Raw genomic sequence first — 288,358 nt, 5'->3', positions numbered from 1 at the left:
AATTAACCATCATTTAAAAAAACAACAGCATCCAATTAGCGGTTTGCCACTTTGACAGGCACAAACAGCCTTGTAGTTGTAGTTTCATTCAATCTCCACAAGAGCAGGGGTACAGTGGATCCTTCAGACTCATTTATGTCAGTTTGCATCCTCACTGTATCTTTTGCACCATCACTAATTGTTTAGGTGCTTTGGGCCTGTCACCCTTCTGTACCATCTGATCCAACTTACCACCAGGTGCTGATCAGTTGACCGCTCAGTTCCTCTTTTAACCCAAATGGCCAAAGCATATGACTACAGATCAGATGTTATAATTAAATAAAACAATAATGACTGATCAGTGTCCTATACTGTAGAATGCTGTGGTGCAAAAAGCACTGTCGTGTTTGATAATGGTATCTGTTACATCCCCCAGGAGGATATTTCTTCTTTCAACTAACTCTTTATGTTTTGTCTAGGCTCCACCTCCTCTGTCCTGATTGGATGCTGCTCAGAGTCCAGCTAATTGTTAATCAGCAGAGCACTACTTAAAGCCTGTGGCTTGCCATACCTGTGCAGGCTTGCATGCCTTTGTGACTTGTATGTGCTTTTTTTGTGTTCATGTTCAGACTGCCTGTAGGGGAGAGTTGCCTTTTGTTTTGACACCCTGTCTGTTTTCTCCTGTTTATGTGTTGTTAGGTAGGTTATGGCTATAGGTTGTATATTTTGTTTTCTTTGGAGTTGGGTAAGTTTCTTTTATTTTCATATCAGGGATGTTTTGTTTGTTATGTTGGCCTTGGCTCTCCCTGAAGTTAACTGTCAGTCTGCACCAGAACTTCAACTCTGGCATGAAATAAACCTTTTAAAATTACCATTTTGGCTCTTCCTTCACGATTTACCTTTATGTTTGTCCTTTCACACCCCCTAGACTAGCCAGGGGACGTAACATTATCCATTAAAAAAAAGTGATTCAGATCTGTCAAGCCCCAAGCCACATCCCTCTGGGTTTCCATATGAGAATGGAGATGCCCGAGTAGAACAACTGAGCTCTAAGTCCAAGACAGGACACCTTACAACAAGAAACCCAAGGATCCCCAAGAAGACTTAGGACCCTCAGCTGGTGTTTGGGACACAAGCTGAAAGCAGTTGTGAAAATAAAAAGGCATATGTAATTTTTTTCTATGCTTCTCACTGTGATGGTATGTAAAATATGCAAAAAACAGACCATGACCATGATATACCATGGAGGAAAATTTATTTATCACTCTGACCTTAAAAAATATTAAACTTTAATTTCAAGGCATTTTCCCAGGAAGCACAAACGCATTATGAAAAAAGAAATGTTTCAGTTGAAGTGAACTTGGATTGATATACAGTGAGGAAGCGACAGCTAAGGTTGCAAAGGTTATCCAGAGGGTTCAGTTCCTATGGAGCTGCTAGTTAGTGATGCGTAGCTACAGCAGCAGTGTAGGTGAAGGCACTGGGTGCTCTGTGAAGCGTGACACACCTTGCTCTAAGGGTGATTCTGGGAAGATAGCAGAGGTGAGAGGGTAAAGATAGAGCAACATTGCCTTCTGGCTTATTGTGCGCAACTGCCCTGCTGTGCACAGTTACCATCAGAGTCTCTTCATGTATGGATCATTTATGGAGTTGAAGTGTTTGTACTGAAAGAGTCAGGCGGTGCATTCAAAGATCTTCTGAAACATAGGGAAAAAAAACATGCTTGAATCTAAAATAGAGCACAATAACATGATCACAGTGGAGAAACTGTGTCTTTTGTAGTCAACTACGTTGAACTGGATTGCATCATATGCTGCAATGTTCCTCTTGCGGATATCAGTTAGCTAAAAAGCATCTCCTGCTGCCATACAGTCGCCTGGATGAGACTTTCTTGTGACAGTGAGCAGAGCTCCCCAGTGACTTCCTGTCCACTGATGTGTTTGCTGCGAGTATCATGAGTAACGGCACTCAATTTCCATGTTTTGACATAAGAGGGGACGTTTGATAAATAGTTGGAGGACCTGAGCACATAAATGAGGCATAAATAATGCATAAATTAAGTGCCATTTTATGGAGAGATGTCAGTGCATTTCTCCAATAACGGGAAGATTAATGACCTGACTGTGGTGGGGGAAATACTGCATAGGAGAGCGACAGAAAGATCAAGGGATGAGTCCTCACTGTGACTGTTTTCAATCAATATACCCATGTATTTACACAGCCTGGATGGATGATGCAAGCAAAGCAAACCTCAGCTGAAGTTTCTGGGAGGAAGAAAAAGTAGTCACTTAAAATGACGACTTACTCAAGAGAAAAGACTCTCTTCCTCTCTCTTAGAGCTAGATATTTTTCTTGGGTGCGGGGCTTGATAAACCAAAGCAATTTTATAGAACTAATGTGTTGCTTCACATAGCTTCATTTATGTCAAATTCTCCTCCACAGCACAATTTCAAGACCAAAAACAGTGGCTGACAACATGCAAATATGCTCTGTGTATCATATATGTGCTGCAGGCAAATGTTAACAAGTTTTCAGTAAAATGTACACTTAAATTTGCTTAGGTGTGATGATTTTACAATAAACTCAAATCAACATTCTCACTATACTTTCTCTCATAATATACAATAGAGGAACTCAAATGCTTCCCTCCTGTCAAATTCTGCTAGTATCATAGACATATACTGTACGCACGGCATCCATTGTCATGTCTTACACAATGCCCCAAAAGTATTGGCCGCTGGGAGGTAAAGGTCACCACTGGTTCTATCATCTGAAAAGCGTCAACAGGGTGTGTACTTAGATTGCAAGCCAAGAAAGTCTTACTAAGATTTTTTATGCCATTCAAAAAACAGGCAGAAAATGCACTAGCTATTTTTGTTTCAGCTGAATTGGAAGGAAGGAAGTGAGCTCTGTTGTCACCAACTGTAAGAGGGTCAAATGGCTAACCAACCTGATGGCCTTGGTGTGCCAAGGCATTGAAGGCATTATTAGAACATAACACAGTCTGGTATGTTCTTTATAGTGCCAAATAAAAACAAAACAAAACAAAGTATCATTTCTTCTCTGGCATTGCAACTAGAGATTAATGTCCATGCGACTCTAAAGGTGGTGAGACTGTCAGTCATGCTAATGTCAGCAGACAGCTATGTGTTTGTCTCTTAGCTATTTCCTTTGAGCTGGGGCATTCAAACATCGGCAGCTGTCCACTTTGGTTTCTATCCCTGGAGCTCAGACAGGACCTGACACTGTGCCTCACTAACACAGAAACCTCCAGCACTCTTGCCCTGTTCTCTGGCCCAAAAACAAAAGAAATAAAGAGATCTCACCAATGGAAGGTCATGAAGAATGCCCCCGCCATCACTCATAGCAGATCTAATGTTCACTGTGGCATAACTGATGACTGATGTAATTGACATTGCATGCCTAATCATACATATTCCACAGAGGCTGATGATAGTTTCCCAGCAGATGAGCTAAAGACTTTAGAAAGTCTGAACACTGCAAAAGGTGACCTGCTGCTCATGTAATCTAAATACCAGGAATGACACTTAAAATTCATGGGGACAATCTCTGCAGTCTTGTTCTGGACTTCTTTCTAACTCACCAAGGAGAGACAGTGTGACAGCAAATTGAAAATAATTGTAGTGATTATGGCAACATTTGTAATCTTCGTTAAATGTAGGTCAAGGGCAAACATCATAGTTGGTGGAAACCCATTGCTGGCTCTACCATCTTTTCTAATTAACTGAAAGTTTTGGCACATTATGGTATCTGGGCATTTCTCAATTTATCTTACCTGCCTTTAATCCATAACTAAACAGGTTTTGTCTTTTTACAAAAATTAGTATAACAACTCTTCAAATTCCATACAGTTTTTCATGCAAAATGTGACAAAACGGGATGATATAAGAATTCTAAAAACCATGAAGTCTTTGTGACTGATAATATGTTTTATACTTGCAAGTTTAACCTTTCGTCTATTTATCCTGATCAGTATTGAGCTTGCCAGATGCCACCTGCCATGGTCCCTACTACAAGAGAAAGGGAAAAAAAAATCAAGCTTTTTAGAAAATGCTAAGAGTTTAATACACCAGTGAGCGTTGTCAGTGTTGCAGGATTTTAGTTTCTTCCTTTTGTTGTCAATTTGACAACCAAGAGAGACACAAAATGAGGCTGCTTACATGGCTTGGTTGAGGAAATATTTTGTGATGGAAGAGTTTGAAGGTTTTATTGGAAAAATTCCCGAGAAATAATTGAAACAAATCTCTTTTTTTTCCCATTACAAATTGCATCTACTTTTGCACTCTCTTTATGATTGTGGGTTATGTTGGATAGGAAGTAGATTAAAAAATGCTGCACGTGCATTTATTAATTAATCATACCTGACAAGCATGCTAAGTGGTTGAAATCAAACACATGTTGCATGAGCAACAGATACACACTGGGTCCAGCTATCACAATCTGGGTTAATTCCTGTAACGGTCTAAATTTAATCAATTTAGACTATGGAAAAGAAAGAAAGTTAACCAACTGTATTAAAATGATAGCATTAAAAAAAAACTAAAAACATGTAATGTAATAGTGTAATATGATAGAGCTACATCACCTGTAAACTAAGTCAACCTCACATTGACTGATTTGGGAGTGGTTTTGTGTGTAGAGGAGTTGTACATTTGCTGTGAGTGAAGTGCTGTGCTTGGGTATTGATTTAAGGCAGGTGTGTTTGATTGTGTCTTCACTCTCGTCTCACTAAGCAGCAAAGGCTGTCTTGCCTTTTCTGTGTGCAGGCATGTCATGCAGCTAAAATTCTGGTGAATACTTCCATGTGAGACCGTCATTCTTTGTGATTACGTCTGTCAATTCAACTGAACATTTAAATGGATCTCTCTTTCCTTTCTCTTTCTGTGCACAGGGCAGGATAAGCTAGCCTGTGGTTATAAGGCAGAATTGGGCTCCCCAAGGGCTGAAGTGATTACTAGCTCAGTTCATGCATGTGATTGGCCAAAGAGTGCAGCTTCCAACTCCAAAGGTTGTCAGTAGTCTGAGGAAACAACCAACCAGCTGATCTCTGGCCTTAAACTGTTTGAGTCACTCCTTGTTTAGTGGGTTATCACTGGATGAAATATACACAATAAATCTGCCTATAGTATTTAACGTTTACTTTTCTCTACATGCAAGCTCACTTAGTGACACGTCCCCCCGTTTTGAACATATGAGGGCTATACCCAGTGTGTCTGAATTGCTGAAACATTTTGAAAACCTGTGTCTTTTTTGCCACTGGGACAATACAAGGAGTGTAGATCAGAGACCCAGCCATCTTTTTTAATGAAAGCCTCTCTAATGAGCCAGCATTCAGGGCTTTCTTTGATGACGTACAATGATGGCTCAAAGGATCTTTCAGGAGCTTTTTTTAGCAGGCTTCATACTGAATATAAGATTTTATCACACTTCCAAGATCCATTGAATCCCTCTTGCAAGTTTTGAAACTTTTAGAGTGTTTCAAATACATCCCTTTAATGTAAAACAAAAGTGTAAATATCATCTATAAACTTCTCTGTTCTTATTCCTCCTCCCGTAAATGTTGTGCTTTCACAGGCTTATTTGCTAACTTCATGTTCACAGTGTTTTACACTTTCTAAAACATTCAAATTGGAGAACCTACTTCAAAACTCCAAATGATGAAGAGCTCATTTTCACTGCTCTAAGTGTCATCACACTATTTTGCTTGTATATAATTGAGCTTCTATAGACAAAGTATTGTTTTACAATGAAATACAATAAAATGTTTTGCACTTTTCTTTTGGGGGTGGCTAATGGTTTAATTACTTTCATATTTGACTGAAGTCACTTCAGTAGTGCACTTTTTCCTTATGATATGTCTTGCAAAATGATATGTACAAAATAACATAAGTGTTTCAAATGACCACTTTAATAAACGACTACCCATGATCACCCAACTATGTCTAATCAATGTCAATTGTAATATACTTTGCATATATGGTAAACATGCATAAATGGCAACTGCAGGAAATAAAACAAATAATTTAAAAAAGCCTAGCAAGAATTTGTGTTTACTTGTGCAATTAGAAACTATTATAAATCCATTAAAATTATTAGTATCAGTTCATATTTATCCAGGACAAATAGGAGATACTTACCCCAAAAGATAAAATGATAAGTGCAGTAACAAGGAATCCTTTCAGTTTGCAGGATGGGGCCTGCCTAACAGAATTTGTGGCATAGTGAGGGGGTATCTTTTCTGTTTTGTTTTTTTTCTGTTAACTATACAAGTGCTGGAAAATTACGAGATATTTGAGAAGAGCATAGTGCAGAAAGTAATAAAGAGATCATTTCCCAAAGGTTTCTTAAACTGTAGATGTGATCCCTGGCTGTGGAGAATGATGACAATACCACTTACCACATTACCTTGCTGTAGTACACCTAAGCAGTTTCACTTGCTTCACATAGAAACTGATACTGCCTGCCATATGTATATGAAAAAGAATGTGAATGAGTTTCCATGACTGATTAAAGTGTTTCCAAGACATTATGTATATATATATATATATATATATATATATATATATAAAATGAATTCAGAAAGTGGGAAGTAAGATTATGTTTCCAGGTGCTTTATCACTTCCAAATCCCTGTTTTGCATTGTCAGAATATAAGTAGATTTTCAGGTGCAGAGTATTTTTTTTATCAAAGATCTTGGATTCTCCTGGTCTTAATGAAGATTTCCATGCCTCTTTAAATCCTCCTTCCAGGGGTTCATTCTCCCCTCTGTCTCATAATTAAGTCGGGATATGAGCCGTAAAGGCTGAAACCTGAAATAAACCCACAGTATTCTTCACCATCTGCTCCACTCTTCTTGTGTCCACTGCTGCCTCCCGACATCTAAGAAGCAGCCGTGATGAGTGTAGGAGCATCCACTGAAACGTCAAGCATGTACTTTGTATTTCAACACTACAACTAAGAAATTCTACATTTTCATTTTAGCCTGTTAGGCGAATGTGTAAACCACGATAATATCATATACCTTGTGCATAATATTATTAAGGTAATATATATAATCACTGACCACTTTATGTTCAACTGTGTGTTAATTGTTTGTTAATGCAACCATCTAATCTGCCAATTATATGGTAGAATGAAGACATAATCAACTTGTTGAAGTTCAAACTGAAGATCAGAATGGGCAAGAACGGTGATTTAAGCGAGTGCAGCAGAAGACCATACCAACGATAGATAATATGGAGTGCAGGATAGAGTACGACCATGCCGCATTTCAAGTGTGAACGTACTTACATTACTTTAAGTTTTAGTTTTTGTCACTTTAAAAAGTAACAAAAATATTAGCATCCGCTGTACACTCTGCGTGGGAAGAAACTTCTTTCTACAGCGAAAAATTAAACTTAAATGGTAAATGGCCTGTATTTATATAGCGCTTTACTAGTCCCTAAGGACCCCAAAGCGCTTTACATATCCAGTCATCCACCCATTCACACACACATTCACACACTGGTGATGGCAGCTACGTTGTAGCCACAGCCACCCTAGGGCGCACTGACAGAGGCGAGGCTGCCGGACACTGGTGCCACCGGGCCCTCTGACCACCACCAGTACTTAAACTTAACCTAAAATCTGAGCAAGCACCTAGCAAGCCGCAACAGGAATGTGAAATTCATAGAGAATTCCCAATGACATGACCGCTGCAGCACCGGGCCAACCTCCATCGGTCCCACTCCTGCTAAACAGGTGAAAATGGGCCCCGGTCTGGATGGGCCTGGGCCCCCTTTCCCTGGCAGGTCGCGGAGTATGGGGGTGCCTACTGGGGTAAGCGGGGGAGCTGGCCCCAGGGAGGGGTCACTTGCCCTCCCTTCCTTCCCTCCCCATCTCCAGCTGCCTCCCTCTTCCCGCTCCACCACAACCACCCACACATGCAGGGCCTTGGAGTAGGGGTGTGTCACCAGGGTGCAGAGGAGGCTACCCCCCCCCCTCTGTCCCCTTCTGGCTGCCTCTGCCTCAATTTTATCCCACAACTTAGACATTCACATTACTCACACTCTCATTACACATACATATGGGATCTTGGGGGTGGGCACGATACACGGAATCCAAATTACCATCAGGGTGTACACCTCACCCCTGGCGTCGTTGCCCACCTCTCAATTTTAAATGCACGTAGACATTGAGGGCTAGCAGGAGGGACTATGCGCTTACCTGCTGCTCTCTGGCAGGTAGCTCTATGCCCTCCTGGGTTTTAAAGGCACCTTAGAACACACATGCATCAACACTACAATGAGCGGGTGGAGGGAGGTTTGGAGTCTTCTCTCACCCCCATTCTCTGCCGCCTGCTGGAGCGAGGGGGCTAGGAGGAGGAGTTGGCCGTCCGACTGCGGTCTGGAGTGTGGGGCCTCCCTGCTGCTGCGGAGTCGGGGCGGTCTGCCTCTCCCCACCGCAGGGAAAAGGGTAACACCACCTGGGTCTGGGTGCAGTTCCCTCCTCCAGGGGCAAGGGTACCTAGACCCGGTTTGTAGAGTACGCTTGGGGAGTGTGATCGTGTGTACAACGTCTCTTTATGTCGGTCTCCACATTGGTTGAGTGTGGAGTAAGTGCATATGAGAGCATGAGGGTGGGAATGGATGTTTGTATCTGTGTGTGCCTGTATTTCTGTGTCTATATGTCAGGTTGGGTATCAGACGCCACCTCTCTGGGGACATCTTAGGCCCTCCAAGGTTTGGAGGTCTATCTCCCCCCACCACCACTTCCCCTGCCAGTGGCGGACTCCCTCAGACATCGGTGCATTGGTGGTTCTTTGTGTCTGGGGATGGGCGTCCAGGTACACACCGGCTCACTCCTTGGCGGCCGCTTATCGGGGCCTGGGGCTCGCTCGGGCCACTTCGGAGGTGGGGTGCCCCCGGCCTCTCGGCCTGGGGCTCGGTCACTCAGGCACGGCTGGCTGCCGGCGGAGCTCACGGGCGCGTCACTGCAACTCCCCCTGGCTTCTGCTCCGCGGCTGCTGAGTGAGCCCTCATCTGGGACTCTCCTCAGCTCTTTCTGGGACAGTGGTGCGGCTGCCCCTCTGTTGGTCTTCCTTGGTCTCTTGTGTTCTGAGGGCCTCTGGATGTCTGGAGTTTTGATCTCCTCCATACCTGCTTCATGCCCTGGAGGACGGGGCAGTGGCCCCCCCACACCCTCTAGCAGATCATTGCATGAAGGAACCTTTTAAAAAACAAAACAAAAAAAAAAAACAAGCGCGTCCATGCTCACAGGTGTACACACGGGTGATCACACCCACAAACTACACCCTTTTTGGCTCCTACCTCAAAGCACACTGTGTTCTGTTGATCTTATGTGCTGCACAATAATGTTTAATATTTAGTATTTACTGTCATATTCCCATATATCATTGTGATGTTGTTTATTCTATTACTCTTGTTCTCTTCTGCTTGTTTTCTTCTTTCTCAGCAGGTGATCCAGGTGATCGATATATGCATTTTCTTTTTCTTTCTTTTTTCTGCCCATTCTGTTGGTTTTTGTTTTTTGCCCTTCTCCCCTGTCCCTCTTCTCAGCTGTTTCTCTTTCCCTCTTTCTTCCCCCAGTCAAGTCTGTCCCGTATTCAGCAAGTGAAAATAAAATAAACAATAAAAGGTGAATCAAATGGACAAAAAAAACCAAAAAAAAAAAAACAGGTGAAAATAGGTTTAAGAGCGACAGGACTTAGTGCCGCTGAATCTTTGATTTATTTATTTTTTGCTGTGTTTTACTTGCATCTATTTGAAAGAGTGAGTGTAAACACAAAACATTATTTTATTTTATATGCTGGAATATGCAGAAAATAGGTTTAAATGTTAAAGAATTTCTTCAAGTCAAAGAGTTCCAAATAATTTAATTTTTGCTTAATGCAATGTGCATAAAGTTAAAAGATTAAAACTCATAAAACAATTTTTAAAAGAGGCTTTCCATTTGATTCAATTTTATATGATGGATTATGCATTAAAAAATAGAATTGGGCTAAAAGGTTTATTGCTTTATTACGTATTCAGGTTTGGCATCATGTTTTAAAAAGGTAACTAAGTAACTAATTACTTTTGAAAATAAGTAATCAGTAAAGTAACAGGATTTCTTTTTTGGAGAAGTAATCAGTAATTAGTTACTAATTGCTCTTTAACTTGACCAACACCGTTCAGATGTAAAGTGATGTCAAGTTGATGTAAACAACATGAAATAAATGGTGTATCCCACCTGTATCAGTGGCTTTGGCTGCTGCTGGTGGTGTAATTGAGTGGAGGATATTTTTCTTAACACACTTTACAAGGTCCATCCATCCATTCGCTTATCCTTTTCAGGGTCGCGGGGGGCGCTGGAGCCTATCCCAGCTGTCATAGGGCGAGAGGCAGGGTACACCCTGGACAGGTCGCCAGTCTGTCGCAGGGCCAACACACAGGGACAGACAACCATTTGCACTCACATTCATTCGAACATTCACACCTAGTGACAATTTGGATTAATCAATTAACCTATCCCCACAAGCTGCATGTCTTTGGACGGTGGGAGGAAGCCGGAGTACCCGGAGGGAACCCACGCAAACACGGGGAGAACATGCAAATTCCACACAGAAAGACCCCGGCCTGATGGTGGAATTGAACTCAGGACCTTCTTGCTGTGCGGCAACAGTGCTAACCACCGTGCCACCGTGCTGCCTACTTTACTTTACAAGGTCCTTATTACCAAATGAGAATGATCTCAACACCATTGTTTCTGACCATGTACATCACTATAATCACAATGTACTCATCCTGTGATGACTTATTCCAACAGGAATTACCTTTGTGACATGGCCATCATCACAGTGTTCAAGTCAATAAACCAAAACTTTCAACAAAAGGGTGATCCAACTAGGTACTAACAAGGTGTAATTAATAAAGGGCCTAGTGAGTGTACTTGTAATTATAAATAATAAGAATAACCCTAATGAATATAAAATATTTAATTAAAAAAATGTAATGATTTCAGATTTCAGTTCAAGTACTTTTTTTTCTTTCAAGTTTTTTCAAGTTTCAAGTGGACTTGAAATAAATTATATGAGAATTGGCTTTGCAAATCCATATTCTGAAAAGCACACCCTGCACAGTGTTTTTTCTCTTTTCCCCCCGCTTCTTCTTTTCCCTCCCCCCAATCACTTTTCTTTTTTCCACACTTCATCTATGGTGTTGAAATGGGTGAGAAACTGAAAGCACAGTATGAATGAATGGGCTGTCTCCTGCATAATTGGAAGCGTTCATTGATTAATGATTTTGTGCATGCAGGCGTCAGAATTAGCAGCTCCTACTGAGAGGGAGGATTCTGTATAATCAGCTGATTTGCCAGCATTCTCATCCCTTTAGAGTGCCAAACTTGTCAGGTAGTGACAAACTCACATTGTTTAATATGAGGCAGTCATTCCCTTCTTCCCATCAGAATTAAAATGCCCCCACATGTTACATAAAACTGAATCTTCCCCATTCCAAGATTGATGAGAAGCTTTTCTGTGGTGCACCAAAACTCATTTAGATCTCCCTGAGGCATTGTAGCAGAATACTAATGTTAGTTTCCAATCATTCAGAATTCTGTGGTTTTGGAGAAAATTGGGTGTCATGAGTTTCAGAATTTGATCACTAGTTTTTTTTTATACTATAAATTAAGATGTTTAGATTATTATCAATCACATGGTATCATCAAGAAGGCATCTAATCAGTCCCAAATTCATGCTGAAGCATCACATATCCATCAAACATATCAAGATGGCAATCACAAAGCAACATCTCAATATCATTATTTTTTTATATTGTAAAACCATACTGAGGACATCAGGACTGTGAGATTTATTCACAGTACAGTACATTTGGAATAGACTATAGTAACCACAAATGCTTTAACAAATCAAAACCTGTTTTTTCTGCTGCTTATTTTTGCTTTTATAATGACTGTCATTTTCTCCGTCGGCTTCATGATGTTGTCACCTGAAATACTACTAGGAGTCTTGGACGAGTTCCCACTAGTTCCTCCCCACTAATTGTATGCTTTTCCAACACTCTGCAGTTAGGTGATTAAGGAGACTAGATCATACAATGCTGCAGCCCATCACCTACTTCTTGGTCAAAAATCCCTTAAACTGTTACTGATTTGCAGTACAACCCAGTAAAGCTTGTTTATTACTAGAATGGATGTGGCAGGCTTTCTGTTTAATTGCTGCTTTGAATTCTGTATAAATTTCTGTCACTGTCGAAAGCAATGTTATTTAAAACTTCACATATTCACCTCCATTCTTGACCAGGTGATCCACACATACAGGTACCATTCTTTCCTCATCTCTGCATCTCACAAAGAAATCGTTTTGAAATTATATAGTATTATGTTATGTGAGACTTCTTAGGTCTAATCTGGATAAGTAGTACATAATATGCTATATCTGGATTTGCGAAATGGATTAAATGTGGAGTGAGAGGATGTCATCACTGTTGTCACTAAGAGCCCTTTTGTAACTCTTACTCAGCTGGAAACTTATCATTTGCTTCTACCTGTCTTGCATCAAAAACTTCTATGAGACAAGTCAGCACCACAATTCATCCAGCCTCAGTTTAGACTCTAGTTTGTTATATAGAAAGGAACATTGCTGGACTGTAATCTACTCTCCTCACCAATTTTCAACATATTGACACTAATGCAACATGGTGAAGTCGCAAAACAACTTGGAAAGTTTCTTCTTGTTTCAGTTCAGTCTGACTCTGCTGGCAGGTATTCTAAGTAAGATTTCTAGAGCTCTGCAAATCACCATCTTCTGAATTCAAAAATTCAACAGTGACTCACATGGACTGAGATTTTGTCCAGTCAAGAATCCAATTTGAGTAATATTGAGTAATATCTCACTCGGTGTGCGCTTGTGCGTGCATGTCTGTGTTTGAACGTGAGGCTGTGTATGAAGGGTATCTGTGGTTGGATGCATGACTGCATACACTGCATTCACATTAAAATCACGCATCATGAAATTAAAGCCCCCATGAGCTCAACAGAAATAGAGCACAACATTTCCAACAGGCCAATTCACAATTAACACCAAGTTGGATTGAACGCATTTTGCACAGCTATCTAATCGTTCACATGCAGATTCAAGCATACACAGTCCTCAAGGCCAAGTATGACTCAAGAACAGATTTAACTGTGAGGCACTTTAACACAACAGTAAACTGTTGATGCATATGGTCATGTTATCGCCACAAGAAATTATGTGGTTGAGAATATAAACAGTAAAAATTCCATGTTTAACTGATCCATTTTATTTAGACCATACTGGAACAGATCTGATGAGATATTTCATGCTTAGGTAAAACTGATTTAATGTTCAAACGACTTGCTGTTTAACACTGAGCTTCTAATCAAATTCACCTGATGTGGTAAATTATCTTTGCAATTAAATATCATCTAACTGAAAATGCATCAAGTTGCTGTATTCTGTTTCTCCCAGATTTCCAATGTTTATCTGTAGCGACATCAGTCCTATTTTTACAAAGCAGAGCCATTGTTCCAAGCTTGGAATTACTTAAATGGGGCTGGCACCGATCCTAATGCAGTCATATGTAATGTCCCAAAATATGCATTTATATTATATTATATTATATTATATTATATTATATTATATTATATTATATTATATTATATTATTGAATGGGTGGACTAGTGACCTGTGTTTTCTTGTCATTTTCTTAAAATTCTTACTGGACTTTTGTTTATTTTATATATCCTGGAAGTTCTACGTGATTAATAGACCCTACAGAAATTATTGTATTTGTTTGTTTGTTTGTTTGTTTGTTATCAGTTGTGCCACCTTCGTTTTTGTGTAACTAAGAATTAATGGTAAGGATAGCAAATTAAATACATGAAGCGCCTGAGTATTTTTTTTCTTCGAAATAATGGTGAACTACTGGTCTTTTGAGCTGTTCGTATACACATACTGACACACTGATGCTGTATAGATGTATCTACCGTATGCGCAAACAACAAATGGTAGAATTATAAGTAGAAATGTTACTGCTAGGCGAAAAAAAAAGTGAAAGAGAAGTCATTTTCATTTATTATGAAATACTAGAGTGTAGACAAATTAGAATTTCTTCTTGCAAGGTATCGTGTTACTACAAATACAATAATATTACATTGTATTGTACCAAGCTGTATCATATTGCTGCACATCATCCAGCAGACACCAGGACTGAATCAAATTGTATTGATCTGTTGTCTGCTTGGAAAAGTCTCAGTAGATCAGGTTCATACCCCGAGACATAAGCAATACTTCACAACCAAGGGCAAAGGTTTCATTGCACAAAAAGTTACCCATTAATCAATCTATATCAGTAAACTAAAAACTTCTAAATACAGACAGATTCTAGTCAATTTAAAATACAAATTTTAGGAGGAAAAAATGTAACTTCAAAATCTGCAGGACTCAAAAAGTGCAATAATCTCAGAAATGCAAAACTTTTTTATTGGAATCATGTGACTGAATACTCAGAATATATACATACGCACACACAAACACACACACACACATAATTCTTTTGATATTACAGAGTCACGCTTGACATTTGAGTGGTGTCCCTCTTGCTCGCTCGCTCTGCCTCTCTCTCACTCACTTTAATCTTCTCTATTACTTTAAAGTCAAACCTAAAAAAAAATCTATTCCAGAGTTATAACATCAACTATTCTTTTAATCTGCTCTGCTCTATTTTCAAGTACCAGCCTGCATGATTTTTTTCTTAGTACTTTTCATCATATAGCACAATCTAAAAAATGTATATTTCTTTCCACAATGACATCCATGTGTGGGTTGGAATATTGGAAGGTCTCACATATAAGTGCATAAATTCAGATTGGTTAAAACAAAACAAAAAATGAATAAAGGTTAAACAAAAATATCAAAAGCAAGAAGAGACTGACTGATAACCCCTCTGACATGTGATAGAAAACAACTCCCACAGAGGGAGAGGATTTGCCCACCAACAATGCATGAAAAGTCAAATTGGATTAAATACGACTGTGTCATTCATGTCTTTTAGATATTGGGGTTTTTTAGACAAAATGCAGTGTTTTCAAAATGAGTTCTATCATCCATATCCACAAGCAAGCTGACACTTTTTTTTTTGCAAGTTCTGTGGGTGTTCTTGCATGGATGCCTTTTCTTTCTAAGTCAATGCTACAGTAGTATCGCAAATAAATAAATAAATGGATTCAGAAATAAAACAGCAGGGAGGATGCAGCTTTGCATTTTAACACAGGAATCAACTCATGGTGGCAGAACAAGGAGAAGACACTGAAGAATCCCAAGTTGGCAACTAGAAAGTTTTAAACTGGGACAATGAACAAAACGTCTAATTACAATATTTCTGTATGTTCTCTATGTTCTGATTTATTGAACTGAAGGCTTTCTTTAATACTGGGAGAACCTCTGCTTTGGTAAATAAGGGTGATGCAGAAGGAAGTGACCACTTTAAATGCCTTTTTGGGATGCAAGTATTATTAGTGGTAATATTAAATATATGTATAGTGATAAAACTGTACTGTTTTTGGTAAAACAGGTAGCAAAACAACAAAATAGTTACATACAATGTATACATGCCACCACTTGTGTTTTGATGCAAAGCACTGGGTGTGTTGGTGGTCTTTCCTTGTTCACACTATAGTCAGGTGCTTCTTGCAGCTGACACAACGCTGCCTTGGGAATCCCCAGGAACCCCTTTACCAGTGCAACTGGCAAGAAAATCCATGAGTGCCAGCAATTTCTTTTCTTTTTTTTCTTTTTTTTTACACACAAAACGGCTAACAGTGCCCAGATGCTTTCAATTTTCTGTTTATTCATTCAATTTTTAAAGGACAAATTTGCAGCTTTTGCTGTGTAGTGGCAACAGTGTCATCTGGCTTTAATTACAGGATCAAGGGGCAAGCCTGCCCAAATACACCCTATTGCTAATACAGTAAACACAAAATCCTCTTTTAATCGAAAAAGCAATGCTACTGCCCACACACAGAAACAGGCAAGTGATTAAAAGTTTTTAGCTTGCACATCTGTAGCTTAGAATTTAGTTTAGCTTGTACTATTCACCCATGTTACATAAATCACAGACATGAATAGCATTTTCAAATTGCTATTTCATCACGAATCACAAAAGAAGCAAGTTTAAAAAGTTGTATTACCAGCTAAGTAAAACCAAAGCTATTCGGGGACATGCACAACTGTTTCCCATTTGCTTTTGAGCGGAGGTCAAACTTACTAGCATGTAAACAAAAGACCATACCAAAGTTACCAAATACCAAAGCAAGTAAAACAGGAGGAATGAGAATAGAGGTAGAGCAGTTCATCTAATAAATGGAAGATCCATTTGTTGAGTCCATATGTTGAAGTGTCCTTGAGCAAGTTCCTGAACTCCAAATTGCCTCTGCTGTATATATATGTCTAATGTGAAGCAAGTGGTTGTTGTGTTATTAAAAGCACTTGAAGTGGCCAGAGTAGAAAAGGAAAGTTGATATCCAGTTTGTTGTATTACAAATGAGATCACTGAAATCTTTTTGAAGCTGTAGTTTTTGGTTAAAATAGTTATGTCATTGGTTTAATAACTTACACTACTGCTGCTATTAATTTTGTATAATAAGACACACTGCAATAGAATCAAAGATTTTAATTGATAGGAGAAAACAATGAAATGACATGGGTGGAAGAAAAGGCTGCTAAATGCAGTACACAAAACGCCCAAAGGAATCGTTTGATGTTTCCCAGACTACAATAAATTCAATATGTGAAGCTTTGACTAAATTAGAAAACGGAGTAAATAAAATATTTATTTATAATCCACTAACCTTTCCTGGATGCCTTCCAGTATTTTGTGGAATATTACAAAGTCAGCATCTCCAAAACTAAATAATACTATTAATCCTAACCTTTTACTGACAATCTAAAAACAGTTTCTCTGGCATGTCCAGTTTTAAAATAGCTTCTATTGTGGAGTTCCAGTGTCTGTCAAGTGCCATGAGAGTTTTCCACCCAACATATCATTTTTATTCTAATGTGTATGCGGGCCACCAGTCATGCATTTCGCTAAAATACAGATCCTCTCACTTATTCAGCATTCTGTCAGCGAGAGCTGCATGGCAGAATTCAATTTACTGCTCTGCACAGCCTGCTGAGGGCAAAGAATGTCGCCTGGCTGTCGCTTATAAATATGGATTTGGCCCACACTAACTGCTATCAGAGCATTTTGGAAAGCCCCAGTTTTCCCTTAAATGTAGTAACTGTCATGTGTGTTTACTCATAGGAAGTCTTGGCATGTGAGCAGGACTTTTGAAATTGCTGGTCAGAGCGATTAAGAAACCTCGGATTACTTTCACACATTTTGGTCTCGCTTTCCCTCACGCGGAGGGCATTTTTCCCTCCACACATGAGTGTTAAAAGGCCGTGCCAAAAATACTGAATCACTGACAGGCACGATGCCCGGAACAACTTTACGTGATAAGTTCCTCCTATCTACCGCACAAACCCTAGCCAATTTGGCATCTCTGAGCAGATGGGACTGGAGACTTCCAAAGATGTCCTCCTGCTGTGTTTCTCGAAAGCATCATGGATCAGACACAATAGGTCAAAAGACAATGCAGCTGTTGTTGCAGAGTATTTTCTGTCTTACAACTCTATGTTCAGAAGGTCAAAAGGTTGTGATAGTTTGTGTTGAGAGAGAGTTTAGGGAGTCATATGGAGTTACAGGGAACTACCATCAGGTCATTTCCCCATCCATGCGGGGGACTGAAGCTACAGACTCAGCAGTACAGGATTCAAATGATAACGGCAGCTATGTATACACCCAGTCACTTCCTCCACACGGCCATTCCTTCTCATCAGTCTCTCAGAGGGAGAGTTCAGCCGAGTCAGCGCAACACTCATAAAAATGTCACCATGTGGCCCGTGCTGTTCTTTGATATGTTATTTTTCAGCAAAGAACAAAAGACGTGGATTCTGTTGAACCTGTCTCCACAGGTTCTAAAAATGTACTTTGTAAATGCACACAGTGAGAACCTATTTGGGAGTGTCTCTGCACGTATACACACTATATACCCAGTGAGCAAAGACAGAGTTCTGCACGCTCCCACACATTATGTGTGGTATATAAAAGAAGCAACCTCATTTTTTTTTCTGCCTCTTGATTAATGATGTGCAAACAGAAGCTATGCCTGTAGAGGAACTGTTTGCTCTATTTTGTTTGGCCAAGAAATGAAATTTTATCTTGCCTTCCTTTCCTTCAGCTCAGGCAGAACTTCTATCTGCAGATTAGATTATTCATTTCATTTTTATTAAGGGGTTATGGGTTCACTTTTTAATGACGTATATGATAGAGGTCTGATATGAGTATTCGCTTGTTTGAGCTACAGACAAATCTGGCCATAATATTAAATAGATGAGGAACCTGGATTTTAAGCCTTGATTTGACATTTGATATGAATGAGGAGTTGATTAGCTGTCAGTGGGCAAGTGCTGCTTCTGTGTTCCGGATTCGGGATCAGACTAATGAGAGGAAATTAAGCATTGGGGCATCAAAAGCCTCTCTGCTGATTTCCTGGTCTTTACCAGCTTCCTCTCTTCACTTCTTCTCTTTTCTCACATAAATGGACAGAACCCTTGACAGAGTTACAGAGGAGACTGATGAAGCAAGACACCATGTTTGATCCAGCCAGATTAGTGCCATAGAAAAAGGCTTCCAGTTACAGGTGAATGATGTTGGCTCAGTATTGACTGCACCTGTCACACAGTCTAATGACTCATGTTAAAGTACTTTTTGACTAACAGGATCTATCAAAGATATGCCAGTTCAAGCACTGTTCCATTTCCTGAGCTCTAATGGTGGATCTTTCTGAATGAAAATGGCAAAATCACTGTCTTCTTAAACTAGATTTATGGGCAGGAACTCAAAGACCTGATTGGAGTTTTGGGCCTTGTAAAGACATTGGAACAGCATTTTCCCAGGGGAAACTAAGAGTAAGCAGGGTTTTAATGTATCTTTTTTGTTTGTTTGTTTTTGTTTTGTTTTGTTTTTAATATAGCATTGACAATGTGTTTTGTAAGTCAAAAGGTAATGTCCATATTGCATATGTTCTCTGTATTATCAGTATTGACAAGATAGCATAAAACTGCTTGTTAAGAATTTCACTGCAATGAGAGCTGCAGACTGTGGAAAGTGATTATTTGAGTTAAATAAAAGTAAACTAAAAAGAAAAGAAATTTTGATCACATAAGATAACAGTCTGCATTTTCCTCCAAAAATAGTTGTTAAAGATGGATTCCACTATATATATATATATATATATATATATATATATATATATATATATATATATATATACACACACACACACAGTGGAACCCCGACTTACGAAATGAATTCGTTCCCGAGGGTCTTTTGTAAGTCGAAAATTTTCGTAAGTCGAAGCACCCATTGCGCATTTTGAGTGAGGCGATGCTGAACGATAGGCTATAGGCTAATTGCTAACTAGAACAACAATACATCGTTCAAGTGGAACAGCGAAGCGCGAGTATGGAAGCCAAGGGGTTGTCACATGATTCAGAAGGCATTGTGGGCATTGTGGGCTCAGCCAATCAGAGCCAGTGGATTTCGTTATACGGGCATTTTGCCGTAACACAGGCAGAAATATTGCCGTTCAGTGCCTTTGTAACTCGAATTTTTCGTGAAACGGGGTATTCGTCAGTTGGGGTTCCACTGTATATGTATATACAGTATATATATATATATATACAGTGGGGCAAAAAAGTATTTAGTCAGCCACCGATTGTGCAAGTTCCCCCACCTAAAATGATGACAGAGGTCAGTAATTTGCACCAGAGGTACACTTCAACTGTGAGAGACAGAATGTGAAAAAAAAATCCATGAATTCACATGGTAGGATTTGTAAAGAATTTATTCGTAAATTAGGGTGGAAAATAAGTATTTGGTCACCTCAAACAAGGAAAATCTCTGGCTCTCACAGACCTGTAACGTCTTCTGTAAGAAGCTTTTCTGTTACCTGTATGAATGGCACCTGTTTGAACTCATCATCTGTATAAAAGACACCTGTCCACAGCCTCAAACAGTCAGACTCCAAACTCCGCCATGGCCAAGACCAAAGAGCTTTCGAAGGACACCAGGAAAAGTATTGTAGACCTGCACCAGACTGGGAAGAGTGAATCTACAATAGGCAAGCAGCTTGGTGTGAAAAAATCAACTGTGGGAGCAATCATCAGAAAATGGAAGACATACAAGACCACTGATAATCTCCCACGATCTGGGGCTCCACGCAAGATCTCATCCCGTGGGGTCAAAATGATCATGAGAACGGTGAGCAAAGATCCCAGAACCACACGGGGGGACCTGGTGAATGACCTGCAGAGAGCTGGGACCAAAGTAACAAAGGTCACCATCAGTAACACACTACAACGGCAGGGAATCAAATCCCGCAGTGCCAGACGTGTTCCGCTGCTGAAGCCAGTGCATGTCCAGGCCCGTCTGAAGTTTGCCAGAGAGCACATGGATGATACAGCAGAGGATTGGGAGAATGTCATGTGGTCAGATGAAACCAAAGTAGAACTTTTTGGTATAAACTCAACTCGTCGTGTTTGGAGGAAGAAGAATACTGAGTTGCATCCCAAGAACACCATACCTACTGTGAAGCATGGGGGTGGAAACATCATGCTATGGGGCTGTTTTTCTGCCAAGGGGACAGGACGACTGATCCGTGTTAAGGACAGAATGAATGGGGCCATGTATCGTGAGATTTTGAGCCAAAACCTCCTTCCATCAGTGAGAACTTTGAAGATGAAACGAGGCTGGGTCTTCCAACATGACAATGATCCAAAACACACCGCCCGGGCAACAAAGGAGTGGCTCCGTAAGAAGCATTTGAAAGTCCTGGAGTGGCCTAGCCAGTCTCCAGACCTCAACCCCATAGAAAATCTGTGGCGGGAGTTGAAAGTCCGTGTTGCTCGGCGACAGCCCCAAAACATCACTGCTCTCGAGAAGATCTGCATGGAGGAATGGGCCAAAATACCAGCTACTGTGTGTGCAAACCTGATAAAGACCTATAGTAAACGTTTGACCTCTGTTATTGCCAACAAAGGTTATGTTACAAAGTATTGAGTTGTATTTTTGTTATTGACCAAATACTTATTTTCCACCCTAATTTACGAATAAATTCTTTACAAATCCTACCATGTGGATTCATGGATTTTTTTTTTTCACATTCTGTCTCTCACAGTTGAAGTGTACCTCTGGTGCAAATTACTGACCTCTGTCATCATTTTCGGTGGGGGAACTTGCACAATCGGTGGCTGACTAAATACTTTTTTGCCCCACTGTACATATATATGAAAAAACACCCAGCACGCCACTGCGGGCGGTTTATCCTTCAAGCTCGGGTCCTCTACCAGAGGCCTGGGAGCTTGAGGGTCCTGCGCAGTATCTTAGCTGTTCCCAGGACTGCGCTCTTCTGGACAGAGATCTCCGATGTTGTTCCCGGGATCTGCTGGAGCCACTCGCCTAGCTTGGGAGTCACCGCACCTAGTTCTCCGATTACCACGGGGACCACCGTTACCTTCACCCTCCACATCTTTTCGAGCTCTTCTCTGAGCCCTTGGTATTTCTCCAGCTTCTCGTGTTCCTTCTTCCTTATACAATATTATACATTATACTTTAACCCTTTAGAGCTGGTCGGAGCGGACATGCTCCATTTTGCGTAACTATTTTTTTATTTTTTTTGCCTGTCCCATTTGGTTCTTTAGCCATCAGAATTGTTGTCTGAAGACCAACAAGGATACCCAATGGATTTACTTTGCCAAATGGATCATCGTGGCATTGCCGTATTGGTCCATTTGATCGACCTTTTGTTTTTATTGTTTATTATATTTTATTTTCAGATGTTACAGACGGGACAGACATGAGTGCGGGATAGGAAAGGGAGAAAGAAAGAGGAAGGAAAAGAAAAACAGAAGGGGAGAGGGACAGTGAGAAAGGGGGGGGGGGGGGGGGGGGGGGGAAATCTCCTGGATCACCTGTTGAGAGAAGAAGAATAGAAAACAAGCAAAAAAAAAAACCAAAGCAACATACTAAACACAACACCATCGCATTAATCTAGCTAAGTGTAAACAGCAGTAAATACTGATTATTCAATGTTGTTGTGCAGCAGGCAGGACAGACATTCTTCTATTCTTCTTCTCTCAACAGGTGATCCCTCCTTTTCCTCCCCATCCCTGGCTACCTCCCTCTTCCCGCTCCACCACACTCACCCACACAGGTAGGGCCTTGGGGTGCGGGTGTGTCACAAGCAGTGTTGGTCAAGTTACTTGAAAAAAGTAATCAGTAACTAATTACTGATTACTTCCCCAAAAAAGTAATATATATACATATATATATTATATATATATATATATATACCAGCACACTACCATCAGTCTTAATGGAGCTATGTTGTCATGAACGTTTCAAAACTGTCAAGAGTCCAGTATCTGTGTCCAAGTGTTGCTTTTGCAGTTGCTTGGTTGTCTTTCTTTTTGCCTCAAGTTCCACTTCCACTTTCTCATCTCATGCCTCTTGTCATGTTACTGAAAGAGGATAGAGAGAAATTTCCATCTGTCTTCCCATCCCTTTAACTTATCTTAAGTACTTTTTGACTTACAAAATATAGCAAAGATAAGCTAGTTCAAGCACTGTTCCATTTCTTGAGCTCTAATAGTGGGTCTTTCTGAATGAAAATGGGGAAATCACTGTCTTCTTAAGATAGATTTATGGGTTAGAGCTCTAAGAGTTTGCTGATCAGGATTTTGGGCCTCATGATATTTGGCTGAGGGAAACTGAAAGTCAGCAGGGTTTTAATGTATCATATTTTTAGTATAGAACTGACAACATATTTTATAAATATAGTCAATCGCATAGACTCAACAAGGAACTAGCCACCTTATAGGTCATATTCTTATTCAGTGCTTAGTGTAATGCACCAATAAAATACATTTCTGGTTGATTATTTAAAAAGTGACCTAAGTAACAAGGCTGAGATCTTAATATAAGATATGTATGTCTGTATACACCCTAACTCCTTCTTAATGAGTGGGCTGATCTGATCAAAACGTTGCATGAACATCATCACATATAGAGTGATTATTAACATTAAGACATTTTAAAAACATATATATTATTAATCCCAATTCTTTTGATTTCCATACACTTTATTTTAATTTTGTCATCCCCCTGCTGTTGCTTTCTCTGTTTGCGTTTGGTTTTATTGCAAAGGGGTGCGATTAAATAAGTGTACTTCTTCCCACTTCCTTTCGATATGTAACTGAATCAGAATAGAAGCAATATTGAAATGTATTAACTTTATTTTGTATAGTATTTTTTTCTCTCTGCTTTTCTTTGCTAAATGTACCTTTATATTGTTTACATGATCGAAATAAATTAACAATACATCAATATAAATACGTCAATACGTGCCACAGTCAACATACAAACCCTGTATGTAACTTGACGGTCACCATACTTGGCTGGTACACGTTTTTGCTCGCTTTTGCGTTTTTGCTCGTAACAAAATAATGTGTATAAATGTATTTTCATTCCCTCATTCACAATAGTCAGTCAAGAATAGTAGCCATACCACATTATAATTGCCCCCTCAAAGTGTGTAATGGATTAACTATTTGGCATCCAAGTTTAGTTAGATTGTTGCAAGTTACCATATACTGTACCACATTAACAGAGAAGATGAACAGATGCTATAGTGACAGCATTTTTCTTCCATTAATTAACATGAAAGCTCTTTGACCTGGGCTGCTGGAGGAGGAAAATGGTTTTCCTCACAGCTTATGCCTAAAGCAAGTTTTCTTGGGCATAAGTGGCGTGATCCCTGGAGACCATAAATGAATGCTAGTAATAAAGACTTAATACACTAGAATTTAAACCTCTTTATCTGGGATGAATGCAGCTTACAATGAAAGGAAGATGATTTAATGTCAATGATCAAATAACCAGTGAGTATATATCTACAGTTTAATTTCATGTAGCGTTCCAGATATGGTGCTGCATGAAATATCATGAATTTATGTGACTTAACAAAGATAATAGATGTGATTTGTTTTTTGCCTCTTTTTATGTCAACAATTCTCTTCTTTAAGCGGCATAGAAAGAGGAATGACCTCTCATATAAGCCTAATTACGGAAATGTTTGAATAAGCACAGGAGCTTTGTGGATACTGATGGAGATAAATGTCTATCCCTTCAAAGCCACGCTGAAGGTGAATGCTGTCTTTGAGTACAGATAGCCAACTGTGTCATTATTCCAGAGACAATAGAGGAGACACTAAGCTGTTGCTTCCCCTGGGGAAAAAAAACCAACAAAAAACAGTAATGAGTTTCCAAAACAGTATGGTTTGTAGCCAGTCTTCTTCTGGAGAAACGAAACGGTGCCAAGTATTTGATGAGATTCAGAGCAATACACTCAAGCAGACATTTTGACAATTCATTCCCGTAAAGCCAAAAGTAATGTTTCCATTTGTGTTGAAGAAAGACTATCAGCATTGACATTTGAGCTACAATTCCCATGCAACAGCTTGTCTATTCGCATCAAGGGCATGAAACGGCGTGTCTTTCAAAGAACGATCTGCTTTAATTTGACAGTCACAAACATGTTTCAAAAGCGGGACACTTTAGAGTTGTGTCAGGTTTATTCCTCTCTTCACACACACTGGAGAAGCCAGAATATACTCTTTGCTCACGATGATAAACATAGACATCTATGGTTTATCACAACCCTGACTTTTCAGGCTGGAATATTCCGTGTTGTCCTTGCTAAGAGAAACTGAAAATACATTTATCAAAACTATTGATGATTTAGAAATATACTTACTATTTCATCCAGTCCATGTCATGAGCTTTCATAAGATTATTCTTTTTATGGGCTTGGGTTTGCCCTTTCCTTTAATAGACTCCATACTAAGGTGCTAGATGAGCCTATATTTCCACTCAAAATGCTATCGTCGCTCTCATTAATTATTTCTACAGCAACCTCAATAATTCTTGACTGAGAAGAGAAAAGGGGGACATAAATCTAAGATATCATCAAGAAATATTAATAATAAGGGAATGCAAACACAGGTCTGTGATTATCAGATGGTGTGACTAGCAAAATGTGGTATGTAATTTGCAGTCAATTTTTCTTTACAGATAAAAAAAAAACCCTGGCAGATTCACATGGGACTAAGAAAGCATACGACTTCAGGAATTAAACAGATAATACAACGACCACAGGAAAATCTGATAACACATACATGAATAATGCTTTGATAATTGGCAAGACACTTGATGTGTCCTCTTTGTTAGATACTGTCCACACCCTCCCCTAACATCACCGATAATCATAATGTAAGTAAAATATAAAGCTTGCACGGTAATTTGTGTTTTAATGTGTGTGTTTGTATTAATTATTGTAGATTCAATTTATTACTTATTAAATAGTGTAAGCCATGCAAAGCAACAGCTCTTTGCAGTGTCAAATATGCAACACAGATTCCACTGCTGAAGATTACTGGACCATGCAAAACTGGCTTTGCACCATCTGGCTCGATTATCATAAAGAATCTATGAAACCACTACTGACTGATGATCACAGGGTACTTCACATTATCAGACTTTCTATCACTTTGTGTTATCATTCATTTTTTCTTCAGTGCCAAAGAACCACCACCCACAACAGATCATTGTTTCTTCCAGGGCAAGAAAACCGCTGTCAACCTCAGTGTTCTCCCTTCACTCCCTCTTCTTTGTTCACTTCTAATTAACTGAGATTTTGCTTGGCTGAATTTCAAAAGGCCATTGGAGAAAACAGCTCTGCTTGGCTGTGAGTCACTCAATCTTTCATCTGAATTATGGGTTTTTAAAAGTCAAGGCATTATGAGATTGCTAAATGGTGAGGATAAAATACAACAATGTACCAATTATGCAAAAAAGTGGAAGTTATGTGGTCTGAGTTCATGGCTATAGGGCCATTCTAGTGCAACTCAGGAGTATAAAACCTACTGTGATTATAAATGAGTATTAGCACATCTGTATGAAAGGAAACTTAAGAGTACCAGCAGATTCATGAACTCCAATAGTACATGGGAAAAAAAGCTAGCTAAAAAAAATACTGCTACTGAAGTCTGTGTGTTTTGCAATATTATACTTATGCCATGCATTTTATATCGTAATGTTGTCTCTTGAAATTATATGCAGGACTGTGAAATAAATTTAACCTGCTCTCGAAAAGAAACATCACGATCAAACATGAAATAAGTAGAAATGCATCAAACAATTGTCTGAAATCATCCAGGTATTTAGCAGACTGGTGGCCAGCTGAACAGCCTAGGATATATCTTATTTTGTGTCAGTTCCCGGCAAGCTCAACATTCACCTGCCCAAAAATGTAAGTGTCACACTGCTGCCACAATAACTCTGATTGTTCTGCTCCATAAACAAACAAATTCATATTAACACCATATTGATTTGTGCAAAGATATTTCTTACTGTGGAAAAAATAGTAAAATGTCATGGGTGATGGTTTTCATAAGTCTGCCAGTATAAACTCAATCTCTTCCAATAGAATTAAATAACAATGCAATTTTATCTGTAGCCTGTAAAAAAAGAAAAAAAAAAAACCTGCCCACAGTCTGATCACAGTTACTTCAGCTATGTGTCACAGTAGCCACCAAGAGTGGGCTCCTTGACTGATTAAAAAGGATTATTAAATTCATGCAATACTTGCTACACTCATACATGTAGAATTTTAGATAGCTGAGATCCTGTTATTCGACTTGCAATGTGGAATATTATTACATTTATTATTACATAGTGATGTGTCTGTGAGGGCTGGTTGATGGTCAGGTGGATGTTTCTCAGGTCATTACCCTGTATATCCCCCATGTAAAGGGACCTCAGTGAAATATGGACGCACAGGGGCATACGTTTCCTCAAATAGCTAAGGAATGCATACATTGCAGTTCAGGCATTTTATCGTCACTCTCATCCTGCTGTGTGCAGCCTGGTGTTTGTTTGTGTATATATAGCTGAAGCACCAAATATCAACTCTGTAAATGATCTATGTTCACATAAATAAATTGGTTCCATGTGGATTGACTGATTGAAGCAATTCCTTCCTGATTTTGTGACATTGTAATTATTGTCAACTTTCACCCAAGCTTGGGGCATGATTAAGTGACGATCTGTAATTGTCTTCTGTTTGTGTGCCTTCTGCGATTCTCTTGTTTATTTTCATTTTTGTTTTTTCCACACTTCATTAAATGTTCCCTGAAATTAATGCAGAAATCCCACAGCTGATGGCTGAACTTGCACAATTATTGTCATGCACTGATCATGTACAACATTGTTTTTTTCTCTTCCTCATTGTTTAAATAATCTTTACTTTTAATCAGAGGTTTTTCGCTCTAAGGAGCATCAGAGGGGAGTTCCAAACTGAGAGGTACTGTGTGGCAAGTGTATGTTTTCTAACAGAAGAGTAGTTTAAAACACATAAAAACAGAACACATTCAAACCAGAACACATAAACATGGTAAGATACATTGAGATTCCAAAGGACTTTTCAAGATGATTAATATAGGAAATCAATTTAGCATGTTTTAAATGTTTCCAGTTTTCATAAATATAAACCACTTCAGTTAGCTTCCTCGCTGCAAGCTAATTGAAGTTACAGTAATTCACTCCTTGTTTACAAATCATGAGAAATGCTGTTCCAAAACTTGCAAGAGGTTTGCTGTACAGGAGGAGCTGCACCTGTCTCAGTCTAGTAACTCATATTTTAAACACTCCTGACAAATAATAAATACAATTTCAAGAATTCTACCATCTCAACAGACTACTAATAAAACTTGATTTTTTGTGTTCATATAAATTTTTCATGATGGAATTGTTTAAAGAATCATATCTTACACTACATTAGCTGCCATGTCTGATGTTGGACTGTTAGGTTTGCAATATGTTAATTAGACATATTTTGCGCTGACATTTTATCAGTCAAAAACAACAGACTAGACATGCTAAACATGCTAAACGCTAGTTTATGTGCTTATTTTTCTTATAGGCTCTTTTCCCATTCATAGGAAAGAGTGAATCCCACAACTGTGACTTATGTTGGAAAACTAGTAACTGAATTACCAATGACTGTGCACACTTTTGGAGTTGCTGCCTACTTTCATTTCCTAATTCAGAGATAGAAAGTAAACAGCTACATCCTTGGAATAGTAGACCACTCTCAATCGAGTGTGTGTGTGTGTGCGGGGGGGGGGGGCAGTAGCGGTTTTAGATACGGGCGACATCGTGGTGGGGGGCGGCATCACGGGCATCGGCATGCTGAAAGCGCATATTGGGAATGTCATAGGCACCGATCGGTTTTCTATCGCCCATTTGCTGGGAGTAAGGGCGCCCTTCGTTTGCGAGGTGCGCCTGCTGCTTGCAGTGCAGAGACCAGAGGGCAGGGGATTCTCTGACCGGCTGGAGGAGCATCTAATAACTAACTCGCAATAAAACAAAATAAAAACAAACCAACAAACACAAAAACACCAGCCATTATAATACAGACTTATAATTTGCACCGATGTTTTTTCGAAATTCTATACGCGAAAAGTGAGCGCGAGAGCCCTCGGTGCGCCTGCTCGCTGCTGAAGTCAAAGTAAACTTTATTGTCATCTCCGCTACATACAGTCCAGTATATAGAGAGACGAGACGAGGAGGCTCCAGTTACAGCAGTGCAAGTAAACAAACAATATATATAAGAAGAGTAAGAAAATAAATATACACTTTAGGACTCGGGGTAAAGGGATCAATAACAATTTAAAATTTACAGTTTGATGATTTAAAGTCTCACACACATGTCGAAAGTGTGGTGTATTCATAATTGTCTCTGGTACATTTGTTGTATGGGCAGTATGTGTTCACTGTTTGATTGTGTAATTACGTGTTACGCACTGGCAATGCATGCCGGTAGATGGTAATACAGGAAGTAAAAGAGATGGTCTTACCGCACACAGTGGTCCCGCGTACTTATTCAGATTCAGAGTAAGAATCACACATGGTGTCAGAAGTGCTGTGTGACTCGTAAGACTCCATACATCTGCCGAGTGTGAGGAGAAGGGGAAGGTGGAAACAAAATGCCGAATGACGACGTAGACGATCGTCCGAGGGCAGGAGTTAGCACCGCGGCTAGCACTCCCAGCGCTACGTTTAGCATCCAACCACCGGAGCCCTTTGATTTTTCCAAACCACACGAATGGACAAGATGGGTCCGTCGCTTCGAGAGATTCCGTCAGGCAAGTAATCTGTCTGCGAGCTCGGAGGAAAATCAAGTGAACACTCTCATATATTGTATGGGAGACGAAGCGGATGACGTCCTGAGAGGACTAAAGTTAAGTGATGTAGACCAACGGGACTATGCTAAAGTGAGAGATAGCTTCCACAACTTTTTCATTGTCAGGAAAAATGTTGTTTATGAGCGCGCACGTTTTAATATGCGCAAACAAGAGCCGAATGAGACTGTTGATGCATTCGTGACTGCCTTGCATGCATTAGCAGAGCACTGTAACTACGGACCGCTCCACGATGAGCTGATAAGAGACAGAATAGTAGTGGGCTTGGCCGACACGAGGCTGTCTGAGCGCATGCAGATGGAAAAAGACTTGGACTTGGATAAAGCTATAAATATGGCCAGGCAGTCAGAAGAAATCAAAAAGCAACAGTCAGCTTTGAGAAGTGAAACAAATGTAATGCATGTAAATGCGAAAACAGCTGACAGAGTGATACAAAAGCACGACAAAACAAAGTTCAACATGTTCAAAAATAAAACTATCAAAACACAACAGCAATATAGCAAGAGACAAAGTAACAAATGCTACAAGTGCGGAGGCTCTCCACATCCGAAACCTGAGTGCCCAGCAAATGATGCAAAATGTCATTTATGTGGAAAAAAAGGTCACTACCAGCGAGTCTGCAGACAAAGCAAGACAGTGCAAAGTATTGAGGAGGAAGAGGAGCAAGGTTTCTTCCTAGGCTCAGTTTCCAGTGACGGCCAGGCGTGGACAGCCAACATACAAGTGAAAGATGCAAAAATCACTTTCAAACTGGATACTGGAGCAGATGTGACTGTAATAGCTGACTCGGACTTATCAAAGATTTTTGCTAACGAACACAGACCAGTTCTCCAGCAGCCAGAAAAACCTTTGTTAGGCCCTGGAAAAACACCACTGGACGTTGCAGGTTTTACAAAGCTACAGCTCAACTACGGAGCGAAACAGACAACAGAGAAGGTCTATGTTGTAAGAAACCTGAGCACTCCACTGCTAGGCCTGCCCGCCATTACAGCTCTTGGCCTGCTGGTGCGAGTTGACGCGGTTTCAATGGACACTCTGAAGACTACTTACCCTAAACTTTGCAATGGTCTAGGGAAAGTGCAGCGGGCCTATCACATTAAACTCAAACCGAATGCTGTGCCGTACTCACTCAAAACTCCGCGAAGGCTTCCTCTGCCTCTGATGGGAAGGGTAAAAGAGGAACTCCAACGAATGGAAGAGCTTGGTGTCATTACCCGAGTTGAGGAACCAACGGATTGGTGTGCCGGCATGGTTGTTGTTCCAAAGAAAAACAGCCCTAGGCTAAGACTTTGCGTAGACTTTACCGGACTAAATGAGTATGTGTGCAGGGAAAAATATGTGCTGCCATCGGTTGAACAAAGTCTCGGAATGCTCGCAGGAGCCAAAGTGTTTAGCAAACTGGATGCCAACATGGGCTTCTGGCAGATTCCCCTGTCCGATGAGTCTGCCAAACTCACCACCTTCATCACACCCTTTGGGCGGTTCCACTTTAACCGCCTACCGTTTGGGATCAACTCAGCATGATGGCGGAGGTCATCGAGGGTCTCGAAGGAGTGGTGTGTCACATTGACGATGTGTTGGTGTGGGGACGTAACCATCAGGAGCACGATTCCCGTCTCCATGCTACACTGCAAAGACTGGAAAAAGCAGGCATAACGCTGAATGTTGAAAAATGCGAGCTCTCCCAGAGCAAGGTTGCTTTCTTGGGTCACATCATAGCGGATACAGGAATCAGTCCTGACCCGAAGAAAACGGAGGCAATTACAGAAATGACAGAGCCAACTAATGTGTCAGAGTTGTGCAGTTTTCTGGGCATGGTGAATCAAGTGGGCAAGTTCATCCCCCATTTAGCTGAAAAAGACAAAGCCCTGCGAGATCTTCTTTCCAAAAAGAACGCATGGTATTGGGGAACTGACCAAGTGAGAGCTTTCAAAACATTACGAGATGCCCTGACCTCACCCCCAGTGCTCGCAATGTATGACCCCAACAGAGACATTAAAGTATCAGCAGATGCTTCATCCTATGGTCTCGGAGGTGTTCTTTTGCAGCTGTGGGAAGAAGGATGGCGACCAGTGGCGTATGCATCGAGGTCCCTTTCTCCTACAGAACAACGATACGCACAAGTGGAAAAAGAGGCACTGGCATCTACATGGGCGTGTGAGCGTTTTCGTGATTTCCTGATTGGTAAACATTTTTGTCTTGAAACGGACCACAAACCTCTCGTTTCCTTACTGGGAGGACAAGCTCTGGATCTCTTGCCACCCAGGATCCAGCGATTCAGAATGAGACTCATGCGTTACTCATACACTGTGCAGTACGCCCCAGGGAAATCGCTCTGGACAGCAGATACTTTGTCCCGCTCACCTCTGAAAAAACCAATGAACCTGTCAGACAAAGAGCTAATGGAAAGCACAGACATATATGTCGACAGTATTGTAGCAAACATGCCTGTCAGTTCATCATATATGCAAACACTGAAGGAACAACTGAAAAGCGACAGTGTGTGTGCTCGCGTCATGGACATGTGCACCGAAGGCTGGCCAGAACATGCAAAACAAGAGCCTTTACTGCGAAATTACTGGCCTGACCGAGCCACGCTCACTGTTGAAGACGGCCTTTTGTTAAAAGACACACGGCTTGTCATTCCTTCAGCAATGAGAAACGAGGTGCTGGAAAAACTACACGAAGGACATCAAGGTGTTGTAAAATGTAAAGCTCGTGCACGCCAAACAGTGTGGTGGCCCGGGCTGAGTCAACAAATCTCTGAGATGGTGCTCAAGTGCAAAACGTGTATTCAAGAAAGACACAATAACAGTGAGCCACTCATGCCAACAGAATACCCTGCCCGCCCATGGCAGAGAGTGGGCACAGATCTTTTCGAGCTGGGAGGGAAAACTTACCTTCTCGCTGTTTACTATCACTCTAGATTTGTTGAGATTGCTTTGTTAAACAGGACAAAATCAAACGATGTCATTACTCACCTGAAATCTTTCTTTGCCCGTCACGGCATCCCAGAGGTCCTCATGTCTGATAATGGACCACAGTATTCAGGTCAAATCTTTACAGACTTTGCAGCAGCATACGGCTTCAAACACATCACAAGCAGTCCCAAGTTTCCGCAAAGTAATGGAGAAGCAGAACGTGCTGTGCAGACTGTAAAAAATCTTCTGAAAAAAGCAGCTGATCCTTATCTAGCTCTTCTTGCCTATAGAGCTACACCACTGCAGTCCGGATACAGCCCTGCAGAGCTTTTAATGGGCAGACGTCTGCGAACCACACTGCCGATGCTTCCATCGCAGCTGGAGCCCACACTGCCGGACAACGCACTGCTCGCTCGAAAGGAAAGGGAGAAGAGGATGATGGACATGGCGCAAAACCGCGCAAAACCTTTATGCAGCCTGTCCCCAGGAGAGCAAGTTTGGGTTACTGATGTCAAAACTACAGGCACTGTTATCCAAAATCACTCTACACCCCGATCATACACAGTGGAGTTACCACAAGGGACTGTGAGGCGTAATCGTGTGCATTTGATTCCTTTAAGTTCACCTGTGCATGAACCTGCTAATGTGCCTGTGTTGCAGAAGCCTCAAACACCCAGTGTGATCCCTGCTACACCTGTTAACACTGATGTGGTCAGAACCAAGTCAGGGAGGCCAATAGTTAAACCTAAAAAGTTAGATCTGTAAGAAAAAAAAAAAAAGGTTGTTGTTATGTAACTGTGTTATAAGGGTTTTGTAGAGCACAGTAAAATAAAGCTAAAAAGAGTTGTTAAGAAAAGAAAAGAACAAGAAAACAAAAACAAAAGGTTAAAAATGTAATGCAGATTGTTTGCCAGATGTTCTTGTATGGCTTTGAAAAAGAGAAGTTCTGTCCTGAGAAAAGGAATATTCTGTTTTTGTTTAAAAGGGGAGATGTGGTGTATTCATAATTGTCTCTGGTACATTTGTTGTATGGGCAGTATGTGTTCACTGTTTGATTGTGTAATTACGTGTTACGCACTGGCAATGCATGCCGGTAGATGGTAATACAGGAAGTAAAAGAGATGGTCTTACCGCACACAGTGGTCCCGCGTACTTATTCAGATTCAGAGTAAGAATCACACAGAAAGGGGAGGGGGGGCCTGCTGCTTCCAAATAGAGCACATTTCTTTTATAATGTTGTAAATCCAAGCCCGTTATGTATTCATGATTTGAATCCTGGGTTGTGTGAAATCTCAGAAAAGCACCCTAGACAAAGTGAATCTGTGAACTAAGGTGTAGGTGTGTTAGATCATGCTGTGGTGATCCTTGGGTTGAGGGATGGGTGTTCATACTGGAGTGCAAAATTAAAACCAATGGAAGATAGACAAGAAAAGTTCAAAGCCATCAGGTCCTCAGTTTAGAAAAAGGAGAAAAGAAGAGGAGGAGAAACGAGCAAAAGATGCAGGTAAGCAGATGTGTGATTGGATAATGGCAGGTCATCCTGAAACAATCAGAATCAGAATACTTTATTAATCCCTAAGGAAATTATGTGGGTTACAGCTGCTCCAAGAAGAAATGGTAAAAAATAGTAACAGACTAAACTCCAAATAATACATTATATTAAAGATTTTAATATTAATTGGTCATTGTCAATTGTTGATTCGTACTGTTCCCATTGTATGACGAATTATGATTATGTGTATATATATATACATATATGTGTATATACATATATATATATATATACACATATATATATATACACATATATATACATATATATATATATATATATATATATGTATATATATGTGTATATATATATATATATATATATGTGTATATATATATATATATATATGTGTGTATATATATATATATATATATATATATATATATATATATATATATATATATATATATATATATATATAGTATAAAACTAACACACCAAGAACAACATCATACCAATAGTCACACATACCTGTGACGGTCTAAGGGTGCTTTGCTGCTTTGGGGCCTGGATGACTTACTGTAGTTGATGGTAACATGAATTCTGCTATCTACCAGAAAATCTGTATGGAGAATGTCTGCCATCAGTTTGTCTCCTGAAGCTCAAGCACTCTTGGGTTATGCAACAGGACAATGATCAGAAACACTAGCAAGTCCACCTCTGAGCGCCTAAAAAAACACAAGATGTAGGACTTAATCAAAGACTGGACTTAAATCCAATTGAGATGGAATTAAAACATGTCATTCATGCTAGACAACACTCAAATGAGGCTAAATTAAAACAATTCTGCAAAGAAGAGTGGGACCAAATTTCTCTATCTGAATGACTCATTATCACAAATGCTTGAATTCAGTTGTGATTAAACGTTTTTTGGAGGATTGTCCTGTGTGTTTTATAAATTCATTGACTTAATGAATGATTCAGTTATAATTAAAAACTGACATTTGATGTTTGCTCATGATTAGTTGGGACTCATGGGGCCCTTGTAATGGAACACAGTCCCTCGCTTTCAAGGTCTGACTTTTTTTTTTTTTAATAACATTTTTTATCAATATTGTATAATGATCTCAATTAAATCACCACTCATGGGTGAATGTCCACATGCTCTACCCCAACCCTGGTCTGCAGTAGTTATTTACACCGTATACCCTAAATAGTGTTTGCATATACCTCACTTCCATTGCAGGCAGGATCTTTTATGAAATTCTCTGCATGTTGCCATGTATTTCATGATGATATGCTTTACTGCAACAGCAGGAATGATCACTAAGAACAGACTTGTATTTCCACATCAGACTATACTGTGTGCGAGAGTATATTAATGTCTGCAATAACAACATGCCCCAGAGGGTGACATTTTTTGCAAGTATACTAAAATCAAATAAAGTGGAAGGACGAATAAATGATACAAAATGTTTACCAGGGCTGTAATTCAGTTCCAGCTGGTTTGGGCATTTTTTTTTAAAATTTCATTAAATGATAGGTCTGTTTGTTGTAATAGGGAGGACTACAAAACTCAGAATATGAGTCACTGCATATAAATATGAGGGGAAAAAAATTATGTAGATTTTCAGGAACTAGAGACCTAGAAAGATTAACTGGTTTAGAACTATGCTATGGCAGCCATGCTGGTTGACTGTGTTTTAAGTTTTGCATAAATCCCTAACAGTGTAAATCCCTAACTGCAAAGCATCCCCACATTATCACACCTTCTCCTCTATGCGTCATGTTGGTAACCATGCATGCAGAGACTATCCAGTCACTTTTTCTGCATAACACAAAGACATGGTGGGTGGAACCTAAAATCTCAAATTTGGACTCATCAGACCAAAGCACAGATTTTCAGTGCTCTAATGTCCATCCCTTGTGTTTCTTGGCCCAAACAATTCTCTTCTGCTTGTTGCTTTTCTTTTATACTGATTTCTTAGCAGCTATTAGACCATAAAGGTCTGATTCTCACAGTCTCCTCTGAAAAGTTGATGAAGAGATGTGTCTGCTACTGGAATTCTGTGTGGCATTTATCTGGGCTCTAATCTGAGATGTTAACTTGTAATGTCAGAGGCTGGTGACTCAGATGAATTTATCCTTAGCAGCAGAAGTGACTCTTGAGCTTCCTTTCCAGTCCTCATGTGAGCCAGTTTGATGGTTTTTGTGACTGCACTTGAGGGCAAATTCAAAGTTTTAGCAATTTTTCAAACTAACTGACCTTCAATTCTTAAAGTAATGATGCACTGTCATTTCCCTTTACTTTGCTGATTGGTTCTTGCCATAATATGAATTCTAACAGTTGTCAAATAGGACTGTCAGCTGTGTACCAACCTGACTTCTGCACAACACAACTTCCACCCCATTAAGAAGACAAGCAATTGCACAAATGAACCCTGACAAGGCACACCTGTGAAGTGAAAACCATTTCAGGTGACTTGAGAGGCCAAGGGTTTGCAGCGCTGTCAACAAAGGGAGTCTACTTTCACGAATTAGTATGTATCTACAATGTAGAAAGTAGTCAAAATAAAGACAAACCATTAATTCAATGAGAAGATGCGTCCAAACTTTTGACTGGTAGTGTATATTTCTAACCTGGCTTTATTTTAACCATTTCAGCCTTACTGTATGTTTTACAACTGTCCCTTCATTTGTTTTTGTAGGGTTGTTTTTTCAAAAAAAAACCCCAAAAAAAACACACACACACACATTCTGGGTGCTGGTTTAGCTCAGTGGGTGAGCAGGCGACCATATTTCTTATGGTCAGAGAGCAGTAGGCTCGAGTTCAAGTCTGGCCCGCAGCCCTTTGCTGCATGTCTTCCCCTCTCTTTCCCTACTTTCCTGTCTATCTACACTAGATTATGGTCAGGTAAGGGTCTGTCCAATAAATTGTTAAAAATACTCCTTTGGCTTCAACTAAAGAACCCAATTTAAAGTACTCCCATTTCATATAAAACACGAATCACAAATGGTTACAACACAGTGTGTAGTTAGAGGGAAAAGCACAATAGAGAAATTGTTTAAGTAAATAAGCTTTTGGATGTATTTCTTATATAGAGGTAGAACAATGATGTATTTCTTCTGCAAGTGTCTGTTTTATTGCTCTTGCTATTTTCAACACTAGTTTCAACCCACACACTGCTTTTAAACATTGTCAAATCTTAACTGTTGGTTGATATACGTATTCTGCTTCATTCTATTAAATTAAAATGATGAAATCAATGATTACCTTGACGACTTGTATGATTATCATAAATCATACCTTTCCCCTAAAATGAGAGGAAATAGTGTAGAAAAGAAACAATTTATCAGCAATTACTGAAACAAGCCCTTCAAGTCATGCATGGCAACACATCTATTAGGTGTCATCTGTGAAGGTTCTCAGTCATCTGGGTCATCAGGGTCCAAGGAGCTTGGAAAGAAAAGCATCTGGATGTTTCACCTCTCACCCAAGAAGCTTCTTTAGTTCTAAGAACAGTTGGTGCTAGTTGGTGTTATTAGTTGTGAAGACATTTCAAAAAATACAAAATTAGAAAAAACGTTTAGGCGGAGTAAGTTCATGGTCAGAGGTCAGCCAAAATCAGTTGAATTTATGCAAAATGTTCTCACGATGGCAATCCATCAAACTTGAGTTAAAGTGGTGGCCATGACTACCTGTCACTAATGTTTTGTCATTGACTGCATAGATGAGTGTTGTTTCATAACATGCACAGAATGTTTATTATTGTATCAGTCACAAAGATAGTCCCCTAATCTCATGACAGCAGTTATTTTAACTCCAAAAATAATAGTTTCCTAAACTTATGTTGCCATATCCTATAACAGCTTTACTGCACTAATTTAAAAATTTAATGTTGTTTTATGCCAGTTTGTGTTTTTATTTCTTTAATTACCCATGCCGTCTTTGTTGTAATGTCTTCAGTCCTTCATACTCAGTTTGTATTTTTTTTTTCCAGTTTTGGTTGATTGCCTTCAAGTTACTTCATGGTTTTTTTTTAACTTAAGTTTTCTCACGTGGCTTGTTTTAGTTTTACTGCCCGACATAATCTCCTGTTTTCTTAATGATTGTCTGCCCTACTTTTATTGTCTTCACCTTTGGTTTTTTGCTTTCAGCTGCATATTTTCCACTACCTAAGTTTTATCACTTAAAAAAATTTGTGTGCATCATCATCTTTTCCCTTTTGATTTTGTTAGAATATGTTGTGCTACTCGTTGGTCTTCAACCCAAACTGATGTTAATGTTCAACTATTTTTTTGAAATTCTTTTTCTAAATGTAAAAGTTTTGTTTCTTTGTTTGTTTTTTGATTGTTCATTTTGTTTTCTTTCTCGAAGTTGCATTTGGGTCATCCTTTCTGAACCATGACAGAAATTGTTTTGGAGGGCACACAAATGGCATATGTTGCGGTCGAGTTTGAGAGACTTCTTTCAAGGTATAGAGTCAAAAAGCTCCTTTTCTTTTTGCTAGTTCTCATTATTTATGTCTTACAACTGCCCAAAGTAGAACCCATAATTTTTGCCACACATTTCACACTTAGGGAGAATATGGTAACCAGTGCAAAAGCGCCTTAAGCATATTCACGCTATCTGAACACACACAGAAGAGTGATGACAAGCAATGCATTAACACATGCAAGTGGAGTGATTTGCAATCAGAGTCAAAGAGTCAGTTAATACAGTTGGTATCTGTATTAACCATGAGATATCCATTCCCAAACAGGTGTAAAAAAAATATATATATATATATATTAGGGGTGCAACGATATTCGTATCGATATTGAACCGTTCGATACAGTGCTTTCGGTTCGGTAGGCATATGTATCGAACAATACAAAATTTGTAGATTATTTTATCAACTTTCCTTCTGACGATGCTGTCTGTGTTGAGCGCTCAGTGAATCTGTGTTCGACTACTCCGCCTAGGCTGCACTGTCGAGCGCAGATCCACTGAGCGCTCAACACAGACAGCATAGTCAGAAGGAAGAGCGCAGGGCAAGCTAGCAAGACAGAAGTTAAGCTCACCTTGCAACATGGACCTCCCCCACCCTCATTGGGTGGATGCCGTAGGCATCCACACTATTGAGATCCTGTTTCTCTTTATTCTTTATCCTTTATTGTGTGGATGCCTTAATAGGCATCCACACTATTGAGTTCCTGTTTCTCTTTATTCTTTATTATTCCGGGTGTTTCCGTACACTTTTTGCCGTGGATCTACTTCCACAATTTTTGTGCTATTTTCACCGTTCAAACTCTAAACTGTTCTGCTCTTTCTGCTAATGCCGGCTATGACTTTTGGTGTTTATTACTATTATACTTTTTAAAATATTACACTTTTTTCCTTTAATTTGTCCCATTGAAATGAATGGGAAACTTCCACAATTCTGCTAAAACTTTCTTGTCTTTGAAACTTAACTACTGCCTCATACTTTCACCTAGAAACTTCATTCAAACTTTAAAATGTTCTCAAATGATTTGGCTATTCCTGTATGATTCAGCTTTTTCAGATCTTCTACCGTTTTAATCTTATCCCTCTTTGAGTTTTCAGTTGCAAAATTGTGATTTTTCAGAAAATACATGCGTTGCTATGGTTGCTATGCAATTAACTCAGAGGGGACAGTGAAACTGTTTGAATTTTCTCTTCATGTCCAAACAACTTCTTGCTACTCGCTCAATTTCCACTCAAGCCCCACAAATTATACACCAAAACGTAGGTATTTTTGCTGGCTTTCAGAAAATGTCACTATCATTGTTGTGGGACTCATAGATATTTTGCAAATCTCCTCAGAGTAACACAAAGTCAGAAAACTCTCCATATAAACTCAATGGAGAGTTTGTTCAAAATCACCGCTGGATTTCTCTAATGAGAGGCATTTTCAAATTGTCATATCTCCTTAACGAAGCGAAGTTAAGACATGAGGCTTGTCCCCGTATATGTTCAGACACTCCTGACGCTCACAATTCAAGAATTTCTTTCTCACCTATTACCGTTCTGAAATGAGTTGGACTTGTTTGAGGGTAGGAAATTTGTCCCTCGCTCAGATTTCATCAGATTTCAATCTCTGGAAATGAACCACTTTTTTCTCTCGTCATATCTTTTTGATGGATTTCCACAGAGCCCTGAAAATTTCCATGACTGTTCACCAAAGCCTGCTGTTTCTTACGGTGAAAGAATGATTTTGATGCTCCATATAGATTTAGAGTTACCAAAGGTTGTTTGAGCGCAAGTCAAGGCAGTTTTTGCTTCGCCTCTACTCAGTTACAGTGTATTACAAGTCATATATCTTTAAGAATTTATGTTTTATCTCTGAATTATGAAGACCTGAAGATTCCCCCATCTCTTCTGAATAAAACGATGCCTGAAGACCGTTCTAGCCTCTACGGTTAGGAAATTATGGCCATTTGTTCGAGGGGAATCCTGAATGTCAGAAATACACTGAAGAAAACTCACACCTCTCTCTGTGTCTGTGTGTGTAAGGGCTGACTACAGCAGGTGCAGCTAATTTAACTGACCTACATATACCAAGCCCAGACTCTCCACAGCTCCTGTTCCCTTTACTGTCTGTGTATGTGTGTCTGTGTATCAATATTTCTCCTATGTTTAGGTATTACTCCTCAATTATAGTATTTCTGCTAAAGCAAAGTACTTCTACTACATCTAAGTACTTTTGCCAAATCATAGTATTTCTGCTAAATCATAGTATTTCTGCCAATTCATAGTATTTTTGCAAAATCATGGTATTTGTGCAAAATCATGGTTTTGGGGCCAAATATTTCTGTTATTTTATAATATATGTGCTGAATATATTATATGTGCCAAATCATAGTATTTATCCCAAATTATAGTATTTATGCCAAATTACAGTATTTCTGCTAAAACGCAGAAATAGTACCTTTTAGCAGGAATTTCTACCAAAAGATAGTACTTCTGCTAAATCAGAGTATTTCTGCTAAACCAGAGTATTCCTGCCAAATCATAGTATTTGTACTGAAACATGGTACTTCTGCCCAATCATAGTATTTATACCCAATCATAGTATTTCTGCTAAATCATAGCATTTGTGCCAACTCATGGTATTTGTGCAAAAACATAGTATGTCTGCAAAACCATAGTATATCTGTTATGTTATAGTATTACTACTAAGGCATAGTATTTCTGCCAAATCATAGTGTGTGTGCCAAATCGCAGTATTTATACCAAATCACAGTATTTGTGGTAAAACATAGTATTTCTGCCATATTGTGGTATTTGTGCAAGAAAATTGAACTGTTATGTTATAGTATTACTACTAAGTCATAGTATTTCTGCATTGTTATAGTATTTGTACTAAAACGTAGTATCTCTGCCAAGTCATAGAATTACTGCAATTTCATAGTTTTTTTTAGGAAATCTGTTATGTTATAGTATTACTACTAAGTCATAGTATTTCTGCCAAATCACAGTATTTGTGCCAAAGCATCGTATTTGTATGGAGTCATAGTATTTCTTCTAAATCATAGTATTTCAATCAAATCTCAGTAGTTGTTGTTAAAACGCAGTATTATTGCCAAATCATAGTATTTGTACCCAATCATAGTATTTCTGCTAAATCATAGCATTTGTGCCAAATCATGGTATTTGTGCAAAATCATAGTATGTCTGCAAAACCATAGTATATCTTTTATGTCATAGTATTACTACTAAGGCATAGTATTTCTGCCAAATCATAGTATTTGTACTAAATCATAGTACTTGTGCCAAATCATAGTATTTGTTGAACATCATAGTATTGGAACCAAAACATAGTATTTATCCCAAAGCATCGTATTTGTATGGAGTAATAGTATTTCTTCTAAATCATAGTATTTCAATCAAATCTCAGTAGTTGTGTTAAAATGCAGTATTATTGCCAAATCATAGTATTTGTACCCAATCATAGTATTTTTGCCAAATCGTGGTATTTGTGCCCAATTAATAATTCTGTTATGTTATAGTATTACTACTAAGTCGTAGAATATCTGTTATGTTATAGTGTATCTGCGGAATATAGTATGTGTGCCAAATCGTAGTATTTACACCAAATCACAGTACTTTTGCTAAAACATAGTATTTCTGCCATATTGTGGTATTTGTGCAAGAACATTGAACTGTTATGTTATAGTATTACTACTAAGTCATAGTATTTCTGCGTTGTTATAGTATTTGTGCTAAAACGTAGTATCTCTGCCAAGTCATAGAATTAATGCAATTTCATAGTTTTTTTTTAGGAAATCTGTTATGTTATAGTATTACTACTCAGTCATAGTATTTCTGCCAAATCATAGTATTCGTGTGACTTTGTATACTGTAATATCACTGTATTATGTAGTGGCTAAGTAGGGGCTGTTTACTAAGTGCATCAGTGTAAATAGGTCATCTCTTGTGTTGGAGTGCCCTCTTGTGGCGCCTTTTGGGTAGTGCCTTAGTAAACGGGAACCCTGTAAAAAGTGGCATCAGACTGATTTGTAGTGGAGGAATTTGTTACCAGTTTTCTTAATCTTTAATCTGTATGCATGTTGTAATGCATACCCTGTTCTTAATCATAGAAACCACACCATATCACCTCTCCACATCCTCCTACTGTATGCCATACCTCCCTGTACCATCCATCTGACCGCAATAAACTCCACCTGTGGTAATCTAATCCCTGGATGTCAGCCTCTCCTTCTGACCGAGGATAGTTATAGTATTTGAGCCAAATCATAGTATTTGTGCTAAAACATAGTATTTCTTCCAAATCATAGTATTTGTGCCAAAGTATAGTATTTCTTCCAAATCATAGTATAACTGCACAATAAAGGTTCTTGAGCCACATCAGTGTTTGTGCCAAATCTTAGTATTTCTTCTAAATCCTAGTAATTCTGCTCAATGATAGAATTTCTGCTATGCTTTAGTACTTTTTTCCTAGATTGTAGTACTTCTGCTAAGTCAAAGTATTTCATGTAAATCATAGTATTTCTACCAAGTCCCAATGTTTCTGCTAAATCATAAATAATGTTTTAGTACAAATTGTATGATTTGGTGGAACTTTCTGTGTTCCAGCACAAATGCTATGATTTGGCAGGAAAAAAATATTATTTAGTATAAATACTAAGTTTTAGCAGAAATGCTATGTTTAAAATTTAAAAAATTCTGCTATTTCTGCTGATGTGTGTTATGACTTTTGACCATTGAAATGAATGGAACACATTATCAATGTGGTCACTGATTTTGCATGATGGGCTGAGCTGTGCTTTACCTCAGTGAGATAAGCATCCGTTCTCAGACTGGGAGGCCTGGGTTCAAATCCAGCTTATGGCAACATTTCTTTCACTTAACAGTTAAACTTTTTTTAAACTCTTTTCAACACAAATTTCATTTTATTCACCCCTTTTCAGCAAAATTTTCAGTTTTTTTAACCCCTTTTCAGCACAAATCCAAACTTTATCAGCTCTTTTTCAGCAAAAACCTCTTTTCAGCAGAATTCTGCTCATTCAACTCTTTTCAGCAAAATTTTCAGTTTTTTCTGCTGTTTTCAGAAAAAAACTCTTTTCAGCAGAATTCTGCTCATTCACCTCTTTTCAGCAGAAATTCTGCTGATGGAACTCTTTTCAGCAGAATTTTCACCCCTTTTTTTTTGCCCAAATTCTGCTAGCACAATTGTCAATCTCTCCACCTTTTCTTTGTGAGAAAGTGTTTGGCTCAGTGAGCTAAATAGCTGCCCTTTGATCAGGAGGGCCAGGTTCAAATCCTGCTCAGGGCATTTTTTTTTTTTTTTTTTTTGTTTCAACTTTTTCAGCTCTTTTCAGCAGATATCTTCAGCCGTTAAGGCATCCACACTGCATTTTCGCAGGAAATGCAAATTTTTCTAGTTATTCTAGTTGCTCCGTTTCTTTGCCGCTTAACTACTCCCTCAGTTTTTAGCCGATTTTTACCATTCAAACTCTAAACTGTTCTGCTATTTCTGCTTTCGACTGCTATATCTTTTGGTACTTATTACTATTATACTTTTTAAAATATTACACTTTTTTCCTTTAATTTGTCCCATTGAAATGAATGGGAAACTTCTACAATTCTGCTAAAACTTGCTTGTCTTTGAAACTTAACTACTTCCTCATACTTTCACCTAGAAACTCCATTCAAACTTTAAAACGTTCTCAGATGATTGGGCTATTCCTGTGTGATTCAGCTTTTTCATATCTGTTACCGTTTTCATGTAATGACTCTTTAAGTTTTCAGTTACAACTTTGTGATTTTTCAGAAAATACATGTGTTGCTATGGTTGCTATGCAATTAACTCCCACTGCACACTCGTCCGTTCTGAATTTTCTCTTCATGTCTGAACAACTCCTTGCTACTCGCTCAATTTCCACTCAACTTCCACAAATTATACATCAAAACGTAGGTATTTTTGCTGGCTTTAAGACAGTGTCACTATAATTATTGTGAGAGTTACGTTTTTTTCACAATTTGCCTCGAAGTGACACATGGTCTAAAAACTCCCCATTCAAAGTCTATGGGGAGGTTGTGAAACTCAGAGCTGAAATACTGAAACTGAAGGCATTTTCAAATCGTCATATCTCCTTAACGAAGCAAAGTTAAGACATGAGGCTTGTCCCTGTATATCTTCAGACACTCCTGACACTCACAATTCAAGAATTATTTTCTCACCTATTACCGTTCTGAGATGAGTTAGACTTGTTTGAGGGGTGGAAATCTGTCCTCCTCTCATTTTTCAAATTCCGAAAATGAAGCCGTTTCTTCTCTCGTCATATCTCCGCGACGGAGATACAAAGAGCTATGTAAATCGCAGTCAAAGTACACCAAAGTCCGCTGATTCACCCAGTGCAAGAATTATGCTTCTATCCCACCTAGTTTTTGAGTTACACGACGTTTTGTAACTCCAAAAAACGGCGTTTTTCGCGTCTCACCGCGATCTAATTCTGACTCCTCATCACCCTTTTTTTCAAAGCGCCCGCCCCCTTAGAGGTGGCGCGATTGGTAATGAAACCGCTCTTCAGACCAGAGGTCGTGGGTTCGATTCCACCTTGGCCCACATGTTTTTTTTTTAACTACAAATTTATACACTATCACAGACCGGTAATTCATATTGATAATTTATTACAATTCTGCAAAGTTTAATGATTTTAGCAGCTTTTCTAATATGGACCTCAGATTCTGGTTAACAGTCTATGGCAGAAATACATACAAGTACACAGCCTGATGAAGCAGACAGAAGCAGTACCTCTGATTGGTTCCGCAGTTTCACCTCTTATCAGCACAAATCTCACCCTCTTCTGCTGTTTTCACCTCTTTTCTGCTAATTTGAGCTTCTGTTCCACAGTGCACTCAGCCTCTTCTGCTGTTTTCATTAGAATTTTAAGCTTTTCCACCTTTTTTCAGTTACGTGAGAACCAGTTTGGCTCAATGAGTAGCTGAAAAATATCAGCCTCTTCTGCTGTTTTAGCAGGATTTCAGAGTTCAGCTTTTTCACTTGTTTTAAGCACAAATTTCAGTTTCTTTACCTCATTTCACAACAAAGTTCTTCCTCTTCACCTCTTTTCTGCTAATTTGAGCTGCTGCTCCACAGTGCACATTTTCCCTCTCATCATATCTTTGCTTGTGACCAGAACTCATTTGGCTCAGAGGGTAGGGCATCTGTCGTGAGACCCGGTGGCAGAGGTTCGAATCCTACCTGTGACAGCTGCTACACATGTTCACTGCTTGCATGCGCTCTGCTTTCTTGACACTCTCCAGTGTGTCATTACACATACAGCCATCTTCAGCAAGCACTTCTGCTTCTACACTTCTTTTCAACTCGGCTTTTTGCTTCTTTACCTCTTTTCAGCAGAAATTATTCCTCTTCACCTCTTTTCTGCTAATTAGAGCTCCTGCTCCACAGTGCACTTAGCCTCTTCTGCTGTTTTCATTAGAATTTTAAGCTTTTCCACCTTTTTTCAGTTACGTGAGAACCAGTTTGGCTCAGTGAGTAGCTGAAAAATATCAGCCTCTACTACTGTTTTAGCAGGATTTCAGAGTTCAGCTTTTTCACTTGTTTTAAGCACAAATTTCAGTTTCTTTACCTCATTTCACAACAAAGTTCTTCCTCTTCACCTCTTTTCTGCTAATTTGAGCTGCTGCTCCACAGTGCACATTTTCCCTCTCATCATATCTTTGCTTGTGACCAGAACTCATTTGGCTCAGAGGGTAGGGCATCTGTCGTGAGACCCGGTGGCAGAGGTTCGAATCCTACCTGTGACAGCTGCTACACATGTTCACTGCTTGCATGCGCTCTGCTTTCTTGACACTCTCCAGTGTGTCATTACACATACAGCCATCTTCAGCAAGCACTTCTGCTTCTACACTTCTTTTCAACTCGGCTTTTTGCTTCTTTACCTCTTTTCAGCAGAAATTATTCCTCTTCACCTCTTTTCTGCTAATTAGAGCTCCTGCTCCACAGTGCACTTAGCCTCTTCTGCTGTTTTCATTAGAATTTTAAGCTTTTCCACCTTTTTTCAGTTACGTGAGAACCAGTTTGGCTCAATGAGTAGCTGAAAAATATCAGCCTCTACTACTGTTTTAGCAGGATTTCAGAGTTCAGCTTTTTCACTTGTTTTAAGCACAAATTTCAGTTTCTTTACCTCATTTCACAACAAAGTTCTTCCTCTTCACCTCTTTTCTGCTAATTTGAGCTTCTGCTCCACAGTGCACATTTTCTCTCTCATCATATATTTGCTTGAGACCAGAACTCATTTGGCTCAGAGGGTAGGGCAGCTGCCGTGAGACCCGGGGGCAGAGTTTCGAATCCTACCTGTGACAGTTGCTACACATGTTCCCTGCTTGCATGCGCTCTGCTTTCTTGACACTCTCCAGTGTGTCATTACACATACAGCCATCTTCAGCAAGCACTTCTACACCTCTTTTCAACTCATCTTTTTGCTTCTTTACCTCTTTTCAGCAGAACTTCTTCTGATTCACCTCTTTTCTGCTAAATGTTTAGCCTTTTCACCTCTTATTAGCACAATACTAAGCAGCTTCTGCTAATTTCACCAGAATTGTCAGTCTCTCCACCTCTTCTTTGTAAGAATCAGTTTGGTCCAGTAAGGTGAGACGCCGCCTATAGATCAGAAAGGCCAGGTTCGAATCTCGCTCAGGGCAATGTTTTTTGTTTTTTCAACTTTTTCTGCTTTTTTCAGCAGAAATCTTCAGCGTAAGGCATCCACACAGCATTTTCGCAGGAAATGCAATTTTTTCTAGTTCAGATCTGGCGTTTGGAATTATTTTGGTTTTCATGTGACGTATGACCCTGAAGGTAAGCGAGTCATGGACTAAAGTAAAACAGTATGTTGGATGTGCCATGCAATGCTCAATTACATGGGTGGGAGCTAGCGTGTTAGCGCAGTTAGCTCGTTAACGTGTTGGCCGTCTAGCCCCATGCACGGAGAGATCGGCGGTAGCTCGTTAACGGAGATTTGCCGTGTTGTGGCGTTAAGGTCATTTCAACGAGATTAACCTGAAAGCACTAGTGGGAACACAACGAATATGACTGCACATTTACGCCGACATCATCCTAGTGCAAAGACAAAAACAACAAGCATGTATGCTACAAACTTTACCCGAGTCATTTAGACAGCCGTTAGCACATGATTCTCCTTATGGGGACCTGATATGTTTAATATGCTGCTGAGAATATAGCCCAGAAGAAGCGGATAGTATAGCTTTTATTTTGGAAAGAGACATTTCTCTGTAATAAACTCTCTTTTCCAAAGATGACTGATTCCTCAATCAGATACAGGGCTTGCAATATCGCTAGCCCGACATCCTGGAGCTAGCGATTTTTTCAGTCGGGCTACCAAAATCTATCTCTTCCCTGCCCGTCGGGCTATTGTAGGAAGGAAAAATATGTGTCAATGCTTTTGCATTCTTTCAGAAATGTAGCTGGGTAATTATGTCATTGGCATCGGTGAGCCACTGTCAATATGTGACATATTGAAATCGCGTTTGAATTTGCGCTTGTTTTTTTGCTTTCACTTTGCAATCGTGCAAACTGTGTATAGAGAGCGACAGTACTGATCTGTGAGTGATGATAATTTGTGCACCAATTCCTCTGACATCGTCTTATTAATTGTTAGCTTACTACGCAAACATGACAAGTGAAATCTCCCGCAGCAAGCTTAAACATGTGAGAGGTTGATCGCGCAGAGAATCGCTGAGCTTATGTGAGTGCGTGTAAAAGCATTTCAGTTCTGCTGAGCCAAATAAGACAGGTCAGGGTGAAGAAGTGACAGCCAAAGAAAAGCTTACCACAAAACGGAGAAGTTATGACAAATGAGACTATAAGGCAAAAAGAAAGTGCAGCTTTATGGTCTCATGGACAAAATAATTTCTGTGGCTGCAATATGATGAGCTAAATAACCAGGGCTGCACATAAGTGGTCCGCAGGTGCGTATTCGCTGTCAAAATAAAAAACGCGCACAAGGGTTAGGGTTAAATTTAAAAACTGTACTTTTGAGTTAAAATATATATTTATAATTTTAATAAATGACAAATTAAAAAGGCATGAACATTTTTTTGTATCGAAAAAATATGGAACCGTGACACCAAAGTATCGAACCGAACCGAACCGTGAATTTTGTGTATCGTTGCACCCCTAATATATATATATATAGATATATAGATATATTTATAGATATATATACATAGGACAGTTACAAGTACCTGGGGATCCCGCAGGCGAATGGGAACCATGAAGAGGCCGCTAGAAAAGCTGCAACCACCAAGTACCTGCAGAGGGTCAGGCAAGTCCTGAGGAGTCAGCTGAATGGTAAGAACAAGATCCGGGCCATCAACAGCCCTGCCCATGATCAGGTACCCTGCTGGGGTAATAGGCTGGCCAAAGGAGGAGATAGAAGCCACTGACATAAAGACAAGAAAGCTCCTTACCATGCATGGAGGGTTTCACCCCAAGTCCAGCACCCTGAGGCTGTACGCTAAGCGGAAGGAAGGGGGCCAGGGACTGGTGAGTGTCAGCACCACAGTCCAGGATGAGACAACGAACATCCAAGAATACATTGGGAAGATGGCCCCAACTGACCGAGTGCTCAGTGAATACCTCAGGCAGCAGAAACCCAAGAAAGAGGAGGGAGACGAGGAACCATCATGGAAGGACAGGCCCCTGCACGGTATGTACCACCGGCAGATAGAGGAGGTGGCTGATATCCAGAAATCCTACCAGTGGCTGGACAAAGCTGGACTGAAAGACAGCACAGAGGCACTAATCATGGCAGCACAAGAACAAGCTCTGAGTACAAGATCCATAGAGGCTGGGGTCTATCACACCAGGCAAGACCCCAGGTGCAGGCTGTGTAAAGATGCCCCAGAGACAATCCAGCACATAACAGCAGGGTGCAAGATGCTAGCAGGCAAGGCATACATGGAACGCCATAACCAAGTGGCCGGCATAGTGTACAGAAACATCTGTGCCGAGTATAACCTGGAAGTCCCGAGGTCAAAATGGGAGAAGTCCAGAAGAGCGCAGTCCTGGGAACAGCTAAGATACTGCGCAGGACCCCCAAGCTCCCAGGCCTCTGGTAGAGGACCCGAGCTTGAAGGATAAACCGCCCGCAGGGGCGTACTGGGTGTTTATATATATATATATATATATATATATATATATATATATATATTAGGGGTGCAACGATACACAAAATTCACGGTTCGGTTCGGTTCGATACTTTGGTGTCACGGTTCCATATTTTTTCGATACAAAATAAAATGTTCATGCCTTTTTAATTTGTCATTTATTAAAATTATAAATATAGATTTTAACTCAAAAGTACAGTTTTTAAATTTAACCCTAACCCTTGTGCGTGTTTTTTATTTTGACAGCGAATGCGCACCTGTGGACCACTTATGTGCACCCCTGGTTATTTAGCTCATCATATCGCAGCCACAGAAATTATTTTGGCCATGAAACCATAAAGCTGCACTTTCTTTTTGCCTTATAGTCTGATTTGTCATAACTTTTCCGTTTTGCGGTAAGCTTTTCTTTGGCTGTCACTTCTTCACCCTGACCTGTCTTATTTGGCTCAGCAGAACTGAAATATATATCCTGCTGCTTTTACACACACACACACACACATAACGCTCAGCGATTCTCTGCGCGATCAACCTCTCACATGTTTAAGCTGCGGGAGATTTCACTTGTCATGTTTGCATAGTAAGCTAACGATTGATAAGACGATGTCAGAGGAATAGTTGCACAAATTATCATCACTCACAGATCAGTACTGTCGCTCTCTATATACAGTTCACGCTATTGCAAAGTGAAAGCAAAAAAACAAGCGCAAATTCAAACGCGATCTCAATATGTCACATATTGACAGTGGCTCACCGATGCCAATGACATAATTACCCAGCTACATTTCCGAAAGAATGCACAAGCATTGACATATATTTTTCCTTCCTACAATAGCCGGAAGGGCAGGGCAGAGATAGATTTTGGTAGCCCGACTGGAAAAATCGCTAGCTCCGGGACGTCGGGCTAGCGATTGTGCGAGCCCTGTATCTGATTGAGGAATCACTCATCTTTGGAAAAGAGAGTTTATTACAGAGAAATGTCTCTTTCCAAAATAAAAGCTATACTATCCGCTTCTTCTGGGCTATATTCTCAGCAGCATATTAAACATCAGGTCCCCATAAGGAGAATCATGTGCTAACGGCTGTCTAAATGACTCGGGTAAAGTTTGTAGCATACATGCTTGTTGTTTTTGTCTTTGCACTAGGATGATGTCGGCGTAAATGTGCAGTCATATTCGTTGTGTTCCCACTAGTGCTTTCAGGTTAACCTCGTTAAAATGACCTTAACGCCACAACACGGCAAATCTCCGTTAACGAGCTACCCCTGATAGCCCCGTGCATGGGGCTAGACGGCCAACACATTAACAAGCTAACTGCGCTAACACACTAGCTCCCACCCATGTAATTGAGCATTGTGTGGCACATCCAACATACTGTTTTACTTTAGTCCATGACGCGCTTACCTTCAGGGTCATACGTCACATGAAAACCAAAATAATTCCAAACGCCAGATCTGAATGAGGGTGGGGGAGGTTCAATTTGCCATGTTGCAAGGAGAGCTAGCTTGCCCTGCGCTCTTCCTTCTGACTATGCTGTCTGTGTGGAGCGCTCAGTGGATCTTGACGGTGCAGCCTAGGCGGAGTAGTCGAACGCAGATTCACTGAGCGCTCTACACAGACAGCATCGTCAGAAGGAAAGTTGATAAAATAAATTACAAATGTTGTATTGTTCGATACATATGCCTACCGAACCGAAAGCACTGTATCGAACGGTTCAATATCGATACGAATATCGTTGCACCCCTAATATATATATATATATATATATATATATATATATATCTCACACACACACACACACACACAAAAGCCCAAGGCTTTTGTGTGTGTGTGTGCAATCATGCTTTTTCTGAAAAAGCATGATTGTGTTCTCCATCAAACTGTCATGTTGCAGAAATCAAAGCTTCGTATGTAAAACACTTAAAACTTGGTATCACATTCATTACCTAAACTGGCACGCTGATATACTACAATATATCCACCAATTTGTTTATAATGTTAGGGTTCCCACTGTGTTTCTGAAAGTTGTTAGCAGCCCAGTGGAAGGCATACCACCTGCTGAGGTAAAGATGTTTTATAGTGTGAAATTTTCAGGAGAAGTGCTAATTTGCCCTTGCATCTACCCACAGAAAGACCCCCATGAAAAGAATATCGAGGGAACAGTTTACCCTGCCCGGGATAGGGTTACCGGGGCCCCGCCCTGGAGCCAGGCCCGGGGAGGGTGCCCGAGGGCGAGCGTCTGGTGGCCGGGCCTTAGTCCATGGGGCCCGGCCGGGCACAGCCCGAAGAGGAGACATGGGCCCATCCTCCCGCAGGCCCACCACCCGCAGGAGGCGCCATAGGGGTCGGGTGCATTGTGAGTCGGGTGGCGGCCAGGAGCGGAGGCCCTGGCGGACCGACCCCCGGCTGCCAAGACTGGCAATAGGGACATGGAATGTCACCTCTCTGGTGGGGAAGGAGCCTGAGTTGGTGCGTGAGGTTGAGAGGTACCGGCTAGATATAGTTGGGCTCACCTCTACGCATTGTCTGGGCTCTGGAACCAGTCTCCTGGAGAGGGGCTGGACTCTGTCTCAGTCTGGAGTTGCCCCTGGTGAGAGGCGGCGGGCTGGGGTGGGTATTCTTATATCCCCTCGGCTTGCTGCCGGTACGTTGGGGTTTTTCCCGGTGGACGAGAGGGTTTGTTCCCTGCGCCTTAGGGTCGGGGAACGGGTCCTGACTGTCATCTGCGCTTATGCGCCGAGTGGCAGTTCGGAGTACCCAGCCTTCTTAGAGTCCCTGGGGGGGGTGCTGGAAGGTGCTCCACCTGGAGACTCTGTTGTCCTGCTGGGAGACTTCAATGCTCACGTGGGTAACGACAGCGAGACCTGGAGGGGCGTGATTGGGAGGAACGGCCTCCCTGATCTGAACCCGAGCGGTGCTTTGTTATTGGACTTCTGTGCTAATCACAGTTTGGCCATAACGAACACCCTGTTCGAACATAAGAGTGTCCATAAGTGCACGTGGCACCAGGATGCTCTAGGCCGTAGGTCGATGATCGATTTTGTAATCGTATCACCAGACCTGCGACCATATGTTCTGGACACTCGGGTAAAGAGAGGGGCTGAGCTGTCAACTGATCACCACCTGGTGGTGAGTTGGATCAGGTGGCGGGGGAGGACGCTGGACAGACCTGGTGCACCTAAACGCGTAGTGAGGGTGTGCTGGGAACGTCTAGCAGAGGCCCCAGTCCGCGAGATCTTCAACGCACACCTCCGGCAGAGCTTCAACAGCATTCCGAGGGAGACTGGGGACATTGAGTCCGAATGGACCATGTTCAGCGTCTCCATTGCCGAAGCTGCTGCATTGAGCTGCGGCCGCAAGGTGGTTGGTGCCTGCCGTGGTGGTAATCCCCGAACCAAATGGTGGACACCAGAGGTGAAGGGAGCCACCAGGCTGAAGAAGGAGGCCTATCGGGCTTGGTTAGCCTGTGGGACTCCGGAGGCAGCCGACAGGTATCGACAGGCCAAGCGGAATGCGGCTCGGGCAGTGGCTGAAGCAAAAACTCGGGTGTGGGAGGAGTTCGGAGAGGCCATGGAAAAAGACTTTCGGACTGCCTCGAAGAGATTCTGGCAAACCGTCAGGCGTCTCAGGAGGGGAAAGCGGTGCTCTACCTGCACTGTGTATAGTGCTGGCGGAGCGCTGTTGACGTCGACTGAGAAAATTGTCGGGCGGTGGAAGGAATACTTCGAGGACCTCCTTAATCCCACTGACACGTCTTCCGGGGAGGAAGCAGAGTCTGGGGATGAGGGGTGTGACCCACCGATTTCCGGGGGCGAGGTCACTGAGGCAGTTAAACAACTCCTTGGTGGCAGAGCCCCTGGTGTCGATGAGGTCCGCCCCGAGTTCCTGAAGGCTCTGGACGTTGTAGGGCTGTCTTGGTTGACACGTCTCTGCAATGTTGCGTGGAGATCAGGGGCAGTACCTGTGGACTGGCAGACCGGCGTGGTGGTCCCCATCTTCAAGAAGGGGGACCGGAGGGTGTGTTCCAACTACAGGGGGATCACACTCCTCAGCCTCCCCGGGAAAGTCTATGCCAGGGTGCTGGAGAGGAGGGTTCGTCCGCTAGTCGAACCTCGGATACAGGAGGAACAATGCGGTTTTCGTCCTGGTCGCGGAACACTGGACCAGCTCTTTGTCCTCTCGAGGATACTTGAGGGTGCATGGGAGTTTGCCCAACCAGTCTACATGTGTTTTGTGGACCTGGAGAAGGCATTCGACCGTGTCCCTCGGGGCGTCCTGTGGGAGGTGTTGCGCGAGTATGGGGTGTCTGGCCCATTGCTACGGGCCATTCAATCCCTATACAACCGTTGCAAGAGCTTGGTTCGCATTGCCGGCAATAAGTCGGACTCGTTCCCGGTGGGTGATGGGCTCCGCCAAGGCTGCCCTTTGTCTCCGGTTCTGTTCATAATTTTTATGGACAGGATTTCTAGGCGCAGCCAAGTGGCGGAGGGCTTTCGCTTTGGTGGCCTCAGAATCTCATCTCTGATTTTTGCGGATGATGTGGTTCTGTTGGCTTCATCGGGTGAGGGCCTCCAGCTCGCACTGGAGCGGTTCGCAGCCGAGTGTAACGCAGCGGGAATGAGGATCAGCACCTCCAAATCTGAGGCCATGGTTCTCAGCCGGAAAAGGGTGGAGTGCCCACTCCGGGTCGGGGATGAGTTCCTGCCCCAAGTGGAGGAGTTCAAGTATCTCGGGGTCTTGTTCGCGAGTGATGGGAGAAGGGAGCTGGAGATCGACAGACGGATTGGGGCTGCGGCTGCAGTAATGCGGACGCTGCACCGGTCAGTCGTGGTGAAGAGGGAGCTGAGTGTAAAAGCGAAGCTCTCAATTTACCGGTCGATCTACGTCCCTACCCTCACCTATGGCCACGAGCTGTGGGTAGTGACCGAAAGAACGAGATCGCGGATACAAGCGGCGGAAATGAGCTTCCTCCGAAGGGTGGCTGGCCTCTCCCTTAGAGATAGGGTGAGAAGTTCGGCCATCCGGGAGGGGCTTAGAGTAGAGCAGCTGCTGCTCCACATCGAAAGGAGCCAGCTGAGGTGGTTCGGGCATCTGGCAAGGATGCCCCCTGGGCGCCTCCTGGGCGAGGTGTTCCAGGCATGTCCCACCGGGAGGAGGCCCCGGGGCAGACCCAGGACACGCTGGAGAGATTATATCTCTCGGCTGGCCTGGGAACGCCTTGGGATTCCCCCGGACAAGCTGGAGGAGGTGGCTGGGGAGAGGGAGGTCTGGACCTCTTTGCTTAGGCTGCTACCCCCGCGACCCGACCTCGGATAAGCGGATGAAGATGGATGGATGGATGGATCTACCCACAGAACACAGAAAATAATTTCCCCTTTTTTATGAGTACTAAATTTGTACTGGGTAGGAACATGCAACGTTCAGAGCACATGAATTATTAATGTAGAATTACTTCTAAAAAAAAAACCCATAAATAATGGAGTGAAGTTCACATAAATGAAATACTTATAAAGTCTTGTCACCATCATATTTGACATGGACTATAGTGTGTGTGTGTGTGTGTGTGTGTGTGTGTGTGTGTGTGTGTGTGTTTTATTTGTTTTTGGGGTTTTTGTCTTTTATCAGTTGCCATTTTTGTTCTTTTTCTTTTTTTGCAGTGGGAGTGAAGGAAACATGAAAAACAGTAACAGTGTTTGCTTTTTGTCTGGATCCATCTTTCTTTTTGTCCTCGTATACCCCCTCCATCATTTTAGATCTAGCTGCCAGTCAGCCCTTCTGATTTTCAAAGGCTCCGGAGCATGAAACAGAGACTCTGAGCATTGGCCAGATTTTCATTCTGTGATCTTCCCTTCTCACTTGCCTCTATCTCAGTAAGCCTCTCAGTTTTTGTCTTGTTCTGTTTTCCTGATAGTCAGCAAGCCAGACAGGCATTCAACAGGCAACTATTGAATTTTGGTACCAAATTCTTTCTCATTTCCTAGGTGTCAAATATGGTCATTTTGTCCAAGGCACTGCCATTTCTCCTTTGGTACAGGTGCACTGATATACTGACCAAAGCAATTTTGGACACTGAAAATGAATGAATGAAAATGAATGCTTCTGTTTTAAAGACAGATAAATCTTTATAATGAGGCAGAAGTCATGGAGGTGGTATTAATGAAGAGACTATCAACCAAAAGAGCACACTTTGTGTCCTTCATAGGGAGTTTTGTTTCTGCACGTGTTTTTTCACTTTTTCTTCTATTGTGTTTTTTGTTTTTGCTTTCACTCCCTGCTAGGTTATGTTAAGGCACCAAGTTTACTTCAACTGGTATTGATGAGAGCAGAATTTAATTGCACACAAAATGCATGAGAAAAACTTGCTTGAAAATGTGTTAAATCACCATAAACAGCACAATATGTCAGAAGTTTTGAAAGTAAAAAAGTAAAGTAAAAGCAGGATAAAGGAAATAAGCGTGATAACAAAAAAAAGGTAACATCTCACATTAGTAGAGAAAACTGCTTACCAGTTTAAAGTCATATTTTGTTTGGCCACCTATTCCCACCAGTGTCCTCTCATTGTGGACTTTGGGGCAAAATTAAAAAGATTGTGCCTTTACCCATTTGGCTGCCTCCAGGCTTGAGAGATAATTCCCATGGCCCCTATGGGTAGGATGATGTTCTAAACAAAAAGACACTGATTGAAAACTGTGTTTTGCTGTGTGCTATTAGTTAGGATTTAATGCATATGAATAAAGTCATCATCTTTGTTGACACCTTATTCTGCTTGAATTTACTGCCAACTATTTTGCTTGTCATCAGTTGTTAACTCTGGGGAACATGAAAACAGGGGGCTGAAAACAGACATCAAATGTCCGGAGAGACGTTGCAGCCTATCTTCCTGTGTGTTTTGCTACAAGCAAGGCCCACATCATGACAAGCTCTATCTTACAGTGCACTGAGTGAGCTAACCTGCAGAAGGAAGATAAAGAAAAAAATGGGTTCAATTTCTTCCATCTGAGAAAGTCTGCTTGTTAGAGCAGAGAACCCATTCCCATTCGTTTCTTTGGGACCTTTGATCTGGGATTACACAGGAAGCTCTAAGATGAGAGCTCTACGTTTGGCCTGGGAGAGATCATGATATAGCAGCCTGAGGTGGTCATGGCCTCTGAAGTGAAAACTGCTGCTGAGTCTGCTGTGAGCCAAGCTTCCATGCTTGTAAGTGGATTATTACATGATTGCCAATTCTCATCAGTAGAGAACAAGAATAAATGGTAAAAATATCTTGATCTAAACTGCCCGTATTAACAATCTAAGAAGGTCAATTTACGTGAAATCCACAGGATGTAATATTGTTCATTTAGTTCTTTTAGTTCTTTTACATTTAAACTGAAATGTATTTGTTGTTTCACAAAGCTTTCAACATTTGTTTCCCCTTGCAGCTGTTTTTTCTTTTTGGACTACTATGTGAAAGCTCATCAGGATTTAGAGGATGCACGTTATTATGACATTACAATTGGAATATGGCATATTAGTAAAGTCCTGAGTTAGTTCAAGTGATTAAAGTTTAGCTCACTTGGTTGATTACTATCTGCCACAGGGGGAGGCTGCATAAGAAATTAGGACTGTTGTGGAGGACCAGGACCAGGACCAAACTAATAAGTAACATAAGATGTTCTTGTCAATATTAACTTTATCTCCTCATAAGCTTAGCAATGTGGCCCTTAACAAAAGTCCCGGTTTTTCATACGGCCCCTTGGGAAAATGAACTGCCCACCTCTGACCTACTGTATGATACCAGATATATCCCAGACTCCACAACCGCTGTACTGTTGTCAAAAGGTGTAAAAATGTTGTTCAATGAAAGATAATCACAAATAGTGTAAAAAAGCACAAAGGGTGTTTTATAATTATTGTGAAAGCATATTTACTGTATATTGCCTGTGTCACTCTGTGGTTTAACAAATGTGTCTGTTTAGCCAGCACTTTTAAAAAAAGATGATAATAACTGAGATAAGCTTTTCAGAGCCACAGTGCAGAGAGTGCTTGGCCTATTGTTAAGATGGGAAAAGTAACCATCTGCTCAGACTCCATATCTGATGTGATTCAGATATGCCTATTGACATCCCTGTCTCCCAGAAATAATTTCAGCGTGCAACCACTACTATAACTTACGACTCAGGGTTAACCAGTGTTTCTGTGTTTATCTAAATGGTGTGCACAGCTTGTTTGATAAATACTGAGAGAGCAAACACATTACTTTGTGCTTCAAAAAAAAATGCAGACTTTTTGTGTCCAACCATGAGCACAGGATAAATCCAGTCAACCTTTTTACTAACATTAACGTGGAAACATCATTAATGCTTTATCCATTAGCCCTATAAGATGAAAAAGTGCAGTGGGAGCAGCAAATGCAGATCCTCCCATGTTGTCATGTGTTTTGGGGAAACAGTTTCACAGAGGCACATCTGGAAAAGTGTCAGGTAGTAAACAAAAACACTGTTTGTGAGGACAAAACAAAACACTCTTCTTAAACTTTTTGTTCATAAGAAGTAGTAGCACACATTACTCCCAATTCCCACTAGGATTCCCTGCCAGCAACCTTTTAATACCAAAGTTACTTTTTTCTCCTCTAACAATGGGGCAGAAGTAAGTAAGTAATGCCTCAAAAAGGCTATAGTCTACAGTTCCAAAGTTTCTACAATTATTTATACACCTGTTACCTTTCTGCCTCAGTCTCTCGCTCTCTTTGTTGCCTCCCCTTTAAAGTCCTCCCTGTGTATTTGTGTTGTGATCTTAACATTATAAATGGGCTCTCTGGCAGAGCTTAGATTAGATTTGTTTCTATGAGATTCATTCCAGCCCTAACTCTGGTCTCGGTGCTCATGCGGCTTGTTTTCTTGATGAATGCCCCCTGCTCTGTCAACAGTCATTTGCAAGATCTCTTCTCATAAACTTGTCCACAGAGGGAGGCCAGAATCCTCCCCACTGAATCCGTACTTCCTTCCCTCTGTGAGCCTAACCTCACTAAAGTCATTCAGTCATTAACAAGCAAAGCATAAATATCTGATTTATAAATAAGGTATTATTTAAAAAAAAAAAAAAGTTCAATCTCAATGGACAGGTGATGTATAGCCACAAGGTTTCTGTGTATAGAGTCAGCGTGGGTGATTGGGTTTTGATTGATATGTTTGCTCTTTTCCTTGGGGACCAGAAAGAGGAGTATTTAATGCCTATTGCTTCATATAGACTAAAGTATTGATCGACATGGTCTCCATCTTGCCTTTGTCACACACTCATAGATCTGACAGCTCCCATTGCTTCAATAAAATGTCATTATTTCTCTGTTAGTGGACGCCATTTTCAGGTCTGACAGTGTCTTTTGCTCTGTTCTGTTGCTCTGTTCTTGAGATAAAAGAAGCAGATTTTGTGTTTTTATCACTGACATCCCCTGAAGAATCCAAGCCAACAATAAATTTATCCTCCTAACAAGTACTACCCATGTAAGCACAGCTTTATATAGCTTTTGTTCCACAGAACTCCACTGTTAACCAGAAGCTATTAAAAAGACGTTGCAGAGCCATACTGCTGCAGCTGGTGAAACAGCCTTTTACTGCAGTAAACATGGCCACTGTGGTTTATTCTGAAACAAGCACGATTGAGGTTTCAGTCTGTATAAAAAGGAAGATATCACTTGGCATGCTGAAGGACACAGCTCTACTGACATAGGTGAGCGAAAATACTACATTCATTGTAATTGCTTTTTTATGTCTGAAGTATTTAAGAAGAACAGCCTTTTATTATGACTCTGATCCAACAAAATTGCCTTGTTCGAGACTATCTTAAGTGGGACTAATTCCTAGGGCATTGTGGGTAAATTAATAACGTTAAACTTGAAAGGCGACCAACTAAGCAATTGCTTCAAGCTGTAAGCTAAGCTATTTAGTGTGGCAGGAGTGGGGGATTTACGGATGTTTTAATGAAACAAGTCAGCCACAAGTGCAACAACTTCAAAGAAGCAAACAAACATACTCCTAATATCTCTGTATAATGTTCTTGTTAAGTATTGTTTTATACCATTAAAATGATTCTGCTTCACTGTTTACCTCCTACTTCAACGGGCTCAAAAAGAAACTGATTTATAAAAAAAAAAGAAAAAAAAAAGGCCTACTTCTCGGCTGACTTTTATCAGTTCAAAGTGAAAACATTACAAGGTCCAGGGTCCTAAGCCAAAGCAAAAGCACCTAAAAAGAAGCTTTGTTTTTTTGTTTTGTTTTTTTTATTTAGAGCTGTGTTTTTCTACTGTCAGGTGTGTAAGTCTAATTCACCGGTGACACCAAACAAGAGTAAAAGAAAGAAAAGAAAAAAGTGGGGGAAAAGCTCTGCTCAACAGCATTTGCAAATTCAAAACAGAGGCATGTTTTCCGCTTTTTGACAGCTGTCATCCAGGTATTATTGACAGGAACACAGTTCACAGCGCTGAGACGAGTAGTGGGGTGAATTTTTAAGCTTAAATTCATTTTTGTACGTGCATACTTGTCTTAGATTGGCAAACCTGTGACTGGTTGAATTGTCTTTAGTAAGCCTGATTTTCCATGTTAAACATGTCAATATTCATTTAAACACACTGACATTCTTTGTGATTTTAGTGCCAGATCATTTCATATCTTTTTATATCTTTTATATCTTTTTAATAGTAGCTTACCACATCTGCTATGCTTTCACACCATTAAATAAGCATCAAGCTTTGAGATCATTGGTGCAAAAAAGTTATTACAGATACAAGCAAGGACGAAGAAACAAAAGTGGAGAGAAAAGGAAGAAAAGAATAGACAAGGACTACAAAAAGCTCTCAGACAGTTACAAAAAAAATGCACTGTGGTCTGTTTCTGGCACCATAGCAACTAGCAGACAGTGTCATTACATCTTGTTCAAACACAAATCCAATGTACACAACAAAGAGGCAATTCTATGGTCTGCCTGCTTTAACGTTCCCCTAAGACAGATAAAGAATTCAGACCTTAAGGTGAGAAATGGCAACTTTGACGAACCACACAGGGGTAAAATGATACCCCATTTCACTGAGCTGAAAAAAGATAAGCATGTGTTTGTGGCCACCGAGGTGTGATTCAATCAAGCTCACAGAGCATAAAACATCTAAAAGATGACAACGTCGTTTAATTTTATTGAAAGAAAAAACAGTTCAGAGTGATTCAGTGTGAGGTGGCCTGAGGTGAAGCTGTGCTGCTGAGGAAAATGATGGCTATTACAAGAAAATGATTTATACTTACATTAGATGAACGTGAGCCTATTGACATCTTTTGTTAAATAACTAAAGGTGTATCCCTTTTACGGTCACAGTGGTCGCAATGTCAATCTGAAAAATAGACAGTAATTACACACAGCAAGAAGAGGGGAGCATGTGAAAAAATGTAAATAACTAATCCCACTTAATTCCCCAGGGAGAGGTGTGCATTTTTTTTCCTCTCTGTTGAGCTAATGAGCCCTCTCCTATACTCACTCTACACCTACGACTGCACGGCCACTAACAACTCCAACATCATTGTGAAGTTTGCGGACGACACTACAGTGGTGGGTCTTATCACCAATGGTGATGAGACGGCTTACAGGGAGGAGGTCAGCGCCCTGACCCACTGGTGTCAAGACAACCATCTCACCCTCAACGTCGCAAAGACAAAGGAGTTGATAGTGGACTTCAGGAGGTGCAGAGAAGTACACACCCCCATCACCATCAACGGCGCTGCTGTGGAGAGAGTGAGCAGCTTCCGGTTCCTTGGTGTACATCTGGCTGAGGATCTTACGTGGTCAGTACACACAAACAAAACAGTGAAGAAGGCGCAGCAGCGCCTCTTCTTTCTCAGGAGACTGAAAAGATTCGGCATTGAGAGCATCCTCACTGGATGCATCACCACCTGGTATGGCAACAGCACCGCCTACAACTGCAAAGCTCTCCAGCGAGCTGAACGGATAATTGGAGGTGAGCTTACCTCCCTCCAAGACATCTACAGGAAGCGGGGCCTGAGGAAAGCGGGGAGGATCATCAAGGACTCCAGTCACCCCAGCCATAAACTGTTCAGACTGCTTCCATCAGGAAGGAGGTTCTGCAGCATCCGGTCCCGTACCAGCAGACTGAGAGACAGCTTCTTCCACCAGGCCATCAGACTGCTGAACACGTCATAGACACCTCACCTTCACTACTGGAACTTCAACATTATGCACTCCATACTGTACAGTAATGCCACTGTTTTGCACATGTCTCAACTCTGTATATTTTTATATATTTTATTTATTGTTTACTCTATTTAATTTGTAAAATATGTGTACACACACACACACACACACACGTAGAAAAATATTTAGTATACACATCCAGAAATGCATATACTATTATATATTGTACATATATTTATTAGTTTCAGATGTAGCCAATTCTTGTATTTTGCTTGTTTACATTATTGTATTTTGCACAACTCTGTTGCTTGTGAAGCTCGCACACAAGAATTTCACTCACATGTGCTGTACCAATGTACCTGCACATGTGATGTGACAATAAAAGTGATTTGATTTGATTTGATTTGATTTAATGGGTTGATTAGATTGTGGGTTTGGTGTCAGTCATTGATGGTCATTTGCACATCAGTGATATCAATTTGCAATTTTTTTCATAAACATTTTTTTTAAATTTGTTTTCAAGTCTTTTTTTAAGTCAACATTTTGAGAAGTTTGTGGTTTAATTAATCATTCATTGTTAAAATCTGGTACTGTGTGTAATGATGATGGGTTGCTCTTAATTAGAATAATTGGCCAAACACCTTTTTCATATCATTCAATTCAATTCAATTTTATTTATATAGCGCCAAAACAAATTTCCCACGTGTGGGACTAATAAAGGTTATCTTATCTTATCTTATCTTATCACAACAAAAGTCACCTCAAGGCGCTTCATAGATACAGAGAAAAACCCAACAATCATATGACCCCCTATGAGCAAGCACTTTGGCAACAGTGGGAAGGAAAAACTCCCTTTTAACAGGAAGAAACCTCCGGCAGAACCAGGCTCAGGGCGGCCACCTGCTGCGACCGGTTAGGGTGAGAGAAGGAAAACAGGATAAAAGACATGCTGTGGAAGAGAGACAGAGGTTAATAACAGATATGATTCAATGCAGAGAGGTCTGTTAATACATAGTGAGTGAGGAAGGTGACTGGAAAGGAAAAACTCAATGCATCATGGGAATCCCCCGGCAGCCTACGTCTATTGCAGCATAACTAAGGGAGGATTCAGGGTCACCTGGTCCAGCCCTAACTATATGCTTTAGCAAAAAGGAAAGTTTTAAGCCTAATCTTGAAAGTAGAGATAGTGTCTGTCTCCCGAATCCAAACTGGAAGCTGGTTCCACAGAAGAGGGGCCTGAAAACTGAAGACTCTCCCTCCCATTCTACTTTTAAATACTCTAGGAACAACAAGTAGGCCTGCAGTGCGAGAGCGAAGTGCTCTAAAAGGGTGATATGGTACTACAAGGTCATTAAGATAAGATGGGGCCTGATTATTTAAGACCTTGTATGTGAGGAGCAGGATTTTGAATTCAATTCTGGATTTAACAGGAAGCCAATGAAGGGAAGCCAAAACAGGAGAAATATGCTCTCTCTTTCTAGTCCCTGTCAGTACTCTTGCTGCAGCATTTTGGATTAGCTGAAGGCTTTTCAGTGAGTTTTTTGGACATCCTGATAATAATGAATTACAGTAGTCCAGCCTGGAAGTAATAAATGCATGAACTAGTTTTTCAGCGTCACTCTGAGACAGGATATTTCTAATTTTAGAGATGTTGCACAAATGGAAGAACGCAGTCTTACATATTTGTTTAATATGTGCGTTGAAGGATATATCCTGGTCAAAAATGACTCCAAGGTTCCTCACAGTGTTACTGGAGGCCGAGGTAATGCCATCCAGAGTAAGAATCTGGTTAAATACCATATTTCTAAGCTTTTCAGGGCCGAGTACAATAACCTCAGTCTTATCTGAATTAAGAAGCAGAAAGTTAGCGGCCATCCAGGTCTTTATGTCTTTAAGGCATTCCTGCACTGTGTGCTATCTGGCTTCATAGATAGAGCTGGGTGTCATCTGCATAGCAGTGAAAATGCATGCTATGTCTTCTAATGATGCTGCCTAAGGGAAGCATGTATAATGTAAACAGAATTGGTCCTAGCATTGAACCCTGTGGAACTCCATAATTAACCTCAGTGTGTGAAGAGGACTCTCCATTTACATGCACTAATTGGAGTCTATTAGATAGATATGATACAAACCACTGCAGCACAGTACCTGTAATACCTATAGCATGTTCTAATCGCTCTAATAGGATATTATGGTCAACAGTATCGAACGCTGCACTAAGGTCTAGCAGGACAAGCACAGAGATGAGTCCACTGTCAGAGGCCATAAGAAGATCTTTTGTAACCTTCACTAAAGCTGTTTCTGTGCTGTGATGAACTCTGAAACCTGACTGAAACCTGACTCAAATAAGCCATTCCTTTGCAGATGATCTGTTAGCTGTTTGACAACTACTCTTTCAAGGATTTTTGATATGAAAGGAAGGTTGGAGATTGGCCTATAATTAGCTAAGACTGCTGGGTCTAGAGATGCTTTTTGAGTAAAGGTTTAACTACAGCCAGCTTGAAGGCCTGTGGTACATAGCCGATTATTAGAGATAGGTTGATCATATTTGAGATTGAAGAATTAATTAATGGCAGGACTTCTTTGAGCAGTTTTGTAGGAATGGGGTCTAAAAAACACGTTGATGGTTTGGAGGAAGTAATTATTGAAGTTAACTCAGAAAGATCAATTGGAGAAAAAGAGTCTAACTTAACATCAATGGTACTAAGAGTAGCTGTAGATAATATTACATCTTATGATGACAAAGTGAAAAATAAGTGAGAAAATAATCACTCAGAATGCTTCAGTTAATAATTTGAAAGTAAGTAAGTAGAGTAAATAGCATTCCCATTTTGCTAAAATTACATCAGAAGTGATATTCCTAAAAGTTGCATGCAAACGTCACTACTAAATCGCTGCTTGAATACAGCTGCACAAACACACACATACACACACACACTTACACAATCCCATCTAATCAAAGAAACCAAAATACATATAGTTTCTATAATCAAAACTAATTCCGCTCAGCTTAAGGGGAAGTATAGGAATATCTTGGTAAGTTTTCTGATTTAGAGAGAGTCATCTTCTGCATTAATGCCACCTGCCATGCTGGAGTGGAAGCAATGTGCTTCATAGCCTACATAGGATTTGTTCGTGGGTGGCCAAACACAACACATCAACTGCGTAATTGTTTTTTCTCAATTGTATAATACTCTTGAGGTATTAATTTGAAAAAATTAAAACAGTATTTTATTTAAAATTTCATTTCAATTTATTTTCCAACCATTGCAATTTTCAACATTATAGAATTAGTGGCTTAGAAAATTTAGAAGATACCTGGGGTTCCTTCTCAAAAGTCAAGAAATCACAGAAATTTGTTAATATGCATTATAACCATGTATTTGTGTGTTAATAGGGGAACTCTGTTATGATAATGATTCAGTTCCAACTTAAGCATGTGATAAGTAGAAGCTTCATAAATATTAATGGATGGCCATCTGTTGGTATAAACCCCCGAAGTGGAAACAACTAATAATTAATTGAACCTTAGCACATGCTAACACTGTACAAACTTTAATCTTTTGGATAATTATTTCTTCCTAAAACAAAAATGCCAAACTGTCATCTTGTTTCTAGCTTCAATTTGAAAAAGGTGCTTAAGGTGTTTTTGGTTGCAGATCACTGGTTCAAATATAATCCCCATCACCTATATTTTTTCCAACCTGTCACCAGTCACAGAGCTAATCTGATGACTCAACTTTTTTGCCAGATCAACCACACCTACACGTTTTAGTGGCAATAGATTTTACACTCTAAAAACATAATCAGTGGCTTTTCCTGTCTGGAATACCTACAGAGTTATATCTGGGCCCTATACTATGAAGCAACTTTGACATACCCAGAATATCTTTGTCTTCACCTTCCTTAACATTGGCAATTCCTCTAAGTGGTCTTATCAACTTGATAAGTCAACCCAGGGTTTTCCAATTTAGCTATGAGGGCACTGAGACAAAAGAGACGGTGTTGGCAGGATAGACAATTGCACACGATCAACTGGCAGGAGAGCGGCATATTTTAAAATGGAACAGGAAAAAGTAATGTGTAGAAAAGTCAGAAGTGTTAAAATAGATTGTACAGGCTAAAAGCAACAGCCCTGGAGTTATAACAGTGCCAGTATGATAGGGAAAGTGCTTTACCATATGTAAGCTACAGTATAATACCAAACATAGCTGTATGAATTTGTATGACCTTTAAATACTCTGAGTGAAAGTCCTATGTTATTATTTTGAGCAAACCTGCCAGGGATAGTTAGCCCTCCAGCAAAACTTACCACAGCAATGTGCCCTGGTAAGTGCTAAAACACGTCCGTGGCAGATAGTATTCAGAGTTAAACTGAAAGATCCTCTGCAATTCTCAAGCGCATGGTGCTTAGCTTTTCAAAACAGCTTTACTGTGTTGCCTCCTGCCATCATTGGAATTTACAGTATATAAATCACCGCTTTAAGATAAGATTAGATAACACAAAGGAAGATAAGACCAAATGGCTCAGTAAAATAAATAAACTAGCACAGGATAAAATATCCCAGAAAGCTAGTGCAATGCTAAAATAGGATATTAGACAGAACATAAATAAATAAATTAGACAGGACATACAAAAAGAGATTATTAAGTTAGAATCTATATATGACAGAGGACCTGAAACAGATGTTAGGTTCAGTTGCAAGTCCAGTAAGTGAGGCCAAACATTTGCATCAGCTGATGAAGGACTCGAAACAGTCTGTTGAGTAAAACTAGTTTCAACAGCAACACCACTGAGAAAGATGCTGAGCAAGTAATACATATGCATTCCTCAGCTGGCAGCGCAATGTTATGTCCACAAAAAATGTTCCTTGTCAGTAACATGTCTACCACTTTTCAATCACAGCTAGTATATATAGTATTTTTGTATTAATTTGAGTGGAATTTATATTATTAGCCTTCAATCGAGTCTTTGGTAATTTATGTATTGCATCTTCTTTTTTGGTAATAACAGCTAGAGTTGGATGTCTCGAGACCGGTCTTGGTCTCGAGACCACGTTTACGTGGTCTTGGTCTCGACGGACTTTTGTCTTGGTCTCGGTCTTGGTCTCGCTGTTTCGGTCTTGCGTTCTCAAATCGACATAGTGTTCGGGAGATTTGGAGTCAACCATCAGCGGAGCGGGGGGGGGGGTGGCTTACTGGGCTTAAGCCCGGGTCATTTTTTCAGAAGCATGGGGTATTTTGGAGTGTAATTTGTTAGTTAGATGCCTGACTGACAACTGTATAAAACAAAAACAACACACGAAGCACAGAGCGCACCGTCGTAAATTCCCCCTAATTTTGGTATGATCCGAGCTCAGGCACTAGGCGACTGAGCACAGCACCCATGTGAGCGAGGGGGGAGAAGCTGCTGCCTGCGAGTTTGCTGCAGACAGAGGAGAGCATAAGTTTGACCAGGTACCAAAGCAAATCATTCGTACTGAACTAATAATGTAAATATGACGGTGTATCACAAAAGATTGATATCAAACTGATCACTTGGTTGCGTTACTTGCTCTTCGAGTGAATCAACAAATGGATAAATAAAAAGCCGAACAGCAATGCTGATTTTTTAGAGAGTCTTAGCTTACATTTCATATTTTCAGTTGTTACCCTCCACAGCTAAACAAACTCTCTAAATCGGTTTCAATTGTGACTGATGAACACAAGGACATAAGGAGCTTCTTTCAAAGAAAAAACTCAGGTAGATGTTATTTTATATATTATGCTTTGGATGTTGTTCAGTATATCTATGCAAAACAAGAGGAATTTCAATACACAGCAGTATATTCACAGTTGAAACCAGATATTTACATACACTTTAGGGAAAACATTTTTTTTACTGTACAACATCAGTTTAGAGTAAACTTGTTTTGTTTTGGTTAAATAAATATTGAAATATCTTTTGAATTAGTTAAATGTCAGAATAAAGAGAGACAGAGCTGTCTAATTTTTGTCACTTTCATCAAATTTAGGAGTACATGTACACTAAGTTTATTGTTAATTAATAAGAAAACGACGATTCCATTCTGAGCTGAAGAAGCTTCTGATAGGTTAGTAGAGTCCATGTGAGTAAATTGGTGGCACACCTGTGGATGCATATAAGGAAAAACACAGAGCCTGTTTCTTTGACATGGGAAAATCAAGAGATGTCAACCAAAACACCAGGAAAAGAATTGTGGAGCTCCATAAGTGTGGCTCAATTTTGAATACAATTTGGTGCCATTTGCAATTAAGAAATACAGACAATTTCTCTCTTTACTCTTAAAGTTAACAAATATGTTTTTTATTTTTATCAATCTAAAAAAATAAACATTTAGTCTGATTTGATGTTACAATTAAAAAAGTGTTTGTGTTTTTATCTGAAGAGTAATACATATCTGGTTTCAACTGTATATTTGATGATGTTGGTGTTTGGCTTGCTTGTCAGCACAAAGAGGGAGAGAGAGGAACAGAGAGGGAGATGGAGGAGAATGAGGACAGAACAGAGATGGAACAAGAGCAGGTGAGACAGACATGTTAGTCAAATTGTTGTTTGCCAAAACTCATCAGAACATGTATCTAGTACCTAGTGTTTCTTTTTAGATATCATTTGTTACTTTTCAAATTCTATATGTATTAAGTTATGCAGGCTTGTTTGCACAACAAGGCTAAATAATTATATAAACTTTTCTGAATCTAAATATTGTACTTTGGTAGAATTAAAAAATAAGTGTAGTGCAGGTCTATGATGATTTTTAGTGCTACTATCATCTAGCTCTGATTCTGGTTCTGTCTTGGTTAAGTCCTCAGTAGTCCTGATTTTGAACTGATGTAGTCCTGTTTTAATTCCGGATCAGTTCTAGGTCTGGTTGAATTGGGGTTTAGTCCCTGTGTCTTGATACAGGCCCGACTTTGTTCCGCCTTGCTGCTTAATTAAAAAACTAGTTTAAGGTGTCCTGCATATGTATATAGAATAGCATCTGGCTGCAGTTTAAAGACTTTTTTTGTCTCGGTCTCGGTCTTGGTCTTGGTCTCGTCTCGACTCGGTCTCAGTCTTGGTCTCGTCTCAACTTGGTCTTGGCCTTGGTCTTGTCTTGGTCTCGGATTAGGCGGTCTTGACTACAAGTCTAATAACAGCTACATTAAGGTTGGTGATGAATAGCTCCATACTTTCAGTAACAACCCAATGCTACCCAACATTTGTGTTTTGTAATATGGAAAACGGTTAATCTAAATGTGTGTTTGTGGGTTGTGATCGTCTGGCAATGTGTACAGAGTGTACTCTGTCTTTAATTTATAATATTTTTGTTTGTTTATTTTCATTTTATTTAAAATAGTCTTCCAGAATTCTGTTTTATTTTTTCACCCACTACGTGTACCTAAACACAATAGGCCATCCACACATGTCATGTATTCTGCAGAGATACTGACAAAGGTCGTTGCAGTCTTCATTTCAGCCAGTCCCAGCTCTTCTCTGCTTCTCCCTCCAGACATGATTGCATTCCAGTCACTTTTTTAATGTTTTGCCGCTATGGGGATAACTTGCCATTAACCATGGAGCAGGAGAGGATTGTGCCAATGTTAGTTTGCTCAAATAAGGAATGACGGCAGGGAGGTCACTTATCAACAAGTAAGGCCAGACTAAGATAGTAACACAGAGGTGAAACCCTTAGAGTATGAAGAAATAAAGGTCTAATATGGTTGTGATGTCCCTAGGCCAAAGCCATCTGGTAGACTGAGAGTGATAGCTTTGCTAAGGCAATCATACATCACTTTTCACTTGTATCAAACCAAGTGGCTGGCCTTCTATGGACAAATGCTCCTTTGCACAGTCTTTGACACATTGATGGATAATGGATAGACATAGCCTCCATATGGCAGATATGGAGCAGATTTAGACGATCTAATCCTAAATCCGTTTTTCAACCCTCACCAAATTACTTGGAGAGCATGTCATATACACATGATAATCCATGCACAGACTTGTGAGAAGAAAGTAGCAAATATAATCCTTCAGATCCGGTCTCTGAATTTTCTGCAACTATAAAGATCCCAGCTGTCAAGTGGGCTATTATTCTGATCAACTCCAACTTTGTTAAGATTAAAAAGCTGATTGGTTGTAATGATAGCTGCTTTATCATGATACCAAAGTTCTCTTGTGAAACCTGCATGCTGATAATGCTGCACTTGAGCTCTATCACACTTTGACTGCATGCTGCTGCATGTATTATCATCAGGGACAGACAACAGAGATAAAAGTACAAAGAGGAGCTGTTTTCATCTCTAGGAATTCACATGAATTATAGCTGGGCATCTGGGTTAGTGTTAGTTAACATGCTTTTTTTTGACTGGCACAAGCAGAACTTGGTATTACACTTAATAGAACACACATAATATCAGTCATTCCTCTTCATTAGGACTGAGTGGGCGTGGTTTGATTGACAGCAATGTAAGCAATATAACTCTAATGAATGATAATAATGGATGAATGAATAATGCACACAAATATGAGTCATCTTTTTCTAACTCAGTGCAGAAACAAAAATAATGATTGAAAAAAAAAACATAAAAACACAGACAAATGTAAAGACATTTTTAAAGTGTAACTAACATTTGAAGGGAAAAAAGTTTGATTTGTAAAGAAAATAAAAATAAAAAGTGATAACACTTACATTTCTAAAATGTTTAAAAGGTAATGTATCTGATCAAGGCTTTGTAAAGCCTTAAAATCCTAAACCTTACACTACAATCCATCCATGAAAATCTTTTTTGTTGTTGTTTGTTTGTATTAATGTCTACGAGCTAATTTTTGGATTAGTTTTAAGGAGAAACAACATTTATTATTCAAATTCAAATTCAAATTTTTATTTGTCACGTACACAGTCATACACAGTACGATATGTAGTGAAATGCTTGGACAACTGCTCGTGACCTAAAGAGAACAAAAAAGGAAAAGGCTATGAATAAGATAGGAAATAAATATGAAAAATTAAAAAGGGTAAATTTAACTAGGAAGGAATAAAATATAAATTAAGGTTAAAAATGAAATAACTGTACAACACAAATTAGAATGAAGGGTAAATTTAACTGGGAAGAATAAGATAAAGATAAATATATAAATTAAAGTTGAAAATAAAATAACTGTACAACAAAATACACAATACACAATATAGAACTATATAAGAATGTATGAAGAAATCTAAATATAAATAAATATATACACAATAACAGCAGCTGTACAAGTATTAACCGGAAATGAAGAATATAGTGACCAGTGTTGTGCAAAACCAAAGTCCAGAAAGTCCAGTGTGTGTGTAAGAACCATATGTGTGGGTCAGTACTGTGTGGTGGTGTGATTGAGAGACCGTATCGCCTGCGGGAAGAAGCTCCTCCTCAGTCTCTCTGTGTTGGTCTTCAGGGAGCGGAATCGCTTTCCTGACCTCAACAGAGAGAACAGTCTGTTGTTGGGATGGCTGAGGTCCTTCACGATCTTCCTGGCCTATTAAATAGTGATTTTCTCAGATTCTAGGTAGCTAACTTTTTTAAGGGTGTTAGACTAAATAGAAAAAAATATTAAGTGAATAGCACGTTAACCCTTAAGCACTGCATTGGATTTCCATTAGCAAAGTTTTTTGTTGGATTTAAACAGAATAATGAAAATCTCTTTTTTGATGAGCCAGAAAGAGAGCATACTGTATGACTAAAGGCAGAAACGGCCCTAACCAATCTGGCGCCCTAGGCAAGATTTTAGGTGGCGCCCCCCTACATCAGCAGTGTAGTGTAATGTTGTAACAAATAATATTTCTATTAAATAAGCTTTACTTTGCATTTTAATTAACGTGGGATTATTTTTTGTATTTAGAAATAATAGTACCAACTTTTTTTTTTTCAACATTTGTGGCACTGGCGTGGCGCCCCCTGATGGACGGCGCCCTTAGCATTTGCCTATACGGCCTATGCCACGGGCCGGCCCTGACTAAAGGCATTTATTTGCCTGAAAGAAACTAGCTGCTTCTGCTTGAATAATAATTTATTTTACTTAGTTAACTTAGTAAACACACATTGTGATCTGGAAGTTCATTACACCATTTAGTTGGGTAGCAAATACAGAAAACACACAGCACATCTAAAGTGGGTGATCTGCCTCGATCGTTTGATACATGATGGAGTAAAGAGAGCTATGCAATATTTATTTGCTTAAATTGAGCATTGAGCAACTTGAGCTTATCTCCCCTTTTGGAAAAGAATATTTGATTAGTGAGGCTTAAATTTCATAAGGAAATTCCAAAGTGGTACTACAGTGTCATAATCGAGAAATAAATTGCCAAAAGTGTTTGGCCCTTCAGAGGGGTGTTTTCCTTTGATAATGCAAAGTGAATAGCCTAAATGAAAATGAATGATTACAGAATGCTTACCATGGTGTGTGCATTATGAGCGTTGTGTCACCAAGGTGGACTGTTTCTATTAACCCTTACCTGTGCCATAAACAGGTCAGCTCTCTAGGGAGGTGATTATTCTCTAGCCTGGTTAATGGTCCTTACTGACAGCACTTAATGAAAATTAATGACCAGCTTTAGGACACTGTGCACACAAACAAGAAGGCTACTTCCTTCATCAATATGTATTTATTGCCATTGTTTAACTACAATTCATTGTGGGGAAAGTGATTATCTATATTATAACAAAAATATACATCACAAGGATTCATTTGCAACGCTGAATTGCTGATGTTTGATGTTTTATTTGTTTTATTTCTCTCACAATGGTGATGAACATAGGACTATCTCTATTTAGGACATGCCTATGCTTAATACAATGGCCTAGAATATAAGAATATTTTATACACGTCATTAGGTTTCCATTATATTTTGCTTTGGGTGATAAGGCTGAAATGAACAGTCAGATTTGCCTGTTTCTGTCAGTGATATACAGACAGCAAGATGACATGATTAAGGGGTCATTTGGTTAATTGCACAATGCTGCCAGTATGTTCCATTCTTGGAAATGAAATAGGTGCCAGGGGCTTAGTAATTCATGCGAGTCACATCATGAAAAACAAGCTGAGCAAGTTATCATTGCTTTTAGCCTCTTGTTTTTTTGTCCTCTGTCCACTGTCTGTATGCAAATGATTTATAATGTACACGAAAACATTATGCATTAGTGTGCATGAAATCTACTCAAAGTGAGTGTGGAGGTGGCTTGCAGGAAGAAACAGGGGGTGCTGGCGTGTGGATGACGAGCATACTGTAGCTATTTATTGCACATTTGCACAGTGACTGGTTTGTTTTTGTTAAATAATTTAGCATGCCACCTGGACAAAAGTCTCATAGATTGTGAATGTCACACAAATATGATCCTACAATGTTATCAACAGGCATTAATAACTAAATTACACTGAATTCACGTGCAAGTCTATGGATAAAGTGGTCCAAGGCCATGGTAGGAGCCTACAAATTTGCCCACCCATCCCTCACTGCATCCTCATCTGTATGAAACTAGCCGTCTGTTCCTATCCACTCCGTCTCATGTGTTCCAGCCCCTTTAATCTCTGTCGTTCACACAATCTGCCCTTCTGTCCGACCTCCAACCTTCATTCCCATTTTATCCTTCTGACACCCCATTGTTTCCATTCCTTCCTCAGATTCTGCTTAGTCTGAGCCAACCCTGTGGCAAGACTGCCATCTCTGGTCAAGTCATTATTTTCATTTTGCCATTGTCTTCCTGTTTGTCTGACGATGGATTTCTCAGTATTCCCTAGAGTGTCTTCAAAATCAACCATCCAACAGAGTAATGAAGCTAGACTGCCATCTACTGCCCACTGGAATTTTACCCCTGTCTCAAGAGCTCTAGCCTGTTTCAGCAAAGATAGAGCAACATTGCCATCTACTGTGGCTGCAGACTGAATTTGTCAGTTAAAATCAATTCAGGTTTTTTTTGCATTACATTTTACCTTTTGTAAATATTTCTACAGCTGGCTCCAAGTTTCCCTATTACTTTGCAGAAAAAAGCTGTTTAACTTGCTGCTTAATATGATTGTGCTTGCGATATTTCTTTCTAAGAAAGACCAGCTGAGGGTAAAAATACCTAATTTGGTCCATTCTGAACTGTTTTCTGCTTGTAATTTTCTGTCAAGAGCACAAAATGTGTTGATGTCCTCATCAATTTGTGTCATGCAAAATAGGAGAGATTAGAGAAAATGCTTTCTCTGGTTTGATACAACACTGCTGGATGAGACAGAATACACTGTCATTACACCAGAATGCATCAATCATTGTTTATTGCAGCTTTTAGGTACATGATAAATAATCCTTTAAAACAGTGGTTAGAATAATAAACGTCATATATTAGAATAATAAATGTCAAATTCTGGCACATGCTCTATAACTCAAAGAATGCCAACTTTATGTTTCTTTCTTTGAAAAAAAGGTTGTGATTAAGCTCTAAGGAAGTCTTTGTGTCAGTCATATTTTTGATACATGGCTGCTGTGCTGAAGTTTCCGTGCTCAGCTTCTATCACAATGATAAACCTCAGTTTTCACTCTTACAGTTCTACCTGAAGGTAAACCTCCAAGGTCAATCAGCAAAATACACCAACACAATGACACTGATCTGTATCTATTTTATTAAAAGATTTCTTTTTTCTGTTCAGCCCACACAAGCATAGATGTTACAGCTGCACAACAACAGACATACAAGCGATTCAGCTGTTTAAAAAGAAAGTCACAAGGTGCCTTGTAACTTAAGACGTTGCCATAGGAGCAACCTATTTTACGAGAAACGTATTTTACGCAGGCATTTCAGTTTATGACTGGTACACTGTAGCACTGTAAACTCAAACTACACCTTCCTATCTTTTAAACCACTTCTATTGCACTGTAAATATGTAGATGTTATACTATTCACACGTCACTGGATTTAGCCTGGTATTGTTTATCTTTTAAAAAGCAGAACAGGGAACAGGCCTGATTCAAGATTGCCCTAAATCATTACTGCTTCAATTAGGCCAAATTTTCAGCCTCCACCCATTTTAATGACCATGAGTTAAATCATGCTTCCTTCTAACTGTGTGCATTTTGTAGCAGGTGTGGATATGAAGTTCTAATGTTGTCATTGCACTGCAATTTCGACTTTGATATAAAATGTAGAAAAATATGTCAAATGGGAAAATTGCAGAAACGCTGAGGATGGATCCTTATGAAAAGATAACAATGGAATAAAACTGGAACAATGCTGTAGCATGACAGCAAGATACAGCACCATGACTACGTGAGTGATTGATTGTGTGAGAGAAAGCAGGGTTTTGTGGGCACCGCAGTGTGCATGTCAACTTGTCAGGTTAAGAGAGAGTGAGAAATTGAGTGGTATTATTGCATTGGTACTGTGAAAAATATGAAACTGCTTAAAACATTCAGCATGGAAATATTCATATTTTTGATAACATTGTAGTGTAAGAGGTGTATTTAAATAATGAGCATTTAAAGCATCTTACAATGGCCTTGTCTAGATGTAACAGCTATTTAAGCATGCATTGTCACTGAAAGAACATACACATAAATGCATTCATAAAAAATGTTCATTAAAAGTGTTGTGCTTGCTGCTAGTATTTTAATAAGGACACATATCTTTTTAGATTTCTTGGAAGGATCATACCTTCCCTACTTGTGTAAGAGTCCATGCAGGTAAAGATAGGAAGGCATGAATATTGGGAATTGAGCAGGAAAGGAAAGAGAACATGGCAGCTTGCAGTAAGGCTGATTTTTTTATTTTATTTTAGTTGACAGAGCTGCCTGGGGTTTTATATTCTTCTTTCCTTTCATTAAGATTTTTCTTAATAACTGGCACATTTTCTTTTTTGCATATACTCTTGCCTTAAGAACTTTTTCTTTAATATTATTTCAAAGTTTTCTGGAGCCTAACAATAACAAATGTACCTTATATGTTTATATGGGGTTTCAGAACAACAGGGCAGGAAAAGTTGTTTTAATAAACACTGAACAATTTAGACAGAAAAAAAAGTTTGGGATACTTTCTATAGTTATCCTTCCCCAAATGTCACACACTTTTACTTTAGAGGTGCCCACAGATCCACACAAGGAAGGGTGTGCAGGAGGAAACATATGATGCCAAGTCATGTGTGTGAATGCACTTCTTTTGAGTGATTTCTAGAAAAAATGTTTCATGTTTTGAAAAAGTGGTTGTCCATGCTTAAGTCAATCCACCACTATATTATCAGCTGGATTCTTGATTTGTTCCCATAGTAATTATTGCGGGAAGTAATTGTCACTTGTATGGAAACATATGCACTTACTCTGCAACCATTATTCTTTTCCTGTTTAAATGTATCAGCAATAAAATGTTTAAGCTAAATGAAAATATAAAGCTTTGAATAGCCAGAGAACCTCCGCTAATAGACAATACAAGAATTTATAATGAAAAACAATTTATCTGTATCTGACATTCATCATTAGATTTGCTATTATGGTTTCTGATTTTATTGAATTGTTGTACTGTAGATTTAAATTAGTACCTGGTTTCCACAACCCTTTTAAACCATGTATGGTGTGTAATTGTGGTTGTATTTGTTCTTTGCTGACATTGAGAGCAAAAGCATATTTGGTCACCTTTGCAGTGATTTAGGGAATTAAATATTCAGTAAATGTCAACAGCATTTACATTTTGATTGCTATGCAGTTAAACCTTGCACAATCGCAATAATTCAGTGTGCATTGTAACCAGTGTTGGGTGTAATGTGTTACTAAGTAACGTGTTACTGTAATTAAATTCCTTTTCCACTGAAAAAATAGAGTAACTAAAAACTAACAGTATTTAGTTACTCTATTTTAATTACAGTTACTTACAATGTACTTGCGTTACATTGTAAAATAATTAAACTCGCTGAATATCATTATTTAATTTCAAAAATTTGTTATCTAAACGTAGAAGTAAACTCTGCCGCTTTAACATCGCTGTAGTGCAGGTGCATGTCATTTCGCGCCAGTTTGCTGCATAGTCGTATTCTAAAGCGGAAACTGTCGGACTCGGCTGAAGCTTTATGAAATGGAAATATTCCCGTATCTTCACTTTTCTGAAACAAGCAGACAAGAACATTATGGTAATTTGTAAGCTATGTCCTGGGGAGAAAAAACTATCGGCCGCTGTTAATAGCATGAGTAATCTACTGAAGTGCCTGACACGAGAGCATAGACGAACACTTCTGAGTGATCCTTGTTCATCATCCATGGAGAACACCGCGGCAACTCCTGCTAAGCAGGCAAAACGTGATTTTACTTCAGCAGCACAGAAAGCGTCTGAAGGTGAGCTTAAAAAAAAATAATTGCAGCCTATATTGTGGAAGAGATGCTACCACTGTGTACTGTAGAGTCTCAGTCTTTAAAAAAATGTATTTATTATTTAAAGAGTTCAATTTCTATTGTTTGTCCACTCAAGGTTTATAGGGATTTTAAAAAGTATTTAGTTAAATTACTTATTGAGTAATTAAGTTACTTTTCTGACAGTAATTAGATAAGTATTTTAAATACAATATTGACTAAGTAATTAGTAATTAATTACTTTTTTAAAGTAACTTACCCAACACTGATTGTAACGGTGGACTGCCCAATCAGAAGCTACGCTACAGGACGCACTCAACGACGTAGACTGGGACATGTTCAGAGCATGCGCAGTCAACATCAACGAGTTTACGGAAGTAGCAGTATGCTTCGTCAACATGCTAGCGGAGGAGATTATCCCCACTGCGAGAGTCACCACATTCCCAAACCAGAAACCATGGATGGACAGATCGATCCGCACTGCAGTAAACGCCAGGACCGCCTCCTACAACGCGGGTCTCGCCACTGGCGATATGAGCGCCTACAAAGCGGCCTCATACGGCGTGCGGCGCGCGGTGAGAGATGCCAAACGCCGGTACCGGGAACGTCACCAGGGCGACACACGGAGTATGTGGCACGGACTACGCACCATTACGGACTACAAAGCCAGGGACACTGCGCCGATCAACGCCGACTCTGCATTCACCAACGAGCTGAATCGGTTCTACGCCCGTTTCGAGGTTAGCCAGGCGGCTAATGCTATCTACCGCCTGACTACCGAGGACAGTGACATCATCAGCAAGAGACCGGTGACCAGCATCGCGGAGCATGACGTCCAAGCGGCACTGAGGAGAGTGAACACAAGGAAAGCAGCGGGGCCAGACGGCATCACCGGCCGTCTGCTGCGCTGCTGTGCTGACCAGCTAGCAGGTGTGTTCACTTTCATCTTCAACGAGTCCCTGGCGAAGTCTGTGGTCCCCACATGCTTCAAAAGATCCACCATCATCCCTGTGCCCAAGAACAGCAAACCCTCATCCCTGAACGATTACCGGCCAGTTGCACTGACCTCAGTAGTAATGAAGGTGTTTGAGAGGCTGCTGAAGAACATCATCTCCTCCTCCATCCCAGACACCACAGATCCGCTGCAGTTTGCCTACAGATCCAACAGATCCACAGAGGATGCCATCGCCCACGTCCTACACACCACTCTCAGCCATGTGGACAAGAAACAGGGTAACTATGTGCGAATGCTGTTTGTTGATTACAGTTCAGCGTTTAACACAATAGTGCCCTGCAGACTGTTCACAAAGCTGAGGGAACTGGGACTTAACAGCCGTCTGTGTGCATGGGTGTTGGACTTCCTCACTGGCAGAACTCAGGTGGTGAGGGTGGGCAGGTGCTTCTCCAACAGCATCACCATCAACACAGGAGCACCTCAGGGATGTGTCCTCTCGCCACTGCTCTACTCCCTCTACACTTCAGACTGTGTAGAGGGAGGCTGGAAACTTTCTTCAACTAAATGAGGAGAAGACTGAAGTTCTTGTTTGTGCTCCTAAAACTTTTGTACCTAGTGTTATGGAAAACTTGGGTCCACTTGCTACATTTGCAAAACCGTCTATCAGGAGCCTTGGTGTTAGTATTGACTCAGCTCTGACTTTGGATGCCCATGTAAAATCTTTGGTTCGCTCCTGTTTTTATCACTTGAGAAACATTGCTAAGCTGAGTCCCATTGTATCGCGCTCCGAATTAGAAATTGTCATTCATGCATTTGTTTCATCTCGTCTGGACTACAGTAATTCTTTGTTTACTTGTTTATGTAAAGCCTCTTTGGATCGTCTGCAAGTTGTTCAGAATGCTGCTGCAAAGCTTCTGACCAAGTCCTCCAAGTTTTCCCATGTCACACCCCTGCTGATTCAGCTGCACTGGCTCCCCGTTAAATTCAGGATCCAGTTTAAGGTTTTGACTTGCTTGCTGTCCAGCACACGAGGCTGAAAACAAAAGGCGACAAAGCTTTTGTAACTGTGGCCCCCAGATTGTGGAACTCTCTCCCTTTGAGCCTGAGATCTGTGGACTCAGTGGTCACTTTTAAAAAACAGCTAAAAACCCATCTTTTTAAACTTGCTTTTAGTTGATTTTTATTTTTAGGTTTTAGCTTCTGTGAAGCACTTTGTGATTTTTATCTTGAAAGGTGCTATATAAATAAAGTTTTACTTACTTACTTACTTACTGTGTGGCCACCCACGGCTCCAACACCATTGTGAAGTTTGCTGATGACACAGTTGTGTTGGGTGCCATCTCCAACAATGATGAGGCGGCCTACATGGATGAAGTGAAGAATCTGGTATCGTGGTGCCAGGACAACCACCTCCAGCTGAACGTCAGCAAGACCAAGGAGCTGGTGGATGCACTTCAGAAGGGGTCAGCACAGAGACTACAAGCCCATTATCATCAATGGAGCTCCAGTGGAGAGGGTGCAGTCCTTCAAGTATCTTGCTGTCCACATCTCCTCAGACCTGACATGGGCTGCCCACATTCAGGTCCAGACCAAAAAGGCTAGGCAGCGCCTGTATCACCTACGACAACTGAGGAAGTTCAGGGTCTCTCCAAAGATCCTCAGGATTTTCTATACAGGCGCTGTGGAGAGCATCCTCACACAGAACATGACATCGTGGTGTGAAGGACCAAAAAGCTCTCCAGAGAGTGATCTGTACAGCAGAACGCTGCTGCAGGATTGCTCTCCCCCCGCTTCAGGACACCTACACCAGGAGATGCCGGACTAGAGCAGCGCAGATACTGAAGGACCCGTCCCATCCTGGCAACAAACTGTTCCAACTTCTGCAATCTGGTAGAAGGTTCCGCATCTTCCGGGAAAGGACAGAGAGACTCAAGAGGAGCTTCTATCCCCAAGCCATCCGTGCCCTAAACACACACACCCGCCCTCTCACATCATCTATAATTGACTGAGACAGGACTCTCTTCCAAACACTCTAAACCAAGGCACAATGTACATTTCAAATTCCTTTAATTTTAAATATGTTTATATTGTCTATCCTGTAAAATAGTCAGATGTCTATCCATATTAATGTACAGAATTCACCTGCTAGCTGCTACTACTGCACATTCACCCAGTGTATATACTATATGTAGATATATATAATGTTCTTCCTCTACACCCCCCCCCCCCCATTTTTGCACATGTCGAGGAGCGTGTCAGGCTACATTTCACTGTGTGTTATACTTGTATAACTATGCATGTGACAAATAAAGAACCTTGAACCTTGAACCTTGAACACCACAAGTGCCAGGGGTTCATTTTGTGATTTATCCAGTAGTTAAAAACACCAGTTTGTGTTTATTATGATCGATAAGAGTACTCATATTGTGTAAGGTACAGTGATGGGAATAACGGCGTTACAAGTAATGGCGTTACTAACAGCGTTACTTTTTTCAGTAACGAGTAATCCAACTAATTACTATTCCTTTCGTTACAACGCCGTTACGAACAAGAAAATGCTGCACGGTCGCGTTACTATTTTTCAACAAACAGACGTTTGAAGCTGTGTTCAGCTTACCGCATCTTATATCAGTTGCACGGAAGTAGCTGTAAGTAATCTGGGTGCTACAGCTTCAAGCAGCTGCGCGCGCTTCCACAGACGGCAATCACTTCTTGGCAGACGATCACTTTTTGGCAGACGATCACTTTTTGGCACAACACCTGGAGCTAAGTGGGCAAAACAATCGCATGAGTGCTGCTGTTTGACTGAGGGAGCATAAAGTAGTCGGGGTAAGCCAATCACATGACCACTTCAAGACAAAGTAACAAGGTGATATAGTTTTTAAATTGTGTTGATATGCCACGTAAAACCAGAGTTATGATAAACAATATATACGCCTGTTTTTTCGTCACGTTTACTAAGGACAGCACTAGCAAGCACTCTCTGCTTATGAGTAAACAAAAAACAGCCAGTTCCTGTTGGTGAAAAAATGCACCATGTCCACCAATCAAAAAAATGATATGGCAACATGACATTTAGTTGCTTAAGAAGAGGGGGAAGGAGTGACGAGGAGAGAGAGAGAGAGAGAGCAGAAAAAGAGAGAGAGAGAGTTTTGAGATGTGAGAGATTTGTGAGTTTGGAGTGTGTAGTTAATGTGTTGTCTTGTGTAGTTAGTGTGTAGTGTTGTGGATAGTTTTGTGTTGTGTGTAAGAATAATAAGGCGACTGCTGTCTCCACGTATACGTATGTGTGTGTGTGTGTATATCACACACACACCAATCTAAAAAGTGTGTGTATAGATGACTTGCTTACAATGACTTAAATGACTTACCAAGTACTCCCGAATAAGGCTTCTGTCCTCTTCACCAAGGTAAACCAATTTGGAAAAAGTACGAAACAAATCGCTTCCTTTCCCCCCTCAATACACAACACCGACAGCCTGTCCAGCTGTGGCTCCATACATCGGTTGTTAAGCTCAACATGGAAATACTATGAAAACATACTGTAACGTTCACAAGAACCAGACGGTTGGATCTCAGTTTGTCCGTTTATTCGGTAACACAGGCAAACGGGCCGTTAACTCTGGGGAGAGTGCCCTCGTACAACACTTCACTTCAGCCCCGCACAGTCACACAACAACAAGGACCCCCCTCCCCTTCCTGCACACATTAACTCCCTATTTCCTGCAGCACAACCAAACATGTATCTTAAAGAAATAACAACAGTGTGCAGAGATAACCAACATGTCACTGTAAAATAACATTTAATCATCATTACACTGTCCCCCCAGCAATAAGTTCCTCGTCCCCGAGGGAACAACACAGTCTCTGAGGCGGGGTAGTAGCCTACGTTCCCTCCTTGACCTCCTGAGCCCCTGGGGTGTACACGGAGCTTCGGGGCTTTGAGGTGAAGAGTCCAAGGGAGGGGAACGCAGCTCCGGCCGGGGGTCCCTCTGTGCAGGGTCATGGAAGCTCTGTACACGTCCCTCAGGGAAGGAGGGGAGGGACTGCCCTCTGTAGGGGGCCGTCCGGTCTCTGTGCAGCGCCACTTTCCTCCCTCTAGGAGGCAACTGCACCCTGTAAACAACTTCCCCCACTCGCTCCAGGATGCTGCAGGGTCCCACCCAGCTGCTATCCAGTTTAGGACACCGTCCCTTCTTTCTCTTTGGGCTGTAGACCCACACCAGCTCCCCAGCACGGAAGTGCCTCCCCTTAGTGGTGATGTCATAATTCCTCTTTTGGCGCAGGCCTGCCTTTGCCAGCTGCTCCCGGGCGTAGGAATGTGCAGAATCCAGCCGGTCCTGAAGCTTCCTTGCGTAGTCCCGTCCGGGGGCTTCCCAAAAGCCAACTCTGCAGGAGTTCTCAGCTCTCTCCCTAACATGAGCAGGGCAGGCGAACATTAGGTGGAGTCTTGCACTGCCGACCTGTAGGCCATGAGGATAAGGGGAAGATGGTAGTCCCAGTCCCGTTGGTGTTCTGAGGTAAGGATGGATAGCTGCTGGGCCAGCGTCCTGTTAAACCTTTCCACCAGTCCATCGCTTTGGGGGTGAAGTGGGGTGGTGCGGGTCTTCTTAATCCCAAGGCGTTCACACATGGCAGCAAATACCTTGGACTCAAAGTTACGCCCCTGGTCACTGTGGAGGGTCTCTGCTGTTCCAAAGCGGCTGAACATCCCCTCCACTAATACATCAGCGACAGTCTCAGCCTCCTGATCTGGGATGGCATATGCTTCCGGCCACTTGGTAAAATAGTCCATCGCCACAAGAACATAGCGGTTTCCTCTGTCTGTACGAGGAAATGGGCCCATGACGTCCACAGCTACTCGCTCCATTGGAGCTCCTGCTGGTTGCTGCTGAAGCTGAGCCCGGGACTGGTCCTGAGGCCCTTTGTGCGAGGAACATGCATCACAGCTGCGGCAAAAGTCCTCTACATCCCTCCGCTGCTGACCCCAGTAGTAGCCCTGGCGGAGGCGGTGGAGGGTCTTGGAGACCCCAAAGTGGCCAGAGCCAGTGCTCCCATGGCAGGCTTCCAGCACAGCTGAACCTCAGCGACCTTGGCACCACAACCTGTCACCTCCCTGTGGCAGGATCCTTCCAGGCACGCTCCAACACCCCCTCCTTCAGCCTGAGAGCTGCAAACTTGGCCCACAGCCCCCTGGTACAGATGGAAAACCCAGTGACCTCATCCCAAAGGGGTTGCTCCTCCCTCTCCAGCCACTGCAGGACTGGCAGCAGGTCAGTGTCTTGTTCCTGCCGTGCCCTCCACTCCGCTGCATCCACCACCAGAAGAGCCCTGCAGGCGAGCTGCGTTGCTCCGTCTATTGTTTTTTTTTTTTTTTTTTTGTTTTTTTTTTGTTTTTTTTGTTTTTTCTAAATGACATCAGAAACAGTAGTATGCGACATTACGTGATGGCAGAGCTTCAGTTCATCCTTTGTCATTTTTTTTTTTTTTTTTTTTTTTTAAATAAATAGGACAGGGGGAATGAATGAGAGAGAGAGGGGGAGAGAAAGAAAGAAAACCAAAGGGGAGAAGAGACGGTGAGAAGGGGGGGGGAAGAGAGAGAAAAAAAAAACTCCTGGGTCACCTGTATGGAGAAAAAAAAAAAAAACAAACAAACAAAAACAAACAGAGGAGACAGCAAACAACAAAGAGCAACATAATAATAGAGAAAACAAAGCACCATCACAATAAACTAGCTAGTCATAGATATCAGTATTTACTAAGTAATAAACGATATTGTGCAGCACGCAAGATAGACAGCGCACAGTGTGCTTTGAGCAGCAGCCAAGAAAGCTTTAGTCCGCGTCTGTGAATACCCATGTGTGCATACCTGTGTGGATCAGCATGCTTGCATTCCAAAGGTTTCTCCATGTAATGATCTGCTAGGGAGTGTGGGGGGGCCACAGCCCCGTCCTCCAGGGTGTGAAGCGGGTATGGAGGAGATCAAAACTCCAGACATCCAGAGGCCCCCAGAACACAAGAGACCATGGAAGACCAACAGAGGGGCAGCCGCGCCACTGTCCCAGTAAGAGCTGAGGAGAGTCCCAGATGAGGGCTCGCCCAGCAGCTGCGGAGCAGAAGTCAGGGGGAGTTGCAGTGACGCGCCCGTGAGCTCCGCCGGCCCCCAGCTGCGCCTGAGTGACCGAGCCCTAGGCCGAGAGGCCGGGGGCACCCCACCTCCAAAGGGGCCCGAGCGAGCCCCAGGCCCCAGGCCCCGACAAGCGGCCGCCAAGGAGTGAGCCGGTGTGCACCCGGACGCCCACCCCCAGACACAAAGAACCACCAACACACCGACACCTGAGGGAGTCCGCCACCGGCAGGGGAAGTGGTGGTGGGTGGAGATAGGCCTCCAAACCTTGGAGGGCCTGAGGTGTCCCCAGAGAGGTGGCGTCTGATACCCAACCTGACATATAGACACAGACATACAGGCACACACAGACACAAACATCCATTCCCACCCTCATGCTCTCATATGCACTCACTCCACACTCAACCAACGTGGAGACAGACATAAAGAGACGCTGTACACACAATCACACTCCCCAAGCGTACTCTACAAACCGGGTCTAGGTACCCTTGCCCCTGGAGGGGGGAATTGCACCCAGACCCAGGTGGTGTTTCCCTTTTCCCTGCGGTGGGGAGAGGCAGACCACCCCGACTCCGCAGCAGCAGGGAGGCCCCACACCCCAGACCGCAGTCGGACGGCCAACTCCTCCTACTAGCCCTCCCGCTCCAGCAGGCCGCAGAGAATGGGGGTGGGAGAAGACTCCAAACCTCCCTCCACCCGCTCATTGTAGTGTTGATGCATATGTGTTCTAAGGTGCAATTAAAACCCAGGAGGGCATGGAGCTACCTGCCAAGGAGCAGCAGGTAAGCGCATAGTCCCTCCTGCTAACCCTCAATGACTAAGTGTATTTAAAATTGAGAGGTGGGCAACGACGTCAGGGGTGAGGTATACACCCTGATGGTGATTTGGACTCCGTGATTGTGCCCACCCCCAAGATCCTATATGTATGTGTAATGAGAGTGTGAATAATGTGAATGTCTAAGTTGTGGGATAAAATTGAGGCAGAGGCAGCCAGAAGGGGACAGGGGGGGGGGGGGGGGGGGGGGGGTAGCCTCCTCTGCACCCTGGTGATATACCCCCACTCCAAGGCCCTGCATGTGTGGGTGGTTGTGGAGGTGCTCCGTCTATTGTTGTGAGTTCCCGCTCTATCTCCTCTCGCTTCTCACAGTAACGGCAGCCAGCTGCAGCACATGGGCGGCGAGAGAGGGCGTCTGCGTTAGAATGGTGCGTCCCTGCTCTGTGCTCCACAGTGAAATTGAAGGCTTGGAGCTCCTCCAGCCAGCGAGCCACCTGTCCCTCTGGCTCCCTGAAAGACATCAGCCACTGGAGGGCAGCATGATCAGTTCTGATAACAAATGATGTGCCACACAGGTAGTACTTAAAGTGTCTCACCCCTGCCACCACAGCCAGCAGCTCTCGTCGTGTGACACAGTAGCGCCGCTCACTCCTGTTTAGGACCCGGCTGAAGTACTCCACCACCTTCTCACCTTCCGGCCCAACCTGCGACAACACAGCTCCCAGCCCCACATTACTTGCGTCAGTGTCCAGGACAAAAGGCAGGGTGGGGTCAGGGGGGGCGAGGACTGGGGACTCTGTCAGCGATCTGCAGAGAGTGTTGAATGCCTGCTGACAGTCCTGGGTCCAGATGAAGTCACGGTCCTTCTGCAGCAGGCGGAAGAGTGGTGCAGCTATGGAGGAAAAGCCCTTCACAAACCTCCTGTAATAAGACGCCAGTCCTAGGAAGCTTTTGAGCTGTTTCTGGTCCGCTGGTGTGGGCCACTCAGTAATGGTGTGAATTTTTTCCTCCAAAGTGCTGATGCCCTCATGACCGAGCTTGTGGCCCAGAAACTCCACCTCCCTCCTCATGAAGTGGCACTTGTCGGGGTGCAGCTTCAGGCCTGCAGCCGCCACCCTCCCCAACACTTGTCTCAGGGCATCCAGGGCAGCATCAAAGGAGCTCCCGTGTACTAGAAGATCATCCAGGTAAACCAGACACCGTTGCCGTGGGACGCCAGCCAGCACACTGTCCATAAGTCTCTCGAAGGTCGCAGGAGCGTTGCACAGACCAAAGCTCAGGACTTTGAACTGCCATAGTCCCCTGTTAGTGCGGAAGGCTGTCTTCGGTCTGGATTCAGGGGACAGTGGCACCTGCCAGTAGCCACTCCACAGGTCCAGGGTGGAGAACCAGGAGGATCCGGCTACTAAATCGAGAGACTCATCAATCCTGGGAAGGGGGTAAGAGTCCTTTTTCGTCACTTTGTTGAGTGGTCTGTAGTCCACACAGAAATGCATCCTTGGGCTATTTTTCTTAGGCACCATCACCACAGCGGAGGCCCACGGGCTATCAGATGGCTCTATGATGCCCGCCTTCATCATTTCACACAACTCTCTGTCAGCGGCCTCCTGATGAGCCAGGGGCAGGCGGCGGGGGCGCACTTTAATAGGCTGGGCATCCCCGGTCTCAATGACGTGCTCTACCAAGTGTGTCAAGCCAACATCACTTTCTTTCAGGGCAAAAATGTCACTAAACTCTCTTAGTACCTGCCATAGACTCTCTTGCTGCTGTGGAGTCAGCCCCTCACACTTCTTTGACCAGATGCTCCTCACTGCTGAGAGCCTCTCCTCCTCCCCCACTTGCTGTTCTGCTGGCGGGTCTGCAGGGGTCTCCGAGGTGGAGGTGGACGCCGCGGCAGATGCTGGGCAGACCGGGGGAGGAATAAGCTGCACCTTCTTCCCATCAGGGAGCACAAGGAAGCCTTTGCCTAAGTCCAGTACACCACCAATGGCTCGCAAAAAATCCAGCCCAAGGATGCAGGCATCCTGCACGTCAGCCACCCAGGCAGCATAAGGCACACCGAGGTCCCCCACCTTAAACTGGAACACTCCCCTCCCTCTAATTGGGGCCAGATCACCGGTCACAGTCTTAAGTTACACATTAGTTGGTTGCACAGCAGCTCCGGCTGGGACAACATTGGGTCGGACCAGCGTTGCATTGGATCCCGTGTCCAGAAGGGCCGTACAGGACACCCCCACAATCGTCACTGGAACATGGCAAAAGTTGCCAACCTGGGTCCAGCCCACAGCAATGACCACACAGGGTGGAGATGGCGGTGGTGTGGGGATATCGTTCTCCCTGGCCCGTGTACTCCCGCCTACACGGGCCCGTGGGCGTTTCCCTGAACCGCTGCAAGCTTGGGGCACTGCCTGATGAGGTGTCCGACTTGTCTACATCCCCAGCAGCTCTGTGGTCGGCGGTGTGGGCCAGCCCGAGGGGAAGGCGACTGCAGAGAAGCCGTCTGAACCAAACTGCACAGGCCCGCTGGCATCTCCATCTGCTCACAGGTGCTGACATAGCCCTCACCACATGTGTGTCATCAGTGTCCCCAGAGGATCCTGCAAGCATCTCCCTCTCCAACGCTAGCTCCAGGGCTGCACTGAGTGTGGCCGGTCGAACAAGCTGAGTTTGCATACGGAGCTCTTTAGGGCTCAGGGCCTGCAGGAACTGGTCCCGAGCTAACTCCGCCTGCACTGATGGTGGCATGCTGTCATACGCCCTCCGGCAAAGACACTCTACTTCATGGGTCAAAATGCGAAGGGGCTCTCCTGGCAATCTGCGTCTGTTGTGGAACTCCAACCTGGTTGGTTATACTGCCCGAAGTGCCTCTGAAGTGCCCCAACCAGAGCATTATAATCTCTCCTTTGCTCCTCGGTCAGCATGCAGCTGCATCCTCACACAGGCACAAAGCCAATTGGAGAGCTTTACAGTGGGGTAAAAAAGTATTTAGTCAGCCACCGATTGTGCAAGTTCCCCCACTTAAAATGATGACAGAGGTCAGTAATTTGCACCAGAGGTACACTTCAACTGTGAGAGACAGAATGTGAAAAAAAAAATCCATGAATTCACATGGTAGGATTTGTAAAGAATTTATTCGTAAATTAGGGTGGAAAATAAGTATTTGGTCACCTCAAACAAAGAAAATCTCTGGCTCTCACAGACCTGTAACATCTTCTGTAAGAAGCTTTTCTGTCCCCCACTCGTTACCTGTATGAATGGCACCTGTTTGAACTCATCATCTGTATATGTAACGGAGCGGAAAGGCTGATTTTATTTCCAAGATGTTTTGTGTTTTTAAAAGGAAGGAAACCTTCCTCAAAACGGGCAGAGCAGTGGAGCCGCCAAGGGAAAGCACACAATTTAAACTGTAAGATTAAAAATATAATTTATTATATTTAAATAGTTAAAAATGTAAAATGAATTAAAACAACCTTGGCCAAGGGATAACACAATAAAAATCAATAAAACACAACATTAAAAGTCCAGTGGGATCCACCACGGCATAAAAGTCACAAAAAACTAAGAAATCCAGCGTAGTAGTAAAAGAGGGAAACCCAGCGGAGTCCTCGCCTTCCTCCCCGCATTCCACGTCCCGGTGCACTGAAGAAAGGGAGGGAGCGGCAGTCACTATTCCTTTCGACAGTTTTACTTTATAAAAAGGGATAAGTCAAAGACTTACCCCGGGTGGGCAGAGCTCTCAACTCCGCCCGCCGCTTCTTTAAAACTGCAATCGGCACCAGCTGTCTCACTGCTTCTGCTCTCCCGCAGTGCACAAGCTGGCTCTTGTCGTTATTGCCGTCTGACTGCCCGCTGCGCGTCCCTAGTCGCTGGTGGTGGCGCGTCCCCAGTCGCTGGTCATCTCCCCTAACGCCCGGCTCCACCAGCCCCTTCGGCTTGCAGGCGCCGCCGCCGCCTGGCACCACTTACTCCTGGCCGTCTCTCAAGCCTCTCGGTCGAACCCTTCCTTTGGTCTGCCAGGCCCTCTTATTGGCCTCTCTGGGATCTCTCGCAGGTGTGATCAGTTTATTATCAGGTAGGGGCGGAGTCTTTCCAGGACAAGTCACCAAATAAATACCATTAAAACATGCAGTAAAACTCATAAAATAACCCAATGTACAATATTAAAACCTTAAAAAGGTAAAACGCAGCAAAACATGCATAGTAGACAAACTTAGATGACTTGTCCCTTTCCACCCTGTGACATATAAAAGACACCTGTCCACAGCCTCAAACAGTCAGACTCCAAACTCCGCCATGGCCAAGACCAAAGAGCTTTCGAAGGACACCAGGAAAAGTATTGTAGACCTGCACCAGACTGGGAAGAGTGAATCTACAATAGGCAAGCAGCTTGGTGTGAAAAAATCAACTGTGGGAGCAATCATCAGAAAATGGAAGACATACAAGACCACTGATAATCTCCCTCGATCTGGGGCTCCACGCAAGGTCTCATCCCGTGGGGTCAAAATGATCATGAGAACGGTGAGCAAAGATCCCAGAACCACACGGGGGGACCTGGTGAATGACCTGCAGAGAGCTGGGACCAAAGTAACAAAGGTCACCATCAGTAACACACTACAACGACAGGGAATCAAATCCCGCAGTGCCAGACGTGTTCCGCTGCTGAAGCCAGTGCATGTCCAGGCCCGTCTGAAGTTTGCCAGAGAGCACATGGATGATACAGCAGAGGATTGGGAGAATGTCATGTGGTCAGATGAAACCAAAGTAGAACTTTTTGGTATAAACTCAACTCGTCGTGTTTGGAGGAAGAAGAATACTGAGTTGCATCCCAAGAACACCATACCTACTGTGAAGCATGGGGGTGGAAACATCATGCTATGGGGCTGTTTTTCTGCCAAGGGGACAGGACGACTGATCCGTGTTAAGGACAGAATGAATGGGGCCATGTATCGTGAGATTTTGAGCCAAAACCACCTTCCATCAGTGAGAACTTTGAAGATGAAACGAGGCTGGGTCTTCCAACATGACAATGATCCAAAACACACCGCCCGGGCAACAAAGGAGTGGCTCCGTAAGAAGCATTTGAAAGTCCTGGAGTGGCCTAGCCAGTCTCCAGACCTCAACCCCATAGAAAATCTGTGGCGGGAGTTGAAAGTCCGTGTTGCTCGGCGACAGCCCCAAAACATCACTGCTCTCGAGAAGATCTGCATGGAGGAATGGGCCAAAATACCAGCTACTGTGTGTGCAAACCTGGTAAAGACCTATAGTAAACGTTTGACCTCTGTTATTGCCAACAAAGGTTATGTTACAAAGTATTGAGTTGTAATTTTGTTATTGACCAAATACTTATTTTCCACCCTGATTTACGAATAAATTCTTTACAAATCCTACCATGTGGATTCATGGATTTTTTTTTCACATTCTGTCTCTCACAGTTGAAGTGTACCTCTGGTGCAAATTACTGACCTCTGTCATCATTTTAGGTGGGGGAACTTGCACAATCGGTGGCTGACTAAATACTTTTTTGCCCCACTATATGTTCCTCAGACCAGCCAGCTGCAACAGCTAACAGCTCAAACTGTGCAATAAACACTTCCCATGGCGTCTTGCCGCTGAACTTAGGCGTTTTTATATTCGCTGCAGCTTGCTGGGCGCCGCCATGTTTGTTTACATCACGTGACGGCGCCCCAAGCGAGGTCGACTCCTTCCCGCCGGAATCGCGGCCGCTGTGCGAAAAGTTCCCGAGCCTAGTCAAACCTGGAGAAAATCCAGCCTCAGCAGACAGCCGCAGCGCCGTTTCCCTCACTCTATGGGCAGGCGAGCGCGGACGAACCTCCCTGTCCTCCGTCTCCTTCTTAATCTTGCCCGGCAACATCCTCGTGTCTCGTGACGGTAAGCGTCGCCAGCAACAGGGTGTCGGCGTTTTCGTTTTTTTTTTTTTTTCTTTCTTCACTTCTGACACCAGTGTAACGTTCACAAGAACCAGACGGTTGGATCTCAGTTTGTCCGTTTATTCGGTAACACAGGCAAACGGGCTGTTAACTCCTTAGAAAAATCAGTCTTGAGATATTTCTTGGCCCAGTCTTGACGTTTCAGCTTGTGTGTCTTGTTCAGTGGTGGTCGTCTTTCAGCCTTTCTTACCTTGGCCATGTCTCTTAGTATTGCACACCTTGTGCTTTTGGCATAGTGCTTTTTGCACTCCAGTGATGTTGCAGCTCTGAAATATGGCCAAACTGGTGGCAAGTGGCATCTTGGCAGCTGCACGCTTGACTTTTCTCAGTTCATGGGCAGTTATTTTGCGCCTTGGTTTTTCCACACGCTTCTTGCGACCCTGTTGACTATTTTGAATGAAATGTTTGATTGTTCGATGATCACGCTTCAGAAGCTTTGCAATTTTGAGACTGCTGCATCCCTCTGCAAGATATCTCACTATTTTTGACTTTTCTGAGCCTGTCAAGTCCTTCTTTTGACCCATTTTGCCAAAGGAAAGGACGTTGCCTAATAATTATGCACACCTGATATAGGGTGTTGATGTCATTAGACCACACCCCTTCTCATTACAGAGATGCACGTCACCTAATATGCTTAATTGGTAGTAGGCTTTCGAGCCTATACAGCTTGGAGTAAGACAACATGCATGAAGAGGATGATGTGGACAAAATACTCATTTGCCTAATAATTCTGCACTCCCTGTACAGACTGAAAGAAACACAGCTGCTGCAGCCAAAGAGGTGGAACCTGGGAGACCATTAGTAATGCAATAAAGTCAAATAAAGTATTTGAAGCCAGGAAGGAAGGCCAGTAAAATCCAGACTGTGTACATTAACAGTCTTTTCAGTAGTTAAACTCTGTCATTAAGACAAGGAGAGTCTAACAAATTACAATAAATGAATATTTGAAAGTTTTTTTTTCCCTCCGGATGCTGCATTAGGGGTGTTTAATGATCTAAGATTAAGTTTAAGGACTAAATATAAAAACATAATCCAAATGTAAGCTCTACTTGCAAATTTGAGGTCAGCAACTACAATAGGTGCCCTGTTTTAGGAGATATATTAAGTCTTATGGTACTTTTTTTTTTTCAAAGAATAAATTTGTTTCTAAGAATACATTGTTTTTGTACTGGTGCTCACCAGGAAAAGACAAGGACTTCACAGACTGTCTTTAGACTATCTTACTATCCATGACATACTAGGAATCTTCCAGGAATGTTTGCACTTTTTTTTTTTCTTTTCAGGAGAACTGATTAGAACGTCACTTCTTAGTTTAATATAACCTTCTCTACCAAATGTACTTAATGCCTAGGTAAGAAGTTTTTTAAAGAAGTTTCTTGTGCCTAAAATATAACTGCAGACTCTTCATTATACAGTGTACTAATTCCTTTGGCTTTGTGGGGTAATTTTAATACTTTGCTCCTTCAGGTAAAGAGAAAATGAAATTCAGCCTTAGCCCTCATGCAGTAAACATTCAAAGACCCTCAACCTGAAATCTAACTGCCACACAATATTGCATTAGCTTTTCTCATTTTGCTTTTTCTTCCACATTCAGTGATTTTTTTTTTCATTTATGATCTCAGTAAACAAAATAATGTAAATTAAGAAAAAAAAATCATGTATTTTGCTAATAAAATTGTTTTGAACAGTATTAATGCCTTATGTCTGCATTGTCAAAATAAATGATACATTAAAAAAAATGCCCGAGTAATGGGTAATTAAAATATGAAAAAAATCAAGTCCTCCTATAAACTCGACTATCTAAGAAGACAAATTAAAAAAATTCACATCACAAAAGGTAACTTGTGACAATTTCAGAATAGTTTTTAGTTATGTGTAGAATATTTTTCAACATAAAAGTCTTAGTCACAAAATTAAAGAAAATGGATTAGTGGGGTAAGGTGTCATATTTGCACAATGCAGGATGTGTCGTGGCGGGGTACGCCAATGTGTTGTGAACTGTATCCAGAAGCAGATGTAGAGAGTGGAGTTGCAGTTAGAACAAAAACCGAGCCTTTATTTGGCTGGAAGTCAGCAGTAATGTGAAACTAAGAAAAACTATGAAACACTGTGAAACTATGATGAAGACTGTGGAGACTATGGTAAGTATAACAGACGACCTGACAATGAAACACAGACAACAGAGGACTTAAATGCACATGAGGTGATCAGGGGAAGGGAGAACACATGGGGAAACAGTTGACTGAAACTAAACACAATGACAAAACCGGAAAACATGGAAACATAGACATAATAACACCAGCTTGGCACCTAAAATACTAACAGAAGAGATTCAAAGATACAGAATAAACTCAAAATGCTGGGTCAGAGACCCAGCCTGTGACAGGATGAAATTTCAGTGAAAACAGCATTTCTGCCCCTAAAAATTGTTTTATTTCATAATATTGTGAAATTGAAATATATACCATTCAAAATTGCTACTAGTTGTCTTATTCAATGTGTTTTTATTGTTTGTTTATTTTATTTTAGGTTTGTTTTAGTGGCTTCTCAAATATGGCATGTAACAGGATAGGCTGAATTTTTTATCATATTTGATAGTAAGAAAAACTTTCATTGTACTATGGACCATTTTTCAACAAAATATGTCATGAAAAGTATTGCATAAATGAAGTTAATATTATTGCTGTAGTTGTCAGTCAAACAAAATGCTACCAACAGTGGTTTTTGTTGCAACCACTAGAGGGTGCAAGTCTACTATAGCTAACTAAGCTTCGAGACATACTCCATCTCTGTACCCTGTTTTACCTATACCAACATTAAAGTGAATACATTTCATATTTTTAATGGCTACTGTTTTCTTAAAGGTGAGTTGTCCCCACAGAAATTGCAAGAACACATTGCAAGAGATTGGTATCGGTAAAGAAACATACCAGCTATATGCTTGAGTGCATCTTTGTAACTGAATGTAATTTTGTTCTCCAAACCAATGTTTAACAATGTGCCGTATTTATTCTCCACACCTGACAATGCAATTTTCTCCCAGGTGTAACTATATTCTTCATTTGGCATATGGTCAAATGGTCTGATTAACCAAACCAGGCGCTTCATGCAGATGTTCACAAGATGGCTCTCTTTACCAATTATTGTCTAACTCAACACCATGACGCTATAACTGTAACTATGACACTTTGGAAAACTAAAAAATAATCATTGTACACCAGCTGCTGTTTTGTATTGTTGATAATTTGTTATATATGGTATAATTTTGTTGTTAATATTTACACTTTCAAAAATTGCTCTCTAGAGTGCGTGCTCAGTATAAGAGATATAAGCATTAAGAAAAATGGTAATGCTTTCAACATGGAGGTTATTATTCCATATTCTGCTAATATCAAACAATGTTTTCTCTTAATGATGCGTTCTTTCCTTTCCTTCATGTGCATAACTCCAGTCAAACATTAAGCACTAAGGCATCAGATCAAAACACAGTTTCATCACAGGGTTTGTGAATTTATATGTGTATGTATGTTCATTTCTGTCTCTTGAATTTGTGATAGCCTGATGGTAATCTCCCCCAGCCCATTAGTCAAAGCTTTTCTTTGGCTGATTAACACCAAAGAAGATGGCAGAAAGCTGGAAGGAGGACAGTAATTTGGTAAAAGAATGTTGCTGAGAGAGCGGAGAAAAGGAGAAGGGCATAAAAATAAGGAATTATAAATAGAGCCCTCATTACAGTTGTTTTTTATTTATTTATGTAAGGATTGATAGGCAGCAGCTTCTTTGCCAGCTGAGAACATAGGATTTTGAAAAACATGTAGCGGCACTATAAGTCTAAGGGACATGTGGAAAAAGTATCAATAGGAGAGTGCTGTAAAAATTATGAGTGACTTATTGCGACATGTTCACATTTCCATTCCCAGCAAGACATAAAGCAAACGGCACCATGAGCTTACTTTAACACACTCACCCACAGTCTATCCCGCTTCCCAACACCCCCCTTCCCCTCCTCTGGACCCCATATTTTGGGGCCTGACTGTGAGTCTGTGGCGCCACACTTACAACTGACAGCTTAATACTGCAGCAGAAATTGGTTTTGTGGAGTGGGCAAAAAATAGATGGGATTTTAAAAGGCTTCTTTTTGGGGTGGGCTGTCTTCCTCATCATCTGTCATATTTGCCTGTTTAATGATCTTTAATAACAGAGTAGGGCACAGCACAGAGAGCAAGATACACTGCCAGCTATTGTGCCTTCATCTGCCTGATGATGACTTGAGGTAAATGTTATGACGCAGAGGAGTATTTCCACTCACAGGCAATAATCGTTCAATCCAAGTTAACTGTCTGTCAAACAGATTCCAGTCAAGAATCAGTTTCTCACTGCTAAAAGTATGGATTTTATAGGTCTCTTTATATTACGGGTTATTTCTGTGCTACTGTAAAAGTGTTCATGTAAAACTACCCCAATCCTGGTTTATCCTCAACTGCACAGATGTCAAGCTAAAAACAAAGCATTATTATCAAGATAGAAAGTCCACCTCTGCAGAAAGCACAGATGTTTTTATTGTATGAGAGTGTGCTAAAACATGTGCATATGCATGTCTGATTTAGAATGCAATCTCCTCATGTGTAGGCCTTTCAATATGATATATGAATGTGCTTCTAAGAGAGCACATGTGAATTCATGCCCTTCAACACTCTTCAGCACAGTTGGCTCTTTCATTGCACACAGTTTGAGTCACAGAGCCACATAAACGCTTCTCTTTTCTCTTCACAATATAGCCAGGAGCCAGAGCCTAGCTACAGTTCAAGCCTTTAATTATTACAAGTGAAGCCTGTGGGTGCATTAATCATATTACCCAAAGTGATCCAAGACCAGTCCTATCTTGTAAATAAATGCCACTTTCCACAAGTCAGGAAGAGTGCAGACAGGTACGGCTTCCACATTGTATTGTCTTTGGCAGCAGGGCAGCTTTGTGCACAAAACCCTCTTTGTCTCACTCACAGAGATGGTACTTGAGTGGAAAGTGGGGTTTGCTCAGAAGCAGTAATGATGTAGTATCTGTGTTTTCCATCAATGTGAAATAATGTTGCAGTGGAAGCTTGCTGATGATTGCCATCTTTACCATTAAAGCTACATGTTACGCTATTTATGTTCTGCCAGAGGTGCTTACAACCTCATAGCTCTGTCACAGTTTAATATTTTAGGCCCCTTTTTCATATTTTTTTCCCGTCAGTTTCTAATTAACTGTATCTATATTCACCCATATTAGCTTCTTGTCAGTGACTACCTGTTAAAATAAAAACGGAATTTAAAATCCTTCTTCTCACTTTCAAGGTTTTGAATAATCATATCTTAAAGACCTCGTAATACCATATTGTCCCAATTGAGCTCTTTGCTCTCAGACTGCTGGCATGCTTGTGGTTGAGTTTTTAAAAGTAGAGTGGCAGAGACAGAGCCTCCCTCTTGCAGGTCGTCTTCTGTGGAACAGCAGACACCCTCTCTGCTTTTAAACTTCATTTGCATATCGATAAAAATAATTCGATCCAAAGAAATGTAGACCAGTAAGGGGGAAATACCTCCCATCAAATCATGCTCCATATATAAGCATTTTTTAATACAACAATAAAGGTTTCCCTGTAATTAAAATCTAATACCACTTTTGAATTTGGTTCCATCAGTGTCAGATGTTTTTAGTCTCATGTTAATTTATTGTGACTGCTAAAGCATTCTTTGTGGGAATGAAGAGTGAAGATCAAAGATGTGTTTAAAGGATGACTCTTTGTATAATAACTTCCCTTTGGGTATGAGATCAACCACATATTTAAAAGCAATGCTGAATGTGAGGAAAACCTATCCTCCTCTTTTTAATTGATTGGAGCAAAATGCAAATCTGCTCTCAACTACAGTACAATAAAATAAAGTGTCAGCAGCAGGGGGTCTAAGTCCTGCAGGTCATACATATTCTTATGGTGTGGTTGCTTCATTTCAGTCTGTGCTATGTTGTCTTCCTCTCTTTCTTGGCAATAAGATCGGATAAATGCTAGAATAAGACAAAGAAGCTCTGACAGGGTTTTGAAGTTGTTGAGTTTCTCAGTGATTCCTTCATTTGTCAGGCTGTCTTTAAGAGCTATTGTACTTAAATGTCTTGCACTGATTGTATTGTAATGTGAAGAGGGATAATCATCCATTTGTCATCTATTAGAAATCTGTTAGTGAGCAAATGCCACTATTTTTGGTAAAGGTTTTGGTTTGTGGGTTAATTCAAATTTTTCATTTAAACTTGTTGAATGCAGACTTAAAACTTAAGCTATGAGAAAATACTTAATACCATACACTTTTGAAACAAATTAAACTGAGGTATTCATAAAGGTGCAAGAGGTTTTTGATCATCTCTGGACTAAAGCCAGAAACCTTTGGAATATTTCCAAATAAGCTAAGATTTTGTTTCTCTCTACTTTTTGAACCGTGACATGCAGCTTTGCAATATGCCAGTGGTTGCCAAACTTTTTTTTGTTAGGCCCCCTTTGTTTTACAAGAAAAATCTTCACCTTTGCCTATGAATGTAGAGGATCACAACAAATGATTCCCAATACTTGAGCCTGGCTCTGCTAGTGATGTCTTGCTATTAAAACAGAGGTCTTCATCCCCTCTGTCAGCAGGTACTTGCTCAAAGCGGATTGTCACTGGGATGAGTGTTTTTGTAAACACAAATAAAAATGTGCTTAAAGTTTAATTTAATTGAAATTAAAGTTTAAATATTGTGTGAGTTACTCAGCATTACTTCTGCAGCCTAAAACATATTTTACCAGAGAACACAATTACAGACTAGACATGTTTAATTACTTATTTGTTGGATCGAGCAAGATTTGTACAAAATTAAGTATTATAGATAATGTATACTAGAGTGATTTAAACCTGCATTCTTTCTAATGGCCAAAATACAGTGACTTCTCCGGTTACAAAAACATAGAAATTACTCTCTGTTGATTTATTACTTCAAAAAATTTTCTATGTGACTTTATGGTTTAATTTTCTAGTTTCAAGTCTTCTCCAATATAATAGATTTTGTTAAGTATGTTCAATAAAATGGATAGAGCAAAACAAAACATGTGCTTTAGGGTATGTGTTGTTGTTGTTGTTGTTGTTGTTGTTGCGATTGACAAAAAGCTCATGTATAAGGAGGTCCTTAGTTCATAGACTCTGCATTATGATAATGTACTTGGTCTCATTACATCAGCTTTCAAAAAAATGAGAAAGAAAACAAACAACATGGTACCTGGAGGCCAGTGTGGAAGCCTACAGACAGTAGTTCAAAAATCTTTCTTTGTAACATCAGCTATCTTTTAGCTGGGAAAGTGTAAATGAGCATGCTACATTTCTGATTGTTTTGTTTTTTTTTACATAGTGAGTGTTATTTTTGACATGCAGATATCCTTAAAACAATGTAACAGCTTAAATGCTCAGTTACATTTTAGACTTTGTACATAGCCACAGGAGATGCCGTGATATACCAAGGGCACACACAGCACTCCCTATAAATGTCTCTTTTTGTGAGAAAGAAAAAAGAAAATCATACGGGCCTAAAAACCACATTACTGTGGGAAAGAAAGAAATTTATTTTTATGATTTTAATCAAGGGTAACACCAGGCCACAAGTATAAATAAATATGTACAAATATATAATTCCCAATATATTCCAAGTCATACTTTTTAATTGCTTAGCCTGATTCGTTTGTGAGCTCAGTGGTCATGCATGTGACTAACAAAAATAAGTTACAGTTTGAAAAATATGAATCAACAGGTAACATTTTTATGTGAATCAATCAAATACTAGTTTTTTATACTGTTTTGAGAGAAGCAAGATTTTATCTGTTGTCCAGTATACTAAATAGAGAAAATTTATGGAGATAAATGGATATTAAGAGAGAAGAGTCACTGTTGTATTGACGTTATACACTTAATGAAAATGGCGTAAGTACTGTCATAAGGACTGTAAGTACTTCTGTACCTCTTTCCAGTAGCAGAGTACTTTATTTTCAGTAGTTTCACTGCAAGGCGACCTTGCAACTTACTGCAGTTTGAGGGAAATTGTAAGGTTTAATCCTTTCTTTTACTATGAACATGACATTTTGCACTGAAAAAAAGCAGATTTTTGCTTGTATATGCTGTCACTTAAAAATAACTCAGCAGGCTGTTGGATTAATCTGAGGTGGCTGCAAGCCAAATGCTGTGAAGTAAGCAGGTTCAAGTTTAGGCTTCATGACCCTAATATGATAAGGTGAAGGGCCACGAAAATGTCAGGAAGGTATTGTTTTTAGAAATTCCAATAATTTGACCTTTTTTATCAGTTGGGGTTTGCACCCCCGACCCAGTCATCTGCACACTATCATCACAGTAAGCACATATGTGCCAGAATGCTGGAAGAGTGGAGAAGAAAATGCAACTATAATAAAATGAGAGAGTGTTATAAAGGCAACGACAGGGTGACTGTAATATAACTTAGGTCCGAAACATAAATTATGAGTTGCGCAATGATTGTGCAATTGGATTATCTATTATGAAAAGACTACATGTAGACTCTAGTGTAGTGAACTTGCCTCAGTGCCTTCATGCAGTATTGTTTGCTTTGCCCTTAGAAGACAGAAATCCACAGTTAGGGGGCCACTGTGTAAGTTAATAGTTGAAGCCTTTTTCTGCAGCCATTTTATGTTTTCTTTTTTCAGTCTTTCATGCTGCTACAAAAGCTATGTTTTTCTTATTGCTACTGTCTTGTTACAGAAGGCACAAATAAGCCCTGGGTTCGCCTAAACATTAAGGACTCTCTTGTTAATCTATTATCTCCCCAAATGAGCGGTTAAAGATCCCAGGCTCTATCTGACCTGCTTTTGCCCTGATTTCCATATGTGCCGATAGACCACGAATGCAAGTACTGAAGCTTGTATCGTATGGTCTGCCAATATTCAACTTTCAAACAGACAGTTCACCAGAGAAACAGAACTAAAAACATTCAACTGAATTTACAGATGAAATTGTCTACTGACATTTGACTTTTGATTGACTTCTTTGGCTCACAAGAAGACATTCAGACTCCAGCTACTATGTTTCAATAAATTGTGCGTGTCTTAGTAAGGATTGTTTCATGTGCAAATAAACAGGGAAAGGCAATAAATAAGATGAAACGACTGTGATAGCCATATAAAGGTACAGCAGAACAATCTGCATAAGACAACACGAGTACAGATCTACCAGAATCAGTGTTCATCAAAGACACTGGCCCTCCCAAAGGATTCAACATCCGGCCCCCTTGGGTGCAGCAGCGACTCTTGTCCCGACTCCTTATATCTCTGTTTCACTCTGCTCAGTTTTCTGTCATATACTGTAGATATTTTCGAGCTATGAGCTCATTTACAAATAATATATATCTCATAAGTTTCAAGTTAAATAGTAGAATAGGATCAATGCAAAAAGGACTTTTGATGTAAAGCATCATTTTAGTTCTGTCCCTTTAAGCACATCCATTTTCCATATGCATTTTCTTTCTTCTTCTCTCTCTCTCTTTTTTTTTTTAACCTCAACTTCATGTAATTCCTGAGGCTACATGGCCACATTCTGAAGTGGGCCTCTTCTTGGAAACACACGTTTTTCCATTTATTTGTTTATTTTTTTTTACCTTGGCTTTTGGACAGGCAGTTCCCCTTTACCCCTTTATTTTACTCTGCCAGTACCACAGAAACCTCATCCTTCTGTTTAGATGACTGAAGTCAATACAAACCAAAAAGCAAGAAGCCTACGTATAGAATGAGTCTTTGCAAATCAATGTAAACTTTTAAACTTCCGGAAAATGAAAGCATATTTTGATCATGAAAATAAAAATTGCAAAATAACATCAACCTAATAAATCAATTTTTTATAGCATACATATCTTTGTCATATCCCATAACGATTATGTGCATTAGTTCCATTCTTGCTGTTTAATTCATTCTTAAATCCATCTATCATATTACAAAGACTCAGCCTGTGGTATGCAGTGCACTTGAGATGTGCTTTGCCATTCTCTTTTTCCTTCTGCCAATGTGATCAATTGTGGTGAGTTTGGCATTACTCTTATCCACTGCTGTGATGAATGGAAAAGTGATTCTACGGCATATGTCATATTGATTCAAATCAATACTGAATCTGAAGGAAGAAGGCAGCGGGCACTCTCTCTCTCTCTCTCTCTCTCTCTCTCTCTCTCACTTTTTCTCTCTTCATGTGAATAGCAAATGTTATAAGAGAGATTTAAGCTATGTGCATCATACAAGAGCAACAATGATATAGAAAAAAAAGATTTCAGTATTGATTACGTTAGCTACATTACTGCACCAACCAGGTTTGACTTTGCAGGTGAAAAACTTGATGTGTTAGTAAATATTCATAAACAAGTAATTATAACACAGGCACAATACAGGTTGAGAAAGTAAAGGATACTCTTTTTTTGTTTTTAGCACTGCACCTTATTTATTCAGCCTGGCTTCTGTTGCACAAAGGAATTGTACAGAATAGCACAATTAATGTAAATGAATGAGTGGGGGAGTGGGCGAGTAGAGAAACTGAAGAAAATGATGATGCTATTCGTTTTAAAGTTACATGTAAAAACAAATGAAAAATACAACAATTTCACTGTCATCATATGTAACAGCAAACAAACAATTTTTAATTTGTACTAAGATAACAAATTGCCATGTTGGGTAAATAATTAAGCTGTTTTGTTTTTTATTTTTTATTTTTAGTTTAGTTTAGTTTTATTTAGTTTCGTTTTAATTAACACCACACTCATCAGAGTTACTAAAGCATTTCTAGCTATTGCTGCCCTAAATCTTAATTATTCAGTTCATTTATTAAAACCCTGGACTGCACAGTTAAATATCCTCATTCAATTTATCATTTTAAATAATATTATAGGGAGAGTCATAAAGTTTTCAAGGTTACTTAATAGAAATAAATATGTACAATAACATACATCCATTGGTGTATAATTACATCCAACAATGAATGCATTCTAATAAATATAAGCCATGAATTAAAACCATTAAAAGCACACAGATTTGGGTGCTAGTTTAGAACCTCCGTGCTGCACTGTGCCATGTTGAGTACAGTGGCCAAGATGGGTATCGCTATTCTGCCTAATCACATTGTATCTACGTGACTGGAGACTTGCCAGATGTATAGTATACTTTAGGAGTTATTTTTATTTTAAAGATTACCATTTTTTAAGTATGTACTCTCATACACAGTTTGATTCCATTCACACATAGTATGAAGTTTTACTCGCTAAGCGTCCAGCTATGTTAGATCCACTTCAAAGAAAGTTTCACTAATGCTTCGTAACAACAGCCAACAAAAACCAGTAAAACCAGCAGTGCTTACCGACAGAAAAATTAAAGATAACCTCAGCAATGATCTAAACAGTGAACTGACAGCCTACACTCAATACAGATGAACAGTGGTCAGAGTTATTGGTCCTACAGTGGTCACTGTAGCTAGGATTATTCACTTGAATTAAGAAGGACAAGAAGAGAATTCTGTTGACTGCAGTCTGCCATCTACCGACATCTACTGTAGCAGTGACATTTTACACACTGTAAAGAAAAAAACTTGAAAAAGACCTGTCATCAAAATTGAGTGATTAATTTGCAAATACTGTAACGGGCAGTGATAAAGACAGGAGACTAACCAAAGAAAGTAACTTAAAGTGAGCTTAGGCAAAAAATTCCACTATTGCAAAGGAAACACCAAGAAGATCACTAAATGATCAGGCTAGGTAATAGGGCTGCCACGATTAGTCGACTAGTCACGATTACGTCGACTATCAAAATCGTCGACGACTGATTTAATAGTCGACGCGTCGTTTGAAGCTTTGTAAGATCCCAAAAGATGCAGGAATGAGTAGCAGGATTTAAGAGTGTAATAACGGACTGAAACAGAAGATGGCAGCACTGCATGTACAACGATGCCAGCTGCCGTTAAACCCCGAAGAAGAAGCTGTGTCCCAGAATTCATAGCGCGGCCCTGCTCAGTTTCCAACAATGGCGGCAGCTAGTTAGTTTTAATGTTACTCTTATTATTCTTTCTGGGTCACAAAATAAACGTTTAACATATTTTTAGGCGAGAATGTAGCTGTGGAAACCTCAAATATCTGCTCAGTTTATCAAGACACCGCATATTTTCAAAAGCGCTCCGACGTTTTCGGAGACGTCTGTTACCCACCAGCTCGATAGCTAGCCGGGGGCAAGGTCACTAGAGCTGTGAGAACACCGGACTCCCGGCAAATCGTTTTCAAACCCACCGCCGTCTTTCGCTACTCAGGTTAAACATGATATATGAGTCACTTAGATAAATTAAAAATGTTATTGTTTGGCTTTTTTAGTATTTTATTTGTTCCTGAGTAAATCGGTTTGGCTGAGATTAAAGTTATAGTTTTTACACAGCTGAATAAACGTCAAGCAGACAGCTGATTATCAGAAGTGTGAGATGCTGGAGAATATACTCCGGTGTCCTGTTATATTTTAGATAGCAAGGAGTTTATTAAACTTCACCGAAACAATCTGCAAATTTCATTAAAATTTAATAAACTATCATCTTTTCTTTATTTTTAGTTAGCACATACCTTAAACACTTAAAGCTGTAAGCTAATGCTAGTTATATAAGAGCAGATGCTGCTGGTGCAATAAGCTGTACGTTTTACGTCCAATGGATCTGATTAGTCGACTAATCGCAAAAATAATCGGTGACTAGTCGACTATCAAAATAATCGTTTGTGGCAGCCCTACTAGGTAAGCAACCATGAGCCACAGGAACAAAGACAAACTAGTAAATACATGAGAGAAACACAGGTCTATAGCCTAAAAGGGAAAAGGATACCAGAGGAAACAATTGAAACAATTACAAGCATGGAGGCTGGGGAGAGACAGTAAATACTGTAGATAAAAGTTAGACACAAAAGAAAACTAACCTTCAACTTAAAACTGATCATAAGCAAAGGGCACTAACACTGACATGAAAACTAACGCTTAAAAATGCGCCAGGCAAGGAAATACAAATAGACTGAGGCCTAAACACAGAAACCAAACAGAGAACACACAGAGAACTGCAATTACTCATACAACAAATAATAGCATGTGATTTATTTTTACTTTCGACACATGAAACAGGTATGGCACACAGCTGGAATATACAAATCATGGGGAGAGGTGGACTTTAAAAATTGCATCCTTTACAAATATGTGTTGATTTAGTTGTTTAAACAATTACATTCTCTTTGCATCTCTGTGCAAATAAAGAAAAAAGTTTTATATCTTGTCACATGGTGCCATGTTGTGAAAGTTGGCCTAATCCTTAACTAGCCCCTTACACTTACATCTCTAGTAAGAGTGACTAAGATGAGAGAAGTGTCGAGGAGTGGAATGGAGGACGTGCAGTCTGAGAAATAATGTTAATAATGTTAGTTTTTGCTTTTTGACATGAAAAATAACATCATGTTTGGCAAAGACGGAAAAGCTATAATATCAAAAAGACTACTGGACTGATAGAAAGAGACTTCTCACCTTAAACAAGGAGCTTGTATTGTATGTCATGCTGCCTCTTATCAAAATAGTTGTTGACAACATAACTTGATGTAAGTATACAGAGTTAAGCATTCCTTTCATGTCTGGTACAGGCACTGATTTCATTTTCGGAGCATTTCAGATATTCACTTACCGCTTGCACAACATTTTCAGGGCAGGACAACAATTCACTCAGTCATGCATGCAAAAACACAGCTGTACAGGATTGGCAGAGACACACCACAGTGCTACAGGCACAGTGTAGATGTCTGTGAATGTTCATTATCCACGCTCCTCCTTAAGAGTCTCTGCAGGATGTAATTTTTGAATGCAATCCCACGGCACCCCACGCCCTCATCTGAATAATGTCTTATGTATTTGATACCAGTGCTTGTAAGTACAACTCTTCAGGGGGCATTTGCCATACAAGCAGGTGGCTGTCAGCTTCCCAACAGTCTGTGCACATTTGCTGGGAAAGTAAACATTTACTATAGGAAGAGAAGAGCTGTCAAGAGGTATCAGAGGGAGGGAACGGGTAAAGGAGAATGATGATGACTTTATCAGCAGCTTTCAGGTTGGTTGCTGTAACCAGAATGGATGGAGGTTAAAGTGAAAAATAGACTGTGAGGAGTACAGCAGGAAATTGAAAGAAAACAGAGAGAAATAAGAAAAGAGAACAGAAAAGAGGGAGGCATAGGTTGAGTAATGTAACAATTTACTTATCAAGAGAAAATCAAAAGCAATTTCAAGCAGGATTTACTTACTTTCCTCTGTTACGAGCATGCCCTAAAAGCCCACAGTATAAACTACAGATTGTTTTGTGCTTGCATCATGTGCTTGCAGCATGTGTGCAAATGGAATATCCATGTTGCACCGTTTCCAGAACTTTCAGTTTTACACTACAGGAAAGCCCTCACTTCCTGTCTGTTTACACACTTTTGGTAGATTTTTGTGATCTGCTCAACTGCTCCTTTTGGTCCCAGTTGGGCAGAGTACTCATAAGGGCTTGTGGTGTGAATGATCTAAATCAACAAGGACAAAATAGTGTGTAAAAGAAAAAAAAATATCATAATTATTTCGTTTTATTTATTTTCCCTTTCATCACCTTCATCTTTTTAACCCTCTTTATGTTGGCCTATATGACAGGATGTTGTGTCTGTTAAAATCATTCCTTTTCCACTCTTTATGTGCACAGAACTTCAAAACACAAATTTTGAATATAGTTGCAATTGTGGAGACAAAAATGACCAGTTTTTGTAAATCATCCTTCTAATAACACAGGATTTTCTTACTGAATGACTGATAGACAAAAAGATAAAGAAAAGTAACAAAAATGAAAATGGAAAATGGAGCATCTCTACTGAAACTGAAAACATGTGATATAGTTAGAGAGGCAATTGGCAGGTTTTTAGTGAATTCAGTGCACATTTAACACAAATATACAGAAATTTGATAAAACAAGAAAATCCAGTGCACATTTTTGTCTGTTGATGTTTGAGTTCAGCAAGATAAACAGGGATACTAATTCTTCAGTCTGATGCACCTAAACCACTGCAGAGAGCAATTTATGTTTGATTCATGGGAAGATTAAAGAACACTCTCTGGGTCCCACAGAGGTGGGTATTTTAGTCTGCTGCCAGTTTTCTCGGTTTTCTCCAATCAATCAAAACTTTTTTCTTTTCTTTCTTTTTTTTTACCTTAAGAGAAAATGCTGTGTTTGAATTCATTCTTTACTCTTCATGCATGTCTTGCTCAGTTTTCATTTTGTCCATGGATGTAAATGAAAGTCAAACTAAGGGGACTGAAATAGTACCGTGAACATTTTGAGGATTCTAAAAAAAAATTGAAAATTTACCGAAGGGAAGAAAAAAAAACATAAAACAAGGAGGGTGAGTGTTGCATATTTCCAGTGGCACCCTTAAGCCTTTGGGGCCTATTTAAAGAGCTAATGCATGGGTCCCTGCCCCAGCTGTATAAGCATAAATCAAAACGTGAGCAAGCACAGAGAAAATCAAGGGGCCTTTACCCATCCAAGATCAGTCCAGGTTCCTAAACACATTCATCAAAATAAGGTAACACAAGTGTACCTACGTGAATGCACCACAGTTTAATCATACAAGACTTACAGATAATGTAACAGGCACTAACGCAAACATTAACAGCATCACATAACTTGGCAGAGTGCCCTCATACTCACATAAACAACCACCTGACAAATACAATAGCTTCATTAAGGTTTTCAACAGCTTGGCATGAGTAGAGTAATAGGGCCACAGGACACAATTTATTGTGGAAAATCTGCTGCATGGGTATGCGTCGAGCATCTTCACAAGTGATGATGATGCATGGGCAGTATTTGAATTGGCTTCTGCCATCACATGACAGGTACCCTATTTCTGGCATGCAGTGGTTTATATAGTCACTGGAAAATAATGTGAAAAGTCACATGCTGCTGCTGACAGGGAAAGTGCTGAATTAGCAGTCACATACTCACATACTGACAATCATAATGACTGGCTGAGGAAGACCTTTTGGAAGCTGTTTTGTGCAGATTAAAACTAAATGAAAGTGTGTGTGTGTGTGCGTGCGTGCGTGCGTGCGTGTGTGCGTGTGTGTGTGTGTGTGAGTGAGAAGAAAGAAGTGAGGACTTCTTTAATTCCCTTTGTTATGTAGTCAAATAATAGATAGGAGAATTGTTGAACTCTTGCTGGTCAGTAGCGGCTCTGAGGGCGAGGTCCTTTGGCTAAGGCCTACACTTGACATTTCATTCAAAGGCAAGAGCTTAAAAATTGGGGTTGCATGTAAAAGATTTGTGATGGAAATGATATTCCACCAGTAGTCAGCATTACGTCAGTGTTTCTTATTAACAGACAGAAGATTTAGGTAGGCTTCTGGAGAAGGTAACACATGAATTAAAGCAATTTTCTTTATCCCTGTTCTACATTTTGTTATCCCTCTGTCATTTTCACTCTCTGCCTAGTGCTGGAGGGAGTTCAAACCCTTTAAAAAAGCCGCTTGCATCATATGCAAGAGCTGACTATTTGGGAATTTGGAATACAGCAAGCTGGTGATGGATTAAGAGATTTTAGACGCAGTCTCAATAGGGTAAAGCACTCTTAGTTATCGATATGCTGTCATCATTGTGATTAATGAAGATTTAAGGAATTACATTCTTTTTATATTCTGGATTTTTTTTTTTGCTTTATAAGCCAAGAGGTTCGCAGTCACAAAAGAGAACAAATTCAGTCATATCCAAATTAGGATTGTTTGCTATATAACATTGTGTCACAAATCTTGAGTATCTTGGGTATTATTATCATACCATTGTCTATCTTTCACCTATCACTCTGCTTGTGATCAGATGAAGTAATCTTGTTTACTTGTTTTGACTTTTTTTTTTTTTTTTTTTTTTTAGCTGAGATGAATCTAGGGACACAGGATGCAGTGTAGGAACCAGACCATTTGGAGAGCTATTTGCAGCTCATTATATGTTCATTAGTTTTCACTAGAGTCATCACGCTGTGCCCCAGAGGAAAATGAAAGATTTACAGAACTTTGGCAGATGTTAAATTTTAATCAGAGTCTAGTCTAGACTTACACAACGCAGGAGTCCTCAGCTTAAAGAGGAAGATCTGTATGGTGATGGTCTGTATTGTTTCAATTTACTGGTAAATAGTGATAAACCATTAAACTATAGAATCCATGTCTGGCATCAACTACCCATCACTAGAAAAGGTACTAAAACAAAACAAAAAAAATAAAATAAAATAAAGAATGATGTAAAGAAAAAAAAACTGTATTCTGCAAGTGCAATTTTGTTTAAGAGATAAATGGAGAAAAATAATTGCCATGTACAATATAAAACTTGTTGTACTTGTTTCTCTGCACATACACCACAGAGAGGAACACAGCTATGCCTTCTCTGGCATGTGATTATTTAAAGTCCACTATATACCTACTCTTCCTTCTAGGAATAATCTTTTGATCTCTACATCTTGCTAAGGTTTTGAATACCATCATTAGACACTGGCTTCTTTTGATCTCAGCTTTATGCTTGGCAGGTAGCATGCAGCATGCCTGGTATATAAGCTTGAGGCAACTACTAAAAAGTTTTATTCTGTGGTTCAGTGAGGCTCATTTTAATTCAAACTTTTTACAGTAACTAAATAGTATCTAGAAGCAAGTGAAAGCTGCACCAAGCTTTAGAGTTTTTCCAAGTCCGACAGTTAGAATAAAAGTATAAGCAACAAGCGATAGTTTTATTTATTTACTTGAAATAAAATATCAATTAAACATCTTTTTTATATATAAAAAAAAGTATAAGCAACAATTTCTTCTTTATAATAAAGAAACAGTATAAAACATCTTTTACCACTTCACCATGTTAGGAAAAAACATGTAAGGGAAAAATTATTTAAAAAAACAAACAAGGTACAATAAAATGAGAGTACTGATACATAAGCATGTGGAATGATAATTAATGTAATGTCAAACCTAAACTGCAGTTCCCTGCAATGCATGTGCCTCCCTTCAATAAAACAACTTATTCCCCTTTTGTATTGTCTTTCACTTCTGGGTTGTGCCGTACAGAACAAGAACGACAGGTGATTGCATCCCAGCTAGAAGTCAGGATGAGGACCATTACCCAGCTGTCCTTGAGGGGAAGGGTGGAGGATATCCTTCTCCCACAAGAGGAGTGACATGGCCAAGTGAAGGTGATGATGTTATGAATGTGGGTGGTTGGCAGCACAAGGTAAGGCTGCATACTCTGTCACTCAGGGAAGAGTTGACAGGGTTTATGTATAGACAAGGAGACGGGCCTTGGGAATGCAGGCAAGGTTAATCTGAGTGATATCTTGAATGGATAGACTAACCATCCTCAGAACACAAGGATGACTATAGGGCACCACAGGGTGCACTGGAATTCTGCATTATTTCTTATAATGAATGGAATTCTGGCAATGCGTGTGTACCTGTATGGTATAGCAACTCACTGAGAGATAAATGTCTGAATCACATTTCAAACCATGGTTACCAGTTCACAAATAATTGGCATGTGGGAGAGACAGTAACCAGGCAGATATCCCCAGCAGAAAATCCTATTTTCCTTGATGCCTCAGAAGAAAGTAGATTTTACTCACAGCTAGCGAGTTTGATCTGCTATGTCCATTCGTTTTAATACCTCCCTCTGGCAGCACAGTTTATATGAGCTAAGCTGGTAATGATGCCACAGCAGCATTTTTCAACAGTCTGTCCCAAAGAACTGTTCCCAGTGATGGCGACTACCTGGACGAGAACAGGTCTACTGACTTCAGCAGCCATTTCACACCTAAAACTGTCTATTTGGGTTCTATAGCAAGAAGAATTAGATGTCAAGACTCAGCACTGTGAAGTGCTCAGTGGGCAAACCTTTCTCCGCCACCACTACTACACCCCCCCACCCTCTTCTTCTCCTCACATGCCCAGCACTGGGGTCCTTTGAGGTTGGTTAGCAAATGCTGAATGGCTGGCACGTGCTGGGTGTGGTGGAGACAAACTTGTCTGAAGCAAAAGAGGCAGACGGTGCCTGATTCTGATGTGTGGAGCCTGTGGCTGATGTAATTGAAGTGGGCAGAGTGAGGATGGGATGATCCCCCTCCCCCCTCTCCTACACTCCCCTCACAGAGACACACTCATCTCCCCAGCACTCCGTCCCTCTGCTAGAACCGCTGTGCAATAGAGCTGTCGAGTAGTGAGTCTACTAATGGAACACCCAGCTGGCTAGAGACTTCATCATGCTGCTGTGAATTATTCATCTTCCAGAGGGCTCTCCTCAAATTATTTAAAAGCCCACTTTGGGATTCCAATTAACTAGACTGGGTCTTAAGGAAATGCACAGAATCTTTTTTTTTTTTTGGTTTCCATGAGTTTTACCTTCAAATGTCTAAAAGAGACAACTGGAAGGTAATTTGCTGAGACAAAGCTGTTTATTCAAGCTTTGAAAAACTTTAGACTGCTGAGTAAGCCACAGCCTGGCAGTGTCGCCTTGTACACATCAGGCCACATGTATAAGGCAACACTGCCCCACAAGGCACGTTTTTCACGCTGTTGCTTTTATAACAATAAGTAAGCAGCGAATGTCAAAAGATTTGCCGACCTACCCTTCATATCTTTGGATTTGAACCATGTAAGACACTATGGGCAATGACAGAAAACAATCTTGACATACAGCCATTAATAGTGAAATCTGTTCTCTAATCCAGAATGTGAGAACCAGTTTCATACTGTTGCAGAAGACGGCCTCAATTCATCATGCTTTCAGGGTAGGTGTCCTGGCAAGATTCACTGATTGGAATTCCATGTCCATATACATCACACTCTGTCTTCATCCACTCACCAAAGAGTGGATAAATCACTGCGTCTAGGTCGTCCCTCAGCAGGCCCCAGAAAGCCTTTAATAACAGGCACAAGCTGCCTGCAGTGCTGGTCTCTGATTGTTTTGAGTGAAAACAGATGTGGTTACTTGCTTCACAGTGCAGCCTGCTCAACTGAGGTTCTAAACAGGCCTCTGTCACAAGGCCCTTGCTGTCATATTGCCCTATTCAAACATCCGGCACCAATTGGAAGCCACCTTAATTCCCTCCCTACTCCCCATGGCCTCCGTTATTCCAGCACTTCCCTATTGCCACACCCTGTTTAAAAAAAAAGATTTCAAACAAGGTGGAAACAGGCTTCCCTCCTCTCCCTCATAAAGACCACTTGAGAGTCTGGATGAACACATTAATGCCCCAAGGCTGTGATGAAATAAAACCCCAGCGCCATGCCCTTTATGTGAGCCAAAAACACTGGCCATGTTTATTACATCTGACCATCTGTGTTTTACACGTGCATGTCTGCTAGACAGATCCACATGCACTCACACAAATGTCAGAGGTCCTACAGACAGCCAATAGCTTATTAGCTGTATTCAACTTAAAAGCCAGCTACATGTGATTGCAATAATTTTGCAGCGTGGTTTTATGCTAGGAGAAATAATGTGCAAGTACTTTGTCTTAATACATTGAGAAATGTCTCTCTCTTTCTTCCTACTTTTGCAAACGACAACATAGTCAATCAAATGGAGACGAATGCCTGTGCAGCAGGGTAAGAGACTGAATGACAGCAGGAATCCAAGTAACTGATATTCTTCACTGATTTGTTTAAACGGTTTCAAATTTCCTACATTCACATGTGGTGTGTGTGTACTTCTGGAGCCCCAAGCAATGGTCAAGAATCCCTCAAGGCCAGAAATTAATTGAAGCAGCATGGACCTTGCTTTTTAAGAAGATTGACATACAGAGATCTTCCTTGGGCCAATCATCCCACTCCTTGGTACATTAAGAAAACAACCAACCAGCCTTTACTGCTTCTTTTATCATCTTTTTTGTTTTGTTTTGTGTTTTTTCCTCAAACAAGTCTGTCTGGCTCAGCCCCTGAAATCCAAAGCCAGTCTGTCCCTCCCAGCTGACGTTGCTTTGCTGAATCAGGAAGGAAATATTTACCCAGTGACCGTGCAAAGGGGTGTGACCTCCAAGTCAAGCTGTAGGTCAGAATGTGGGCGTTAAAGGTAAGGTAATATATAGCACATCAACCACAGGATGGCATGAAATAAATTATCAAAAGTTAGTGCATAGTTTAGTAGCATCATGAATCAGGGTTTTGTTTTTTGTTTGTTTGTTTGTTTGTTTGTTTGTTTGTTTGTTTTTTCACGGCAGTTCATCCAATGGGGTGAATTAATAACTGGCTGCCCAGTAATTTGCAGAAAAGACAGGTTAGTTCATTTGGTTTATGATATTGATATAGTCCAAAAATATAAAGTAGTAGAGTACTTTTGATTTTATTTTTTAGGCCAGACTATTACAATTATTGCGTGCTCAAACTTTTGTTTTTTAATGTTATGTAATAGAATTTTTGCGGAAGTTTGCAAGGAGGTGCTGGTTCCAGGGTTTGGATCATTAGCATAGGTGCCACATGCACATATGTATTTTACTAGGTAAGTTTCCATTTAAAAAATATCGACAGACAAAGATATTGTATACGGAGCATCTTCAGTAGTGTGGATGCAAAGAATTTGCAAAAAATATTAGCAGAGCTGATAGCAGCAGCTATAAGATAATTATATACTTTTGATGAAAGAGCAGAGAAATTATTTGACATAAGGTACAGTAAAGACACATGGCAAGCATTATCAGTATTAACGAATGAGTTCTTTATATTGTTGGATGGAGCAAGGGGAGATATTGAAAATGCATTAAAAGTGAATATGCATGAAATATTTTATACTTAAACTGTATTATTTTTAAGTGAAGAATTGTTATTTCCCTGCATGGTGAATATATTCATCTATATTTTGATTGACAAGTATGAGACATTTGTGAATATGTGAATATCACAAAATGTTTTTAATTACTGCCACTTAGGATTAAATTGCTTAAAAACACTTTTGGCCAATTACTGACAATTGCTGACAATCGCACAATTGACTAATTAGCAGTATTATAGGTGAAGCTTCCTGACTTGTTTTTTCATGAGAAATGAAGCAGAAATAACATCTTAAGTGCTGAGTTATATAGATTTTTAACTGCAATTTTAAATATGAAGCGCAAAGAGATGTCAGGGCAAACCACTGATTACACTTAAGAACAAGATGAACAATATTAGACTTGACAATTGACAAGAAAACACACACACACACACACACACACACACACACACACACATAATCTTCACAGAACCTGTATCCATCTAAAAATTACTTGGGAGGATGAAAGTGAGAATAACTTGTAGCAGAATGATAGGAAGCAAAAAGCATGGAGAAGAGGGTAAATGTGGGGTTTCTTAAGTCATAGAGATTGTATATTCTCCAGTGGCCATGTCAGCCATGATCTCAGCTGTGGAGCATGCTTTTCAATTTCATATTACATAGAAAAACTTAATGCAGAAAGACATACAAACAAGAAGAAACTAATGGTGGCTATAGGAAAGTCCTAACAGAGATTAGAGCATTTTCATTGAGCGCAAAGGATTTTCATCCATATATTAAAACAATCCCAATAATTAAAATTATGGTAGTGTATCCAATTAATTTTGAGCCTTAAAAAATGTGGGAATTGTGAATAATTTATGTAATGCCTAAACTTCATTACATTGCAACATTTTTGTAAAATCCCTTGACATCCACTTAACACACTGTTTGCTGCTACAACTACACATGTTTCTTTTCCAAATATTTATTTATAAGTGACTTATGTATGTATGTATGTATATATATATATGTATTTAATGTACTATTCTTAGTTAGCGTATTGTCTGTCTTGTCTTAATGTTGGTTTAAAATGGAGCACTGTAACAAAAAATAATTTCCCCCAGGGATCAATAAAGTATTCTGATTCTGATTCTGAATAAAAGTTAAAAGTCTGGACTTCAGTCACATATTGATAATGGTGTACAGTGGTAAAAAGGTGGATCTAACTGTACACCTCTATGGATGTTGAGAGCGAATAGGTTTTGACACAGCAAGAATCTCAAATATTAAAAGCAAATTCATTATGGATTAAGTGACTGCTGGGAATGAACATGACCCAAATGACCAAATTGATGGAAGGAAGGAAAAACTACCTTGATTTAGAGTATAATCTAGTTCTGAAAATGAACACGGTAACAATGAACAAGAACTCTAGAAAGACACAATAAGCTCATTGAACTGGGCCGTTACAGTTCAGGGACTGAACTGCTAACCCTGAGATGTCTAAACATCAAATAGGCTCATACATGTCCATGGCCTTGTGCCACAATTTATATGATGGAATGATGTTTCATATCATTCCAAGACTGCAAACTTGTTTGACATATGACCTGTCCACTGCCTTAATGGTGGAAATTTTATTTTTCGATATAAGGTTTAGCTTTTGATGTGAAACTGAATATTAGCAATATTTTTTTTATTCATTTATTTGAGTCTTTGTTGATTGTTCATTGGGGAGATTTTCATTTTCTTTTTCTTTTTTTTTTGCATTTTGGATTTTGCATTTTGTAGTACCGGTATGGTTTTATATATATACAAATTAGCATGCACCACCAGTGTGTGAAGCCCTGATAATATTCATTATTGTGTTCTTGTATGATGGCATGTGCAGCACAAAGTGGTGTTGAAGCATAAAAAATAGTAAAAACAAACCCCTATCACCAGTGGCATTGTCCTGGAAGGTACCAGCAAGCATGAGAAAGTCCTGTTTAGGAGTTTAGCCATGCACTGCTCTCTTTCGATTGCTTTAGACCCAAAGAAAGCCAGGATTTCCTAATGCCCAGAATGGAGAGTTCTAAACAGATTGATCTGCATCAGGGGACTGTCCATTCTTTGCAAGTGAGCTAGCCCGGAAAAAAAAAAAAAAAGATTAAAAAAGAGTTTGTTGGGAGAACAGTCTGACATACATAGACCTTCTCTGATCTCCAGAACAAGTTATCACCTGAGAGTGGAAGACAGAATTCTAGTCTGTCTGGCAGAGACCGCTCACTATGGACCCCTTCTCTCTGGACGTTAGCATGGGTGAGTCAAGCAGAGGGTTTATATATCACACATCACAGTTTATTAGCAATAATAGAGTTTCTTTTGCTATGCAGAGTTGTGCTTGGCATATCAATACTACTCTTTTCTTCTCGTTTTATTTTTTGTGCACGCATGTCTATGCGTAGTATGCATTCCTTATCAAAATTCTTGTCTTAAGTTTGTTGATAAATCTAATGTGACCCGGCCCTAATTATAATTCTGACCACTATTTCAACAAAAACTTTCAAAGTCATTAAAACCTCTAGCAGGATTTTATAATGATTTGAAAGTAATTATAAATGACAGAATGTATTTGTTTTGGCACTGAGCCCTACACAGTCTTTGTAGTTCAAAGGTGAAAGTCTGACTTGGAGCTACTACAGTATATCTGTACTCTATTCCTGTTTGTGGAACAAAGCTGAGTTTGGGCACAAGTCTGTAAGCAAACTTTTGGATTTTTAACATCTTAAAAAAAAGAAGATGCAACTTTATACACAAGTTTTGGAACCAAGACTTGGCAGGATGGAAAACCCTCATACCACAGAGAGGCTCTGGTGTGCTTGTTTGTCAAGTGAGACTGAAGATTATTGATTTTGCAAGTGTGTCTGTGTGTGTTCCTGTGTGTCTGTGTGTATGTGTGTGCATCTCACTGTATGTGTGTGTTTTAAGGGCAAGCTGGCTTGTAGCCCTGGAACACAAGTAGCTGATGTTGCAACAGATATGGTAACTTTGACAGCAGGCTACATTATACAGACTAAACTCCATGGCTGTACTTTTGATTGCCTCATACATATAATTTCCATAGAGACATTTGTACTGTAGGCGAAAGGTCAAAAATCTTCATTCTCATTTCTGGCTTTCCTGGTGCATCTTTAACAAAATGAATATACTTCAGTTTTGCATTTGCAAATTCTGAAAGTAATGTTTTGAGATGAGGACACTGTAGCTATTCATCAGCCAAAGCTCTGCTTTAATTACATCAACTTACTGCTAACTTTAAATTTGTGAAAATTTTCAACAGTGCTTCAGCACTAACAGTCCTCCAGAGATAGATATTTCAACACTCTAAAGTCAAGGTTTTTAAAGTTCAGCTGATTTTATTTGGTGTAGTTTTTCATTCACAATAAGCAACAAAAAATGCATAAATGTAATTGAATTAAAGCATATTTAACTTCACTGCTTTTAATGTGTTTCTTCTCTTGCGAGTGTACATTGATGTACAGCACTGTGCTGTAGCACAAATAGCATTATTGTATAGACTCGTCCAGAGCTTCCTAAGTTGAGCCCTATGTCAAAACTTTTTGGAAAGGCTTAAGCATTCAGCTTCTGAGCTATAAATCACAGACTTTGAGCAAGAATTGTTGCAACAACTTGTAACATTTGCAAAATATCCCTGCTTGCAACTTTAGCAGGCAAGAGAAAATAAATGTTGCATTTATGTGGCGCCATGGACAAAAAGCATTAAATAATTCCAAACTGTGGGAATTTGTGAAATAACTTCAACACTTTGCTGTTGCAAAACCCTCTGATTTGTTTTTTGTCACTGTTGCCAACAAAGTAGGAATGAACAGACTTTGTGTTGTCACTAAAAATGTTATTGTTCCCTTTTATATCCTTTGCCACGCTATCCTTTTACTGAGCCTCTTTGTGGTTAAGAGTACGAAATAAACAGGAGTGTGTTGCACTAACACACTCTGTCAGGAGGCTGTAAGGTATTGATTGCAGGAGTGTATGAAGATGATGGTTTTTGACAGCCCACTGTGTGGACCTGAGCTGAGTCAGACAGGAGCCTGTTCTGTCTTCCGTCCGTAAGGGCCTAGGGCCATGTTGGTGAATGACTGCATCATTCCATGCGCATGAATGCTTTCGGACACAGGCTTCAAGGCATCAAGGAGACCAGAACAAAAGAGAAATGTGGCTCCAATCTTTAACATTTAGATAAGAGCATCAGCTAAATGTCGACCTTGCAGTGAGAATAATTTCCCAGCGTATAGCCTCACTGCCAGCCATCAGATTTAAAAGTTGAATTCAGTTAATTCAGTAATAGTGTTGTGTAATCCATTCTTCAACAAATTCCTTTTTTAACTATCTCTAGAGAACATTAATATGAATTAATATGTTGGTTTAAGGGCACATTAGAAAATATTAAAATTGCCAATCTTACTTCCAGAGCCAACAGCACACCTTATTTTATCCAATCAACACTCCAAAACAGTCCAAAACCTAAATACAGTCCAGATCAAAAGTTTAAGGTGCATGGTTGAATCTTAACAAGCTTCCAAGTAATGTTCAACTTGCAACAAGAATAAATGGGAGTGAGACAAAACATTTTTTGAGCATGCAGTTTATTGAAAACATCACTTAAATAGGCTGTTTTGCAGCTGATCAAAGGTTTAGGACCACATGCCTTTAAAAGACCAAATCTATCCAAAAATGTGGATTCACTGTCATGACGTTCTTATGGAAAAGGGAAAAAAAATTTCCTTTTTGTTGCATAAGCAGAGTCTCTTGCAGTGTGCCGTCGCTGCTGAGGTGGGACCCAGTAAGGCAGTCATTTGGAATTTCTTAAATGATCCTGAGGCTTGTGGAACAAAAAAGTCAAGTGGAAGACCCCAAAAAATTTCACCAGCACTGAGCCGTAGGATCCAAATGGCTGTCCGTCAAGACACCAGACAATCCTCTACACAAATTAAGGATGTTACCGGTGCCGACTGCAGCCCAATAACCATCAGATGGCATCTGACACTGAAGGGCTTCACAAACAGAAAACGTCTTCAAAGGTCTTGTTTCCTTGAACGCCACAGAACTGACCGTTTGGACACCAAGAGCACCAAACATGGGACATTGAAAGGTGGAAAAAAAGTCTTATTCTCTGATGAGAAAAAAAAATAACCTTGATGGTCCTGATCGTTTCCAACGTTACTGGCATGACAAGCAGATCCCACCTGAGATGTTTTCTACGTGCCACAGTGGATGGGGCACCGTAATGGTCTGGGGTCCTTTTTCCTTCGGTGGAACAATGGATTTTCAGGAGGTGTAGGGGCGTCAAACGGCACATTTCTTCTTGCTGCATGTTGAAGCTCTATTTGGAACCTTCACGATCCAGCCATGCAAAATATTATTGATTTTTTTTGCCATTTTTCAAGTGGAGACTCTATATTCAATTTACAGTCCTGTTCTTCATTGGTCCACGTATCTATAAGGATTGAAGTAACTCAAACAACCCTGTACACTCAGAGTATGCCTACATTCACAATTTCAATGGATTCTAAGAAACATTGGGAGCCATGTTTTTCTAGAAAAGTACAACAATACTGCTCTGGAGTGGATGTTAATAGGGTCTGGCTTTAAACCCTTTTGTGTTAAGGTTTTTCAATTCTATTAAAGGTAATGGTGGAAAATGTGTTTCTTATAGCACAGTGATGCAGTACTGTGTACAGGAATCAGAGACAGAGGTAGTCAACTCACCAGCTATGGGCCAAATACTCAAAGTCTGTATTTAAAGGTACCACTGCCCTAAGGTATTTTTGATACTTTAGTTCTGCATGTGGAAATGTTTAAAGAGAATTTCCAAGTGGATATTTGTTTATTACTGACAAGCAAAAGTTGAACAAAAAATCTTTGCTTTAGTCAGAATTTTGCAAATACTCACCATTTACCCTCAGACCAAAAACAGTGACAGCTTACCTTCAAAGTAAAAGCGGTGCCTTTCATTCTCCCCTGCAACAAAATACATTTCAAAAAGCTTTTACTTTGAAGGTAAATAGTTTGTGAGTGTTTGCAGTCATGTTAGCACATTCCATGCTGCTATCGGCAACCACAACAACCAGCAACTCCAATATCCATTTGCTAGTTGCGGAAAACAATTTTTTCCCAAGGTGGTGGTGACCAGAGGGTCAGTGACAGGTCTCTTGCCCCACGTGAACAGCGCTTTAGCAAAGCAACCGCTTGCAGCTGATTGGGGAATACACATTTTTGCCTAGTAGCCAATGGTTGCCATATGGTCGGCTACAAGTCTTCAACTTGTGTGAATAACCAGCAGGTTAACAATATTCTTTTCAATAGGATTGCTCAAATTATTACACATTTTTAAATTATTTCTAATATAGGCTTGGTGAAACATTGGCAGTGAAAGCTTTTCTTTTTTTTTGCTTTTTTTTTGCTAGAGTTGCCTGAAATGCTACCCACATATTGCTTTTCAAACAGCAGAGTGATGTTGAGGACATGTGCTATGCTTTCTGAACATATTAGGTGTTCTGCTTTAGATTTGTGCTTCTACTGAGTTATTTATGTAGAAATAAATGAAAAGTAAACCCTCTGGCATTGGCGGCTCAGCACAGGCCCACAGTGAGTAATCTCAGAATGTGTACAATCCAAGGCTCAAACTAATGAGCTGGACTGAATGAAAGCTTTCATCAAATCCACTTTAAACACTGTAAGCAGTGTTTCAGTCTGTTGGAGTCACTCAGCATGACTGGCTCTATAATGATCTCCAAATGTGTTTTGTGTGATTGCTGCCTTGCAGCCTCAGTCTGCCCCACACTCCCTCCTTCCTTTCACACTAACCTCACCTCAAAGGAAATTTGTACTTACTTGTTTGACGATAAATATGTGGTCCGTGCATTAAAGAAAACCCGACTGTGGTGAATGAAAATATTATACCATTTCAAAAAAGCAAACCAAAAAAACATTATAGTTATTTGTCTTCAGCATGTCTAGTAACACTATCACATCTGTAGAGTGACAATCAAGATAATCTTAGTAAAATAAATAAACCAAAATACATCAGTGTGCACCGGCTAGTTTACATAACTATTCAAAATATTAAAAAAAAGAAAAGAAAAGCATGTGGCAAGAGCTAAGGCAGGTTAGAGAGGGTTAGAGCAGCTAACTTGCCACAGCACCTCAACATTGCAGTTAGCCTGTTAATGATTTTCTGAGGCGCACCTCGCAAAGCTTTTTTTTATTAAAGAAAAAGAAAGAAACTCCAGTTACACAAAAGTACAACAGCAGCAATAACAGCCTGTAAACATGATTACATTGAAAATAGTAATATGTTGTAGATATAATGTTTACCCTGCTCAACATTCTGGTTTAGCTTGTTAGCAAAATGACATCTGTACAGCTGAGGCTTAAATTGATGTCATAAATCAAAGTACTATATGTGTTTCACTGTTGACTTTGGTTCCAAATAATAAAAAGAATGATCAAATTTATTGCAAATCACCCTGAGCTTGATATAAATGTGTATTTATGAATGCAAAAAACACTATAACAATGCATCCAGTACAGTCATTGTCAATAAATTTGACAAAGAGGATCTTCAAAGCCCATGACCATGAATGCAAATGTAAACTGTCATAGCAATGTATCCAATAGTGAGATATCACAGTGGCTTTGAAGAAGGAAAACAGTGTATATCAGGGTTTTTTTTTCTTTTTTTGGGGGGGGGGGGGGGGGGGGGGGAGAGAAATGCAGGGTAGGTCTTACTAGAAATTGGCTGTTCACATGGCTCACATTCTGCAACCAACTAAAAGCTCACTTTTTTTTTCTTTTACAGAATAAAGATGCTAAGTAAAGATTCTCTCTGAAGAAAAGTGTTATCTTTGACAAGATAATATTGATCTATGATGAGCCATCACAGCTGTGATAAAGCATACGGTCTCTAGTTCTGCTGAAGTAATAGAAGGCTCTTGCTCATGCTGTGATTATAAGGAGTTACTGCAAGTTGACCAGAGCAAAAATAGAATATAATTTCATGCTGACAGCAATATATAGTAATAGCCATGAAGCAATGTGAAGGACAAACAGTGCCAATCAGTGTGATGAGGGCATTATTTACTGCTGATTTACAGCTTCTGTCTTTTTGTCTCTTTTGGTTATTTCTTTTAATATGAATTGTGACAAATTAGACAGTGTCCTTTGTTACTTTGGAATGTTTCTATCAACTAGGGTCACTACTCATAAGAAAAAGGCAGTAATGGATTATATGTACAGTTTTTTTTTCAGCTGTAAACAGAGATAAGGTCATTAACATAGACTTTGTCCTAGCAGTCACTGACCCAGTCTAAACAGACTTTCTGCACAGACTTTGACTCTTTCCGCAAGCAACATTAAAATGTAACTTTCTGCAGACATCCAATATTATTAATAATATTTTCAAGGTTGTTATATTTTAATGGCATCCCGAAGGTGTGGGAAACAGGTTTTTCTAATTCATAACATGGTCTCATGGGTGACAAACTGAATGGTTGAAGCACTGCACACCCAAGTGAGAGAAAAGAAGAGGCATGATTACTGTTTGAAGTGGGAATGTTAAAAAATCCCATAGAAATTCACTGTAATCCCAAAGAGTAATGAAGCAATTAGTCACTGCTCATTAATGACTATATGTCCCATCCAGCTGTCACTGTACCAGTGACCCAGTCTTTTTCCATTTGACATCTATTTCTTATTAGAGAGTCAGTGCCTTAGTCAGTCATTAGTTGTACTAATGGCATAATCCATAATATGAATATAAATAATACTACAGCTTTTTATTGCACTGTATAAAATTATTTGGGGATATCTGGGGATAAATAAAGAATAATAGTAAATGAGCAATATTATTTTACAGTGAAAATAACACACATTTAAAAACAAATAAATAAAATCAAATGGCCTAAAATAAAAATAAAAAATACTTGTTCCTTTTTTCAAAAGAAAAAAAATCACCTGGAAAAAGTACTCCTTGTTTTGGTTTGTTATGTGTTCTATTTTTTTTAATATTGCTGAAAAAAGAACAGTGATGCTTAAAGAAAGAAAAGTATAAATAAAAGTCAGTTGAATTGTCAGATATTTTTAACATAAATGTTAATGCGTGTTATACACTAGTAGATACCACCTACTTTCCGCGCATTTATCCCTTAAGTACACAGTTTGTTTGTTTATTTATTTTGGGTTTTTTTTTTTATTATTTGTTTGTTTGGTTTTCTGCATCATACTTCTCTTCTCAATGATACATACTTTTATTCTCAGTTTTACAATACACCTTGTAGAACAGTGTCTGTTAAATACAACAGTTGGCCTTTAAAGTATGCAGTTTTCATTTCTGGTCAGTCTCATGGGTCCTCCATGTATTTTTCTCTGTGGTTCTTTGCAAACAGAGCAGGCAGCAGGACACATGAGCAGCTCTCCAGTGATCTACCCCTGGAGCTCTCAGGTGATCTGCCTACAGTATGTGGATCCATTTACCAGCCGAGCAGCTGCCGTGGGAGGCTTGAGCCCTCTTAAAAGTCCACGTCAGGCTATGGTTACAAACTGCAAAGTTGGTGGGGAGGCGGGATAGCTTAGGGCCAGGCGGTGCTTGAGGCCTCCTGCTGCAAGTTCAAAGAGAGGGCTTCAACAGCTGTGGATGTTCAGAGGGCTATTTTGGCAGTGAGAAGAGTGGCATGTAAGGTCACATGGCAACTTAATATAACCTCAAAACCCAAGTTGGTGTATTTGTCTTAACTTCCAATTTTTCGAAAGAAAGACACACTTCTTTCATTTCATTACGGAAAGAATTAGGCTAATTAGGCCATTTTTCATGCTCACCTAGAGTACAATTTATTTACTAGGCTACACATAGCTGTACTTTCTGAAGTTCTATTGGGTGCAAATATTGTATGCCACAGCTCTGTAACATAATCACTCAGTACTCAAGTGGGTTTACATGTTATTTTGCATGAAAATGGTTTTCCACATAACCATAGTACTGGTTTCTGAAAACATTTTGAATAATAAATATAGGAAGTTTCTTCACAACATCTCAAAGACACGTCTCCATTTCAACAGAATTTGGCATAATTCTGAGGATTTCAACTGGCATTTAAAATTGATGCTGTTCCTTTACATGAATGCTGAATTCAAGGTTATTTAGCAGAGACATGAACAGCCTGTAAATGTAGTACTATTTGTAGTCCAGACAAATATCCAGCTCCCTCTTCTTTTTTCCTAAAGTTTGGCACCAGCACATTTTATTTCCATTTTATTTCACTCTTTAATATACTTATTGTCTTCTCTGATTTGAAGAGACCCATGATTTTAAAGCCTGAAAACAGAGCCCTGACAAGGTGTTTATCTACTTCTCAGACTAATTTCATACAAAAATAGGCTGTTTACCTCAGCTTTGAGTGTCACAAATAACAAATCCATTTTGATACATTTCTTTATATTAGTCACTGTGGTAATACTAAAACAGGTGATTTAAACCAGTATCAATACTATTTTATATGTACCATCATCTGACATAAATCAAATAAGCGTACCCTAAAGCAGAGCTTCCCAAAGTGTGGGGCCTGCCCCCCAGGGGGGGCGCAGAGCCATTGCAGTACTTTACAACTACTCTGGCAGTAGAGGAGCATGGATTTTTTGCTGAAACAGCCAAGTTCAAGTTGGAGCTCCTTATTATAGTATTACTTCTGTCTGTTGCAGCATGATGGGACTAATAAAAATGTTGTGCATACACAAATGTTTTTCGATTGACTATAGATCAATAGATCCAAACCAAAAACTACTCACAGAATATGTTTGGGTTTTCTAGTTGTTTAAAATTATATACTTAGACATGAACTTAGCCTGCTTAAACAAAAAGACCAGCTCTTTGCAGATAATTGAAAACCACTAAATACACCTGTCTTCAGTCAAGGGTGGAGTTTGTGCTGCAGGGAACTTAACGCATAATGTGTTGTACTACAATAAAGTATTCATTATGTGTACTGACTTTGGTTGATGGCAAGTGCTCTTATCTTCTCAGTTTTAACAAATCACATAAATTGTCACCTGAGTGCACGGTGACGTACCTAACTGAACAGTATAAAAGCTTTCGAGAACTCTGCTTCTCACAGTACCCTAAAAAGAAATACTCTTTAAGTTTTAGGGATCACATTCATTAATGCATTTCCTGAACTTTGATTAGTGAGTGATCCAAAAGTAGATCCTTAGATAAAGTAGAATTGGAGTACATGTGTAGCTGACTTTTCAATCACCCTGCCTATTCTTGTCTCCTCTAGTTAGAATGTTCTAGTAACATTATACTGTATAAATATTTGTCCGACATAACTGCAGGCTCATTCAGCTTATCCTGTGGCTTCAGCTCAGGCACAATGGACCCTTATCCCGACCAAGTAACTCTACACTCACCTCCCTGGTCATTATTGATGGCCTAGTAAGTGTTACTGTTACAAAGCAATTACTCTGCCATTAATGTTAGATGAGCTGCTCTACAAGTACAGCTCGATGCTTATCAGTTTTCTTCTGTTGCTTGCCTCTTTACTTTCACTAAACTGCACACCTTCTACTGCACATCGTTTCAGTCTTTAATAAGTGGGAGGTGAGAATGACAGCTGGCAGTCTTAACCTCTATCAAAGGAAATTTCTCTAAGTTCAAGAGGTAAAAAAGTCAAAAGGTGAGCAACATGGCCCCAGTGTGACTTTGGGAAATCTGGTGACCCGGTAAAATGATATCACGCCACCGAAGAGAAGAAATAGGCAGGAGGAAAAAAGAACAGCACAGAGGTGTAGGGATCGAATGAGCTGTACTGCCACCTCCACATGTGGTTTTACCAGTGCACAGAAACAGTGCATCTCCAGGTCACTGAAAGGTAGAATATGCACATGCACACTCACACAGCAGTTCCCCCCCCCCCCCCCCCCCCCCCCCCCCTCTGATGTGTGTTATGTAAATTGTGCCAGACAGGTAGCTTGTTTGTTGAAGGCAGAGGGGAACGATGGTTCACATATCAAGTCGACACCTTTTACATATCAATCAGCAGCAAATGCTGAAAGAACTATTAACACAACTTCAGTAACAGTTTTCACTCATATTTAGTCACTCAAACGGAGGATGCAGTTTCATCACTTTGATAATTTGCAAGGCTTTTGTTCAAATGGTAACCATTTTCAGCATCTCTCTAAACAATGTTGTTTTGGTTAGGTTAAGTTCATAGATGATATTTAATTTTATATTGATTGAAAATGAAAAAGGAGGTCGTTGATATTTTAAGAATTGCATTTTTACACTTCTACCTGGATTCTCTAAATTAAAGAGTATGTCTATGTGTCCAATTTATATAATAGTTTGGGGGGAGTTTTTTGTCAGTAGCCTACATGAGGTTATCAGAGCCAATTGTGCCAGTTTTTGTTTGTTTTTAATATTTGGAAAATGAGGACAGTCCTACCACCATATAGTCTTTAATCAATGACATTGTTTATCGCTGAAAGTGACCAGTCATAAAATAGCCAGTTCCCATGTTTGCTTCAACACACAAACTTTATGAAGTCTGGTCAACTCACATGGCCGATATTCGACTTTATAAAATTCAAATTCAAATTTTATTTGTCATGTACACAGTCATACACAGTACGATATGCAGTGAAATGCTTAGACAACTGCTCGTGACCTAAAGAAAAAAAAGGAAAAGGCTATGAATAAGATAGGAAATAAATATGAAAAATTAAAAAGGGTAAATTTAACTAGGAAGGAATAAAATATAAAAAAAAATAAGGTTAAAAATGAAATAACTGTACAACACAAATTAGAATGAAGGGTAAATTTAACTGGGAAAGAATAAGATAAAATATATAAATTAAAGTTGAAAATAAAATAACTGTACAACAAAATACACAGTATAGAACTATATAAGAATCTATGAAGAAATATATATATATATGTGTGTGTGTGTGTGTGTGTGTGTGTGTGTGTGTGTGTGTGTGTGTGTGTGTGTGTGTGTGTGTGTGTGTGTGTATATATACACAATAACAGCAGCTGTATTAGTATTAACTGGAAATGAAAAATATAGTGACCAGTGTTGTGCAATCCACATTATGTCTTGTGCAGTGCAAATATAATAATATATAATAATATAATTATAAGGAAAGTTACCATTGAGAACATGTATTCCCTTCAGCACTCACCAAGCAGAAACCTTTGTGCCTGTAGTGGCTGCTTTGCGCATTATACTGTATGTGACCAGTAAAGAGGATGAAAACAATACCAATTTCCCCTTGATGATGATGTCCTTAGTGACTTAAATTATTAGTGATAAGTGATTTAAAAAGTGATTCTGAAATTCTTCGCTAAACATCGGTATCAAAATAAGTATTAAGCTAATTGAAAGGAATATGAATTGTGAAATCATTAAATGTTACCTATATTAAAGGTGTTTTTATCATTAAGAACCCTGATAGAGGTGTTTGAGTAAGATGGAGAAAATAGCGAGCTGACCATGTATGGGCATCCATCCTAAAAATAAGTAGTCCAGTGGGAGAAAAGAGACTCCAAACTCAACTATGCTGTCCTTTCCAAAGAATAATGAAGAAACAGTCTGACAAGATTGTTTTTCTGAAATCTGGCTACAAACACAGTAGAGTTAAAGCCATTAGCCAATAAGAGTTATTTGCTTGCCTGGTATACACGGTACACACAAAGGCATTTAAGTACATGCCAAGAAAAAACAGAGACTTGCATACAGTTCTTATAATGTTAGTACGTTACTGTAAATTTACTTTTGTTGGATACAGTGTTCATCAATAGCGAAATATATTCAAAAAGATTCAATTTTTTCTTTTAATTAAATTCTTTTGGGGGGAAAACAGCTATAAATTGCACCATTCTGTCTCTCTGTGTGTCTCTTTCTATTCTTTATCTAACAGATGCACATAAGCACTCACACATTACCTATTTGTCTTTAGGTGGTGGTCATAAAACCATACATCAGCAGCTTTGCAGAGGAGCATGTCCTTAAGAATATGATAAAGAGGAAGCAGGCATTTCCTTCTCAAGAGGGATGTTTTCCGCTGCACGTCCTGTCTGATTAGTGAGACCAGAGAGTCTTCCTCTCAACTGCACTGCTAAATAATATTTTCTAGATATTTACACAAAAAGTGGTTTCATGTCATAGACATGCTGTAAAAATGGTCTCTGGACCAAAAATATTTCTGTTACCCATAAATCTGTCCTAGCTTGCCATCTATCATGAAACTGTCCTGACAAAGGGCAGTCTCGTATTACCCACCTCCAGCCTCTACACAGTTAGCTTGCTTTTTTTTTTATAAAGTGATTGACTTTGGTGCTTAGATTTAAACACTAAGGCTTATTGGCAGCCCAATAAATAGGTTAAGTTTCCCAAACCAGAAAAAAAAAAGCTAGTATTGCTGAACAATAAAATCTTGAATATTTTCAGCAGCGCATCATATCAACATTGTCCAAACTTTCTCCAATGTGAATTATGGGCTTATCTCCAATGAAAGACTTTGAGAAGGAGCTGTTTAGCTGTGGGAAATTTCCTCATCTCCTCTCAAGTCCATATGGGGGCTTTAGTGGCAGAGATGCATTATCTGAGTGTCCAGCGAAAGTAGGGGGAGAGTGGCTAGCTGAAGTTTATGGAGATTTATTGCTCCTTCCTCAGACCTTAATTGCCTCCTCCTCTGTGGGTACTCCAAGGAGGCCTGTGGTGAGCAGCGACCAGCACCAGGGTTCTTGCAGGTGGGCCCACCAAAGCGCTGTTCACTAAAACTTGTTATGGAGACAAATGGTGTCATGGAGCACTCCTAAACCAGACAACAAACAAAGGAGAGGAAGAGAATAGCACAGAGACGGACAGTTGGTTACTGAAAGGGCTCAGGACTTCAACTTGAGCTTCAGATGGAAAAAAAAAAGTAGAAACCTAAGATTTACTTTACTGGCAGCAATTAAATATCAATCATTAAGGAATACAGTTATAATATAGTGGCAGAAAGAAACATCTGAGCTTCATCTCAGTACATAAATTTTGCAATGCCTAATCCAAAGCCAGAAATTAATCTTTTGCTTTGAAGCATAAATCGTTTCTTTATTTTTATTTTAACCACGTTTATTTATTCAGATAAAAGACATCTGGTGAAGAGGTCAGAATAAAAGGACTGTCGATATAAATAATTTGCAGTACCATCAAGCATGCTCATTCATTTACAAGTATATCCATTTTTTTAAAACACAAAAAAGCATCTGTGCAACCAACAATGTAGTGATTAAAATTTTAATTTAATATACTCAAAGCTATATATTCTGCTGAAATATAGTTTTCTACTTCTTTTGTATATTGTTGCTTGAGAAAGAAGCTGCGTTTTGGATTTTTGTTGTTGTTTTGCTTTCTGTTTTTAATCAAATGCATTTAAACACCGAGTACCAGTATCTGTGAATTTTAATTAATTCCTGTTTTTTTATGTGCTCCATTACAGAGAGATTGATCAGAACACTTCTTTCAGTGATCATCTAGAAATTGGGTCTAACAGAGACTCTGATGGTTGAGCAGGAGGAAGGGACTATTGAAGCTTACTCAGAAAGATCAATGAGATATGCTGAACAATGTTTTATCTATGCTCTTACCTTGCAGTGATAAGTGGGTAAGCTAAAAATAAAAACAAGTGTAGTCTAGATTGTGTTTTTCCTGGAAATGTTAAGTAAAAGTATAAAATAAGCGCTTAACAATAACCTAAGAAACTTAACCATGTGACTCTTCAGGAGCCTGCATAATAATTACTATAAATAAAAGTGAAAAATATTTTCTTCCTCAAACGTTCCACCTTAGGTTCAGCTTTATAGCCATTGGTTTTCCACCGTATAACCACATCTGTATTTTCCATTTGCTGTTCTTGTTGCTCTTCCTGTCTTATGGAGTCCAACTAGTGAGTGCAGCTATCGATGCTTGGCTGAGTCATTTGTTTATATTTGGGTCACACATCACCAGCTGCTAGTACCTCCTCCTTTGTACCCTGGTTGTACTCAAAGCTGTTTTGAAAGAACTTTGTTGTTTCCACATTTAATGGGAACACTTTTCCTGCACATTTTGCAAAGTTCTGTGCTTTTTTCAAGGTTGTAGAAGTTTCTCCCCCTTAAGGTAATAAATTGCAATAGGAGGCTGATACCTGGCTCTCACTCTCAGAAATGTCCAGGCTAGTAGGAGGAGTTGGCCGTCCGACTGCGGTCTGGGGTGTGGGGCCTCCCTGCTGCTGCGGAGTCGGGGTGGTCTGCCTCTCCCCACCGCAGGGAAAAGGGAAACACCACCTGGGTCTGGGTGCAATTCCCCCCTCCAGGGGCAAGGGTACCTAGACCCGGTTTGTAGAGTACGCTTGGGGAGTGTGATTGTGTGTACAGCGTCTCTTTATGTCTGTCTCCACGTTGGTTGAGTGTGGAGTGAGTGCATATGAGAGCATGAGGGTGGGAATGGATGTTTGTGTCTGTGTGTGCCCGTATGTCTGTGTCTATATGTCAGGTTGGGTATCAGACGCCACCTCTCTGGGGACACCTCAGGCCCTCCAAGGTTTGGAGGCCTATCTCCACCCACCACCACTTCCCCTGCCGGTGGCGGACTCCCTCAGGTGTCGGTGTGTTGGTGGTTCTTTGTGTCTGGGGGTGGGCGTCCGGGTACACACCGGCTCACTCCTTGGCGGCCGCTTGTCGGGGCCTGGGGCCTGGGGCTCGCTCGGGCCCCTTTGGAGGTGGGTTGCCCCCGGCCTCTCGGCCTAGGGCTCGGTCACTCAGGCGCAGCTGGGGGCCGGCGGAGCTCACGGGCGCGTCACTGCAACTCCCCCTGACTTCTGCTCCGCGGCTGCTGGGCGAGCCCTCATCTGGGACTCTCCTCAGCTCTTACTGGAACAGTGGCGCGGCTGCCCCTCTGTTGGTCTTCCATGGTCTCTTGTGTTCTGGGGGCCTCTGGATGTCTGGAGTTTTGATCTCCTCCATACCCGCTTCACACCCTGGAGGACGGGGCTGTGGCCCCCCCACACTCCCTAGCAGATCATTACATGGAGAAACCTTTGGAATGCAAGCATGCTGATCCACACAGGTATGCACACATGGGTATTCACAGACGCGGACTAAAGCTTTCTTGGCTGCTGCCTCAAAGCACACTGTGCGCTGTCTATCTTGCGTGCTGCACAATATCGTTTATTACTTAGTAAATACTGATATCTATGACTAGCTAGTTTATTGTGATGGTGCTTTGTTTTCTCTATTATTATGTTGCTCTTTGTTGTTTGCTGTCTCCTCTGTTTGTTTTTGTTTGTTTGTTTGTTTGTTTTTTTCTCCATACAGGTGACCCAGGAGTTTTTTTTTTTCTCTCTCTTCCCCCCCCTTCTCACCGTCTCTTCTCCCCTTTGGTTTTCTTTCTTTCTCTCCCCCTCTCTCTCTCATTCATTCCCCCTGTCCTATTTATTAAAAAAAAAAAAAAAATGACAAAGGATGAACTGAAGCTCTGCCATCACGTAATGTCGCATACTGCTGTTTCTGATGTCATTTAGGAAAAAAAAAAAAAAAAAAAAAAAAAAAAAAAAGAAATGTCCAGGCTTGCCTCTGTGCTACATGCAGTAGGGAAACTAAATGCACAATGTTTCTATAGCAACAATATTGTGCAGACATGGTACAAACCTACTCTTAGATATATCTTGTAGCCCTCAGGAGGAGTTTATAATATTTATTTATCTCATTCAAAATTCTCACATCTCAATAAGACTCATAGCACCTTTTTCATTTTTAAAGAACTTGAAGAGGTGGCGGTTTGTGTAAGGTGAAGGGATTGTTAGAACTGATGGGCTCATATTTATTGCACGAGAACATGTCTTGAGTTACTGGCTCTATGATGAGCTGCCGAGTGAGATGGCAGAGAGGCAGTAAGTGCACTAATGACTGCGAATAGTCTGGCCTCTTAAACCATGAATATTGAATGCCTATATAGCACAGTTATACCTCTCCTCCTACCTGGTTCATGAAGCTGATGATCTCAACTCTTTACTGAGTTTAGATCATTCACAGAGAACACCACATATATTGTCGTGAAGAGGGTGTGAAGAGGAAGGAATGGTGGAAACTGTGACAATAATTGACTGAGGTCTACAAACAGAGATAGAACACAGAGGAAAATTATTACAGTGACAAACTGCTGCTTCAGTATGGAATAAATGCATAATTCCCATTGGAAGAGTGATTTAAAGGTAAGGGAAAAAAAGATATTATTTCATAAGAAAACCAACAAATAAGTAATAATATGCACATTCAGTAACATTTGTCTTTGGAAAAAAAACAGGCATGCTTATCAGCTGCCACCTGGCTCCTCAGTAAACCTACAGCCCTAGAAAAATAACAACCTATTTCTGTGTTGCAAAATTCAGTGGAGTGGTCATTAGAAGATTAATCTCTGCCATTTTGTTTGTGTGAGAGAGAAAAAACACTCGAAACATGGACTAGGTTTTAGTTAATAAATGAAACATGTATATTGGGCCATCTGGTTACTTTTTTCCATTTGCGGTGAGCTGGAGACTGGACTTGTCCTGCTCCATTATTCTGTAGATATCTCAGATCATCATGTCAGGGCAATTTTGACAACAGCTGCAGGAGCTAATTGTTTATTGTTCCCAACATAAAAAAAGGTAGAAAATGTTTGTTACACATACAGATTTAGTTTGCCAAAAAGAAGTATAAATTTACTAAATTCAGTTCCCATTTTTATATGTAATTCCTTCAAGTTTACAAGACAAATTATGCAGTTATACCAAATGTCCAAATCTCTTAAGAAAGGACCACCTCAGTTAAAAGAACATCTAATAAAAATAACCAAAGGTTGTGACCGCTCTTCAGTGTAATATTGATTGTACTTTAGCCAGAGCTTTTCCACTTTTCACCTTCAATGTGTTACATCACATTTTCTGGGCTATACAGAGGAAGTCTCCATCACTCACCACACTGTGTTTACTTCTAGGCTGGTCTGTCAGTGAAAGGATTTCAAACTACTTCATGTGGATGCTTTTTAAACAAATAGATGTTAAATGTCTGTATTTTTACTGCACTGGCTCTATTTTTAATTAAAGTGTCAATGGTCTTGCACCAGCATATTGAGGTAGATATGCATATCCATTTACTAATCACTCTTGACCATCCCATGGTCAAAGCTTATATAAAAAGGAGGTTGTGTCTCCGCTCCTGTTCCACAAACACAGACTCTGGAGTGATCTCCCAGAAATGCATTATACTTTTTTTCAGAGTGACAGGAGACAACCAGTCGCACTCACATTCACACCTAGGGGTAATTTAGTGTTTCCAATTAACCTATCCCCACTAACTGCATGTCTTTGGACTGGGAAGAAGCCGGAGTACCCAGGGAGAAACAAAGGCAAAAACAGGGAGAACATGCAAACTCCACATAGAAAGACCCTGGCCTGATCGTGGAACTGAACTCAGGATGTTCTTACTGTAAGGCAACAGTGCTAACACCACCCTGCTGATTAAATATAAATATAACATTATTTAAATATAAACTTTACTTACTGCAATCAAACATTATTTAAAATATGTTCATTTTTTGTTAGGAATGTGAACCAGGAAAGTTCAGCACAATTAGAGCATCGCTGTTAACATTTTGCTTACTTTACCCATTTGGTTTATCTGAAGCTAAGTTGTCTAACTAAGTCCTTTAACTGTAATCAAATATTCATCGCCACAAATCTGAACTGCTACTTTAATTTCTAATCATATTAGAAGATTCTTACAAATATAGACTATGACAGGTAACATTGGCAGAAATGCAAAAATAGTCTGTTTCACAAAATGAATGAAAAACTTTCTCAGATTTCCAAAGCACACCAAATACCAGAATATAAGGTCCCCTACAAGACAGCTTTATTACATATACATGTATTTTACAGATAGATATAAAAACTCGAGTGTTGTCTAGTGCCCTCAGTTAATCATCTACACATAAGTCCACAGCAGAGCTATTGAATAAGAATAGCAGCAGCCCTTATTCTAGCTCTATTCTCATTATGCCATAGTCCCTCTGGCAAAGAACCCCCCTGCCTTCCCCCCATTCCTCTCCCTAATGAGGACCAGAGGAGGGAATATCAGGACCTCAATCAGCCACAAGTCCACTTCACATATGTTTTGATGGATCTCTGCTCATGTGCCGAGTCCTCCCAGCTCAAGGGATCACACCGCCGAGCCTTATCGGCATTCCTCAGAAAGCACAGTCAACAAAACCACATGGCCTAACAGTGACAGGCAATGCCTTGACAAAGACAGGCAACATCTCAGTGTTTGATCATATGATATCATAAGAAGTCAGAGCTTGACTGCATAGTGCAATTTGTTAGAAAGCTTGGCGAAGGCTTGGGTCTTACATTAGGGTTAACGGAGGATTTATTTTTCAGTATAACTCGTGTCATTGATGCAATTAAAGGTTCATGAGGACATTTCCCTTTAATTTAGCAATTATATTTTAGGTTATCTTTACTAATATTTTGCGTATATATATTTTAACAAAATGTAGAGTAGTCTGCCTGGTTTGGCATTAAATGTGAAATGATGTGAAGAGGTGATGTTTTCTCCCTTTTCTGTCATTGCACCCCAAGGACATATGTCTTTGGGTTTTTGATTGTTGCCAGTTTTTGGAACACAAGTCTTATCACTTCTGACTGCAGGAGTTATTTCATAAGCAACTTTTCTCTCTCCTGATAAATATAATTGATCACCTATATTATACAATCGATGTATGTGTAGCGGGACTAGAGCAAATGTAAGATATCAGTTCTACTTTTTTTTTAAATTGATCTTTTAATCCATTTATGATCTGGGAATGTCACAATAAAGATTTTCCATTGGTTTAAGTTATAGATATGATTAAAGTTACAGAACATTTAAAAGGTTTGCCTTATTGTGTTCTTGTGACTCAGCCAACAACCCCAAAAATATGGTGATTATTTTCTCCCATATAAACACTATTAAACCACTAGGGGGCTAAATATAGACTGCTAAAGAAAAATGCATGTAGCCTGTCTAATATCGCACACTGGTTTATCAAGATCAAGATAAACTTTATTATCCCCAAGGGGCAATTTGCTTTGTAGCCAGCGGCCTAGCACAACACACAGTTTTGACATGTTATGTTCAAGCAAGCTTAAAAGTCAGTATTTGGTATGACTGCCTTTATTCCTCTTGTATTTTTGTAATTGTAATTGTAACAAAAGATTATTTCCAGATGTTACTGCATGTTTTTTCTACATTCATAATTGCATAAATTTACACCACTGGCTGAAATGCAGCCCCAAAGCATCACAGAGCCTTCCACCATTAAGATACAATTTAAAGAAAACAATACTCTAAAAATGATCAGATGTAAGGGCTGTACCTAAAATGATTGAAAAAGCAAACAGTTGAATAGACATATTTATATGTTATACGTTTTGTGCTGCACAGATGTTTAAATTAGCAGTATTGCTCATTTTCAGGGAATCATTTTCAGGGAATAGTTTTCTGAGATGTGTTACAGAGAAGAGAAGGAAATGCAAAGAGGAAAGGAAAATACAGAACTGATAAAGGGAATAATGAAGTGATGCAAAAATTCATTACTGTCTGCTCAGGTGGTTTCATAGGGCGTTATCATCAAGAAAAATCTGATTTGTCATATGTCCTTGTTGCTATGCTGCTATGTCACAACCTGCCCTATAATCCACAAGCGTTTGCATTTTTAAATCAGAACTTCATTAATTTCACCAGCAATGTAACGGACAGCTAATTAATAGAAAAACGGTGCTATTAAACAAATGATCGAGGCAGCACTGGTAGGATCGCGAACACACTGTTACTATTCTTATTCAATAGCTCTGCTGTGGACTTATGTGTAGATGATTAGATAACTGAGGGCACTAGACAACACTCGACATCTTGATATCTTTCTTGGAAACAGGAGCATTATCTTTTGCATGAAGTATCACATTCATTTCTCAGCTTTGTGAAAGCACTGTAGCCTTACAAATTCTTAGAGGTGTTATCCACAGAAGCACATTATACCACTAAATGACCTGTTCACCTTTTCTAAGTAGGAATAAGACAAGTTCTGATGTGAGGGAAACATTCACACTTCAACTTGGAAAAACTTGAACATTTTCTTTATTATATAATAATAACATAACATTTTACCTGTACAAAAACACACATAATGGCTTAAAGACTCTCAGTGGTGCATTCTGTTTAATAACCCTCACATGTACACATGTATAAACAGTATATACTTTATTTGGTTCTAGTCTAGAAGTGGCAGGCACATTTGAGAAAACAGGATGTTAGCCAACTGAGTGGTTTCTTTCTTTTGTCTGCACTGCACTTTAACCCATAGACGGAAATAGAGCTATGGAAAGTGTGACTTGTGCCACAGAAAAACAAAATGTTCAGAGCAAGTAAAAATAGAGAAAAAAACAAGCCGAAGGTCTGTTTGGTGTAACCAGCAAGAACCTTACTATAAGTAACTTTTTCTTTCAAATTCAGAATCTAAATTTTTAGCCAAGCAGTTAAAAAAAAATGTTTCTTGTGCATTTCAGCTTTAATCACAGCCCAAGTTTTAGCCACTCCTGCTGGATTTCCACAAAAGGAGGCGAGCTGAAGTGAAACCGCTGTCTCTAGCACTCTGCATGGCTGCATGCTGTTGTGCAACAGTCACATACTCTATTTACTTGTATTTCCTCTGCCAGCTTGTTATTTTACACTTTCAACATCCTGCGTGCCGGGTGCCACGAGAGGCTGACACTGCTGTTTAACTACTGCTTAATTTAAAGTTTAAACCTCCTGCTTATTATAACAAAACCTGAACAGAGGAAGTAAAACATGCTTAAAAACAGTTTTATTAATAGCAATTTTTTTTGCTGTCCTTTGTGAATATTCAGTGTAAGAACACTGTGATGGCACTTTGATGGCTAAGAAGTAGAAGACAAAAATGCATGCAAACACACACACACACACACACACACACACACACACACACACACACACACACACACACACACGCATGCATAATAGAGATGAGTGCATAAGTGAGCCTGCAGATAGAGGTCAGAGTCTTCAGTAAACAAATGGTTATTTAACCATAAACAAACCATTGTGGCTAAAACAATGAAAGCTGTTACCTTGGGTGACATTACTCTTTAGGTTTGCTTATGCTTCCTTAAATAAACACTGCATCTAAGCATTTGTTACTATCTATCATCTGTAGCCTAGACTACAATTACAGTCTAATTTTCTGGTGTCTGGCTGTGTTCTCCTTGTTTATACTTTCCACAAGCATTACCTTTTTTTTTTTGTAGAATTGGACCCAGCAATTTACTTTCAGGCTCTAAAGAGTTACAGAACATCCTGTACAGCCTTTTTAACATTTTTATGGACGGAAGCCACAATAAGATGATTGTTATCTTAAAATAGTATATGGCAACGTATGGTGAAAGCATTCAGTTCTGACACGTTCCACAGAGGATGATACTTGCTCGCAACTTTTACAAATGTGTGTCTGTGGTTGATTCTATGTGGGAGTGTGTTTCTGGGGTGGAAGTGTGGCTTTTTTAACTAGGCGGTGCTAGTGGGGTTTTTGTGAATAGAGCAGCGAAGCGCTAACTTGTGGTCATGGGGTATGTTTGCTGTTTATTTTGTTCTGCTTGACTTGGTGGACGGGGGTGGCAAAGGGCACAAGGCTAGGAGGTCAAAACAGGCAAGACTCTCCAAATGTATTTCAGTCCTCTGTTTGAGTCTAACGATACGCATGATCATGTACAAAGAATCACTGCACATCAAGATACTTAAATATTTGGTGGACTATAGTAATTACAGTTGTGGTCAAAAGGTTACATACACTTAGTCATGGGCATGATTGTCATGGTAATCTTCGGCTTGTAATACAGTGGTCCCTCGTTTATCGCGGGAGTTATGTTCTAAAAATAACCCGCAATAGGTGAAATCCACGAAGTAGTCAGCTTTATTTTTTGCAGTTATTATAGATGTTTTAAGGCTGTAAAACCCCTCACTACACACTTTAGATATTTTCTCAGACAGGCATGAACATTGTCACAGTTTTTTCTCTTGTTTAAAAACTCTCAAAGTTCAAACCTTTGTAGAAAAATAAGTCCAGTATTATAGAATGAAACCAAAGATCAAACCCTGTTTTCAGGTCCAGAACATGGGAATAGAGCAGCTGCCAGAGAATTCCACATTAATGATTCTATGGTACGGAAGTGGAGGAAGCAAGAAGAATGAGTTGAGTAAAGTTTGACTTATCTGACTGTTTTGTTTCACTTAATGCGCCTTACAATCTGGTGTGCCTTATGGTCCGAAAAATACGGTAAATTCTACCTTCCTTTAGCATGTCCAGAAGTCCAACTTTTTGTGCGGTGGTTAGCATCTTCCTCTGCCTTTTGGTTGCTACCATAGGTGCCTTTAACAGTGCCAAACCTTTCGTGGACAGTGTTGTGTTTGTTGGGGAGACAACTTACAAACATACAGTACAGCACTTCAGAGTCACACTGCTTGTGATTGAAGATTTATGTAAATTTGATAAGCTGAACGCATTCTGTACTGTTCAGGAGACACGGCACGGAGGAGATTGATTGACAATGGTCAACAGCAAATCAGGACACAGAACACAATGTGCTGTTAAAAAAAAAAAAAAGCATGCAAAATTGCACACAAAAAAAATCTGCGAAACAGTGAGGCTGTGAGAGGTGAACCGTGTTATAGCGAGGGACCACTGTACATTCTTTGAACTTTAAGTTCTTTTTCTAGGGACAGTGATTGTGCAGCATGCATCTTTAATGACTTTAAAAAAAAGAAGAAAAAACCTAAAACTTACAAAAAAGAATTGGATGCACAAGTCTGAGTTTTCTCTAATCCACACAGGGTGAAAAGTATAGACTCAATAAGTTCTGTACACACTCACTTTAATCTTTTAATAAGTGGTGCTGAACATTCTACAGTGTCTTTTAACTTGACATTTGTGAGGTCAGATGTTGGATGAGAAGGCTTGACTCAAAGTCTTTACTCTAATTCATCCCAAAGGTGTTCTATCAGGTTGTGCGTTTTTGTGTACTGGTGCAATGTCATGCTGGAATGGGAAAAGCTGTCCAAACTGTCTTGGTATGATGAAGCATAAAGAGTTTCTTTCAGTGGAACAAGGGGCAGAGCCCAGTTTCTGAAAATCCACCCCACACCATAATCCCCCACTTCACCAAACTTTACACTTGGCACAGTGCAGTCAGACTCTCCTTGCAACCGCCAAACCCAGACTCATCCATCAGATTGGCAGACATAGCCAGACGGCGTCCCTCCAGATAACATGTTTCCAATGCTTTAGAGTCCAGTCCTTTGCATTGGGCTTGGTGATGTAAGGCTAAGATGTACCTGCTCAGACACAAACCCATTCCATGAAACTCTGTATACACTGTTCTTGAGCTAATTTGAAGGCCAAGTCTGTAGCAAGTCTGTAGCACTGAATCTGCAGAAAGCTGACAACCTATGCACGCTATCCTCAGCAGCCGCTGACTCCACTCTGTGATTTTATGTCGCTTGCTGTACCATTTCATGGCTGAGCTTTTGTTGTTCTCAACTGCTTCAAATTTGCTGTAATACCACTAACAGTTGACTGTGGAATTTTTAGTAGCAAGGAAACTTCACAACTCAATAGGTGACATCCTATCATGGAACCAAGCTGAAGTTAACTGAGAGCTGAGAGCTACCCATTCTTTTAGAAATGTTTGTAGAAACACTCTGCATCCCTGGATGCTTGATTTTATACACCTGTTCTCATGGAAGTGATTAGAAGACTTGAATAGAATTATTTGGATACCTATTTGCCTATTTTGCCTATTTATCTGCATGAATCACTTTGGAGATGACAGATGGTCGCTTCCCTACATTCCCGTGTGCAGTTGCCTCATTGACTGCTATATGTCAATAAATGATATCTTGCACTCTCATTGATTATTTATCTCAGGATTGCTCACTTTGCATCAGAGGTGTCTTGTTGGCCATTTGGCTTGATGTCACCAAATATCATTGACTTGCTGGGGTCTCTGTTAGACCCCAGTGACTGTTTTACAGTCACTGTAAAACATGTCCTGTCCTGAACACACCTTCGGCCATTTCAAGTCTGCATTATCTATTCTCTTGGCAACTTGGTTGCAACAGAAAGAAGAAAACAACACTGAAATTTATCATCTTTTGGTTAAAATGGCAAACTGGTTAACGAATGAATTTACATATCAAGCTGTTACAGAGCAACATCAGTGTTTATTTGGAGCCAAAATTGTTTCTCATAGCTAGCATATTAACTGTCTTATAAATGTGTTTGATGTATGCCAGCTCTGTTGGTAAAGTACTTTTTCTGTATCTCTCCTCATAATTTTATCCCTGTGAAATGCTCTGCTGCTTAGCAGAAAATATCTGCTTGATGCACCTTGACTGAAACAACACTTTGCTAAATATTACAGTGTACATATATTTTGTATATTCTAGACCTCAGACACAATGAAGCCAGTATTTTCACTTCAAATAGTGAAAGACCGACATAGCTCATATAATGTTATAGGAAGAAGAATTAAGGACTCCGGGTGCATCCAAACGTTATTCACACGTAAGGGTGATGCTGGTGAGGGGAGGGGGGAAAATGAATATCCTGTACTGTTTTTTTCACCCTGCTAATGCATTATTTTTTACTTTTGAAAATAAATACTTCTTTGTCACCTACCCCCAGGATTATGTTCATCCTTTATTTGCATTTTATTGAATTTTATGCTTAAAGCCCAAATTTGTCCTCTTTAATTTTTGATAATCATGTAATATTTATGCTCCATAAACAAAAAGGAGGAAAAGACGAAAACAAACTCTAAGACCCCACCCCTGAGGTCTTGAATTATCCTGTAAACAATGGAAATACAATTTCCATGCTTCTTGCTGATTGTCCTTCAGGCACCTTGCCAAGGCATGCCTGGCCTGCGTCCTGCATTGTCAGACAAAATGAGTGGGATGACACCAACACTGATGTGACCATGCCGCAGGTTTTTGAAACATACAATCACATCATAAATCAACCGCCAAAACACAGAACTTTGTTGTCTAAGAATCCCACTGAGCTTCAGCTAATGCTTGTTATGTGTCAAGAAAACACAACAGACGTTGTTCAAGTGTGTAGGAGATGTGAAAGAGTGCAGCTACTGTCCAAAAGTCTGAGGGATGCTGTTGTTGTTGTCACAGTCTATGAGGATTTTGTGCTGCAGAGTTGATATTGTGGACACTATGCTCTGGAATCATACAAAATGTAGAAGGTTTCTCAAAAAATGTTGTATAATAATGATAGTAATTTGCTTTGGACTGATCCAGTCTGTACCGTAATACTGTAAAGTAAACAAGCCATATATATATATATATATATATATATATGCATATTTATTAGGGGTGCAACGATACACAAAATTCACGGTTCAGTTCGGTTCGATACTTTGGTGTCATGGTTTGATATTTTTTCGATACAAGAAAAATGTTCATGCCTTTTTAATTTATCATTTATTAAAATTATAAATATATATTTTAACTCAAAAGTACAGTTTTTAAATTTAATGTTGCTGAAACAACAAAGTAATAAAAAATAAATAAATCTATCTGATCGAGAAATCACTCATCTTTGGAAAAGAGAGTTTATTACAGAGAAATGGCTCTTTCCAAAATAAAAGCTATACTATACGCTTCTTCTGGGCTATATTCTCAGCAGCATATTAAACATATCAGGTCCCCATAAGGAGAATCATGTGCTAACGGCTGTCTAAATGACTCGGGTAAAGTTTGTAGCATGCGTGCTTGTTGTTTTTGTCTGCTTCCACTTGTCTTTGCACTAGGATGCTGTCGGAGTTAATGTGCAGTCATATTCGTTGTGTTCCCACTAGTGCTGTCAGCGTTAATCTGAAATGACGTTAACGCCACAACACCGCAAATCTCCGTTAACGAGCTACCGCGGATCGCCCCGTGCCTGGGGCTGGACGGCCAACACGCTAACGAGCTAACTGCGCTAACTGCGCTAACGCACCAGCCACCTCCTCTATCTGCCGGTGGTACATACCGTGCAGGGGCCTGTCCTTCCATGATACATATATATATATATATATATATATATATATATATATATATATATATATATATATATAGCGGTTCCGAATGACAGCAATATCAGGAAGAAGGAACACGAGAAGCTGGAGAAATACCAAGGGCTCAGAGAAGAGCTCGAGAGGATGTGGAAGGTGAAGGTAACGGTGGTCCCCGTGGTAATCGGAGCACTAGGTGCGGTGACTCTCAAGCTAGGCGAGTGGCTCCAGCAGATCCCGGGAATAACATCGGAGATCTCTGTCCAGAAGAGCGCAGTCCTGGGAACAGCTAAGATACTGCGCAGGACCCTCAAGCTCCCAGGCCTCTGGTAGAGGACCCGAGCTTGAAGGATAAACTGCCCGCAGGGGCGTGCTGGGTGTTGTTATATATATATATATTAGTACATCTCATTGAAATTGTTCTGTTTTATAAAATTATAAAATAGAGGCTCGCCATTGGCCCCATCACTCTATCACCAGTTTACTGAATAGCTTAACAACGTTTTTATGCTAAATTCATTGAGATGTTTTAAGGCCATTTCATTTTCTTCATTTTCCATCTATTTATTGACCATCCACTTCAACTTCACTTCACTCAGCCTTGCATCATCTTCAAGCAAACTTTGATATGATGCAGAATTCATACTTGGATCAATGGCAACATACCGCCTAGTCCCAGCAAACCACCCCCCAAAAACCATAACATTTCAATAACCATGTTTGACAGTTGGTATGAAGTTTATCTCCTGAAAAGTTGTCTTTGGTCTGCAACAACAATGTCTGCCGCTACTGTGAACAACAATGTTGATTTGTTTTTCCCAGGGCACATTATTCTAAAAGACTTGATCTTTGGCTTTATATTCACTATAAAGTTATAAAATAAAACTGTAGTTTTATCTAATGTTCTCTGAAAAGCAGTTGCCTTTTCTCATGGCAGGTACGTTTTGTGCAATTGTTTTTGATTGCACTTTCACACAAAAACGGCAACGTAAAAAGCTTCCATGTGATGCCATTGTGGGGTTCTTCTGGGAGAATATTTTGAAGGTGTTTTTGAAACTTCTGGCAGACTCACAGACATTCACAGCCTGATTTTCTGTAACTCTTGCTGTGATTACGCCACATATTTCTGTAGTGAAGAAAACACTAAACCTTGAATGCTCCATCTTTAAATAAAAAAAAGATCCACCTGGGATTCCTTAAAGGGTGTTTTAGCCCTCATTCCCAAGCTGTCAGATGCGAGTGCCATCGAGCTGAGCGCAAGTGGAAAAAGGACAAACTACAAGTGTCATTTCAGATGCTAAAGGACTGTTGGCGTCAATATCAAAAAACTGTAAAAGATGCCAAAAGAAAACACTTATCTGACATTATTCTGTCAAATTGTCACAACCTGCGTGTTTTATTTAAAACTATTAACTCTGTTCTTAGTGCAACACATACTGACTGTATTGAGCCCTCGTCTGAAGCCTGTGAAAAATTTTTACACTTTTTTATTGAGAAGGTCTGCTCCACCAGGGCTCAAATCTCTCCTTGTGCTCATGACCCCTCAGTCTCTACTACCTGCTCTGCTATCTTTGACAGGTTTGAGCCGGTGACTCTGTCCTTTTTAAAGGAGACTGTTGGTCGTTTTAAGCCTGCAGGATCTCCAAATGATGCTGTCCCTCCTCGACTCTTAAAAGAGGTGTTACCAGCAGCTGGACCTTTGGTTCTCAAGCTGGTAAACCACAGTTTGAGCTTTTCTTTCCGAAATTCTTGAAAAGATAGTTCACAGCCAATTAATGACCTTCCTGGAAAAGAAAAATGTTTTAGATTTTCTGGTTTTAAACCCGTTCATAGCACTGAATCAGCCCTTTTAAAGGTTTTTAATGACATATTTTTAGCTACTGATGCTGGGGACTGTGTTGTTCTGGTGCTTTTAGATTTGACAGCTACGTTTGATACAGTGGATCATGCCATTTTACTGTCTTGTTTGGAGCACTGGGTGGGCATTAGGGGCACAGCACTGGAGTGGTTCAGGTCCTACTTGGCGGGGCAAACTTTTTGTGTCCATGTGTCGTCCTCTGCTCCTCTCTTGTGTGGGGTCCCACAGGGCTCAGTTCTTGGCCCCCTCCTCTTTTCTTCATATCTGCTCCCTCTTGGTTCTATACTGAGAAAACACAGCATTGTATTCCACTTTTATGCTGATGACTACCAGATCTATGTCCCTCTAAAGAAAAAAGGTGCATATTCCACACAGCCATTACCTCAGTATCTTGATGACATTAAGGTTTGGATGTCTCTTAACTTTTTAAAATTAAATGATAAAAAGACTGCTGGCAAAAATAAAGCCAATTCTTTCACAGCAGCACTTTTAGACTGTTATCCATGCCTTTGTTTGCACTCATCTGGATTACTTTATATAGGGGTTAGTGCATCATACATTACTCATCTACAGAGGGTGCAAAATGCCACAGCTCATCTTTTAACTGGCACTTGAAAGTTTGAGCACATTTCCCTATTTAACTTCACTTCACTGCCTGCCAATTTCTTTTAGGATTCATTTTAAAATTCTTTCATTTGTTTTTAAAGCTCTCCATGGCCTAGCCCCATCTTATCTCTCTGAGCTGCTACAGCCTTATATGTCCACCAACTCTCTCAGGTAAGCTGATCAGCTGCTCCTGAATGTACCAGGACTGAGCATAAACTTAGAGGAGATCGTTCTTTTGCTGTAGCAGCTCCAAAACTGTGGGACAGTCTCCCTTTAGAGATTAGACAGGCTTCTTCCGTACCTGTTTTTAAATCACTCCTGAAAATCCACCTCTTTACGGCCTTCGACACAATGTGAGATGTTGGTTTTTAGTTTTAGTTTTATTTTAGTATTTTTTAGTTGACTCTATGCCGTTTTATCTTGTTTTTTAATTTAGGGGTGTTTAAATTTTTATGTATTATGTGTTTTATTTATTTATTTTTGCTGTTTTCTCTTATTCTATTGTTTTTAACTTATTTTCTGTACAGCACTTTGGTCCTGTCCTGGGTATCTTAAAGTGCTTTATAAATAAAACTGGATTGGGTTGGATTCTAATTTGAATGTAGAGAGGGTATTCTTCTCTGTTTGTTCTGTTTAAAAAATCTGTTTGTTTATTTTATTGTATAAAACTGACTAAAAGCTATCCATTTTACATCTTATATTTTTGTGTATATTAGCTTGATTTCATCATTATTCATTCATTCATTATTATAATTTGTGATTTATCTTGTTGATTTAAGTCATTTATCATGCACTGTCACCTTATGGCTAGATGGCTTTGAGTTCAAATCTCCTGTTTGCCTGAGGCCTTTCTGTGTCAAGTTTGCATGTTCTCCTTCTGTCTACAGAAGTTTCTTCCCACAGTCGAAAGACATGCTCGCTATGTTAACTGGGCATTCTGAATTCAGCATAAATGAGGATATGAGTGTTGGGTTGTCTGTCTCTCTGCATTTCGGATAGCATCTCCAGATGGATGGATTTGTGGATTGTTGGTGAGACAAAAGATATTTCAAGGTATCACATTGGACTCCAGCACACTGTGGTGCACACTTTAAAGCTTTAAAAGACTGATAAAACAATAAAATAATCAGCTTATTGTATAGTTATGAAAATGGTACTTAGTTAGATTGTTGATGACTTCACCAAATACAAAGGTTTGGGTTTTTTTTTTTTTGCCATTTTGCTTCTCTTGGTTGTTGTTTGCAGTTTGTCATTCTTGACATTTGAACGCTCAGGTTTGAATCACACCTCCAATGAGGTTTTGACACAGTATGAACAAAGCGACAAAGGCTAATTCCTAAATTACACATCACATAACCAAAATTAAACCATTTTCCTGAGTTATCAAGTGCAGTTATACAACTATCTAATCAATGTCCTTTATTTTTAAGTAACTGCCTGCCTTTCTCATTTTTCCTCTCAAGAAAATGTCAAAACAGAATGTTAAAAATACTGTAAGTGAATTCAGAGCTGCTATGAAAGTATTTGTAAGCTCCAGAATTATTATTTCCATTACCGTTAGTATTAGGTTAAAATGGCCTAAGCGAATCGTTGAATTTCTTATGTCCTAGTTGGAAAATAAATAAGTTGTTGGAACTGTGCTGTCTCATGTCTATTTTAACATTAAAAGGAAGATTCTAACAAGGCTTTAATCAGTCATTCATTCAACACAATGCTTTTTCTTTTCAAAAACACTGCTGCATTTTATTATCTCTTTCATGTCATCTGGGGTTGTACTCTGTGGTTTTACAAAATCAAAACACAAAAGAGAGAGAGACAGAGAAAGAGAAAACAGTTCTGCAAACTGACTTTAAAATGAGTCAAATGTGTTACATAACTACAGTACTTTTATAATCTGTTCAAATAACACTGCCTATGAAGAGTTGTTTTTAGAGCATGGGGCTTATTTCTGAGAAGGAAAAGGCTTTCACAAGAAAGTAATAAATGGTGTTTCCATTTTGAAATCCATCCTGTGCACACCTGAGTGGATGACAACCAATGATAAGGTTAAATAAACAACTATCCGCTATGAGTCACGGACTATTAAAAGTCAAATACATGCTAAACACCCACATACACCTAATTCTAGACTTAGCTGAACCACCATGCACCGCCATTTGCAGCTATTTGTTTGCTATTCAATGCCACTTTCTGTCAGCTGGTTCCTACCCATATGAAGATGTACCTGAATGGATCTGAGTCTGTTTTAGTCATTTAGATAAAGTCATGCTACTATAAAATATAATTTTTTCTTGTTAAATCATCATATTATGTTAGCTAACCTACTTTAGTGAAAAGAAAGATCAAAATGTAAGCTTAAACTTGCTATTTTATTTGTTGGTGTGTTCTTTGCTGTGTTGCGTGGTGCAGTATGTGCAGGAAAAATGCACATTTAACCCTAGTGTTTGTTTGTTTTTTGTTTTTTTGTTTTTTCAGAAAGTAGGGGCTGTGAGGTTTTGAGTGTGAAAGACAGTAACCTTGTGGTCACAATTTTTAGTTTTTTCACACACACGGATTAGTAGTTTTGCTGCCTAAACCAAACCAAACAGTGAAAATGGAACTAAACACTAAGTAAACAAGTCTTAGAGCAATGCTCCCAAAGAGAACACATACCAAATTCTCCTGGGTTACAGTTTTATGATTTACAACCCTCTTCCAACCATCCTGTCTTCTAATATGTTTTTGTCAGCCTTTGCACAGGACTGTTTGCTTCTAGTGTCTAATATAATCTCATCTAGTGTTTTCAGGCACTGAGGTGTACCCTGAAGGCCAAACTGTGTATATTCGATGTCATGCCAGTGAGAAAAGTTTAGGTATTCCAAAGGCATTTAGTCAATTTTATCCTTCGGTCAACGTGGATAGTTACAAAATTTTAGTTCAATTTGTATTATATTTTTCAAGGTATTTTAATAAAAACAACCAAAAGAAATGTTCTTAAGGGTTCATGACAATACTGAGATATGGAGGCATTTTGGTCTTTGCATCCAAGTGGTGGGCATACCAAAACACCAAGGCACTTTTGGCTGAAGTGAAAATCATGGATTTTGCTATTATCTTTGCTTCTGTATGCATGAGGGACAGGAATTTAAAGTCTTTTATAGTTTTGGAAAAGCTTTGGCAAGCTGGTCGGAGTCATATCCAGTATGCAGGAGCAACACTAGCTACGATGGGAAGCATGAAATGGGATTTTTAGCAGCTGGTAACTGCCAGTCTCACCTCTTCTGCACCACTGCCTCTCATAAACTATCACACCTTGTTGAGAACTGCTCCAATCTTGCAAAGAGAAAGTTAGAAAGAGGAAAGGAGGGAGGAGGTGGAAGACGAGCAGAGGCTTCCTCGCAGAGCCTGGAGCTGTAACTGTGAGAAAAGACTGTTACACTATCTTCACAGAACTCCCTAGACCGAGGAGGGATTCTATCTCTCAGTCCTCTGGGACTAGAAAAGGCAATAGAAGGTTATTTCCTGAGAAGTGAAGCAAAGCTGAAATGAGTGGGGAGAAAGAGAGGGAAGAAAGAGCTGGGAGAGAGGAGACTTTCTGTATTTGCAGGATGGAAAATGAACATGAGTAAAGGAGCAACTCAAAGTGACAAAAACGCGAAGCAACAACAAAACATAAACAAAGCCCATTGTGGTAACCCTCTGTCCCACCTTTTCACACTCCAATTTCCACAACAAAAACATCCTCACTGCGTCTGAGGCACTGCTAGGTCACCGTCTAAGATACACAGAGTTAGTCTCAGTGAAAGAAATACGGTACATGAAACATTTTTCAGACTTTAATGTCCTGCCACCTTCATACAAAGCTTTTTTTTCATAGTCAAAGCCACACAGAACAAACAGCTATCAAAGGAGAGTTGGGAGGCAGAGGCACAACGAGAGAGCGCAAAGAGAGAAAAAAGCCTTCAAAGAGACCAAAATGCATGGACCCGGCTTTGGATCTGGGTATTCCTTCTTTCCCCCAGCTACATACTTTACACAGCCTCTGGGTATACCCTACCCAAAATCACTTTTTTTTTACTATGTGGTGCATAATATTTACAGTGACTGGTTTTATCTGTCCACCGTCAATGTATTCAACATATAGGGCCGTCAAAAAAGTCAACAATGGACCAAAAAAGTGGCAGTTTATCACTACTTTTTATTCACTGCTAATGCTCATGCTGTAATCCTCACTGTGATGCAGATGAAATAGCCAGTGTTGTATTAAACTAATCACTTGATGTCTCTAGTGTTTATAAAGTGAAAAACTTAGTGACTTTAACCTATTGAAAGTTGTTCCTCATCCAGGGAATTATGGGGTTTAAAGAGTGTGGATTACCTGTTTTCAGGAGGTTACTGGCTGGGCAAACGTGAATGGAGAAGAAGGGAGAATGACTGAGTTATGGGATCACATTTAGGATGATTATGGATAGAGTCCCCTTGGATAAGTCAAATCCCAAATTAATTAGGAAAACGTATCAGAGATCTCAAGTTATCATGAGCTAACAGTTCAAAAACCACTGACATTTTTAAGACCATCTGCTCTTTAATCCACGTTTAATAAGCAAGTTGTGCTTTTCTCAAAATTACTGGAGCATCTGGTTCTTGGACATTATTGAAACCTACTGAATTTGAAAAACCAAGCATAGCTGGCACAAATATAAACACTAAATATCGCTATGAGTAATGTTTTTTGTTGTTGATGTTAATAAATCTCAGCTACTGTTGGCATTATTTTTTAATATATCCTTTCTTTCAGTAACTACAATATTTGCACAGCATTGTATATTCAATATATACGATCTAGGTCAGTTAATGTTAACATGTAGGTTAGTTCAGGCTGCAACTGGGTCTAAAGTTGATAACAAGAGAAGATGACTACCTATATCTCTTTCTTTTGAATCAAATTGGTATTGCAATATCAACATTAAATAGCCTTTGATCTCAAACTGAAAGTAATGCAGAGAAACACTTAAATGACAATTACAACAATGTAACACAAGTTATTTATATATTGCAGATCTGATTTAAATTTGCTCACTATTGTCTTCAAGGCGGTCTCCATATGAAAGTGCAGCACAGTTTCCTGCTAGATTGGACTACCTTTATGTCCCATTACTGATAGTAGCCCAAAGACAAAAGTATTTGTCTTTGGGCTACTATCAGCCTAAAGAAGCTGCATTGAGTCCATGAAACCAAAAACTTTGCTTTCTATTTTTTTTGACAATAACAACATCAATATTCTGAACTGAGCAATCCCATAATAACCTACCAGGCAAAACAACCTAGTAAGCATAGAAACCTAAGTAAGTAAACCTAAGGTCTATGTATTATTGCTAGCGAAACAAAGCATTATGGTCATTTTCAGCTCCTTATTTTTATTCTTGGACTCTATTTGTTCAAAATAATTACTAAAAAAAAGTTTGTTTTGTTTTGTTTTGTTTATCTTATTTGCTTATTTGTCCTATTTGCAGCAGCCCTTCACAGCTGGGCATTTTGCCTGTAAATGCCCATCTTGTCATTCTAATTTCATCTGATCCACGAACAATTGTTGCCTAATTCTTAGATCGCTTTTTAACAAAAATAATAATGTTTAAATTATTCCCTGGAACACTGTTTTTTTAAATACATTTTATTAATTATCGGACCACAAAATAGGTCTAAAAAATTCAAAGGTTTTCAGAACATGTGACAATCCTGTCAAGTTATCTTGCAGATTGCACTTATGGCAGAGAAAGACATCCAATAAAATAACTATATAGCTAACAAAACTGCAATAAATGTTATTCCCGTTCTGAATGGTAATGTTGACAACACTGATTTTCAAAGAGCTTCTGTTTTCTCAGCGGGTAGGATGCTTCATAATAGACACAAATATACTGTGGTGCAGGAGTATCTTTAGCAATTTGGGAGTAGTTTTGTGAAACATTCAGCTGCCATCACTTTGCCTTTAAATGTCATATTCTGGAATGATTCAGAGTTTTTTGATAAATACTGTATGAGTTTTGCATCACAATCACAATTCATCACTTAAAAGAGCTACAAACAATAGGAAAGTATGAAAGTTTGCAGTTTGGGTTGAATTTACAGCAGTGTAGGGCATGTGTCTGTATGCATGTGTTTAGGAGGAAGGGTGGGGGGTATCACCTATCTATTTCTTAACATCCCCCTTTCCTTCCCACTACACACTGATATCCTAAAGCAAGGGTGACTTTGAGTCGGAGATTTACTGTTGCTGCCAGTAGCAACGCAGCAGATGACAGGGTGCCGTCTCCTTTCCTCGTTCATCAGAAAGAAAAATGGACGGGAGCAGTTGGGTGCAGACAGAACATTCATCTCGGCAGTAATTATGCACAAAGCCTCTACATGTCTTCTTGTTGCTCTTCCTACTGTGCTGGGATCAGGACTGTGTGGATGGATGGAGTTATGGTCACTGCTTTTTGAGCATGAACACCTCCACCCTGTAACTGTTCAGTCATTGATGAGAAAATAAAAGTGGGGGATAAAAGCGACCATGGTGGGTGCGCCATTATGTTGGATGACTCGCTCGTTTAAATCTGTAAATCGTTTATTATTTACTTCTCTGATACTCCTCAGTATCTCTGGGGTCTTTCCAGTTTTAACCAATATATTGGTTATAGGAATATTTCACATTGGTTGCTTGAACAGCAACACCTATGTTTCTGGAAGTCTGTGTTATTACGATTTAACATTGACTAATACATCAATGTATTATCATAAGAGCTACATGAAGTTTTTTTCTACTCTACATAACTCTATAGAAACACAGTCCCTGTATGTATGAACATATAGATATTATGGCATTTTCTATCTTCAGTATTTGAAAAGCAGACCTATTTTCATGAGGGGATGTAAGACAGAAATACAGAAAATTCTCCTTTTTTGCACCTTTGCTTTATGTATGCTGTACTATATGTGAGTTTCATGAGTTCTCCATCCCTCCACACACTGCTTCGTCTCTGTACTATTCATTCACGCAGGCTTACCAACCATTTATATGTCCACTGTCGCACTTTAGAGGAATTTTCCATATGTTTGTTGTGTGGTTTGGGTGTCTTCCCTTTGCAGAATATTGAATAAAACACTTCTTTCTGCATGGCTGCTCTGTTTTTGAAAACTCTGCTATATAGGATGCTACTTGCCAACAATGAGCAGACACTCTGTGGTGGACAAACAAAAGCTTGAGTCAAACTGTATGGGAATTCAAATAGAACTATCCTATAAGGTCTATATTCGCTTCACCCCCACGCTGTAGCACAATCTTTAGAAAGAGGACAGCAGGAGAAAGAAGATGGGTTAAAATTCTGCCATGTGTTTCTTCTCTGGATCCTACCACAGAAAACATGATTAGCTTTTGTCCGAAAGTCCTTGTGCTTGAGTTATTGTTCCTCTGTATTATGGCTAATCTTCTTTTTTTCCATTTCTTACTATTCTTTCAAAACATAAGAACAAAGGAAATGTGATGTATAAACTTCAGCTTTTATCTTTCTGAGCATTACATTGTCTATTCGAAGAATCTGAAATAGGCAATGAGATATTTAGAGTGTAAGAGGTCAGGGTTGAACCATGTGGCTGATACAATTAATACTGTGCATTTGTTTCTTTCTGTATGCCTTAGATGGGTGGAGAATGGGATGTCAAGGCAAAGACAGGCTTCCGAGGATTTGAGTTATTATGCATTTGCAGAAAGTGCCTACAGAATAGATAAATATTCCAAACAATAAATTGGTAAAGCATCCTCTAAAGTAAGTCATTCTGTACATATATTTTTTCAGCACACATGGTTCAACAAAGCAAGAAAATGAGAATAAATTAAACAAATACGGTTGTTGGTATAGCAAAAGGACTACAAAGGACTCCAGCCCCGCAGAATATCTCTACAGTCTGTCTCTGACTAATTTAATTGTTTCCATACAAACAAAAGCAAAACAAAAGAATAAGTCCGACTCCCTCCCATGAGCTCACAGCAGGCGAACACAAGGGAGACAGCAGCAATCCATGGCCTCCCTGGCTGGATGTGCAGCACAGGGTCTGACACTTTTTTTAATCTTTTGAAATTAAATATTCTCTCTCATCCCTGATGCGGAGCTATAAGCGCTTCAGGTTGAGAGTGGGGAGGAAGGGAAGCGGATACAGTGTGCTGTTTTTTTCTTCCCCTCTTTAGAAAACCAGATATATTTAGAAGGTGGTACATTAAAGAATAAGCCCTCAACACCAAAGACACAAAACACTAAAATCCCATCTCTGATAAATCACATTATGAGAAAACACTGAGTAGAAAAGAACACCTGGGAGGGATATTTATACGCAGACTGAACGTTTAGTCCATCTCCTTTGAAATCAGTTCTGTGCAGGTGCCTCAGTTCTGGCTTATACAGCTGCTAACGGACCTTTAGCCACATATGTCACCTGGTTAAATCTGCTGACGGCAGATGTTTAAATAATTTTGCATTCAGTGTAACTGTGTGTGATCTTTTTCTTGCTTGTGACTGCTCAAGACATTTAGTTGCCTTGTGTACAAAATTCAACAATTAATTTTATAGCCTCATTTTTACAGTACAGTTAATTGAAAATGTTGGTCTAAAGCAAGCTGTGAGTATAGGCCAAAGCTTGTCTTCCTCCTTTGGGTTACATAAGGTTATTTAAGCTTCTCGCAGAGCTGGATTTACACTTTCATATCATCCCATTTGAAGTTTTTAAAAAGGATAACCTTGTAAAAAGTACCGTTTAGATGGTAACTTCATATAGTGTAGTAATTTCTAAAGTATGAAGATAATTTAAATATCACCATCATAAAAATAGATGTTTTCATTTTGTGTTTGTATCTTTTAATGAAAAATAGAATATCTGATTTAAAATGCATGTTTTGGGGGGGGTTTTTTGTAAATAAGATGAAGTTCTGGAGAAAGGCACAACATGCAGTATTCATTTTTTCACCAGTGGAATTGGTTTACTTTATAAAACTCTGTTCTGTGGCAGCCCATATTTGCTTTCAGTTGAAAATGCTTCATATAAAGTGTTGGGAACGACCTATCACATTACCTAATGCAAGCATGGAGCTTGTGAATAATGAATGTTTCTGCTCCAACTGACTTGATGCCAGAGGTGGAGCAGGACCGCTTTGTGTCCAGCTTTGCACCTCAAGTTGTCATTTTTTTCCAGCATCCATCGGCTACACAGCCAAAAAACACGTTAAATAACGAGACCTCAACGTGACTCCATGTTGTTTTTATTAATGTTGTTTTGTTGTTGCTTTTTTGTGTGTGTGGTTTTTGTCAAAGCTTGTATTGTGCTGTTTTCCCCCTGTACAGCAAAATAACAAGAAAGACATTTGCTTCACACAAACTGAGGAGTCATCTTTTAATCCATCATGCTGTTCCCATCAGACTAACTGTCTATGTTAATGTTTTATTAGCCCTTTTGGGGCCATTCATCACCAGTCTTTGTCTGGATGCCAATGAGGTATCAAACCATGGGAACCCAGTGTTTCTATAGCCCCAGAAGCTACTTGTTGCTGGTATCTGCATGAACCTGAGCTTTATTAATAAATAAAAGCTGACGTGTTTGTGACCTTAGACTCTAAAAGTGACCCCCCAGAAGAAATTTGCCACGACAGGAGTCGGGTAGTCACAACCACCAGTGATTTCATTAACTGTGGAGCAATGGATCCCAAACCAGCCCGGGGCTGCTCATCAGTACTTGTCACCAAGTTGGCTTCATTACTCACTGTCCAGATGACAGGAGCTCTTGTAAAGGATATCTCACCCCCTGTGAAGAGCCAAGTGTCCTCGCAAATAGGCTGCTGACCTCCAAAGCGTCTCAGGTCCTGAGGGTGCAGAGTGGGGAGGTGGGAGAGCTGAAGATAAGAACAGGCTAGGAGTTTGGTGGTAGTGGGGTGAGGGACTGCAGACCACAGGGCAAAGCCAGGCCAGAGCCTATCCTTTCTGGATAAGCCTGGGAGCTGACCTGTCCCTGACCCCATCTGTACAATGAAGTTAGCTAACTGGTGACTCCCTCATACTCCGATGAAGTGGCTAATTCGCTCAGAATAAAAGAGAGAGAGAGAAAAAAATCTAGGGGCCCCTCTGAAGGAGAACTGGATACCCAGCAGTGACATGCTAATCTGCTTGGCTGATGATTAGGAGTTGGGGTGAGGAGAGCGAGGTTGAAAAGGCAGAAATGAAATGATGGGAGGGGAAAAAAAAACTCTTGGCAGCTTTTTGATGTGTCTGCTTTTGATTCTGTCTCTCTGGTGTGCTGTGTAAATGACAGCAGTGCTGTCAGAGTAGAGGTATCTGTCCAACAAGTGGAAGCATAACGGGTGACGCTTTGATGTTGAGGTTGTGTCTGGCTCTTCAGTGAGACATGGTACACAAGTGCTTTTTGATATTCATTTAATCCACTTCTTTACAATTGAGTTTACTTTCACTGAAATACCAGGAACTTTAATGGTAAGGTAAAATCAGACCAAAGAATGCTCAGCTGTAAATTCTTAACCAATTCCATTCATATCTTGGTCAATATTATTTTGTTATGTGACCTTTGGCAGGGAATTTTACTTTTCTAAAACCTGTCTTTGATTTTGTAGCTGTAGCGTGAGTTGCGGATGAATAGAAGGGCAACGAGTAATTCTACAAAGGGTTTACAATCACATAAGATTGCACTGTTTTACTTACCGTACCATTAACATTGGTTCCAGATTCAGCACTAAACAGCTGTTTTAACCAGAATCTTTCCAAAAGCATTACTGTACACTTCACTTATAATATAGTGGAAGTCCTGCACATGACAGTTCTTGTAGAGTGAGAGAGTGAGAGGCGAACAAGACAAACAATAGGGGGTAAGAATCAGAATAATACAGCAGGCTGTTCTCTGCCCTTGAAGTAAAACACATGTTTTAATATATGTACTCTGTGTGCCTGATCGCTTGCACATTAACTCGAACCGTCTCTTATTAATGTGCCCCTTTGTGCCTGCCACAAATAGTGTGCACAGTCGCATTATCATTACAGAGGAAATCACTCATATTAAGCCTATTCGCTGTCATTTGCCCTGCAATCTCAGCTGTGAGCTGCCAAGCAAGCATGGCAGGACAAAAGACGCATGTGAAATGAGATTTGCATAACCACTGTTACTCTGTCATTTATTTATTTTGACCCCACCCCCACCCCATCTGAGAGAAAGTAAAGAAAAGATGCCAGCGGTTTGCTGTATATGTTCCCATGGGGTGCATCAAACAGGTGTTGTTACTGGGGCTGGGACGTCATTGACGGCATTATCGGAATAATGACATAATGACCTCATCACACTTTCAGACGTAGGTGGTGAGGTAGGGCAATTCAGGGGGGCAAAAAGAGCATGTGAGCAGGTGGCATCTCATTCTTGGGCCCTTTGAGTGTAAATCATCACATGGCTAATGGGCTCATGACATCAGTGTTTTTCCTATTAGCAAAGGAAAGGTGGGAAAGAGGGGGCGTGAGCTAATTTCTGATCAAAAATTTAGACAGCAGAGGAGCATGACTCTACCACCCACACCTAACCACACTGGGCCTTATTTATAATGGAAAAAAATGACATGAGAATTAGTCATCAGGATGTCCGCCATACACTGAATCTCTAATGCTTGGATGTTTGCTTTCTGCTTTGGCATGCTGATAATGTTTTTGCTCTCAAAACCTGGAGAAATGGATTTCTTTAAAGGACATTCAGGCTCTGCAGCTTTTTATATGATGTCAAAGTCCTGTAAAGTCAATAGAAACACTTACAGGGACTGCGTTGTTGTTTGTTTATTCTTAACTTTTTTTCATTATCACCATCATCGTACTTAGCTTTTTTTTTTTCTTTAAACTTTTCACAAAATAAATGAAGAAATCAGTGGAATGATAGCGTTAACTCTTTGGCATTACAGTTGTAGTGGAGTAGATGTGGAATATTACCAAAATAATATATTATAAAAATTCAATCACTTTACAAAACAGATTTTAAATATCACACTACAACAAGGTTAAAAAGAATAAATGCATAGGAAATAGATTTAGGAATACTTAATGCATTAGACTCTTTAATTGTTGAACTTTTTTTGCTGGAGGTCATACTTGGATGTTGTAGAATAGTTGCCTCATAACTGTTTAGTCTTGTGCAGTCTGTATACAATATCTACAGTAGCATCGACAGGATTTCCTGTATTGATTCGGGCTGCAGATATGTTATCCTGAATGTGATTCAAATAAAATATTTTGAACTTACAAGACGTAAAGTTCATAGTACATATGTTTTCTTATGATGCCCTATTGTAGTCTAAAATTTCTGTTAAGCAGGTAGACAGACACTTAATATATACAGGAAATAGTACAAACAACCATTTATTTAGGCTGTGTTATAAAAAGATACATCTTGATATAAAAGATTTTTGTTGAAATCTCTAGAAAATGTGCATCACGTTAAATGTTAAACATTAAATTAGTTAAAAATGTGATACCATTAAACTGGTGATTTCAGTGACTCCATAATGGAGTGGTTTACGCATTCACCTAATAAGTGAAAGATCCCCAGTTTGATCCCAGGAGAAAATACAAATCCCTTTGGGATTCTGTCAAGAAGAGCATCTGGCATATAAAAAACAAATCTGCCAAATCAAACATGTGGCGGTACCTGCTGTGGTGGCCTCTTATGAATAAGGGAACAGCTGAACATAGTTCTTGTACTGATGATTGTATTTAGTGTAGCCATGCAGGTTGATAGAGGCATTTGTTTAATGCAACTAATGTATATCAAATCTTCCACAACCAGTTAATTATTACCAGCCAACAAGCCATACCACTGTAATATTTTGACACTTTTTTTAATAGATCAGAATTCAAAGACATTTGACAGCCACAGCTTGATTGGCCATATAAAGTTTTTCAAAGAACGTTACATCAGTGTCCTCAGCTGGAACCCAATATAAAAAAGCCTGACTGACAGCAAGGAGATCAAGCATCTGTGTGTGCTTCTACATTATTAATGATTGCGCGTGTGGGTATGCGTACATTTGAACGTGCATGTGTGTCTTTATGTGTATGTGTGTGGGTGTGAGTAGGCAGGTGGTCGTATAGTTAGCCTCCCAGTGTCCTTTTGTGTGCTCAGGGATGATTATTATGAGTATGTGCTTCATTTGTGTGTGTGTCTCCTCTGGTCATGGGTAGACTGTACAGGCTGGGACTTCAGCTGGAGGCTCAGGCTATGGTCTGCTGCCCCAGTTCACTGAAGGACCCGTTTGCTGCTGACAGCACACCCTCCTCCCTTTTTCATCTGAAATTTCATAGATGTATTCGGGCAGCTCAATGACAACATGTCTTTATTCTGGCTCTGAAAACCTCCCCGCACCAAGCAAACTGCCTTGCTAAGCTGCAAATTGGCATGCTGGGAATATCGTTTCACTCATCTTGAAGAAGTCCTCTGGTTCTAAATCCCTTTGAAAACTTTTTTCTTAAATTGTCATTGGGAGAAAAGTTTTTTTAAAGGCTTTAGCTTTTATACCTAGCATATTGCAGGGGAGGAATGCTGTAACTCCTCAGATTGACTGTTTTGTTTTGTTTGTCTTCACATTATTTGTAACTATTTATTTACCCACAGTGTTTACAGGTCTGAAGCATTATGTAAAGTTTAGCCTATGAGCCTTTCGGGTACCATTTTCATCCTTCTATGAATACTTTTACTGTTTTGCTGTTAAAACAATTTATACATTTAGGTTTCTTTTTTCTCAGTTTTAACATCTGACAGCCATAGTCTAACATTAATGGTTATTTCCTGCATGGGGAAGGAATGGCAAATCTGGAGGGTTCCTCGCCTCAGAGGTGTGAAGGAGGCTCTGCTTTTCCCTGCAACAGGGCCTCTTTTTGGGGGGAAAGGAGACAGAGTTTGGAAGCTGTGTGCAAGGGGTTGTGGACAAAGAGGAAGAGGGTTAATCATGTTTGCAACAGGACAGGCTTCCCCTTGAAATGGGAGACAGTGGTAGGAAGTGTCCAGATTTATGGTTCTTCATAGCCGTTCATTGTAGCTGCCTTTACTGTGGCAGTTGACCAGCAGACAGAAGGGGAGAGTGTGAGAGGAGCTATAAATCACAACGAGAGTGTGGCCCAGACACACACACACACACACAAACATCGCCTAGGCTCACAGTTCACAGGCAGATAATGTGTGAAGGAAGAGCAGCTCTCCAGTAGTCAGCTGACAAGATAAAGCTGCTTTTAAATGAAAAGTCTTGAAAAATGTGTGATTGTTTCTTGTTTTCTTTTTTGACTTTTGAAACTTTAAATTCACTATATTGCCTCTGAGTAAAATAACTTGTTCATTACTAAGTCACTCTTACTTTTACTAAAGACTCATGATGTTCTTAATTTTTAATGTTACAATGATACTTTTAAGGATTTTTGGTGTGTGTGTGTGTGTGTGTGTGTGTGTGTGTGTGTGTGTGTGTGTGTGTGTGTGTGTGTGTGTGTGTGTGTGTGTGTGTGTGGCTAGAGTCAGAACTGAATCAAAATATGAGTAATGAAAGCCAGCTATACTGATTGGCTTATGGTCTCCGTGACTTTTGAAGAATGCCAGAATTCCTTCAGGGACGAAAAAAAAGGCTTTTGCACAAGCAAGAACTGTGTAAAATTAACCAGTTAGTCAGAGTCATGGCCTCCGGCTTATACTTACCAATTAAATTTTTTGTTAGATTACTGTAGTGACACATGCAGACAAAATGCCAATGTAGTGTTCATATATATGCAAGTGTATGGATGAAGAAGAAGGGTTTTCCAGCAAATTACCCTGCGATGTATCGAGTAATAACTTACATTTTACCCATGACTGGACATTATAGGATAGAAAGTGGCTGCCCCTCAACATACCATTGAAATAAATCTGTATAATTGTATGTTAAAAATTGCACTGAGGGAACTGCTAATTGTGTAAATGAAATATTGCATGTTTTGTGTGTCTCTTGCATGCTTCTTGATGTTTGTCTATGGAATGTGGAAGTTTGTTTCTACAACAAAATCTCTACAATATAGTTACTCTCTGTAAATAGGTACTATTTGTTTTTCTTTTCTTACTGCATGTAAAAACAGTTGACTTTATGTAACTTAGTTTATAAGTTTAAAAATAAATGTCATTTTAATTTTGAGAAATATGTTTAAACGTAATAATTTCCAAGAAAAAAATCATATGTTTTAGTCTTAAGCAGTGTTGGGGAGTAACAGAGTACATGTACCGCAAAATATGAGTAACTGTATTCCATTACAGTTACCGTTTAAAAAGGTGCTATTCAGAATACAGTTACTTTGGTGAAATAAAGGGATTACCCAGCGGCCTTTTCCTGTTTCATATATTAGGCTATGCCCTCTCTATCTTTGGTAATTCCACGCCGGTGGAAACCCAAACAAAACACGCATTAAGAGGCTCAAATGCCTGTGTCTCAATGACGTGAGGAAATATTTTTAAAAATGATTTAATATGAAGGCAATAGCAGAGCGTTACAGGCAACGTCCTAAAGAATGTAGCCTCATGGGCAGTGTAGTCCGTGCTGCAGGGAGAATGGACATTTATGTGTCTGTGAGCGCCAGGGAGGGAGAAAAAGGAGAGTGGAGTTGTCACCGGGCAGAAACGGGAGCTGGAAGCATGTAAATATAATAATAACCACTTCAGCCAAAAAGAGTGCCTGACCAGCCCAGTTGTAAGTAAGCTATTAAGACTCGACTGTACACTGTGTTCGTGTTTTCCTCCGAAACAATAAGTTCCGTTGCAGCAGCCTTTCAACGCCTCTCTCTGTCTCTCGCTAGCAAACTTGACCCAGACAACAAAGTAAAGCTAGTTCACGGCTACAAGCCCGACACGAACCCGACATGTTAGCCAGAGGTCCCTTTACTACGGTTCGGAGCCGCGGACCTGTTTTATATAAGCGCGGAATAGTTTCGCTGCAATGTCCACCCTACTGTTACTCATTTTATATTAAGATTTAAAATCTAGTTGATATTGCTATGGCGAGTAGTCTTCAGTAATAGTAATAAATCACATTCATGTAATTGAAAAAAAGCATGATAATATGTTAAGTAATCCAAAGTATTCAGAATACGTTACTGTCATTGAGTAACGTAACGGAATACGTTACAGAATACATTTTGGGGCATGTATTCTGTAATCTGTAGTGGAATACCTTTTAAAAGTAACCTTCCCAACTCTGGTCTTAAGTGTGTCATCTAAAAAGCTCCTGAGATCTTGCTGCTTTGTTTGTGGGTGTGTAAAGCATACTGATATTTTGGACAATATTGTTTACTTGCAGTATATGTATTTTATTATTATCATTGTGTCATATCATTTTATCTTAGAATTATACTGAAGAGAGATAATGATCCTTTTCTGTGTACTTCAAAAGAAAAAAAGAAAGGAGAATAGACAGCGACTTACTGAGAAGAAGCTGCTTCCATGTCTCTTGGTATGTTTGCCTTGGCGCACTTGGTTGGGGCATTTCTGAGACTGAGCTGTCCCTCCCATTTCATTATTTTGCAACTAGAGTTACTGTTGCATCAGTGCCAAAGGAGACCAATGAGGAGACACAGGAGTCCTCTCCCATAACAGCATCTTTTTACCTAGACATTACACCCTTTTTTGTTGCTCTTTAATCTTGTACCAGTTTTGCATAGATAGATAGATAGATGGATAGATGGATAGATGGCTAGCATTACTTGGCTAACTGGACTACCCACACACTAACACTGAGGCTTATCTCCACAGGTTTCCTTTCAAACCCATGAAAAATGACTTTGATTTTAGCAAATAAAAATGTATTATCGGTGTCACATCCACCACAGTTGACTCACAGGGGTTTATTATTAGCTGCAACTGACAGAACTGGTCTGAAGGTGAGTGTGCAGGAAGCCAGAGAAGAGGGGTCCTATTACTCCACTTCATTCTAATGTTGCTTTCAGTGAAATGACTCTCTTTCAAGCACCATTGAGTCAATTTCCTTGACTGGGAGTCTGAGAATCTCTCAACGTGTGATGTGTGCATTTTGCATCTTTGTAAACAGGCATGTATAAGCAGGCAATAGGTGTGGAGCAGACACATCTAGACCCCAACCAAAGCCTGTATCTGTTCATCGGGACTTAATGGTTTCAGCAGATGGGGTGGTCTCTCGTCATATTTTGACTGTTCTGGCCTTGTTATACCATCCATCCTCACAGCGCTGTGAGGCCCCCCTTGCTGAATGTGTGCTGTGCCCTGTGTGTACACAAGATCTCTGGCCTCAGTAGGGAGTGTTTACCCAGCTGAAGTCCAACAGAGTCACACTCTCAGTCAGCTGTACTGTGCTGACTGGAAAGGAAGTCACTTTGAACACATAAGAGTTTCGAAGAGCGTTATAGCCATATTAAATAATTTGAAAATGTAAATCCTAGCTTTAGAGCTAAATATTTATTCATTCCACTTAATTGTTATTTTTAGATTGTAATGTGTCCAAATCTGTGTATTCAGTTACCCCACACAGCAGCTGCAGCATGTTAAAAAAGTTATTTGTCACAAAGATTTTAGATACAAGTATTAAAAAGACTGTTATCCAGCTAATCAAATGCCACCTCCAAATTATTCAAACTGTGTGGGACCTATGCTTTGTTGCAGGACATGCTCTGATTTCTAGTTACAATGCTGCAAATCAAAGCAGGATTAGGAAGCAGGACTGGCAACAATGCGACACGAAGCAGCCAAGCTTTGAATAACAAAATGGCAGCATTGCATTGAAAAAAATCCTTTTGCAAAATCTGTTCAGTGAACATATTAATGCTGCAAACAACAAAAAGATGTGATGGATAATATAGTTGAAATAACTGCTGATCTAGATGGCTGTCAGATCTGCTTTATGAGTCTGTGCAGATACTTTTTTACCCACACTTCTTAGTTTCTGTGCACAAAAGACAGACGGGTTCTCTGTTTTGGATGGATTGCTGGTAGAAATGGGACATCCTGCAGGTGACAGTTCATGCATCTATGACTAAGGGGAGAAGGAACGAAAATATGGCTTATTCTATCAAAATAAATTCATATTTTTTATATTTATTGGAAAATAATATCTGAAAATAAAATCTAACGCATCTATTTTCTTATTTCGATCATCCTCATCCACACCATTACAGAGGAAGAAGGGGATGGTTAAAAAAAAAGAAAAGAAAGAAATGTTTGACTACACCTTCAACCCTTTGCACAGCCATAATTTAACCTCTCAATCTGTCGGCTCCAGGAGCACAGTAGCTCCATCATCATGCAATAATGCTGGATTCAATCGCAGGTGAGAAGATGATGCTCTTCAGGGAAGGTGATTCTCCCCTCCAAGATAAAACCTGTTTCGGCCAACTGCATATGAGATTTATCATCATGTCTGTTTAAATGTAGCCAATTTCACTTTAATATGATATTAAAGAATGATGCATGTCTGAGCTTCAGACTGTTCCATTGAGGGAGTTTCATCTGCCTGTGGCAGCATTCAAAACCCAGCATGGTAAAACAGTGATAGAGCTGATGTAATGTTTAGTATTGATAACAGCCCTTAGCAGAATGTGCTGTAATAATTTAAGAAAATACTGGGGTTTTTTCTACCATTTCTTGGACATATGCCTAGATTCATTCCATCTATCAGTTTGATTTGATGGGCCGATATCCACAAAGCTTTTATCTACCCCAATGAAATGAAAATAGAGTGTTGAAAACTGGCAATGTATATATGGGATGAAATGAGCACTGCAGACGTACGACTGCAACCCAACGATTGTTTCAAAATAGGTTTATGTTTTCATTTGTGATTTGAAAGGAAAAGTGCATTATGAAATTGCTGAATCAACATCGCTGCTATCATACACACACACACACACACACACACACACACACACACACACACACACACACACACAATGTCCAACTGTAATCCTGATACAAATGAAGGTAAACGTAATGATATATGTCTTGTGTACACAACACATCACAAGCATGACTCCTTTTTTGTTTGAACTGTACAGAAATTATGGTAAAAGGATGGATATGTGCACTGAATGTAATGCCTTCAAACATACACACACTCTGCTGTTATCCTTTTACACATTGCCTTAAAATTTGTCTCATTTTTTTAAAAGAAAATAGGCAAGATTGACCATGTACTTGCTTCTTTGTGTGTAGTGGTACTTCTTCCTGTCTCTGTGAGTGTCTCCAGCCTTCAGTGTGTCAGCTGCTCTTGTTGATTTCCGCAGGGGAAGTTGCCTCAGTGCTATCCTCAGACAAAGCCCTGACCCTGAGGGTTAAGGAATGTGAACCCGGGGCTGTGACGATCAAGACCTTCCCTTGGGGCGGACAATGCTGAACACCTCAGCAAACAGGCTAATGATCTAAAATGCTTTTGTGTTCCTCGTAGCACCCCCCCCCCCCCCCCCCACTTAATTGAAGTCACATTTTTAAAAAAGAGAAGTTACACGTCCTCCAGATAAGAACAAATTCTACTTTTTGTGTGGCAGCTTGCTTTCTTTTATTTTGTTAACAACCTTGGTTTAGTTTTTTGTTTATTTATTTCACTAGTCTTAAAATATTTAGTTCCTTTCAGACCTTCAGGAGCTGATGCTGACGTGTTTCTCAGCATTAATCATTTTTGAGATTTAAAAAAATATCTGTATATATCTGTACAATCTTCAGTTTTTGGTATCCATGTCACTGCCACTAAAGGATGCCATAATAACTTTTATGGATGAGTTTGTTGTGAATGGTCATACTATAAAGGAGACCTTGTCTCATTTATCACTCATTTCAAGGGAGTGGGAAAGAGGAGGTGGGGCTGTCAAAGCAACCACAGCAGAGTGTATCATATCAGTGGTGGTCTCTCATCCCCTGAGGTTCAAACACATTGCATAAAGCGGAGAAACAAAAGCAGAAGGCAAGAAGCAAGAACTAAACCAAAAGATATTTAGAGAAAGTGTATACTCCAGGCATCTAGGAGGAGAGGTGTGACAACTTTGGAAGAGCCACAACAGCCTCCAGAAAATTTATATGGATGAAGGTTAAGGGTCAAAGTGCTATTAATCACAGCCCAAGCTGAGGATTAAATAGCCTGCTCTAGCGGGAAGATGAGAGAACCCAGCCTGATCGAGGTGTTTAAAAGGATTGTGTTATGTCTGTCTTATATTACACAGTGAAAGCCCAAGGCAAAACTGTCTACTCAGCTAAGTACAAACAGGATGCCCAATTGCTCTCTCCAGCCCCTTCTGGTGCGCATTCACCCAGCGTGTCAACTCACTTAACATCCTCAGCAGTTATCAATAATCAGATGGAGCTGTGTTTGCATAATGTGGAAGAAAGATGATAGAAAAATTCACACAAACACAACGGACAATCTTCTGGGTAGTCCCCCACCACCCCCACACATAGACACCCCACCCATGCCACTGTACACCACAGAAACATAGACGTTCTCTTTCACACACGTGCACAAACACACCTCGAATCAGTGCCCAGTCAGACTTAATTTCCCTCTCCCTTTTTTTTTTGCACAACTGTCTTTGATCTTTGATGTGCCATGCATTGCATTAATTATGTATCTTGCCTCAGTACAAACGTGGCGAACACCTTCAAGTTTGTAACAGGAGCAGGCTCATCACAGAGGCCTAGAGGATGGCTGCAGGAGGCGTATGCCTACATTCCACTGCTCCAATATGCACCGCATAAGGGAAAATGCAAACCTTGCATCTGAGCTACTCCCCCCTTTCAATCTGTGCCAAAGAAAGGACATTTTTCACCCTCCTGAAACATGTTCCTGGTTCATGTGTGAATGTTGAGGGGGAGGAGGAGCACACAAGGTGGATGTGACATGAATCCACTGGCACTGCACAGATATGGCACAGAGAACAATAACAGAGGAATGATCTAGACTGCACATTGGCCTAATGCAGTGAGGGTTATGCAAATGAGTGTGCTACTGCTTGCTGTAAAGCTACAGCCTAGAGGGGATTCTGTGACTCTAACCTAAACTTTTTTTGTATCTGTGATAAATGCATATTTTGTCCTTTCTAATTTTTCCTTTTTGGAAAGCTAGAGTAGGAATTTAATACATATGACCAGATGTACAGTGGAAGGAGTTGAGGGAAGTAGTGAGAAGTCTTTCCTTGCCCTTTTTTCTTATTGGCCTTCACGATGTATAAATATAATAACTCATTGTTAAGAGTTGGAGTGTGTAGTAATACTCAGTTTCCTTTTTTTCACTGGTTAAAATTTGATTTGTTGAGTATCTAGTGGCAGGAGAAGAAATGTATGGCTTTGTTGACTTTTTCATTCACCATTTGAATGCGCAGAACATTGAAAGAAGAATGTCAAATGTCCTCTTACCAGAGTTCCAAAAAAGTGACTTAAATCTATAAAAGCACATATGAGATGGGACTTAGATTGGTTACAATTCCACCAAAATCCCAGTTCCGGTTGTGTAGCTCAATGTGCTTTTCGTGTTTTCATTTCGTGTTGCCCTCGGCAGTGAGTAAATGCGGTTGAAAAATGTGTCTGCTGAGCCAATAGCCGAGGTTCAACACGTGTGACCAGGTTAAAATAACAAGAGATAAGCGGTGGAAAAAGTAAGTAGCTGCTACTCAACTGCTGAACTGATTCCACTTGATTTCGAAAACTTTCATATTCGGAATGGACTGCGCCGTGCGGTCTCGTCCACCCTTCTTTACACGCTGCTCATTTCAAAGTTCACGCAGCGAGCCTCCAGTTTCTCTCCGTGTCGCTGCAGCCCGGTCTACGTTTGTGGGAGTACCCCCTGCGCAGGTCCCTTTTGCAGTGCAGATCCAGTAGTTGGAGTTGTACACTGAGCGTGAGAGGGAGAGGAAAGGAGTGTGAGCGCAGCAGCAGAGTGAGCAAACAGAGGTAGAGACATTAGGTTATCTTCGGAGACCATCACACATCGATCTGTCACTTTTACCGCTTTGAGCAAATTCTGTCTTCTTCGAGAAGTCAACAGCAGCAGCAGCAGCAGCGCCCTGGTCTGGTCTATTCGAGCAGCCGCCTGTAGAAAAAAACAGAAAACTCCCAAACGCGGTGGTTTCAGCTGGCATGAGCTAACCTACGAGTTAGACATGGAAACCAAACCATTCTTGTCATTGGGTAAGTTTGTTTGTTTAATGACATTGCATCGTTTTAATATGAACGCGGTAGTTTTGTGATCGCACTTGAGTCCGTATATTAGTGTGCAACGTGTCTTCGCTCTGCGTCTCTTTGTCTTTTTCTGATATTTTTTTGCCCCCTTTTCTGTCTTTTGACAGCGCGTGGAGCGAGTTGCCAAAATGCATCTACACGTTTGGGGCTGTTGACGCGGCGGAGCGGCCGTGGCTGTACAGAATTTTACCTCCGACGCGGACTTGTAGTTTATCTTTGTGTCAAAGCAGACTTATCCTCGCGGTGTTGCGCTTATAATTCAGCCGTTTGAGCTGATGACATTTGGCTGTGATACAGATGACAACGCTCGCTGTAGAGCGCGCATTCCTCGCGTGCGCTGCTGTGAAATCAACTCTAGAAAGAAAAAAAGAAGCAAGAAAACTTTACGCTTTGACTTTGGCCGTCGACACTTTTGTAAGTTTCATGAGGGGGAAAAATGCACACCGAGGTGAAGCTTTAAACTAGCAAGCAGGTATTGATAAATTATACGCGTAACAGACACATGTACCTTTTAGAGGACGGGCAATGTATTTATTTGTTTATGTTTTTTTTAAACTTATGTTACCATCCTTAAAGCAGAATATGCCTCGCTTTTGCGTTGTGGAAGTCTAGCGGTGCGTTGTGTTGAAGTGGCAGTCCTTAATAAAACATAAAGGAAAACAAAAAAACGTGACTTGGTTTACCTCGCGGCTAAATTGACTTCCGTTTGTACTTGTGGTTTAAACAGGCAGTATAAAACTTGGCTCCCGAGCTTAAAATTCTCCTAACATTGCCTGACATCTCCTAGCACACTGCTCAGGTAAACGAACTACTGGCAACCTGAGGCCAGCACACACAGGTGTAGGAACCTCTGAGTATAGTTTTGTTTGTGTTTTTTAAAGGAGGTGAATTTTCCACTTAAGGTCTCCGTTTGTGAAGGGTCCTGTATGTGACAAATGTCACATTAGTCACATTAATTTTCCAGAAAGTAAAGGAGAACAGGGTATTTACACAGGAGTAATAATTTCTAGTAGCTGATGCAACATATTTTTAATAAGTGCCTGTGTTTTTGTTTAGATCTAATGTTTAAATATTTGGGTCATTTGCATTTTTCCAGCTTAAAGACACAGAACAACGTAAATCATTAATTATGACTGCTACTGTAAGTTTGTCAAAGTGAATGAAACAGACCCTTGTCCCCTGTTCCAGACGGGCACAGAGCTGTAGGCGAGCCCTTTTTATTGTGTCTGCTGCACTTTCATGGGGGCATCGTGTTACACCTTGACACATATCATCAGCTGCCTGTATGCACCAAGGAGATTCACAGGGACTTCTGAGGCACTGGGCGGCTTTCTTCAGTTACAGGCCTCGCTTGCTGACACTGTTGCCACAGCGCCCTTTATGTGGCTTCTCAGAAATACGCTAAACCGCCAGTGTGACACACACTGACAGGCTGTTATTACAGGTGCAAGTGTATTGTGTGTCCATGCTGAAAGTGATTCAAGTTTCACTTTACCTAATTGAGCACCAGAGTGGTCCGTGGAGCGTATATGGAAAACAAAGTGGTATCTGAAAGTCTGTGGTATCTGGCTGGTGTAAGGCTCGACACTTTCCCATCAGAGTTGGCCCACATCTTTCCCTTCAAGCTGCGCTACGTGCTGTATCAGCAACTTCTTCATCGCCTATAGTCTTAATCTGTGTGTCCTTAAATTGCCGTTTATTTTTGCACTTGCTCTATCAAAGGTCCACTCGAGCGCTTATTGTTAATTCAAGGACGCCGTTATCTGCAAAGTCCTTGAATTTATTGATTAAGCGCTTACCCGGGTAATTATCTGTCATACCACATTAGAAATTGTGATACTGTTTCAGATGACACACGGTACATTTTACAATTATAGATCGCTTGTTGGCTGCGATGACGACACCTCTCTTTGGCACCGTATGTCCAGTACTGGATGCTCATGCGCTGCCTAATCCCACTGTCTACCATCCTCCATTCATATCTGGCAATAAACTGTGGCGACTGAATGGATGACATTAAAAGGAGAATGTGTCCTTTTGTCCGAGAATTACTGGGCTTAGAGTCTGTCAGTGGAATAAACATTTTGGAACATGAAAGGAAAGGAGAGGTTTTTAACCATGCCGAATTCAAGTCGTTTTTCCTCTCAAAGTCATTTGCTCCATAAGTATTGAGTGTCTGTTTGGTTGATTATTTCATGGCTAATATGTCAACATCTAGGAAGTCTTTCTTAATGAAATCTCACCAGCTAAATGTTGTGCGTGCCCGGCTATTATTGGTCATATTGACTTTTGTTTATAATTAATTATATCAGTGGTCGAAAATGAGAAGATGCTGTAGAGTATGTTATTCACAGTGTAGTGCATTCAGAGGCACATTTGGACAATTAAATAAAATTGTCCTGATTACAGTAAGTCACAGACTACTGTAAGAAATGTAGAGCCATATTTATAATTAATTGTGTATTTGATGCATCAAATATATAGCATAGCATCTTTACTTATAACGCACTAAAATTAAAAAATAATATAATTAATAAGAAACGTAATAAGAGACATCAACAAGTCCTGCTGTGCTGAAAGCCAAGGTAAATAGATATGTTTTAAGACGTGATTTAAAAACAGCAAATATGTATATGATGGAAACAGATGAAATGTTTCCAAACAGAAAAAAGTCTTTAACAAAAGAATTGATTTAATAAAAACAAAACAAAACTAATTGACAAGTATATCAGTTTGTGGTTTTCACATTTACCTAACAAGTGAAAGATTCCTGGTTTGATTGTGGGAGCTGTTCACAAAGTGTGGTGACTCTTTGTGAATAAGACAGCGATAAAGTTCCCTTTTGCTAATTTTAGTCTGCCTTTCAGATCACTCAGATCAATTTTTTAAGTAATTTTTGGCCCGCTTCATTTTAGATGTTGTCTGTATAGTGAGTTGTGCTTCAAGCAGATGCAGAATTTAAAAAGAAAAAAGAAAAAAAAAGTTTGGTGATAGACGTTGCATGCAAGGTGCAGGGTGTTACTTTTTATAATGAAACTTTGTTTTATTCAGGCATGGTAGTCAAATTACTGTCTGCATGGTAGCGATGGTGTAGAACTGAAAAAAAGTTCAGTCAGACCTGTATTTCAAACAAGGCTACCTGGGCATACAGTCCCAATAAACACAAGCATATTCCTAAACTATGTTGATGTAAAATTCTAATTTCCCTTTGTAGTCATTAATGGGACTAAATTTAATATCCTTTATTTAAAGCCATGGTTGCGTGATGCTTTGATCACAGTGCACACGTTTACATTTGGGATGGACTTGACTAGCTGCATTCTTTTCCTAATTAATAGGTGTCACTGCTAACAATAATACACTACTGCATCGTTGGAATCACAATAGAGAGAGTAACAATATGAAGTACATCATTCAGACACACAAACATCTTTAGGTTTTCAACAGTTTTCTACTAAAAAGTCTCATCTTTTCCAGCTGTTGCAGCAGTCTCCCTCCACTACTCATGCACCGTTGCCTTTGCGCCACCTTTTCTGCGCACGAGGGTTCAAAAATTGGGAGATATCTGGCCAGCCAAAGTGCCACCAAAGTGAGCTGTAATCACATGGTGGCAAGCACAAACTAAGCTTAACACTATTGCAAAGCGTCTGATTGCTCACTCTAGGCCTGCTGAAGAGGTGTTTGTTGTTTTTCCCGAGTTCAATGGAGCTAAACTCTTTGGTGCTTTCTGTTTGAGGGAACATAAGGTACCCCCATCATACATAGTCACAGATGTGCACAATCAATGAAGTTCATGGTGTTTGATGAAAAAGTGAGATTTGCAGTGGTAGTGGTTGATGAGGAGGCGGGGTGGGGGTTCTGAAGGCTACATTCCTTTTCTGGCAGTAACTCAGGAACAAAGCGAATACTGCAAGAAGCTGTGTGTCTGGAGGGTGTGTGTGTGTGTGTGTGTGTGTGTGTGGTAGTGGTGGTGGGAGTGGGCTGATGGAATTACACTGCCAAAAGCATTTGGCCAAGTTTGTCTTTTACGGCCGTCCAGTTTTTTGTTCCTGATGTGATGCTTTTGCTCCCCTTTTGAGGAAAAAGGGGCTGCAGCTGTCATTTTTATTGGAGGGGTTTTATTGCAAGACTTAATGGCTTAAAGTGACATCTCTCTCTCTCCAGCTCCTTTCTCTTTTTCTCCTCTCCCAGTCTCACCCACAAGGCCTCTTACTCAAGCAAATCAAAGAAAATGTGCTCACCTTCTACGTGCCCGCCCTTCACTTTCCCACCCATCACCCATGCCATCATCCAAACCTAACTATATGAGAGGAAAAAAATAGATTTATGTTCAGTTTTGAGCGCACCAAACACATGTAGACCAGAAAGTGTTTTGTTTTTTTGCTTTTTTTTTTCTTTTTTTTTTAAAGGAACATCTGTGCTGATCAGTAATTATACTTCATGACTAAGAAGCCACACTGGCTTCAGATAAAACCGTGCATATTTAGTCTGTCACGCTTTTCTCTCCATCTCTGTTCTGCAGCCCACACTTGTTTATGTTCTAAACATAGTACGAATCAGAAAGTGCTTGGAGCCTTTCTAATGCACAAATCATGGAATGATTCAAAGGCTCGTTAATTATTTGTGTAAGAAGCTCCTTGCTCACAGGAGGTCTTTATTGATTGTGGCCACACTGAACTTTGCACCACAGACCTTGACCTTTGCTCCCCATATACTTGATCATTTAAAGAATTTGCCTTTGGCATTTGATCTGGCCTTTAAAAATTTTAAAGACAGTAGCGCGTAGTTTTTCTTTATTTTCTTCACCTTTCTTTTTTGAGTAACCTTTTCTTCATTTTTTTTATATTCCTATCTTTTTGATAGGATCTTAGATCGACTAAGGATGAGTCTATTTATAAAATGCTAATAGACGAGTGCCACAAATGCTCAGAGCCCAAGGTGACCTTGACCCACTGCTTACATGTTCTACTCAATCAAAGAGCAGAAAGGTCAAAATAAATATATATATATATATATATATATATATATATATATATATATATATATATATATAAATAAAAGCGGTAGCAAAAAAGCACGTATTTTAGTGCTTGAATGGGAGAATATTTCTTATATATTATTCATGCAGCCACTAACTGCTTAATTGTTGTTGATTAAATCGACTTCATCATTTACAGCCACACTTTGTTCAGAAACTTGGTCGTTGCTGTGAGCACTTATGTGTTCTGTATTGCAATCTTGTGAGCTCGACTGGTCTCGGGGTTTATTGCAGGTCCTGAGAGTGTCTGAATGGCTTTTCTGTGGGCTGGCATTATTCAGGGTGCGTACAGCCACTCTTTTGAAGTGGAAACAGAGTCTCTGTGGGGATTTGACCAGATCACACTCATAATTCGAATTGAGAGCAAGGTCGGTTTGCCCTACTCAAGCCAAAACTCTCTTTTCTGTGTGCATCGCAAAAAAGAATAGGAAAAGGACAAGAAAGTCAATGCAGGCCGAGACAGTAACAATTAAAAGAAGGAATAACAAAAAGAGCGCTGGATGTTAGGCTTCTGTTATGAAATTAAGATGCTACGAGAAAACGGGGGGCTGTCAGAAGCTAACTATCCTGTCCTCTTCTGCGCATCCCTCAAGTTGGCATATTTGCAGTAATGAAAACAACTGTCGACTCTGCTTCTGCGATTGCAGTAATGCATGAAAATAACTTGTCTGTTTAGCGGTTATGATGTGTTTATTAATTATGCTATGAGCACACATGCTTTGATGAGTATTCGCTCGGGAGTGAGGACGAAAGGAGAGAATCCTAGATGTGCTGTGCTCCTCCGTGTCATTATACTTCCTCGTGCCCACTTGCTATTCCTCAAGCCACTAGTAATTGGCCCCAATGAGAACAACAGAATTTTTATTTATTTTTTAACAAATTGCTTAATTTGTTGAGTTTCATTTATACCTTTTTTTCCTACAGATCTTTGGATGGGTGTATTACCATTCATTTGTTAATTGATCAATAACCAAATGTATTTGCGCAGTCTTTTTCAAACATGTCCCACATGCGTCCGTATGTATAATATGTACATGTGCACACAGGCTGCCACAGCAGAAACGGAGTAAGATGATTAAGATTGTCTCATGCTGCTCCGTCGCAGTTTCTTTTGGAGGTCACGAGCAGTGAAAGGTGTCCCAGCGTGTCCCACGCTCTCCTTTCTCCTCTCTCCTCACCAACACCTTCACCAACTCTGTTACCGTGTCTGTCACCTTGCCAGATACCATGGGGGTGGACTTTCATGCACTGCTGGGCGCAAGGCCACGAAAAGAGCATGCGAAACTCCCTGGTTATGTTCTGTATGTGCAAGTATGACTCTGTGTCAGTGGGCGGATGTTTGGGTGCAAGACAAGGCAGCAGTTTTGAGAGCAAAGAGTGAGAGTTATGTCCATTCTCACCTGTGCACCATCAAATGCGTATCTTGACTGACATCGGCCTCCTCCGCTATCTACTTTCTTGTGCTTGGGATCGCCTTGTTTGGCTTGTTTATTTTAAGCCTAATGTTCAAATGCTGTATTTGCATATGTTATATGCATAGGTGATGGTTTTAAGTTTGTTTTTTATTACCGGTATTTGTAATTTTTATTTCTTAAGTTTTTTTACTTTTAAGTTTACTACACTCTGTTCAATGCTGGTTTTGTCAGCATCACTAGAAATGACAGGAATAGCTGGGATTTTTGCTGAAATCTGATTTTTTTACAGAGTGAAGACATAAATGTATGTATCAACTGGTGCTCTCTGAGACTCTTAAGCTGTAGTCTTAAAAATGAAACTGGCGGTATAACCATTACTTTCAGGCAGTTTATTTCACAAAATACTTAAAAATATGAGTAACACAACATTTCATGAAGCTACCAGCTGACTCCACACTACTGTCCTCTGAACCTTGTGCTACTGACTGAAACAACCCCAGACACATTATTCTACATTATGTCTTGTTAAAAAATATATAGTGTGCATGTGCATTTATGATGCATCAGTGTTATATTTGAATTAAATATAGAATATAGATAGATATTGGTCTGATCCTGATTTCCAAAAGTAGAAAGTTTGGGCCTACAAAGCTGCACATCAGCAGTAGGTGCAGGTGAGCTAGTACAGCATGGAGGGTGACGACAACAAAAGGCTGAAAACAGTTTGGAAATATTTCATGGCGGCATTTCTTTTTATGCTGGCAGATTGAGGTTAACTGAGTTGACACGACTGAAAACCTCAGACGATGACACTTTCCTCGCCGGGCTTCTCTCTCTATCTCACTCTCTTTAAAATGGGAGTAACACTTTTTTTTTACACTTAAGATTACATAATGAGTTTTTGTCAACTTGTTTAATGTTATTTCACTTCCTCTGTGTTTTATCAGCTTCACTCCACACACGGCTCATGTGTTGGAGAAACAGTGATAGTAGTGAAAAGAGAAAGGTGCAGTTGTAAATAACAGTCGTAGTCACTGCAGTAATGTGACTCCCACTGAATAAATATCAATTCACAAATGTATATGTTTGGATATAATTTATATGTATATATTCACACATAAAAGAATGATCCCCAGATTCTAATTTGAATCACAAACTTTGTCCCTCAGTTTTTGTACTATTCCCAGCCAGGTACTACTGCCGTGAAATGAAACGAGCCAAGCTGGACTCACAGTGTCAAATCTGAGACAAGCTCAAACTCAAACTTCAAATTTAGACAGAGAATCTGTATGTGCTTACTTTGAACACACGGAGAAGCTTTTGAACCTGGAAAATTAACTTGTATGCGAATAGTCACAATATAAAATAGGCCCATACAGAATAAGGCATAGTGGCCCATGGGTGCAAACACGGGTACCTTATAATAACCAGTGACTCACTTCTCTAACATTGTGTTTCTGCCATCTACACATTTTCAGGGGACCTCATAGATTTAATGTTATCCCAGTGTTAATCAGAAAAAATGGTATTATCAAGTATTGTAATATTCCCAAAATAAAAGAAAAGTTCTGAAGCTTATTTTCTTCCTCGTCTAGAAAACTCGTTAACTCCTCATAAGCCCTTTTTATTTTAACAGTTCTTCACCTTAGGAGCTCAAGCATCTTTTCAATCAACTTTTATTAGGATTTATCCTAAATTTTAGGGGGAATTGATGGAACATTGTATTATTTTTTTGGATTTGCATCATTAGCACTAATCGAAGCACTATGATGCCACATTGTACAATCATATTACGAGACCTACTCATTAATAATTTGTGCTATTGTATCAGAACAAACGCTTCTGCTTACTTGACAAATATGACATTATGGGTTTTATTGGTCATTTGTTTGGGAAATTAGCAGTGGTCACTGGAAAAAATGAATGTCCTCATATCAGCTAAATGACTGTGCTTGCTGTTCACAACTGCCTCAATTGCAGAAAATGATTATATTGTTGATAGTGGCAGTTTTACAGTAGCCACGAGCAAGACTGTTCTTTTTTCCCTGTATTGATTATTATACATTAATAATATATATACATTTGCTCCCAGTTGCCACGCACTCCAAATGTCCACATTTGCATTAACTGCCATCCTGTTCAGTTTCTCTAAATATGAAGATTACAGCACTCTATTTTCTTTGTGTTATTGTACAATATAAAGAGCCTTGATGCAAATGTTGTTGTTGTTTGGTGTTCTATAAATACATAAAAACAAAATTTTTGAAATATAATATAGAAATATGTAAAAATCAAATTCCATTGAATTGAATAAATCTTAAAAAATAAAAGTGATTTTATATTGCCAGTCTTGTGATGCTAGTTACTTACAGAAATCTGTAGTTTATTATTTTTGTCTTTTTGTTTTTCTTTTCCTTGGAGTCTTTCCTGCTTGAATTGAGGATAGTTGAAGCTGCTGTCCAGCTAGAGTAGTTCCTCATCCTATAACTGTGAGCTCTCAAAATACCAGGCATTAGGAAGTTTTGTTCGACTTTCATGCCCACCTTAGAATAAAAGAACTGGATTTGGGCACAACTTCTGCAGAGGCCCTTTAAATCTGCCTGGAAGATTAAAGGCTGTGACTGCAATTATGATAAACAGTAGATCTATTACAGGAACTACCTTCCAGTCTGTGTTACCGATGAGTTTGAAGATATGGAGGGATATTAGCATACGGAAGAAGATTGACAAAGGTCAGCTCAGATTTAGACTCGCAGCCTAAATATGTCTAACAAGTCGGAGCTTTCGCACTATTGCCACAGATCAGATTTTCATGCATGAAAGATACAAGTGCAGAATGATAACATGTGAGATAACAGGGCCCCTCTGTAGGCTTTTTCGTCCGCCTGCAGTAGTGAAAGACCGATTAACTGTTTGTTGACGCCTACAGGTCTAGCATGTTCATACATCCGCCCAGACTGTGGCCTCCTGGCTTAACAACACGCACCTGTGTGCTTGTGCACATGTAGACATGAACATGTGCGGATAGTCTGGAGGGTTTTGTCACCTGTGGTTACAGACCATGCTACAGCCGTCTGGTTTTAGGAATGTACTCAATGGTGCAAAGGTGGAAGGCTCTTAATAGCGCAGGGGGAGGAAGGGCTGTCTATCTAGAAAGGATTATAAAACACACACATGCACACACACACAAAGGGCAGTGCCAATATCACATAAAGACAGATGAATTTAGTGTGCTAATTATTCCACTTTTGAAAAGCACCGCATGCTTTCAAATATAACATTTTTCTACAAGTGACATTTCATCAGGAGCATTTAGGTGGCTGTTCACTCCCTTCAGCCTCAATATTCAGTGTATTTATTATAATCTATTTTAGTATTTTACTGTCCCATTTGGGAAATTTGCTTTGCAGACAGGCCTCGCAATAAAACCACACCGTAGAACCATTTAATACAAAACAATAAGGCCGCATATAACTAGACAGCCATGAAACGCATAGTAAATTGCTCTAATATAAACCCATCTTGACCACAGTGAGTCCACAATGCTGGGTGCACTTATTTCTTTTTTTAACTGAGCAAGGCTACTTAGCTACTCTAAAGTAGAATGAATGAATGCAGAAAGCGCATCAAGTGAATACCGAGTTAAATGCTTATTTAAAACCCCCTCATTGTGCAACCAAGGAAAACATTCAGGATAATGTAAATGGATTATATACATGGCTTTACATCTCTGCCTGAGTAAGGGAAGTAAGATTTTTTTTTTTTCCTCTTTCACTCTCCCACATAATCTAGAATATTGTTTGTGCTATTTAGGGGAAGAGTGTTGAAAAACCAGGTTTACTAGACAGACAGACAGGCAAGCGTGCAGGTGCCGGCCGTGTCTTTGTCGTCAGCATTCTGCATACCAAAGTGCTGACAGTTGCCTGCATGAACGGCTCTGACAAGTTCAACTATCATTTGGGATGCGTTCTTCTGTTTTTAGCCCAGAACTGGAAACGGGAGAAGGCTGACGATTGAGTTGTTGTTATTGGCAGTGTTCAGCTGTTTAGATGTGTCTGTGTGCGCAAGCATGCACTTGGTCTTCAGCTTTCATATCAGATATTTTTCACTATATACATTGACTCATGTCAGTTTTTCATGACGAGCTGAAGGTGTTATTCTCGCCACGTTATAAAAAATATATTTGAGGATCCTAAAGCGGTTTCTGCCTGTGGTTGAGCATGCACATTTCATTGTGTACAAGTCTACGCATGTTGGCTTTTGTATGCCGTCGGGATGATTAACTGATGCTACAGCGTGTATGTACTGCGGGTGGAGTCCCCAACGCTGATTCATGAAGTGGTATATGTGGAGCAGATGGGAATCAGTGTGCTGTCTGGGAGAAGTAAGGTCAGGGGTTGTGGCTGGGTCACACTCTGTGGGAGAGGAGCATGCTCAGCAGAGATGACAGTGATTGTATGTAAGTGAGGGGAAGGGAGAGGTGATGGTAAGGGTGAAAATGAAAAAAGAAAAACAGATCAGTGTGAAGTCAGGGAAGAGAAAGCAGGAAGCATGTTGCCTTTATTTTGGTCCTGCTTCACTCAGTGCATGACTTTTTTCCTCATCAGCGCAGCTATTGTTAGTAACAGAGTTAATTGTTAATTGATCCAAAGAGTGATTAAAAAGAGACAGCTAATCTCCGTCTCTGTGGCACACACACACACACACACTCACACACACACACACTCACACACATATGGACTGTAGAGAATGAGAATGGATGTTTATTGCAGGATCTAGTGGATGCTAAGGTGCCGTGGGGGCTATTAAAGCCCTCACTTAAAAGGGACTATCAGGGAACAAAGATGTGTGCTGCTTGGAGGAGGAAGGGGTAGAGGGGCTGGAAAAAAAAGAGAGAGAGAGAGAGAGAGAGGCCAGGCAAAGAAAGCAAAGTCCTTGGAAGAGTGAGCAGAAGGAGGGAATAAACAGAGTGAGCACATCTGGATTGCCTCAGCAGCATATTTGTGCAACATCTGGAAAAATTCCCTGGAATTTAAGGCTCCCCTCCTTTCATTTAATTTTTTTCTGCTTTTAACTTCTTCTGTGTCCTTTTTTTTTTCTCTTCCTCTTTTTTGCATCTTCAAAGTCTCTTACCTTCTTGCAGCATGCATGTAAATACTCCCAAAGTAATGCATGTAGAGCCCTTGTAGACTTTATAGCTGCCCAAATTGGGCCCATGTGACCAACTCCCCTTTGTGCTGAGCTGGGCTAATTAAGTGGCAGAGAAGTGAGAGGGCACCCGGCTGTGGATCCAGACTCAGGCCAGACCTGCGCCAAACACAGCTCCTCATAAAACTGAGGAAAAAGGAAAAGCATTCCTCCACTTTTTTTAAACTTTTACTCGTAGTGCTTAAAAAAATACCATATATATGTATATAAATAAAAGAACTAGCGCACTTTTCTGATATAGCTGTGAAAGGGCCACTGTGTGTGATTACAGAAACACAAACGGGCTTTTGTTATTTTTAAAACATTTTCTCTTTCTTTTTTCTTTTCTTTATGTGGTTTGTTGTCATTGAATAAAAAATACGAAGAATGATTTCACAAGCCTTCCTTTCAGATGTAGTATCCCAAGTCGGCCCGAAAGACCTTAGTATTTAATCAACGCCTCAACTTGCTTTATATCACTTAGTTTTCACAGAGTCTGCAGTGCTCTGTTCAGCTAAGAGGCCCTTACAGTACATTACAGATGCACAACCAGGCTTTTGTCTGTCTCCTCGGTGAGATCACAAGAGCGGTTCTCTCCCCTCTCATCACTGGTGAAGCAAGCCTGTGTTCATTAGTGATTAAGATTCAGATGGGCTCTAAGCACCTTCTGTCTTACCTGAGCAAGGCTCCTCATGGGTCGGCAGCGCTGACAGGAAGGTAGCTCTCTTAGAGTGCAGAGGAGAGCACAGAGGTACATGCTAATGTGGCAACTGTGCTGATCAAAAGGGATGCATCGTTGGGCTCCTTCTGATGGGCTTACTTATGCGGGGCCCCCTTGAGAGCTACAGTATGTACAGGCAGGAACAGAGCAGTGATCAGTGAAAGAAAGAAAGGAGGATAGAGGAAGAGAGATGGTGAGTGGAGGGGAAGAAAGAGATACTTATAAAGAGGGGGGATAAATGACAGGCATTTCATCCTTCATCAGGAAAGATGAAGGGAGAAATATAGGGAATACAGAGCAGTTAGCCTCCAATCAGTAAGGTAATGAATCAACATAGTCTTTGACTGAACATTTCTCAGTTTTAGGCCTTGGAAATATCATAATTATTTGTTACAGCTATTACAATCATCTCGCTCAGCCTGTTTTTATGTTAATCTAATTTCCTTTATTATCTGGTGTCTGACAGCAAATACGCTGTCAGTCATTTGTGTTTCTGTGAGGATTGTGATTTTGTGTTCTTTTTTTCTCCTCGACGTTACTCTGGAGCTGAGCTACATCTTTCTGCCTGGCTGAGCTGACAAGTTGCACGTCCTTCTAGGAATGCTGATGTTGATGATACTAGTGTGTGTGTGTGTGTGTGTGTGATGTTAGCTTACAGTGCATTCTAATACTTATTTTAAATATTGATATCATTTCATAGTGGAGGAACATGTAAAAAAAAGGAAAAAATAGAAATGTAGTGAGTTTAGTTAGAGGGTTGTGCTTTCTTTAAAATTTGAATCTAATGGCCGGAGGGACCGAGGATTATTGGATATACACACTACCTTGACATCAAGCTACACTAGAAAACATTGTCCACGTGCCTTAAGGCCATTGTATTTACACACATCTCTGTGTGGTCCTGCAGAATGACCTTGTTTTGGCTTGTCCACTTGCCCATCCTTTGATCCAAATTAACTTTGCTCCTTTGGACCCCAGTTTTTGAAAGGGGGCACCACTGCTCAGCGCTAAACAAATATGACGGTCTGTCTCTCTTGGTCAGTAATTGTTATTTGAGATAAGAGTTTTTACCCTGGAAGGCAGATTTAGTATTTTTGGAGCAGTCTTGCGCTTCACTGGCTCATCATATCTTGTGCTTTCTGCAGGTAGACATGCGAGTGAGGTCATCCATGGCATTTAGGTAGCTTCCGAAAGGTGCCTCTCACCTATTAACCTGGAGCTCCCCACGCTATCAAAAAAGGGCTTTGTTCTTATTGATGTCGTTTTTTGTGCACCTTAGGGCCAGTGCTTAAACACACATACAAAACACGCACACGGTAAAACTGCAAATAATTCTTTTAAGGTTAACCAGAGAGTTTTACTTTTACATCATAAATGACTCTAATATATACACCAAGTCAAATGATTGTTTAGATTTGGGGTAAGTAATTAGTTATAAACCTTAAATTCCAAGGCTGTACACGCTGTGAGGTGCAGAGCTGTGGAAACATAAACAACGTCAAAATAAAATATTAGATTATATCTTGCAGTCTTATTTAAAAAAAATTCAAGCAAAAAAACAAACTCTGATTTTCTATTCTAGTATCCCTGTTACAACTAGTGAGTTTTTGTGTAAGAGGCTTAAGCAAAGCTAAATTCCTCATTAATTTGTTGGAAATTATCAAAATCTAAAAATAGATAATTACACTTTGTACCATTTCACTTTATTTAGAAAGAGAATTTAAATGGGCTGGCACTTATGAAGCACTTTTCTACTCAATTTGAAGTTCTAACATTCACACTCTCTGATGGATCAAACCACCAACCTTCTGAAACGTCTTTCTCTGTCTCCTGAGCCTCTGCTTCCCCAAATATTTGTGTCAGATATGTCACAGATGAATCATTTATTTGCTGTTGTTGTAGGTCTGATAGAAAATGCACAGCGCTGGGCCTCTGACCTCAAAACCTGAGGGTCAAACCGATCAGAGCCAAAGGGGCACATGTTGTTCTGGATACTGGTGTTACATTACATCACATTGATTGGCTTTCATTTGCTGGAGAATCTCCTGTTAGACAGGAAGTGACAGATTTCAGTCCATTGACCAGCTTTTTTCTCTCTCTCTCACACCCACCCACACGTATACATACACACACACACACACACTTATGTTTCCGCTGTGTATCTCCTCTTCTCAACCGACCACAGAGTCACAGTGAATGAATGATTGGTATTCCACATACTGGGCTTCAGGGGATTGACTGAGCTTATGGCCAGCTTAGCCTGCAGTTCTGTGCTTGATTGGCAGCTGCAGTTTCCTCAGTGGAGTAGGGTGGATGGATGGTGGTGGAAATGATGGGTTGATGGGGTACTAGTGACATTTTGCATCTTGCGACATGCCATCCTGCATTACTCTATAAATGTCTCACTCATACTATTGCATTCAGACAAGCTCCGAGTAATGATGATGCCAGATCACTATTGAAAAGCTTAATTTGGAGGCTGTTTTGGTCAGTGAAAATTTCACCAATTTTTATTTCCACTGTTAACTTCTTAACCTTCTTAAATATTATGATTATGACTAGTTTTGACATTTTCTTTTATTACTTTTTTTGTGGCATCTGCAATTGGTTTGCTAGTGGGCAATCACTTTGCTCTTATTTTGAAAGTTAAATTACCTCGACCCAGCCAGCCCCTACCTGCAGCCGGACCGGGTTCCTGTTGTGCCGACCTGCGGTGGGTAGGGATGGGTATCGTTTAGGTTTTATCCGATACCGGTGCCAAATCGGTACTTTTGAAACAGTGCCGGTGCTTAAACGGTGCTCAAACCGGTGCTTAAAGAATGGAGAACACAAAATTGGTCCAAAAACCTCTCATGTTCAGCTGGTTCACCAGGCCATCAGACTGCTGAACACGTCATAGACACCTCAGCTTCACTACTGGAACTTTAACATTATGCACTCCATACTGTACAGTAATGCCACTGTTTTGCACATGTCTCACTCTGTATATTTTATATATTTTATTTATTGTTTACTCTATTTAATTTGTAAAATATGTGTACACACACACACACACACACACGTAGGAAAATATTTACTATACACATCCAGAAATGCATATACTATTATATATTGTACATATATTTATTAGTTTCAGATGTAGCCATTCTTGTATTTTGCTTGTTTACATTATTGTATTTTGCACAACTCTGTTGCTTGTGAAGCTTGCACACAAGAATTTCACTCACATGTGCTGTACCAATGTACCTGCACATGTGATGTGACAATAAAAGTGATTTGATTTGATTTGGTTTTTGTAAAAAGATAACAATGTTAGCCTTTTCTGCAGCTATAGGGCATATATGGTATCACTCTTGGCTGGAAGCAGTGCATAAACAATGGAAAAAACACAAACTTTGTCCAAAAACCGCTCATGTTCAGCTGTTTCCCTCTTTTTCTTTGGTCATTTTAGCCTTTTTGGCCAGGGTGAAGGGAGTATCTGCCATCAAACAAGAAGACAGCCGCATGTAGCTATGATGATGTTTGCTAGTTCACCTTACATGCATTAATTTAATAACGTGGTTAGCCTACTCAACGTAAATTACTCACGCAGAGAAGAACGGCTGCTGCTGCTGCTGCCATCATCATCCGTCATCATTTCTGCTACACTGGCAGGGCTAGGGGCCAGGACTCTCCTCTTCGTGTTTTTGGGTATGTTGCTAACTCCGGGTCCGATAACAGGCACCACACCGCAGTAGATGCGCTCGGTGTGAGGTCTCGCAGCAAGCTATCAAATACAGTGCATTTCTTGGTTTTTGGGGAAAAAAAAAACGCTATGCGTCGCCAGGTGTTTCATCGGATTTGAGGAGTTACCTCCTTTGACAGTATCAGCTTAAAGCACTTGTTGCAGGCTGCTGAGTTTGCATCTTTTGCTGTGAAGTGCAGCCAGACTTTTGACCGCTTCGCCTTGGGCATTTTTAATCTGTAGCTCTGCATAAAAGAACGTACGTACCTGGCCCCGCCTACTATCCTCGGAAACGTAAAATGATTGGCTAGAAGTGTATCACAGCTCAGGAAAAAAAAGCACCGAAATAAAGCACCGAAATGTGCGCTGCTTTTCGGTCTGGTTACTACCGTTTATGTCAGAACCGGTGCCATCATGGCACCGGACACCGGTACCCATCCCTAGCGGTGGGTGTGCCTCCTTCTGCACACACATACATGCAGGCACCACTAGAACGGACCATGCTGTTTATGTGGTGTGTTTTGCATTTAGCCTTTCGATAATATGAGTATGAATCAATATATTCCTCAAGACCTCGTGTTCAGGCTTGCTGGCACACTTTTGCTGTCACACTGTAAGTGGTTAAAATACGTGACATCTTTGTTTTTGTAACATTTCACTGTCCTTTGCATTTACCCAGGATAATGGGCAGTGTATGTTACAGCCATTAGCCTGTCACAATGGAACCATCTCCTGCTGGAACCGTGTCCCCTCCTGTTATGATCATTTTCATGCTATCGCAGGCTGTCGCTTTGTTTCCTGTCTCAGAGGGAACGGCTCGCTCAAGTCTTTAATGCTCTGTTTTTGTGCTCATTGAAAAGCCTCGCTTCCAACCAGCATACAGAGTAGCTACACACTTGCTATGCTGAGCCTCATTCCCCCATGGAAGAGAAATAATTTATAAAATGAAATCTACATTTGTTGTGTAAATGACCACATGCTGTAGGATATTTAATCCTGCCTGTAGTCAATCCCAGTCATGTGACTTGACCTAGTTCTCTATGCCTCCCACTGGCTGTCTCTCCCCTTTTTCTCTCTTTCTCACTTTCCTTTTCTCCATTGACTTGCTCTCCCATTGTTTTTTCACTGTCTGTTTTTCACTTGTTTTTGCCTCTTCTTTCTCATTTTATCTCCCAACTCGTGGTCCATCCACGTGTTGGCAACTGCTCCTTTACATGACTGATCCAGTGACTTGTCTTTTCCTTATGATGTGTTAATATCTTGTAACAATGTAGCTGACAACTTTGTCCTTGATTATGGACTTCAAACAACCAACTTCAAAAAATGAGACATTTCTCATATAAAAGATGTGACGCCAACTTAGAGTTATTACTGAATTTATGACTTGTCCTTGACAGCCTACTAGAGTTTTTACCAACAGTTTTTTTTCTTTTTCATTTAACTTTGACACTACAGGTGTGTTGGAAACACACTTTTCTCCATGTTTTCTCCTTTTTCTCTGTAAAAGCTAAGTTGAACTGTACACTTCCATCTGCCCTTAAACAGTATCAATAAGCTTGTTCTCCATTTGATTGTCATGCACGTGCATGCAAATTGAGGTTTGTTTTCTTATTCATTTGTAGACATTTTGTGCGTGTTGTCAGTTTTACCTGTGCTAAGCTAAACATTGCTGTCAGAAGCTTTTCAAGAGAAAAAGGAAAGGGGTGGTGTTTTTATTACTTTTCAAACAATACCATTTAGATTGGAGGATATGATAGATGGATAAACTGACACTTATCTGGATGAAAGCGTAATTCCAGCCAGCTTGGCATATCCTCAACTGGAATGATTTGGTTGCCTCTTGGAATGTGTGGCATGCATCTGTTCCTGAAGAGCATGAGAGATCACTCAGGCTTTGGAATAATACTCCAACCCATAACAAGCCTCGGCTGTTTTACTCACTCATGGAGCACTACACACTTTACATGTCACTGAATGCATGGATATTTCCCATGTGCTCCAGCTTCCTTCCAAAGTCTAAAGACATGCATGGTGAGTTAATTAGTGATTCTAAATTGCCAATAGGTTTAGCGTGTGCTCGGTGGTCTGTCTCGTTCTGTTAGCCCTGCAATGGCCTCACGACCTATCCAGGATACACTCAACTAATGTCAGCTGAGATCTACAAGCAAAGGAGTGCAATCAGTGGGTTGACCTACCAAGTCTGAAATGACGTCTAGAATTAGAGATGAAGCACAGAAAAAATTATGAATCGCATGCAGTTGTGGTGCTTGTGGCATGAATGTAATATTTTTCTATAAAATGTAATAAAAGTCATTAAGATGAACCTGTTTGCAGTTGAGAGTAAGCATTTGACTGCTGAACCAAAAGACTCAGCAAGGTTGGGTTCCTCATAGTATTTCACAAGTTTTTACACGTGTAAAGATCCAAAGAGCAAGTTGAGATCTTTAGCCAGAGCTTTCCTGGAAAACTGAACCTTTCCAGGTATTTGGTAAAGATCAGAGGATTACTTAAACCTTTGGTGGAAAATCAGTTTCATTAAGACTTTCCAAAGTTTTTATAACTGTTCATATATGAGCACAGACTCTATTATATACTTATAAATTATATATTTACATATAAAATGTATGCATGAATGAAGAACTATGATTTGCTATGAGTTTTCTGGTAATTCCAGTATATGTGCATTTTTGCGTTTCCCTAAGGTTCAGCACACTTAAGGTATGTCCATAATATCGGACCTGATGCATGAAGGCTTATACTGGAGAGAGCCCCGTTGTCTCCACTGGTTATTTTGGCCCAAACTCTTCATTCCAAAACTTGACTTTTCTCCATAAGCACTCTCTTCCTGTCCAATTCTTTCTAAGTCCAGCTTGGGTCTTTCTGAAATATTGATACTGAATGAGAAGTGTATATTTTAGAACTGATTTCATGTTGAATTGAAAGCCTGGACAGGATTATGCAAGTGTTTTTTGTTTTGTTTTTGTTTTTGTTTTTCAATCTGGAGTCATCTGACCCTAATGGAGCTTTCCTGTCAAAAAATCTGGAATCAGTATTGCTGGTTTTATAATTTTCCATTCATATTTAATGGCTCCAACGTAAAGAAGCATTTTAGACAAAGAGTGCACTTTATCCTTGTCTTTGAAACTGTCTTGCAAGTGGTCTGCCTTGTGTAATTCTTATTCTACTGTATTATGAATTTCACTGGGTTTTTTTTTTGTTATGCTGGTTTTTGGTCCACACCCATGCAGAGCAGCTGGAGCACCAGATGTTTTTGTTTCAAGTTTTGAATTATGTACTACTTCACATTAATGTATTTCACATAGGAGACTCAGTTTCTCAACATATGTATGTATTTTTTTGTTATTGAAGTATTTATGAAATGTTGCTATAACTTATTTTTTAAACTGATGTACTTATTCATGAGGGTCTAAAAACCTCCAAATTACCTTGTGTGCGTGTTTGTTTGTTTGTTTTTTTAAAAATGCTTTTATAGCAAATTATTTCACTGATGATTAAGAAAAAATGTGAGGACGTTGTACAATCTTTTGGTTGTAGGTTGGTAAAAATTGAAAATAATAATTTCTGGATTGTTAAAGGCTTTTTACACAGTCTTGTGAAGCATTCCACGCGTAACCTCTATTATCAGTAATTTCAGAAGTAAAAGCTTCTTCTAGCCAACATGAAAACACTAAACTTTTCGCTGTTGTTGAGTTGGTTAGAATTTGACTGTGTCAGCTCAAATGAGACTGGAAGTACCAATAACGGAGAATGAGAAAATGCTAATGTAAGTCTTGACTTAAGCAAGCGTAAAGCTTGATTGTTGAATCTGGGTCAGAGTTATAAAACATATTGTTCAGAAGAGAAGAATAGATGACGTCTGTGGCAGCACAGGTCCTTCCTTCTGTTTTGACCATCGTTGTTTGTACATGTTTACATCCTCGGCATGTGGGTTGAAGATGTACTAGGCTGAGGCAACAGGAGGTGGTTAATGGGAGACTGTGTGCTCCTGTAGAGATGGAAGCGTGGGCGTGTGGAGACAATTTAGCAAGCTAACAGGAAGCGTGTTCTGGGACCTTCCGCTAAGACTCAGGCAGACAGTGAGTGGGGCACAGGTCGCTACACAGTACCACACCTTCATTTTGCCAGAGAGCATCTCTGTTCAGCTGTTGGTGCGTTAGATTTTCCCTGCAGAATGTTCATCTGTGTACCATTGTAACCCAGGTCCCACATAATTATGATAAAAGCTAGAGTGTATCATAAAATGAAACTGGGCTTGAGTTTGTTGTATTACTAATTTATACCAATACCTTCTGATTAAATTAATCTGTATTTTATGCAAAAAAATGTATCTCAACAGTTATTTATTTCTGAAGGGAAAAAAATAACATGAAGGAGAGTCACTCTTTTTTATGAAATGAACTAAAATGCAATTAACCAATGTAAAAATTAGTGCATGGGATAAAGATTTTCAAAATAAAACACCAGGTCCCTTAAGTTCTAACCGTTCTTTCTTTCATAAACAAAACTGTTTCCTTACACCTTTTAAAGTGGAGAGAATTTCACCTTTTGAATGCATATGGGTACCACTAAAACAGTTCTCATCAACTTAAACAACATTTGTACCAGTGTGCCTTGACACACACATTTACTTGTCCAAATTAAACCTGAAGAATCGTATTTGTTGGCCTCAATGATAAACCTTAGATGCAATCCACAATGCGATGCCTCACGACATCTTCTTCGGACATAGCTTGTGTCCGCTCCCACAGGTTCAGCCTTTACCACTCATCGATTTTATTACCATGAACTGCTTCTTTTTTCAATTTTTTTTATACAAAAATCTGAATAATTTCAGCCATTTTTTTTACATTACTTTCTAACATAATTTTCTTTGATCACTCTAAACTGTCAACTATGATAAGGAAAAATAAAATCGAGGCCCTGAACTTAGGCCAGAACCGTGTCCAATTGCAACTATTAATCACAGCTAAAAATAGCACTTTTGATGCTACACTGAAGCCGTGCAGAGCAGGGTGAATACTGCAAAGTATGGCCTGAATTTCCACCCATGATCCATTAGAGGAAGCACATAAAACAAAGTTTTATCTTTCCCTTTCTGGTGCTAATATTTCACAGCTGAGAAAGGGCCAGTGTGTGCTTTGCCAAGGGCTGCTGGTGTGGGCAGATAGTCCGTCATGTGAACGGCTACTGTAAAGATCAGCAGAGGGATAGTAGATTTTTAAATGCTTCCTTGTGTCCTTCCTGCGTGAAAGGAGCCTCTTTTACCCTTACAGCTTTTTTTGAGTCCAATCACACAAATTTGATTAGAGTCGTTTGCCCAAGGAGCTACTCTGGCTGCTGGGCGGCAGTGAGACCCTTGTTCCCCTATTTGCCCTGGAGAAAGGTTCTGACGTACACAAGTAGCCTTTGAACCCCCCCCCCCCCCCTCCCCTCTAACCTCATTTACCACACTCTTAGTTTTTCTTCCTGCCTCTGTCTGTCCGCTCATCAGAGGCCTTCTGCTGGCTTCATCACATCACACTAAGTGAAACCTAGAACTCTTAGATGTGAACATGAACTGCTGCATTTGTGTCCTCTCTGCTAAACACTACTGCTTTGGGATGTTTTATGCAAAAATAAAAGAAGGAAAGAAAAGAAAAAGAAAATTGCACATGCCTGCCTGTTGGAAGCTTTCAGTTAAGTTTGAGTCATTCTATAAATATATTGGCAAACAATGCATGGCTTTTATTTTGGGTCTTTCTGCAAACTTTAGTCCTGCAGAATTCAACGCAACAAGTAAAGAAACATAAAGCAGAGTTGCTGCTTGTTGTGTTGAGCTCTGGTTGAGAGTTATGTGCAGACAGTGATGCACATTCTTATCAGCATGACTAGCAAATGTCATGCCTTGTGATTATAAGGTCGATATGGAAGTAAAAAAGCAAAAGTGTTCTAGTCCAACACATTTAAGAGCCAACAAGGTGGTGTAGATTGTAGTGCACACTCCTCTGCAAATGTACTGGCAACCAGCAGCTGTTGGACTGGTGGTAACTGGTTAGAAACCCTACTGAGTGGTCAGGTGAAATGGAGGCTATGCCTAAACACTTCCATCTGTCATTTGCGTTGAATTGTCACACAACTCTTGTGTCAGAACATTAAAGTTTATGGAAGGAAAGTATGGCATATATTGAGAACAACAATCAATCCAACAGCTTGTATTGATGGAGGTGGTGGGTTTGATTACTTGTACCCAAATTATGTATAAATGAAAGGACAAATAGATATGTCAGTTATTGCTTTTGGTTTTGTTGCTTAACATTCCAATACCAACTAATGCAATTACCTGTATATTTACCTTTCTCTATTGATTAAGCAAAAGTTTTTTCCGTCAATTATATTTAGAGAACAAAAGTTATCAAAACTAGAAAAAGGCTATAGGTTATAGACAGACAGGCTTCTCAATAACAGCCCTAATGTTACTGTTTTAAAAAAGGTCATTCATGTCAGTTCTACCTTTTCTATAGAGGCTTTGCAGCTTCGAATGTGACACCAGGGCAGCTTCATTATCCTGACTGTGTGAAAGTGCAGACTCAGTTTCAGACAAAGTAGGAAGGCATGTTTTTTTTTTTTTTTTTTATAAGAACCGTTACAGAAAGGTGCTCTTGTTCATTTCAAAAGCACCTCAGTTTAGGTCTCACAAAACACAGTCGCTTAATAAGTCATTCAATAAAGCTGTCCAGTTAACTTTTTTTATTGCCAGTCCAGACCTCAGCAGCAGTTGGTTTTGTGACTCACAACTTAAAAGTTAAAAAAAAAAAAAAGGTGTTGCAGATTTTAGTCGCAGTTTTTTCTTTTCTTTGTTGTTGTTGTTGTTGTTGTTGTTTTTCAGTTATGATTAATAAACTTCCTTCCAAAGGTAGTTTTGCTACAAATAATCTAGGCTTGTTGTGGCTGAACCTGAAAATTATGTCTTCCTGCCAAGGTCTTCACAGGTCTGTGTCAGCAGATTTTTTCTTAACCGTTCATTGTGACTAAAATAAGCCTCATAATCGGAAGGAAGAGCAAGTCATTAACCTACAGAATCTGCAAATTTTTGATTTAGATTTCAGTTTCTCTGCTTATAAGCCAAATCAGCACTGATAAAAGGAACTTATTGTTTTAGGCTAGAAATTAAATACATAGCAGAGGCCTGCAAATCCTACAAGTGTGTGATAAGGTCTTTCACTGACCTCTGTCTGGTTTGGATACTCAGGGACCCCTGAGGTTTCACTAACAGGGGGATTATATTCCAGGGAAGTAGGAATTCCTCTTATATGTTTTTTCTCCCCAAGTCCACTTGAGGTCCTGCTAAAAAGGTGCATGTATAGTGCCTGTTCAGTCACCAGACGGTTAGACAGGTCTGCTCAGAAGCCTGCATTCACTAAAATGTACCCACTTGGACCCAAATGGGCGCTTGCATACTCACGAATGTGGAAAGTTTAACACCTGTCTAACGTGGTCGAAGCTAAGGTGAAATTTTAGCCCAGAGGTAGTGTTTCTGAAACTGAATGAGGGCGTGTAATCAATACAGAGAGGCATGTAAAAACAACAAGTGCATTATCTCCAAGTAAAATATGTCATAGCTATTTTTTGAACAAGCATCCTGCTATTATCAGCAAGTAGGTATGGCTTCTAGAGATCATTGATTTTTTTTTTATTTTTTTTGGCTTTGTTGTCGTAATAGATCTGCCCAGACTTTGCTCTGGCTGAGATAAATGCAAGTTTAATGACATGTTTTTGCACGGCTTCCTTCTTCAAAATAGATTTCATCTAGTGGGAGGGAAGACAGTTTGCTGATGAAGCAAATACACGCAGGGACAGGCTGATGATCAACAAATAAGGGCAGCATTCCTGTCATTTCTGAGAGAAATGCTTCACTCAAGAAATGTTTGATTATCAGTGGATGGATCCTGCATCTTATATATCTAAACAGATGGGGGAAAAAAAAGATTTGCGTCTGTACACAGGATTTGTTTTATTGAATGGTAACTACAGGCATAAGGAGGCGATGTAGGTGGATGATGGAAATCAGATGAAAGTAAATAGCTACGCTTGATGTGTGTCATTTAAAATATAAACACAGTGTGTTACAGTAACCTCTGACATAGTGCTAACATAAGACCGGGCCAATTAATTTCATGATTAATTAATAAATTTAAAAAAAATACATTTATATCATGAGCACAGAAAAATAAAAAAAAAATTTAGCTTAAGGTGGGGCTTAAAAATGGGGATTTTTAAAAATCAATAAACCGATGTAAGACAAACAAAAACAGAAGGACTTGGAACAGCATAATCAGTGTAATTGTATGCTATTTTATACACAGAGAATTCAGTAAAATACATATCTCAAGTACATGTCGGCAAACACAATTGAGCAGTTGAAATCTCCTTCTGTGCATGGAGGTTTGAGGCCTCCTTCAGCCGAAGGTGCCAGTCATGATGGTAACAGTAACGGTTGATGGCCCCCGCTGTCCCATCCTTCCAAGCACTCTATCAGGATCTTAGCCCCTGAAGTCCCATAAAGGAAGGGCTTTTTTATTGCACCTTGGAGATGCATTAGCGGGCCAATGAACTTTGACCTTGGGCTTGTTCACCCTGGCAACATACTGTAGGACATGAACAATCCTTACTCTTCAGGAGAATTCAGCTAGGAACCCTTAAACTCATAAATGCTTGAATGCATTTTCTTCAACAGGCCCCAGTTTGTGAGGTCTTGTAAATTCTGGAGACCTAGTCATTTGTTTATCTGCAGTAAATAAAAAATGTGCTTAAATGAAAATGCTGCAGATTTCACCTTATCAGTGGGTTTTGTTATAACGCCACATTTACACACCTTTGTTTCATTAGAACCTTGTCATTAAGCCTTTCTTTTATTAGCTTTATATCAATAAAAAGCCCTTCTTTCATTAGCAGAACATCTCAAAGGCTTGCCTTCATTAGCACAAGGTTGTAAATGCTGGATGGGATTTCATTAGCAGGCTGTCTTTAATGAGGAAACTCCCAGCGTGTTTACATTGCCCTGATCCCCCATGATGGCTGGAAAGGATAATGCCGATTGGCTGTTAAAGGAAGGTTTTGAGCTTGTCCCTGGAAGATTGGATCATGCAGTTATTAAAGCCAATGAGATCCTTGCCGCTTAGAAATGAAGTGCAAGATCAAACACTTTAGTAATCAAGATCCTGCTTGAGTATATGAACTAAGGCATAATGATGCAGTGCTGGAGAAGATTTAATGACGAGACATGTACCAACCTTACCTTTTACAACAGCAGGTCCGGAACCTGCACATACATGTCGTACACTTTCATCAAGTCCTTCAGGGTTTAAAATGTAAAGCCCTTCACTCAAAATGATTTATCGAGCCAACAGAAAGAAAAAAAAAAAGACGGATTCCTGTCAAATGTATCATTCTTGAAGTATTTTTACAGCTGCCAACTAAACATTTGATGATTCATTCCTTTTAATTATGTTTTTGAGATTTAAACTCAAGTTGTTTATCAGCAGCAACGTAACCAACTTAGTTTTTCTTCCTTCTTTTTTTTTCTTTTTTTTTTTTAAACCATTTTTTTGATATATGGTAGGTGTTTTTACAATACACATTGAGGTTTTGAGATCATTTTCAGCTTCAAACGAATTTTTCTCTCTTTTGTCTTTACCTCTTCCTTATTCTGTAGTGAAATTTCAGATTGCTTTAACATTACTTTGTCTCGTGGGAACATTATTCCAGTGGATTGCTTTCAGAGTAAGGCTTTTTTTTTTTTTTTTTTTGTGGGAGGTGGGTGTTGCTGTCTCCTTAGTTTACTCCTGACTTTGGAAAAGTGCAACTTGACTGGGAGGTAGGGAGGTAGGTAGGGCTCATATGGAAATTCCTTAATGTTTAGTGACATTACTCGAAGCACTATACCATGTGTCACTGTTTGGCCTCCAGCCCCTTTCTTCAACCGGGAGTGTGTCGTGTTTTTGAAGAACTTAATTTGGCAAAGACGGGAAAAATATGGTTGAGTATGGCAGAACTATTGTGTTCCGAGATTCACTCCCTCCCCCTCTCTTGCACCCTTCTTCTCCTTCTCCATGAGTCCTGACACAGTTCCTTCTGAAGAACTACTCTTGTGTGTATGTTTGGTTAAAAAATGGTGTGGTTGATTCATTTTGATGTCCTTCTATTCAGCTTGGAAAGAAAAGAAAAGTCATGTTAATTTATTTCATAGTCTACAATAGAATATTCTTATCTGTAATTAATAATGCCATAAAAGTGATTTGAGTCACTGTGTTAGGGTGGTGATGAGATGGCTTGCACAAATATATAATCTGGTATATCATATTGAAATGATCTTAACTCATACTTGGCTTCCAAGCTAAGAGTAAAAGATTTAACTGCATTATGGTTTGGACTAATCCCATTAAATTGACAGCGCACTTACAAATCAGAACTTACACACACACACACACACACACACACACACACACACACACACACACACACACACACACACACACACACACACACACACACAGAGTCTGTTAGGGTATTGTTTTCTGAATCGCAAACATTTGATTGATCCTCATCCAAGATGCCTGTAATCTTCATGGTTCCCATAAAGCGGGGCTCGGGACTCTTTGCTGTTATTTTAAGATGACATTTTCCAACATCTGATGACAATGATATGATGCTCATTAAACAGTGAAATAAGTGATATGCGTGACACGAGAATAAACAGGCTTTATTTTAGTTTCATGTGTTCCTCTTTGCCTGTTTTATTTAATTTGTGATATTCAAGATGACCTCAGTCTGTCTCTTTGCTCTGACTGATCCAGACTTGAATTATCTTGCCAGTCCCTGAATCATCTGTAATACTAATGAATGTGTCGAATAAGAAAGCCCCACCTGCTCACATGTCCATATGATTGCACATGCACTTCCACATGGTACACCCTTAACAGCGGATGCTGTCCAAGATAAAGACAATGTTGGATAACACCTCCCACCCACTCCATGACATGTTGGTCAGTCACAGGAGCTCGTTCAGTGAGAGACTGAGATTACCGAAAAGCACCACTGAACGACACAGGAAATCATTCCTGCCTGTGGCCATCTCCCTGTACAACGCATCCACTTAACACACTGTTTGCTGCTACAACTACACATGTTTCTTTTCCAAATATTTATTTATAAGTGACTTATGTATGTATGTATGTATATATATGTATATATTGTACTATTCTTAGTTAGCGTATTGTCTGTCTTGTCTTAATGTTGGTTTAAAATGGAGCACTGTAACAAAAAATAATTTCCCCCAGGGATCAATAAAGTATTCTGATTCTGATTCTGATTCTGATAAAAGCAGGAAAAATAAATATCAGCATCTCAGACAGCTTATCATGGGGAACTAATTCAATATCTCTTTGCCTGTTTTAAATGTCATTCTCTGAGCTCATCTGGAGTGACATGTTTTTCATGGTGGTAATAAAGGAGCTTTATTGGGCTCAGACAACAGCGATGGGGAGGGCTCTTCCGCTTGCTGCTCTTGATGTTTGCAGAAAATCCAAAAGTCCTCCTAAGGAGTGAATAAAGTTTGGATTTGCAGAGGTCCTCTAATGCCAATAAGATCTGCTTGAGCTACCCTGTCAATAAAGATGGAGCGACTGCTTCTCTGCACACACAGGTTTTCCTTTTGGCTGCGTTGTAGGTGAAGCAAAATACCACTCATATTCCACTTTCAGTCCATTTATAAGAAATAATAAAAAATGGTATCATCATCAATCATAAAGGTTAGTGCTACTCAGTCTGGGACATTTTTGTAATTTGATATTAATAGATTTGTAGTTCTTTAAGCTCCATCATGAACCTCCTGTATTCTTCTCTATTTTGTTTTAAGTTCATCAAATTGAGGACTTTGGGATAGTATTAGGGTTCTATAATTCAGGACAGATTTCTCCAAACATTGCTGTTTTGAACAATCTAGATTTGTTTGTTGAGCTTTTCTTTGCTGGATGATGTCAGTGACTTGTGAGCACTTGCCTGGAGGGCATACAGCATCCTCAGTTGCCTTATTGTGCCAGATAATGGCTTCCCTATTGAAAATGACCACTGCGACCCCTGAGACAGACAGTATGACGGCCTCCTCCATCCCCTTCAGGCACCCCAACTTACTCTGGCATTTTGACCACACAGAGCTGCTAACCTTAGTGCTGTGCCCAAAAGCCTTTTGCCTTTCCACAAACCAGCCCTAGCCAGCGCTCTACAGGTTCTGTCCACTCTGTGGAGCCTTCAAGGCTGGATACAGACATACAAAACTCATGGGCAGTGAGCTGGCTCAGTGCCACAAGAGAGGTGTTTAGGGTGATGTACACCTGATTACAAATTTTATTATTAGTAACCTTTATTTAACCAGGAAAAGTCCCATTGAGCTTAAAAACCTCTTTTTCAAGGGAGTCCTGGCCAAGAGGTGACAAAGCTATACATTTTGAACAGTATGCTGGTGCTGATGGTGGCCCAATCACTGTAATGTCAAAGTTTAATCTGCTTTATCATCTTCTCCATATTCCTCCTGTCTTTTGTGTTTAATTTCTCTGTATTTCTTTCATTACAGGGTTCTTGAAGCCCCAGTGCTCTCTAGCTCCTCCGATGCAGCGAGGTCGCTCAGGTGACGCTTGTTCCTGTTTTAGTGGTGTGTGCCCCCTCCATGACCGCCGTCTATCCTCAGGTAACACCAACTTGTTAAACTTCTTGTTGATACTATGTTGCTTTGTTCTTTTGTTTGATCTTGGGGAAAATATGAGGGAATACACTGTGCAATCTAACAGGTAAGAAGTCATCTCCAAACCTGATGCACATACATGTATACGCCTCACAACCTCTGGTTTGAGGTGTGGCTCGGGGACCCTTTCAGGAGGCAGTGTTCCGTCTGGTTTTTATGATTAATGGTGTCTTTGCATGTGGAGCCCCAATGATGGACAAGTTAACAGAGGTGCTCTGAGAATGGCCCCCTTCCTCCCACCATCTCAGTCGGCCCTCTCAGACAAGCAGAGGCTGACATCAGTGGGTATTCTGAACTGAACTGTCTGGTATGTGGCTAATGAATAGGGGTCCAAACTGTGCAGAACATGTGGTTAATGCTGATACATTTATCATTCCATCCCTGAGGCTCCCTCATTCAGCATTATCAGTGCTGTTACCAGCTGAGCTGCCTGCCTTGTGACGAGAGCATGACTTGTGTGCTAGGACAAAGTCACTTCAACATACACTATAAAAAAACAAACAACCTCTGAGAACATCTGTTTGATTCTTCTGCACAAAGTAGAAGTGTTCTAAAATCGAAATCTAAAATTTTTTTATTAGTTCTGAAACAATTTTCCTAAGCAAAAACCTTTATTTTTTTAGCCTTCTGTTGTTGGAGAATACAAACATTTTCTGAAAGAAATCCGTTTCCTTTTAGAAACAAATTAGCTCAGAGTTTTGATTATTTTGTTTCATTTTGCACTGAAATGCAAATTAATCATAATTCTTTCCTGTTTTGTTTGATCCCCCCCCTTTTTTTCTTATTAAGTGCTCTCAGATGCATCTGAGGAATTCATTTATTGAGGTGGTATATTGGATTTAAAAAATAACGAGTAAATCGTATTAAACATTCGAGAACTGTTGATACGTTTTCAAAACTAGGGAAAACACCTCATGTCCAAAAACTCAAATAGTTCTATAATCAGTAAATTTGTGGGTTTTTTTTCCTTTTTAAGGATTACCAACACAATTCGAAACAAAAAGTTCAAGGCTTTGAATCATAAGTTTTGCTTAACTACAAAATCTGATCAGTCTTGTTGTACAATCTGTGCGTGATAACCAAAGATAGTATCCATGCATGTTTCTTTCAAGTCTGCATCAAAATTGCCTTTAGGACTTTCCACATTTTAAATCGTCTTATTAAATCTGACAGTGATCCAAAAGAAGAAAAGATGCAATCCAATTTAATAATAAGATTACACTAATTTTATTCATTTCTTTGTCTTGTTGTAGTTGTTACTGCAGTAAACGTTTTCCCTTGAGAATGAGACACATTGTTATCCTTGAAACACTGAAAGGGCTCAAAAGACCGGGAAATTTTGAATGGAATAATATTGTTCATGTTGTATACAAGATTTATACCTCAATGCTTGTGCAAATTGTGACCTAAGCTTTGTGGGTTTTGTTGTCCATCTGCATGCTATTCTCATATTATTGTATTTCTTAAATGATGCCATGCAATTTAGAACAAACAGTCACTTTAACTCTTGAGGGAATGCTTAGATTTTCCTCATAAGCAGTCAAGGTCACTGTCACCTCATGTCTGTCACACTCTTGTGCAAACCACGAACGCCATGGAGAGAATTTCATTACACCTGGCATAAACGTACACCATGTGCTAAAAGGTAAACGGGTTTGAATTTGGTGGTTAAAGGTCAAGGTCACTGTGACTGCACAGTGTTGGCAGTATTGAATAAATTATAGGTGAATTCTTGCAAAATTTTACACTGCTAACTATTAAAGTAGAATCTTGAAGAGATGGTATTTTATATCCAAAAATTCACTGGCCAAGTGTTCACGGAGGGAGTCTGCGTCTTGTTTTGTTTTTTAACCATAGTTTGTGTATTTATTTAAAATATTATTGGTTTTTATATTTTTTTCAAAATCAATAGTAAATCTTAACTGTCTTCTTTTCTCTTCCTGCTCTGTGAAGGGGGGAGAAAATGAGAACCCACTACCCTCTCTTTCACAGGCAAATACTTTCATATGGACAAGTTTCAGCACGATGAGGTGCACAGTTATTCTACCAACCTCGCCCCCATCTTTGTGTATTTTGCAGAGTTGTCTTGATTGATTGCAACATATTTTACTGTCAGAGTTTAATAATGAGGGTGGATGTGTTTTCCGAACAATTGGGACCATCTGGATAAGTTGTGTAGTGTCACTGAAATATGTTAAAGGTTTTACGTCTTTGTGTTGTGGCTATTTTAAGACTGGTAGGACACCAGGTTACAAGTAACATTAGATTATTTTGTCTGTGTCAGACTCAGGGGCAAATAGAGAAGAGAGGAGGAGTTAGGGGAGTGAAGTTTCTTTTCTTGTTGCTATTCTCGCATGAGTTGTTAAAGTAAATCGGTGGTGTGTTAAGCAGCCAAGAGCACTGGATACCTCCAGAGAAAGTTACCCAACTGTTAAGTCATAGCAGCAGAGGGGTGGCTAGCCGCTCTGGAGTCTAAGTTTATAGACTCTGTAATAATCTGTGGGTCTAATTATGGAATATGTTTCTATAAATTCACCAGTGCCCCTAGATTGTGTGATTGTCTTCCAATCATGATGTTCCAGCTGCCCAACTATGGCCACAATGACAAGTTGCTGTGGGGGGCGTGAGGCGTGTAGGGGTGACCAAGCAGCAGGTTTCTGGGAAGGCTTGCGAGCCTCGCCCGGGGGAGCTGTATTCAGCAGTGATCTGCTGAACTCCGGGCAGCACACTGATGTGGCTCGGCTCCGGTTTCAGTGGTTTTACATTGTTTGGGCTTTTCAAAAACAAACTTTTACTGGAAAGGGACCGTGAGAAATGTAGTATTCAAGACCTCACTTTTCCACAGGATAATGTTAGAAAAAAGGCAAAACATTTAGGGCCTCTTTTCACTTTTTTTTCTGTTGCTTTTTAATGAGAACAAGAAGTCATGATGGGATATTTTTTTTTCTGTTTTGGAAATGTGGTGCATGAGGTGAGCGAGTGTAAAAGAGAGACAGCATTGAAAACAGAGCTTTTTGAAAAAGGCCTTCACAATGCAAGCCTTGTGCTGTGATTTGGTCTGTCCTCACCAAGCTGAGCAGAGGAATGGAAAAGATTATCCGCAGGAATGTCTGGGGTGCCCTCAAACGGAGCAGGCCTCGTGACTGGCCAATGGGAGCGAGGCCTGTAGAGCGGCGGGCTAATTTTTTCCTGATGAACTCAGCTGCCTGTTCCACAATGCAGTCTGATTGCCAGGGCTGAACTCGCATATGGTCCGTGTTTGGAGGGTCCAAATGACAGGACCAATTCTGCCTGGAGAGAAAAGGGGGTGGGGATGTTGGACATAGCTGATCACGACTGGCTCCCTCTCTTGTTATTTCATTAGTTCTGGATGTGACTGATGCACCAGAAACTCAATCTTGAGTATCCGGCACTACCTGCAGAGATTAACCCTCCAGGTGTATTGTTATCTTGTGATTTCTAACTCTCTATTGATTATGTTTTAATAAGTAACAATTACACATAATACCAAGCAGCATTAGTGTTTAATGCAGCCCTGTTTCATTGCAGTGCCTCAGAATTATCTCACTGCCTCACAAATCCTGCCAATTCATTTGGAACCCGTTTTCTATTCTGAGTACATGGAAAGAGGCTTCATTATCCCTCCACTTAGAACCAGCCCAGCGTAAACTGTAGGGCTAGTGACACAGCTCCATCTCCTTGCAAGAAATATGTGTTTACTTGCTCATTGTTTTTTCTGTGTGTTGCTTTTCAGAATTAGTTCTGCAGAAATACTCCATGTGGTGGGCCTCTGGAGAGAGGCAGCATGTGTTTGTGGACCTTGTGGTCACACAGCAGGGTTTTAGAGTAGCGGTTGGAGTGGGGAAGTGGGGTTAATGTCTAGTTAAAGTGGCTCCCGGCTCCTCATATTTCCCATCGTGGGGTCCTGAAGAGGTGAGGAGGGTCATAGGGAGGGAGCTCGTTAGCCTCAGTGTGCTTCGTGCTCCCTGCTCTCTAATTGGCTGGCTGGAGTCAGTGCTGTTCCCGGCTGCTTCCTGCTAGGTCAGAAGCCAACAGGGCTAGAAGTAACTAAGCTGCAGTTTATGGGTCCTGAACCCCATTCATCGGGACAGACAAGTTATTTTTATATTTTTAATACACAAATTCGAAGAATCACAACTCATCTCATGCTAAGCCCAGTTAATTTCTGCGTGTTTTTAGTTGTATGTGGTTTACTTATAGCCAGAGCACTGGTTTTTGTCCTCACTACGATAAGAACTGCCAAACTTTAGAGTTAATTAGATGTTTGAGTTTTTGTGTGTGTGTGTGTGTGTGTGTGTGTGTGTGTGTGTGTGTGTGTGTGTGTGTGTGTGTGTGTGTGTGTGTGTGTGTGTGTGTGTGTGTGTGTGTGGATGAAATGCAATACAGCGAAAAATATCACAATGTTAAGACTAAAATATAAAGAAACTAAAAATCGCCAGATAGCTAAATAGATTCTGGTGTTAAATTTAATTCCCACGATTAACACCTTAATTAGTTGAGCCATCAGTTCCCCCATAATTGATATTTATGTATTGATTTTTGTGATAGGAGGTTTGTGTGTGTGTGTCCTCACATTTGCCCTTCATGTTCTTTTTGTATTGCTCTCTAATAATCTCTCAGCTAGTCCTTTTATCTAAGGAGGATTCACTAAATACTGTCCATCTGGTCCCATGGGATTCCCTAAAGTGACATGGCCCCTGGTGGCCAGCTGCCACAGCAGCTAGAATGCATCTGCAGAGGTGGAGGTCTCTGTGCTGGTACTGAATGCCATCTGCAGCCATCCTCGGTGGGTCACTAGAAATCAGAGTGACTAAGCCTTTGATAACTCTCTGAGCCCTTAATCCCAGAGCAGCACCATCAGAGTGAAATGCTAGCTCATTGTTACAGCTCAGACCCATTGGTGAGTGAAAAGAGTGGGCAGCCGTGGACATGGGGGATGGACAGAAGTTGTCATATCGTCGCTGTGGTGCGGTCATTATCATCTCCACAGTGGAAATATGGGTGCTGGAGTTGAGGACTGGGAGTTGAACTTGAATAATTACCTGAGCTCAGATTCTCAAAGGCTCTGAGTTTAAATTTAAATCTTGGTTGTGCACTGGAAGCAGCATTTAAATGTAAATTATCAGGAGTACAGAATAATTGAATGCCTAATTAATCTTACAGTGGAATACAAATTATCCATTGCCCCCCCCCCCCCTTTAAAAACAGTGAGGAGTTCAGCAGAAAGCACTTGGTTTTTTTTTTTATTTACTGCTGCGTTATATTTAGACTATAGATAATATATTCTCTCAGAGACAGTTTACGTAGATAAGGTGAAACTTCATCCTGCCAGCTGTCCTTGGAATTTATTTTGACCCCTTGAGTGAGAGTAACAGTACAGTATGTGAGGCTTTGCATCTGCATGAAAAAAATGGAGGAAAAAAAAATAAACCCTGCATTTTTTATTAACTTCAATTAAACATGAATAAGCAAGTTCTCATTCTTGAGGCCCCATGTTGCCTAACACAGAACAGTATGTTAATGACAGCCAAGCACGTCGGTTTCTTCTGGAATATATGGGCAAATTAACCAATGGCATGAATATAAATGAATGCGTGCATCTTGACCCAGATATCTCACTCCTGATTGTATCTCTGCTATGGCTAGCTGATAGAAACATCTGAATCAGCCTGCAGTGCAGCTTTTCTGGATCCTTGAGCGTGATCCAAAGTGCCCTGTTTATATTAGACAGGCTGACTAAGTGTTGAGGGGCACTGGCCTCATCTAACCATGCACAAACATCAAAGCACCAAGATACAAGAAAATTGCATGTGTCATTTACAAAAGGACACTTAGCCATTATTTACTGTACTATACTCTTCAAAAAATCAGTGAGAATTGTGTTCTTTATGTGCAGAATAATATGCTACAGGCTTGGATAAATCATGCAAGTACAATGGACAAAAATATTTACTCCCAGTGGAAAAAAGCCATGTTTGATAGATAACCATAATAAACAATGAGAGTGAAAAGACATGATTTTGAGAAATACCATCTGTTGTGGCGCCTGTTTTGTTTTTTCTCTGTTTTCTAAGATGATGAAGAATCTTGAAAGCTACCATTTAGCATCTGGATGAACATAAGATATTTGGATGAGGCCAGACAGAAGGAAGAGGTCAAAAGTCTTATTTTTTCTCTGGGCCATGGTTTCCCTGTTCCTATCCTTCGCTTGCAACATCCAGCATGGCTTAAGTCACGATTGAAAGTAACAAGAATGCAGAAGCGTTTAATAACCTGTAATGTATCTTTGCAGTTTCAATGTAGAGTTTGACTTTGTGGAGGTAGACATTCTCATTTTGTCTGTTTTGTCTATTACAAACATCTCCATCATAAACAAAAATGAGATCCAGCATAATGTTACAGCAGACTTATTCACTTCTTGTTTGTTCACTGGCCTGTTTGTCAACAAGGTGGTGAGGGAGCTCAGGTGTCCTTTCAGAGTGCACTTGGGGCTCAGTGCTGTCAGGGGCAGTTCTAGCCATTCCTCTGCTCACTATGGTCAGTTGCTTCTGTCCTTGTCAATGGGATTTTGGAAAGGCAGTGGCAGCGACAGATCATCCCACTCTGTGCGCCCCCCCCCCCCCCCCCCCCCCCCCTCCACCCCCAGAGGAGGATAAACAGAGGGGAGAGAAAGGGAAACGGACAGTCAGGGTTGTTGGGGGAGAGAAAGCGAGGGGTAAGGAGTTAGCAGGAGAGAGAGGACGGGGGAGATGACTGTTGGTATTTTGATGCTAAAGTGATTCGACATGCTTGGCATTATAGCTGGCTTGGTGGTGGGGGAAGGGAGAGGCAGTGGAAACGAACACTTGTATCCGAATGTCAATGAAGCCGATCTCATGAAGTGGAAGGTCAAAAATGTATCACTTGCCACCTCACCTCGTGCAGGCTCCGCCCTTGGACTCCTGCAAAGGGCAAAACAAGAATTGATGGGTGTAGGTTAGAGAACGAAAGGCCAGAGAGGTCTGTAAAAAAATGTCTGTTTGTATGTGTGTGTATGAGGATGGTGGGTGGAGGCAGGGTGGCAGAACTCTGATATCTCAATGTCACATGTCCCCCACTGCACAGCAACAGGCCCATCCGAGTGTGCTAATGCAGGCCAGCACATGCTGGGATGTGAAAGGTGGAGGGAGAAGTGTTTGCAATCCTCCGTGCTTTCTCCACAGAGAGCCACTTCCTGAGGTGCATGGAGAAAGCAATTGACGGAGTGATGGTAATGCAGTGCCTAATGGAAATGTCTTGTTGGGACATGGTGTTGGTCTGAGAAGCTGGTGGCCCTCTAGGAACTGGCTTTAGCAGCACTAAAGCTTTAGCCCCTGTTTTGCCAAACAAACAGAACAACAACTGAGGTGACGTCTCATGAAGACCATGGTAATTGGTTTGATTATGAGCAAAATCAAAGTATTAAAGCTAGATTATTACAATTAACATCCCAGTTCCATCCCTCAGTTATGTACTCAGCAGAGACTAGAAGAGCAGGAACATAATCATGCATGTTGTAAACACTCAAACACTTTGGTCAGATTACTCAATCATTGTGGTTGATGGCTCAACAAGCAAGCTGGTGGACTTTGTGCACCTAAAATGCCATAAATTCAATTAACAGCCATACTCTTACCCACTGTCTTTGGGCTCTGAGTGCTGGGCAGACCTGGGGCATTGTTGCAGAAAGTTGACCTTTGGTGTCTGCCCGTGCAGACGGGTCAGTCAATGTGACTGTGATGGAGTAGGGACAGCGCACCAAACGCCATGGGGGCATTGTGTCCAAAAGTCCATTACAGTCACTGACAATGAGCTAATCGACTGGTGTAGTTGTGCAGCAGTGGTGGCATGACTTTATACAGAGGACGGGTAAAGGAAGAGTCATATTAAGAGCTGGTGGCAGAGTCGGTGAAAGATTGCAGAGTGAGAGTTTAAACTTGATGGTTTAGCATTGACACACCATCGGATGTTATTTATCAGATGGTTTTGCTGTGCGGTTCAGTAAGCCAGACCTTTATGAATCACTATAACAAGTTCACAAACATGTGGGGAGATTGAAAGGGGCAAGCTAAAGCAGTGCAATGAGATCAATTAAAATGGGTAATGTTTAAAAAATGCAGCAGATCCAAAACAAGTGCCACGTGCTCATAGGTGCCTGTGTTTGATTTAGAGTAGTGGAGAAAAGAATGAGGTCATTCATTAAACAGAAATTGGAAACAGTCACTGGTCCAGTCTTCTCTGTAATATTGTTTTGTGTTTTTTAGGGGCATAGGGAGGTGGGGTTTGGGTGGGTAGTCAAAACAAGACAAGGCATATTAAGGCAATCATTGTAAGTTCTGCTGTTTTGTTTTTCTCCTTTTCTGACACTTAATATGTGTCACGGGTGTCATATCACATCTTATCCTCTCATGGTTGAAGTAAGAAGGAGTTAATCATTTACACAAGTTTTGCGCTAGATATTATGAAATAATCTAGAAGACATGGGGCATTTAGTGGCCATCTATTAATGCTGGTCAAGTTAAGAGCTCCTCAGCATCAGAACAAGAGCTTAGTGCCAGAAAGAAAAGCACTGCAGGCCTAATGCTTTGCTTTTTCCAGGATCAGTCGCTGTATAGCTATGGGTGTCTTTGCGTGCTTGTATTTATGTCTCTGGACTCAAATGTGCATGTACACCTGCATTGATGTGCTGATGTACTGTATCTATTGTATTTACAATGTTGTGTTCCTTTCATCTCTTTGCCAGCTGTGGCAGATTGCATTTTAGATTTAGCGTGTACCATTCAGGGGAGTGATTAGAACGAGCTGAGCCCTCACATTATTTAACCCCAACTGTCCACTCCCAATACCCCACCGCATCCGAAATGACTTGTTTGGTTGCCTTGCTGTGATTTGGTTTTCACCCTTCTATGTGAAGTGTTCATCGGGATGCGATTTTATAGGACATCTATGTCAAAGGCAAAATGAGCGGCAGCAGCTGCCTGTAACCCAAGCTGATAATGAGCGTGTATTTGTGTTTATTTAACACCCTCCCCGCCATCTGTTCCATGTATTGTGATACACAGACGGGGCACGTGTGTGTGAGCCTGGTGATTACACAACAGCCGGGCTAGTTTTGTGGTGGCACTGTCTCATCCGACACCATTATTCAGACTTCGCTCAGTGGCACGACGCGCAAATCGAAACAAGACAACCAAACAGACTATTGAGTGTCAAAAACACATGTATCAAAAGAGAGAGACACAGAAAAGCTGCACACAGAATGTAAGTTTTATACTGGTGTGCGCGCGGATGCATACACCAGCATAAACACTTGGAGATGTGCTGAATGTGAGCTGAAGTATCTATAGACATCATTATGTTTAATACAACAACAGCTTGCTGTGCTTTCTGGCCTCCATCTGCCTTGCCAGAGGTCACAAGGGTTAAAGGAGCATTTAGACCTCATGGAAAAACAAACAGGTCTATTATCACCAGTTTTGTTTTGCTGTTATTCAAGCATTTTTGCTTCTGACTACCTGTCCACATAATGGTTATTTTTGAATGCAACACAATTAGTATGTGGGAGTGCAAAAATTAATGCCTAACCACAGCAGTCCTGCAGGTTACATAATGAGCACAACCCTATTCTCTGAGCAGCATGCTAAAAAGTGTATTTAACAGTTTTACAGCACTTTGTTATCTCACTGCATGAATTAGGACTTAAGATACTGATATTATCTGAAGAAAGTATGAGAGGTTAACTTTGACCTGCTCTCGGTGTTGTGAAACTGTGTTATTGATCTTGTATTTCCCAGAATATGACCTAATATTTGTCACAAAACCTTATGCAACCTGTAGATATATACTCCCTTTTACTTATACTGTCTTGTTTACAAAAAGATTTCTGACATGTTCTGTACTTTCACAAAAGCAGATTTCACATATACTGTACGTTACTTTTAAAAGTAAGCGCAGGGTTCTGTGAAATGAGGGTTAATATCTAACTTTAGAACATGTTACATTATTTAAATATGATCATTGGCAAGTTCTGTTAGTAAAAAATTAATTTTAAAAAATTTAAAAAAGGATCATAGTCTAAAATCAACATCAGGGCGATCATGTCTGACATCATGTTTGCAGTGGTTGCAGAGTTTGTTTTTTTACTTCATGTTTGATCCACTACACTAAGGGTAAATAAAAAATAAAAGGAAGTTTTTCTGTTTAAAATTTTAATCGTCAGGTCCAAAACAAGATTACTGACCTTACTGTGTATTGTTGCTCAGAACTGCAACAGTGTATTGTTGAAGGCAGGAAACACAATGAACAGGTTGCTAATCCATCATGGGGCTACCTTATTGCTTTTATTAGATACTAGTTATATCAGGGCGTACTAAAATCAATTTTGAACAACAACCCCTGAAGACTGATGTATGGTAGTGTTTATACACAATTGCAAATTTGCTGGTGTCAACATAACAAAGAATTCAAAAAGACGCAAAAAAAATACTTTTGCCTTGTAAAGTTAAAAAAAAACATGCTAAAGATGGAATTCTTCTGACATGAGCAAATAATCTGTTATGGCTTTCCAGGTGTTTTCTGTAGCTCTGGATCATTACGTCAGACATCAACAGGATCTTAAGACAAAAACAGCAGCAGCAGTAAAATAAAGCAGTAAAATATAATTTTTTTTCAATTTCAATTCAATTCAATTTTATTTATATAGCGCCAAATCACAACACGATTCAAAGCGCTTTATATTATTAGGTAGACCCTACAATAATACATACAGAAAAAACCCCAACAATCATAGGACCACCTATGAGCAAGCACTTTGGCGACAGTGGGAAGGAAAAACTCCCTTTTAACAGGAAGAAACCTCCAGCAGAACCAGGCTCAGGGAGGGGCGGCCATCTGCTGCGACCGGTTGGGGTGAGAGAAAGAAGACAGGATAAAGACATGCTGTGGAAGAGAGACAGAGGTTAATAACAGATATGATTCAATGCAGAGAGGTCTATTAATACATAGTGAGTGAGTAAGGTGACTGAAAAGGAAGAACTCAATGCATCATGGGAATCCCCCGGCAGCCTACGTCTATTGCAGCATAACTAAGGGAGGATTCAGGGTCACCTGGTCCAGCCCTAACTATATGCTTTAGCAAAGAGGAAAGTTTTAAGCCTAATCTTAAAAGTAGAGATAGTGTCTGTCTCCTGAATCCAAACTGGAAGCTGGTTCCACAGAAGAGGGGCCTGAAAACTGAAGGCTCTCCCTCCCATTCTACTTTTAAATACTCTAGGAACAACAAGTAGACCTGCAGAGCGAGAGCGAAGTGCTCTAATAGGGTGATATGGTACTACAAGGTCATTAAGATAAGATGGGGCCTGATTATTTAAGACCTTGTATGTGAGGAGCAGGATTTTGAATTCAATTCTGGATTTAACAGGAAGCCAATGAAGGGAAGCCAAAACAGGAGAAATATGCTCTCTCTTTCTAGTCCCTGTCAGGACTCTTGCTGCAGCATTTTGGATTAACTGAAGGCTTTTCAGGGAGTTTTCAGGACTTCCTGATAATAATGAATTGCAGTAGTCCATATTAGGACATGCGCAACCACATACTATCTGCTAACATGTATTTGTTAGTGGATAAGTGGATTTCCAAGGAATTGTCACTGATTAGAGTGAATTTAAAGATTGACAAGAAAACATATCAGTGCTCCAAGAAATATTCAAAATGTCCAGTAAGTATGGATGATGTAAAAACTCCACTGCTGCTTTTATTGGGTGTGCCATATCAAATATTGAAAGATGCCAGGAAAATTTCACATAGCACAGCATGCAGTGAGGCGGACCATCATCTGGATTATTGGCAAAAAAGATTTTACTAAGTAAATGGGGAAAACCCATTTCCCGCACAGATGAAACAACAGTCATGGCCTGCCTGCATTTGTATAGCGCTTTTCTAGTCCATAGGACCCCAAAGCGCTTTACACTACATTCAGTCATTCACCCATTCACACACACATTCACACACTGGCGATAGCAAGCTACATTGTAGCCACAGCTGCCCTGGGGCGCACTGACAGAGGCGAGGCTGCCGGACACAGGCGCCACCGGGCCCTCTGACCACCACCAGTAGGCAAACACGGGGTTAGTATCTTGCCCAAGGATATTTGGCATGCAGCCAGGAGGCAGCCTGGGATCCAACCACCGACCTTCTGATTAGTGGCTGACCTGCTCTGCCACCTGAGCTACAGCCACCCAGTCATGGTGGGATGGGAGGTGAGGCTCTTGCTAATATCATCTGTTGGTGTAGTAATTATTAAAATTCAGTAAATGTGGAGTCTAACATGCAAAACAGGTCTACATGAAGGTGTGTGTATATGACATATTTTCTATTCAGCTGAAGCCCTGTAATGGGAAACATATATATTTATCAAAATGTGATAAAAAATAATCTGTGAAGAAATTTGAATCAATGTATTTTTATTCGCTATCTTCTTGTGGATATAATTATTATATTTATGAAGCAATCATAATTTATCAAGCAATATTTGTTCATATGGCTCAGCTAAGATGAAACTGAAGTTCTTCTGTGTTTACCCACCCTGCAGTCTTTTTAGTTGTGCAAATATATACATAAAGAAAGGTGGAGGAAAATACTTTCAGTCTCTACTTGAACCTACATCCTTACTCCCCCCCCCCTCTTCTTTCCATCTCGCTTCCTCTCCTTCCCCGTTTCTTTCCTCTGCCTCTTTTTCTCCATATGATTAGTCCTGAATCATGTTCCAGTGGATGTACTTCTCGGCCAACTAAACTAATAAATACGCTCTACATGATTGATCCTTCTGCCTGTCCTGTTTACATAGTGTGCGCTCCCCTGCGCCAAGAGGCGTTGACCTTTCACACACAGGGCAGCTCACCCTCTTTATCTCGCATCATTGTGCAGCTGATGAGTAGATTGCAGCCAATCAGGTGGGAAGGTTTCGCTTACTATAGCAGAGGAACACACTCAGATCTGCCCGAGTGGGGATGACAGGGGGAAGATGGGATGTTTTCCTCCTCTGTTCACAAAGGAATACTTTCACTGCCCCTGGCAGAAGGCTTCTTTATTAAAGGGACCAGATGTGGCAGACAGCAGTGTGTTGTAATGTAGCCACTGTGTCATGAATCAACTGCTCTGTTGATCTTGTGACCAGCCGTGCCCCCCGGTAAACTCCAGAGTTTAAAGGTTGTCTCTCAAGCTTGTCTCTAATCTGCACTCCAAAAGAGAGGAGAGGTCTAAATTGGCCCTCCGTTGGCATTACACTGGATGTACATTTCTGGGCTCATGTTTGACATTTTCTGGTACTAGCTCACCAGCTGTGAAGGGTTTCATGTTTTTCAAATTGTTGTCTGTTTCCAGCTGTCACCTTAGCTTATTATGGGTATTTTGCACAGCTTTATAGTATGAGGAAGTAGTCAATGACAGTTATTGTTCTTTGAAAATTTGACCCAAAGAGCCCCTTTTTCCCCTCCTTGAAGGAGTGTTAACAGAGAAATAGAATAGCAGTGATACATAGCTCAAATAATGGAAGATCAGTGACACTTCAAACTGTCAAAGTTCTCTGAACTTTGACACAAGCGATTGAAGCAACAACCAGTGGGAGCTAAGTATACTGTTGATTGACATATGACAGAGTAAGGAAGGTTACCTACACAGAAATGTCTGTTATAGCAGCTGTTAGCGGCAAAGTGATACTTGACGGTGGAAAAAGCCTTACATGTGGAGAAGGTAGGCGCACAGTGTTTATTAGACCTGCAGTTCTATGAAACCATTGTAGAAAAAATCTGCTTTCCCTTTCCCACCTCTGCTTTCTCATCTCTGGTTTCCCATCATGGCATCAGCTATTCTTCTGACACCACCCAGCCCCCCCAACATTTGACCTGGTGACAAAAGGAGCCTGTCCTTTTCATCTACTTTTAATCTTATCCTCAGTATTAATATGACTACTTTGGACCTTTGCTGCTTTGAGCGGAGGTGACCCTCTGCCAGCAGCCAGTCCATTCACATACATATTTGAAGAATGTTTCTGTTTCTTTATTTTTCCTTCTAGCAATCTCCCTAAGGTATGGAGGAAATGGAAAGACTGAGAAGAGCAAAAAAAGAAAGTGAGGGAGAAAGAGAGAGCGGAGATATTCTAGGGGGGATTGTGGGAACCCACTGATAAAGGCGTGCATCTTAATCCATCCTAAGGCCTGTCTTATGCTGTGCTATAAGCTTTTATGTGATCATTAGGAGTGTGTGCCCTCACTCACATCCACATGCATGCTTTAGGTATAAGTGTGTGTATGTGGCTTTGCATATTTGATATGTTAATGTTCACTGATGCTGTGGTAAAGTCTTTTTGAATCTTGTATATCAAGGCTCCTCGAGATCCTTACAGTAGATGTCTTCTATAGAAACATGGCACACCCACTCGTTTTCACAACAAGGTAACAGTACTACAAGTAGAGTGCATAATGACTTGTTTTATAGCATATGAGTATATTAAAAGTACTAATTAATGCTCTGCAATTCCTCTGTAATGCTTTGCACTAGGTAGGGATTTTCTGTGTGTGTGTCTCTCTCTCTGAGGTTATGCCTTGAGCTCCCTTGTTCCTCCTTGAGCTTTAGTGGAATTTGGCTGATGTGCGCCGAGGGGAGGAGAGGAAGGAGGTGCTCATCTTGTTTCAGTGCTTTATGAGTCTGACGTGTTCGTCTGTAATTGCAGTTATGGGTGATTAAACTCTCAATGCCCCTCAGGATCCACAGCCAGCTATCAATCAGCGTAGGGCCGAGCTGCACAGCACTCAGATTGGTTCCTCTGTCTGTCTGTCAGATATCCTGCTTCATGCCGCTCTGTAACATAGCCGTATAGCGGAGCTGCAGTTTGCTATTTTCAAAATAGGCAAACACATGTTGCATTTTGAGTTTAATTAAGTGATTGTCAGAAAAGGGGAATGACCTGCAACTTTTCCATGAGGTGTCATCCTCCCTTGTTTATATTTTTCTGTTTAACAAAGCTGAGGCTTAACAAGCCTTAAGATAAGTCGGTTTGTGAATTCTTGACTTTACAGGTCACTTGCCAAGCAAAGTAGCCACTTAAAGGTTAAAAATTGTAAACATTTTCGAATGTATTTTTAGTAGTTACATAAATACATATGTCATGTGCGAATAAAATTCCATTGAATAAATTGAGTGATTAATTATTGTTTTTGCTCTTTTTTAATATCCTCCTCATCTATGTGTTTCAGATACTTGCTGAAGCATATATGCGAGGCACATCATCTTTTATAGTTTAACTCTAAAAGCCGATGTGTGTGGGTGGGTGTACGTGGGGCTTTTGAAATTAATAATCTGTTGATGGCTTCATGGTTTCTTTTATGTTTATGTATTCATACCCATGCTGTCATGCATGGCAAATCATTGCAGTGTGTTTGCATGTGTGGTAACATATTTATGACTTAAAACAATTGGTGGGTAGATAAGGGGATCAGGGGGGTTGGAACTTAGGCCTGCTACTTGCTCGTCTAATTGGTGAGTGTTTGCATCTGTGTGTGTTTATGAAAAATGTGCAACTTATCTACAGAGGCAATATACAACCGCGGGAGTCTTGTCCTCCTCACTATCCTCCTCTGACACTCCAATGGCAAGAGGACAGCATTTTCTCAGCTGAGAGAAGATGGCAGCCAGGCATCTGAACATTCCCTATCGCAAGGATTTGAGTCCAAGCAAAACACTTCAGTATGTGTGTGGTAAAGAGGAGTGTGCCTGTTTGTGCAAGTTATCTGCCAGTGGCCTCCTCCCATTAGTTTGCTGATTTGGTTGAGCCCTTGTCTTCTGTTGAAGGTTGTGTGTTTTCATTTCTTTGTCTCCTCCTCTGTGTTGTACTTCTGGATGCAACAAGGATAAAGAAAAGAGTAATTCACACCCTCGTTGCCTTAAGGATCCTTGTTAGATATGGCAGAGTGACCTCACAGTGGAGGTGCCAAGAGGGCAGGAAAAATAATTTTCTCAAAGCAAAGGCAGAAATATGAAGAAAAGAAAATAGATTGAAGTGAAGAAATGACTCCTCTTGCACCACATCTAAAGCCTTTGGCTAGACTGGAGCATCTGTCTGGGTAAAGGGCGAAGTCTGTAGAAGTTACATACTGATTCATTTGTGAAAGCCCACATGGACACTAAACAGTATGAATACACTAAGACCTCATACACAGTGCCATTTTATTTTTTGCGTACTTGTCACACTAACATGTTTTAGATAATCAAACAGATTTTAGTATTAGGAAATGATGACCTGAGTAAATACAAAATGAGATTTTAAATGACAATTTCCTTTATTAAAGGAAAAAAGCTCCAAATTTGAAATTGAAACGCAATTGCCGCTATTGTTAAATCAAAGCTAACCACATTTGTCACAGACGTGTTGATTCAAGAAATCACGTACACGTAGGAACCTGTCTGGTAAAAAAGCGACACATTATGCCACGAGCTAAAGAAATCCAAAAACAGGTAAGCAACAAAGTCATTGGCATTTGTCAGTCTGGATATTTCTGGGACTCCAGCAAACTACAGCGAGAGCCGTTATCTACAAATGGAGAACAGTGGTGAACCTTCCTATGAGTGGCCAGCCTACAAAAGAATGTCTCAATGGTCACAAAAGAACCCAGAACAACATCTAAAAAAAGTGAAGGTCTCACTTGCCTCAGTTAAAGTCAGAATTCATGGTTTAATAATTAGAGATTCTGCAAAAATGCCCCCCCCCCCCCCCCCCCCCCCCCCCCCCCAAAAAAAACAAACAAACAAAAAAAACACTGCTGGATTCTGATAATTCTTGAAATTAAGAAGAGGTAAAAAAAAAAAAAGAAAAAGAAAATGTTAATTGGTGGTTCCCATCAAGATGTAAAAATATTCTATCGACGACGAGACTTTTTATTCCCGTTACATCTGGTGTAAAGCTGACACAGCATTTCATTAAAAGCACTGTATCAAACATGTACCTGAATGATTTGCTGCAACACACCAGCAAGTATACCTCTGAATCACTAAAAGAAACAACAACCCCAAAACAAATGAAGGTTTCAGAGTGGTGCTAGAAAAACTTCCAATATGGTTGAATTAAAACAATTGTACAAAGAGTGGGATGAAATTCCTCCACAGCAATGTGAAAGACTAATTGTCTGTTATCCCAAATGCTTGATTGCAGTTCTTGCTGCCAAAGCAGGCACATCCAGTTAGGTTTAGGGGGCAATTGTTTTCTCATTTATAGAGACCAGATTGGTCCTGCGACTGACTGATGACTCCACCCCACTGTTTGCATGGATTTAAAAAAGAAGGAAAAAAATTAGGAAGGGACAAATACTTTTCGCAGTACTACAGACTTGGTGTATAAGTGAGTATTTAAATTTTGTTTAATAAAAATAAGAAAAAATTGTAAGTGATCGGGTTGAGTGGTATGTTAAAAGCTTCCAGTCAGCTAATGTTGGTCCATCAACCGGTAATTCCCAGTGTATTTGCCTACAGCTAATGTATTTATCCTGTTAACCCTAGAATGCTGGATTGTTATCTCAATGTGAGCATTGCTTCTGCATCTTATGAAGGCTTGAAGTATTCTTTTAAATGTTTTTTTTTTTATTTTTTATATATTGCAATTTGTGTTTTTGAGTCTATCAGTTTACTTTGGCTTTTCAGTGGGCAAAGGGGGGAAAAAGCCCTTTAAGTTGGTGGAAAAACCCGAGCTGAAGCCTCTTTTGAAAGTTTTGCTGGGCAGCATGTGTTTGTTGGCAGACTGCCAGTGAAAATGCAAGAGAGGGGAAGTCAGCAGACTGGCTGTCTTCTGTTCACTGTTGTTCAGATTGACTCTGTCAGGCTGGCCTTTGAGGCCTGTAATCCAGGTGGTCTGTTCTTTGCGGCGCCCGCTTCCCTCCTCATCCTCCCTCTCTCCCTTCACCTCCGCTGCCCCATGCCCACAAACACGCCTGGCATCAGCGGCTTCCTCTCTGTGCAGTGGTGTCTTTCTTCCACCAATCACATGGCTCTGCAGTTATGGGCACATTGGTGTAAGCCAATGAACGACACCTGTTTTTCTCAGGAGTGGTTCTACATGCCAGTCATAACACCCACTTTATTTGGCCTCTGTCACAAAGCCAATCTCAACACGTAATTCACGGGCATCCAGGCCATGAGAGGCACAGGCAAGAAGAAATATGGATTTTAGCGATGGGGAAAAGACTTTCTCGAAAATTACTTTCCCAGCACAAATGTCACAGAGAATCTGTGCTGCATCATTGCATCATCGGAAAAAAGTATCATGCAGTAAAGGAACCTTTTGATAGGACTGAGGGATCATTGTTCGGTGGTAAGAGTGGAAGAATGACTCATTTTCTGCCTGAAAGCCTGAAAACTTTTCCCATGTTTCTGTGTACACCTGAGACTAGTCGAAGGGATCACATGTTTTAGCTTTTCCAACATGTATATGTTTTATTTTATTACAAAGATTTTCCTCTTTCAAGCCTGGTTAAAAAACATATAGTAACTGTCACTTAAGAGCTGCTGCGGTGTTGTTAGTCGATGCCATTCAGATTTCTTTGCACTGGCCAAACGCAAACAAATTCCTGATAGTGAAGCTTTTTCAAAGCTTTGAAAAAGTCTTTGTGCTTCACCAAATAGCTTGTTATAAGGGTTTATTGTCTGTCATTGTAATTTTTTCTTAAGGTCAAGATTATGTATCAGATATCCGCTTTTACACAGTAACTTTTTTTTTCTTTTCAATAACGTTAAACGAAAGCAACCTGTGAATTTATGTGGTAAGTTTAACCTGGCTCTTCAGCCTTCAGTTTATAAAACTGTACTAAAACCTCACTTTAATAATACAAGTATTAAAGAAAACATATAAAGTGTATTTCTTTACCAAAATGGAGAAAAAACATTTGCATTAAAAAAACGATCCTTTTTTGTGCTTAAACTGTTGATTAAATATCTGACGCCATTGTAACCAACTCAATCTCAAACAAGACTTAATTTGAACAGGCTGCTTGATGGAGGTCATGGTTCACTAATGTTATGTTTATAGGTTACAATTGAAAAGCAGGGCTGTGAATCTGTTGGAAATAAAGAAGCACTTGCAATTGTATACAAGCATTATTGGAGGTGCTTTAGCTTAACTCCCCTTAAATTTGGCTGGTCTTTGGCTTTTTCATCAACATTACACATTTTTTTGGTGTTGGGCTGCATTTTTTTTTTTTTTACATTCTTCCTTGAAAGCCACAATCTTCTGGACTTTCCAAGAATGATGTATAGGAAGGCAGAGAAATAACAACCTGGACCAAAATAAATATTCAATGGTGATTTTATATCTTGTGATTTTGATTTGAAAAGAATTCGGCTAGACTATGGTATAGCAATTGAAATATGCAACAATATATTTTTGGGGCTGTTGTGGATGACAAATAAATCTTCAGTGACCAAGCGCAGCTACCAGCCTTGAGTTGCTGAAGTTGATAACAGTAAATAATAGTCCTAGTTGCATGAACATAGCTTTTAGAGTCATTTCTATTACATTCTTGTAAAATAACCTTGACTGTGCGCTTTAGAAAACATGCAGAGCATACATAAGTGCATAGAATCAGTCAGTGGCAGATTCCTCTCCAATACCTCGAGATGCATCCGACTCGTTGTGTTTTTGTTTTGCTGATGCTGTGTAAACACAGGCTAGTAGTGGTAGTCGCATCCCTGGCAAAAGAAATGGGTTTTATATAATGAAAGAACATGTTCAAAAGCACAAACATTAAGAAATAGAGAGAGAGCGGGAGACAGCAAGGCTTGGAAGCTGATCGAGGTATCAGTAGAGAGGAAAAAGAACTGGCAGCACTCTAACCAGTGTGTCTTCCCAGGACATAAAAGACTTGCTGCTCCGAACAGGGATTATCCTCCACCTCTGGGGAGTCCCTGTGATGAGCAGCAAAGGCAGAATAAAAGATGTGGAAAGACATTGAAGGAAACAGTAACAGAGGAGAGGAAGTATGGGGAAAAATTAAATGTGAAAGCATGTGCACTGGGGAGGGGTAAGACACATGCATCTATAGACTCTGATCTACATATATGTCAGCTCCACTTAAGGACCTGCAGATGCTCAAGATGCTTCAGTTGACCGTGTTTGCGCTTTCTTCTTTTCTTTTCTTTTTTTCTGCAACCTCTCTCGACCCCATGAAAAATGTCCCATGCTGGTAATTCAGCCATGAGCCATATCCCTGTTTGATCTAGCATCTTCCTGAAAATCATCTCTCCAGGCTCAGACATTTTAAATCAATGTGATCTGTCCTTTCTAGCAGAAAATACTTGTTGGAGATGCAGATTACAAAGGTCTACACTACAAAAACACAGATCTTAAGGATACCTGAAGAGAAATCATTTTGTGGTTAATGGTTAATGGGCTCTCCAACATGTCAGTTAGTCTTTGCAAAATCTTGCTAATAGGCAGACAAAAACACAGCACATGGCCATGACAACAGCTTGGCTTTCACCTTGATTTAAGAACAATTGTCTCTTTCATGAAATTTCCAAAGTTGTCGCTTGTTTTCTTCTGCAGCAAATTTGCTACACAGGGCGGTGTTTAGATTTTCACTTGCTTAAATAAAATATGAGTTTTAGAACCAGCAGTGTCACTAAGCAGCTCTTTTGGAACTTGGCAGCTGAATTAATTGTTGGTTTGAAATAAAGCATTCAGGGGAGAAACGTTACGCTGTTGACACAAGCTGTTTGAGTTGTCCATCTGACTTATTTTGTTAATAATGGGCCAAAAGGTAATTTATTTTGTGTGTACTGGACAGACTGTCTGTGTGCAATAGAGCAAGAGAAGGGGGCGGATGGAGGCGTGGGGGTGGTAAGGTTGGGCTTCAGTCAATGCAACTATATTTTCATGATTTCGCTTGTTTGTCTTGGATACAGCGTGCCTCCGATCCTCTGGCCTGCAGAATTTTGTGTTTGTTTTCGGTGAGTCAATGCACTGATCCAAAGTACACTCCTCCAGTGACAGAACTGACAGAACACACACGCGTGTTCTTCAGGACACACAACCTCTGGTCTTATTGGAGCGCGTGTGTTCCCACCCAGTTTGCGAGGCCTCTTCCTGCAGCACGTACACACATAGTTTCCCATCACCCTCCGAGCGGCCCCCAGTGTTATAAGCTTTCTCTGAGAGACTTTCTCGCACTTTGTTTTCCTCCCCCATTTGAATCTCTGTTATCTATTTATGAATCTCTAGCCGCTCATTCTATGTGTTCATACATCGATCAGTCCATCTCTACCCATCATTCCCATTCCCTTCATCTCTGGCTTGTTCCCCAGAGGAAGAAGGAGAAGCAGTGGGGGGTGGGAGTATGGCAGTTCCAGCTTACGGCCAGGAGCCAGCTCCTTCTCCATTTGGATTTCAGTACAAACAGACCAGCACCTCACAGCTTACAACAAAAGAATAATCATCATAAGGGGAAAAATGAGAAAATAAAAGGTGGGTGGAAGACATCTAAAAGGCTTGTAATAGAGTCAGTATATTTAATCTTTCCGCTGGGACGGGAAATAAAGCTTTGGTGTTGATTCTGTGTCTCAGAACTAAATGTGAACAATCTACTTTTGTATTTTTGTATCTAGATTTGTGTAAGAGGACGATTACCATTTTTATAGGCTGAATACTGACTCGGCAAATGAGTGCAGGGAGGGTGGACATAAGGCTCTGTGTGGGTCAACATCTGCCTTGGGCTAATTCCAGGTGTTGCAGAGAGTAAACAGCCACATAAACAGAGCCTAGACACACAGTGTTCAGCTTTTGAAGTGTTTCAGTGGTTCCTTGACACAAATGGAAGTCGTCAATCGCCCACTGTCTCCAAACACGTTAGGAAGTGACAAATTCCTCATCCTGATGTCACCAAAGGGTAGGGGCAGTTTGTTTTTGCCGTCGTGGTAATTGGTATAATTAGTCATCAGTCACTGATGGCTTTATGACTCCACCGTAAATACAAGACACACCTAACATTTTCACTTCCACTCCTCCACATATAATGCTGAATTTTTTTAAATCTTCTGCATTTACATTTATTTTCCCTGCTAGCAGTGTTTGTATTAACCTTTTAAAGACTGCTCTTCATTATTTACTTAGTTGTGATGGCTTTTTGCTGACTTTTATTCTAAAAATTGCAGAAAAAGATCAGTTAAAGTTTCTGGATTCATTTTTGACTAGCCTGAAGGTGAAATACAGAAATCCATTCAGCTGTTTAGTTGGTTTAATCATATGGCTTTATTATTTGTAGTGTGGCTTGCAGTGTTCTTAGAAAGAAATACTGGCCACACAGACCTCAGATAACTTCAGTTTGTGTAGTTGTACGACATCATCGAGCAACCATTTATTATTTTAATTGTTGACACTGGTGCTTTTAGGCCCCTCTTATAGTCTATGTGCAAAAATAAACCACTTTGTTCTCTAATACTTTCTGAGTGTATTTTTATATATATATATATATATATATATATATATATATATATATATATATATATATATATATATATATGAGAGAGAGAGAGAGAATTTTCAAGGTTTGTTTTAGTGTTTTTCTTTCTTTGTCGTTACACAAACCATTTTCATTTTATTTCATGAGCGTGACCTTGCAGAAACATGACCCTTGTTTGTAATGATGAATGCATCATTGTGCCTAGCTATGTATGAAAGTTAAAAAAAATTGATCTGATTCTTTGTACCCGCTGTTGCTAAATTGCATTCAGTCGTGTGCTTTGCTGTCAGCTCATTATCTCTCTGTGTTTGTAAGTATATACTCGGTCGTGCGCCTTCAAGTGTGTTTTGGCAGTGAGCAAGTCAGATAAGGGTCTGTGTTGTGATATTCATCTCTGGGCTCAACAAAAGAGGAAGTTCAATGAATCAGAAGCTTCCTGGCTGTGTTGTATTTCCCCAGTTACATGTATTCATAGCAGTCTTGGCCATGAAACCTTACATGTCTTTAAAAGGTTTAAATACTTTTTTTTCTTTTCTTTTCTTTTTTTTTTGCTTTGCAAATCTTAATCATAGAGATTTATAATATAATAAAGCAGGTGGTAAAGGTGATGTTTTCTCATCATCTTTTGTCTGCAAACTTCAAAAATCGCCTCCAAAACCTCCACATTATCTGATTAAGGTCATTCAAAGAGCCTGTCAGTCTTGACGGTCTCGAATATTACTGACCTCTTTTGACTTACTAAGCTGCTGTGGTAATGAATACTCAAACAGAGCTGAAGAACATCAGTTGCAGTGTAATCTTCTTCACCCGACAGCTGCTCTGCAGGCTGCAGAAGTAATTATCGCTCAACGCCATGTCTTTGATCAACTGGTATTGTCAGTTGATGTCTATGACATAAGCCACTGACCAAAGCACAGCAAGTGAGATATATTCACTATGGCTGTCATTCATTTGTTGAGTACATTTCCTTCACAGTAGCTATGTTGCTTTCATTCTTTGTGCCTTTGGCCTTTTTACTCCATTTGTTGCCCTCTTCACTATCTCTTGGTGTACTAGTTTTCTCCTCACAGTGAGAAATGTGTGTAAATGAATTTGGTGTGTAAATAAAGCTACCTACTATAGGTAGTACTTCGAGTGTGTTTGACTTTCTTCAAGTAAAGCAAATACAATTAACTTCAGCTCAATATTTAATCATCAAATTATAATCCGTAACCAGCTAATAGTCCCATATCTGTATGTACCTTGAGCAGTTTTGCAGCCAGATTAGATATTAATGATCCTGCACTTGTGCAGGCATTAAAAACAGAACAAAGACACCCTTTAACATTCAAAACTTTTTCATCCTTCATAGTCATTGGAGTAGGGGTGGAGAAGTATTACTTTGGGGGTGCTAAGTCTTGTGTATTTGTGTGTGCAAATTTTTTGTTGCTTTTTTGTGGTTTTGTATAGCAGTTGTTTACATTTCTAACTTACAGACAATGAATAATAAAATATCTGGATTTGCTTCCTCATGATATTGGCGAGATTACATTAAATTGAGGGTGCTGGTTACTGTTGATTTTTCAGAGTTCCTTGGGTTAAATCTTCATGGCGTCTATATGGCCCTAGTTGAAGACACGTTACAAAGAAAGCCTTCCCTTCTCATTCTAGCAAATCACTGAGCATGACTGAATTTACAGTGCAGTTGACAAACAGCCACCAAGTAATTCCATTCTTAAATAAAGCAATATGGGAAGGATAAGGATAAGCTTGGTGATTAGTGGCATTCACATGATGAGCAAGGTTTCTAAAGTGTGTCTTTACCCAGTGAGAAATATGTTAAACTAAATTTGATGCTCACAGTTCCTTTTGTAATTTCTCAGGTTGTTCAACCAGTTGCATTTGGCTTTGCTTCAAACTCTTCAGATCTGCCTTGTTTAAAGGTTAGACCAGAAAGTTACAAGCAGTGTGTGAAATGATCTGTACATAAGAATTTGGCCCAACCTCAGTCAACTGTATCTCTGTGCACGAGCTGGTTGGTGCTCTGCGTGGAGCTCCCAGGGAGACATGGTATATCACCTCAGAGCTAAAGAGAACAATTAGGCCATAACAGCAGATCATAGTGTTGGCAGCCGGGGCACTGTTAGCAATAGTGCCAGTAATCTGTGGCTTAGCTGGCACCTAGCCACATCTAGCCACAGCTTCATGGCCTCTTCAGACACTTAAGAGTCACTGAGGGCACCAGCATGCCCTAGGAGCTGGCTCTTTTATCCACATGCTATCAGGGAAATGAACTGAAATGGGAGGAAAATAAAGCCTGTGAGAGACAGAAAAGAGTAAAAGGGAGGTGGGAGGGAGAGAATTAAGTCTTTAATGAGGGCAGTTGTTTCAGCAGGCAAAAAGAAGCGGGTTATATCAACACAGTGTATCAAATGATGGCTGTTAGCAGCCCACCTACTGTGAAATTATGGGTGGCCTGTTTTGGTTCTTTTCTGCCACTTATCCCACATTAAGGCCTTTATCTGTTGCTCCTACACTCTCTTGTTTAATCTACAAGTTGGTTCATGAATCCCAGCAGATGTGGGCTTAAACAGACAGTATAAAGAGAGTCTGGATACTTTTGATTAGCACTGTCATAAAGATCGAGGTATAGTTGCAGCTGGCCTGTCTGATCATATCATCTAGTTCCTTGATCACCATGTGGCTTCTTGCACTGTCCTCAATCCTCACTTACTGTATTGAGGATGGAGGACTTGACTAATAAAAACTGAGATGACAAAAACATGTAAACATGGTATTTTGTTTTATCTTGTAGCATAGTGTTAATTGTGCAAGGAGCATAATGAGCACAAAGACCACAGGAAACAAAGGACTAAGAACAAAAACCCATTTAATGAGCCTATAATACACCTTTCTAAATTCATAGTCAGCAGAGATGCTGATAAGATTCTTTTGTCTGCAACCACTCGTTTCTAAAAGTAAGACAGCGTTAAAGAGGTAACACTGAGGCGTGTGTGAGAAATACCATCCAAACTATTTTTAAGTTATAAATGCTTACAAAGCTTTCCACTAAGATTTACAAGAAGTACATAATACATAAATTCTGTTATTATTTATTGACTCATTTATTGCATCAATCCCACTGGAAAACACAAGGCCAAGTTCACGTCAACAGAAGAAAGAGGGTTTATTTCAGGGTAAAATATTTGTAATTTGAAAATAAGTATTATTTTTAAAAATCTGCTTCAATTAGCTACAATATAATGACTAACTATTTGTTTCACCAGTGATTATTTAGTGAACGTTCTCTTCTGCTTCCCTTTATATATATGGCGCTAAATAATAACAACATTTGCCTGAAGGAGCTTTATATTGTAAGGTGAAGACGTTAGAATAATAATAATGGATTGCATTTATATAGGTCAGTGGTTCTTAACCTGGGTTCGATCGAACCCTAGGGGTTCGGTGAGTCGATCTCAGGGGTTCGGCAGAGCCTCCACCGTGACATGCACGGCTCATTTTGTGCACTAGTAAAAAGCATATCTATGTCTTGAATTTGAAAAACATCATATTTTATTTTTCACTAAAGAGGGGTTCAGTGACTGCGCATATGAAACTGCTGGGGTTCGGTACCTCCAACAAGGTTAAGAACCACTCATATAGCGCTTTTCTAGGCACCCAAAGCACTTTACAGTTCCACTATTCATTCATTCTCACATTCACACACTGGTGCAGGCAGACCACAGTTGTAACCACAGCTGCCCTGGGGCAGACTGACAGAAGGCTGCCATATCGCGCCATCGGCCCCTCTGCCCAGCACCAGTAGGGTAAAGTGTCTTGCCCAAGGACACAACGACCAGGACAGAGAGAGCTGGGGGATCGAACCGGCAACCTTCCGGGTACAGATGAGCTTCCCAACCCCCTGAACCATGGTCGCCCCTAATAGAGAGAAAGCAGCAACAATCAAAAGGTCCCCTTTGAGCAAGCACTTGGTGACAGTGGAAAGGAAAAACTTCCTTTTAACAAGAAGAAACCTCCGGCAGAACCAGGCTCAGGGAGGGGCGGCCATGTTCCGAAACTGGTTGGAGGTGAAGGGAGGAAGACAGAACAAAAGACACTGTGAAAGAGAGTCAGAGATTAATAATAACTAATGATTGGTGGAGCTTATCCCAACTGCCCTACGGTGAGAGGCGGGCACACCAAGTCACCAGCCTGTCGTGGGGCTAATAGAGAGAGACAGACAACCATTCACATTGTTGGGCAATTTAGACACACTAATTAATCTAAGTCCACATCTTTGGACTGTCGGAGGAAGCTGGAGTATGCTGTTTTAGACCGAGGACCTTCTTGATGTGAAGCAACAGTGTTAATCACCACACCACAATGCTATATGAACAGCTAGTGCTTTTATTTATAGCTTAAATTACTTGCTTACTTACATTTTTATTAGATATATGAAAACTCCTCGCTTATCCATATTTTTTGCATCACTGCAAACAGAAGTTTTCAGATTTTTTTTTATGCTCTAGAGCCAGAACAGGTTGTTTACTAGTGGAAAATGCGAATAGGATTTTTTTCCATCCAAATTTCAGAAATTTTATGAACATAATAAGTTTGTAAAACAAAACCTTTTTTAGTAGTGTGCGCCGATTATATGCATAACCAGTTGATATTTCATCAGCCAATCACAAGCTTGCTCCCTACACCATCTTTTATACACAATAAACACACACACCCTCTCTCACTCACACACACACACACACACACACACACACACCATCACACACACACACACACACACACACACACAGCCCCACTTCCTCTCTCCTATCTACAGAGTAAACATATCAGACTCAGATATTTACACTTTGGACATAACTGAGGGCACCAGATTAGTCTGTTTATGTAGTGGAAAACAGTAGACAGACATTTCCCAATTAATGAGCACACATGCGCGCACACAGAAAGTGTGAAGCTTAATGGAGAAAAAAGAACAATGAATAATGATCTAGTTTTTGAAGCGCATACACAAAGTGGTTTATGGAAGACTGAGAAAAATATCAGCCCGCTGTCGTCATGGCAATAGAGACATCAGCAGTAAAAACTCTAAAAATGAAACCGTAATACCAACTCCCATGTTATTTTGGGCTCTGTTTTTTTTTTCCACAGCCCACTGAATCTCCTGGGTTATTTCGTTGAATCTCTTTTTTCCTCTTCTCTCTTCTTCCTGAACACATCCGGAGAAATGCTAATGACTAGTGTTTCATTCCGGCTTCGCTCTGTGCCGCTCTGTGCTTTTCAAAAGTGACTCACCTAGACGATGTCCTAAAACGTTGTTCCGAAGAATTTAAAAAAAGAAAGAAAAAGGGAAAAAAAATACTGCTTGGTGCCTCAAATCAACAGAAGGTGTGGGGTAGAGGGGTGCATTAAAAACAGGGCCCGTGTTATTGTTAACATGCCACCCTTTTATCCAGTTTTTTCTTTGGAGCTGCAGTTTACTAAAGTGCCACAGTGTAGGTGCAAGTGACTCATGACTGCTTCGTTTATTGCAAAGTCGGTCTGTGTAATGATCATTTGTTTCCTGGCCGGTCTCTCACCTATGCCATCATTCCCCAACTTAGCCATAGCCAATCACGGTTAGTATAGAAAGCACGTCGTCTGTGCAAAGGGTCTACATCAAGCCCATTTGGATATTTTTTTTGTTTGTTTTTGCATTTTTTTCTGCACTGAAAGACTGAACAAAGTCTTCAGAGAATATGGGATTGGACACAAGCTATAGAGGTATTAAACTAAAATTGGCAGTGGTGTATGCACAAACACAGAAAGAGAGAGAGCATTATGATTTTTGTCTACTGACAGTCAATTCTGTTGATGATGATTCAGGAGATTTAATAGCTAAAAGGCAACTGGACATAAAGTATGTGATTTACTGAGATTTATCTGTTCTCGCTTTCTGTTTTTGTAGCATCCCACACCCTTGCGTTATACTAAATCTCCACTGTGGCACTAGTAGATGAATAATAGAGGAGCAGAGTTAGGCATGGAATGAAAAATGAGCATCTGTCTGCCTCTGTATAGGCACATGGCTATGATTGTGAATGTGTTTTTAAAAAGGTTAGACAAAACAGGTTGTTCCGAAGTAAGGTGAATGAGACGCTGAGAGGACAAGCATATGAAGCCAGAGAAGTCATTTGTGAGACAGCAGTCTAAAGAAAGGAAAGACACACTTTTCATCGGCTCTCAGGATTGTTCCGACTATAGTGGTGCACTTTCCATCTATAATGCATCATCCCTTGCTGGTGGCAGGGGCAACACAATCTCATGGGCTCGTTAGGGAATGCAACCAATGGTGTTAGCTCTGAAGGCAGCTGAGTTATTTGTAGTCTTTATGTGAGAACAGTGGTTGCTTATCTTTTCATGTTGTCACAAGTTCTTATGTGCATCAGCTGCTGAAAATTGAACGGCGAGGGTTTTTTTCCTGCTTGATTGTTTTACTTTAATGCTAACAAGCAGACTGATCCAGCATGTTGTTTGAGATGCTTTGAAAATGTTTAAATCCAAGATGTACGCACAATGTAGATAAGTAAACTCATCAGATGTTTTATCAGGTAAACCTTGCTAGCACTGCGTTAATCCCCCTTTTACCATTTAGAACTGGCTTATCTCTTTGCGGCATGAATTGAACAAGGTGCTCTGAACAGTTCCAAATAGGTCCACATGGTTAGGATTTCTTTATATTTGAATACCTGTACCTCTGAGACATGATTTCAACTACCAGCAAATGGAGCAACCATCCAAAATTTAAGCGCAACTTCATATGGTGCAATATAAGTTATAGATTTCTCCAGAGTAGGAGTGGTTAAATTTATGGAAGTAAAGGTGATTAAATTAAAATATTGACTGTTAGAATGAGACTATATGAATGGGATTTTGCCCCTGCTGTCTAAAATTACAAAACAATTTGTTAGCTTACACGAATGAATAAAATGTGCTGTCTAGCGTGTGCTAGCAACCAAACCCATCTCCGCGCCAGTTAAATCGCACCCCTTTTAACATCCCACTCACTTTAATCCTGTACAGACCAGAAATTCTTTGTACTGTTTACACCAGTGCTGTTGTGCAGATAACAGATGGTGTCGTTTTTTTTTCTGGAGAGAGGGTGGTCATTAATCACAACTGCAGCAGCTCACCTGTCAGAAAAAATGTAAACAGGTTGCTTCCAACATGTTCCTGTTTTTGCATTGATCTGTCATCTCATTATCCCTTCTTATCTGATTCTCATCCGTTTATCATCTTTAAACACACAAGTGAGTAACAGCTAGATAATAAATTGGCAAAATTTCCCCCTTGTAATAACACTCAACAGTAGAACGAAAGAGCAAGAAAGGAAAGCTAAAGGGAGGGAGGCATTGTTTAGATGTAGGAGACTTTTGAATGAAGTGGAGAGGTGATAAGTGGAGAACTTTGTCTCTGTCAGCAAAACAAGCTCTAATTTGCTTATTTGTAGCTGTCACTTGTTTTTGTGTGCCCAGCGATTTTGACAAATTGGCAGGGAGAGCCTGCAGTCGGCAACGCTCTAAGTGGCTTACAGCTGTGAGTCACCCTTTTTTCTAAGTTGACGCTAAGAGAACCTGGACAGATTTAGTATTTAGTATTTAGTATTTATTTATTTATTGTCATTGTCAAGAACAATGAAATTGCGTTTGGGGCTTCCATACAACCCAAAAAAAAAGAAGAAAATAATAAATACCCCTTAAAACCCAAGTGTACATATTTAACCCAGTGTGACTCCAATGCAATAAGACAATCCTTAGCAATAATGTTCGTAGAAATTCAGACAAAGACCTGAGAAACATGACAAAATACAACAATGCAACCCATTCAATATTATTGTACTGTGAGATATGATATCAGATATATGATAGTTATCTATTTAAGAAAGAGGGAGGGGGAAGAGAATAAAGATATGATGCACCAATGCAGACCAGTTCATTGCTATTAAGAAGTTGGATATGGTTATTGTCCGTGAGAGGGGGGCAGAGAGTTCAGGAGCCTCACAGCCTGTGGATACAGGCTGTTGGCCAGTCTGGATGTTCTGGCCTGTATAGACCTGTACCTTCTCCCTGAGGGCAGCAGATGGAAAAGGTGGCGCGCAGGGTGATGTTGGTCCCGCAGGATACTGTGCACCCTCCTCAGACAGCGAGTGGGGAAGATATTACTGATCTCTGGCAGACTTGTTCCAATAATTCTGCCAGCTTCTTTCACCACCCGCTGGAGTGCTTGCTGATCGGCCTTGGTGCAGCTGGGGAACCACACTAGAAATCCATACGTCAGAACGCTGCTGATGGCACAGTTGTAGAAGTTCAACATCAGAGATCTGGGAATGTGTGCGCTCCGCAGTCTCCTCAGGTAGTAGAGGCACTGTTGGGCCTTCCGTACAACTGAGGTGATATGGTTGCCCCAGGACAGGTCCTCGGTCACAGTTACCCCCAAGAATTTAAAACTGCTCACCCTCTCCACCGCCTCACTGCCAATGAAGAGAGGCAGATGCCACTCATTTCGCGAATGCTTCAGTATGCTTCACACTCACATACTCACTGCATGAGTTTGTGAGTGTGCTAAGCAGCTCCTTTAGTCAGAGACTGAAACACCCTCGCTGCAGGAAGGAGCGCTTTCACAGATCATTCATCCCAACAGCAGTTAGACTCTATTACTCCTCAATCACGATGTCATGACTCACTGGACACTGTGAACATCCACGGTCACCACTTCATGCATAATGGACCTTCTATGTGTATGGACATGCACAGGTATATATGTATGTATATGTATACAAATGTATATTTAGTGTGCACATGTGTGTGTGTGTACATGTCTATACAGGGAGTGCAGAATTATTAGGCAAATGAGTGTTTTGTCCACATCATCCTCTCCATGCATGTTGTCCTACTCCAAGCTGTATAGGCTCGAAAGCCTACTACCAATTAAGCATATTAGGTGATGTGCATCTCTGTAATGAGAAGGGGTGTGGTCTAATTACATCAACACCCTATATCAGGTGTGCATAATTATTAGGCAACGTCCTTTCCTTTGGCAAAATCAAATCAAATCACTTTTATTGTCACATCACATGTGCAGGCACACTGGCACAGCACATGCGAGTGAAATTCTTGTGTGCGAGCCCCACAAGCAACAGAGATGTGCAAACACAACAACACAAACGAGCAAAATACAAGAATGGCCAACCTGAAACTAATAAATATATGTACAATATATAATAGTGTATGCATTTCTGGATGTGTATACTAAATATTTTCCTGTGTGTGTGTGTGTGTGTGTGTGTGTGTGTGTGTGTCCACATTTTTACAAATTAAATAGTAAAAAAAAAAAAAAAAAAAAATAATAATAATAATAATAATAAAATATATAAAATATACAGAGTTGAATATGTGCAAAACAAGTGGCATTTATATACAGTGTGGAGTGCATAATGTTGAAGTTCCAGTAGTGAAGCTGAGGTGTCTATGACGTGTTCAGCAGTCTGATGGCCTGGTGGAAGAAGCTGTCTCTCAGTCTGCTGGTACGGGACCGGATGCTGCAGAACCTCCTTCCTGATGGAAGCAGTCTGAACAGTTTATGGCTGGGGTGACTGGAGTCCTTGATGATCCTCCCCGCTTTCCTCAGGCAGCGCTTCCTGTAGATGTCTTGGAGGGAGGGAAGCTCACCTCCAATTATCCGCTCAGAGCACCGCACTACTCGCTGGAGAGCTTTGCAGTCCCCAAAATGGGTCAAAAGAAGGACTTGACAGGCTCAGAAAAGTCAAAAATAGTGAGATATCTTGCAGAGGGATGCAGCAGTTTCAAAATTGCAAAGCTTCTGAAGCGTGATCATCGAACAATCAAGCGTTTCATTCAAAATAGTCAACAGGGTCGCAAGAAGCGTGTGGAAAAACCAAGGCGCAAAATAACTGCCCATGAACTGAGAAAAGTCAAGCATGCAGCTGCCAAGATGCCACTTGCCACCAGTTTGGCCATATTTCAGAGCTGCAACATCACTGGAGTGCCCAAAAGCACAAGGTGTGCAATACTCAGAGACATGGCCAAGGTAAGAAAGGCTGAAAGACGACCACCACTGAACAAGACACACAAGCTGAAACGTCAAGACTGGGCCAAGAAATATCTCAAGACTGGTTTTTCTAAGGTTTTATGGACTGATGAAATGAGAGTGAGTCTTGATGGGCCAGATGGATGGGCCCGTGGCTGGATTGGTAAAGGGCAGAGAGCTCCAGTCCGACTCAGACGCCAGCAAGGTGGAGGTGGAGTACTGGTTTGGGCTGGTATCATCAAAGATGAGCTTGTGGGGCCTTTTCGGGTTGAGGATGGAGTCAAGCTCAACTCCCAGTCCTACTGCCAGTTTCTGGAAGACACCTTCTTCAAGCAGTGGTACAGGAAGAAGTCTGCATCCTTCAAGAAAAACATGATTTCCATGCAGGACAATGCTCCATCACACGCGTCCAAGTACTCCACAGCGTGGCTGGCAAGAAAGGGTATAAAAGAAGAAAAACTAATGACATGGCCTCCTTGTTCACCTGATCTGGACCCCATTGAGAACCTGTGGTCCATCATCAAATGTGAGATTTACAAGGAGGGAAAATAGTACACCTCTCTGAACAGTGTCTGGGAGGCTGTGGTTGCTGCTGCACGCAATGTTGATGGTGAACAGATCAAAACACTGACAGGATCCATGGATGGCAGGCTTTTGAGTGTCCTTGCAAAGAAAGGTGGCTATATTGGTCGCTGATTTGTTTTTGTTTTGTTTTTGAATGTCAGAAATGTATATTTGTGAATGTGGAGATGTTATATTGGTTTCACTGGTAAAAATAAATAATTGAAATGGGTATATATTTGTTTTTTGTTAAGTTGCCTAATAATTATGCACAGTAATAGTCATCTGCACACACAGATATCCCCCTAAAATAGCTAAAACTAAAAACAAACTAAAAACTACTTCCAAAAACATTCAGCTTTGATATTAATGAGTTTTTTGGGTTCATTGAGAACATGGTTGTTGTTCAATAATAAAATTATTCCTCAAAAATACAACTTGCCTAATAATTCTGCACTCCCTGTACATAGGAATAGTAGTGGTACAATAGTTATGTTAAGCTATATAGTTTATGTCTTGCATAGTTCCACAACCATATCCATAATCACATACTGTGTGTGCTACCGTTGTATATAATGTATTATCTTACTTATTTTTTTCATTGATTGTACTTATTTGTATTTTGATATCTGTACCTGAGCTGAGGTAACACAAAAAAATCCCCGTCATGGATTCAATAAAGTCTTATCTTAATTTTTATTTTTGCTCTTACCTGCCCTGCCCTTTTTCAGTGATTGGCTTTACAGTCACTCTTATCTTTTGAACAGGTTTATTTCATATCTTGCATACAGTGCAAACGGCTGCCAGAGGTTGTTTTTCCAAGACTGCTCACGATGCATATTCCCATTTCCAGTTTAACAGGTTAAGATGGAATTGGCTATATGAAGAAACGCAGGCAGGAGTGGCAATGCTGCCCCCCCCCCCCCCCCCCCTTTTTTTTTTTCTCCACTTCTTTTTCCTTGATTAGTTGGGCTTAAAGTCAAAGTGTTGGTTGAAGATTTTACAGAGATTCTTTGAGTTGTATTTTTATAGTTAACTGATAACAGAAACTGGAATTTGAGATCTTGTTGTGTGAGCCGGGACTTTATCTCAAAGGAGAACTTGGCAAAGCTTAATTTAAACCTAAATGCACATGTCTTGTGTATGTACAGAGGAACCTTATTTCCATCTTGCTCCTTGCTTACTTTTCTTGTCCAGTCTAGTCATTTCTTTCCTTTCTTCTGTCATTCTTCTTGTTTTGTTTCTTCTTGATTCCCCTTCTCTCATTGGATCTTCCTTTCTGCTTTTTTTCTTCTTCTCCACTCTTCTGTCCTTACAACCATTATTTGTTTCCTTATCCTTTCTTTCCTTGTCTCCTCTACCCTAATTTTCTCTTCTGCTTTCCTCTCCGGGGAGGATTAGGACAGAGTCCTTTTCATCCTGCTGTAATCCTACACTGGCAACCCAACTCCAACAAGAGTAAACATACACACGCATACTGTACACTCAAACGCACACACAGATATTTCGCATTGAGAAATCTTTATGTTCTGGGAGCTTTGTCCAAACAAGACCATCCACATACAATCCAGTGTGACCACATGGTTCGCTGCTTGGTCATAAAGAGGGGGAACATTAGAGGGGAAAAGTGTTCTTCTTTGGATTTTCCTCTTCTCCAAAAGCTGTCGGAAGAAAGAGGGACATAAAGAATGAATGGGAGGGGAAAAAAGAGACATAACAGGCGGATCTACCTCCCAGCCTGTCTCTGTCATCCCCCCCTCTAGGTGGGGCCTTGCTGGGATTCTGTTTGCTGAGTCCCACTCTCCCCTACCCTCCACCCCCACTGAGAGCTACAATGGCAGATTGGCAACTCTAATACCGCCTCTCGTTTTATCTGCTTGAATTGAAACCCAGTTGGAGAAGGGTTATGGGAATTATTTTGGAGCTATGTGTGTGTGGGCACATATTTTTGGAGGAAAAAATCTAATCATACAGATAGAAGCTCAAGAAGTATCAGTCATGGGATCCAACACTGAAGTAACATAGCTAGATACAGAGCTGTTATTAGCCCCTTTTTTAACAAGTCTGTTTGTTTATTTTCCAAAGGATAGGGTGTTTCTGTGTGGGTGTGTGTGTGTGTCGTTTCTAACAGGAAGTTCTTTTGAGTCAAGCAAGATGTGCAGGAAGTATTTGGTTTGACTCAGCTGAAAACTGCACTGGTACTCAGTGCAGAGTGCTGCTAAAACCAGTGCTCCTGCAAATGTATTTTGTAGCATTTTTCTTTAAATTATTTGAGTTTGTATGGCTGTTACTTTGGCTACGTAGCAATAAAAAGGATGGGGAGAATTCCTAAAAGAAACTAAAGTTGCTAATCTCTGCCTTTAACTAGTTTAGCTATCTGCTTTTTTCCACTGTGCAGAAAATAGAGGAACCTGGTCACGTACAAAATGTGGGAGCGTGATAGACAAGCCACACTCCAACTCATTACATAACATGTGTCCATGCTCCCACTGCAGAGAGCAGACAGAGTGAACTTGCAGTGTCAAAATAGGACAGGGTATAAAGGAGGGTATTTAAGGACAACAGAGAAACTGATGTGAACCTCAGCTCTCTAATGCCAGCTATAAAAATGGATTGAGAAATTGTTGTAAATTAAAATACAAAAATGAGGGAATGTCTTTGGAGACACTGAGATATGTCACTATTATTATTATTGTTATTGTTATTATTATTGTTATTATTATTATTATTCATGGACATTTTTGCAACATTTAATTGTTCAGCATTTTGCTTGCAAAACTAATTATGTGAATCAGTTACTGATAAGGCCACTGTTGTTTGATAAATTATAATGTCTATAAATACATTTATGTTCAAAAAGCTGGTGTGTCTTAACGGTGTGTCCCTTTGTGGGACATTTAATGAATAAAAATGGGGTCGATGGATGTGAGATTATAAAAAAGAATGATGGAAGCAAAGGCAGGCTCAGTCATAAATGGAAAGTATGCAAGACTGAACTGCAGTGTTGAAAGTTGAGACAGGAGGTTTGTTATCAGTACACATACAACAAAGTTGCCAAAGTCTCAGTGACATAGCACAGCATATCAGTACTTCTTTGCTAATGTTCTCACCTGTCTCATATCTTCTGTGTTGACAGCTGATGGAAAGATGGAAAGCTCAGTCAAGATAAAGAGTAGCTCTGATGATTGGGGGGGCTGTGAGCGCAGATGAGCTTTTGTACACATGACCTTATCCTTATCATTCTGACTTCAGTCTCAGTCACTGCAGGATTCTCCTCAGCTGTGGTGCAAGGTCATGCTTGTCATTTTCCTGAGCCCACTACTACCCCATTCATAAGCTATATGCAATATAAATCCAGTGTATATCCCTGACCTCGTAGATGCCTCAAGGAAGGACTTCAGTTTACCAGAACGAAGCAGTCTGTGAGAGAGCAGCAGAACTGCTTTGTAAAGTTATACAGTCTTTTTAAGTGTTTACCACATCCATGGCCCCCCATATCCATAAGTCTCTACTGTGTTTTATTTCTTTTAATGTCACACTTGTTTCTTTCCTTTGTCTCATTGTATATCTACGTTTGCCTTTACTTCACGGTGTGCTCTGCTCTTTGTGTTAAGCATTATACACATAGCTGGGAACAGGATTGACTGTTAAAGAGAAGACCATAGACAGTTTAAAAGGGGTATCTTGCCACCAGGACATCACCTACTGGTTTGTGAAGTCCCACTTAAATCTGTGATTTCAGCTTTTTGGCCATAGCCATCTTGGAAACCAGATGTAGTGACTTAGGGATGAATGAGATTGTGAAACTGTGCACTCGCTGGCTAATGATTTATGGTTGACAAATCATTAGCTAGCAAGCCTTTCCTGGATTATTCTCCTTTGTGACTCTTAGACGGACCACAGTTGAACAAATGGATTTAATCTTCTGTTCAGTTTGACCTGAGACTAGCAGGTGAGACTCATCAGGAAAGTGTTTAATGAAGTTGCAGATTAAGAAAGCCGAATGTCACTTTCCATACACTTCTAAGCAACCACAAGTCTTTTTTGGAACTACATGAGTTTAAGGCACTTTTACGCTGGCTTCACTTTTCAGACCTGGAAACTATGTCCATTTATGGTTGGTACATTACTTGTAAGTTTCCCAGGATATGTTAATCCATCAAAAATGATGGTGGAGAAAAACAGCAGAGTAAAGAAAACCAACACCCGGTTCATGTACACAAGCTTTTCATGACATTCTGCCCATACCCACAACCGTTCAGCCGCTGACTTTGTGGTTTTTCCACTATTGGTGATTGTTGGATTTAATTGTCTTAAGTGTTTTTTGCTGAATTGTCCATTTTCCTGCACAGCACTCACATTAAAGAACTGCCTTCACACTTTACCAGATGTGCTAGCCTTGCGGTGCCAACGACCCTGGCTGGAAGAAACCAAGTGTGAGAGCGTTGTTTTGAAGAATTCTGAGTGTTTATTCAAAACTTAGTTATCAAAGTGGCTTTTTGGTCCAAATTGTGAAGCCTTGCATCAGGTTTTTCCTGTCTCATTTTGCTTTGAAAATCTTATGAAGGCAAACTCAAAAGACCTTATTATCATAAGAAAATATGACGGGATGGTAAGAATTACCCGTGTTTATTATCAGTGATTTTCTTTGCTCATTGGAATCGTCAAGATAAAATGTGTAATCTTTCTGTTTTTTGTTTTTTTTCCTGAACAGATTCATCAGGCCAGGTGACCTCTTCGCCCTTGGGATCACCAACCTCCCACCGTGGAATGCACCCATCTCTACTCAGCCCAACGTCCATGGGGCCCTCAGGCCCTCTCCACTCTCCCATCAGTACGCTGAGCTCTCCAATGAATGGCCTGGCTTCACCCTTCTCTGTCATCAGCTCACCCATGGGCCCTCACTCCATGAACTCACCTGGCATGGGCTACGGTCCTAGCGTTAGCCCCCAGGTGAGGCCTGTTAAGAGACACTTTTAAAAGTTTACATTTTAAGGATGATTTTATAGAGATTAGTAAGCATACTGACAACAAGTTATCTGCTCACTTTCTGATAAACCAAAAGATATATTTCTTTGATACTCACAGCCATAGCTGTTGCTTGCACTTTCTAATACCTGAAATAGTTTAAACCTGGAACTCTCGTGGTTAGCCCAAAGGTTTCTCACCCCAACCGGTCGCAGCAGATGGCCGCCCCTCCCTGAGCCTGGTTCTGCCGGAGGTTTCTTCCTGTTAAAAGGGAGTTTTTCCTTGAATTTGGTCACAGAGAAGATGCTGGACTGAAGACCTCCTACTGATAGCTTTAATTGCTAGCAGAGTTCCATGAATGTCTGTAGTTTCTCATGTTTGTTTGCAAAAGCTTGCCAAATATTGGCCAAGCAGCAGTATTACTAAGAAAGTGCGAAAGAACGAGTTGTGAAGTTGTGCCAGCATGTTTCAAAACTTTTGGTTTGAAGGCAAATGGTCTTCGTTTCTGGTTTATGTCACACTTTTCAAAGTTTCAGTACAGCTTGGAGAGCTTGGACGGTGTTTGTAGACAGATCCATCACTTTCATTCAAATTATAGGCGAAAGCAATATGCAGGTCTTATCTTCCCAGCAACTTTTGATCAACCTTCAGCAACTTGCAAGTGGTCAGGGAGTGCTAAATTATCCCTCACAGTGAGCGGTTGCTAGGTGGTCACTGATCAGTCTGTAAGCCAGGTGCGACTGGGACCTTATTCACTACATCTTACACTGTCAGCAGGATTTTCACATCCAAAATGTCCAAAATGGTCAACAGGTGTGTGGTCTGCAAAATGTCAGTAGAACCACTGCAGGGACAGTGTGGTTTATTTTTGTATCAAAAGGAAAAAGTTTGGAGAACTTAGACTGCTGTCTATATGTTGTGTTTTAATAAAGAACTGACAGTTTTTTGCACTATAGATCTCTCATTATCGACCAAATTCTGATTTTCATTAGTTTTAATTACATTTTCATTTGAGGTTTGAGAGTCATGCACATCATGGGTTGCTTTTTTATTTTAGGCAAAGTACAATATTGCAAATTTACAACATTAATAGAATCAATTCCACCTGTTTCCTCATATAGATTTAAATATGATGTTACTCCAAAATGCATTAAGTTACTTTGTAATTTTATTATTGTGCGTTTTAACAAATGTTTTTTAAAGTTAGCTATTTTTGGAAGAAATGTGATGAAGGAAATTAAATATCCATTACCATATATCCAATATCCATAAAGTGGATTTCATATATTCTATAATTGTAATTCAAATTAAAAACAAAGAAATAAATGAGGAAAAAAGTGAGTTACTAGTAGCTGGTTGTTTTGTTGGGGCCAACAAGAGGCACTTACAAAAGGCAAAAATTTAAGTTAATGGCCCTTCTACCTTTTACAACTCTTAATTCTTCTATATAGATATTGTTGACCAAAAGTTTTGCTACTGTCCATTTTTAACGAGGGGCAAAAGCAGATCTCTGTAAATGTGAGGTGTGCACTGTATTTATTACACAAGATCAAGAAAAAAAGCCTCGTAGCAAGAAGCTGTAGTGTGTTTAGGGCAAAATGAACACCCATTAATGCTACATTTTTCATACTGTAAGAAACCAGAAAGCCTTCATCCTAGGTTTCATGAGGTTTTCTCTGTGCTCCCTTTCAGATCACAGAGAAGTGCAGCTGCCCTAAGCCAACCAGAAAAACCATTTACGTATATCGTGTCTTGCAAATTGCAGTCACATGTTTCAAAAGTGCAAATTACAGTCAAAACTTGCACACTCACACATATATGCACACATATCATTTTCGTAAGCCAGGCCCCAGCAGACAGAGACCCTGCTCTGACCCTGTGGCACAGTTAATCAAGTCCTATTCAACTGGGATTCCACACTAGTTTAGCTCTGTCACTCTTACTTCTATATCTGAGGCATATTTTTTCCCTGCCATATCTTACTCTCGTCTCTTTCTATTCATCCATCCTTTTTCTTTGGCTGTCCACTTTCCCAGTCTTGTTCTATCCTTGTCTCTGTCACAACATCTCCATTTTCTCCCTTTGTCTCTGTCATTTTTGTTTCATCAATAAGCTTTGGTTTCTTTGCTATTAAATGCACACACGCAAACAATTGAGACATCAAAGCATACAGTGGCCCAGTTTCAGTTTGGTGCCATATCTAAAATTGAAATAGTTTCCCCCCAAAATGTGGTTGCTGCCCTTCTTTATGTTTGTTGATTTTTTTATTTATTTTTTTTGGATGGGCTCTCCTCGCTATTGTTGAGCTTATCTGTGTCTTCTTAGTGAAAGTGTCCCACATGTAATGGAGTTTAGAGTGGATTAGGAGCACTTTGTGAAAGCAGCCAAAATCTTTCATTGCTAGAAAGCCCCTCGTCCTTCTCCCTACCCTCTCCTTCTTATTCCTGGGCACTTTATGATTCCAACACTTTCATCTGCACTGCCATTTCTGTCCTGGAGGGGTATTCTTTATTTGCAGGTGAAATTTTTAGTTAGCAGAACACTTTGGTGGGTTCAGCTGAACCTGCAATGTTTTTCACTGATTTACATTGTGATGATAGTGAGGCACACGTGTGGGGGTGGAGAGCTGATATTAGACTATGGTGGATTTTTAATTTGTCCAATAGTGGGACAGGAGACTTGAGAAAGCTGAATGACACTGAGGACCACACAACAACCAACTGAGCAGAGAAACAAAAACGGCTAGTTAGCAGTTAGCTCAATTATAAACCAATCAGATGCCTGAAAAATTAAAAGTAAATCATGAAATATACTGAAGCAACTGTCAGTGTACCAGGTTGTGGGGAAAAACTGCTCTGTCTCAATGAATCTTTTACACGTTCTTTAGTGTTTTGATATAACTTTTTAGGTGTACACATTAATCTTAAAAATATGTTTACATTATGGCATTCATGAAAAATATCCTGTGGTGTCAGCATACTGGGGTATTTTTGTACCGCCTCACAGCCAATCCCACCATTTTTAGTAGCTGTGTCAAGAACCAGTAACAACTGATTCAGTTAGTGCCAACTGTTTTAATACTGTACTTACAGTAATTATAGCTGGTTTAGTATTTACAGTGCTGTAGTGGTTCATTTGTTGAAACAGTTGATGTGAGGGCAAATGCGTCCAACAAACCGAAGGTTACCGTACTGGTGCGATTTAATTGTTTCTTTATTATTCAAAAAATAATGAAAATACATTTTTTGTAATGTTAAAATATCTTTAGATAACAAGAAAAAATATCATTTTGGCTGACTTTTTTGATTAGTCTGTCTAAGAGAAGCAGTATACACACAAGTATTATGCTTAACTTAAGGTGTATCTGCATACTATCATTATATTGCAAAGCTTTAAAAAAAAATTCTCATTTCATTAATGCTAAAGAATAAAGAAAGGAAAAACAAAAATGTTATTGTTGACACCTGTGTTTTACATATTTCGAATGCCACCCAAACCCAAACTGTACAGGTGGTCTTGTAAACGGTTAACTATGAGTGATTCCATAACCGAGATTGTTGAGGCTTCTTGCTGCTGCTCAGCAAAGGTGGGGAACAGTGGTTTGATTTGAAAGTGCAGTGGCTTAGAGCATAAAGATGGTGGCACTGCCCTGTGGTCGTGAGGCGCGGCACATCTGATAAGACGTGATTTGAGTCAGACGGCATATGCCACTTAGACTTAACACTCGGCTGACTTGCTTTTGTCAGGAGCAGTTAACTGGAACGAGGTCACAGCTCAGCCTTTTTCACTACTTAACCGCCCAGACCAGTGTGAGACCCTGCCTAAGCTAACGGCTCACAATGCACAGGCGTGGACACACACCAAACTGCATATACTGTACTTTCTTTCTAATGATCATACATGCATATGTAGTATTATAAAATACAATAATCACAAGAATACCTTATTTGACCATCAGCTGCACTCAGCAGCATCTTCCAGTAGAAAGATCACATTTATAGATGGACATGCACGGTCAGGTGGTAATCGTGCTTACCTACTTTGCCCTAAAAGCTATATATTTTTCAATAAAAAACAGTGTATAAATGAAAAGCAGCAAGGTTTAACTATCCTCTACATCAAAGGTTTAATTGAAAACATGATGAAAGCTTGGGAGAAGATGAACAAAAGTCCTATTCATACAGGAGTCTCACATCCTCAGAAAAAAGCTAACCACATGTAAAGAGAGAGACAGTCCTTTATTATCAGCCAGTTCTTACATCTTGAACAACAGTACTTCCCCTTCAGCTCTGTCCCGAGCATCCAGACACAATGACATACTGCGGTTATGTTCTTTCTCTGTGAAGAGGACCATGCATTGTCAGCAAACATACTATACATAAAAGATATTGTGTGTTATTTGAAGCGCATACTTTGTCTTTTATTTCGTGGTTTTGCCAGGGTTGTCAACTCATATTTTCTGGAGTTCTATGAAGGGAGAGGTTGCAAGACATCTTTTGAGCTATATGCTCTGGGTGTGTTGGCAAACCGTAGTCGTGCTTCTTAGTATCAAACTCATCAGTGGTTATGTCTGTAGGCTTGAACTTACTGAGAAGACAGACCGTCCCCCGATCACAGACACCGCAACTACCCAAACACATGGAAGGGATTATAGTGGTTGGAACACAGTTCACACTTGCAGTGACAATGAGGAGAATTGTCTGGCTGTTGGGAAAAAGGGGTTCTTTATCATAGAACCATGGCTGGCTACCATTTTCCAGACGCAGTCTGTACCCCTCTGGGTTCTGTCCTCCCACTGAAACCTCGCAGCAAATCCTAAACCAACAACAGACCAGTGTCTCACAGTAAGGCTTTCAAAATACACATTAAGCTCGACTGTTTCTGGACTCAACAACACAAATGTGAAAAAGGTGTAAATGTTTTACAAGAAATGGAACACGCGTTTAATAAATTATAAATGAGCGGCGGCCGTGATGTCATGTGCCACTTTTCAGTACATCGTGTTTAGGCGTTTGTGTTGCTAGGAGCCTGAAACACAGCACATTCAAGTGAAAGAGAGAGAGAGGTGGACCTTAGCCCCTTTCTCTGTGGGAGTAATAAAGGTCCCTTCCACTGCTGTGGTCTTTGATGGACTTTGCATGACATCATGGCTCCATGGCTGTAGAAAAGAACTGTATGTAAGGTCTTAGGGGAGCAATCAAGGCTCTCTAACGCCAATCAAAGCTTAGATGTGTTAAGGAAAACTTTGAAACCAATTTAGCGCTCACTTTTTCCCATAGCACTATAAAGGTAAAGATGCAGTGCAGTTCTGACGGAATTAAAGCAAATGATTAATACATTGTGTTGATGGGGAGAATGCAGATTTTATAGAAAATAGTTCGACAAAGAGTTACGTTAAAGCCCCTCTCCTTTGTTTGCTTTTTATTAGTGATCTTATTTTTGTTATTTTTTCCATAACTTTTTATTTTACAAGGCTTCAATAGCTGATGGATTGTGTGATAAAGCTTGGGCCTGTGTGTGTTCTGCTTGTGTTGTTCCACACAGGAGTTGGGCCATTTAGGAGGTAGGAGCTATAAGGGATTGAAATGCTAACGTTAGGCTTAAGTTTCACGGTGCAGCCTCATAGTGCAGGCTCTAGACATTGTTGTTTGAATGCCTTGAGGGCACACTTTTATTTTAAAGCTTGAAATAATCCCTTCAGGGCTTTAATTGCATCTGCTGGTGTGATATTACAGCAACTCAATGCAGCCTGTGGACAGACATGTACGCTGTGGTATGTCTGTGAAGTGTAATGACACTTTCTGTATGACTAATTCTACTTTTGTCACTGCCCAGGCGCCTGTAAAACTTGAAGTCATGCACAGATATTAGTCATTTTATATTTATAAACTCTTTACAGTCCTATAATAAATTATTTTCTTCAGCATTCATAACTAAAAATGAAAGATGTGTTACACAAAGAAGGCAAGGCTGACATTTTCTATGAAAAGAGTGTTGAAACAGATTAGTTTAATCTTGCAAATGTCAGATGTTCAGTATCAAACCTCATTCTGGCAGAATTGGTGTTGATCACCCAACATCTTGTTTAGGATTAGGGAGCTAATCAGTCGGAAACAGTCATCAATAAAGTACTTGTTTACTTGTTGTCGGCCATGGAAAGTAAAAGGGAATCCAGTTGCCTGACACTAATACTATTACCCAAGTAAAAGACTCATCATTTAAAAGCAGTTGGATTTGTCATCACATTATCCGCCAAATGGTGGAAAATGGAAATGTAACTAAATGACTTGCAAAACACTGCTAAATTCATTGGTGGTTTTACACTGAAATGGTCTTTAAATTGCTGCCAGATTGTGTTATTTGATAAAAGACATATAATTTTGTTCATTTTTATGGTGCACGGTAGGAAACACCTAAAAAGCTACACTGATAACGTAATCACTAGAGCATTAATCTCTGGACTGGTGCCTGTCTTGAAAGCAAAAATATGTCTTTATCCATCTCGAAGTGAAATGTAAGATAGTGACCCATCTTTACAACAAAGAGGACATGCCAGTGTACAGTTTTTGAAATAGTTTCTCACAAAGAGTGTGATATGGGAATACTGAATGGCAGACAACTCAAGTGCAAGTGCAGCACATTATTCATACATTTTCTGTAGACATGCATCAGTTGCAATTTTCTTGCCAGATTTTGATAATAAATCTGATAATTTGATAATTCAATAATTTTGAAGTCTGGCCTGCTGACTAGATTAGGAAAAAAAATCCAAAATACATTCAAACTTGTGCCCCCATTTCCTGTTTTTTTTTATTTTATTTGATGTCACAACAGTCATTTTAATATTGCAACAAAGAGAACAGCTCAAATAAATCATTAAAAGACTTTGTAGTCACCTACGTTTATTTTCAGTGCTATCAAAATGAGGAAATAGGAAATGATATATTGTTAGATAATTGGCTGTTGGCATTTGCAGTTTACATAATTCAATTTGTGTTTAATTTTTTGTCTTTTGCACGACATATTTCCATCTAGCACAGATATTGCAGTTGTTGTGACATATTTTCCTATATTTAGTTACATTTCTGGACAAGTGCATGTCAAGCTATGACGGATTAGCACAGAATCTTTATCTAAGATTAATCAGCCCATCGCAGCCTGTCAAATACATATGATTGTAGTTGCTGGGTGATCATTTAGTGCATCTCTAATTTTCAATAGTCAGACAGTATTACAGCATGTAGCTCATTTTATCAGTTAGAAATACATGTTTATTCAAAGGTTGCAAAAACTGAGGTTTTTTTTGTTTTTGTTTTCTTTGTTGTTGTTTTTTTCCCTTGGAATAAGACAATTTTATCATTGGCCATTATAAATGTATATATGCAGAGTATTTGCATTCTAGGTCACACACTAATCAAAAAATAATAATTCAAGTTTTATGCTGCATATATCTTCTGAATTTCATGCAAACTCAATCAAATTGATTATTAATTAAAATAATTATTGAAACTAAATTCTGGTGGCTCTGATTAAAACATCGTTGGGTGGCACCAACAATTTCTCTATGCAGGAAACACCCTGGCTTTTGCTGTATGCTCATCAACACCCACGCAAAGCCAGAACGACACACTTACACATGTACATGGAGACCAAATGATAATGCACGCTTGTGCTTGCATGTAACTCCAGAAATTCATATATCCACATAGACACATAGATCCACTCATGCCGTGAACCCACCCCAGTATGTGCAAAAACTCCAATAGATTCCAAAAACACTTAGACAAAATCCATGCCCAGCAGTGCCATTCTGAGGTGAGACAACAGCTGCAAGTTACTGTGTGTATTCCAGCTTCACTGCTGCAAGGCTCACTGCTTCCACAGCACTGATAGGCTTAATATCCTCTTTTTTTCACTGCAACAAAAGTTTCTGTCAAAACACGCACACACACACACATAAGCTGGCAGTGCTTGCGATGATTCATTTTATCTGCTATGGCACAGCATGGTGCGAGTGTTAGAAACCTCCAAGCTGTCTGGAATAATGTCTGCTTCTGCTAAATTCTACTGGGAGAGAGTAGGGAGAGCGTTTTAATAGAGCTTAGTGACAATAATCACCGAGCTATTTTACAAAAAGACATACTTAGGAAGGATTTATATTTTGTAACCAAAGGCTTTATTTAATGGTTGATAAATAATGTATGTATTCACTTAATAAGCTATTAAAATACATAAATTATGGCCACGTTGTGATCCCATGTGTAAGTGAGGGATCCTTTTTTTATTTTTCATTGATTCCTTTCGTTCACTGAGACTTTTGAGGGAGACTTAATTATTCACTGTTATGCTAAAAGCCTCCATAAATACAAGGTTTCCACATGCAATCACCAAGGCTTCAGCTAAGTAAGCAGTTCAAAAAATAGTCACATTATTGTTTCCTGTTATAACGTTTTGTTCTTTTTGAAATAGGCCAATACAGTGACTATGTAGGGGTGAATATAATGGTAACACGGTGCTTTTTAATTACTGTGTATTTAGAAAGCTTAATGTAAGTACAATGTAAGTACACATTATGTACTGCAGTCTGTAGAAGCATAAAGTATACAGACATTTTTCCATTACATAGGCCAAAAAATGTCTTTTTGACAGTAATTCTGAGAGTGCTGGATGTAATCATGATGGTCATACAGTGTATACTGTAATAGCTAGAATTTGCCTTTCCTTCCTGTTTCCTCATCCTGAGCATGACTCATGTAATTTGCTGTTACATGACAGGACCTATTCGCAGAGGATCCCAGAGTTCATCCACAAATGACTGCATGAGCTGTGCTGTGCATGTGTCCGTTGATTAGTTTTTGTTATGTGAGCTGTTTGCGTTCAAAAAAAGTGTCTTTAAGATCTCTCATAAGTTATCTAACTGTGGCTAAAGCCCACAGGCTACAGAAGAGGGGTCCATCACCACATCCTCCCTGTGTGAAACCTGATACCCCGTCTCTGTTGATGCATGTCAAGATAGCACTCACACACACAACACAGCGATGAGAGGAAAGTTCTCACTCATTCCACCCATGCTTTGCACGAGTCCCAAGATAAGTGTTCTTTTAGAAGGAAGTGATTGTCACAATGTGTCAGAGGTGAAAGGGGACTCGGGGTTATCATTAGGCTAGATCATTACCTGATCCCCTGTCCTCACCTCTCAGTCGACAGCTGGTTAGACTTCATCTCGTGTCAACAGCAGATTTGTATCAGGTCCACTCACACTTCCTTGCTTTTACATTCTAGCTGCAGATAGTTTCAGTTTCATGCCTTAAAGCAGAAATAAATTAAAGTTACAAAAATTAATAATTCTTAAGCAAAGCACAGTAGAGGGAGCGGAACAAGTGTCAGGAGTGTGATCGGAAACAGTGGGTTGTGAAGTAGAACATTCAGTTCGTGGTCATGTTGTGCCGCTCTTTAATGGAAAACCTTATGAAGAAATTCTATAAGGGCGTTTTTGAAAAGACCCAGTGAAGATAACTTTCTCTGTATTAACAAAGGTGCCCTTGAACAGCAAAGTAACTGAAGTTCCACATGAGGATTGTGCATTAAGGAGTGGTGCATGAGGATTTGATGTCTCCTTTTGAAGTATCTTTACGAGCAAACTCTGTGCTCTGACTCTCTGAATCGAGCTAAGCTCATCTTAAGCACAGGCCTCTACTGTCTCTACTCTTCTTTCTCTTTTGTCCTGTGTTCGCTCAGGGGACGCTCCTTTCTTTAGATTTCCACCGCCATGTATTGTCATAGAATATTAATAGTTCACAGGGGCTGTTCAGCTGCCAAGAATATTCTGTTATTTCTGTTAAAATGAATTATGAGTAATGTGAGCTGCACTAATACACTTTTTTTTTCTCTTCATCGTTATTTTGTTGAACTATTGTTTTTTTTTCTTTATGGTTTCAATAATAAAATATTATAATTTATTGTATTGTCATTTATCTTTTTGTAGTATATTTAGTTTTTGAGATCACTGGTTCATGATTGGATATTTTGTACTTTGTAACTGGAGTATATATTGGTGTAATAAAGGCCATGATGTACTGTTTTTGGCTGCTGTCACATAGTAAAACTTTGGTTTCGCTTAAAAATGAACTGATTGCAGTTTTATTGGCCAATTCCAATTTTTATTTTCAAAATAAAATGAATTATTAAACTACAATTTGTACTGATTTATGTAACAAAGCAAATGTCAGGTGCTTAAATCATTTTCCAGTGCGTTTATTCCTTTAACATATAACAGGGCAGGTGCTTCATTGTCAAATCTTTTCTATTTCTCACTTGTTTCTAAATTTGTGCTTTCATCCTTTGTTCTTACCACATACTTTAGGTTGCTGGCTTGTGTCTCACTTTGAGCTCTGGATAGCTTTAGTTTTAGCCACTTTTCCTTTGTAGTTTCTTTAAAATGCACAGGGGATGATCGGGTATGTGGTTTGTTGGTTTGAGCGTTTTTGTGGTGGTGTGCCATAGATTACTTTGGGTAACTTCCACACTAACATGATAGTGTGTGGCTATAAGTGTGTGTGTGAGATTTACCTGCACCATTGTGTGCATGTTTTGCACCCACAAAATGGACCAGTTCATAAGTGTCCATACTGGAGGCTAACTGGTCGGAAATCGTCCCATGTTGGTCCCCGGAGAATCGATTGGTGCACCTCTAGTTTGTTTGTTTTTTCTTCACTGTAATGAACCACACATATGTGTTGCTATCATGACCCAACATAAAAAAAACACTTGTTTGGCACAATGTGTCATAGTGTTTTTGTAATTCCAAACCAAAGTAACACTTATAAATAACTTTTTACGTGCTGTTTTTTTATATATTTCCATGCAGCCACTGATACTTTCTGTCGCTTTTCCATTCATATTTGTAGAACTATTAATTCATCACCTTTAGCCTAATGTTTGAATGTTACAGCAGAATGCTGGAGCCAGCAGGTGGCACAGAACATATAATCATGCATATCAGTTCAGTGCAGAATCTGACACCCTCAAGCAGACACAGACCCCCACTGTACTGGATGTATCACTGGAATGCCCTCCACAACATGTTATGTAACACCTGCAGAGAGAGAAAAAACGTGTAATTTAGTTAGACCATTTCAGGTCTCTTTTGTTTTGTACATTGTTCTGCAGGGAATCGTGTGTTACGTTGAAAAGTCTTGGATTTTAAATGACCCTCGTCTGTTTTAAGCTTTCTTGTCCTTAAAGTGTCTCTTTGGTGTCTAAAGAGAGGCTTGTTAGTGGGGTTTCCCTGAGCTGTACACACAACTGGCATACCTCCCTGCAATGGTTCACATACGTGTGTGTGCTGTAAGGGCGGGTGCATATATTCTATTTCCAGAACTAGTCCTGAGCCACTTTAATCTCCCTGCCTTGTCTCCATCGCCATGGGCAGAAGGAAAAGAAAAGTCCCCCCCTAGCCTGCCCACCCCACTGTTGGGGAGCAGTGTTGCTGAGATTGAGTTGCAGGTTCACTGAAAATAGATTGTAAGAGGGAAGAATCTTTTCTGTCAGGGAGAAAGAGGGTTTGATAGAGACTGTCTCAGTCAGGAAGACAGCTCTGTTAGTGCTGCACTCCAGGGGAAAGGACTAGACTCAGGCGTTTAACTGAGGTAAGACCTCATGATGTGGGTTTGTGCATGCATGTGGATAAACTTGCATAGATGTGGGTGTGTTCACGTGCTGCCAAAGCGATGCAGGTATATCCCTGTATCCTTTTTGTCCTGCAAATTTGAGGCTATATCCAAACTAATCTTTTCTATTTATTTTTTTCTTTCTCACAGTTACCACTAGCATCAACACTAGGTCTTTGTTTTAGGACCCCTTAAACCATGGTGTTCCACAGACTGTGTGACAGGCCCCCTGGTGGGGCATTGAACCTCAGTGGGGAGTTGGGTTTTTGGCTTGCTTGGATAACCAGGGGAACGATATGAAAAGAAGTTCATCTGAATGAATATCATCTAATGATGGAAAACAAACGGGATGTTTTTCTTTTAAATCCAGTTTTGAAGATATTTATTTTAGTAAGATTCTGCAAGGATTGGTGGGACTGGTGTTGCAAACTTTTTTGGGGGGGTATTTGAAAGTTTGATAAGCTCTGCTATAAGTAGATACACAATGAACACTGACATTTTTTTTAGCTTGAAAACCAGATGCAAAAATTATACCAACTTTTTCTGGCTGATTGCATCTTGTAAGCCACTGCATATCCTTAATTGATTCGTCACGCTCCTATCACGTGGCCTTATACTGGAAGAAAACAATGACATCAGCTTTGACTCCCAGGAGTTGATTCAGATATTGAATTGCATGCATTGCTGACCTTTAGTGTCCCTTGAAATTCTGCATTGTATTGTGTTTTTCTACAATGTTTCCTTTTTAACCTTTATTTGATGTCTAAAGTACTATAAGAAACTGTGCAGGATGGTAACCTTTTTTTTCCAACTGAGGCTGTCTGTGTGTGCCTCTGTATGCGTGTGTTTGTTTGTGTGCATGGCTCAGGCCAGTGGTGAGTGCCAGGGTGTAAACTAAACATTTCCTTATGGTGAAAGGAGGTTTAGCCTTTTTAACTCACTCATCCCTCCCTCCCAAGTTAATCCATCATTCACACAGCCAAACATTCTAACTTATGTAAGCTATAATTTTGAAATTCAACTCAGTTTCCCAAGTTCCCATGACACCCCATATGTCATGCTGAATTCTCTGGAAATATGTGTAAAATGATGCAGGAGACATCTAGTATTTCCTATTTGATGTGATGGCAAATCACCATGGGCTTGAATATTTCTCTCAATGGAAGCATGGTGTATTGTAGCTTCCAGCAATATGTATGTATTTGGCACAGCTAACATTTTTTTTCAGCATTAAAGAGGGATCAGATTTTAGGGTGTGTAATCTGTTGAAGGTGACATGCCACAGTGGCTTGTATACAGTTTGTGTGCAGTGCAGGTAGTATCTTGGCCGTGTGTACTTGCAATTTGAGTATGTAGTTATTTACATATTTACATATAAGCTGCATATAAAAGTCTTTTTGTATGCATATCTTATCTGCCTTATCTTTATGATACATGATCTGTAAAAATACATAGAGAAATAAAAATAAATTAAACTGATATATTGTCCATGGTTCTAGAGGAGCTTTGTTCCTTGACTTTCTTTTCTTATGAAACATGCTGATGAGTTCAAATATGGGAACTCTGGACTGGAGGGTTGTTGGAGCTTGACCCTTCACTAAAATTCAGTATATCTCAGCTACAGCTCCTTTGATTTTCAGCCCGTCTGTTTCTTTTAAGTTTTCAGTATGATTTTGCTTTTAACAATATGTGGATCAAAAATCCATTTGGTGCTCACCGGGACACACGTGTGTATCCAATAAATGTGATTTTGCAAAAAATCACTTAAAACATTTCTTCTCTTTTTTTTTTTCCTGAAAGTTTTTAAGTCTACCACCTTTACTCGTGTACTCTGAATAAAAACAGAATAATACCCATTTTAATTTCAAGGCATTTTTAGCTAATATTCTAATTAGTTTCATGTATAATCTAAGTGATATTTCTATGAATTGTAGCAATGTAAACCTGAGATTCTGTAATTCCCAGTTATAAAGATATTCCACAGCTACAACTGTAGTTGTGTAACCACTTACCAACATGCATATTAACTCAGTGGCTGTTTGGTTTATGTCCTGTGCGTCTAATAAAGGGCATTGTTTGCCCTGATGTATACTTTTCTATGTTCTTCCATTATGCTCTTAATGTACTTTTGTCAGATGAGTGTAAACACAGCTTAGGGTGTGTTTTAGAGTGACAAAATATGTTAGCCCTGTCATCATAAGATGTAAATGGCTTTTCTGTCATTCCTAATCCCAGCAGATATAGACAGGGTTTCTCTGCAACAGTATGAACTTAATTTTAACTCAGAAAGTGTTTGTGCTATAAGACATTTCTCATGTGTGGTAACTTAATAAAAACACATCTGGCTCTGCTCTGCCAATAGTGTTCTGTCTCTCATCCCTCTGTTATGAATGTGCCTGTGGAGAATCTACTTGTCTGACTATATGCAGTTTTCCTTCCCCCTTTCTTACCATCATGTAAAATTACTGTGGTTTTAGCACAGTCGATCAGACTAGTGCTTTTACTTTTTTTCATGAAGTCATTTTTTTCCCACTAATAGTTGGCTTGTTTCTGTTCCATCCAGTATATTTAGTGAATAATTTATACATTTCCCCTTAACGTTTATCTCCTCTGGAAACAGCGTGTAGCTTGTTATAATAATTAGCCTCCCCCTTGCTTTTCACTTTCAGCAGAAAGCAAAGAGGGGTCATTTTTGGATGAATTGTATCAAAGCTCCTTCAGAGAGAGAGACACAGGCAACTATTGAAGTTAGACTTAGGGCTGCAGTTGCGCTGCTGCTAAAACAAATGCTGTCTCTTTATTCTGCTGTACTGTTCAATTTTGCAGTAGAGTTATGCTACCGCTGAACATTTTGGAGCCAGCAGGGCTTGTTGAGAGCATGAATAAAAGAGTTCCTGGGGTTGAGTGGTGCAGGATCCTGCTGCGCCAGATTTAGATCTGAAAATGAGGGGAACAGGAGGGAGGAGAGTGAAAGGGAGAAATGACAGAGGAAAAAAGAGGTGTTGCTAGGGCTGCTAGGGCTGCTGACTGATATTACGCATCAGTAGTCTTAATATGGCTTTTGTTTTGTACATTTCAGATTGTTCAGTACTCCCTGAGTGACATGACTCCAGTTTCATGTAATGTCCTTATTGTGTATAATCTTCTTGTTGAATTTGACCTTAAGCTTATGTGATTTATTTGACGGTGCTTGTGCGATTTTGATGTTTTGAGTTTAGTGGGCTGCATTGTGACTTGTCGGCGTGTGTGTTTCTGTGTGTTGATGTTCCAGCTGAACTCTCCAATGAACTCTGTCAGCAGTACGGAGGACATAAAGCCTCCACTGGGCCTCAACGGCGTGATGAAGGTGCCTGCCCAGCCCTCGAGCACAGCTCTGTCACTCACCAAACACATCTGCGCCATCTGCGGTGACCGCTCCTCAGGTGAGTGACATCAGACTGTGATGACTGTCTGCAAAGGAAGCATGAAAATAATTCAATGTCAGAATTGACCTTGTCAGAAATCTTTTTGAGAACTGGTAATGGCTAAGGTTATTTTCACTGGAGATTACTGTTTTTAAAGGTAGGTGTGCGAAGGGGGAAAATCAAAACACAGGAACTGGAAACGTTCACAGAGCACATCTGTGCAGTGAACAGCAACACCAAGTTCACTTGGGAGGATGTCAGTGGAAATGGATGGGGCTTTTTGGACTACACATTTTAGAGAGAAGCTTCAAATTGGAGTATATGGGTTTATAAGAGCCCTACACCTCTGGGATAAGAAGGGGTTTACAAGAGTAGAGGGGAACAAGAACCAGAAACACACAAGAGAAGACCCTGAAATAGGTAGTTACTCAAAATGGGCCTTCTGATGTCTGCCCCCAACTGGGTGCAGTAACATCCAACTGGATGCAGTGATCGGAATGCCATTGTTCATCAACGGATTGATGAACAATGAATGTTGCATCTCCTGCATCTAAAATTTTTAACAGCTGCTTCAACAGTGTGCAGCAGACACAATGGAGTCACCTCTACACTACAGTATTTAAAATTCTGGGAAATTCCCACTAATCATTTAGAACTCCAGATGAGCGGTGAAACGTCTCCATGTAAGTCCATTTAGCACTGCTTAGCACTTAGGTGACTATTTGAACATGTTCACAAATCACTTCCCAATCAGAAATTTCTAAGAATTTTATGCAGTTTTCTAAAAGATTGTAGGGAGACTTGACATGGAATAGATTATTTAAAAAAAATCTAAACAGCTTAGACTGGATAACATTGCACTGTTTCCAATTAAAATAAAACAGGACTACACAGCATCTTGCCCAAGCCTGGGCTCTAACCACATGGAGAAACCTCCGGAGAAGATCCACACATGAACTTCGGTCAGAAAATGGCCCCACAGTATGCTCTGGCAGAACTACATACTGCAGCTTGTTGGAGTGGGAGAGCTTCCTGGAAAGACAACAGTCATCAGAATTCTTTAAAAATCTGGGCTAAATGACAGGGAAGCCAAAAAAGGCCACTCCTGGAAAAAAAAGCATGTGAGGGCAGCAACAGAAACGCACATGAAAGGAACCTAAATCATGTGGCAAAAGATCATCTTGATTGGATGAAACCTAACCTTGAATCGCTTTTTTACTGAAACAAGAAAGCGCTATGTCTGAAGGCGACCATGCGCAACTCATCATTCATCCCTACTGTGAAGCAGTCAGTACAATGAATAGTGGGACAAGTAGAGGCAGATTTTGGAGTTTCTTAATTTTCATTTCAACACAGTTAGAGTTCAGACACTGGCAAATTATATTCAGATAGAGATACAAGATATATTCTACAGTGTGTTCAGGAGAAACAATGTGGTTTTTGTCTTTATCGTGGAACCTCTTCGGGATATTCGAGTGTGCATGGGAGTTTGCCCAACCAGAGCCTGTTTAGTGGATTTTCAGGAGGAAGCACTGGGAAAGATCTGAAACTAGACAAATTACATTTCTCAGCTATCTTGGAAATGCCTTGGAGTCTCCCTAGAAGGGCAGAGACAGGGACCAGGAAGAAGGAGGCCTGGATGTCTCTCCTTAGACTCCTGGCCCCTTGACCCAAACATGGATAAGCAGTAATGGACGGATGGATGGACGGATGGGTGGGTGGGTGATCATTTAAGGCTATTTTTTGATTAGTCTCTGAAAGATGGTAACGATAACAATAAAGCAAAGTCAATATAACGTGTTACAAGAAAAGGCATAAAATTCCATTTAAGTCTGGCACCCTTAATATTTCTGTAATCTTTTTTTGTCCCAAATCAAACTTTCTCACGTAGCACTTTAGGTTGCACAATAAATAAAGATTGTAAATAACCTTTTTGGCTTCTCAAAGAACAATAGCTTGCTCCAGAGTTTTCTTAAACATTGGCTATCATTTGGCCAACTTCTAGCTTAACCACCTGAACCACAAGAACATTAACCCTGGGTGAACAGATAACCACGGGTTATCCCAGGAAATGACTCTCACAGCACTCATCTTTGTAGAGTTGTCTTAAATCTCTTTTTTTCCCACACTGCCAACAAATAACCATGTGTTTAATTTTTTTCTGGGGATAACCATGAAAAGTTTGTAGCCTCTGGATAAAGGTGGATATCTAATTCATTGGACAGTTTTACTGTCATCCTGCGTCATTGGTGCTGTGTGCACCCAAGGGGGAAAATCAAAACAATGTTTAATAGCAAGTCATGCTTCATTTAGCTGTGCTCGGGGGCTTTATTTATCTTCTCTGGTGGTCTGACCCAGCAGAGAGATAACAAAGAAACAGTTTGATCAACACTGGAGAAACCAAATGGACTCCATCCGTCATAAATAACAAAAAAGAGCTGTTAGAAACAGGGTCAGACAACACCATATTAGACTGCCCCCCCCTCACATATTCCCTTTAGTGAGCCTCTCTTTTCCTTCATTACCAAAGGGTTAGTAGAAGGGTCTGTGATCATAATTTTTGTTTTGTTCTTTCAAAGTGTTTCCTGGGTGTTTCTTTGTGTTATTGTAACCACAGAATGGTAAATAACATGTTCATGAAATCACAGTAAATTCCGCGAATGTGTTGTAGTTGGTAAGGTCATAGGTGTGTACTAATGAAGAAGCAGCAAAACGGCCAACTCAGCTAATTCCATGTGCACTGTGTCACCTTATGTTTCCAAAAAAAGGATCAAAAACTAACATTAAGCAAACAATCTCTTTTCCCTTTTCCTCAGGTAAACACTATGGAGTCTACAGCTGCGAGGGCTGCAAAGGTTTCTTCAAAAGGACTGTCCGCAAAGACCTGACCTACACCTGTCGTGACAACAAAGACTGTGTCATTGATAAACGCCAGAGGAACCGCTGTCAGTACTGTCGCTACCAGAAGTGTTTAGCCATGGGCATGAAGAGAGAAGGTACAGCACATACCGTTGAGGATAATGTCTCACTTTCCTATTTCCTTATCTTTATTAATCTTCCTTTTAAAAGGCTCAATTTTGGGGAAGTGAGTAGCCGAGGAGTACATTCAGAAGTCCATATGATATGTATTTTTGCCATTTCTGTGAGTAGAAATATACTGAATTTTGAGATTCCAGAATTTTGAGGTATTCTGAATTTGGTTTGCACTCAAACTGCTGGTGCGTTTGACACTGGTGCAGAAACAGTATCGGAGTCATTACTTGAAATGAAAGTGCAGTACATAACTGTTGCATTATTCAATATATCAGTTTCACATTACTCATCAGTAATGTGTTAACAATATAACTTAAGCTACACCAAAACAAATCCCTATTCTAATAAGGACACACATACGATCTTTCTTTCAGTATTTATGTATGAACACAAAGCTGAAAAAACAAAGCAAAGTTGAAAAACAGCCCAAAGACACTTCAAAGCAATTGCCACAGCGATTCTACTTTAATTCTATAATGCACAGGCTGAAAAGGAAGCTGCAGCGCTGCAAGCGTGACTGCTCATCACTGCCTTTGTTACCTGTTGAAGTCTAGGGCCTGACTGCTGGGCTGGGGCCAGCACACATATCTGGGCTTTAGCTTTGCGTTAGCATGCTGGCTGTGCAGATTTTTGCAAAGAGCCGAAGTTATGTTAGTAGTACAAAGCTGTTGTTTGTTTCCTGGATGCAGTAATGTCCATCTTCCACTTCACCATTTTTCTGCTTCTAGCACGCAAACTGAAATGATCTGATTGTAGCACAAGTTCACAGGAAAAAAAGAAAGTTTGTTTGATGTTTTATGTTTCCGCCTTTCTATCTGCCTCCCATGTAGATAGCTGAAGAACTTTTAGTAACAACGTCATTTTAACTTTAATCTAATGATAGAATTTAGTACAAGAGCACGTTACATTACTATGTTACTGAAGAATGTGATTTCATTATATACATTACTTTGGAATGCATTACACCCAACACTGCACACAAATACTCATTTAAGCTACGACTTCATTAACGACAGAGCTTTCAAAATACCCTAGAAGTTGACATAAAATACTTTGACATGTCAAATGTAATCCTTCCTTTTCTTTGCAAAGTTTCCACTTCTTATAGGCCAAAGAAAACAAAAAACAGAATACTTTGATAAACTTGGCAAGTGATGCAGAGCTGCAAAGACCAACTGTATCTCACCCAGCAAGCGATGTCAAGGGTAACTGACGTCATATGTTAGAGACGCATCAAATTTTTAGAAAACCCGGCATCTCAAATGAGAGAATTTTCTGCTTGCAGCATTAGTTTTTTAGAATGCATTCATCTGTTCAGCGCCATGAATCAAACATGGCTGTGCGTGGAAACCAAATGAGGGTTTGTGAGAGCAGGCAATCCACACGGAGACTTCAGCAATGTAGACTGAAGAAAAACATTCTCGGTTAAACTATGAAACTATGCGAGTTTATGTTTCCTGTATTTCCTGGAATCCTTTTTTGTCTTTTTCTCCTTCTAATGATTTTTGGAAATTTACATGTGGTGTGGGGAACAGCTTACCTAGTTATTGTAAGCCACCTCATTTTTCACACAGTGCAAAAGATGGATGCTGTACTTATGTTGCAAGATATGTGAAGTTTAATACTCCAACTGAGTACTCCAACTGGATGATGTCTTGTAATTGCACAGCACGATGAAAAATTTGCACCACATTCCTAAAGTTATAAGCTGCTGATGGTGTGCACATAATGCTGTCCTTTTGGAAGACATTCAAAGATTCGATCAGCCACATGGGACGAAATATAGGGCCTATTATTCGAACCCAGTTTAAGATCATTATTCAATTTCTACCATTATTCAGTCATTTTTCAGTGTTAATGTTATTTTAAAAGGAAACCATTACCTACACATAAATAGATATTTATTTTACTGGGACTGCAGACTTTGACCAGAGACTTTGAGCTTTAATTCAAAAGGTTTAACAGAAGTTTTCTTTTACCTGTTTAGGAATTACACTTATTTTTTTCCATAGTCTCCCATTTTCAGAGGCTATTAACATGGACTGGGTCTGTGCAAATGCAAATCCCATCTTTCTTGAAAACAGAATCTTCAGCTCCATCTCCTTTTTTCTTCTAAATCAGACGTTGGTCTTTAAGACTAAAAGATTTAAACGTCTGCAGTCAATCTTTGTCGGGGTTACGGCATAACCGACGTAAGTAGCTAACGCCGTTGCCATCATTCATGCTTCATTTCCGTGGTGTTAATTGCCTTGTGGTCGAGCCCCAGTGCTTTATATGTGGTGCCAGCCACCATAGAAACAAATAAACTCACAAGATTTTTTTTCCCACCCTCTTGGGTGCCAATTCTTTGTTGTTGTTGATTTTTTTGAAGCAAACATGATTTTCCACTTCTTTGTACTTCCAATAATTTTGGCAATTTCCCTCCAGGGATTTGCTGACATCTGTGAGTTCTTATATAAGGCAGTGATTATTAATCTCTCTGATCCTTTCAATAATGACAGTAAAAACACTGACAGAAGTGCATAGAAGGACTCCATAGTACTGAACAGGTGAATCACAGTCACATGGTAGTTGTTGCTGTTATAGCACACAATGAAATGAAGACTATCAAGTTCTGAATTGGAGCAAGAAACAGATGTGCTGCGCATAGAGTTTCTAGCTATTTCTCATTTTTAACCCTCATCCCTTGTCGGGCTTTTAATATTCACATCACACAAACATAATTACAACACTTAATTATTCAATTTCACGTGACTATCTGGTGTCGTTGTGTTTGGATAATAATTACCTTTTACTTCCAAGTATTAAATAGAAAACCATCCCAAACAAATACATAATACAACTTAGAGAAACACTGACTCTTCAGTTCTCATTGAGATTCTGGGATTCGGTTGCACTTCAAACCAATGGATTTTTTGGCTGCAGGTTTTAACCTGACTTATCTTGACTTTGGGGTGAACCTGGGTACTCTGGGTTCGGCTTTATTGCCCGTAATCGTCCTTGTTCAAAGGAGAATCATTTTGATGATCCGTTTGTGTGCTACACTTTATTCCCTCTGTTTTACCAGTTCTCAACTTTGCCTTTTTTTGCATTTCTTTTTCAGAAATGGATTAATGGCACATCTTGAAACATGTGTCTGCTGCATACTGCCAAACCTCACCCATGCACTTGTTTTTATATCAAGTTCTCATGTCATCTTCAGCTTCTTCTTTTTTTTTTTAAATATGGCTATATTGGCTCAAAGCAGTTCAAGAAACCCAGCAACACAACGTGAACACTGAATTGACAGATAGCTTTTGTAATTCATTATGGAGCAGCACAGTAAAGCGTCTCCAGGGAAAGCTCACAGTGGGGTTGAAAGTGGTTCTGTCGTCTGAGGGGAGGAAAAACATTCTGTGAGGTGTGAATTTTAACACTCCATCTAGGTGTTAGAAATATTAGCCCTTTCAGCAGTGCTGTTAAGCACTCTTTTGCACGTTGAACAAGCCAGTTACTGCCTTTCTTCATCAAGGCAACCATGTTTACTGAAAAGAGTGCATAGATTACACTACTTGATGCTTGGAGATGGCTAAGAGATCTAAGGATGCAAAAACAGCAGCATGTGTTAACCAGGTGTCTGTGGGTGGTTACTGAAGAAAACACAGTTAATGAGGAGAATAGGTTTCTTCTTTTCATTGGTATGTTTTGGAGGATATTCTATCTAAGGCCATTTTTTCCTGACCTTTACTTGGCCTCCCATCTCCTCTCTCTTGTTTTTATTTATGTCATTGTTGGGCTCTTTATTCCTTTCAAGGATATTATCATTTACTGCCTTCTGCCTCACTTGCAATGCTGCCTAAACCTCCCCATGCAGCCCGGGGGGCTGTGGTTGGAGAACATGGCAACAGTAGCCCAAAAGGCTGAGCGAATCCACAGAAAAACAGGATTAAATGAATTTATGCTCTCCCAGTCAGGAGAGTAGAGGAGGAGGAGGGGAGAATAAAGCTAACATGATTTCAGCCCTCCTCACCTCTCCCTGACTCCAACACAAGTATTCTACCCTTGAGCTGACCTCCACTGCCAGACAGCAGTTCCTCTAAAGTGGGGCCCCTTTCCCTCTCCTCCTCTAACAACCCCTGCTTTCCTTTCCCCCCCACAACAAGACCACGGCCTCTCTGATTCGGGACTTGGAATAGAAACCAGAGTAAGGGAAACTCAAGAAGACAGATCTTCAGTCAGATCTGAAACCCCATTGTGTGCGATTGTGTGTGTGTGTGTGTGTGTGTGTGTGTGTGTGTGTGTGTGTGTGTGTGTGTGTGTGTGTGTGTGTGTGTGTGTGTGTGTGTGTGTGTGTGTGTGTGTGTGTGGCAGTGCAGCTCTCCAGGTGTGTGTATATAAACCTGCATGCTGACTTTAAATTTCCAACAGCCCTTTATCACAAAACACATTATGTCAAGAGCTTTTTATTAATCCATGGCTGGAAGAAAAACATGTAAAAAAAAAAAAGCCACAGTACTTTTTTCGGTGGTGTTTTGAATTAAGTGAATTACAGCCCTTTGAAAAGACGGAAAACACACAGACATGCGTCTTTTTCATTCTCACTTGAGGGTGGAGGTGCGGTTTCTCTTGCCTCGGCCGCAGTGAGTCTCTGTGTCTGCTCGGCACACAAACCATTTCCTGTGTCTGCTTGCCAAGCCAATCGGATGACAGAACCAGCACGGTTGCGTTTGAATGTGTTTTTAGACACGATAAAGTCTTCATTGATTTGTGCTGAGACTTTTTTTTTTTTTTTTAGATGTTCTGGCTTCCATTCATGGTGTAACAAAAGAGTGACAGGCCAAATGTTATTTATTTATCTAGAAATGATCTGTGTATGTCAGTGAGCACTGCGTAAAGAAGACTTATCTTTGATAAGGAAACTGGAAGATGTCCTTGGACATTTACATGCTGCTTTGTTGTACATAATGCAGACCCAAGGTCTTTCTGTTTTCCATCCTCACTGCTGAAGCAATTATTGATGATTAAACTCTCTCGGCTATGTTTTTGCTGGCATTGTACATTCGGAGTTATGAACTATTCAGTTGCTTACCAAGATGCACTTAATGTCGAACACTAAATTACAGACTCAGGCAAGCACGAGCAGCCATGAACAAGCACCAGATATGTATTTAGTTCACTACCGATGTAGAGCCGAGTGTGGACAATTATTCCACACTCACAAACGCAGCAAGAATTCAAGTAATTAATCAAAGGGGAAGATTCAGCACTGAAAACAGACTCAGGCTAGATGTTTGTTCACTAGTTGCAGGACTTGCAGTGCACAGTTTATTTATCACATTGAACCAAACTGTGAATGTGAACCAAAACAGCTGCTAAGCTTCACAGTCACAACCCTATTAGCTTGCATTTTTCTTTCTTTCAAAGTGTGTTTTTGATCACATACTGACCTTGTAAAACAGCAGTAGTGACCGAAACCAGTTTTGTTACATGCAGCCGTTCAGGAGGAGCGCCAGCGAGCCAAGGAGAAAAATGAGAATGAGGTAGAGTCTACCAGCTGCGCCAACGAGGACATGCCCGTGGAGAAGATCCTGGAAGCCGAGGAAGCAGTAGAACCTAAAACCGAGACCTACATCGAGACCAACCTCGGTGTGCCATCAAACTCGGTGAGTTTTTTTGTGTAATGCAGATTCAGATTATATGATTTTTATGTTTATATTTACACTCATAGGAGCACACACAGTGATTTATCTAGACTTACTTTGGATGGTGGGTCAGTTTTTCCACCTATTTAGTTCCCTCCATTTGATACCGTGGTTACTGCTTTGAGTTCTTTTCTCGTTCTCAGTATTTTACTCACTTGACAGGATGATTATCTGTCAACTGTTTCATCTTGGCTGGCTTCACAGCTTCAGTCACGATCACCTGAAGACATTCAGTATTCCAATGGTGTTCTCAAGAAAACCAAACTCATCCAACTCATTCAAATGTCCAGACTGAATAATCTCTCAGTTTAACTGGTTTGGGTTCATCGCAACTTGAGGATGTGAACTTATTCAAATATTTCTCCTTCCTCACCGATTAAACCTTTATCATGCTTTCCATGTCTGTGAGTCTGCTCGGTTCCACTTGTGTCCAAGTGCCAGAAATTTGATCATCGGACGTGACCGTGAGGGTCCGTACGGACATCCGAGTGCCCGTCTATTTTTTGTGACCTGATGGACTTTTCTGCAGAGAATTTAGTTTACAGCTATGCATGTGCTCCAGTCGGTGGACTTCAAAGAAATATAACAAATATAACTACCGTACTCTACCGTTTCCAGCTATCTGCGTCCATGCCAGCAATGGAATATAATCAACGCATTATCCAAACTAAGCAGTAGCAGGAGGAAGGGTTTGTTGCAGTCTGGCTAAAGTGAGTGAGTTCATGAAAGATTGATGTGTCACAATCATATCAGAGTTTCTCTTGGTCCAAAGCCAACTTGTGTGTGTTAATGGACACCATAGGCTTGTTTTCTTTGAATAAGCGAGACCCATCCAGTCGTGCACTGTTTAATGATATAATACATTTTTCTAATTCATTTAAGTTAAAATAACTGGCAATTTTTATTGAAATTGTCACTTTAAGAATAACAATACTGTGAATGCTTTTCAGCATTCACACTAATTAGTGATATGCACCATTGTTATACCGGTGGTACTAGTCATACTTAACTATTAATTTCTGATTAGCTGGAAATTAGTTGTCAATAAAAATGCCTTAGCATTAAGCACAGGTTGATTCATTTCTAGATCTCCTCTACTGTTTAAATTATTGTCAAAATGTCTTTTTTATTGCATTTATTGCTTAACACTATTGTTTTCAACATCTTGACTGGAAGCTTGAAAAACACAACATCTGTGTTCTGACTTCTTTCTTTCTTTTGTCATTTTCTTAAATATGAAAGCTTCCCAACAGCTTTCACTTAGGAGCTCCTAGGTATTGGACAGTAAATACAATGAATCTCAGTTAAAAGGCAACTTAAAATCTCTGCATATGCATGCTAAATACTAAATGTAGTGGTTTGCAGTTAGTATAAAAGAGCTGTTCACTTTTAGATTTATGGCTTATGAGTTATATTTTAGAAATTTATGCTTCAAAAGACTCACTGGAGCTGCTCCACCATTGTCCACAAGTTGTTTTAATTCTTTCCATGTGTGAGTGCTTCATGTATTTCAGTTCTGCAGTGAAGAGTGCCAAACATATAAGTCAAGTCAGATTTGCCTGCATGTGGATATGCTTGCTGTAGTAATGTTTCACATCAACCATGTTTCAGATAAATTACACATTTTAGTTCCCTGTTTTTTAAAGCTTGCGGCTGTTTTTCTCATCTACCTGCTGCCTGATGGTAGACATGTTACTGAATATCAAATATAAATACCTTTGTTATCTCCTTCGGGGCTTTTTAGGTTACCACTTGTGGACTCAGGAACTAGCTTACCTGGTCTATTAGCTCCTTCACTCAGCTGTGTGTTTCCTCATATATGCCCCTTAGTATCAGCTGGGCACTGTGGGCTGTCTTTGACACAGTGGCGACTAGGAGTGATGAATAATGCAACAGGCAGACTGTTCCTGAAAGCATACCACAAAGCCTCAGCTTTCTCAGGAATTCTGCTGGGAAACATGGGAAACAGAGGAGCTGTGCAGAAGCCTACCAAAGGAGGCGGGGAGGGGGGAGAGATGGGAGAGTGAGACTGAATGAGGGAGGGAGAGAGAGGGGACTTCTTCTGGGATTCATCTGCTTCGGGGGAAGGAAATGTCTTGTGAAGTAAAGGTAGAAATGTGAAGGCTGTTATGTGAGTAAATGGGAGCTATTTTCGGGGGGCCAGATGGAAATGTAGGAGATGAGCGTTGGCATTATAGGGAGAGGAAGGAGGAGTAGGGATTCATGGGGGAGCGGCTAGCAGCTCAGACATACTAATGCACTGAGTGTTTGGGCTCTGCCACGCTGGGTCTCTCGATGCCCGCTGCCTGCCCAACACCAAGAGGAAGATTTCTAAGGGCCTCCACAACAGATTAGAAAACCGCAATGAAAGTGTTTAAAGGCTTGTTTTAAATGTATTCTTTGCCAACTCCTGAGCAAAATCATATTGGAAATCATATGAATATGCTGAAAATAGTTTTAAAAATTAAATGTAATGCATTACACCGATGAATGTATCAAAGGCAATTTGGGATTCAGTATTCTGCCCGAGGACACTTTGGTCATGTGAAGTGAAGGAGCTGGAGATATCTGCCTGTTAAATACACAAATATTCAGGGTCATCAAGGGTCAAGAGCTTTTTGGTTTCTTTTTGTTGTCTGTTTGTAGCCAAAGTTTAATCGATGCATGGAAATAAATAAAATAAATGTCTGCATTGAAAGCAAGACAGAGGAAAGGTATTTATCGAAATATAATCTCACGAATATTAGCTATTGTTAGAGATTTAAATATTTATCAACTGAATCTTCTCTCATGAGCAGTGAGTAGCTAATGGAATAGAGAGTCCAATATCCTCACGCTGGAAGCCGTGAAAAATCCCCACTGCCCCCAGAGGCAAAGTCATCATACTAGTCAATGGGCTTAGCAAAAAGATAAAGTGTAACAGAGTCTAACAAGGCTAAACACTGTTGCCAGAAGAATAAACAGAAGTTGTTCTTTAATTATCTTCAACCATAAAAAATCTTTCATAATGTTAGCTGTGTTTGCACTTAATGTTACCAAGCTACTGTAAGATATATGTGAATATATATATAAAAGTGGTACAGGGCTTCTTCATGATGATGAAAGCAGCGGAAAACCTCACAAAGGTGAACTGGATTCCAGGCTATTGGTAGGAGATGCCCAGCAACAATTGGTGTCACTCAGTTTGTCCACCAACCAAGTATTGGTAGCCTGGGCTGTGGTGGGCATTTAAAATTCTTAGCCACTACTGTATATAAACCCTAAACCAGGACATTAAGTATAGCTGGATATGACGAGGAATAAAAAATGAAATATAATTTTGTTTTTTGATTTGAGTGAGCGGATCCTTTAATTGAAGTGAAGCCTGCAATGTTGGCAGAGGCTTGGCATGCATTCTGTCCTGACCACAAGGACTCCTCTGCTATCCAAATGCTGTTCCCCTGCCTCCCCCCTACCAGGTCTCCATTGAGAACCAGTGCTCCATGTTGTAATTAATCACATGACCTGGGTCATGAGTGTACACCATGAATAGGCCACCGCCACTGTCTAATGGTCGGGGTCTGGCCAAGCTGAATAAGGTGTGTTTATCTCATGCTGACCTAGAACAGGAGTTAAACAGTCGTTAGTAATATGCCTTTAGTCAGTGAGAGAGAGGTCTTCTTCTAAGTAGGAAGGGCAGAGGGGAAAATGTTATCATTCACTAATCCTTAGGGTTTACTTCCATTTTATACATCCCATTTTCTTTCTTTTTTGTGTTATTTCTTGCTGTTATTTCTACTATATTTGAATTACTTTATGGAGAATTTTAATAAAAGGTCTTATCTTTCTGTTAACTGTAATTATGACATATGAAGAAAGGCTTTTTTTGTTGTTGTTTTTTTTTTTTTTTAAATCTAAAAAGTGGGACACTTGAGTAATTCATTTTTATCCTGATCTGTGTGAGTACCCAATTTTCTCTCTGTTGTCACTCTAGTACAGTGTGGTTCAAGCACAATAATGAAAGACTGAAGAGCAAATCTTTTGTCTCCCCATGAAAATTTCATAGGGAAGAATGCAAGTTGCTAATCGACCGCAGCAGTGGAAGGGTGTCTTGCTAGAAACACTTTGATTTGCCTGGATTGCAGACAGTTTTGTTTGTGGCAGACGTATAAAAAAAATGCCTAAATAAGCTACCCCCCCCAAAAAAAAACAAAACAAAAACAAAACCCAAAACAAAAAAACAGTAAATGTCCGTTTATGACCTTACTCTCTGTGTCAGGTGGGTTTTTTGGTGTTCTTGCTGTTTTTCCTCCACATTTTTTGCCACTAATCTCCAAATTAAAAGAAAAAGTAGTCTTTCTACCTAACCTGTGAGATATTTTTTTTTTTTTATAACTGTAGAGGTTATCCTTTCATGGGTCAGGGGCTGATAACATCCTAAAGTCCACTCTTTGGCTTGAACAGTAAGTACAGTAGATGTAATGCTGTACTTAGATGAATTGTTTGAGGAAGTTGTAAGCCCCTCTCCTCGTCATCTTCACAGACGGTGACAAAGAAACCAGGTCAGTCTAAACACAGCTAAGATAGCCATGCAACATTCATAAGGTTTGCCATGTTTAACGAGAACCCTGGGACTTGTATTCTTACGGGGAGCGGTGGCTCAATTGTGGCGCACGCTGAAGCCCCCTGTGGTTTTTATTTGTTTTTTGGCGGGCTGTGCCCTTTGGAATGAATTAACCGGATCTGTTTATGTTTTGGGGAGGAAGCGCAGTTCACGAAAACTGTCGTACTGAGCTGCGGCGTCCACATCTCCCACGGAGATCAGATGCTGAAATATTCATAAGGTGCCTGTTTTCTTTCTCTCCCTGAAGAAAAAAAAACAAGATGACTTACAGTTTTCAAAACAGTGTAGGCTTTGTGTCTGGTTTAAGTTTTTCAGATTTGAGCTGCGTATTTGTGATGCTCTGCAGTCAGTGTGTTAGTTTCACACCGCAGGGAGGGAATGTAGTGGAGAGGATGGGATAGTCTTTGCCCTGTGTTTTATAAAAGGAGAATGTGAGTGAAGAGATATTTTCTCCTTCATCTTGAGCTAATCTCCTCTGGAGAGCTGCAGTTGATGTCAGGATCCTCCTAGCTTTTAGCATCGATCTGTGGGATTTGGAGGAGAAGTTGGGGAGAAGTTGCTAACTGTTTTTGTCAGAGGGCGAGTTCATGTGGAGCTACTTAGAATTTAGGGATGCTGACTTGATTTAAAATTATGCACAAAAGCATGTTCACAAAGCCTTTGTTTACACACACGCATATCAAGAGTAGCATGTGTACTCTTGGGATGGCTGTGAATTACTTGTCAGAGAATGGCAGTATTGTTGTGGATTTTTTTAACCCAAAGCCCAGATGGAGTTACAGTTTACTGAGTTAGTCATGGAGCATGCATTGCATTAGTATTCTACCGCTACTCCCCAAGGGTCAAAGAACAATACTTTTGAATCAAATGTGACAGGACAGTTAAGGAGAACAAGTCCTTGTCTTTGCAATTTTGCATTCATTGCATGCAGAAGTTGTCTTCTTCTATAAAGAACACACTTATCATTAGATATACATTAGCAGATAAGGATCAAATCTGGCTTTGTTTTCACCTCAACTTCAGTTTGTATGTTAAAAAAAAAAGCTCTAAATAAAAGACATGCATTTATTTAGGCTCATACCATTATTTTGTTGACTAAAGCTAAAAAGGTGCACACATTCTTTTCCCTTTCATTTTTTTGGTGAGCGGGAAACGTTTGTTTTCAGGAATTACATTTTGTATGCTGCGTTGTCTATCAATGGACAAGTTTTTTTTGCTCTTGGTGCAGCTATGACAACTTCTATAAAAGCAATTTTGGCAGTTTGCCGGTCTGGAGCTTTCAGGTGCGTGTTAACACAATACCACAGTCTTCCCAGTGGGGAGCAGACGTCCCAGCAAAATCACCCCAAGGGCAGATGATGCACTGCACAAAGATCTCAGACAGGCCTCAGTTAGCGTGCTAAATGTTGAAGTTCATAACAAAAGACCGAACAAGTATGGCCTCTTCACTCTTCAAAGAACATGACAGAATGGCTTAGGTCCGTGAGGTTGCAACTGAACAAACCTCGAGATGAAAACCCCAAGCAATGCCATTTGGACAGAGTGTTTGGCCATAATGCACGGCATCACATTTGGTGAAAACCAAACACAACACCTCATACCAACTGTCAAGAAAAGAAGTGGAGGCATGATGATTTGACCTGGGGACCTTTCTGTCCTTGGGTCAACGATGAACTCACGATGAAATGTGAGGCCATTTGTCTGACTGCTAGAGCTTCCGGTTATGTGACCAAAATTTGGTCGTATATAACTGGCCAGCAACAAGACCACAACAGATTGGCTGAAAAAAAATATTTCAATTGTTGCATTGGCCCACAAATCTGTGGAAATATCAACTCAACTGAAATATTGTGGTGGGACCTAAAGAGAGCTGTGCATAAACAAATGCTCTTAATGAACTGCAGCAACGTAGTGAAGAAAGGCAAGGCAAGGCAAGTTTATTTGTATAGCACAATTCAACAACAAGGTGATTCAAAGTGCTTTACAGAGACATTAGAAACAAGAACAAATAAAAAGCATGATTTAAAATTGATTAAAACAAGCAAATAAACTAACTAACTAATTAACAAACAAACAAACAAACAACAGTATATAAAATCAAAACAGATAAAATCAGAACAGTAGATAAACTCAGTAGTTAAATGTAAGTTTTGAAATTTAAGCTTAAAGTGTGGATTTGGTGCTTTATTCAAATGCAGCTGAGAACAGGTGAGTCTTCAACCTGGATTTAAATAAACTGAGTGTTTCAGCTGATCTGAGGCTTTCTGGGAGTTTGTTACAGATATAAGGAGCATAAAAGCTGAATGCAGCTTCTCCGTGTCTGGTTCTGACTCTGGGAACTGATAAAAGACCGGATCCAGATGACCTGAGGGATCTGGATGGTTCATACTGGGTCAGGAGGTCATTGATGTATTTTGGTCCTAAACCATTCAGAGCTTTATAGGCCAGCATCAGAACTTTAAAGTCTATCCTCTGACGGACAGGCAGCCAGTGTAAGGACCTCAGAGCTGGACTGATGTGGTCCACTTTTTTGGTCTTAGTGAGGACTCGAGCAGCAGAGTTCTGAATGAGCTGTAGTTGTCTGACTGATTTTTTAGGTAGACCTGTAAAGATGCTGTTACAGTAATCAAGCCTACTAAAGATGAATGCATGGACTAGTTTTTCCAGGTCCTGTTGAGACATCAGATCTTTTATCCTTGATATATTCTTGAGGTGATAGTAAGCTGACTTTGTTATTGTCTTAATGTGTTTTTCTAAGTTTAGGTCTGCATCCATCACTACACCCAAATTTCTCGCCTGGTTTGTGGTTTTTAGATGTATAGATTGAAGTTCTCTGGTGACCTGTAATCGTTTTTCTTTGGCACCAAAGACTATTACCTCAGTTTTGTTTTTGTTTAGCTGGAGAAAATTGTGGCACAACCAGTCATTGATTTCCTCAATGCATTTACCAAGAGCCTGTACAGGGCCTCGGTCTCCTGGTGACATTGTGATATATATTTGTGTGTCATCTGCATAGCTGTGATAGTTTATTTTGTTGTTGTTTATAATCTGTGCCAGTGGGAGCATGTAGATGTTAAACAGAAGGGGTCCCAAGATGGAACCTTGGGGAACTCCACATGTGATACTTGTCTGCTCAGATGTGAAGTTACCTATTGATACAAAGTATTTCCTGTTTTCTACGTATGTTTTGAACCAGTTTAGTACAGTTCCTGAAAGACCTGTCCAGTTCTCCAGTCGTTTGAGTAATATGTTGTGGTCAACTGTATCAAATGCTGCACTGAGATCCAGTAAAACTAAGACTGACATTTTTCCACTGTCTGTATTCAGACATATGTCATTAAACACTTTGGTCAGAGCGGTTTCAGTGCTGTGATTCTGTCTAAAACCTGACTGGAAGGCATCGTAGCAATTATTCTGTTTTAAGAAGTAACTGAGCTGTTGAGAAACTGCTTTTTCAATGATCTTACTTAAAAACGGGAGATTTGAAAGGACCCAAATTCATCCACGATGATGTTGAGAGGTGTTACTTGAAGTCATTTCTGCCAAATGTGGTTATCAGCATAATTACACAATCATTATTAGAAGCACTACTGTGAGCACATTGGTTTACCTTTTTACAAAGCCGTTCCTGGTGCTGTGATAAAGTCCTCTTTGAGCTCCTAACCACTTGCTCTGTAGTAAAGTGTCAGTGGAGCCTCTCAAGGGCCTCTTGAGCTCTACTAGCTGTCAGAGAGGCTGATTTGTGTTTTGGCTAAAAGGTCCCCAAAGAAAGAGTCAGCTCAGCGAAAGTTGTTTTTTCACTGACAGCTCTCTGCAGGTATTTCCTCCACAAGCTGAGACAGAATCACTGTTTGTTTTTTCACCGTACCTCTTTAGAAGATATTATTCACGGCGGGCACTCATGTTGGTGTTAGTGTGTGTGTGATTACGTAGTTATAGGTACTGTGCCATGAAAAAAGCCCCTTACTGATTTCTTATTTTTTTTGCACTTTTGTCACAGTTACATGTTTCAGATCATAACACAAATTTTAATATTAGACAAAGATATACTGAGTAAATACAAATGGAGTTTTAAAATCAATATTTTAAATTTACTAACCCTTTAAAACCTGAACCATGAAATAACTGCCAGAAATCTATAGAAAATCTCTCTACATAAATATATATAAAAAAATATTTGATATATCAAATTTTAATCTGCATATGTATGAGTTTTAATTTGTATTACATTTGCTACATTAGCCATATTTTTGCAATTTAGTCATTAAAAATGTGTTAAAAAATGTGTTATGCCAATTATATTTTATAGGGTTAAAAAAGTCACGCTGATGATATAGAAGTCTCAAAAACTCACAAAAACACATGCATCAAATACGATACGCTTGGCTTTAAAAGGTTAAGGAAATCGAAACCTTCCTTGCACCATGTGAAAAAGTAATTGCCCCCTAAACCCTAATACCTGGTTGTACCACCATTGGTAGCAAGTGTGAGAAATATGCAAAAGAACTAAAAAATCAGGAAGGGTGGGGAAATACGTTGTCATAGCACTGTAGCTCAATTATGCCCTAGCACAAGGCTCTCAGCCAAAAGACACAAAGCTGTAGCTTGCCTCCACCAGTGTATGAATGTGAGAGTGAATGAATAGTGGTATTGTAAAGCGCTTTGGGTGCCTTGAAAAGCGCTATATAAATACAATCCATTATTATTATTATTATTATTATTAAGCTAACATTTCAATCTTATTTAATTCACACTGTAGTTGATTTTCTGACTTATTTTAACCTGTTCTATCTTTGTCTCTCGTCCCCTGCAGCCCAACGACCCAGTGACAAATATCTGTCAAGCAGCTGACAAACAACTTTTTACCCTGGTTGAGTGGGCTAAAAGAATCCCCCACTTCTCTGAGCTGCCGCTGGACGACCAGGTCATCCTTCTACGAGCAGGTCTGTCGAGCTGACTTAAGTATTTTGCATGATCTAACCAGCAAACAATTTGCAGTGATTGGCAGTGATGATATATAATTAACAGGATATGGGTTGGAATCAATGGTCATTGTTATATGAATAAATTGAATCAAATTTGCTGGTTCAACAAACCACTGATTACTCAGTGTAAGATGTATTGTATTATGCCCACTGACTGTGTATTAAAAAGGCAAGTAATTGCTGCTGTTTAAAATAACAAGGATTAAACAAAAATAAAAATAACAGAATCACAGGACATTGTTTTCATTGTTAAATAAGTCACATTTGTAGATACAACAGATGCCCATGAACATTAATAATATAGTCAGAAAAAAAGAGAACACTGGATACCTCTCGGTCATGTGACTGATGCAAGAGACAGACCCAGAGTCTTTTCATGCATCTGCTGTATGAGGAAAAGCAAGCATCACAGAAGCAGCGATGTAAAACGGAGAGTGAATCATCTGTCACTTCTGCTACAGTCACTAACGTCACATGCAGGAAGGTCTTTTGGGTTCTCCCAACACATTGCCCTTGTTGCTTGCTTGTCACTCTAAATTACACCATTATTTTCTAAATCCTCCTCCAGGAAAAAAAAATGCTATAACGCACCCATCCCTTACCCTAAAAAAACAAATAAAATAAATAAATCCTCCCATCATTCTTATCCTTTGCACATATAAAAAGATGGAAAGACTTCAGCAAAGCGGGGAGAGAGACATTATTCGGCAACGCTCGTCTCTGCTCTCAGGTTTTCTATAAATAACCGCTTTAGTTCTGCTGTATCACAGATAAAAGCATCCCGGCTCCGCTCATACCCAACTCAACTCTGGGGAGAAGAGGCGGGTGTTGCCAGGCAGAACAGTTAAAGGAGCCCTGTCACTCAAACGGCAGCGTCTTGTGTCTTCGGCGCTCCGTGTCGAGCCCCCTGCTTTGGCGCATCAAGCCTGTTGTCTTTATTGCGATGGCAGGCGCAGTTCATCCCGTTTACACGCTTGTCTCTTTAGAAAGCATGATTCAAATGTCTTAGTAATAACCTGATGCCTGTGCTTGAGAAAGCTGCATGCTTTTAGTGCGCAGCTTAATTGATTCATTGGAATTCCCTCCTTTGTTGTCAGTTTCATTTTGCTCGAATGCTGTGTGAACTTTTGTACTGGGGATTTCGGAGAGTGTGAGTGGTTTTATTTCTCATACTTTTTTCTCAGTCCCTCTCCTCATCTCTTTCTCAGGTTGGAACGAGCTCCTCATTGCATCATTTTCGCACCGCTCGATAGCGGTTAAAGACGGGATTCTGCTGGCAACGGGGCTGCACGTTCACCGCAACAGCGCCCACAGTGCCGGAGTGGGAGCCATCTTTGACAGGTTACTAAATTTTCTTGGACTTAGTGACATCTAAATTCATGTAGAAACTGCACCAAAAACTTTTGTAAATAATATATTAGGTAGCACTTTCTAAAGGTGTGCTCGAGTAGCATGTAATGCAACCTGAAAGTAGTGCTTTGATAATATTGTGATTTATAAAGGTGGCCTATTTTTTAAGTTAATAAAAGTTAAAGAGTTAGAAAAGTATTAGTCTTACCGATACTCATATTTAGTATCAGCCGATATTTTGTTTAACATCAAGGGACACAAAACATTTGTTAAGTGTATTTATTTATTTATAAGTCCTTACTAAGATGTTGTAGAAATTTAAAAATAAACTTGTTTCATTGTTACAAAAACATTTGGATTAGTCCTTTATTCTCTGCCTAACTTTTGTCAGATCAGCTGATTTGGCGGTCTAAACACATTGCATTAGAGAAGTTGTAGAGGGCCCCCTGGTGGACAAACTATGCAGCATCAATCTCGTAACATGGTTAAAGTTAGTTCTCCTGTTTCTTCATATATTTTAAATTTTTTATTTATCGGCTGTTTAAAAATACTGATATCAATATAATGGCAAATGAGTAATATCAGCCAATAATATCGGCTCATCGGTGTATCAGTCTCTCTCCTGATAACACGTTAGCATTAGAAACTCAGACTAAAACTCAGAGCAAAGTCTTTGTCAGCTGTGAAATCCCATGAGGTTTTGATACAGCACAAATATTGCCAATGTGGAATAATAACTGTAACAATTCCAGTGTGTCTTTGTGAGCTGGATGTACACGCTGTTGTGTCGTACAGGCTCCCTTTAATTGGCACTTGGGCAATTTACATCTGTAGTTGTTTTTCTTGGCCTTAATTCATTAATTATACTGCATTTTGTGGCATATTTTCAGTTTCATCTGCAATGCAAAGCAGCACTCTTTCACAGCATTCTTCCATTATGATTTGTTCTTAACATCACTTCCCCCAAAATCCAAACAACGGATGTTGATCCAATTCAAGAGACAAGCTCCTTGCGTTCTGCTGTGCCAGACATTGGATTTTTGTTGTATATTTGTCTTTTAGTCCAACTTCAAGCTTTGTGCTGCAGGGACCAGCTGTGATAGGCAAACACAGACACATGATCAAGTGCTGATTTAGAGAGTGCCTAAATTGCTTTTGCTTTGCGTTTTATATTGGCAGAGTATTCATTTTAAATGTCATAATTGTGGGAAGACAAAATTCTGATCGAGATTAAAATTCTATTAAATGTCCACCCCTTGTAGAATATTTCATGTAACATTGAATTGAAACAATGAAATGTTACACAAAATGGGGAATGCCAAGCAGCACAGGCACAATTGATTGACTCCAATATATAAAATATTTACGCCTGTACACAACAGGGGTCACACAGAACCTCTCATATCTTATATAGACAATCCATGCACCATAGAGTCACTCTCTTCCCCCCCCTTCTCACCGTCTCTTCTCCCCTTTGGTTTTCTTTCTTTCTCTCCCCCTCTTTCTCTCATTCATTCCCCCTGTCCTATTTATTAAAAAAAAAAAAAAAAAAAAAAAAAAGACAAAGGATGAACTGAAGCTCTGCCATCACGTAATGTCGCATACTGCTGTTTCTGATGTCATTTAAGAAAAGAAAAAAAAAAAAAAAAAAAGAGTCACAGCGCAGCTGGATGCAGGAACCACCCTTATGAAAGTTTGTCAAACGTATAAGAAAAATATATCTTACATTTTGTTTGTATTGGTTTGGGATTTTTTGTAAATATATATTTTTTAAACTACGTTACTCTTGAACAGTTCTGGTCATGGATTGTTATTATATTTTGAAAATTAAAAACTGCAAATGAAGCGCATGTTTCCTTGCACAGTTTTGGAGCCAGCAGAGAATTTGCAGCTGCACGTGCTGTCATCAGACTCAGTCAAGCCACAGTCAAACTTTGAGTACTTTCTTTGTGTCTCCCTTCTTGCGCCTCTGATCAGCAGCCTGTGCGCTCAGTCATCAGCGTTCACAGCCACAGGACATATTCCATCTCTTTATTAACTGTGGCAAGCATTAAGATGCAGAGAACTGATAATGTTTCTTTATCTGGTCCACTGTCTCTTCTCCATACAAATGAAGAGACTGATCAACTTAAACGCTTGAGTCCCTTTCCTCTCTCTCTCCCTCTCTGTCTTTTTTTAAGCTCTGTTGTTCCTCCTTAGAGCAAATTGAATTAGAATGAGCTAAGAGCCACAATTGACTTTACTATCTGGGCGCGAGGAGCAGAAAGAAACGGAGTGAGAGGGAAAATAAAGAGTGCCAGGGAGAGGGTGTGACCGAGTCAACGTGGGGTGAGGAGTTCGAGCGACTCCACACGCCACCACTCCCACCCGTGATGTCACACACAGACAGTGGGAGCACTGGTGTTAGATTACAGCTTGTGTTTACTCTGCGGCTTTCGTTTTATGAAAACCATGTACTAAATATAATTACTTTGCAGGGCTGTAAACTTTTCCACTGATCTAACTGTGCCAGTGTGGGCCCAGAGTAAGCTTGTGTGCATGTTTTTTCAAATAGAGGCAAACTTGAAAGTGGTTAAAACCGTATTTGCAATGCACCAGTCAAGAATAATGTGTCATTTGCAAAAAAAAAAAAAAAAAAAATCCAGTTAAGTGTGATCTTTAATTTTCTGCCACTGGTTTAGTTTCATTTTACACAAATATTGCCTATTAGCCAAGAATTAAATATTCTTGACATAGTATTTTAACCTGAGTAGCATCTCTGACTGTCTCCTGTTGCTTTTGTGCAGAGTGCTGACAGAGCTGGTGTCAAAGATGAGGGACATGCAGATGGATAAGACAGAACTGGGGTGCCTTCGAGCTATTGTCCTTTTCAACCCAGGTAACCATTGTGTATATTATATAAAAGCTTTCATTTGCTGTTTGTACAATGCAAACTCTTGTTTCTTTTTTCTCTTTTTTTTAGTTTCAACTTTCATTAAAAAAAAAATATATATATATATATATATATATATTCAGTAATGTAAAATGACTAAAAATCTTTTAGAGAAATGGGTCATCAAACTACTGCGCTGTGTAATTCTTCCTTCGGAGTAATTGTTGTATACTGGCTTTTTTTTTTCTTTCTGAACATCAGCGTATTCCAGTGAAATGCAACTTTTATTAAAAGTATAAAGATCTTGTGCACTGTGGCGTGGTGCTGCTACTGTTTCTAGCTATAATCAGCCGACACTGACGTTGCAGGAATAGAATATGAGTCACTGAGGACTCGAAGCGTAACGCTTAGTCAACACAAACTCTTCAACTTTGATTATTAAACCTTATCCCACAGCAGGCTTAAAATAGAACATGACAAATGTGTCTTATTCTCATTGGCTCAGCTTTCATTTGGCTTTAATCAATTCCAGTGGGAACAACTTTTCACATTGGGGAAATGGTCTCAAAATGCTGCCAGACTTTTGTTAAAAGTAAATATAACGTATTTAGATTCAAGAACGCTGTTGCGTTGTGCATCACTTATGTCTCAGCTCTGGTATCTCAGCTTGTAATGGAAACTATCTCCTTGAGTTGACCTTGATTCTCTCAAGGCACCATTTTCACTTGAAATTGATGAATTCTCATTTATTTTGTAATTTGCCAACCTTGTGTAAATTTTACTACGTTCCCCCGCAAAGATCCAAAGAAAGAGTGCGCTCTTTAATTGAGGCCCGTGTCTTGCCAAGGCACTTCTGCTATGAGTGTGCTGTTCTGTATTTAAACCTTATCCAAATGGAATCTAAGTGGACTGAACTAACCCATGAATGTGACCCAGGTTTTTAGTGACTCAGTAAGGGAGGCTCCCTGAATCTCTCTGGGGCTCTGCGGATCTGCTCACCCTGGACACACTGATCCTCTGTGTTTCACATTTTGTTCAGGCCATACCCAGACCCACTGGCCCCTGTTCACTTTTCCGCCTGATTCCTTGTTAATTAGGGGTTTGCAAGACTACACTGACTGGAGAAAAAACATACGGTGGTGGGGGTGGGGGTGAAGGGAACAGCAAGGCAAAAATGGCCCTCAGTCCTTTTCTTTCACACACTGTGTGATCTGGTCCAGCCATTAACAACCAGTGTACATTCATTGATTGTCAACTTCACAATGCTTTGTTCGTCAGAAATGTTAATCAAAGATGAGTCCAGTGAAGCTTAAATTGGTGCAGCTTGAGAATTGCGGTCTTAATTGGACTAGCCCAGAATGTGGAGATGCTTTTCCATATTGAGTTATGCTAGTTTTTCCACTGGGCAAAAGTGCAGATTTGAAAGCTTTTTCACGCCTACTTGTTTACTTCTTTGGGGTTTTTTTTCTTTTTATAGTGAAGAAGAATGTCCAGTTGTGTACAAATAACAGCAGCACAGCCTAGCCACGTGGTGTAGTGAATTCTTTTGTTCTTTCTGCCACTCTCCGCAGACTCTAAAGGTCTGTCCAACCCAGGCGAAGTAGAAGCTCTGAGAGAGAAAGTCTACGCGTCTTTAGAGGCCTACTGCAAACAGAAATACCCAGAGCAGCCTGGCAGGTAAGATCATAAACACCGAGCCCTTATTGTTACATTACCAGTTTGCGGTGCTGAGAAAATCAAGAGCACAAGTGTGTTTATTGTTGCAGCTGTTATTAATATTTAAAGTCTCAACCCAGACAGCCTCTCATGAGGTAGAAGTCAAAGAAAAAAGCTTGAAGTACATCCACACAAGAAACGTGTTTTATCAGTAGCTTTGAGTTCACCGTGTTATCAGTTTTGACATAGACTGTATATCAAAAATTGATGTTGTGAATTGGTATATGAATCATTGACAGAATTTGGATTTTTTTTAAACCAAATGTGACCGTATTAGTTGAGTTGATACAGTAGATGATGTTTTAACTTATAGTATAAGCTTGATTTATGTGATACTAATTCTTTGTGTTTTTTTAATGGGATGGCAATTTTGGTCATCAAAAACAAGGGGGGTATAGATATTTACTACATTTGGTTGCAAACATGTTGGGCATGTTATCATGAGGGTATATGGGGACTGGTTAGCTTTTGGAATCTGCCTCAAGTGGTTGTGTCAGGAATTGCAGTTTCTGGCACATCTGTGGCTTTTTCGTGGCTATTTTCAGCTTGAAAGTTTGCTGAAACCCATCTACAGCTGCATAAAAAACTATTAAAATTATTATTGTGTGATAGTTTTGCACTGAAGTTTTGCCATTTGCTCAAAACAGGTTTTTCTTAGTCTTATATTTAATGTGAGGCCTGTGTGTGCAAGCATCACCAGTTCTCTTAAATCATAACTTGCAGCTGGATGGGTGAGCGCCTGCTTATGACAAAGTGCATATTTATGCCAAAACTAATGCCCCTGAAACTGCAAGCTTAGAAATACTTTAAAATTATTTCAGCTTTTCATCCTGTGCTAAATTCTTGTTTTGTGTTGTGACAGATTTGCTAAGCTGTTGCTGCGATTGCCTGCACTGCGCTCCATCGGTCTTAAGTGTCTAGAGCACCTGTTCTTCTTCAAGCTCATCGGCGACACGCCCATTGACACCTTCCTTATGGAGATGCTAGAAGCCCCACATCAAATGACATAATAGAGGTGAGGGGTTGAACCCTCTTTACCTCCACCCAACCCTCCTCATCAGCCTTGGATCAAGAGGGGGGCCTTTTTCCTTTTTTTAAAAGAAAAATAAAAAATAAAAAATCTCCAGCAAGGGACAAATCACAAGACAGCCTTGGATGGAGAACCTCCCCCTTCCTCCCTCTTTTTCTCCTCCTCCGTCCCTTCTACCCCCTCGCCTCGCTTAGATGTTTTCAAACAATGAATCCGTCACGCCCATGGGTCTGTTTTATACCTTGTAAAAAATATAAATACGAATAAGAAATATTATATATGAAAACCACGCAGCAAGACGAGTGACAACGGTGGACTGAAATGAGGACGGACAGAGGACAAAAGAAACATATTGAGCCATTGTTTTCATCATCACTTTTCCTACACCTTGACAAGAAAAAGCTGAGATGATCAGGTTTTAACACATAAAGACAGAATTGCTCTTGCATACATATATATATATATATATATATATATATATATATATATATATATATATATGCACACATATATTGAACAGTAATGATGTCATAATTGGACACTCAACGTTGTGATCGGGACAATCGTGGGCTCTTGAGAGCCTTGGGCTGTTTAGACTTGGACCTGAGCCCTCACTGTCTTTCAGGACTGAACTTAATTAAGAGGGGCAGGCTGGTTCGGGGAAATAAGTCTGCTTAAAGGAACTTGTCTGTTCCTGCCTGACTCAACTAAGCACGTCAGGTCTTGCACTAGCTGTGTTCTTTTTTTCAATGTGTGAGCTTTCTGGAGAATTCAGAGGTGGGTTAACAAGGTTGCAAGAGCTCAAAACCCTCAGGTCTCTGCCCAATTCCAACAAATACAACCATGTCTTACTCTAAACACTGTGCAACACTGGGGAGAATGTTGTGGTAGTCCACTTATCAACCCTTCAGTTCACGTATTGCTCGACAGAGAGTTGGGAAAGTTTGTTATGTACAATCTACACACAGGACCATTCAGGCTGTTTTAAAGTACCCAACTGTAAGCTTTACAGCCCACTGGATGCTCTGAAAGGCTACCAGCACACGGAGGAACAACATATATTTTGGAAAGTAACATTTCCAACATTTGGCCTTCATCACGACAAGCTTGGACGCCTGGAAAGTTTGTGCACACTCACACTGTGGGTAAACGTCCTAGTTTTGCCAGCCTCTTAGCTCCTTATCGTCCATTCTCCACCCTCTCCACTTCGCGTTTCATGTGAATTCCAGCACACCATTTACACCTCCACACTCTGCTCAACACAGCGGGTATTAGCTTTTCAAAACACCTCATATCTACCTGTACAGAAACAGTATTGACGTTATTTTCAGTTTTCACTTTTAACAACCGCAATGCACAATTTACCTCTGCCTCCATCCTTCGGACCTTCAGTTCTTGATACCCATTTAGGATTAGACCATATACAGTATGTGAGAGATGTACTTGTTGCTGTTGCAGCAGGAGCCATTATTTGTTTGTTTGTTTGTTACTTGGCACTTAACCTCATGACCGTGGAGTCGGGTTTCTAAACAGAGAGCTGATGTCGATGTAATTGACCTCTGAGGTGGACTCTGGCCCCGACCCAATCAGGAACGCCACAATTGTTTAACACCTCAGAGGGACACACACACACACACTCGCTCTCTCTGCACTTCTCTGGACAACCAAGTGTCGTATAAGTTGAACTGAAATGTTAAATATCCATGTTTCTACATATATACATGTTGTGTATAAATATGCTTTATGCCCATATTCTGCTTCCCCCCTCCTCTGCTTTTCTGTAAATGCTGCAGCTGCTGCAAAACTATGCATCAATTGCATTTCCAAAGATTGTCCACAGATCTGAGATCTTTTAAAGAAATGTGTTTGTCAAATGTGGGTCCACTGCAAGTTTTTTACTGGCAGGAGAAAATAATACCAAGGGTTTTGTTGTTGTTGTTTTTTAAAGATATTTAGGGGTTATTTAGCTCTGGTTTACTCACATTTGATTGAAATTAACTCAAACTTGTATTTAACCAGGCAAGTTATTAAGAGAAAACTGCTCTTTACAGCGGTGGCCTGGCAAAAAGGCAAAGCCTCTCAAGTAAATGTGGCCACTATAAGTAAGGGCTAAAACAAATTCTGACATGGTAACCCTCGATGACAAAAATCTGCCCAGAAACAGAAGGACATATAAACACCAGCGAAAGTACTCAAACCTAAACTTTGTGATAGGTCACACTACAGCAGGTGTCACCAGGATTTCAAACAAACTCACCAAGTGTAAAAAACCAAATTTAAAAAAAAAGCACCAGCTTTGCTACTGCAGATAATAATAATACTTATGACGGTTAAAAAGATTTAAATAGGATTTTCTTTCTATATCTGCATCTTTGCTACTCTTTCATAAGCACCTTTACACTATCTGAACCTGGGAAACAAAAGAGAAAAAAAAGAAACCCGAGCACTGTGTTTTCATTACATTTTGATAAAAGTCAGATTTTTAATGGGGTCTGAGGAAATGTGTGGAGTCTTGAGAGTGTGCCCTTTGAAAATAATTTGCTTGATAGTAATGGATAAATGAAAATCTGAATTGCACTGAAAATGTAAGTAAATTAAGCGTATGAAATAAAATCCACGCTTAAAATGATAAAACAATTTTTTTTTTAATCAGCTGGTGTTTCATGTATATTTCATCATATCCAGTCTCGCAGTTGGTTTATGAAAAATGAAACTCGTGGGAAGCAATCGGAGCTTAGTTTAGCTGTCAGCTACTGATGTTGAGTTTATTAGCACATTAATCAATTATAATCAAGTTTGAGGGTCATCAAGACTCCATAGATTTCTGACTCAGAAAAAAACAAACCAGTCTGTAAAATGTCCGTATGTCCGTTTTTCATCATTATTTGGTGCTAGTTTTATAATAAATAGCACGCGCTGGAAGAGAACTTGTAAATGTCATTCCACCTCTGTGAAACTGATCCCCCAGATGGCCAATGATCTCTTTTGTCTTACGATGAAAAAAATCAAAAAGTCAGTTCATACACGCTGGCTCTGAAATGTCAGATGCTATAGAGCTCAAGCAAGACTGCAAGGTTTACTTTGGGTGAGGGAGAAGTTTGGGTAAGAGGAATGGGAGGGATGTAGTAGCAGTTTAAGAGCTGCGAGCTCCTTCTAGTGGAAGAGAAAGAGCGCTGCAACATAACTTGAATTTTTGTTGTCGTTGTTGTTGTTGTTTTTGTTGTTAACAAAAAGAAGGCACTTTCTAACCGCATTACTATCATCAATATTCCTTTGGCTCAGACAAAACCTCAGTATCTGTGCTTAGTAAAACTGAGTAAAGTAGCAATAACGTCAAAAAGACCAATTGGCTTTGTGTTTGATTCTTATTCTCTATTTTCATTGAGGTGGCCTGAATATTACAACCTATCCATGTGACAGTATTGACTGCCAGCTTGAGCTTACAGTATTTATATTATTGAAAAAAAAAAGATATATATATCTATATATACATACTTGTTTGTCTGTTAAATCAAAAACGTTCATACAATTTCAAAGGAAACTATTTTTAGAGGCTGATTTTCATCAAGAAAAGCAGATGATAAAACAATCCAATGCTCGTTTTCCAACCGGGTGACCCAAGTGTTAAAACGATTATTCTCCTGTTCTTTTGAGTCCGATGTCTCCTTCTACTGTGATTAGTGACAGCAGCTATCTTAAGCCATAAATCGATCTTGACAAGAAAGAAATGGACACCTGCAAAGAATGATTACCTACATTGAATGCTATATTTTGTTAATATGTATATGTGTATATATTTATAAATATATATATCGACAGCTCTATTCCTTAAGGATTTCCAACATTGAAAGGAGGAGACGAGTGATTCAGACCAAACGGTTTCACGGCAGGTGTTCTTCAAGCGTTTCATGGTGTTTGCCCCCCCCCCCCCGAGGATTTGTTTGCATTTTGACCTTAATAAAAAAAAATCCTGATCAACCAGCAGAATTGCAGCAGTTAAACTCAAACCAGCTTCTCAGCAGTTTATGGGACCTTAGTAAACTATGAAAGAGAGGGAAAAATGGTTAAGATTTGAAACCCTCTGAAATGTATGTGTTGCTTAACAATTGTATGTTCAAAAAGAAAAAAAAGTAACCAGGACAAGCTGAACATGTGACACAATCACTGCTTTCTTTGTGGCATAAACAGTAAAATGTTGTAGTTTAAAAAAAACAACACTTGGTAAAAGCTCTATTTTTGTACAAAAGTAATTTTATCCCTTGCTTATGTACTCTGTTCTTTCCCTTCTCACTGTGGGCTGTTATGTACATTGTGGAAAAGCTTATTTGACGGCAAGAGATAATTTTCAGATTGAAAATGTAAGACAGGAGTAATAGTAAGCTTTGGCACTTTGGTAACTGTGTCGCTTTTACTTTGCCATGTTTTAACCTGTCGCTGCAAGATGGGAGTATCTTCTTTCATTATATTTTGTCTATTTTTAAGAAAATGGAATTTTGTCATCTGTTCTTCGTGGGTTGTTCTCTGATGTTCTTCGTTCATGGACAGGAAAAAAAAGGTTATTAAAAAATTTTAAGTGAGCGTTTCCAGTTGATTTGTGTTAGAAGGTGTACAGAAATGAAACTGTCAACGACTCGGGGTGAAACATACAAAAACTGTTTTTATTCAGATGTGAATTACAGCTGTCAGATGCGAACATATTTTACATAGAATCCAGGTTAACTACAGGAAAAGCAGCCTGCTGGCTTCATGTGCAGAACTATCAGCTAGTCAAGCAGAGAACAAAAACACAAAGACAGCTAAAGTAATCAAACTGCGACACGTGGCGTTGTTGTATGTACAAATACTGGAACACAACTGCATTTGGTCACTGTTGTGAACGGTCAAGTGTTAGTAAGTACTTCTTTTTTTTTTTTTAAAGGTCATTCAGGGTCATTTTGATTTTTGTAGCAAATCTTGAAGAATTTTAAACATTCTCAATGTTTGCACTTGTGTCAAATTCTGGTTTGTTGCCCTAAAGAAAAAAAAAAGAGTTTTTTAAAATATCTTGTTAGGGCATAAAGCACTCACTTAAGATCCGAAGTCCTTAAGTATTAAGTAGTTGTCCTCAGGTATACCGTCACCTCTTTTCTTTAAAGTCACTGATTGTAAATGGTACTACTGAGTTACACAAAGGCAGAAAATAAAATACCACGAAGGACCAAATAACCATTATATTCATTGTACAAGACTAGAATCGTGCTTGTGAAGACTGTTATGAGGCAGTGACATCGAGGTTAATGCAGTGTTTAAAAAAAATAAAATACTGAAGCACCAGAATATTGCTGCAAAGTAAAACGAGGGAGAGAAAAAAAAAACCAATCACAAATTTCCATAATGAGACATCGAAATCTGGCACATGCTTTGATGAGGGGATAACGTCCGCTGCAGAACTGTGTGTGGATGATGTGTCTGGTTTGGTTCTTCTGGCTGAATGTCATGACATTTCATGGAGTTTAATTTCATTCTTCCAATCCAGCAGGAGCTCTCTGTTAGAAAACAAAAGTCCTCCTGTCTTACAATAAAATGTAGGAAAATTATATATATATATATAAAAAAACAAAAGGAACACAAGTGGCCCAAAAGATCCAAAATGGCTTAGCAGTCGCTTTTCCATAGCTTGATGGTTTTGTCGTTTTCTAAAGCCGCAGATGCGATGATGTTCTCTGTGGGGTGGCAGGCAGTCGAAATGACAACATCTGAAAAAAGTACAGGAAGAAAATTTAAAGAATGACAAATTAAAAGAACAGATTGCACCAGAACACAATATTTAAAACACAGCTGCAAATTTCTGTCTTAAAAATGAGCTGTGCCTTCAAATATTTAATTAAATAAATGCAAAGTGATTCTAAAAGACAACTAACTCTGACTTTTAGTCCCCATACAAAAATGCTATTCTATCTGCGTTTTCAGTCACAGTGCATCTGCAGTACCTGTGTGGCCCTGGAGTTTCTGCACAATCTCCTTCGTCTGCAGGTTCCAGATATAAACCATGTTGTCTTCTGAGCCCGACACGATCCACTGCAAAAGAGCAGCGGCACTTAGGCTCAGAGTTATGTTTGCACACATAAGTGATTTCAAAAGGACCATTTTGTAATTTTAAAGTAACACTGAAACTCAAAGCACCAATAAAAACAAAATATAAACATTCATTTTCTCAAAGAAATGATCTTACCTTCCCGCCAGTGACAGAGAAATTTGCAAATATGCAGTACTTCTCATTTTTATGGCCCGTGTATGTCTTCAAGCACTGAAATGTTAGAAAAACAGAAGTTATTTGTATACAATCAAAAATGACAAAACTGTAAAATCTGCAGTTTTATTCATTACTAAACAAACATTTCACATCTTAAAGCAAAATAAAATGCCATCATTACTGAGGCTAGGACACTACTGGGAATGTGCATCTATGATTTAAAATTTCTGAACTCTTAATACATAAACACTGACAAATAAAAGCAGTTAGAATAAAAGAACAGAATGATAATCAAGCCTTTCAACAGCTTTCAAAGGCAATTACCTTTCCTTTGCTGTAGTCCCACAGCTTCAGCGTGCTAAAAGAAATACAAAAGGAAGTTTAAAATCGACAGTCAAATAAACAGACAGCAGCTCACTGTGATGTTGTGCTGCCTCCTGCTGGTGAAATCCAAGTAGTGCTTGTGAAAAACTGTACAGCTCCTTAAGAAGTCAATTCAGATTTAGTTATATAGCACCAAATCACAACATCACTCACCTCAAGGCGCTTTACAGTGAGAGACCCCAACAATCGAGCACCCCCCCCCCCGATTAGCAAGCGTCATGCGATAGTGTGAAGGAAAGCCACAAAACTGAGCAACGTCTATACTCACTTATCCAGTGTAGCAGCCAGGATGTATTTCCCATTGGGGGAAAACTTTACAAACGACACAGGAGGGTTGTCGTCATCTAAGAAACACAAAAAACAAGAACGCATTGATCACAAAGACACGTTTAAAAAAAACAAAACAAAACTGAAAAAACTCAAAGCTTCAACCTGATTGCATTTTTCATGCCTCAATACAAAACTAATTAGATTTGCTGTCACTAATCAATCGTTTAATTAGCACATTCTGCAACAAATCAAATCAAACGAGAAAAATTGGAACACGTGTGTGACTGATCTTACCTATCAGTGTCTTTAAACACTGCCCTGATGCTGTGTCCCAGATTCGACTGTGAATGAAAGATAACACAATTAACTGAGAGACATTTCCGTGTAAAAATAAATAAATTTCACACCAGATGACTAGAAAGTCATCCACATCAGCTACAATGGGATGATAAGGGATTCTTTTTAGCTCGAGCGCAGAGCAAATATGCCAGACATAGAGCATTTCCAGTTCTTATCAAAGGCAAGCTTGTTCTTTTAAAAAGCACCCATGTTCCCCGAACTGTGGCCAGAGAGTCTCAGGAGGATCCAAGTACTCACCAAAGGCCATCGTAGCTACTGGACACGATCAGAGAGCCGTCTCTGTTGAAGTGAACCTGCAAGCCGAGGCAGACCATCATGCCTTTAATACAGTGTTAATATTAAAGCCAGAGCATTTGTCTAATTAATTATAAAAAAATAACTTACAGCAGAGACTGGATCAGAATGAGCTGGCAGCGTTTTCAGACATTTCCCAGTCTTCACGTCCCATATCCTTACACTCTCATCGAACTAGAAACGGAAGAGAAAAAAAATAATCATTTTTTGGAAAACCACTCAGAAACTGCTTCTAATGCTCAAAGTGAGAGCTTTCGCAAAGGTCTAACATCTGCTTTCCATTTAGGTAGGACTTGTTTCTTGCCAAGAGCTTGGTACTCACCGATCCTGACACAATAAGATTGGACTGGGGGTTGAAGTTGCAGCAGAAGACGTAGTTGCTGTGACCTTTCAGAGTTTTTAAGCACTTCCCCTGGATTAGAGAGAAAATTGGTCGAAATGTCACATTTCTCACCCACACTGAAAAACCCAGGACCATCTTCAACTAAACCACACTACAAGTGCAGCTTTAAATGTAATACAATTTTAACATCAGCAGAAACCACTGATATGAACCTAAGAGTCTACATGGATTTCATTTTCATACTTCATAAAAGTATAATGATAAGAGACACAGCAGCGATGTAGACCGAGCCTTACCAAATCACTATCTCCCCTTTTTTACAGCAGTACACCGCATTTCCAACACACTGAGATTCTATTACAAGTAGTACTCCCAAACAAAGCCTTCTTGTTTACATATTTTTCTGACTCTATTATCAGAAAATAGGCCCATATAAAATAACCCATTAATACATTTTAATCAGCAACTTCCAAGCCATTTCTAATCTGTCGCTCTGCTAAGATCCGAATTTGATAAACGCAACATCATCCGACAAAATCAGCACATGACTTCAGCTAAATTTACAAAGAAATTCAGAAGCAAATCTAACTAAGTAAGCATGTCATAATGTCTCTGAACTTCTCTGAAAAGAGCATGTGATATCTTCTCCCAGTAACAGAATGAGAATGTGCAGGTAGAGTAAATAAAGGGGAGATTGCCCACAAGTTAACCAATCACAGATTGCATTGTTCTCTCAGACAGGAATAGTAAGTCCAGCCAAATGATCATGAGATGATCTTTTTCAGTATAAGGGCCTGAATAACAAGCCTCCCCATAGATTTAGTTGAAGTCATGCATTCAAGCAGTCAACAAATATTCTCAACATTGATTGTGAAAATGAAATCAGTATTTTTAGCAGTACCAGCAATACTGCATAATATCTGTGTCATAGTCAGAACAGGCTGTCAGCCTGGGGTGCAGCTCTCACAGATTCAGGCTTAAGACCAAGCTGGCGATGTGGGGAGAGAGCAGTGGATGACTCAGCCTACTGCACAGGACTGGACAAAGATCAGCTGAGTATTTTAAAGTACGTGTTTATAATATTCATCTTACAGTATTATACAAAAGTCTTGAGCCAGCCCTTGTTTCTTTATACTGTGCTAAGAAAATGGGAAATGGGGAGCAGTAAACTGTGCAATCATAAATAGAAATACAATACATAAAGTAAAAACAATTCTGATGAGCATGAAAGCCAATTCAGCACCTCCTGCACTCTCTTAGGAAAACGTTCTTGTAATTTCTTTAAGTAGTCTTCAAGACTATTTCTGCAGGCTTCCTGGAGGACATCCTATGCTCCTCTTTGGATGTTGGCTGCCCTTTGTTCTGTTCTGTCAAAATGATCCTGCACTGCTTCAATAATGTCCGAGCTCTGGGGAGGGCATTTTATGATGAGGCTTCAGCAAACAGTAGGTCAACTGAAGGGCCAGGTGCATTTCTCAGAGTCTGTTTCAGGACTGTTTCAGATATTTTCATATTTAATCTGTCATAGATAGTTTTAAGGCCTGCCACTTCTTTTGCCCTTTACTTGTCCTGTTTCCTTTTTTGTAAAGGACACGCTGTACACCATGCTGAGATATGCCAAGTCTTCAGCTAATAGTTCTAGGGGAAATCACCTGGTTGGTACAAAAATATTATTTCATCCCATCAAACTTATATTTGGCATTTCTCAACAAAAGAAATGGGCACATATTAGCAGCTTTCGTGGCAGGCTCTTAGTAAAAAATAAATAAATAGAGATAAAATTTAAAATTGGTTCTTTTCCAAAGTTGTCTGTTAAATATAAGAAAAAAAAGTTCATCCTTTGAGTTACGTGGCTTTACAAAAGCAAAAAACATTCTTCCTAAAATGGTCAGGAACTAGGCCTGGACTGAAAATGAGTGAAAAAGCATCCTATGAAGGTCATTCAAAGAAAATTTTGAATGACCTTCAGAAAGCCTAAAAACACAAGACCTTTTTAAAAATTACATGAACATCTCACTCCAAATATGGGATGGCTCAAGAGTTTTGCATAGGACTGTATATTTTTCCTTACTAATGTTTTTTAGATGTTCCAACTCTTTTGTGCTGTGCATGTTTCATTTATGTAAAAAAGTGACAATCAATTACCTACATGAGCTAACCTAATAGTTGTAGTTAGTGCCTCTACACTTCAGTTGCCATGCTGATACCTGCCAATCACTCATCCAAGATCATACTCATAATTGTGCCACAGCTAATCATGGTTTTTCTTATTTATCTTTATGATTCTTCTAGAAAGAAGATCCCATGCCAGATAACATCACTAGACTCCCTACTGCTGGATAGCTAAAATAAAAATAACCAAAACTGTTGGTCAAATATTCTATGATGGTAATATACCTGTGCAGCTTGCTAAAATGTATGCGCAGCAAACAGAGTTTAGTATTACATCACACATTTCAGCAGAATCATTTAAATAATCTCCCATCTTACCGAGCTGACGTCCCAAATCTTCAGGGTTTTGTCGTCTGATGCAGATACCAGGAGGTTGGAGTCAGAGGACCAGGCCACATCAGATATACCCTGCAGATTCATGGGAACTGATCAGGACTTGAAGCTCTGAAAACAGCTAGCATGGGGCCAATGTAAGAACTAATGGAACCGTGGCTTGGCTCTTAGTAACGACTCCAAACATCTGATCCCAATTGACTAAACATCAAGGATGCTACAGTTGCTCTACATTAGTCCAGCCAATAAAAAACAAAACCATTAACACAGCAGGAGTATAGCTAAGAATTAGTCAAACTCACAAGTTTGTGTCCAGATATGGTTTTCTCAAACTTGCCGTCATACGCGCCCCAGATTTTGATCAGTTTATCAGCAGCTGTAAAGACAGAATGAATACGCACTCAGCATAGGTTAAAAAAACAACACATCATCAATCTTAAAACTCAACAAGAAGCTGCAATAATTTATTGATAATTATTAAGTCGTGAAAAAAAAAAAAAAAAAAAAAGGTAGTTCCAGCAGTGATTTTTACTCACATGAGCTGGCGAGCCATTCTCCACTTGGACTGAATTTGACAGAGGACACAGCTTTGGTGTGGCCTGCTAATGTGAACTTCAGGCTGTAGTTTGGCTTTGCAGGTGCCGACTGTGAGTGAAAAGGAAATACAACATTTAACAACTCTTGGCTGAGATGTGACAAATATACTGACATTCATCTAAGTCTATATTAAACAAAATACATTCTCTTATAAATCCTAACTATGGCTATTTCCTGGCCCTAAAGGCTACAGCTGGAACAGAATAGCGATAGTCCCAAAAATTCAAACCTTGCTTTGGCTGGCAGATGCTGACGGTGCTACTGGAGGTTTTGTGTCAGTCTCTGGTTTCTTGTCTTCAGTTGCCATGGTGAAGAAATTAGCATCTACTGTGTACTATGCTAAAGCAGAGGAAAAAATTAATACCATAAAAGATTCTTTATGCTTCTGGTGCTGATCAGTATACCAGTTATAAATACCAATGAACAGATATAACAACGAGCCTCAGTAACTTTTCAAGAGGTTTGCATGAACAATATCACTGACAGCCTGGATAGTATGATTACATTTTTCAAACCGTCTCTTTCACGCTCAGACACTTGGTGACTGACAAACAACTGGTTTAAAATAAGTTTAGACAAATTAAACTTGCCTTTCAAAACAAAAACTCAAAAATACTAAAGCCGCTTTTTGAAGTGATAACAACATGATTGTATTTATAAACTTCACTACTGCATCATTAACTTGATTAACTACTACTGTGTAAATGCCTGTGAATGTTTATGCCTAAAATAAAATAAGACATACTATCCAATTCCTTTGCTATTAAAATGACCATTCAACATATGTTTCTAGCTGTTTTTTCATTGAACTTTTTCAAACCAACTGTTTTATGCACCCAATAAATCTTACATGTTTGAAAAAACTATTCTTAGTTTCTGATAGGTTTTCAAGCAGCAGATACACTGGCACACTCGGAATTTCTTCAGAAATTTTCTAGTTTGTGTTTATTTATTTACATGATGACTATGCAATTTTTTTCTAGTCTCTAAAATCCTGAAATTAAAGTTAGTCAATGTAGACTATATATATATATATATATATATATATATATATATATATATATATATATATATATATATATATATATGTATATATATTTTTTTTAATGGTCATAACTCCCTGCACTGACTGCAACATTCACTGACAGTCAAGTTAAAACGAATTTTAGACTGAATACAGTCGATATTTAGTCTGATAGTGGTATTAAAATGCAATGAAAGGGCAAACCTCTTTCTCCATCTCACATGACAACAATGGTATATATTGCACAATGATAAAAATGTACAAAGTATATACGAAACCACCTTGCCGTTTAGCTCACGATGTTTCCTTTTAGTTTTATGCTCCTCATGTGAGCTGCAGTTTTTGCTAAACGCCGCATTTACCCCAGTTGGTACAGGCTACAGCTATTTTCTCTTGTTCGTGTTGCTGCTTTCTCATTTAGCTCCAAGTTTAGCCATTTAAGCTAGCTTTAGCTAGCTAGCATTGCATTACTTCGCTGTGGCTACTTAAAACCACCAAACAGAAACGCAAATGCATTCAGCTAAGACTAGATGGCATCTGTTTGCAATATATTAACATGAATTCGCGTTTAAATAGAACAAACGTGCGAGAAAGGAGAATATCAAACAAAGGGCGATACGGACTCCCTTGGTTGGAAAATTCAACTCTTGACTAAGATCGTATTTGAACGACAGCTAGCCACGCTGTTATATCACTATTCAGATGTTTAACCCTCAACGATAACGCCACTTTAAAACTGGTGGTTTTATATAGACGCTAAAGGTTATTTGATGATGCAGCCGCCGCTACTCGAAATGCACTGGTGCTGTTGACAAACTGGCTGAGGTACCATGGAGGGGCCCTCCATTCACACAATGAGGATTCAGTCATAAAGACGGTACTCACAGATTAATGGAGCTTCACGGTCAGATTGTTACTCCTCGTAAACACTGTAAAGGATAAAAAAAAAACCACCATGTATGTGTATTCAGACGATCATGGAGAACGTATACAGCAAGTGACTTGCTCTTGGATGATTGCTGGATGATTGCCTGTAGGGAAAGAGAAGCGGGGAATGTGGTGTGCTGTGGCTTTGCGCATGCGTGTTACGCTCTTCTTCTTCTTTGGTTTTCACGGCGGGACGCAAACCAACGTGTTTACGCGCATACTGCCACAATCCATTAAACAGAGAGTTTTGCATGTCATTCATTATTATATCTTCCATTTTTATAAAACATTTTAAAAACAACTGTTGATAAAGACGTTTAGAGAAGGTCAGGATGAGTTCCATTGTTTCTAGAGAATATATGGGGCATATGATTGGGTACAAGAGATGAAATGCGGCAAAGAAATATCTTAAGGCAAGGCAAGTTAATTTGTATAGCACAATTCAACAACAAGGTGATTCAAAGTGCTTTACAGAGACATTAGAAACAAAAACAAATAAAAAGCATGATTTAAAATTGATTAAAACAAGCAAACAAACAAACAAATTAACAAACAAAAAAAACAGACAAACAAACAAAACAGTATATAAAATCAAAACAGATAAAATCAGAACAGTAGATAAAATCAGTAGTTAAATGTAAGTTTTGAAATTTAAGCTTAAAAGTGTGGATTTGGTGCTTTATTCAAATGCAGCTGAGAACAGGTGAGTCTTCAACCTGGATTTAAATCAACTGAGTGTTTCAGCTGATCTGAGGCTTTCTGGGAGTTTGTTCCAGATATAAGGAGCATAAAAGCTGAATGCAGCTTCTCCGTGTCTGGTTCTGACTCTGGGAACTGATAAAAGACCGGTTCCAGATGACCTGAGGGATCTGGAAGGTTCATACTGGGTCAGGAGGTCACTGATGTATTTTGGTCCTAAACCATTCAGAGCTTTATAGACCAGCATCAGAACTTTATCTTTATCTTAAGGTGGTGCAGAACATCTAGGAGGACAACAAGACAGTGGTGTGGTGTGCAATAGGAGTGACAGATGGGTTTGAAGGAGGGTTGGGATTATATCAGGGATTGGCTCCAAACCACTTCTTATTTGCAGTGGTAATGGACAGGTTGACTGATAAGGTCAGTGGACTATGATGTACAGAGAGTAGGGAGCAGGTGGAAAAGAGTCTGGAAAGGTGTAGGCATGAGCATTTAAGTCCGTTTGAAGCAAGACATATTAAATATGTGTGAATGAGAAAGAAACACATGTAACATTGAAAATCCAAAGAATAAAGGTAGTGAAGGTGGATGAGTTTAAATGGGAGTTTAAATCAGTGCACAAGAGAGGTGAAGAGGAGTGTGCAGGCAATGGTGGAGATGAACATGAGAAGGATAGCAGCACAAGTCAAAGGGAAGGTTTAGAAGATCATAAAGAGACCTGCTATGATATATGGTTTGTAGATGGTGGCACTCATAGGAAGACAGGAGGTTGAGCTGGATATGGCAGATGTGAAGATGCTGAGATTTTCATTCTGAATTACCAGAATGAACAAGATTAGAAATGAGTACCTGAGAGCAAGGTTGATCAGCTTGAAGACAGCTGAACAGTGTGTAGAGAAGGGGTAGTGGATATACTGGACAAAGGATGTTGGAGATGGAGTTGCCAAGCTGGAGAAAAAGAGGAAGACCTCAGAAGAGGTTCATGGATGTAGTGAAGAGGTTCATGCGGGGTTGGTGTGGCAGAGGAGGAAGCTAGACGCAGGGTGAGGTGGAGACTGATGATCCACTGTGGCGACACCTAAAGAGAGCAGCCGGAAGAAGAAGAAAAATCAACGCTCTCCTCTCGGGACCGTTACACTTTCGGTTAGGGCTGCTCGATTATGGCAAAAATGATAATCACGATTATTTTCACTGAAATTGAGATCACGATTATTTGACGATATTTATTTAACCCTTTAAGACCTACTATAGAACCAAGTCCACCAGAGCTTATATTATTTTTTTACATGCTGTAGTGCCATTTGTGGGAGCATTTCAAGTTGCTATACATCAATACAACTGTTATAGCCCATATTTTAATAATATGTATGCATTAAGTCCATAGTAATTACATAAATTGCAAAAAAGTGCAATAAACTACAAAAAAAATTGAAAATCGCTTTTGTTTTGTTTACATATATTTCTACTTGGAGAAATTTAAGAGGCTTATCCCTCAAAACTTTAAATACAATAAAGTTGCAAAAAATAGTTTACAACAACAGGAAATTTATTTTGAGTGTCTTCATAGTTTTATTTTGGAGATACACCAATTTTTATATACTGCAGGAAAAACAAAAAACAATCCTATGATGCAAATTTGCAAAGAAAACAGCATGTGCATCATTTCACTGTGGGAAGTGTTACGAACAGCTGATAGGAACGGCAAAGCGTGTT

General features: G+C 39.9%; 2 protein-coding genes and 2 long non-coding RNA genes across 7 annotated transcripts; 2 read left to right on the top strand and 2 right to left on the bottom strand.

Annotated features, from left to right (window-relative positions):
- The first annotated feature begins 68,170 nt into the window (after positions 1-68,170).
- On the top strand, positions 68,171-114,990 carry LOC143419688 (uncharacterized). The gene is made up of 5 exons (XR_013099699.1): positions 68,171-68,249; positions 109,034-109,158; positions 111,878-112,028; positions 114,737-114,824; positions 114,915-114,990. It is a non-coding gene; the product is annotated as an uncharacterized LOC143419688 (long non-coding RNA).
- Positions 88,320-88,830, bottom strand: LOC143419687 (uncharacterized). The gene is made up of 2 exons (XR_013099698.1): positions 88,631-88,830; positions 88,320-88,551 (listed from the first exon to the last, which is right to left on the bottom strand). It is a non-coding gene; the product is annotated as an uncharacterized LOC143419687 (long non-coding RNA).
- A 50,169-nt stretch (positions 114,991-165,159) lies between the features above and the next one.
- rxraa (retinoid X receptor, alpha a) lies at positions 165,160-277,588 on the top strand. 4 transcript variants are annotated; one of them, XM_076886326.1, is made up of 11 exons: positions 165,160-165,591; positions 194,356-194,469; positions 232,414-232,652; positions 247,599-247,758; positions 250,557-250,736; positions 256,231-256,415; positions 265,871-266,000; positions 267,251-267,383; positions 270,179-270,270; positions 271,836-271,941; positions 272,843-277,588. In XM_076886326.1, the coding sequence occupies exons 1-11, from the start codon at positions 165,564-165,566 to the stop codon at positions 272,988-272,990; spliced, it is 1,515 nt and encodes a 504-aa protein (XP_076742441.1). In that variant the 5' UTR covers positions 165,160-165,563; the 3' UTR covers positions 272,991-277,588. The 4 variants fall into 4 exon arrangements, with proteins under 4 accessions (XP_076742441.1, XP_076742442.1, XP_076742444.1 ...); XM_076886327.1 differs by having other exon boundaries at positions 165,162-165,591; positions 247,608-247,758; XM_076886329.1 differs by having other exon boundaries at positions 165,164-165,591; positions 256,246-256,415.
- A 59-nt stretch (positions 277,589-277,647) lies between these two features.
- wdr5 (WD repeat domain 5) lies at positions 277,648-286,042 on the bottom strand. The gene is made up of 14 exons (XM_004538406.3): positions 285,905-286,042; positions 284,225-284,334; positions 283,935-284,043; positions 283,701-283,774; positions 283,384-283,473; positions 280,873-280,962; positions 280,641-280,724; positions 280,494-280,549; positions 280,191-280,237; positions 279,895-279,970; positions 279,567-279,600; positions 279,222-279,296; positions 278,980-279,067; positions 277,648-278,745 (listed from the first exon to the last, which is right to left on the bottom strand). The coding sequence occupies exons 2-14, from the start codon at positions 284,300-284,302 to the stop codon at positions 278,645-278,647; spliced, it is 1,002 nt and encodes a 333-aa protein (XP_004538463.1). The 5' UTR covers positions 284,303-284,334; positions 285,905-286,042; the 3' UTR covers positions 277,648-278,644.
- Positions 286,043-288,358: the final 2,316 nt, after the last annotated feature.

Source organism: Maylandia zebra, linkage group LG7 (assembly GCF_041146795.1).
Source record: "Maylandia zebra isolate NMK-2024a linkage group LG7, Mzebra_GT3a, whole genome shotgun sequence".
NCBI classification, from domain to species: domain Eukaryota; kingdom Metazoa; phylum Chordata; class Actinopteri; order Cichliformes; family Cichlidae; genus Maylandia; species Maylandia zebra.
This window is presented reverse-complemented; position numbering and strand designations above follow the sequence as displayed.

Coding starts and splice junctions, on each gene's coding strand:
- rxraa (XM_076886326.1), top strand. CDS start 165,564: ATGGAAACCAAACCATTCTTGTCATTGG. Junction 232,653..247,598: donor GTCCTAGCGTTAGCCCCCAG/GTGAGGCCTGTT, acceptor TTCTGTGTGTTG/ATGTTCCAGCTGAACTCTCC. Junction 266,001..267,250: donor GGTCATCCTTCTACGAGCAG/GTCTGTCGAGCT, acceptor TCTCTTTCTCAG/GTTGGAACGAGCTCCTCATT.
- wdr5 (XM_004538406.3), bottom strand. CDS start 284,302: ATGGCAACTGAAGACAAGAAACCAGAGACTGACACAAAACCTCCAGTA. Junction 283,474..283,700: donor CCATATCTGGACACAAACTT/GTGAGTTTGACT, acceptor ATGAATCTGCAG/GGTATATCTGATGTGGCCTG. Junction 279,601..279,894: donor CTGGCTGCTACACTGGATAA/GTGAGTATAGAC, acceptor TATTTCTTTTAG/CACGCTGAAGCTGTGGGACT.